General features: G+C 40.0%; 1 pseudogene; it reads left to right on the top strand.

Moving 5' to 3' along the window:
- Positions 1–49,084: 49,084 nt before the first annotated feature.
- On the top strand, positions 49,085–49,181 carry LOC122118580 (annotated as a pseudogene).
- The last annotated feature ends 239,177 nt before the right edge of the window (positions 49,182–288,358 follow it).

Consider the following 288,358-nt stretch of genomic DNA (forward strand, 5'->3'; position numbering starts at 1 on the left):
GTCACAAAATATTGGTGATGTGTTGGGCATGTCACAATGACATGATGATTCTTAATTGTCTTAACTTACAATGAGTATATTAGTTCACAATGGGACTGTGGTTTCTCCAAAAAGTATGTGTTGTCACACATATATTGAAATCCTAAAAGGTTTGTGATGTCAGAATTTGACACAATGGATATGACATCTGGCAGTGTGATGCCACCATGGTCATGATGTCACTGGGAATTTGTGATATAAAATGTCATCTGTGAAATCTAATGAGGTCAACAACAGATTATGAGGACAAAAAGGCCTAAGCGATCAGAATTGCAGCATGTCACAAAAGTTATGATGAGAGGATAGGTTTGTGATATCATGGCGGGTTAGTAATATCACAATGGAAACATGATATACAAAGGGATTGTGATGTCACAATGGTTATGAGTTCCTGATTTGTTTATGATATCAACCTACATGCCACATTTGAAATAGAATGAAATCACAGAAAAGGCATTCATAGTGTGTCTTTGATGTCACCATGACACTGTGAAGTTATAATTCTATCATATTTCAGTTTTGTGATTTCACAATGAGTAGATGGTATAAAAATGATAATGTGATGTCACAATTATGATGATCTCACAAACTGTTTTGGATGTCAAAATGTCATGTCTGATTCTCAATTGTCAGTATTTCACAGTGGGGCTTTGGGTACACAGAGACTCTGATATCACAAAGCTATGTATTTTTCAAATGTCATAAGAGGTTATAATAGATTTGGAATGTCATAATGTGATCCTGGTATCAAAAACAACAATGTGAAGTCACAATGGGTTTGTGATTTCACAGTGGTGATGAGGTCACAATGGGTTAGTTATGTCACGAGTTTGTAATATCACAATTACTTGTCCAATTTCAATTGCTACTAGTTGACATGAGGACACTGAAATAACCAGCAGTGCCCCTATAATCCACGGGAACAGATAGTCATCATGGCCTCCTAGTCTCTACCAATGGAGAGAGGGGTGCATGACACTGGAGGGGGGAAAACATGCTGCTGAAGGAGATAGGATATCAAGCCCCACATGGTTAGCTGCCAAGAAGTGATTGGGCATGGACATTTGGTAAGTGATAATTGAAAACTGGAAGGCAGGAAACATATTGCAGTTGGGGAAGGGTGCAGCCTATATATAAGCTGCATATTCAGAGCAACAGAAGGGGAGAGAAAAAGATTAAAGGCATGGATGGAAAGAAGTGATGAGACTGATGGAGGGCAAAGACCTGGGAGGAGAGGAAATTGAGAGAGAGCAAGAGGTGAAGGACGGCAACTGGCCACCTGGACAAGGCAGGGCAGGCCTGTCAAGAGTAGAGCAGCCTGAAGAGAAGAATGGAATGGTGGAAGGAAAAGATGAAAAGACCTGAAAGGTAGGACAGATCTGTAGAGAAGGAGAATGAAGAGAAAGGAAAAAGCCTTGTCCTTTGAAGTGTGAAGTTTTGGAGATCATTATTTTGGGGGTTGGTTGTTTGCAGACCAGTTAACAAATGGCTGAACTGCTCTTTGGAGGTCTGAGGATTCATGGTTGAGACTGAATTTAGCCCTCGGCATCCAGCCCAGGCCAAGATAGTCGTTTCTTACAAAATTTATGAGGACAAGACAGGTCTGTGATGTTACATTGCATTAATGATATCACAATGTCAATATGAGGTCACAAAAGGATTGTAATGTCACAATGATGATGTGGTCACAATGAGTTTCTGAAATCAACCTATATGCCAGATTTGTGATAGAATGAAATCACAGAATAGGCAATCGCATTGTCTCTATGCCCTCACAATAAAAATTTGATGTCATAATGCCATGATGTCATTGTCATTTTGGGATGTAACAATGGGCTGATGGTATTATAACAACAATGTGATCTCACTCTAGAGATAATGTTACAACGCGTTTGTAATGGTACACTGGCATGTCTGATGTCAATTTTCTTTGTTCACAATGACGACATGATTACCAAAAGGGACCATGATATCACAAACACCATGTGCTTTTTCAAAGGTGCTAAGCTGTCACAACAGGTTTGGGATGTCACAAGGTTATCATGATATCACTGTAGCAATATGATGTCACAATGGGTTTGTGATGTCAAGTAGTGATAAGGTCACACTTGGATAGTGATGTCACAAAGAATGTAATATCACCATTACATGTTCAATTTCATTCTACTAGATCACAATGAAGATACGAGTTCACGTGAGGACCTAGAAGAAAGAAAGGCCATGAATTTTGTAAAATATGAGTACATAATAGGTTGGTGAAAATGCAGTGAGACAGAAATAGATGCAGAAAAAGCATTCGACAAAATCCAACACCCCTTTATGATGAAGGTTTTGGAAAAATTAGGAATCCATGGAACATTCCTCAAAACAATAAAGGCGGTATATGACAAGCCTACAGCCAGCATTATACTTAATGGTGAAAAACTAAAGCCATTTCCTCTTAACTCAGGAACAAGACAAGGATGTCCACTTTCTCCACTTCTCTTCAATCTAGTATTAGAATGCCTAGCTACAACAATAAGACAAGATGCAAGAAGTGGTGCAGTGGCTCAAGTGGTAGAGCACTCAACTTGGGCTGAAGACCTCAGCCACAGCACCCAGGCCCCAAGTTCAAGCACCACAATTGACAATAAAAAAAGGTCTGATTTTAGTGGAGGGGCGGGGCAAGCCTGGGAAGGGATGTGAAGGGTAAACAAAAGAGGACGCTGCAATGCTTGATGAGAAATGTACTCATTACCTTGCCCATGTAATTGTAACTCCTTTGTACAGTATGTTCACAAAAAATAAAAATTTAAATTTAAATTAAAAAATAGACAAGATGCAAACAAAAAGGGGATCCAAATAGGGAAAGAAGAAATAAAACTCTCCCTCTTTGCAGATGACATGATCTTGTATTTAAAGAATCCCATAGACTCCACTCCCAAATTACTCAAGCCGATTCAAAACTTTGGCAAGGTAGCAGGGTATAAAATTAACCCCCCAAAATCAATGGCTTTTCTGTATGCCAACAATGAAAAAAGTGTGGCTGAAATTAGGAAAGTAACTCCATTTGTAATATCTCCACCAAAAAAATACCTAGGAATTAACTTAACCAAAGAAGTGAAGGAACTCTATGATGAAAACTTTAAAAACTGGAAAAAGGAAATCAAAACAGAACTTAGAAAATGGGAAAAACTCTCATGCTCCTGGATTGGAAAGATTAACATCGTGAAAATGGCAATACTTCCCAAGGCTATCTACAAATTCAATGCGATACCTATCAAAATTCCAACCTCATTCTTAAAGGAAATATAAGAGGCAATCCAAAAATTCATATGGAACAATAAAAGACCCTGAATAGCAAAAACGCTCCTCAACAGAAAGAAAACTGCTGGAGGAACATCAATACCAAATTTCAAACTCTACTATAAAGCCATAGTAATCAAAACAGCTTGGTACTGGCACAAGAACAGACCTCAAGACCAATGGAATAGAATTGAAATCCCAGAAATGAACCTACAGACATATAGCCATCTAATCTTCGATAAGGGAGCTAGAAAAATAGAATGGAAGAAAGACAGCCTGTTCAGTAAATGGTGCTAGCAAAATTGGTTAACTACTTGTAGAAAACTAAAGCTAGATCCTTATATATCACCCTGCACCAGAATCAACCCCAAATTGATCAAAGACCTCAAAGTCAAACAGACATTCTGAAAACATTACAGTATGGAATAGGAGAAACCCTAGGTCTCCTTGGTGCAGGCTGAAATTTTAATAGAGACCCGGAAACACAACAAATCAAAGAAAGGTTGGACAAATGGGATTGCATGAAGTTGCAGAGCTTCTGCATGGCAAAGGACATAGCTAGTAAGATCAATAGAAAGCCTACGGATTGGGAGATCTTCACGAGCCATACAATGGACAAGGGTCTCATATCTAAAATGTACTTGGAACTCAAAAAATTAAATCTCCCCACCACAAATCCTCAAAGAAACAACTGCCAAATAAATAAGTGGGCTAAAGTCTTAGAAACTTTTCTGCAGAAGGTAGAAGGATGGCCAATAGACACATGAAGAAATACTCAGCCTCCCTAGCCATAAAAGAAATGCAAATCAAAACAACATTGAGATACCACCTCACACCAGTTAGAATGGCAAAAATCAAGAACTCTAATAACAACAGATGCTGGAGGGGATGTGGACAGAAAGGAACCTTACTGCATTGTTGGTGGGAGTGTAAACTTGTTCAACCACTTTGCAAAGTAGTATGGATGTTCCTCAAAAGATTTCACATACAGTTCACATCTGATCCAGCAATCCCACTTTTGTTCATTTACCCAAATGTTTACAAACAAGACCACACTAAAGCTACCAGCACAGCTATATTTATTGCAGCATTATTTACTATAGCTAAGATATGGAACAAACCAGATGCCCCTCAGTAGATGGATCAAGAAAATGTGGTATATATACACAATGGAATTCTATACCTCCATCAGAAAGAATGACATTGCCCCATTTGTTAGGAAATGGAAAGACTTGGAAAAAATTATATTAAGTGAAGTAAGCCAAGCCCAAAGAAACATAGGTCCCTTGGTTTCCCTTATTTGCAATACGTAGTATAGGTATGAGTCAAGCAGAAAAGGTCAGATAATGTGATGTTAGGAAAAGGAACCCTTAGAGATGTATTTTAATGTTTTTAATCTCATGCATTTCTTTCTAACGCATTTATAAGGTTATTTCTTTGTTGCTTCGTATGAACCTCCCCCACAGTATAACACTGCTTTCACTGTAATTGATGTCAGTAAAATTTCTGGAGGGGAAGGGGAAAAACAGGTCGTTTAAATAAGGATAAAGGTGGACCCATTGCAACAATGAGAATTACAAGTTGTCATGTTGAAAATGAACTTTACAACTTTGGTGGGGGGGGAGGATTAGGTGGGGGGGCTGGGGGAGGCTGGGAAGGGATGTGAAGGGTAAACAAAGGAGGAGGCTACAATGCTTGATAAGAAATGAACTCATTATCTTGCCCATGTAATTGTAACCCCTCTGTACACTAGGTACAAAATACACAATAAAAAGAAATAAATCATACTTAATTTTGGTAATAATAAAAAAAAAGAAAATGCTATGAGACAGAGATATCCCATTGGCAATGTGATACCACCATTACATGACATAGTATTGTTTTGAAGTCACAAATGGTGATGCCATACAGGTGATGAGGTCACTTAGGTTTGTGATTTCACAATGGATTGGTGATGTCACAACCTCATGCCATGTCCTTAATTGACAATGACTATATAAGTTCACAAGGCATATGTTGGCACAAGTGTAATGAGTCTTAACATGTTTGTGATGTCCTCATGTGACTCAGTGGTCATGACATCTGGCAGTGTGATGTCACAGTGTCATGATATCACAGTGGGTGCTTGATATCACAAGTCATGCCTGAAGTATTATGAGTTAAACAATTTATGTACTCAGGAGGCCAAAGAGATCACACTGGCAGAATGTCAAAATATTTATGAGGATGACTGTTTTGTGATGTCACAGTGGGTTAGTTATATCATAATGGCAATGTGGTGTCATCAATGTATTGTGATATTATAATGATTATGTGGTCACAATGTATTTCTGATATCAACCCACCTGCAACATTTGAAATAGAATGAAATCACAGAATAGGCATTCCAATGTATCTGTGACATCACAATTACATGTGATTTGATGTCATTGTTGTTTTATGATGTCATGATGGGCTGATGTTATCATAATGACAATGTGATGTTACACTGCTGATGATGTCGCAAAGGTTTTGCGATGTTAAAATGGCATGCCTGATCTCAGTTTTCATTAGCTCAACGTGAGGATATGAGTACACAAAAGGCCTGTCATGTCACAAAGGCCATGCTTTCTTTCAAAGCTTCTGAGGTCATAATAATTTTGGGATTTCACAATGTGATCATGTTGGTACAATGGGAATGTGATAACACAATGAGTTTGTGATGTCTCCGAGATGATAATGGCACAAAGAGTTAATGATGTCTCATCAAGTTTGTAATATAACAATGACATATACAATTTCAATTTCTTCTAATTCACTATGAGGATACTATAATAACCAGTGGAGCCAGAATTATCTGGGGGATCCGATATTCATTATAAATTCTTGGCTTGGCCCACCGGAGAGTGTGGGGAATGCCGCCAAAGGTCGAGGTGTCAAGCCTCACACAGTGAGCTGTGAAGAAGTGATTGAGCATTGGGCAATTTTGGAAGTGATGGTTGAAAACTGGTAGGCAGGAGATCCGTTGGAAGGAGGAGGGATACAACCTCTATATAAGTTGCATTTTCAGAGGATTTTAAGGGGAGATAAAAATGGGAGTTACCCGGATGGAAGAAAGTGGTGAAAGGAAAGGAAAAGCCTGAGAAGAGAGGAAGCTGAGGGAGAACAGAAAGTTGGCAAGTGGTCACTGGGTCAGAGTAGGGCAGGCCTGTGGAGAGTGGAGAGGCCTGAAGAGAAGAAGGAAGTGGTGGAAGGGAAAAAGGGAAAGACCAGGAAGGAATGACAGGTCTGTAGAGAAGAAGGGAAGAATGGAAAAGAAAACCCTTGCCCATTGAGGTTTGGAGCTTTGGAGACCATAATTTTGTGGTTGGTTGTTTGCAGAACAATTAAGAAAGGGCAGGGCTGCCCATTGGAGGTCTGAGGTTTGGTGGTCAAGGCTGCTCTTGAACCTGGGTATCCAGTCCAGGATAAGGTAATCACAGTCCCCTTTCTAGTGAAAAATGGTTTATTATATTAAATGTGACTCGATGGTTTGTCTCCTTGCCTTAGAAGTCATATGTACATGAGTTCACAGAAAGAGCTTGAAGTCTCAACATCCATGAATTTTCTAAGATCTGATGAGGCAATAACAGGTTTGTAAAAACACAATGGGAGAGTGATATCACAACAGCAATACCACAATATCATGTTAAAATTATGATTTGATACAACAATTAGTTGTTGATGCCATTGTCGTGATGAGGTCACAATAAGTTTGTGATGTCACAATCCGTTCACGATGTCAGAGTGGCATGGGAGATCTCTCAACTGTCATTAATTGGCAATGAATATAAATCAGTTCAAAAAGGGACTGTAATGTCTCCAAAGGCATGTTTTATTACAAATGTGAAGCCGTTCTAACAGGCTTGTGAGGTAAAAATGTGACACAATGGTCATGAAATCTGGCAGTTTGATGTCACAGGGGATTTCTGATATCACATGTCATACCTGAAATATGAGATTGGAAACATATTATGAGCTCACAAAAGGCCTAATATATGGCAATGGCAGTATGTCACAAAACTTATAAAGACAGGACTTGTTTGTGATGGCACAGCAGGTTAATGATATGACAATGGCAATGTGATGTCACAAAGGATTGTGATATCACAATGGTTATATGGTCAAAATGGGCTTCTGAAATAGAATGAATTCACAGAATAGTCCTTCACACTGTTAAGTCACAATATCACTGTGATTTATAGTGCTATGATGCCATTGTCATTTGGTTACATCACAATGAGCTGATGGTGTCGTAATGACAATTTGATGTCATTGCTGATTTATGATGTCACAATGATTATGAGGTCACATTATGTTTCTGATATTAACACACATGTCAACTTTGAAATAGAATGAAAAAGCCGGGTGCCGGTGGCTCATGCCTGTAATCCTTGCTACGCCAGAAGCTGAGATCTGAGGATCGCGGTTCAAAGCCAGCTCAGGCTGGAAAGTCTATGAGAATCTTATTCCCAATAAAAATCATTAGAAAACCAGAAGTGGCTCTGTGGCTTAAGCAATAGAGCGCTCGCCTAGAGCTGAAGAGCAGGGACAGCACCCAAGCCCAGAGTTCAAGCCCCACGACTGACAAAAAAAATTAAAATTAGGCATTCACAATATTTTTATAATATCACAATGACAATGTGATCTCATAATGCTGTCTTATTGTAGTTTTGTCATGTCAAAAGTAGTTGATGCTGTTGATGACAATGTTATGTCACTCTGGTGATGTCAAAAAGGGTTCATTATGTTAAATTGGCATGTCTGATATCAATTGGCAGTTCATAATGAGGATATAATTCCACAAAGGGAATGTGTTGTCACAAAGGGCATGTGTTTTTTCAAAGGTGCTAAGAGGTCCTAATAGGTTTGCGATGACCCAATGTGATAGTGATGTCAAATGGCAATGAACACTCACAATGGTTTTGTGATAACACATTGGTGATGAAATAATTTTGTGAAGTCACATCTCATAAAAACATGTCCAATTTCAGTTGCTACTATTTCACATTAAGGTATGAGTTCACAGAAAAAGACAAGTATAAAAGGCCATGAATTTTCTAAAATGCTATGAAGACATACTAGGTTTTTGAAAACACCATGGGACAGTGATATCACAATGGCAATGTGATGTTGCAATATGATGACAATAATGTTTTGATATTGCAATTTGTGATGCCACACTGATGGGTTCACAAGAAGTGTGTGATGTCACATGGGTTGGTGATATCAAAATGACACATGTGATCTCAAATGTCATTAACGCACAATGAGTACATGAGCTCACAAAGGTACTCTGATGTCTCCAAAGGCATGCATTTTCACAAAGTGATGAAGTCCTAACAGGTGTGTGTTGTGAGAATGTGACAAAATGCTCATAACATCTATCAGTGTGATGTCACCATAATCTAGATGTCACACTGGATTCGAGTATCACATTTCATACCTGGATTGGGTTTGAGAGGATTGGAATTTCACAGTGGGTTAGTGTTATCAATATGGAAATGTGGGGTCACAAAGGGATTGTGCTATCATAATGGCTATTAGATCACAATGTGTTTCTACTATATTAGGTTTGTGCTGTCATAATTGGTTGGAAATGTCACAATGGCATGCCAGATCTAAAATGTCATTAATTCACAATGAAGATATGAGTTCACAAAGGGACTGTGTTTTGTGTCTAAAGTCATGTGTTTCACAAATATGATGAAGTCCTAACAGATTTGTGAGTTCATAATGTGCCACCATGGTCTTGATATCTATCAATGTGATGTTACAATGTTCATGATGTCACAATATTCATGATGTTAGAGTCAATTTCTGATATCATATGTCATACCTGAATTATTATGAGTTTCAAAACTGATTATAAGCTTACTGAAAGCCTAAAATATCCTAATGGCAGCATTCACACAAGTTATGACTAAGTTATGACCTCCTCATCAGTATGGCATCATCAGTTGTGACATCAAAACATTATTATATCATGATGTTGAGACATTACATTGTCATTGTGAAATCACTGTCCTGTTGGGTTTTCACATAGTATGACCTCACACTATGAAGCTTCTTCTATCAACTGGTATCCTCATATTGAATTATGAGTAATTGAAATTGGACATATCATTCTGATATTAAAAACAAACTGTGACATCACAAAGCCATTGTGACCTCATCACCACGGTGACATCAAAAACCCAATGGGACATCGCATTTCCATTGTGACATTATGGATTACATTGTGCCATTACAAAACTATTATGACTTATAACCACCTTTCTGTAACATCACAGAACCTTTTTTGGATCCATAACCTCATGGGGAACTAATGACAACTGACATCAGACATACCAAGAAACACAACAAATCCTTTCTGACATAATTGTGACATCATGTTGCCATTACGACAACATCAGCTCATTTTGACATGTAAAACTACAATGACATCATAGCATTGCAACATCACATTGTTATTCTGATGTCATAGACATGTTGTGTTTGCCTATTATGTTATTGATTCTATTTCTAATGTGGCATGTCGGTTGATATCAGAAACCCGTGGTGTGTTCATGACCATTTTGATATCACGATGCCTTAGTTCCATCACATTGCCATTGTGATGTCACATTGCCAAATTGATGTCACAAAGGGATTTTGATGTGACAATGGTTGTGACATCACAATGAGTTTCTGATATCAACCCACATGCCATATTTCAAATACAATGAAATCACAGATTAGGCATTCATATTGTGACTATGATATCACAATGACATAATGGCAAATGTTATAATGTCATTGCCATTTTGTGATGTCACCATAAGCTAAAGATGTCATAACAACAATGTGATGTTACACCAGTTATGATGTCACACAGGGTTTATAATGTTACAATGGTTATGAGGTCACAATGTGTTTCTGATATCAACTGACATGCCACATTTTAAATAGAATGAAATCACAGGATATACATTCACAATGTGTCTAAGACAGCAAAATGGCAATGCAATGTCTTAATGCTATGAGGTCACTGTAGCTTGTTGATGTCACAATGTGCTGATGGTGTCATAATGATTGATATCAAACTGGTGATGATGTCACATTGTATGTCACAATGGTCTGTCAGATCTTAATTGCTATTAGTTTACAGTGAGGACATGAGAATGAAGTCACCATGACATACACAAATTAACTGTGATGACACAAATGCCATATTTTTGTCAAAAGTGCTAAAGTTCCTAACAGGTTTTGGTTGTCAAAGAGTTAATGATATAAAAATGGGTTAATGATGTCTAAACTAGTTTGTAATATCACATATTATTTCAAATTTCAATTGCTACAAGTTCACAATGATACAAGTTCACAGAAGGAGTTTGATGTCCCAAAGGCCATGCATTTTCTAAGGTGTGATGAGATCATAATAGGATTGTGAAAGCATGATGCTACAGTAATATCACAATTGCTATATGATGTCAAATTCTAATTAATTGGTGATACCATAATAGTGATAAGTTCAAAATTGTTTGGTGATGTTGCAGTAGATCGGTGATGTGACAATGGCATTCCCGACCTCAATTTTCATTAACTCATAATAAGTATATAAATTTAGAACGGGCTTGTAAGGATACCAAAGCATTTGTTGGCACAAATGTGGTGAAGTCAGAAAAGATTTATGATGTGACAATATGACACAATGGTCATTACATCTAGCGGTGTGATATCACTATGTTCATGATGTCAAAGTATATTTCTAATATTTCATGTCATTCCTGAAATAATAGGTCGAAAATAGATTTAGCTATCAATGGACCCAACATAACACAGTGGCAACATGTCACAAAACTTTTGAGGACAGGACATGTTTGAGTTGTCACAGTTGTTTAGAAAAATCACAATTTCAATGGTACATCACAAAAGGATTGTGATGTCACAATGGTTATGAAGTCAAAATGTGTTTTTGATATAAACCCACATGCCACATTTGAAATATAATGAAATCACATAATAGGCATTCATAATGTATATATGTTGTCACAATGACAATGTGATGTCATAGTGGTATGATGTCATTACAAATTTGTGATGTCACAATGAGCTGATGTCAAAATGACAATATGACGTCACACCGATGATTATATTGTAAATCCTTTGTGATATTTCTTTGGCATATCTGATCTCAATTGACATTTCACAATGAGGATATGGATACACAAAGTTACTGTCATGTCACAAAGGCCATGTGTTTTTTCAAAGGTGCTAAAGATGTCATAATGGGTTTGGGAGGTCTCTAGGTGATTGTAATGTCACAACAGCAATGTGATATCACAATGGCTTTGTGATGTCACATTGGTGATGAGGTCACAATGGACAGGACCAGTTTGTGATGTCACAACAGGTTATTATCACAATGGCACTGTGATGTCACAAAGGGATTTTCATGTCACAATGGCTTTGAGGTCATAATGGATTTCTGATATCCACCAATATTGCTCACTTGAAATAGAATGAAATCACAGAATAGGCATTCACAATATGTCTATGTCACTATGACATATGATGTCATAATACTATGATATGTAAGTTTAGTGATGTCAAAATGGCATGTCTTATCTTATTAGTCATTAGCTTACCATGAGGATCCCAAAGGTTGCCATGTTCTGAGTCCTTCAAAAGGCTCATTGTGCTGAGTGCATTACACAAGGTTCTTTGTGGTATTTTTTAAAATGGTTCTGAGTCCTTGAGAGGTAGTTATCCCAACAATCGCATACAGACACACACACACACACACACACACACACACACACACACACACAAACATGGAGGGACACCGTGCAACTGCTTGGTGGATGGGGTGGATGGAGAAGAGCCCCCCAGTGGTTGGGCTGAGGGAAGATTCGATGCACCCCCTGGGCAGCTGCTGGGGTTGGGGGGAAGCCCTCACCTGAGGTGAGGTTGCTTCTGCCATGGCCTGATAGACTTAAGGCAGAGTCAGGACAGCACAAAGCCAGGGATAGAGGCATGGCTGAGGGGGGGAAGAGGCTTGACCCAGAGGAGGACAGGGCGTGGCTGAGGGGGCACATATCTGCTGAAGCCAGGGGCTCACAGGGGCTGGAGCACTTGCGCAATGGGGCGGGGCAGCCCGGGAGAGAAGTGGGGGTAGAGAGAGAGCAGAGAGAAGAGCAAACACATACATCAGGGGTGGCAGCCTCAATGCCGCTGCTGCTGTAGGAGCATGGGTCTGGACCAGGAGCACAGAGCACACAAAGCCAGCACATCAGGCACATTCCTCACACCACCCCAGGGAGGCTCAGAGGCTAGGTAAGCCCTGAGTCTTAGGCCCCTGGCTGGGACCTCAGCTGAAGCAGGGGCATGCTCAGCCCAGCCATCCACCAGCCCCTGCCCCTGTCCCGTCTCCTGCGCTCCCTGCAGCATTGCACCTCCGCTGGCTCAGTCCTGTGGCGCCTCTTTGAGTCATCCAGTGATGGTGCGCCCACAGCCGGTTTAAGGCCCTGACCCGGTACCGGCCCCTGGTCCTCTGCTCTGGGCCCAAGCGTCCACCATGCCACTGCCATCATTGCAAACTGCACACATAACCACAGCCTACAGATTCTCCCAGCAGAACAAGTGAGTGGCTGCCTGCAAGTCAGCAACTTGTCACCTCCCCCTACCACTACTATTCCCACCCTGCAAATGCCGCCTCCCCTCTTGTGTCCCAACCACGCCTCGCCAGAACCAGGCAAGCCAACCTTGACTCTGCCACAAATGCGTCCCAGGAGTGGAGGGGTGGGGGATTGGGTGTTGGCTCTGGGAACTCACCCCCATCTCTAGTGGCCAGTATCCCTGGAAACGGGGAGATGCAGGAATGGGTGAGAAGGGGTCACCACTGAGCCCCTGGCTGGAGTAGTGGGAGCCACACAGTCCCATATCTGCACCCTTCCTCTCCCTGGTGGGAACCTGGTGGCTTTAGGCAGAGATGGGGAACAGCACCTCTGCACCTGCCTTATTGGGTCTTTTTTCTGAGAGTGGGGGGTGTTGGATGCAGAAGATAGGCCTCCCTTGCTGTGTGAGCCCTTGTCCTCTGTGCTCAGTCACCCTTTCATCTGAGGAAGATCCCAGAAAAGCCCACTAGGGAAGTGAGGGCACTGGGGGTCAGATAGTAGGTGAATATATGGGAAGAACACACACCTCAGACACACATATACCTGGCCTATCCCCGCACCCCAGCTATCAACAGTACTAACAGAGTGATCACATTTCCCAGCTCTGCCAGCATCTGCTGGTGCTCCCTGTCCATCTGGTCTTCTTGTCCTCCCCAAGAGTCTGCCCAGTTGCCCAGAAGAATCTAGGCTGGAAGTAGGAGTCTGTCCATGAATGTAGCCTTTAGGACCCCATCCAATTCCTGAATACCGCCCCCACCCTGGGTCACCCCCCCCCCCCCCCCCCCCCCCCCCCCGCTTGGGACCCCATGACCCACTGCTTGTTTCAGTCCTGGCTCTGAGGAGCCACGTGTCTGGGGATTCCTTCATCCAGCGTCCTGACCTAGGGTTTTGGTGAATGGGGAGTTAAGGCTGGTTGTTCCCAAGGGGAAGGGTCTGGCCCTGGAGAAGGGGAGAGGCAGGATCGTGCTGTGTCATTAGAGTGGTGCTCCCCTTGGGTTGGAGCCCTTGGTTCTGACAAGGAAACAGAGAATTGGAACCCGCATGCTCCAGCTAATACATTGTCCCAGATGAGGAAACAACAAAGTTAGGAGAGGTAATACTCTGAGTCCCTGTGTGTGTATGTGTGTGTGTGTGTGTGTGTGTGTGTGTGTGTGTTGTGTGTGTGTGTGTGTGTGTGTGTGTGTGTGAGAGAGAGAGAGAGAGAGAGAGAGAGAGAGAGAGAGAGAGAGAGAGAGAGAGAGAATCTTTCTCTTTGTACAGCCTGACCATCCTCAGGTGAGTGATTAGTTGGCAAATTGCAGGTGCTGCATGGAAGAGTCATCTGTCACCATTCTGGAGGTGTGTGTGTGTGTGTGTGTGTGTGTGTGTGTGTGTGTGTGTGTGTGTGTGTGTTTGGAGAGCAGGGAAATGAGAACAATGAAAATGTATTTGTCACCATGTTTAAAACATCAAAAGCATTTTCTTTCTCTCTGTGTATTTGTTGTTGTTCTTTCTTAATCAATACCAAATACAAGCCTAACCACAATTTTTGTTTTCTCTTTCACAGTTTCATGGCTCCTTTATGGAAGATTTCAGTAGACATTACTTTCCTCCCCTTTCCACCTCTCTCTTCCCCCTTTCCTGTAGCCCACAGTAGCTGCTGGGCCTGAGTGGGCCTCCCTTAGAAGAACAGTGTGAACCCTGGACTGGAGTGGATGCCTGTCCTTCTATCCCTAGCCAGAAGTTTCGTGAGGCGAATGAGATCAAAGCCACACTCTTCCAGCCAGACACTCTGCTCTTGTGTGTTTAGTTGGAGGTAATTCAAGGGTTTGGAATGTGTCTGCCCAACATAATTAGGGAACAAGATGAGGGAAAGGATAGGGCAGGGGCTGTGAAGCTATGAGGTTTTGGGGACTGGCGTATGGTAGGACATGGCAGATGGTTCACCATGAGAGTGGATGAGAGGAGAACCATATCTAGGGCATTAACGGTCTCTGTAGGCATCCGGGCACAGGGCTCTGGGCCCCCACTGGTGGTGAGGATAGCCTCCTGGGTCAGTGCCCAGTGTCAATCCTCCCTGGAGTCCTGCAGAATCCAATCTGTGTCCCACCTGGGCTGTTTCTAGCTGGGCAGTAATAGGCAAATCCATTCCCCCTATTGGAGCCCGCTCGGTATCAGGAGGTGGCAGTTAGCTAGGGCTCGCAGAATGCTAGTTTCTGTAACCTGCTATAGGTTGTCTGGAAAGAAAAGGGGACCACTGTCTTTGGAACCCTTTAAGTTTGATTGGGACAAATTAAATACCACATTTTCCAGGTTTTTTAAATTTAAGCTGGCAAGTTCGACTAATGCCTGGGATTATGGGTCAAATTAGATGGATGATTTCTGCAGTCAAACAATGATGTTCAAAGCGGCACAGGCAGAGTTCCCAAGCCCGACTATCTCCCGCTTTGAATGTTGTGCCTTGACTGCCTTTCTCTGGCAGCTGTTGAATCTCACCCCACTCAAGAACATTGTGGGGAGCAGAAATTGTGACCTCGCCATCCCCAGCCTGCCAGCTATGAGCAGAGATGATTCCCAGCACCTGTACTGGACTCTGGGAGATTCAGCGAACCCAGGCTGCCTCAAGGATCCTTCCTCGGCAGCATGAAACTTAGGGGCCAGATGTGGTGGAAGATCCTGGCTGGCCCAAGGGGGAGGACAGGAGGCCCCTTGAGCCAGGCGTTCAGCTCACAGCAACCTCATTCACACCTATGTGGGGAATTGAGTGCCACAGTGCTGGTCAGTTGCTGGACAGAGGCCTTTGAGAAGGCATCCCAGAGGCCCTGGAATGTAGCTAGTACATAGTGGCTCACACCCTCAGAGCCAAAAACAGTTCAGTGTGGTGGCACTTTGAGGGGGTAAGGGGGAGTAGGGAGAACTGTGGGAGAGCTTCATCAGGCTTCATCCCCCCTCCCCAACAGAGGATTCTTACCTGAATCAGATGGGACTTTTTTGTAGTATTGTCATAGACAGATGCTCATTTATTTATCCAACAAACCATTACAGTGTGCAATAGGCTCTGGGTGGTCATAGACAATGAAAAGTCCCAGGACTGGTTCCACAGCCCATGAAGAAACCTTGGATTGATCTGGATGCCAGTGCTTCAAGCCTGTCATCCTAGCTATTTAGGAGGCTGAGATCAGAGGATTGAGGCTTTTGGCCCAGGCAGGAAAGCCTGGAAGTCTCCTGTCTTCAATTAACTACCAAAAACAAAACACCAGAAGTGATGTGTGGCTCAAGCCATAGACTGCTAGCCTTAAGTAAAAAGGCTTAGGGATAGCACTTAGGCTCCGAGTACAAGGCCCATGACTGACACAAAAAAATTGAAGAGAGAGAAGAGGGAAGGACAGAGGGAGAAAATGAGAAAAAGAAGGAAGAAAGGAGAACATGCAAGCCTTGGTTTGGAGTCCCTGGATCAAGGGAGCCAACTATTCAGAATCTACTTGGGGACAGTTTCAGAGCCTAAAGTCAGTATGTAGGACCAAGCCACTGAACCCTCAGCAACTTCATGACAGCCAGGGGCTGTGTGATCACCGACTACAGAGGGAACCAGGGACGGGTAGAACCTAGGGCTCAGGGTGGGTCACCAGGTTTCAATTATCCCCAGCCTCATCGAGTTTATTTTCTGGTCAGATCAGAAGAATGTTTCCAAGGGCTAGGGAGGTATTGGAGTAAGAGAGTTTCGTGGGGGGGAGGCAAAGGATAAGTAGGAATTTGAAGAGGGAGAATGATCCTAGGTCACGTGTGTCAGGACATTGGAGCCATGACCTCTCCGGACAACATAGACTACCAGCCTTTGATCCAGCCACACTGCTATTAAAAGACCTGGCACCTTGGGTTCATCATTGACAACCTGGCTGCCGTTCACTGCAGTATGCCTGTGCAGTATATCCTTAGGGACTAGGACATTCCACGGCTCAATCTGATGATACCATGCCCGGTGTTCATTCCTTCACCAAAGACTGAGGTAAGCATGCCACTGCCACAGGACAGCCTGGGAATGAGGGCAGGAAATGGGTCTCCTGGCTGGCTAAGTCTTTAGGCTAGATGGCAGAGCTGGGATTCAGAGAGGGCAGGCTGAATTTGGGGCAGAGCTGGGTAGAGGTTGGTGGGAAAACCAGAGCCACTGGGCTCTGAGCAGAGCTGTTTCTTTGATAATACTCACAACATAGGAACATTTCTGGGATAGAGCAGCCCTTTGCACCTCCCCAAGAGGGACCTAGATCCCCCCAGTCTCCGTCCCTTGACCAGGAATCCCTTTGGTTCCCATATCATGTGGTTGGATAACTAGACCTTACCTCACTGCCCAGTGTTTAGGCAGGACAGTGAGTGATCCTGATTCTTTGATAAGGTCATGGGATCTTCAGTATTAAATTATTCTTTTTTTTGGGGGGGGGGGATCCAGTCTTGGGCCTGAACTCTGGGCCTGGGTGTTGTCCCTCAGCTCTTCAGCTCAAGGCTAGCACTCTACCACTTGAGCCACAGTGCCACTTCTGGCTTTTTTTCTTTCTGCTTATGTGGTGCTGAGGAATCGAACCCAGGGCCTCTGGCATGCAAGGCAAGCACTCTACCAATGAGCCACCTTCCCAGCCCAGTATGAGTTTATTCTTGAATGTCCCAAATTGGTGCATGGTCAGTTCCATCTAAGACTGCCATGATGTAAGACATAATATCTAGGGAATCAGAGCTGGATGGGGTCTGTTCTGGGAGTTTTGAGTATTATGTGTTAGCTTTGAGCTCCTGTGTGCCCACTTGCTTCTCTTTCTTGGGTGGGTCTATGTTAGAAAAAGCTTGAAACTAGGGCATGGATCTTGTCTATTATGCTCCAAGATAGCACTCTACCATTTGAATCACAGCTCCACTTCCAGCTTTTTGGGGTGTTTAATTAGATAAAGAGTTCTCACGGGCTTTGCTGCTAAGTGGCATCCAACTGCAGTCCTCAGATTTCAGTCTCCTGTGGGGAGAGGATGACAGGAATGGAAAAGTTTTTTTGGCTGAGTGCCAGTAGCTCATGGCTGTTATCCTAGGTACTCAGGAGCTGAGATCTGAGGATCACGGGTCAAAGCCAGCCTGATCATGAAAGACCCTGAGAGTCTTACCTAAGAGGAATTTCCAGAAAACCAGAAGCGGTGCTGTGTCTCAAACAATTGAGTTCTTGTGTTAAGCTAAAGGGCTCAGGGACAGAACTCAGGTCCAGAATTCAAGCCCCACAACATAAAAAAGAAAGAAAGAAAAACATCTTTGCCTGCAAATGATGGTGGAGGTGTGGGGGTGTGAGGAGGGTGCTTTGTTTGGGAGACAAAGTGCTGGCCTCGCTGTACAGACACTTGTAAGAACTCCCCAAGTTTGCCTCAGTTTGAAGCCTCAGCTTCAATAGGACATGTCCTGTGACAGGCAGGGAGTGGGTGAAGGGGTGCAGGTGTGAGATTGTTGTGTCTTTATTTCTTCCATTGAAGGATAGATTTGGATGCTAGGTATCAAAATCTGAAGTGAAGGGTTTCAAAAAGTTTGTGGCCTGATGAGATGGGTTTCCTCTGTCTATATGAATGTGGCTGAAGCCGGAAGCCACCGGTGGCTCACAACTCTCATCCTAGCTACTCAGAAGGCTGAGATGTGAGGACCGTGGTTACAAGTCAGCTTGGGCAGAATAGTCTGTGAAATTTGATGATAGACCACTAGAGAACAGGTATTGTTGCTTTGGTTCAAGTGGGAGAGTGCTCACCTTCAGCTGAATTGCTGAGGGACAGCACCTTGGCCCAGAATTCAAACCCCTTGACCAACAACAAAAAAAGAAGTGACTAAGTTTTCCACATAGCAGTGGGTATGATAGGAAATGCCATGCTGGTCTATGAGACATTCCAGATATGTGTGAGACTCAATGTTTTGTCTACAATGGGTCTGATGTCAGTACTGCCACATTCTAGGGGGTGGGATCTGATCCTAATTGAGGGAGTTCATGTTTCTGTTCTCAGGGAATGCTGAATCCTTGGGCTATCCTGTGTGTGTGTGTGTGTGGTGTGTGTTTGTCTGTCTGTCTGTCTGTCTGACTGTTTGTGTCTGTGTCTGGGTGTGTTTGCAGGTAGAAGAACTGGCCCTTGAACTCAAGGCCTAGGTGTTGTCCCTGAGATATCTTGCTCAAAACTAGAGCTCTGACACTTGAGCCACAGCTACACCTGTAGCTATTTGGTGGTTCAGTGTAGATAGGAGCCTCACAAACTTTCCTGTGTGGATGGCTTTGAACAGTGATCCTCAGACTTTAACCTCCTGAGTAACTAGGATGACAAAAAGGAGCCACCTATGATGGCTCTGTGGTGTGTGTGTGTGTGTGTGTGTGTGTGTGTGTGTGTGTGTGTAGATATTGGTTGTAACAAGGAGTGCTGGAGCCTTTGGTAACTTCTAATCACTGTCTTTGGGGGGTGCATGCGCTTTGTGGATGAGGTCTAGGGGCCTGGAAGGGTGAGACGATTGAAGGGGACTCAGCACCTATAAATTATAAGAGCAAGGGATCTTTGTGACCTGAAACTGTCTACTCCATTGGGCCTGGTTGGTGGCAGAGGGAGCATGGGAGGACGAGGGGGTGGGGCCCATAGGGGTTGGCTTCCCAGGGGGGCAGAGAGCGTGGTCAGAACTTAGTAAGGCTGTGAGCCCTGTTAGTATGGACCTTATTGGCATGGGTCAGACTCTGGGCCATCTCATTACGACGTCTGATGGGCAAGGCCAAACCTACTTTAAATCTTGACCTGTGTTCTTCAGATCTCAGCCTCCTGAGTAGGTAGGGTTATAGGCATGAGACTCTGGCACAGGGCCTCAGATTCTTTTTGGTATATTAGGGTTTGAACTCAAGAGCTTAGGCTTTCCAGTCAGGTCTTCTTCCATGGGAGCCAAGCCTTTCTGTCTTGGGCATTTCTGAGATGGAGACTCCATATATGCTCAGGCTTGGCTGGATCATGGTCCTCCTGTGACAGGCATGCACCACCATGCCTGGTCCTCTGTAGTTGGGATGGTAGATATGTAGCACCATGCTGAGTCATCGGTTTAGATGGTTGTCCTAAACTCAGTCTACAGCAGCCGATTCTTGACCAGAGTTGAAGCTCTGGGTGCGGCCTCAAACCATTGGTCCTCAGTCTTCTCACAGGACAGTTGTGGGGAAACAAGGGATCAATACAAGGGGAACTCTGGGGCAGGGCCAGGCATAGAGGGAATGGTCATCAGATAAGTTTCTTGGCAATTCTGTGAGCATATAACAGGAAGATACGTGGAAAGGACTAAGAAGGGGCCTGTTATTTATCATGCCACAGGTATGGGATTAGGAAACAAAACATGGCTCTCTTTCATCCTTACCCTATCCCCATGAGGAAGGGGATCCTTCACTATTCAGCTTTGCAGCTGGGGAAAAAGAGGCACGGAAAAGCTTGGTGACCTACTCATGACCCCCAGATGATAGGAAGCTCGGCCTGACTTGTCTGCCATGCTCCCTAGGACAATGGGTGCTATTCAGTCCATTTCTTGTGGTGGGAAGTCCACTTATTGTCAGTCGTGAGGCTTGAACTCTGGGCCTGCGCACTGTCCCCAAGCTGCTCAGATCAAGTTTAGGGCTCTACCACTTGAGCCACAACACCACTTCTGGTTTTCTGGTGGTTCTTTGGAGATAAGCGTCTCAAAGACGTTCCTGCCTGGGCTGGCTATGAACCATGATCCTCATATCTCAGCCTCCTGTGTAGTTACCATTGTAGGCCTGTGCCACCAGCATCCGGCTTAAGTATAATTCTCTCTCTCTCTCTCTTTCTCTCTTTTCTCTCTCTCTGTCTCTCTGTCTCTGTCTCTCTCTCTCTCTCTCTCTCTCTCTCTCTGTGTCTGTAACATGCTGAATGTGTGCTGGAGGTTTTGGCTCAGCGTCCCCATGTGGCTAGGACCAAAGGTGACCCTCTCATTCTGGAGGTAGGCTGTGTGTGGAACTAGCTTCCTTAGGTAAGCACCTCTGTGCCCGGGGTAGACCGTGATGGTTACTCATTGTCAGTCTGTCTGGTGAGTACTTCCCCACTACCCTCTGCTAAGACAGTTAAAGGAAAGTGGATGAGGAGGCATCGCATTGTCCAACTGCACAGCACTATCCCAAGCCTCTGATCCTCACTGCCACCTATCTGGACAGACCCTGATTATAAGAAACTGAATTCACTCTATGTCTACCTCACATTGCTGCAGTGTGTCGTTTCGGGGATAGGGGGCAGTGTGCAGAGTAAAGACCCCAGATCCGACACCTCCTGGGGGACATTTGTTCTGTGAGAGCATGAAGTCATTGCTGTGGATAAGAAAGAAGCCGGAATCAGACTGAGCCGGAACAATGCTCAAAGGTAGGTAGGCTATTGAAGTATCAAACCAACCCATGTCTGCTTCCCACTCACAAAAAGGAGGATGAAGTGCAGGTAGCCCAGCACTGGCCCTAGGGGACTATAAATGGATGGTGGCGGTCAGGTTCCAGTGGCTCTTGCCTGTCATCTTGGCTATTCGGGAGGCTGAGTTCTGATGGTCGGGACTCAGAGCCAGCCTAGGCAGGAGAGTCTGTGAGATTCTTATCTCCCATAAACTACCTCCTCCCCCCCCCCGAAAAAAGCCAGTTGTGGTGCTGTGGCTCAAGTGATAGAGCCTCAGCCTTAAGTAAAAGAAGCTCAGGGATAACACCCAGTCCCTGAATCCAAGACCTGGGACTCACAAAAAATGAAATAAATGAATAGTTGGCACTTGTTATCTTACTACCAAAAAGCATGGATTCATTCTTCTCTCTGGTACTTGTAGCCAAAGGTAAGTGGCTTCCCTTGATGTTCCTCTAAACATCACCTTCTCTCTATTATTGCTCCTGGATTCAGTTGCAGGATAGAATTCATATCACCCCACTTGATATGACCTTAAGTACCCTCCCCTGCCCGCCTTTCTTGGGGTGGGAATCCTGGATGTACTCACCACTGGGTGAAAAAAGCACCAGAGAGATGGGGGTAGGTATCCCTGAAAATCATACACACACACACACACACACACACACACACACACACACACACACACACACCTAGGCCAACTCTGACTAGCCTTTTCCAAAGATACTTTATCTCCTTGGGTTAACTGAGATGAACTTGATCCCCTATAAATGACTATTTTAAGTAAGGTTTGCTAGTTGACACGAGATGAACAGAAGCTCAAAGGAAAGGTTCTGGACCCTCTCTGGCTCAGGCTTACACTTGACACCCTAGCTCCTGGGTAGGCAGAGATCTGAGGATCAAAGATCGAAGCCAGCCATAAGCTGGAAAGCCGATAAGATTCTTCTCTGCATGGAACCACCAAAAATCCAAACGCGGAGTTGTGACTCAAGTGGTAGAGTAGCAGCCTTGAGCATGAAAACTCAGAGAGACAGATCCCAGATCCTCAGTTCAAACCCACACAAGAAATGGCCCCATTTGTTGCCCCCAGATTGCCTGGGCCTCAAGTGCCCTCTCACAGAGTATGATATCGCACTGGTCCCTGGGTAGTGAATCAGAGTCTTCAGGAATTAGGTGGTGAAAGCCAGGCCTTCACCTTTGTACGCTCTCAACCACACCAGCAGCCTGCAGAGTGGAGAAGATCCCCCTCTACCAGGGTGATTGGAGCGGGCTTCTTAGAGGCAGCACTTGAAAGGGGGTCTTGCTTAACAAGGAGGATGTGACAGGAAGCACAGAGAGAAAAGATGCCATAGATCCAGGACAACATAGCAGACTGTGTTCTTTTTCAGCCAAGGCTGCTGGTTAGATACTCAGTAAATATGTGCAAGACTGTCCTGAAACAGGCCCAAGAGGTCACAGATCAGCTATCCAATATTGGGATTTTATCTTAGCAGTAGTGGGCTCACCTAGCACACAGGAAACCCTGGGTTTGATTCCTAGGTCCCACATACACAGAACAAGCCAGAAGTGGTACTGTGGTCCAGGTGGAAGAGTGCTCACATCAAGCAAAAGAAGCTCAGGGACAGCGCCTGTACCCCGAGTTTCAGCCCCAGCACTGTCAACGTAAAACTTCACTCCAAGAGACCTGGGGAACAGATGGATGGTGTGCCCTGTAGCACTTAGTAGATCCATCCATGCTTTGTGTCTTCTTCTATGACAGGGGGAATCTAGACACTCTTTCTGCCCTGGGCACCCCTGGACCCGGTTATCAGGAACCCTCCCAAAGGCTTCCACTGAGACATAGAGCAACTGGCCCCAGAAATTCTCAGGTACTGGGTGGGTGTGGCGGGGCAGGCCTAAGAAGTCCTAGTGGGTCTGATATGCCCCAGACAACCAGGCCATCCTGAGGAAGCAGATGGGAGCTTAGAAAGGGGAAGTGATGTGAAGGGGGCTCTTTAATGCCCATGGCCCTCCCCAGATTCTGAGCCTCCCTTTGCTGTCCCTGAGGGAGGTAAAGGAGGGTCTAGGTGGCAGTGTCTAGAGGAGGACTAGTTGGAATTTGTAAAGAATGAGACACCATAGGCCATGCGCTGATGGCTCATCCTGGCTACTCAGGAAGCTGAGATCCAGAAGGTCTTGTATCCCTGCACAGGGTGGAAAGTCAAATGAGAGTCTCATTTCTAATCTCCATCTGGAAGTGGTGCCACGGCTCAAGTGGAAGAGCACTGGCCTTGAGCAAAATTCATCATCAGGGACAGTACCCAAGCCCTGAGTTCAAGCCCATCATCCAAAAAAAACAAGAAAGAAAGACACCCCTTGCTTGGCAGAGATGGTGAAGGAATGGGGATGCTGTGGTTGGTACATCAGGTTCTGGCCTCAGTGTACAGCCATTTCTAAGATCTCCTGAAGTTTGCCCCAGTGGGAAGTTACAGCATGCTGGGCATGTCTTACCAAGTATTCCAGAGGTTGTGGTCTATCGTAGGCAGGGTGTTGGCAAGGTTGGAGGGTAGTGTTGATTATATTCTCTCCAAGCAAGGAAGAATGGCTTTGGATACTGGTGTCAAAGTCTGAAAGTGAAGAGTTGCATGTGCTTTATGGCCTGACAAGTTGGATTTCCCCTGGTTGTAAGAAGGTGGCTGAAACCGGGCACTGCCAGTATCTCACAACTGTCATCTTAGCTACTCAGGAGGCTGAGATCTGAGGATCACGGTTCAAAGCCAGCTTGGGTAGGAAAGTCTGGTAGACTTTATCTCAAGTGAAGCACCAGAGAACTGGAAGTGGTGCTGTGGCTCCAGTGGTAGGGCGCACACCTTCAGCTGAAGAGCTGAGGGATGGCACGCAGGCCCAAAGTTCAAACCCCATGACCGACAACCAAAATAATCTGGCTGAGTTTTCTTCATAGTGGTGTGTACAGTAGGAAATGCCATGCAGTTTTATGAGACATTCTAGATGTGTGAGAGGCTCTGAGTTTTGTCAACATTCGGTCTGAGGATGGTAGTACCATCTTTTCGGAGGTTGGGATATTCAGTTGCTCAGGGACTGCTGAGGCCTTGGGCTACCAGTGTGTGTGTGTGTGTGTGTGTGTGTGTGTGTGTGTGTGTGTGTGTGTGTGTGAATTTTTCCCTCATCATTCTCTGCCCACTTCCTGGGTGCTTGTCTGCCTCATCATGACCTTGGATGGTGCCCTTCCTCAACAGCAACCCTGTCTTTAGTCATGGTCCACAATGAGTCCTAAATTGCCAGAGACCTGAATGCATATTCCAGCTTTTCCTTGGGACCCAAGTCCGGCTGTCCATATCTTTGTCCTCATCCAGGGGATTCTGGGTCCTCAGGGCCGGCTAACATATGTTCTCTCCTGCCTCTGGGGGGAGGGTCAGTCATGCTGTGTCCTGTCCTTTTCTCAGCTGGACCCATGGCTGCATGTCCCACTCCCAGCAGGCTGGTAGTGGTGTGGAGGAAGGGTGGTTGCCAGTGGCTCTGGCCAGCTCGACCTTGACAGCTGACTAAAGGCTCCCCAAACAATGATAATCTGGGGCTACATGAGAGGTGAGGCCAAGGTGGCATGGATGTATTGTTCAATGTCTAGGAAATGTCAACGTACCTTATCGTAGGCAAATCTATCTTCTGGACCCAGCTGGGCCTCTCAGGTCCTTCTAGACAATTCTGGATGCCCAGAATACAAAGGCATATACTTTAGATTCCAGGGCCAGGGAACTGGGGGATGAGAGACTGGTATAGCCAGTACCTCAATGTTCTGGGGCATTAGTTTTGACCTGGATGAGCTGAGATAGAACTGGGGGCAGTCCTGAGTCATAGTCAAAGTAAATTGTCAAGCCAGATGAAGTGGTTTCTCCCTAAGTCCTTCTTGGGCTGAGGGGTTTGGGCCATGGCAGTAAGTTCCATGGAACCTGCCCCTAGATCTCAACATGGGGCTGCAGTATCAAGGGAAGGACACTAGGGTTGATCCTCGGTAGTCGGCCATGATTGCAAACCTTCATCTGCCCCCCTTCCCCAAGCACTGGTGAGGAAAGCAGGGCACCGAGACCTTGGACTCCTGGGATAGTGACTGCTACAAGCAGCAGCCAGTTGGCTGTGGATTCCTGAGCCTACAAAACTTTCATGAGCCAAACTCAACACCTGCCCAAGGTCTGACTGACAAATTTGTACTCTTGTGATACTCATATGACTGGGCAATATTGGTGTGACATCTTGCAGCTCCTGCCCCTACTGGCCCAGAGCCATGGTCTGAGACTGATTTACTGCTCTGATCCACATTGCACCCATGACAGATGCCATTCTGATGATCTTCATGCCCCAAGGCTAGAGACTTCTCTGGTACTGTGGCCTGCTCTGTAGGCAATGGCCTCCAAACAGGCTGTTACCAAGACTTGTAGGACACCTAGATATTAGGAGACCCTCAGGGGCCCACTGGAAAGAACTTTGCCTAGAGCTACAGAGTAACGTCCAAGCAGGCCAGGTGTTGGTCATGGGGATTGAACTCTGGGCCTGTGCGCTTTCCCCCAGCTCTTCACCTTACCACTTGAGCCACAGAGCAACTTCCGGTTTTCTGTAGGTTCCTTGGAGATCAGAGTCTCCCAGACTTTCCTGCCTGGGCTGGCTTTGAAACGTGATCCTCACATCTCAGCCTCCTGAGGAGCTAGGAGGACAGGCGTAAGCCACCTGTGCCTGGATGATCTGGCCTTACACCACAGTGGACTAGGAGTTCCTGAAATCATTTCTTTAATTTTCCTGTGCTAGTATTGGGGCTTGAACTCAGGGTTTGGGCTCTGGTCTCTAAATTTTTCCTTCAAGGTTACCACATTACCACTTGAGCCACAGCTCCATTTATGGTTTTTGGCAGTTAATCAGCAAGAAGAGTCTCATTAACTTTCCTCTACTGAGCTGGCTTGACCCTCGATCTCTATTACAGTCTCCTGAGTAGCTAGGATTTACAGGGGTTGAGCCACTGGTGGCACTGGGCTAGAAGCTTTTCTAAAGCAAGAGTTCTTCCCTGTGTTTGCCCTGACTCCTCCATGCAAATGAGGCCTGAGGGTCAGGAGCTGTGAAAACAGATTTCCAGCCACAGGAAATGGCTTTGGGTCCCTGGCGAAATGCCAAGCTAGGCTTCCCCCTGGGTGCCATTCTGGGACCCCTCCCTCTGCGCTGTGACTCAAGTCAATGTTGAACCAGCCTTGAATTTCCTGCCTGCCTTTTCTGAAGCCATAGAACCTTCATACCACTCACACCACCTGCTCTGCAGCAAACCTCAGGACCTTTGCCCATGCTATACCTTCTGCCTGAGGCACTCTGTCTTGTACCCACATATTAGAACTACTGTGGAATTTTGGCACTGGCTATATCACTTCCTGGAGCAAATCTTTCCTTCCCTTCTCCATATTTATTTTTTTTAGTATTGATTTTTTTTTAATATTGATTGCTAGAAGATCAATAGAAAGCCCACGGATTGGGGAAGATATTTACTAGCCATACAACGGACACGGGTCTCATATCTAAAATATACTTGGAACTCAAAAAATTAAACCCCCCAACAACAAATCCTCAAAGAAACAACTGCCCAATAAATAAGTGGGCGAAAGACTTAAAGAGAAACTTCTCTGAAGAAGAAAGAAAGATGGCCAATTGACACATGAAGAAATGTTCAACTTCCCTAGCCATAAAAGAAATGCAAATCAAAACAACATTGAGATATCACCTCACCAAAGTTAGAACGGCAAAAATCAAGAACTCTAACAACAACAGATACTGGAGGGGATGTGGACAGAAAGGAACCTTACTTCATTGTTGGTGGGAATGTAAAGTTGTTCAACCACTTTGGAAAGCAGTACGGAGGTTCCTCAAAAGACTTCACATAGAACTCCCCTATGACCCAGCAATCCCACTTTTGGGCATTTACCCAAATGTTTACAAACAAGACCACACTAAAGCTACCAGCACAACTATGTTTATTGCAGCATTATTTACCATAGCTAAAATATGGAACCAACCCAGATGCCCCTCAGTAGATGAATGGATCAAGAAAATGTGGTATATATACACAATGGAATTCTATGCCTCCATCAGAAAGAATGACATTGCCCCATTTGTCTGGAAGTGGAAAAACTTGGAAAAAATTATATTAAGTGAAGTAAGCCAGGCCCAAAGAAACATAGGTCCCATGGTTTCCTTTATATGCAATATCTAGTATATGTATGAGTCAAGCGGAAAAGGTCAGACAATGTGATGTCAGGAAAATGAAACCTTAGATATGTATTTTAATGTTTTTTTTTCTTTCATGCATGTGTTTCTAACGCATTTATAAGATTATCTCTTTGTTGCTTTGTATGTCCCTCCCCCACAGTATAACCCCTGCTTTCACTATATTTGATGTCAGTATAACTTGCGGAGGAGATGGGGAAAAACCAGTTGTTTAAGGATACAGGTGGACCTGTTGCAACAATGAGAATTACAAGTTGTCATGTCCAAAACGAGCTTTACAATGTCGGTGCAGGGGGGCAGGACGGGGGGGGGAAGAGGGGGGAAGGAGAAGGATTGGGATTGGAGGGGAGGGGGGAGGCTGGGAAGGGATGTGAAGGGTAAACCAAAGGAGGAGGCTGCAATGTTTGGTAAGAAATGTACGCATTATCCTGCCCATGTAATTGTAACCCTTCTGTACAGTATGTTCACAAATGAAATAAAATTAAATAAAAAAATAAAAAAATATTGATTTGCTAGAGATGGAACTTGTTCAGGCTGACTGGAAAATGCTCTATATTGGTGTGTGTATGTGTGTGTGTGTGTGTGTGTGTGTGTGTGTGTGTGTGTGTGTGTTTGTGCCAGTTCTGGGGTTTGAATTCAGGCCTAGATGCTATCCTATCCCTGAGGTTTTGTGCTCCAGGCTAGCACTCTACTACTTGAACCACAGCTCTACTTCTGGCTCTTCGGGTGTTTAATTGGAGAAAAGTGTCTCATATTGACTTTCCTGCTTGCAATTGGGATCCTCAGATCTCATCCTCCTGAGTAGATTACAGGGGTGAGCCACCAGCACCTGGCCTCTACCCTACCTCTTACCTATAACCTCACCCTCCTCTGAGTCCCAGAAGAATATGTCTCATCAGGCTCAATTTTTTTTGCCAGTCTTGGGGCTTGAACTCAAAGCTCATACTTGGGAGAGACTCTAAACATGTGAAGACTGTGACAAATGCTTCCATTTAATTATGTATCATATTTCAACACTTAATAAAATGTTAATTAAAATGAGTCAATGCCCTAAATTATTGTGTATAATATTATAATAGGTGTGCACAATATAATATGTGTATAACAATACTAAATACAATGATCAATACATGAATCCAAGAAAAATAAAATACAAAATCAATAATAAAAATCATAATATGAATTTAACATGCATATATAAGTATATGTCATGTATTACACATTTATAGAAATATTTCTTTCATTGCAGGGCCTTCACTCAGGCCCTGGGAACTCTATCCTGAATTTCTTTTCCTCAAGGACAATGAGCTTCACATGCACCCATGGTGCAAAAGAGTTATCTGGACGGTGAGCTCAAAAACTAGCAATGGCAGAAATACTGGCCCCAGTTCCAAGAAAGTGACTTAGTTTTTTAAATTGAAGCAGTTATGTTTATTCAGTTCCATACTGAACATTAAAAAAAACAGTGTAGAGTTTTGTACAGCTATTCAAACATTCTTCCCTTACCTGCAAAGTGCTTCTCTGAGAACTACATTGTTTCTCTTTTTTTGTACATTTTTTATTGTCAAAATGTTCTACAGAGGGGTTACAGTTCCAGGAGCAAAATAATGAGTACATTTCCTATTGAGCATTGTTTACTCCTACTGTGTTTTTCCCCTACCATCCCTTCCCTCCCATCTCCACAACTACCTTCCCTTACCGAGGTCAGTGACTTAGTTTTTCCTTTTAGGTTGGCATGGGGTTTGAACTCAATTAATGGCACCTCTTCGCTCACACTGCTACAGATTTATGAAGAACCTGAGTTCAAATCCCAGGCTAGGAAAGAAAACTGGCAAAAATTCCAAACCAGGGAGCTTCATTTTTTTAAATTTAGTTAAATAGTGAATTTTTATATGTTCTCTTTTTTTTTTTTTTTTGACCAAGCATGGGGCTTGAACTCAGTTCGTGGAAACTCTGCTTCAGCTTGGATCTTGCTTGGCTGGGGTGCACTTATTGGACCCATAGCCAATCATGAGATCCTGGGCCAAGAGGACTTTCAGGAAGAAAAAAGTTTGGACAGCACAAAAAGTGGTGAGCTGCAGAGAGCTGGGGTTTTACAATTTTTTTTCTTTGCTCAGTGACCATCCTGGGTCTGAATGACAAAGCTGCAAAGTGGACCTGGCCTGCCATTGCTGGTGGCTGGTGGGCTATCAATGAGGCCATAGGCTAGCCTGTCAACATAGGCCCTGGGTTCAAATCCCAGTCCTGACACCAATAGCAGGAGATCACAATAGACTCATACCTATGCATAGGAATACCGATTGAAAAAGTAGTTTAAGCATCGGTCTACTCTAAAATTGGATGCAATAATCCTAGAATGCTGATTGATCTTAATTAATAGTTTATTAATCGTGAAAAGAATAATAATCCTTCAATGGCGGTTTAATAAATACCTAAGAGTTGGTAGGAACATAGTAGGTGTCCTTCTATCATAGAGAAACGGCTATGGAACTCTTTACCAATATATATTTATTTGTATACCTCCGTCTGCTTATCCATGTATCGCTGTTTAGGCCAAACCTGGGGGTCGATCTCAGAACCTGGGAACCACCTGACATCTTCATTGGCTAGAGGCTGCCATGCTCAAACTCACCCAATCATGAATTGGGCCTGCTAGGCACTAAGTTCAGATCCTGGCACTGCCAGGCATGATGGAGAACACATCTAACATCTGGATGTTATATGATAGGATGTAAACAATGTAATAAATGGTATAGGTGTCATCAGAGTAAATAAAATAAATTCTAAATAAATGAATGAAAAAAGAAATAAAATAAATAACCACACCAAACACAATATGGACTGAACATCTGTATGGAAGTATAAATCCTATCTTTAAAATATATATGAGGAGGGCTGGGAAGGTGGCTCAGTGTTAGAGTGCTTGCCTTGCATGCATGAGGCCCTGGGCTCGATTACTCAGCACCACATAAGCAGAAAAAAAAGCTGGCAGTGGCGCTGTGGCTCAAGTGGTAGAGTGCTAGCCTTGAGGTGAAGAGCTGAGGGACAGCGACCAGGCCCAGAGTTCAGACACATGAGTGGACCAAAAAAAAATTATATAAAGAGTATCTTTTCCAGGCCTGAGGCTTGAATTCAGCCCCCCTACGAGGAGGGAATGGCGGGAGATCCTGAGATACTCGTTTGTGGACCTGGGATGATTCATGGAATGTGATCAATCTCATCCTTGAATGAGTACTTTGTGCATGATGCAAGTAGGAAATGATAGGCAAGACTCATGGGGTATCGATAATTTGTAAAGAACAGTTGATGAAGCATGACAATAATCATCACAGTCATGAAATGGAGGCATCAGGAAAGATCCAAGAATCCATAGTCCACAGATGGGATTCCACCACTGGTTACCATCTCACTTACTCTATTCAAATGTGTACTTATTTGCATACTATTTTCACCTTATGAACGGATGACTGTTGTGCTCCCCGCTCTACCCTCGGGGTCTGGGGCTCAATAGCAGGTCCTTGGAATGGCCTAGCTCCTTCGTGGGTTAAAGGCTGGTGTGCTCAATTGGACCCATTCACCACTTGGTCCTGCTAGGTTCCGAGTTCAGATTCCCCGCCCTGCCAAAAGATTCATCTTGATGTCAGAAGTCAATCGTTGCACCTGTTTTCTTTCCTGTGCAAGTCCTGGATCTCAGCTAGGATGGAGAATGCATGGGCCAACCTGTGGCCATGGGAATAAGTTGTTATCCATTTTATCCCAGTTATATCTCTCTCTCATCATATACTCAAGAAAATACACAATACACCCATGAATAGCATACAAAATAAAGAGAATAACTACACTCAATGCACGATGCAGTCCAAACACGCATGTGAATATACATCCCATGTTTCAATGATCATTGAGGACTATTTTGGCCTCCCTGGGGCTCGATCTCAGTTCCTGGGAATGGCCCAACTCCTAAGTGGCTCACACTCTGGTGTGATCACGTGGCCCCATTGGGCAGTTGGGCCTTCTAGGCCCAAAGTTCGAATCCCAGGGACGCCAAAAATTCACCCTGATGTGAGAAGCCAGTCATTGCACCTGTTTTCTTGTACTGTGCAAGTTCTGGGTCTCAGCTAGGAAGGAGAATGCATACGCTACTCTATACTCATGGGAATAGGTTGTCATCCAGTTCACCACAGTTATATCTGTCATCCTATACTCAAGGAAATACACAATACATCAATGAATAAGACACAAAACAAAGAGGATGACTGCTCCAAACGCAAGATGCCTCCCACCCATGTTTGGAAATATAGATCCTCTATTTAATTATGAATTTATGACTATATTGGCCCCCACCAGGGCTCCATCTCAGGTCCCAGGATTGGCCTAGTTCCTTAGTGGCTCACAGTCTGGTGTGCTAACCATGACCCATTCAATTGGGCCTGCTAGACTTTGAGTTCAAATTCCTGCACTACCAAAAGATTCATACTGATGTGAGAGGCCTATGGTGGCACATATTTTCCTGTCCTGAGAATGTCCTGGGTCTCATTGAGTATGGAGAATGCTATATAGGCAATTCTTGGCCATGGGAATAGGTTGTCATCCATGTCAGCAGGGTTATATCTGTCACTCCATATGCAATAAAATATACAATACATCAATGAACAAGACAAAATAGAACGAATAACTACACTGAATGCAAGATGCATACCACACCTGTAGGTAAAGAGAAATCCTATGTTTAAAAATGGTGAACTTGCTATTTTGTCCAGTGCTGGGGCTTCAAATCAGGCCCTGCACCAGACCTTACATTCTAGTCTTCAAAGATGGTAAGCTTCCCCTTGCTCCACACTGCAACAGAGTTACCCAGACCTGAGCTCAAATCCCAGCACTGACAAAATTTCATCCTGATGTCAGAAGCCAGTCGTTGTGCCTTTTAGCCTCTCCTGTGAAAGTCCTGGGTCTCAAATATGATGGAGAATGCATAAACAACCCTGTAACCATCGGAACAGGTTGCCATCCATGTCGGCACAGTTATACCTGTCACCATACTTATTAAAATATACAATACCTCCATGAATTAGAGACAAAATAAGGAGAATAATTTCACTGAACACAAGATGCTGTCCACACGTGTATGTCAATATAGATCCTATGTTTAAATTATGAATTCATGACTATAGTGGACCACCCTGGGGATCAATATCAGATTCTGGGAATGGCCACACTCTTTAGTTGCTCACTGGTTCGTATGATTATCTTGACGGATTGGCCAGTTGGTTTTGGTCTGCCCTAAGTTCAGATCCCAGCACTACCAACAAGTGGATTGTGGAGTAAGAAGGAGAGTGTGAAACTTTTTCTTCCCTTTTCTCTGAGAATCCTGGGGGTCAGGCATGATGGAGAATATTTCTGCAAATCTAGATGTTCTGTGATAAGTTGTCATCAATGTAATAAGCAGAATGGGTTTCATCATAGTAAAATCAATGGTAAATAAATGAATAAAACAAAAGATACAAGGAACAACCACATCAAACATGTATGGACTGAACATCTATAGGTAAGTATAAATCCTACATTTACAATATATATAAATAGTATGTTTTCCAGGGCTGGGTCTTGAATTCAGTACTAGTGAATAGGCCTGACTTTTTTATCTTCATGTAAGATGATCTTCCCCTTTATTCACATTGCTGCAGATTTACCCAGATCCTGAGTTCAAATCCAAAGCCTGTAAGAATAAACTGTGTGAATTGCAAGCCAGGGAGCTAATTTTTTTTCTCAGCATGGGGCTTGAACTCAGGTCATGGCAAGTCTGCCTCAGCTTAGATACCCTAGGATGGGGTGAAGCCACTGGACACGCAGGTGCTCCTGTGATCCTAGAACCCCAGGTATTGCAGGGAAAACAATGCCTTTTATGTTTTCTTCCTTTGCAGCGACCTTTCTGGTTCTGAATGACACTGTTGCAAAGGGTGCTTCACCTTCCATTGCTGAAGGCTGACAGATTATCATGGAAGCCATAGACCCATATAGCAATATAGGTCCTCATTTCAAATCCCCGTCCTGACACCAACCAATGGCAAGAGATACTAAGAAACTGGTTCCCATCCAAAGGAATGTCACTGGAATTTTGTCAATGTCACAGTTGAATGAGTTCATCGTGCATGATGTTCCTATAAAATTAAACAGCGTCATTTCAGAAGGCTGGTTGATTTTATTTAATATTTATGAAGCATTAAAGGAATGTTATTACTTACAGGAACACAATAATTTCAGGACACTGATTGCTTTCATTAATAGTTTAAGGACTTAAACAATAACATTAATTACATGGACACATAATGAATACTCAGGAATTGGTAGGAATATAGTCTATATAACTGAATAATATATAGACATCTCTGGCACTCTATAAAGATATATATTTATTAGCATACTGCCATCTGCATGTCAATCTGTTCTTATTTTGTTAAGCCCTAGGGTTCGTTCTCAGGTCTTGGGAACATCCTGTCAGCTCAAATTGCCCCAGGATGGCCTGGTGACACTCACCCATTCTGCTTGCTTCACAGGATTCTGGCCACACCCCCATTCTTTCATGCTTCTTTCTGACCAATGGGATACAAGAATGCTTGCCATGCCCACATTCCATGCTGCCAGGTAGCACTGGGATTCCCTCTGTTAGTTTACACCACTACCAGTAGTTGAGGAATGTAGAGGTGGCTGAGTGGTGAGGAAGAGACTTGAGGTGACTTCGGAGTATAGTAGGAAATTGAGGCTCCCATCCCCACCTGGCCCTTTCCTTCCCTTCATGTGGTGCCAGGTTTCAAACCTCAGGCAATGGCGTGCTGCCAGCAAGCCTAAATCCCCGACCTGGTCCCTGCCCCTAGTCTTCTGCTCTGGGCCTATGTGTCTGCAATGCTGCTGCCATCTCTGCTGCCCCACTTGGAGGAGCTGCCAACAGCTTCTCTCAGCAGCACAGGTGAGTGGCCGCCCCAACACCAATTCAACCCGGGTCAAACACACCTCTGGGGGCACCATGACCCCCTTACTTGTTTCCTCTCCCCAGCTCTGATGAGAGACCTTTCTGTCTTGAGCATTTCTGAGCTAGAAACTAAATATATGCTCAGGCTGGGCTGGATTGCGGTCCTCCTGTGAAATATATGCTCCACCAGGCCTGGTCCTCTCTAGTTGGGATGTGGCACCATGCTCAGTCGTTGGTTTAGATGGATTATCCCAAAGTCAGTCCACAGCAGTGGATTCTTGGCCACTCGTGAAGTTCTTTGTAAGGCCTCAGACATTGAACCTCATTCTCCTCACAGGACAGTTGTGAGGAAACAAGGGATTTATACAGAGAGATCTCTGGAGAATGGCTAGGCAGAGTGGGAGCGGCCTCCAGATAAGGTTTTGGCAATTCTGTGAGCATATGACAGGAAGATACCAGAAAGGTCTCAGGTGGGGCCTGTTATTAATAGTGCAACAGGTGTGGGATTATGAACTGAAACATGGCTCTCTTTCATTATTACCCTATTCCCATGAGGAAGGCGATCCTTCACTTTGTTCAGTTTTGCAGTTGGGGAAACCGAGGCACAGAAAAGCCAGGTGACCTACTTATGACCTTAAGTTCTCAGGAAGCTCGGCCTGACTTCTCTACCATGATCCCTAGGACAATGGTTGCTATTCAGTCCACTTCTTGTGGTGGGAAGTCCACTTCTTTTCAGTCGTGGGTCCTGAACTCTAGGATTGGGCACTGTTCTTGAGCTCCTCAGCTCAAGGTTAGCACTCTATCACTTGAGACCACAGTGCCCTTTCCAGTTTTCTGGTGGTTCTTTGGAGATAAGATTCTCACAGACGTTCCTGCCTATGTTGTCTATGAACCATGATCCTCATATCTCATCCTCCTGTTTAGTTAGGATTAGAGTTCTAAGCCACTGGCACCGGATTTAACTGTAATTCTGGTTCTCTCTCTCTCTCTCTCTCTCTCTCTCTCTCTCTCTCTCTCTCTCTCTCAGGAACTGGTTGAATGGGTGCTGTAGGAGGTGGCCCAACATCTCCAGGTGGCTGGAACCCAAGATGGCCTATTCATTGTGGAGGTGGGCTGTGGGTCATAGCTGTCTCACTCAGCGTGTTGATACATCTCCATAAGGTAAGCCCTCTGTGCCCTTGCTAGATAGTGAGGATTATTCATTGTCCATCTAGCCATACTGAATTTATTTTATTGTATACTTTCTACATCATTTACTAGCATGTAGCCAATATTATGGTATATAGTTATGGAATGAAAATGTAATGTCAACTTAAGAAAGTCATTTAGGGTTCTGGGAATGTGGCTTCATGATACGTTGATTGCCTAGCATGCATGAAACCCTGAGTTCAATTCCTCAGTACCACATAAAAAGAAAAACACTAGAAATGGTGCTGTGCCTCAAGTGGTAGATTGATAGACTTGAGCAAAAAAAAAATTCATGAATTATTCCCTAGCCCTGAGTTTAAGCCCCTTAACTAGCAAAAACAAAACAAAACAAAACAAAACCAAGAAACATTTAGTTAACAAATACAAAATAAGGAACCCATACTTGGAATATTTAATTGCTCCTCCATACTGACATGCCACACCACATACACTTGGTTGAAACTTCTGGAATGAAAGGTTCTGGACAGGAGTGGAGCCTGGCATAGACTCAAGCCCCAGGTTTCCCCCAGGAGTTGGTGAAGAACAGGATTCCCTAGAGAAGACAATCTGGTCAGACTTAACCCGTTGTTCTCTGAGAAAGAGAAGTTCCAGTGTGACTGCTGCTCACCACAGTGACCCAGGGCCCAATGGCAGGATGCCTGCCCTGTGCCCTGACAAGTCCCACTTGGGAGAGCGTCTGTCTTGCCTCCAGGCCTGTTCAGTCCTGCCATTGTACACAACAACTCTTGTTTCCTCCTCTAACTAGCAGCTCAATATCCAACCACCATGGGAACCCAGTCTGAGAGGCACAGGCACAATGGAGGGGAAGCTGGTGAAGCAAGTGTTTGGAAAGGAGCAGAGATCACAGCAGGCAAAGTAGCCATGAGGATGTGTCTGCAAGGAGTCCTTAGCTGGGTTCAGCAAAGAGAGACCAGCGTAGGTGGGCGGGGCACTTCCATAACCAATTTGAACATCTAATAAAGCAGCCTATGGTGGACAGATGCCTTCTGATTTGACATCGGCAACAGAATAAGGAGCTGCAAATTCAATGAATAGTCTCTGGCCAGAGAAACAATGTCAAACGCTTAAGTTTCTGCACTTCCAGTGGTTCCTGGTATCTCCAGCTGAGTGTACATCTTTCTGCGGCCAGTTGGTGCGATGTCACCTTCTGCGGAGTCTGCATAAGAGATCGAGTTAGACAAAGAGCTTCAAGGAAGCATGCCTGCAGGAAGGGGGTGTTGGTTCAAGGCTTCCCATACACTTGGCTGCACCTTTATAGCCTCTACCTTTATTCTTACTATATTCTTCTTGGCTGTACATTCGTTGCCTTTATTCTCGTTTTGGCTATTTTTCTATTGATCCACGAAGAGAGCATGTTGTATTTTTCCAGTCCAATAGAGACGGCTTCTCTAAGTAGTAAAGACTAAGACCAAAGATTAAATGTGGGCAATGCTCCAATCAATCTATCATCTGATGTGATGTTGCCTCCAGAAACTCCTACAACTTCACAAGTACAGTAAATATAGTAAATATAGAGACATAGTAAATATAGAGACTTAAACTTTCCAGATATGTCCAACAGAGAAAATCAATGAATTAAACTAAGTTAGAAAGAGTTATCCCAGTAGTTCAGAGAGTTCTAAAACAGAGACCTCTGATTAAAAAAGAAAATTAAAATTCTCCCAACAGTTATGATTAAGTTTAGTCCAACTTATGTTATAGGGAATAGATGGTGGTTTCACACAAAATATAAAGTTAGTAACATCATATTTCCTGAACCAACCAAAGAACCATTTCCTTATACATGAGCTTATAAAGATGAAAATAGTTGGATAAAAATAAAAATAAAAAGAGTACAATATAAGTACAGCCCTGTCTTAGGTTTGTTAATTATTAAACATAAAAAGGCTGAATAGATGGCGCATTCTATTAAATAATATGCTAGACTTGTTTTGCACCACTTAGCTTACACAGTTGGTGGGATAGTCATCAATTTTCATGTAATTCATCAATGCTTTGCCTTTAAAAAATTGATTACGTGCTTAAATAAACAAAGAATCTATGTCACAATCACACACTGTATAAAAATGTTAATTCTCCTCAATAAAGATACACTCAGATGCAACTCTTTTGAGTCTGTATCTGTTTGTCACTTCGCCGACTCCTTGCCCACCTATCCTGGGATCCCTGTCCCGTCGCTCCCAGTGCTCTGGCCGAGCTGGTCCGTCACACTGACACCTGACTGTAGTCCCTAATTCATGTACTTTACTTACATTAGGATATTGTGTTGAAAAAAAAGTTTTGTTCATTAGGTCACAGCAATTAATGGCTTGAATGTGCTTAGATGTCAGGTGAAGATTAATTCTGGAAATTCAAAGTTTCCAGGTTTTTGAATGGTCACTACTAATTACAATGAGAGGGATAGTCTAAGTGAGATTTGGAAATATTTTTGGTCATTCATGGCACCAATACAGCAGAGAAAAATTAACAGTAGTGACAGAAGAGAAGGAAGAATTCCAGAGTTAATGAACAAATGAAAGTAACTAAGGTATACCAGAAATTGTTTTAGAGAACCATTTCATGGCACCAAAACAGCAGATACAAATTAACAGTAGTGACAGAAGAGAAGGAAGAATTCCAGAGTTAATGAACAAATGAAAGTAACTAAGGTATACCAGAAATTGTTTTAGAGAACCATTTTTGGTTATTGAACAAATAGTTATCAACTAGTCTTATTCCTCATTGAATTTAGCATTCTAAATCTCTTAGGCTACTTCTTAATTTCTGTGTAATAAATGTATCTCCTTCTGTGCTGTTCTTTCATACCTTATCTTTTTTGCTTTCTAAAAATCTCAGTCTTTCTATATTTCTCTATGAACATTTCCTGATACTAAATACACCTACAAAGATGGCAGAGGATGCTAATGTAAGGGTCCAATAGCTCATGAGTCATTAATGAAACAACATGGAAAGGAGGACATATTTAGTGCTACCTCACATTTTCTGAAAAGCTGCAATGCCGTCATTTGATTCAAATTTCCATTATTTGTCTACATAGGGTCATTCTGTGCACATAAGCGCAAATATGAGCTGGGTGCTGGTGGTTCACGCCTGTAATCCTAACTACTCAGGAGGTTGAGACCAGAGGATTGTGGTTCAAAGCCAGCCTGGTCAGGAATGTCCATGAGACCATTATCTTCAATCAACCACCAGAAACCCAGAAGTGGTGCTGTAGCTTAAGCGGTAGAGCATTCAACTTGAGCTGAAGAGCTGAGGGAGGGCCCTCAGGATCAGAGTTCAAGCCACACAACCAACAAAAAGTGAAAATATCACCTTAAGTTTCCCAAAAGGAAGGACAAGATCAATAATCTTCCCAAGCAGAAAAAATAATTTCAGAATGATTCAGTGCACCTACTTTTGCTGTTATTTAAGTTATGGTTTCTTTGCTAAACATATTCTCTTCCTTTAAAAATTGTCACATATTATCTTTACAATAAACTTCATCTAATATTTCTTCTTTCAAATGATAAGTCTATACAGTTGATGTCACTTAGCTTTCTTATTATCTTAATTCAAAGCCAAACCAGGCAGGACAGTCTTTCAAACTCTTATCACAAATTGAAGACCAAAAAAACCAGAAGTGGAGTTTTGGCTCAAGCAGTAGTGTACTAGCTTTGGGGGCAGGTGGGCAGGAAAGACAACTGTTCAGGGACAGGATCCAGCCTCTGGATTCAAGCCCCAGAACCAGCACAAACTAAACAAACAAGCAAACAAAAATCCCAGATATTTCTTTGGAACCTTCCTTAAAAGACTATTGGTCAGAGAAGAGGCTCCTTTTGCTGATCATACTCACTGGATCCTGCTTTTATGGAATCCTTATTGCTCTGGAGAACTCAGGACCAGACCAAAGGAATTGATACCTGACTCCTGCATCAAGAGAATCATCTCAGGGGTGAAATATCCATCCATATGACACTTTAAAACCTCCACGTCTTTGTTCCTTTGCAGGACAACACTTTTGTTCTATGCTGGCCATCAAATGGTACATTATTTTCTTTTGTAATACTCTCAACTAGAAGTTTACAGAAAAATTTTATATGAGTAAAGAACACACTCGAAAAAGCCACGGACAGAGTTTCCTTCAAGTCTTGAGATACTTTTCTTCTACAGTAAAAAGGAAAGCACAAGGTAACTTGAACTTTGTTATTCCTCTATGTTCCATTCCTCTCCTGGCGTCAGTTTCCAAATCCAGTAAAAGTTACTTCCAGTAACAATCGATGGTGCTGCTTGAGGTATAATGAATGCTTTCTGGCTTCACTGAAATAACACTAGAACACCTTTGGACCTGAGGTAACACGTGTTTCAGAGACAACTCAGTAAATAGAAAATATGAAATTTATATTGCTTATAAATACATTATACATGAGTACATTAAGTTCAAACTTTGTAAGTTCTCTGTAAATTAAGGTGAATTTTAAATGGGAAGAAGGTTCTCAGAACATTCTTTTTGTGAGTGTATGTGCTGTTCATAATTTCCCAAGTGTACATGAGCTAACAGTTAGGGAAACAATAGCAATAATAGGAGAAAGAGAAGTTCTGTGTTTAAGTATAAGGGTTCAATACAATAGAGCAAACTATAAATAAGACAACATTGAACCAATAAAGCCAAGTAAAGTATGTAGATTTATGGGAATGATATACAGAAAGCAAGACTCCTACGTGGAACTCCTTATACATGAAGTATAAGGCCACTCTTACTGTAAATCATGCTTGTTAATCATGCAACTTTGTAGAAAGTAGAATGGAAGAATAATCCTGTTTCCAAACAAGTCAGATATATGAGCTTGGATTTAACTGGAAAAAATGTCCATCTTGTGAGAGCAGGGATTATACTAGCAATGAACTGGTGGCTAAGATCACATTTCTTTTTTTTTTTCTTCACTTGTATATGTATATTTTTTTTGTTGGCGGTGGTCTTGGCACTTGAATTCTGGGCTTACAAGCTGTCTCTCTTCTATACAGCTCAAGGCTAATGCTCTACCACTTGATCCACAGTGCCATTTCCAGTTTACTTTTAGTTAATTGTAGAAAAGAGTCTCTGGGACTTTCATACCTGGGCTGGCTTTGAACCCCAATCCTCATATCTCACCACAACCCAGCTCACAATCACGTTTCTCACAGTGTACACTCAGGATAAGTAATGTGTGTGTTCATCTATCTTTAAAGAATTCTTGAGTTAGGGGCTGGGAAGGTGGCTCAGGGGTAGAGCGCTTGCCTTGCATGCATGAGGCCCTGGGTTGGATTCCTCAGCACCACATAAGCAAAAAAGAAAAAAGCCGAAAGTGGCGCTGTGACTCATGTGGTAGAGTGCTAGCCTTGAGCTGAAGAGCTGAGGGACAGCGCCCAGGGCCAGAGTTCAGGCCCCATGACCGGACCTCCCCCACCAAAACAACAACAAAAAAAGAATTCTTGAGTTAAAAATCTGGGCTACAGGTTAGACATTACCCTCACAAAAATGTTTTTAGTTTAAAAGTTGATACTCCTGGAGAAATAAAACCTTTGAATAAAAAGGAGTCTGGGAAGTTCAGTTTGCATCCAACTTAAGCAGAACAGTCTTTGCAACAGTACATATAATAAAGCAACCAAAAGCTGGATTGGAAGAATGGCTCAGGTGATGGAATACCAGTTATGAGCAAGATTGCTGAATAAGAGCTTGAGGCTTTTGCATGCATACATTCAAACATACACAAATACACAGAGGCACTTATATGTGCACACACAAATACACAAATGAAACAACTCTCAGAATGTGTAGAAAAGTTAGAAAACAACAGAATATATATCCTGAATAAGACGAGAATCAAGTGATAATTTTTAATATTAGAAAGTCCTCAAGTGAACTTCCTTTAAAAAAGTTTGAGAATAGTACATAGGTGGGGACCAGAGATAGTAAAAGAATCAATTAGTTATTATTATAGGGATCGCATCCATGGAGGAATGAATCAGAGGCCCCGCAAGTGCATCTGAAAATATTCATATCCTGTGTCAAATGTTAGAACATCTTTGAAAATAGTAGATAAGCAGTCTGAACAGTCACTATGGTGTATAATATCCCTGGAGAAGTTCAGAATTGGTAGACTGTATCTAGATTAAATAAACCAAGAAACTATGGCACGGCAATGTGATACAAGCCTAGAATTCTAGAATTGAGATTAAGACAGGAGATTAGAGAGCGGAATTACATGGTGATACCTTCCCTGGACCAGGTAGTATAATTTTGTCTTAATAAAACAAAACAAACAAGAAAGGAATACATAGTTGGAAGTTTGGGTTAATTTTGTCATTATGTTTTGAGAAGTCAAATTTTCTGTTGAAATGCGACTCATACTTAATCCTCACTTGTGTTTTAAATTCTCTCTTCAGTACAGAACATTCCTAGGTGCAAAATGACTCATGATTCCCATCCAAAATTTGAAAAAGCAAGTAATCATCATTCTGTTGTATCCCAAAGAAATGATGAAGGATTACAAAAACATAAGCCTGGAAAAGTAGCAAAGTTCGTCTAATGTAAGATTTTGAAGATCTTGCTAAATTAGAATTTAGATTTAAAATAAATATTTTGATGTTGTTTTTAATTTCATATTCTATCGGATGCTAAAATTTCTTTTTAAGTAAAGGGTTTAATTGACAAATTCACAAATGATTTTGCATTCTATTTGCCTAGAATATTCTTTCAAGAGATTTATATAATTAGAACTTAGTTAATAGATAAATCCAATAATTAATGAATAAAATGATAATATGAATTTTGTAGACAGAGTTGCCAAAAAATTGATGATATTAATTTATAAATTTAGAATAAGAGCAATTTTTGGAGTCTTTGTTATAACATGGTATGAAGAGCATAATCGTGTGACATCTACTTTCTTCTACCTGTATGTAGCACAGGAAGCAATTTCCTTAATTATTTGCCACTGTATACAATAAGAAAAATGTTAGTTTGGGGGTTTCTTTTTATTTTTGTTTTTGTTTTATTGGTTTGTCCTAGGGCTTGAACTCTAGGCCTGGACACTGTGTCTGAGCCTGTTTACGCTCAAGGCTCGTGCTCTACCACTTCAACCTCAATGCCACTTGAGTCTGACTTTTCCTGATAAGTTTATAAGATAAGAATCTAGGGAATCTTCCTGCCTGGGTAGGCTTTGAACTGTAATCTTCTGACCTTAGCATCCAGAATTTATATGATAGTTAAAAAAGTATAAATATAAATAATATTTGCAAGTGTTCCGATCTCAAGAATACCAGTTGGGGGGAAATGATGCAACCCAGTTTATTGTGCAGTTCTTTCCAAAACATGTATGGCATCACATTAGCAGAGTTCTATTTTTTTCACAATAGAGATAAGCTATTCATGATGTGAATTAAGGGAAGTTTGAGGTGCGCCCTAAAATTTCTATACTGTTGGGCTAGGATGACTCTATGTCATAAATATTGGGATTGGTGGTCATAAAAATAATACCTTACTGTGATAAACAATTGCTTACTCTTGAAGAATTATTACCTATGCTACATAGTTTTATCCTCAACCAGAATGAGGTTATTTTTCTGTTGACTCTCAATCTGTAACACCCCATTGAAAAATGCATCTATTCCAGAATTACATAACTTGCAAGCTGGTACTGTTTTGAATCTCTCAGGTATGGAATCTTCTGAATTTGAAAATGAGTATTTATTAGTCATTAGAATGTTGAAGAACACATATTTATTTACTTTTAAAAGTTATAGGTTTCCATAGAATTAAACTGTTTTTTCTTTTAGTATGAGAAAGTACTATATTAATTCTTTTTTCAAAATATTGGTAAGTATATTGTGAAAATATTGCCTAGTCAGATAGCATTCAAGTTGATGGTCCTCTGATTAAAAAGGGGGTAATTAATTCAAATTAGATGCCAAAGAGTATTGATTTTTAAAAAGTTACTACATAAAGAATAATATTTACTATACCAATACAGTGAAATTTTATTTCATGCAGCTTATTTTTTAAATTTAATTTTATTGTCAAAGTGATGTACAGTGGGATTACAGCAATTTTAAGGTAATGAATACATAACTTTTCAAACTTGTTACCCCCCCTTATTTTCTTCAGTTTTCGTTCACGCCAATACTCCTCACAAGTTGTAATGTATATTTACAACATATTGTCTTGTGAGTATTGCTATTGCATTGGTTTGCCTTTGTCCTTTGTCTCACCATTTTGTTGTTCCTCTTCCCTTCTCTAATTAAGGTAAATATATACACAATGCACAGGCTACCAAAATCAAATACAGCAGGGAATAAAGCATAGGGGAAAAACCCCAAAGAAAACAGAAATCACATAGTACATTAAAAACAACAACAGCAAATAATACTCTCTGTTTCCATATCTTGGAGTTCATTTTGCTCAGAATCAGCTTATATGGCTATATATATGCATAACAAAACCACTGGAAAATAATAGTTTCATGGAAACTATATCATGAAAACATGTTAACTGTTTTTCATGGTAACAGTGGGGTTACGATTGATGAATTCGCGGTTCTAATAAAGGAATTTCAAAACAGTTTTAAAATTATAACAGGTAAATTTTTATTTGTTCAAATTTTTTAACAACTTTGCCTATTATGAAAATTTAAAATTGCCTGGGAAAATAGGCTTTCATGCAAAGTAATCCATGGAGACTTAGCTGAGAGGGAGCAATGTGGGTGAAGATGGCTCATTTTCACACTAAACAAACAAACCTCAGAAACCTTGCTATAAATCCTGTGGTTCCCTTGAGAATTGTCCTTACCCAGGAAATCTACTCTTACTGTGTGAAACAAGGTTGTAGTGGAATTTAAATTCAAAGTTCTTTTAAAAAAGGCATCAAAATTTGTGAATTGACTTTAATTACCAAACAGTAATTCTCTGAAAAAGATAATTTGGGTCCAAATATTTAGGGAGAAAGTGCCCTCAACAATGAAAGAAGGTATTGGGTTTACACTTTTCTGTTTGTAATACTTTCCACAATGTCTTTGCACGTGAAGCACTGAACCACAGAAAAAAATCTGATTGGATACTTGAAACCAATGATTTCACATTTCTTAGTAGCTTACAAAATATAATATCCTTATTAATATGAGATAGTGAAGACTTCTCTTATTAAATAAGCCAAAAAGTTTTGGGATCAGAAAAGAATTGAGCAAATTGAAAAGGCAAAAAAACTCGTTCTTAGAAGCCCTAGCTAAGCATATTGGCTTCAGGAGTGGAGGGAGGCCAAACTTTTTGATATACATTGTCTTAATATTTTTACTACCTAAAGTGATTTTACAGAGCCTATTTAGCTCACTACAATGCAGAACAGATTGAATGAAGACATGAAAATAAATTCCACATCCAAATAAAAGAGTTTTAAAAGGAAAACGATGAAGATGTAGTGTGGGTAGAGCCGGTCAGATCTGGTTGAGTCAGCTAGAGTAGCAGTTGAAGCACACTTCCTGCTCATAGAGACGTGACCCACAGGCATGTCTGCTTAGCTTGCCAGCTATGAGCTGTTCATGCTCCCTACAAGTCCCCGGGGGACCAATCAGTGCCTGTCACCAAGCAGTACCCATCACAAGTGCCTTACATCAACTCCCCACTAAGTAATTGGCTGGGAAAGACTCAGGAAGTTGTGAAACCTGGGGCTACATAATCCCCCCCTTGTGCAGAAATAAACAAGACCTGCATAAGCCTGTTCTCCCAACGTGTGTTCCTTGTGTGAATCATTCATGCTTATCTCCTGCTGGAGATCTAGCCCTACAAGTGGCGCCCAACAAGTGGCTCAATTGCTTTCGGCAGATGGACGGTCTAGGGTCTAGTGCAAAATTAATGCCTCCATGGGAAACCTTCCCTCCGCAGCAGGAGAGCCTCAATCACAAGCACTTGTTACCCTGCTCCGGAGTAGGCAGATAAAAGTATTACAAAAGGAAGCTAGATTAATATGGGAAATAGTGAATGAATTTGTGTCCCTGGATTGACTCCGGGGCCATTTGAGATCCAGATAGGTGGACCCACGTCCTTCAGGCAGTTCATATAAAGGAAGTCCGTGACGGCTCTGAGCTGCCCCTAATCTTTTACCCCATTGTAGTAGCTATTCAAGCCTGTCTATCAGGGAAAGAAGAAGGGGAAACTCTGCAAGCCTTTAACACCTCGCTGCAAGAAGAAACAGAACAAAAGGAAAATAGCAAAGCTGCGCTAGCACTCCCAACTTCTTGTGACACAGCAAACAATTCCAGCAAGAACACAGATAACCAACAACTTCCACTATCAGGTGACCCAGGGGGCCAGCCAGCTGTGCTTGTAAAACCACTTCCCCCACACTATCAGTCCCAGGAAGCCAGCCCAATCACTTCTTTTGGCTCTTAGAACAGCCTGGGAACTCCCCTCAGAAAATTTTGTATCCTTGGGCAGAGATATCCAACTTTGCCCAAGAACAAAAACTCGTTGTTCCCCCTGTAATACAACAGTTGTTCACTGGCCCCACATCTACCGTGGCAACGACAGCCAAGCCTATAAATGAACCCCAGTTCATGTTCCCTGTAAACGTCCACTGAACCTCTGCCCCAGTGATTGGAAGAGCTTAATGATCTGTAGTCAACAAGAAAGTTTTAAAAAGGCTTAGAATGTATTCCTAAGTACCAGTTTTATAAATGGCTTTGCACTGTGGTTTGTGGTTATTTTATTTTACATGGGATAATATTTTCTACTACCTATAAGTTTTGGAAAAAGAAGAAAACTAAAATTTACTACTGTAGAGGAATATGGTAGAAATAGAAGACATTTTATGTTTGTCAAATCTCTGATGAGTACCATATTCAAGACTTAATGTCATATTTCTTACTATGTTAGACAGATAGGGAAAACATAAAACACCATATGATAAGGCAACTATTTGTGATTTTTAAATGTACTTATTATGTGATGAAATTTACTTTATTAGCTAATATTTTGGTTTGAAATATGGGAGGCTGATCTATTTAACAAATTTTTGAAGTCACCTACTGAAAAAACAAATGGTGGGGGGGTATAATTTCTACACTTTAATGAATGGATGAACCTGTTTGGCATTAGTGCTGGGTAAATAAATCAACTCTATTGTAACTTGCTCCCTACACTTCAAAAACTATTTATGTCACTAACTATCATCTACTTGTAAAGTTTTATTTGGCAAATGTGATTTTTAAAAGTTTATTTGAAAAGGAATATATTTCAGGAGATTAAATGTTGGTTATCATTTGTTTGACAATGACAACATTTTTATACTACAGAACCAAGTTTTACTGAAGTACCAGTGTTTTGAAACACTAAGGATCTTCTCAATTAATGTTTTTCTGAATTATATTTGAACTCTAGGTCAAGTATTCCGAGCATTGGTAGACCAATTATGGATCTATCGTTCCAGGAACTATTTTTTGGCCTGCTGATGCTGGACTGAAAATCATTCATTAATCATTAGGAGAGGGCTATTACAAATGATATTGTGACATTTGTGGTCTTATTCAATCATATATGATTGTTATCTGAAAATTGAAAGTTTGAATTACTCTACTTTCACATTTTGTGATTTCATCTTGCATTTTAAGTTGCCTTGCATTTCCCAATTGATTACTGCTAATTTCTGCATTTCAAGGAATTGGGGCCCTGAAATATAGGAAATGATAAATTGAGATGGATCTTCAATTGCTTTCTGTTGGCATGTTGCATGGGCCTAGGTGAGAACTCTTGCCTTAGTTATCTGATGATGCGGATAACTGGGACCTGTGATCCTAGGACCCGTGGATCCTGTAGAAGAATAATAGCTTTTAGACATCATATCAGCAAAATTTGAGTATAATTAGTAGGAATGCTTCAGAAACATGGAGAAAAACAGTTTGGAACCAGCGAATTAAAACAATAAAGAGAGCAGCAGAGTAAAATCCCTTATAGATTAGAAGAAAACAACCTTGTTTTTTTAACCATGTGAATTCAGAAGACCAAGAACATTTAGAAGGTATCACAAGTTTATACAGAAAACATTGCATTGATACTTTTTATATTCTAATATATATTCTAATCCTGATTATTTATATTCCAATCTAATTATTGGAATAAATATCAATTAATTTTTCAAATTATCAATTAATTCCAATAAGATTCACTGTGTGAAATATAAAATCAGCACATATAAATATAAAATATATAATAATATATAATATTAGAAAATGTTTTGCATTGTTCTCTTGTGGTAAGGGTATCAAAGGCAACGGTTTTTTTTTTCTTTTTGCTTATGTGGTGCTGAGGAATCAAACCCAGGGACTCAGGCATGCAAGGCAAGCGCTCTACCACTGAGCCACCAGAGGCAACGGTTTTAAAGTATTATTCCATTACCTCTACCTCAGTGTTTGGTAGAATTAGAGCTAAAGCTTTACCATTCGGAGATATACAGCCTAGAGGCAAGAGGAAACACTGTGATTAAAACATTACCTATTTAAGGCCTAATAACGAGGAGAAACATATGGACTTCTCCCGGAACTATGGAATATATTTGGTGATAGAAAACCTGTGGTGTAAGTTCCTGCCTGGTTGGATGGTAGACAGGCCAAGACATTAGGTAATCATACATATGAACAATTTTTTCACCTTTTTGGCTTTAGCTTCTTTTGAAATGTTAGGGTATAATAAACGATTATATTTTGAAAAAATACCTTCTAGTCTGAACAGTTGTGTCTGAACTGTTCGTCTCTTTATGATCCCTTGTAACAGATGAGTTTTGCTACAATAAGACAATCTATGCTGTCAGGGTAAGATTCTGGTTGGTCTGTTCCTACATGGAGCAGGGGTAAAGGGTCAGGAAGACATTTGTGCCAGTAAGGCCTCATTTGGAAAATTTTAAGCTGCAGAAGTTTAGAAGAAGCTCTTAAGCAAGGCTTACTTTGAATCCATTAGCTCCACAAAGCTGAATCAGTTAATAAATAAGTACTTGAAAATCCATCACTTTTGGCCCTAGATATAAAGGCTTCGAAGTATGATCCAATTTCAAATGAAAAAGACTTAACATAATCATTGAAAAAAATTGCAAATGTGAGCAATCGAACAAACACTATAAGTTTTTTCCACTATACACAGAATTTTACAGAAATAAGATGAATAGCAATTTTGGGAACAATAAAGTTTCCTTGTTACAAATAGGCAACCAAAGATATATGCCTGTCTTAAGATTGCATCATTAACTACTTAAATTTACAGGATACTACATGCTTCAGCAGCACGTCTACCCGAATTACAATACAGAGATTTACATGGCTCTTGTACAAGGATGATATGAAAATTTGTGAAGTATTGCATATTTTTCATTCTTGAGATGCAAGAAATGAAAAACAGTTATTAAAAAGTTGATTACAAATATACAAGTGTAAGAATACATGTAATTCATAGAAATAAAAGTTAGTTTGACATCATTCAATCTTCATTTTTTAGAAAGGCCTTTACATAGCATAACCTTTATAAAACATTTGAAATAAGATAACATTGTCATTTTATCCTAAAGAAATAAAATTCTATAAGGACCTAGGAATTAAAGGAATCTTAAACTGTTTCTATATGGAATGCAATCTGAAAGGACACATTTATTAATGAACCTATATATTATAAAACAATGTCGAATTCAAAGTATTATATCTAGGAGAGAATGAAATAGGTTATGGGCATTATACAAACAGAATACTAAATATTTTTAAATATACTTTTTTCAGACCAGCACCAGAAATATTTTTAGTTTCTGTACTACTCATTTCAACACATAAGTTAAAATTATTTCTGATTAAAAAATCACAAACTCTATAGAAATCATTATAGATGTATACAAACAACTCGAATATATTTTGACATCAAAGTCAGGCAATTCACTTGGAAGAATACCATGGAATCCATGAATTTTTAAAGTAAGATATTGCTGTTGCTTTGTATTGTGAAAATATTTTGTATGGACACATAGGATGGACTGGTAATTTTGAAATTTAAGAAACATAACCGAACCATTAGGACTTAGGAGAACAATTTGTACTTATCCTTTTGGCAATATCAAAAGCAGTTTCTTCCAAGTTGTGCTCCAAACCTGGTTTGATATAATATTTCACCAGAAGGAGATCCAGCATATCTTTGCTATATCTATTCCCAGCAGCAAGATGCAAGGGGGTCAAGAGGCCTTTTGTTTGGGCATTGGTATCTGTATCATGATGAAATAAAGAAGCCACTCTGGTATTATTCCATGTATAAGTACTGTGCAGGGGTGTCCAGCCATTCAGTTATTACATGAATATCTGCCTTGAGCCACCAACTCATGGACAATGTCTAAGTGTCCACTGTAGGTTCCTCGATGAAAAGGGGTATACTCATCGTCATCCCTAGTATTCACATGAGTGGCCTTTTTGGAAAGTCATCTCTGCACTGTAGTAAGGCGATTATTTTCAGCAGAACAAAGAAGAAATTTGCTTGGATCCTATTCCATTTTTTTCTTGCAATTGATACCATTTCTCACTTTTTCATCTTGTTCCACAACTTCATCAGAATTGCCTAACCAGAGACTTTGAGTGCCAGTGAGAATGAGCTGTCCATGTATTTCCCCAATACTTCACATTGGATGAAATGGTAAGAAAAATACGGTGAATTTTCTGCATCTGTTTTTTTCACTATTATTTATTTTCTCTTTTTTCATTTTTACTATTCTAAATTATTCTAACTGGAGAGTAGGGAATTGGTAGAGAGCAGAGGAAAGATTTTCCTCTGTATTCAAAGGTACTGACAGAAAATGAGGACCACTGTGTCTTCATGTGCAGCTTATTCTAGGAATGAGAAAATAGGAAATAATGCCTTCTATGTAAATGAATTGGGAATGGAAGAGCAGAAAGTGAAATGATGCAACCAAAAGTATAAAAGCAAAATAAATTAGGATAATTATGGAGCAATCATATTACCTATGAGAACCATGAAAGGAAGAGAAGGAGAGAGACAGATGTGCAATGATCTAGCTAGCCACAAAATCCATCCCTCTGATCAAATTATAGAGCAAATAATTTTATTTTTTAAAATAGATGGAAATAGGATTTAAGGTCAGATGTCTCCATTGTTTTTAATTATATTTTTATTATCTTAAATACTTGTATAAGGGAATTTCCATTCAACAAACCAATTATTTTATGTATAATGGATCTTTATATAACTTTTCCACACCCTTCCAAACCTCACCCCCCCTTTAATTTTTTCTAGTTTCATACTATCTGCATTGAATATTATACCTTCACTCTCTTCCTCCATAACTCTCTTTATTGCTTCCTTTTGACTTCCTCTCACATCTCCCAAGTGATAGTTTCCTGGTATTCATTTTATTGGACTAAAGTTCAATTTCATAAGAAATTACACCTTTGAAATACTCCTCTGCAAATAGCATGCTTTGGTTAATATTTTTGTGTAAACTTGTATAAATTTCTAGCTTCCAAATATGAAACAGAACATGGGTCCTTTGTGTGTCTGGCTCTGACTTAGTTCACTTAATATATTTTTAGTTCTACCCATTTCGTTGCAAATAATGTAACAGTCTTCAAAATGGCTGGGTGCAATCCAATTGTGTATATGTGCCACAAATTCTCCAACCATCACTCTGCAAAAGGGTATCTGGGCTGTTTCCGTAACTTGGCTATGGTGAATAGTGCAGCAGTGAACATGGTTGTGAAAGTGATTTTACTGTAACCTTTTGGATGAATTCATCACTACCTTTATAGGAGCAATCCTCTAGCCAGTTTTCCAGAATAACAACATCCTTCCTTTCATCTTCATCACAATGTATTTCAAGTCCTCAAAAACACACTTCCCCCTACAAGTCTCAATAAGCTAAAACCACACTGTGCCCATATTCTTTCAATACATTTTTTTCATAATTATACATATAATTTAGTGAAAACCTTCTATATACTTTCCTAATGTGGAAATGAGGGACAGGATAGAGTAAAAGTAAGAAGTATGCAATTTAATTAGCTATTATCATATTTAAAATCATTTTCAGCCCTAACTCATAGTCTCACATAATATTATTTTAATCTTTATTTGGTTACTTCATCTAACCCAAAAATTATAACAGGTGAGTTAAAAACAAAGGCAAAAAATGTGGTTTGATTTTCACACTCATGTGTGAGGTTGCACAACATGGGCAAATAGATGGATTGGAATTAATAGCTCTTATCCATTTTGTTAACGTACAGATGGTTTTCCCAAACTGATTCTCGCAATTCGTATTCTATTCAACAACAACAAACATGTGATAATTTCTTTTGTTTTGCTCTTTATTAGCTTTTGTTTCCATTTTATTTTATAATGGATGATTTTATAAATCTACTGTAGATACAAAATATGTTAAAATATTTCTATCCGTATGCATTGATATATACATACACACATATATTACACAGGTTATAATGATAATGTATAACTTAAGTAACTGTACAATTTGCTAAATTATTAAAACTATCGACGCCTCATGCCTGGCATCCTGGTTAGTCGGGAGGCCGAGATCTGACGATCATGGTTTGAAGCCATCCTGGGCAAGAATGACCAGGAACCTCTTATCACCAACCAACAGAAAATCAGAATTGGAACTGTGGATCAAAGTAGTAGAGTAGTAGCCTTCAGAGAAAAATCTCAGGCACATCATCCAGGCTCTTAGATCAAGAAGTACTATCTACCCAAATTAAATCTATTTAATTTACACCTGTGTAAGTAAAGTATTTCCATCACCCAAATGCACAACCATGTTCATTTGCAAGGTAACTCTGTTTTGTCTGAAGTACCATAAAACATTTTCACTTAAGTTGAAAGCATTGCACCATGGGCTCATTCGGTCTCTCTCATGCATTTTTCCACTCAAATACTCAAATCTTACAATTATTTGAATTATTTAAAATCATAGATTTTTACTTTAATACCCAAATATTAGAGTTTGAATTGAGTGTCTTGTGCCCCCTAAATGGGTGTTCTTACCATGTTGTGATGTCCTCAGCCATAAATTATCCTGATTATTTTTCAGATACTTGTGTATGACCTTGGGCTCAGTCCATGTTATGTTATTCTTCCTGGAATTTAGAATAACAGGTGCATGGCATTGTGCACAGATCTTTCTGTCCAGTCTGGGCTTTAACCTCTATCCTCACAAGAGTAGACTCTCATGTAGTCAGGATTTTCATAAGCTTTTCATAGCTGATTTTTTTTTTTTTTTTAGGTCTTTGCATTTCCTGCAGATTCTTGAGTACTGAATTAATTTGTTTCTTGGGTTGTTTTGTTTCATTTGAATGTATGTGTTGAGTTGTTCCTCACTTTTCCTTTTGTTTCTTTCAATCAAGTTCTTATCTAAAGTGCTGAGAAACCAATTCTTCTTTTTCATGATAGTCAAGGTGAACATGATTTATTCCAAAGAAATTTCAGTAATATTTAAACACCTTCATATCTATGGATGGTATATAAATGATAAGTGCTGCGAAGGGTCTTTTTATTTTCACAGCAGTCTTTGTCATACACAGACAGATCATGAAATATATGAAGATAATAATTCTACAGATGCAAGCAAAGAGAAGAAAAACCTATTATTAATTGTTTGACAGAGGCTTCCCTTCTAGTGAAAGGAATGCGTTGCTTGATGCAGGATTTCACAAAATTATATTGCTAGGAGGAAGTTAAACAATCATCTAATTCTACAGAATTGAGGGAGAAGAATCAAACTCCTGAATAGTTTATATTTGGGTCAAATAAAAGCACGCTTCCAAAAAGAGAGTTGACTTTAGAGAAACATGATGAGTTGTATTTAAATAAGTGCTTAGCTGATTTTGTTAATTTGTAAACTAATACATGGAAATAGAGTACAGCAAGGTAAAAAAAGAAGTTCGCATTGCAATACTTATGTGTGTGTGTGTGTGTGTACACATGCATGTGTATACACACACGCGCATGTGCAAGTGCTCATTCATTCATCATTCCTAAGTTTCTGTGACCTAGGATAGTGGTTTACAACTTGAACCATCGTTCCACTCCTGTTTTTTTGGAGATAATCGCATGTATTTTCATGATTGGACTGGCTTTGAATAGTGGTCTTCATATCTCAGCCTCCAGAGTACCTAGCTAAGCTTATTCAGCCTCCAAGTAGCTAGTTAAAATTGGGCCTGTCCTCTACGCTTCACTGTTCTTTTATTCTTGTCCTGAGGTGTTCACATGCCTAAATCATATATATGTCTAGTTGCTTTAAGAAATACTCTTACTGCTTGGCACCAGGGGCTTCCATCTGAACTCATAACTACTGAGGAGGCTTGAGAACAGAACCCAGGCCAAAAGTTTAGTGGACTTCCTTCTCAATCTATAGCTGGGTGCATTGGATCATTTCCACCACCCTGCACTATCTACAGGTTAAGATTGGAAGGACTACAGAATCCAAGCCTGCCAAGGTAGGAAGCTAGACAAGTTGGTGTGCAACTCTTATGCCATTGATAATGGAAAGGCTAAAACGACAGATCAGGTGCATTTTCGTGTGGAAAGGGATCCCCTATCCTAAAATTAACCACTGATATGACACCAGTCTAATAAAAACAGTACCCCAATTGAACACAATTTCCCACAACCAAAATAAGTATATACTTTAACATCCAGAGACTTAGTACAATCTGCTCTTTGCTCTAATATCAGCTTCATCTAATTATCATATGATGTGACAGAATAGTTTCTTCATTAAACTTATTATATATTTAAAATGACCTAGAAAATTCTTTCTCACTTATTAAGTGCAAACGAATGGCAAATTGCCTCATTTCTTACATATTTGACTACCACCATAAATTCATCTTATGATTATTATTAATAGTAATATATTCTGATTGATTACTTTACTTTTTAACAGTGTTTAAATTTTTGGCTTCTCTGCTGAAATTGAAGTATTTAAATAGTATCATCAAATTATATTACTTGGGTACTTAGGACAGTTTTTTAAAAAGTTTTTAACCAATGGTTTCTAGTAATTCTGTATTTTTGGGGGGGGGGGAGGTTTCCGGTCGTTGAACCTGATCTTTGAGCCTGGGCGCTGTTACTCAAGGCTAGCTCAAGGCTAGCACTCGACCACTTGAGAGACATTGCCAATTCTGGCTATTTTTTTTCTGTTTATGTGATGCTGAGGAATCGAACCTAGGGCCTCAAGCATGCAAGGCAAGCGCTCTACCCCTGAGCCACCTTCCTAGCTCTCTACAAATTCTTAATTGGGATATTATTTAGTTTATTTTTAAGTTCAATATAATTTTATTGTAAAGATAACGTACAAAGGGGATACAGTTGCATAAATAAGGTAATGAGTACATTTATTATGGAAGGAACATTGTTATCTCTTCCATTGATTTTTTTGCACACTCAAAAAAAATACTGATGTTTTTCCTGTTGCTATTGACCAATGGGTACTTTTCTTTCTTTGTTCATGCATTTTTATTATAAAATTGATATACATAGGGCTTACCGTTACTTAAGCCAACTAAAGAGTACACTTCATTTTATTTTCTAAATTTCAAATTTTGAACTTAATTATTTTCTTTCGTTTCTTTAGGGTAATTCTTTTTTCAGAGTTGTAGGATTAGTTAATTTAGTTTTGCATAATTTGAACACATGTAAATTATTCAGACATAAATTTTGCTTTCACAATAGTTAACATGTGAATATTTAAAAATTATTTTCTTAAATTTCATATGGTTGGTGAATTTAAAAAAATTTATTTTCTTATAGTTCTAAACATATTTGTCCAGGTAACAAATATTGCATTTTCAAGAAGCACGTACTTTATTAAAAAAGGCTTCATTACATGGTCACTTTTTGGAAATATTTGTACTTGAATTTAAAAAAAAAAAACTGTTCGAGCTGAGCATAGTGATTTGTGGTTTCCATTTTCTAACTATGGTGGGAAGTGTCAATAGGGTTTGTAATTCTGGAGAGACTGAGAAATTATGAGGCTTTATCATAAAATTTCCAGAGTGAAATGATTAGAGATATAGCCATCCCTAGCAAGATATAGAGCACCTGGTTATCATATTATACTTTTGAGTTAAAGCACCAGGAACATCAATCTTTTGTCAAAATAAAAGGATACATGTTTCAAAATGTTTATTATTTAAAAATTGTTTGAAAATTTCTCATGTTTTTTATTTCTTAATTTTCAATTTACTTAATCTATAATATTGTGACTATTTTATTTCAATGAAACTTTTAAATAGTATGGGCAATATTATGATTTCATATATTAAAATACTTTTACTGTTTGTTATAATTTCCTCTATTTCATATGATAACAACAATATTCCAAATGTGTGTGTGTGGTGTGTGTATGTGTGTTTATGTGGGTTTCTTGTGTGTGTGCTTTGTTTGTACTTTGTAATGCTTGGGAGATCACACAATTTCTTCACATATGTTAGGCCAATGTTTTACCACTGAACTATACTGCCTAGTTATTATACAAATTGTGTTTTCAGTTATGACTTTTAAATTTTCATTCCTAGTAGGCTTTTTCAAAATTATACATGATAAAATGTGATCCATCTTCTATCCACGTTAGCAATTGTTATTGTTATTATTTCTCTTATTTCTTTGGAAATTAATTATATTCCTATTACAACTTTTTTACATTGTAACAGCTCTTTACAATGCTTTATTTTCTATGTTCTTTTTTCTATGTTATCTGACTTTCAGTCCAAACTATCAGGTGGATTAAAAAGAAACTTGATTCAGGACAGTTTATTTTTCTCCTTCTCTTCTCTGAAGTCTTTCTGTTTTTTGAAACAATACCAATGACATACAGCTCCTATGTGGTCCACCATTCTTCCCCCCCTCTCTCTTCTACAGTACAGCTCAAGTCGTTATCATTCAGCTTTATTATGCTATAATGCTATCTAATTCTTAACTCATTCCTAAATTAATTTTAGTTGCTTTGAGCAATTTCTAAAGACATTTTATATATTATATAGGGTTTTTTTTGTTTTCACAAGGTGAAACTAGACTATCAAACGTCTAGATATCTCTTGAAAATATTGGTCCACCTTCTCCATTATCTCGTATGTAAATTCAAGGAATACAAGTCAGTCAGAACAATCTTGTAAAATGGTGTAGCTTGAGCCTTCATACTAGCTTTGAATCGTATTACCATGTTTAGTGAAGATAACGTAGTTCTACTATAAGAACAGACACATAGAAGGTAACAGATTTTGTATGGTCCACAGATTTTGAAAAGGATGCTATGACTTTATGAAATAAAAACAGAATCTTAAATGGTTGTATTGGCACTATTGCCTCTCTAGGTTTAAAGAATGATCTTAGACTACAACCTCAATCTTTTGTTTGTTTGTTTATATGTAGGTCATGGGGTTTGAACTCTGGGCTTGGGCGCTGTCCATGTGCTCTTCAGCTCAAGGTGAGCACTCTACCGCTTGAGTAACAGCAAAAATTCTGGTTTTCTAGTGGTTTATTGGAGATAAGATTCTCATGGACTTTCCTGCCCCGGCTGGCTTTAAACCATGATCCTCAGATCTCAGCCTCCTGAGTAGCTAGGATTACAGGTGTGAGCCACTGGCATCTGGCCTACCTCAAACCTTATAAAGAATGATTATCAAACTAAATGTGAGATGTAAAACCTATAAAACATAAATGTAAAAATTCATGACATTGGATCAGTAAAGGTTTCTAAAAATTTGACATGGAAAACATTAGTGGCTAAAGAAAAGCAAAAACTGGATTATATCAAGTGATAACCTTTCATAATTCAAAGGACACTATAACAGAAATGAAACCATAAACAACAGATAGAGGGCACATATTTGTTAATGCTACACTGTTAATGCTACAATGATTCTGAAACTTAAGTGTTTTTATATCTTCTAATTGTATATAAATTTTTCCTGAATAGGATATTTCTTTAAATAACAGATGTAAATTAATAGTCAATAGGAGGAACATATGAAATAAGCTCCTCTTTAGTGTCTAAGAAATAGTAAAAAGAAAACTCACAGAATGACCATAATATAAAAAGAAGACGCAAAATATAATAATGCATTTGTGGAGATATTGATATACTTCTCATTGTGATGGATTTGTATAATACTGCAATCATTTTAGCACACAAGTTTTCAAGCCTTCAAAAGGTGAAAGAGAATTGTATAGGGACCAGGCATTACACTTCTACGAATGTATTAAACAGAAATAAAAAACCTTTTTTGACAGAGAATGTAGTAAATTCACAGTGAACTTGAATAGTATGAGTGAGACCCTGGAAATGATCCCCAAAAACAAATTTTGAAAAGACACACTATAGAGGATGTATGCTGGGCAAATTCCTGTAACTGAATTTTACATCTACTTTAATGTCGGTTCTAAAATTTAAAGCATTTCTATTTGAAGAAATTCAAGTTTGTGAAAATTAGGCTTTGACAACCTATGTAGTTACAATTCACTTCTAAAGCACTAAAATGTATACAATAAAAGGAGATAACATTGTAAGTGAATTGCATGTCAGGAAAAAAAATTGTTAAAACTTCTTCACCAAAAATACAGAATTGCTAAAAAGATGTTTGCAAAGAATTTTTAGCCAGCACCAAAAACATCTTTTTAGCAAACCTAGCCTCATCACTGCATCCCCCTATTTTGTGATTCTCAAAGCAGATCACCCTCCCAGTAAACTAACCTGGGAGGGGGATCTCAAAATCTTGGGTAAAGCAGAGCATTTTTCTGCCTGTTCCAACAAACTGACTTAAGAAACCAATCAAGCCACAGGACCTCAAGCTGACCAGAGACTCCAACCAGACTCTGGTTACAGACAAAAAGGAGATACAGGACTCGTCCCACCCCTCCCCCCCCAAAAAAAAATCAAAGAACTTTTTTTTTTCTTCTTCTTCTTTTCTTTTTTTCTTTTTTCTTTTTGTTTTTTTTTTTCGTTTTTTGTTACCTTATATATATATAAAAAAAATTTATTTGCTTTTCTAAAACTTTTATTAATCTTTAATTTTTGCCTCTTCTGAAAAAATAATTGTTTTCCATTAACTTTTTTTTTTCTTTTCTCCTCTTATAATTTTTATTTTACGAATACGTGAATGTGTGTTTTCCTTTCTTTTCTTGTCTTCTTTCTCTTTTTCTTTCATTCTTAATTATCTTTTTGTTTTTTTGTCTAGCTCTACTGAACTTCTGATCTTTTCTTCCCACTTTCCTATCCTTTCCATCTTTTCCACTTTGTTCTTCTTTATGTGACTTAACTCTTGTCCTGCACATCCTCAGATAAACCCGTAGTTAACCAGTAGACCCTACCCCCCATTGTGTACACACTTAATCCACAAACTTATTACTCAATTCAAAACCTCTGAGACTTAAATTCATTAATAGCAGTACTACCTCTTTATACCTATATAATATTTTAAGCATTTTTTTAAAGTTTTTCACATCTCCTCTATGTCCATCCCTTTCTCTCAACATATTCACATTCTCTCTCTACTTGCATCCTACCCAACCTATTTCCTGCATTGTGATTAGGACATAGATAACTCTCCCTGTGCCTCCCCACACCAATCTATTCCTATTTTTTACCCACATCTCTCCCTAACCCTAATAATTTCTGGTTTTCCAAATTCTGCTCTGCGGTTCGAAGCCTTTTAACATATAGTTGTTTGATGTCGAATAGATGTATCTGTTGAACTAGATTGTATCTGTAGACTATTGACTGTACAAATGCAAACTTTGGTTGATGGTTGCCTTAAGATAGTGTTCTAGCACAAAACTGGTGCTATTTTCATCTCAAATGGGCAGAGTAAGCCGGAAAAACACAAGAAAAATGGCAAATTCGGGTATCTCAATTCCCAATCTTGATAATCAGGGGTTAGAACAGACAATGAATAATCCAGAGGAGAGTTCCCAAACAGCCCTACAAACACTGCTGGCAAACATGATAAATGAAAAGTTTGACAATGTACAAAGGACTCTGTATGAGCGTGACAGGAAGAGAGAAGAGGCATCCCAGAAGTTTATACAGGAATATCATAAGCATGAGGAAGCTACTCAAAAACTGATACAGGATTTGCATAAACAACTTGAGAATACTCAAAGAGAAAGGGAGGAATGGCGTGAGCAGGCTGAGAACACTCAAAGAGATCTGCAGGAATCCCACGAATGGGAGGAAGCTAATCAAAGAGTAATACAGGAATTGAGAGACCAGGTAGAGAACACACAAAGATCACTAAAGGCATTCATGGAATCCATTAACAAAGAGCTGAAGGAAGTCAGGGAGACCACAAAGGGAATGCTGAATGGAACCCAACAGAAGGAATGGGAGCCCAAAGAAACCATAACCAATCAACTAAGTGATTTGAGGACAAACACTAAACACCAAATTAAGGAAGTAAAGAAATTCATACAAGACCTAAAACAGAGCTTCAACAAAGAACTTGAAGCCATCAAACCTGACCTATTAGAAGGAAAAGAGATAAAAACAAAGTAGAGAGTCTTGACAGCAGGTTAGACCATGCAGAAGATCGAATCTCAGAGATTGAAGACAGCTTAGATATTATAGAGAAAGAACATACAACCATCCAAGACAAGTCCAAGAAATATGATAGATCTATCCAACACCTGGAAGACACCATCAGAAGGCCTAATCTAAGGATAATGGGAGTAGAGGAGCACCTAGAAACAGAAGTTAATGGTATAGGAAATCTGTTTAACAGGATCCTAGCAGAGAACTTCCCAAACATGCAAAAAGATAGGCCTGTCCAGATACAAGAAGCCTTTAGAACCCCAAATAGACCAGACCAGAATAGGACATCCCACCGCCACATTATAATCCAAACAGGATCAACTCAGAACAAGGAAAAGATCCTTAAAGCTGTCAGAGAGAAAAGGGTAATCACTTATAAAGGGAAACCAGTTAGAATCACCTCAGATTTCTCAGCAGAGACAATCAAAGCAAGAAGAGCCTGGAATGATGTATGCCATGCCCTAAAAACAAACAACTATCAACCAAGAATACTGTACCCAGCTAAACTTTCCTTCATAACTGAAGGCCAAATGAAAAACTTCCATAGCAAAGAAAAATTGAAACAATACATCTCCACCAAACCAGCCCTACAAAAGATTCTTAAAGATGTCCTACACATAGAAAACCAACAAGAACGCAATAAAGGCCAAGAAACTGCACCCAAACTGAGAATCCAAGAACCATAGGAAGAACCCAGTTTTCGCAGCCCCCAAGAAGGTAGATAACATGGCAGGAACTCCCAAATACCTCTCAGTCCTATCTCTTAATGTTAACGGACTGAATTCTCCAATTAAGCGACATAGACTGTCTAGTTGGATTAAAAAACAAGACCCTTCTATCTGCTGCCTGCAGGAGTCACATCTTGCCCGTAAAAACAAACACATTTTCAATGTCAAAGGCTGGAACAAAATCTACCAAGCAAACGGACCGCATAAACAGGCGGGAGTTGCAATCCTAATATCAGATAAAATAGACTTCAAATTAAAATTCGTGAAAAGAGATAAAGAAGGTCGCTACATTCTAATTAAAGGATCTCTCCTTCAGGAGGATATTACAATTCTAAATATCTATTCGCCAAACAATGGAGCACCCAAATTTATCAAAGAAACACTACTTTCCCTCAAATCCCATATAGATCCAAAAACATTAATTGTTGGGGATTTTAACACACCACTCTCCCCACTAGATAGATCAACTCGGCAAAAACTCAACAGAGAAACCACAGATCTAAACAGCTGCATAGATCAACTAGACTTAACAGACATTTACCGAACATTTAACCCAGCAGCATCAGAATACATGTTTTTCTCAGCAACACACGGAACGTTTTCTAAAATAGACCACATTTTAGGCCACAAAGCAAACTTGTCTAAATTCGGAAACATTGAAGTTATACCTTGCATTCTCTCTGACCACAAGGGAATAAAGTTAGAACTCAACACCAAAAGCCACCAAAGAAAGTCCGGTATCACATGGAGGCTGAACAACACACTGCTGAATCATGAGTGGGTCATCGAAGAGATTAGAAAGGAAATTCAAATGTTCATGCTATTCAACAAAAACGAACACACAAAATACCAGCTCCTCTGGGACACAGCAAAGGCAGTACTCAGAGGCAAGTTTATAGCTCTGAGCTCCTACAACAACAAATTGGAGAGATCTGAAACTAGCAATTTAATGACGCATCTAAACCTCCTTGAAAAAGAGCAGCAAGATAAACCCCAATCCAGTAGACGGAAAGAAATAATCAAAATTAAATCAGAATTAAATGAATTAGAATCCAAAAAATCTATAGAAAGAATCAACAAAACAAAGAGTTGGTTCTTCGAAAAACTTAACAAAATTGACAGACCCTTAGCAAATCTTATCAGAAAAAGAAGAGAACACACCCAAATTAATAAACTCAGAGATGAGAATGGAAACATCACCACGGAAACAAGCAAGATTCAGAACAATATAAGGGAATACTTCTCAAAACTGTATGCTAATAAGTTTGAGAACTTGACAGAAATGGACCTCTTCCTAGCAAATATTGACATGCCAAAACTAAACCAAGATGAGTTAAACTATCTTAACAGGCCCATATCAATCATTGAAATAGAAACAGCAATAAGAGACCTCCCAGCTAAGAAAAGTCCAGGACCAGATGGTTTTACAGCGGAATTTTACAAGGCCTTCAAAGCAGAGCTCACACCAATTCTCCTCCAACTCTTCAACGAAATTGAAAGAGAAAGCTCACAACCGAACACATTCTATGAAGCCATCATAACCCTCATCCCAAAACCAGGCAGGGACTCATCAAAGAAAGAGAACTATAGACCCATTTCTTTAATGAACATTGATGCAAAACTTCTCAACAAAATTTTGGCCAACCGACTTCAACAATTCATCCAAAAAATCATACACCACGATCAAACAGGATTCATTTCAGGGATGCAAAGCTGGTTCAATATACGCAAATCAATTAATATTATTCATCACATCAACAGGAGCAAGAATAAGAACCACATGGTTATCTCAATAGACGCAGAAAAAGCATTCGACAAGATCCAACACCCCTTTATGATGAAGGTTTTGGAAAAATTAGGAATCCATGGAACATTCCTCAATACAATAAAGGCTGTATATGACAAACCTACAGCCAGCATTATACTCAATGGTGAAAAACTAAAGCCATTTCCTCTTAACTCAGGAACAAGACAAGGATGCCCACCCTCTCCACTTCTCTTCAATCTAGTATTAGAATGCCTAGCTACAGCAATAAGACAAGATGCAGACATAAAGGGGATCCAAATTGGGAAAGAAGAAATAAAACTCTCCCTCTTTGCAGATGACATGATCTTGTATTTAAAGAATCCCATAGACTCCACTCCCAAATTACTCAAGCTGATTCAAAACTTTGGCAAAGTAGCAGGTTTTAAAATTAACCCCCCAAAATCAATGGCTTTTCTGTATGCCAACAATGAGAAAAGTGTGGCTGAAATTAGGAAAGCAACTCCATTTGTAATAGCCCCACAAAAAATAAAATACCTAGGAATTAACTTAACTAAAGAAGTGAAGGACCTCTATGATGAAAACTTTAAAATCTTGAAAAAGGAAATCAACACAGAACTTAAAAAATGGCAAAACCTCCCATGCTCCTGGATTGGAAAGATTAACATTGTGAAAATGGCAATACTTCCCAAGGCTATCTACAAATTCAACGCAATACCTATCAAAATTCCACCCTCATTCTTCAAGGAAATAGAAGAGGCAATCCAAAAATTCATATGGAACAGTAAAAGACCCTGAATAGCAAAAACGCTCCTCAACGGAAAGAACACTGCTGGAGGAATATCAGTACCAAATTTCAAACTCTACTATAAAGCCATAGTAATCAAAACAGCTTGGTATTGGCATAAGAACAGACCTCAGGACCAATGGAATAGAATTGAAAACCCAGAAATGAACCCACAGACCTATAGCCATCTAATCTTCGAGAAGGGAGCTAAAACAATAGAATGGAAGACAGACAGCCTCTTCAGTAAATGGTGCTGGCAAAACTGGTTAACTACATATAGAAAACTAAAGCTAGATCCTTATATATCACCCTGCACCAGAATCAACTTCAAATGGATCAAAGACCTTGAACTCAAAGCAGACACTCTGAAAACATTACAGGATGGAATAGGAGAAACCCTGGGTCTCCTCGGCTCAGGCCGAAATTTTCTGAATAGAGTCCCGGAAACACAACAAATCAAAGAAAGGTTGGACAAATGGGATTGTATAAGGTTGCAGAGCTTCTGCAGGGCAAATGACATAGCTAGCAAGATCAATAGAAAGCCCACGGATTGGGAGAAGATGTTTACTAGCCATACAACGGACAAGGGTCTCATATCTAAAATATACTTGGAACTCAAAAAATTAAACCACCCAACAACAAATCCTCAAAGAAACAACTGCCCAATAAGTAAGTAGGCGAAAGACTTAAAGGGAAGCTTCTCTGAAGAAGAAAGAAGGATGGCCAATAGACACATGAAGAAATGTTCAACATCCCTAGCCATAAAAGAAATGCAAATCAAAACAACATTGAGATATCACCTCACTCCGGTTAGAACAGCAAAAGTCAAGAACTCTAACAACAACAGATGCTGGAGGGGATGTGGACAGAAAGGAACCTTACTTCATTGTTGGTGGGAATGTAAACTTGTTCAACCACTTTGGAAAGCAGTATGGAGGTTCCTCAAAAGACTCCACATAGAGCTCCCCAATGACCCAGCAATCCCACTTTTGGGCATTTACCCAAATGATCACAAACAAGGCCACACTAAAGCTACCAGCACAACTATGTTTATTGCAGCATTATTTACCAAAGCTATGATATGGAACCAACCCAGATGCCCCTCAGTAGATGAATGGATCAAGAAGATGTGGTATATATACAAAATGGAATTCTATGCCTCCATCAGAAAGAATGACATTGCCCCATTTGTTAGGAAATGGAAAGGCTTGGAAAAAATTATATTAAGTGAAGTAAGCCAGGCCCAAAGAAACATAGGTCCCATGGTTTCCCTTATTTGCAATATCTAGTATAGGTATGAGTCAAGCGGAAAAAGTCAGAGAATGTGATGTTAGGAAAACGAACCCTCAAATATGTATTTTAATGTTTTTGTTTCTTTCATGCATGTGTTTCTAACGCATTTATAATATTATTTCTTTGTTGCTTTGTTTGTCCCTCCCCCACAGTGTAACCCCTGCTTTCACTATATTTGATGTCAGTATAACATGTGGAGGAGACGGGGACAAGCAAGTCGTTTAAGGATTCAGGTGGACCTGTTGCAACAATGAGAAGTACAAAATGTCATGTCAAAACCAGCTTTACAATGTCGGTGGGAGGGGGGAGGGGGGGTATGATTGGTGGGGGGGAGGGGGGAGTCTGGGAAGGGAGGTGAAGGGTAAACAAAGGAGGAGGTTGCAATGCTTGGTAAGAAATGTATGCATTTTTCTGCCCATGTAATTGTAACCCCTCTGTACAGTATGTTCTCAAATAAAATAAAATTAAATTAAAAAAAAAAAAGAACAAAATACACAATCAGCTTGATTTACTTGTGAAAGTAACAAATGAAATAAAACAATTCCACTTAAGGGACTCCAATATTAGTGTATGTGAAGATGTTCCTGAATGCTAATATCCATTAAATTTTTGGAATTTTAATTTCTGCTAACATATGAAAACTAGAGCAAGAAAACAAATATAGACTTAGAGTGAACCAGCTTGAAATCATTTTCTAAATTTTTTTGAAATTACAAAACAATTGATACTCCTTTATTTAGAAATCATTTAAAATATTTATCACTTATGATAATTCAAATACCAAGCAAGAGTAATTTTATATAATCATTATAAATATATTTTATTACTATTTTAAAATAGAATAAAAAAACAGTCCCAATACATGACCTACCTATCATTATTCTTAACTTCTAATCATTATCTAAATATCTTAAACAATCTAAATAGTCATGTCTTTAACATAGACAAAAATATTCTATACTTTTTTACTTAACATTTTCCAGGGGTATGTATTCATGTTTCTAAGAAATGTTCACAGCAGTTCAAAGATGTTTTTGTGAAATTAATGTGATAAGTTTTGTTGTTGTGGCTATTGTTTTTAGTGGTTAATTGGAGATAAGAATCTAACAAGTACTTTTCTGTCTGGGCTAGTTTCGAAAACAATTCTAAGATCTCAGCACCCAGAATAGCTCTTATTGTAAGGGTGAGTTACCGGCACTTGGTTTCAAGTTTTTTTTTTTTTTTTAAATTTTAATTATATTTTAAGATGCTTGTTTTACTATAATGTATATCATTCTACACATAAATTTAGATATGTGTATATATTTCTGAGGACAAATTATCTCTAAAAATGTACTATTCTACACATAATATTTATATATATATAGAAGACACACACACACACACACACACACACACACACACACACATATATATATATATATATATATATATATATATATATATATATATGACAGAGTCCCTCTAAAATTTTATGCTACAATTTTTGACTTTTTTCATTTCAAAGATATACAGTATATTTTTCTAAAAGTTTCCTAGAATAAAAAAACTAATAGTTCAAAAGAAAGTAAAGTTTATTACTTTCAAGGGAATTTTAGATATACACATGATATTGTAGTAATATTTACAGTATATTACTTGAAAAGATTCTGCCCAAACTCTTAAATATTTGATTGTAGTTACGGGGAGAGAAGAAGTAAATTCATACTGATTAGGAATTTGCAATGCTTCGAAAAATCTATTCTGTAATTTGTTATAAGCACATATTCAAGCTACCTGATATGGTTAAGTTTTTTATTTATTTGATCAAAATTTCAATATGGATGCATGCACAGTGGTAAGAATAATATTATTAATCAAAAGACAAATAATAATAAATCATAGACACATATCTGACGTTCAATAATTAGTACTTATGATGCTAATAATAATTTTGATGGAGAGGATGATGACCACAGTGTAGCCTGATAGTGACGATGTTGTGATTGAAAAGGGAAAAAAAACTTAGACATCCTTGAAACTGGATTTTCCACATTGAATGCATAGTTAAAAACAGCGTTAGATTACATACAATAAGAATAACAGGAGGAGGGCTGGGAAGGTGGCTCAGTGGCAGAGTGCTGGCCTTGCCTACATGAGGTTCTGGGTTTGATTCCTCAGTACCCCATAAGCAGAAAAAACGCGAAGTGGCATTGTGGCTCAAGTGGTAGAGTGCATTGAGCTGAAGAGCTGGGGAACAGTGCCAGGCCCAGAGTCCAGGCCCCATGACGAACCAAAAAAAGAAAAGAGAATAACAAGAGGAGAGTTTGAATATCAAGAAATGCAGTGACATAAACAGGTAGAGACAGTAAAAACCCTAATGTTATTCCAGCAGTCTTTGTAATGTATACTCATTGTTCTTGGTGGTATTATTTTCTTATAAATAAAATCGTTTATTTCCACATTTTGATGGACTAAGATATAGGTTTCAACTTTGTGTGATTAGTTCAAATAACATTCTCATATAGATACCATTCAATAACCAATGTTTTCCAATGGTATATTAAGAGTATGTTCTTCAGTACAGCTGTAAAGACATGACACAATTTACATAATACTACTTACATATCTGCAGTTACCATAAAAGAACACATGCTGTAGAGAAGGAGTTAAAATTTATTTTTATTTCTGCATGAAACAATTTCTGACTTTATACCAACAAACTGAATTTGACACTTTCCTTATTTGAAAGCTAAGGTAGAAAATGTAAGGACTCTTCACTTTTCTTTTTCCTTGCTCTAGAATTCAACAAATATATTCTTCAATATTTCTGGTAGATTACATCCATTTACAGATGAGATATGTTGTGAGTAAATAATGATACTAGAATTTTTGTCTGAGTACTTCACTCTGTGTGCTTACAAAGAGAGACATTGGGTGATGGACAGGAACATTATGAAAAGACTATGGAGAGAAATGCATACTTTGTAAACAGTTGTTTTAGGACTGAGTGACTGGTGATGAGTATTTGCAATAGGCTGGTGTCAGGGTCATAAAAAGGAGTACATAGAAATTACATTAGTAGCGGAAACTGAGAAAATCTTGATCTTTCATCTTATCTAATGGATGGAGGTAGGGTAAGAGGAAATCTAAAGGTTTTCCACATCTCTGTCTCCTAACTGTGTTAGTTACATTCTTGGTGATAAGGACTACAGGTGGAAAAGATGGATTTAGAGGAAAAACTCTGTGATAGTTCTAAGGTTTTTGTTAAACAGATGCAAAGATAGGTCTGTTTGGACATCATCAAAATATTCACGACCATGAATATGAAAAATAATAATAAAATCAGTTTCATTATTAACGGGAAGAGGAAATGAAAAGTTCTGATGAAAGTGTGAACAATGTGAGTACCAGTGTGGACAAGATTGGAGGAAAGCGATAAATAAGGAAACAAAAAAGTAATAAACACAGATTTACAGAAGAAAAGGAAGGAAAGAATTTTCAGGACGATATTGAAGGAAATCTACTATTTGGATTTGAAAGGTAAAATTACATAGACAAGTTCAATAATAACAGTGTTTTGGTGAAAGTCATATTGATAAAACGTTGAGATATGAATGTGAAGACATACAATTCTGGATCCATTAATTCAACAGATCCCATTGATTCTAAATATTGGGAACAAATGCTTTAATCCTGACCTTAGAAATGTTATACAGATATAAATGTCATGAACTTTTCTTAATGATATTCTGTGAATATTTTTGAAAACTTTATTTAGCCAGGAGATTATAGATTGAACCACAGCTCAGACAAGCATAATTTGTCCTACAGTTCCAATTAGTGACCCATCCATCCATATCTGTTTGGAATTTTATTGAAATATATTTAGATATGTTTGGATATCTTATCAGCCTACTCATTATAAATGTAGGACAAGTAGCACCAAGTATTAGGTTGAACATACAGCTTTAGTGATGTGACTGAAGACTCCTGGAATTGATTCCTCTTTAGAACAGAAAATGCCTCAATAGCCATTGACAAATCATAACTGCCATATATACTATTGAAATCTAATTCTTGTTAGGTATATCTCCATGCTGTGTCAACAAACCTGACACAAATTCTTATATGTAAGAAAATGTTCTTATAAATTCAAGCTTTTATTGAATGGAAAAGTTCAGACTTTACTCTCACCACTAGGATTAAATGCCTAAAAAGATAAGACATTTTGCTTTAATGTCTTTCTTTCATTTCATCATACACATTGTCAAGGAGTGAAGGATTCTAATTTAACAATAACACAATCGTGACTTGTATTAACACAACATCTAGGATCTAATGTTAATTCGGATACTTACTAATTAGCTCCAAATTTTGTGGATATTTATATTTCTCCTGGGTAAACTAATGAACTCCAGGAAAATGTCCCTAAGGTGCCTTTCAATTCTAATATCACTGTTTGTCTCAAAATGCTTTAAATTCTATATCCTCGAATATGGGCATAGGGTTATATTGTGGAACTTTTCTACTCAGAGTTAGTATTACCCTATTGCTTAGCATGGACAAAGTACCTTCATACATAGACTGGTGGTGTACAAATAAGTGGTAGTTGAACAATGTTCTTAGCAGTGTGTACAGACGAAATAGAAATAGAGCCACTATGAACTCAAAAGGAATGTGCAAAGAAGACAAAGGCACAAAGTAGAATGTGCCAAGAAAAGCTGAAGTATAATTTCAAATAATGTGCTCAGGTGTGAGGGTGTGTTCAAAGTACAGGTTCAGACAATGTAGTTGGATATCTTGGGCAGAAAACTGCTTTAAACTATTCTGAGATAATTGTACAAGTAGAAGCCCTTAACTCTGACTCTAATCAGCCACAACATCGTCAATTTAGGGACTATTTTTCAAGTGCAAAGTGAGAAAAAGAGGGCTGATCACAATTAGTGTTCAAGTTGAAGCAATTGCAATCACATAGCTTTTCTTATAAGTGTTCATTTATTTTGGAACATTAAGTAGGGAAAAGCCAAGTAAATATTTTGCATGTACCTAAATTAAGCGTACATACTATATTGGTCTCTCTTTTACTTGGAAGTTATAGATTATGTCTTTTTAATACTCTAACTTGGGACAATGATCTGCTGTCAGTTATTTTCTTCTCTTACCCTTCTTTTGACCTTCCACTTACATAATTATTAGTTAAAGAGACATAATTGAACTTGCATTTCTAAATTCTTCAAAATTATCTGAACTACTTCATACTTCTGGCAGGCTCCTATATCTTTCTCAAGGGAATATTTTGTCATTACGATTTTTATCCTACATGATATTGGATATCTTCCTGTCTAATTCAGTGCAATATATACATTAGACTCATCCTATATCTCAACACTTGTACCACCATAAAATACTATCTTACTTAGAAATCATGATATTATTATAGCTGGTGAGGTGGAATTTGTCATTTTTGAATGGCCTTAAGTGATATTTACATGCAATCATGTTTTAAACCAATATGCCACTCAGTAGATAAACGAATTGACAAAATGTGGTTTATATATGTACGGAGTAATTCTATGCTTCCTATTCACAAGGAAATGGAAAGGCTTGGAAAAATCCTACTAAGAAAAATAAGCAAGACACAAAGAAACAGATTCCATGGTTTCCCTCATTTGTAATAAGTAGGAAATATCTAAGATAGTCCTAGCAGATGAGCATAATGGCTCAATAGCTATGTATAAATGACCATATAAAATGATGCTGAGCAAAATAAACTCCTATATATGGAAAGAGAGGTTTTTCTTTGTGGTTGTTGTTTTTAATGTACTATGTGATTTCTTTTTTGTTTTGTGTTTCCCCTATGGTTTGTCCACTGTTGTATTTGATTTCAGTCTCCTGTGTATTGTATATACATTTATCTTCATTTGGCAAGGGAAGCAGAACAATAAAATGGCCAGACAAAGAACAAAAGGCAAACAAATGCAATAGCCATACTCACAGGACAACATGTTGGAAATTTACATTACAACTTGTGAGGGGTATTGGGGTGAAGAAAAAGTGTGAGAAAAATGAGGGAAGGGGTAAAAATTTTGACATGTTATGTATTCAATATCTTACAATTACTGCAACCCCTTCTATATGTCACCTTGACAATAAAATTAAGTTAAAAATGAGCTACATAAAATATAATTTCACTTTATTGATATAGTAAATATTATTCTATGTGTATTACCTTTTAAAAAAATGAACATTTTGACTGCTAACTTGAATTAGCTCTTTCTTTATCAGAGGGACATCAACTGGAATGTTATCAAACTATACAATATTTTCAGAATATACTTGCCATTATTTTGAAAAAAGCATTATTTTAGTATTGTCTCATACTAGAAAACAGTTCAATTCTATGGAAACCACTAACTTTAAAAACTGAAAACCGACTAATTGTTAAGAGGACATAATATATGTGTTCCTCAACATTCCTAAGAGTACTAACTACTCATTTTCAAATTCTGAATATGCCATAGCAGAGACATTCAAAATAGTACCTGTTTGCATTGTATTTAATTCTGCAATAGATGCAGTTTTCAATGATACATTACATATTTAAAAGTCAACAGAAAAAATAGACAAGTTCTTGTAGAGGATAAAACTATGAAGTATCTATAATAATTAATTCTTTTTTTTTTTGGGTCAGTCGTGGGGCTTGAACTATGGGCTTGGGTGCTGTCCCTGAGCTCTGCAGCTCAAGGTGAGCGCTCTACCGCTTGAGCCACAGTGCCACTTCCTATAAATAATTCCATAAGAGTAAACATTTGTTCATCAGAGTAAGCTATTATTTCTATGACAATCAATCCCAAGTTTTTATGCCGTAAAGTCATCCTAGCGAAACAGTTTGCAACTTGTAAGGTGCACCTTAGAATTCCCTAAATTCACATCATGGCTACTTTATCACTATAGTGAAAAAATACTACACTTTTGCTAATGTGATGACCTTCTTATTGTGGAAAGAATACTACACTAAACTTTGCTATATCATTTTCCCGCAGTGGTTTTCTTGAGATTAGAACACTTGCAAATATTATTTATTTTTATTTTTATTTATTTTATTATATATAATCTATCATATATATTCAAGAGATCTGTATATATTAATATTAAGATTTCAAGATTATGGTTGAAAGCCCACCCAGGCAACAAAGTTCCTCGGATTCTTATCTCCAATCAACTCATAAGGAAAAGCAAGACCCAAGTGGCACTGAGGTTCAAGTGATAGAGCAATAGCCTTGAGCAAAGACAGGCTCAGGGACACTACCCGAGCCCAGAGGTTAAGAACTATGACAAACCAAACAACAAAAACAAAATAAAAACAAACCTCAAACCTAGCATTTTTCTCATTGTATACAGAGGTACATAATTAAGGAAATTTCTTCCTGTGTTATGTATAGGTAGAAAAAAAAAGTTGTCACACAATTACTATCTTCATACCATGTTACACCAAAGTCTCAAAAGATTGCTCTTTTTCTTTTTCTTTTTTTTTTTTTTTAATTTTATTTTATTTTATTTGAGAACATACTGTACAGAGGGGTTACAATTACATGGGCAGGATAATGCATACATTTCTTACCAAGCATTGCAGCCTCCTCCTTTGTTTACCCTTCACCTCCCTTCCCAGCCTCCCCCCTCCCTCCCACCCAATCATACCCCCCCACCCCCCCCCCCCCCACCAACATTGTAAAGCTGGTTTTGACATGACATTTTGTACTTCTCATTGTTGCAACAGGTCCACCTGAATCCTTAATCGACTTGTTTGTCCCCATCTCCTCCACATGTTATACTAACATCAAATATAGTGAAAGCGGGGGTTACACTGTGGGGGAGGGACATACAAAGCAACAAAGAAATAATCTTATAAATGCGTTAGAAATACATGCATGAAAGAAACAAAAACATTAAAATACATATTAAAGGGTTCATTTTCCTAACATCACATTCTCTGACTTTTTCCGCTTGACTCATACCTATACTAGATATTGCAAATAAGGGGAACCATGGGACCTATGTTTCTTTGGGCCTGGCTTACTTCACTTAATATAATTTTTTCCAAGCCTTTCCATTTCCTAACAAATGGGGCAATGTCATTCTTTCTGATGGAGGCATAGAATTCCATTGTGTATATATACCACATCTTCTTGATCCATTCATCTACTGAGGGGCATCTGGGTTGGTTCCATGTCTTAGCTATGGTAAATAATGCTGCAATAAACATAGTTGTGCAGGTAGCTTTAGTGTGGCCTTGTTTGTGATCATTTGGGTAAATGCCCAAAAGTGGGATTGCTGGGTCATTGGGGAGCTCTATGTGGAGTCTTTTGAGGAACCTCCATACTGCTTTCCAAAGTGGTTGAACAAGTTTACATTCCCACCAACAATGAAGTAAGGTTCCTTTCTGTCCACATCCCCTCCAGCATCTGTTGTTGTTAGAGTTCTTGATTTTTGCTGTTCTAACTGGAGTGAGGTGATATCTCAATGTTGTTTTGATTTGCATTTCTTTTATGGCTAGGGATGTTGAACATTTCTTCATGTGTCTATTGGCCATCCTTCTTTCTTCTTCAGAGAAGCTTCTCTTTAAGTCTTTCGCCCACTTACTTATTGGGCAGCTGTTTCTTTGAGGATTTGTTGTTGGGTGGTTTAATTTTTTGAGTTCCAAGTATATTTTAGATATGAGACCCTTGTCCGTTGTATGGCTAGTAAAGATCTTCTCCCAGTCCGTGGGCTTTCTATTGATCTTGCTAGCTATGTCATTTGCCCTGCAGAAGCTCTGCAACCTTATACAATCCCATTTGTCCAACCTTTCTTTGATTTGTTGTGTTTCCGGGTCTCTATTCAGAAAATTTCGGCCTGAGCCAAGGAGACCCAGGGTTTCTCCTATTCCATCCTGTAATGTTTTCAGAGTGTCTGCTTTGAGTTCAAGGTCTTTGATCCATTTGGAGTTGATTCTGGTGCAGGGTGATATATAAGGATCTAGCTTTAGTTTTCTACATGTAGTTAACCAGTTTTGCCAGCACCATTTACTGAAGAGGCTGTCTGTCTTCCATTCTATTGTTTTAGCTCCCTTATCGAAGATTAGATGGCTATAGGTCTGTAGGTTCATTTCTGGGTTTTCAATTCTATTCCATTGGTCCTGAGGTCTGTTCTTATGCCAATACCAAGCTGTTTTGATTACTATGGCTTTATAGTAGAGTTCGAAATTTGGTATTGATATTCCTCCAGCAGTGTTCTTTCCGTTGAGGAGCGTTTTTGCTATTCGGGGTCTTTTATTGTTCCATATGAATTTTTGGATTGCCTCTTCTATTTCCTTGAAGAATGAGGGTGGAATTTTGATAGGTATTGCGTTGAATTTGTAGATAGCCTTGGGAAGTATTGCCATTTTCACGATGTTAATCTTTCCAATCCAGGAGCATGGGAGGTTTTGCCATTTTTTAAGTTCTGTGTTGATTTCCTTTTTCAAGATTTTAAAGTTTTCATCATAGAGGTCCTTCACTTCTTTAGTTAAGTTAATTCCGAGGTATTTTATTTTTTGTGGGGCTATTACAAATGGAGTTGCTTTCCTAACTTCAGCCACACTTTTCTCATTGTTGGCATACAGAAAAGCCATTGATTTTTGGGGGTTAATTTTATAACCTGCTACTTTGCCAAAGTTTTGAATCAGCTTGAGTAATTTGGGAGTGGAGTCTATGGGATTCTTTAAATACAAGATCATGTCATCTGCAAAGAGGGAGAGTTTTATTTCTTCTTTCCCTATTTGGATCCCCTTTATGTCTGCATCTTGTCTTATTGCTGTAGCTAGGCATTCTAATACTAGATTGAAGAGAAGTGGAGAGGGTGGGCATCCTTGTCTTGTCCCTGAGTTAAGAGGAAATGGCTTTAGTTTTTCACCATTGAGTATAATGCTGGCTGTATGTTTGTCATATACAGCCTTTATTGTATTGAGGAATGTTCCATGGATTCCTAATTTTTCCAAAACCTTCATCATAAAGGGGTGTTGGATCTTGTCGAATGCTTTTTCTGCGTCTATTGAGATAACCATGTGGTTCTTATTCTTGCTCCTGTTGATGTGATGAATAATATTAATTGATTTGCGTATATTGAACCAGCTTTGCATCCCTGAAATGAATCCTGTTTGATCGTGGTGTATGATTTTTTGGATGAATTGTTGAAGTCGGTTGGCCAAAATTTTGTTGAGAAGTTTTGCATCAATGTTCATCAAAGAAATGGGTCTATAGTTCTCTTTCTTTGATGAGTCCCTGCCTGGTTTTGGGATGAGGGTTATGATGGGTTCATAGAATGTGTTCGGTAGTGAGCTTTCTCTTTCAATTTCATTGAAGAGTTGGAGGAGAATTGGTGTGAGCTCTGCTTTGAAGGCCTTGTAAAATTCCGCTGTGAAACCATCTGGTCCTGGACTTTTCTTAGCTGGGAGGTCTCTTATTGCTGTTTCTATTTCAATGCTTGATATGGGCCTGTTAAGATAGTTTGCCTCATCTTGGTTTAGTTTTGGCATGTCAATATTTGCTAGGAAGAGGTCCATTTCTGTCAAGTTCTCAAACTTATTAGCATACAGTTTTGAGAAGTATTCCCTTATAATGTTCTGAATCTTGCTTGTTTCCGTGGTGATGTTTCCATTCTCATCTCTGAGTTTATTGATTTGGGTGTGTTCTCTTCTTTTTCTGATAAGATTTGCTAAGGGTCTGTCAATTTTGTTAAGTTTTTCGAAGAACCAACTCTTTGTTTTGTTGATTCTTTCTATAGTTTTTTTGGATTCTAATTCATTTAATTCTGATTTAATTTTGATTATTTCTTTCCGTCTACTGGATTGGGGTTTATCTTGCTGCTCTTTTTCAAGGAGGTTTAGATGTGTCATTAAATTGTTGGTTTCAGATCTCTCCAATTTGTTGATGTAGGAGCTCAGAGCTATAAACTTGCCTCTGAGTACTGCCTTTGCTGTGTCCCAGAGGAGCTGGTATTTTGTGTGTTCATTTTTGTTGAATAGCATGAACATTTGAATTTCCTTTCTAATCTCTTCGATGACCCACTCATGATTCAGCAGTGTGTTGTTCAGCCTCCATGTGATACCGGACTTTCTTTGGTGGCTTTTGGTGTTGAGTTCTAACTTTATTCCCTTGTGGTCAGAGAGAATGCAAGGTATAACTTCAATGTTTCCGAATTTAGACAAGTTTGCTTTGTGGCCTAAAATGTGGTCTATTTTAGAAAACGTTCCGTGTGCTGCTGAGAAAAACATGTATTCTGATGCTGCTGGGTGAAATGTTCGGTAAATGTCTGTTAAGTCTAGTTGATCTATGCAGCTGTTTAGATCTGTGGTTTCTCTGTTGAGTTTTTGCCGAGTTGATCTATCTAGTGGGGAGAGTGGTGTGTTAAAATCCCCAACAATTAATGTTTTTGGATCTATATGGGATTTGAGGGAAAGTAGTGTTTCTTTGATAAATTTGGGTGCTCCATTGTTTGGCGAATAGATATTTAGAATTGTAATATCCTCCTGAAGGAGAGATCCTTTAATTAGTATGTAGCGACCTTCTTTATCTCTTTTCACGAATTTTAATTTGAAGTCTATTTTATCTGATATTAGGATTGCAACTCCCGCCTGTTTATGGGGGCCGTTTGCTTGGTAGATTTTGTTCCAGCCTTTAACATTGAAAATGTGTTTGTTTTTACGGGCAAGATGTAACTCCTGCAGGCAGCAGATAGAAGGGTCTTGTTTTTTAATCCAACTAGACAGTCTATGTCGCTTAATTGGAGAGTTCAGTCCGTTAACATTAAGAGATAGGACTGAGAGGTATTTGGGAGTTCCTGCCATGTTATCTACCTTCTTGGGGGCTGCGAAAACTGGGTTCTTCCTATGGTTCTTGGATTCTCTGTTTGGGTGCAGTTTCTTGGCCTTTATTGCGGTCTTGTTGGTTTTCTATGTGTAGGACATCTTTAAGGATGTTTTGTAGGGCTGGTTTGGTGGAGATGTATTGTTTCAATTTTTCTTTGCTATGGAAGGTTTTTATTTGGCCTTCAGTTATGAAGGAGAGTTTAGCTGGGTACAGTATTCTTGGTTGATAGTTGTTTGTTTTTAGGGCATGGCATACATCATTCCAGGCTCTTCTTGCTTTGATTGTCTCTGCTGAGAAATCTGAGGTGATTCTAATTGGTTTCCCTTTATAAGTGATTACCCTTTTCTCTCTGACAGCTTTAAGGATCTTTTCCTTGTTCTGAGTTGATCCTGTGTGGATTATAATGTGGCGGTGGGATGTCCTATTCTGGTCTGGTCTATTTGGGGTTCTAAAGGCTTCTTGTATCTGGACAGGCCTATCTTTTTGCATGTTTGGGAAGTTCTCTGCTAGGATCCTGTTAAACAGATTTCCTAGACCATTAACTTCTGTTTCTAGGTGCTCCTCTACACCCATTATCCTTAGATTAGGCCTTCTGATGGTGTCTTCCAGGTGTTGGATAGATCTATCATATTTCTTGGACTTGTCTTGGATGTTTGTATGTTCTTTCTCTATAATATCTAGGCTGTCTTCAATCCCTGAGATTCGATCTTCTGCATGGTCTAACCTGCTGTCAAGACTCTCTACTTTGTTTTTTATCTCTTTTCCTTCTAGTTGGTCAGCTTTGATGGCTTCAAGTTCTTTGTTGAAGCTCTGTTTTAGGTCTTGTATGAATTTCTTTACTTCCTTAATTTGGTGTTCAGTGTTTGTCCTCAAATCACTTAGTTGATTGGTTATGGTTTCTTTGGGCTCCCATTCCTTCTGTTGGGTTCCATTCAGCATTCCCTTTGTGGTCTCCCTGACTTCCTTCAGCTCTTTGTTAATGGATTCCATGAATGCCTTTAGTGATCTTTGTGTGTTCTCTACCTGGTCTCTCAATTCCTGTATTACTCTTTGATTAGCTTCCTCCCATTCGTGGGATTCCTGCAGATCTCTTTGAGTGTTCTCAGCCTGCTCACGCCATTCCTCCCTTTCTCTTTGAGTATTCTCAAGTTGTTCACGCAAATCCTGTATCAGTTTTTGAGTAGCTTCCTCATGCTTATGATATTCCTGTATAAACTTCTGGGATGCCTCCTCTCTCTCCCTATCACGCTCATACAGACTCCTTTGTACGTTGTCAAACTTTTCATTTATCATGTTTGCCAGCAGTGTTTGTAGAGCTGTTTGGGAACTCTCCTCTGGATTATTCATTATCTGTTCTAACCCATGATTATCAGGATTGGGAATTGAGATACCCGAATTTGCCATTTTTCTTGTGTTTTTCCGGCTTACTCTGCCCATTTGAGATGAAGATAGCACCAGTTTTGTGCTAGAACACTATCTTAAGGCAACCATCAACCAAAGTTTGCATTTGTACAGTCAATAGTCTACAGATACAATCTAGTTCAACAGATACATCTATTCGACATCAAACAACTATATGTTAAAGGACTTCGAACCGCAGAGAAGAATTTGGAAAACCAGAAATTATTAGGGTTAGGGAGAGATGTGGGTAAAAAATAGGAATAGATTGGTGTGGGGAGGCACAGGGAGAGTTAACTATGTCCTAATCACAATGCAGGAAATAGGTTGGGTAGGATGTAAGTAGAGAGAGAGAGAAAAAGAAGAAAGGGAAAGGGGAATGAAAAGAGACCAGAAAATAAAATAGAAACGTAAAAATTAATGTTATTTTAGAGATTAAAAGACCATCTATTTATAGAGGAATATGAATATGTTGAGAGAAAGGGAGGGACATAGCGGAGATGAGAAAAACTTTAAAAAAATGCTTAAAATATTATATAGGTATAAAGAGGTAGTACTGCTATTAATGAATTTAAGTCTCAGAGGTTTTGAATTGAGTAATAAGTTTGTGGATTAAGTGTGCACACAATGGGGGATAGGGTCTACTGGTTAACTACGGGTTTATCTGAGGATGTGCAGGACAAGGGTTAAGTCACATACAGATGAACAAAGAGGAAAAGATGGAAAGGATAGGAAAATGAGAAGAAAAGATCAGAAGTTCAGTAGAGCTAGAAAAAAAACCAAAAAGATAATTAAGAATGAAAGAAAAAGAGAAAGAAGACAAGAAAAGAAAAGAAAACACACATTCACGTATTCCTAAAATAAAAATTATAAGAGGAGAAAAAAAAAGAAGTTAATGGAAAACAATTATTTTTTCAGAAGAGGCAAAAATTAAAGATTAATAAAAGTTTTAGAAAAGCAAAAAAAAATTTTATATATATATAAGGTAACAAAAAATGAAAAAAAAAAAGAAAACAAGGAAAAGAAAAAAAAAGAAAAGAAGAAGAAGAAAAAAAAAAGTTCTTTGATTTTTTTTTTTTTTTTTGGGAGGGGGGGGAAGAGTCCTGTATCTCCCTTTTGTCTGTAACCAGAGTCTGGTTGGAGTCTCTGGTCAGCTTGAGGTCCTGTGGCTTGATTGGTTTCTTAAGTCAGTTTGTTGGAACAAGCAGAAAAATGCTCTGCTTTACCCAAGTTTTTGAGATCCCCCTCCCAGGTTAGTTTACTGGGAGGGTGATCTGCTTTGAGAATCACCAAAGAGGGGGATGCAGTGATGAGGCTAGGTTCTGGGTAGAGTTGAGGCCTTTCAACAAACAGTAGCTTTTCCCTGGGGCTATTTTGTGAAAAAAAACTCACAGCACCCAGCCTGGAGCCATTCTCAGGGTTTCTGTTTTTCAATTGATTGTGGTGGCTGCTAGAGGGCGGGGCAGCCTCTGGCTCTGGTTACCCGGTGAGGAGAGCCACTCCAATGGCTGGCGCCTGAGCTGGGTGACTTTTCCCTGGATGGAACTGAGTCTGTGAGGTCACTTCGCCATTAAGTTCTTGTGACCTGCTAAATGACTCGTTTTATTCCAAGGCCTGAGCTGGAGCTAGCCGCTCCTCCGAGCTTTGTCGGTATCCAAGATGGAGATCACCGGTGCTGGGGGGGGAGGGGTGGCCTTCCCTCCTCTACTCCCAGAGGAGTGAGGAAGTGGGGCTTCTACTCACGCGGAGTCTTGGATCCCGGGTCCTCACTGGTCTGCAAAGTGCAGGATGAAGTTGTCCGCTCCTTGTCGGTTCTTGCTGGTGTTGAGTAGAATCCGCTCGTCCGCTGCGTCTGGCTCCTTCGTCCCAGACTGCGTCTCAGGTATGCCTCTGCGGTGGTGGTCGCCGCTGCGACCCTGCGGCCGCAGCGGCAGCTGCTCAGATGTGTCTGCTTGGCTTCCCCTCTCTTGACTAACTCTCTGTCCTGTGATGGCACACTTGGTGTGATTCTCTGGCTTGGGACTGTTTACTGGAACTCTGAAACTGTTTTCTATGCAAGAGCTTGTTCAGATTCCAGCTTCTCCTCCGCCATCTTCCCGGAACTCCAAGATTGCTCTTTTTCTATATTTATAAATTAATATAATCAATTTGTTGGCAATTTGTCTAGATTATTCACATTATCATTTTACACATGAACTGTTGGAATTATCTATTAACTAAGTTCTTATTATACCTCACTTGAAAGACTACTCTAGTCAATTTGAATGGAAGATTTATTTGTGAATTTGTAAATTAAAACTTTTAGTTGAAAAGAATTTTGTAGTATTCTAGCGAATATTAAAGGACAAACAAAAAATATCTATTTTAAATCTAAATTCTAATTTAGCCAGGTCTACAAAGTCCTACATTAAATGAACTTTCCTATTTCTCCAATAAACTTTTGTAAACCATCATGTCTTTGGAATCTAACTGAATGATGCTTACTTTTTCAAATTTTTGGTTAGGAATCATGAGCTCTTTTGCATCTAGACATGTTCTGTAATTAAGACAACATTTAAAACACATAATTTATACATAAATTGCATTTCTATAGGAAACTTGACTACCAAAACACAATGACAAAATTATCCCAAATTTCCAACTGTGTATTCCTTTCTTGTCTATTTTTATTCCTTTCTTGGTTGCTCTTATTGAGACAAAATTATATTCTGCTAGTTGGCCAAAGTTTCTGATCAGCTCAAGTAACTTGAGAGTGGAGTTCATGGAGTCCATTAAATACAAGATCATGTCATCCTCATGTATTTTTTTCCTTCTTTTTCTTTCTTTTTAAATTTTTTTATTTTTTTCTTGTGAAAATACTGTACGGAAGGGTTAAAATTTTCTGGGCAAGATAATGAGTACATTTCTTATCAAGCATTGTAGCCTCCTACTTTGTTTCCCCTATCCATCCCTTCCCATTTGCCCCCTGCGCCCCCACCCAATCCTCCAGTTAAAGCAGGTGTTATACCATGGGGGAGGGACATACAAAGCAACAAAGAAATAATCTTATAAATGTGTTAGAAACAATCCCATGAAAGAAAATAAACATTTGAATACAAATCTTAGGGTTCATTTCCCTAACATCAACTTATCTGCCCTATTCTCCTTGTCTGAGACATATTTTAGTTACTGCAAATAAGGGAAACCATGGGAGCTATGTTTCTTTGGATCTGGCATACTTCACTTAATATAATTTTTTCCAAGTCTTTCCATTTCCTAACAAATGGGGCAATGTCATTCTTTCTGGTGAGGCATAGAATTCCATTGTGAATAGATACCACATGTTCTTGATCCATTCATCTACTGAGGGGCATCTGGGTTGGTTCCATATCTTAACTATGGTAAATAATGATGCAATAAACATAGTCGTGCTGGAATTGTTAGTGTGTGTGGTCTTGTTTGTGAACATTTGGGTAAATGCCCAAAAGTGGTATTGTTGGGTCTTACGGGAGCTCTATGTGGAGTCTTTTGAGGAACCTCAATATTGCTTTCCAAAGTGGTTGAACCAGTTTACACTGCCACCAATAGTGCAGTAAGGTTCCCTTCTGTCCACATCCCCTCCATCGTCTGTTGTTATTAGAGTTCTTGAATATAGCCATGTTAACTGGGGTGAGGTGGTATTTCAATGCTGTTTTGACATGTATTTCTTTCATGACTAAAGAACATTTCTTCACTTGTTCATTGGCCATCCTTCATTCTACTTCAGAGAAATTTCTCGTTAAGTCTTTAGCCCACTTATTTATTGGGCAATTGTTTCTTTGAAGATTTGTTGTTGGGGGATTTAATTTTTTGAGTTCCAGGTATATTTTAGATATGAGACCCTAGTTTGTTGTATGACTAGTGAAGATGTTCTCCCAATCCTTGGGCTTTCTAGTGATCTTGATAGCTATGTCTTTTGCCATGCAGAAGCTCTGCAACTTCATGCAATCCCATTTGTCCCATTTGTCTTTGATTTCTTGTATTTCTGGATCTCTATTAAGAAATTTTGGCCAGTGCCAAGGAAACCTAGAGTTTCTGCTATTCCATCCTGTAATATTTGCAGAGTGTCTGCTTTGACTCTGAGGTGTTTGATCCATTTGGAGTTGATACTGGTGCAGGGTGATATATAAGGTTCTAGCTTTAGTTTTCTACATGTAGTTAATCAATTTTTCAGTATCATTTACTGAAGAGGCTGTCTTTCTTCCATTCTATATTTTTAGCTCCCTTATCAAAGATTAGATGCCTATGGGAATGTAGGTTCATTTCTGGGTTTTCAATTCTATTCCATTGGTCATCTTATATGTTTTACTTCATCTTTCCCTATTTGGATTCCCTTTAAGTTTGCATCTTGTCTTATTGTCACAGCTAGAATTCTTATACTAAGTTGAAGAGGAGTGGAGAGAGCGGACATCCTTATCTCTTTCCTGAATTTATAAGAAATGACTTTAAGTTTTCACCAATAAGTATAATGTTGTCTGTAGGTTCCTCAATCCTTAACCAAAAGCACAGCACTGGAGCAATATCAGTTCCAAATTTCAAACTATAGTGAAAAGCCATAGTAATAAGAACATCTTGGTACTGGCACAAGAACAGACCTGAGGACCAATGGAATAGGACTGAAGACTCAGAAATGAACCATGTGGCCTATTGCCAACTAAACTTTGACAAGGGAGCTAAAACACAGAATGGAAGAAAGACAGCCTTTTCAGTAAATGGTGTTGGCAAAATTGGTTAAACACCTGTAGAAAACTAAAGCTAGATCCATATATATCAAGTCCAAATGGATCAAAGACCTCAAAATTAAAGCAGACACCCTGAAAACATTACATGAAGGATAAGAGAAACTCTAGGACTCTTTAGCATAGGCCAAAACTTTCTTAATGGGGAACCAGAAACAAAACAAATCAAAGAAAGGTTGGAGAAATGGGATTGCATGAAACAGCAGAGCTTCTGAAAGGTAAAGCAAGATAGCAAGATCAATAGAAAGCACACTTACTGGGAGAAGTTCTTCATGAGTCATAAAATGGACAAAGTCTTATATCTAAAATATACTTAAGACTCAAAATCATAAATCACCCCACAACAAATCCTCAAAGGAACAACTGCCCAATAAATAAGTGGGCTGAAGAATTAAGGAGAGACTTCTTTGAAGATGAAATAAAAAATGTCCATTAGGCACATGAAGAAATGCTCAACTTTTCTTGTCATAAAAGAAATGCAAATCAAAACATTGAGATTGCACCTCACTCCAGTTAAAATGGCTTTAATCAAGAAATGTAATAATGACAGATGCTGGTGGGGATGTGGATAAAAAGGAACACTAATGCATTATTGGTAGGAGTGTAAACTTGATTAACCACTTTGGAAAGCAGTATGGAATTTTCTTCAAAAGACTCCATTAGAGCTCCCCAATGATCCAGCAACCCCACTTTTGGGCACTTACCCAAATGATGACAAAGCTACCAACACAACCATGTTTATTGCAGTATTATTCACCATAGCTCTGATATGGAACCAACCCCGATGCACCTCAGCAGATGAATGGATCAAGAACACACACACACACACACACACACACACACACACACTGGAAAGAATGACATTGCTCCATATATAAGGAAAGGGAAAGTCTTGGCAAAAATTATATTAACTGAAGTAAGCCAGACTCAAAGAAACATAGGACTCATGGTTTACCTTGTTTTACCTTTGTTTGCAAGGATTAGAACGTGTCTAGGACAAGCAGAGAAGATCAAAGGCTAAGTACATATGCCCATACAAAATGATGTTAAGCGAAATGTACCCCAAGTCAGAGACATATGTAATTTTTCTTTTCTTTCTTTTGTTTATAATATGCTTATAATGACTATGTGATTCTTTGGTAGGTTCATCCTCCCACAGTATAACCCTGTTTTCACTGTATTAGATTCAAGTGTTCTGCATCATATTATATATACATATATATATATATATATATACATATATATATATCACATATCATATATATGATATGTATATATGTATGTAATTTGGAGAGTGGAAGGGATATAGAAGAATGCTTAAATGGGGATGCAGGTTGACCAATTGTGACAATGAGATGTACAGGACACTGTGTCGAAAAAGAATTTATAATGTCTGGCAGGGGTCGATGAGCGAGGAGTTGGAGATGTGGGGATGGAAAAGATGGCAGGGGAAAAACAAAGGAGGAGGTAACAATCTTGTATAAGAAATGTACTCATTACCTAGTCCTGTAACTCTGAGTCCTCTGTACAGTATTTTTACAATAAAAGTATATATAAAAAATGTCTGCCTGGGGCTGGGAAGGTGTCTCAGTGGTAGAGCGCTTGCCTTGCATGCATGAGGCCCTGGGTTCGATTCCTCCGCACCACATAAGCAAAAGGAAAAAAGCCGGAAGTGGCGCTGTGGCTCAAGTGGTAGGGCACTAGCCTTGAGCTGAAGAGCTGAGGGACAGTGCTCAGGCCCAGAGTTCAGGCCCCACAACCGGACCAAAAAAAGAATGTCTGCCTGGTGTAAATTTCCAGTGCTGCCCTTGGAATTGCATTTTCTGCCTATTCTGGCTGTGGTTAGGTCAACCTGCCAAATGGATCAGTAGTCTTCAAGGCATCTTGGTCCTGAAGTGGGACTTGGATTATCCAGTGGTAGTTAGAACCAGGCCAAGGACGGGACAAAACCACTTCCAGGACATGCCTTCTTCATTCCCCATGCAACTAAGATTGCAAGCAGAATTTCTCTGAATTGGACTCCAGAAAACAATCAGTGAATCAAAAGGCGAGTCCACCAAACACCTCACTCCTCCCCCCCATTTCCTCCTTTCTCCCTCCTTGTGAAAGTACAAAATAATTTTGCAGTCTTTGGCACACACAAAAATGCCCACCATCTCCCCTGGTAAACTAGGTTTCAATTCATTAAGTCATGTAAACAGATAATGCTGCATTCATTATTCTGGACAACATCTTCAGGCTGTTTGATGCTTTAATTTTTGTTGTTGTTGTTGTTCTTGGTAGGGGGGCCTGACCTCTGTGTCTGGGTTCTGTCTCTGAGTTGTTCAGCTCAAGGCTAACGCACTACTACTTTAGCCACAGTGCCACTTCCAGTTTTTCTGCTTATGTGGTGCTGAGGAATTGAACCCAGGACCTCATGCATGCAAGACAAACATTCTACCACTGAGTCTTCTTCCAGCCCTAATGATTTAATTCTTTAGAATTTCTTCTTGTCAGTCATGGGGCTTGAACTCAGAGCCCGGGTATTAACATATCCCTGAATTCTTGAGCTCATGGGGAGCCCTCTCCCAATTGAGCCACAGTGCAACTTCCTATTTGGAGATAAGTGACACACAGACTTTCATGCCAGAATTTGGTTTGACCAGGTGAATTTTTAAATTATATTTCTTCTAGGTGCTTATTGGTACAATTCAGTTCTCTGGAATTTAAAACTTTCTGTAAACCTTTGTCTTCAAGTAATCCAACAGCATTAAATATTACATTTCAAAGCTATCCTTTAGCACATCCATTTTGAAATTATTATCTGAAGATGAAATTCTAATTCTTTGTAGTAACAACCCATTAAAGTCTAAATGGGAAATATGCTAATTTCAGCAGCCTTGACTCTTCTTCCTCTTTTTTTCTCTCCAGTATCTTTTCTTGTTTTGGAACAAGTGTCATGGACTGCCCAACCATTAAAAAGGAAGCTTATTCCATTAATTTTAAAGGAAAGGAATCCAGCCTGCCTGCATGTCAAGGCAACTTTGAGTATAATGTTAATTTAATAATTTATGTCAGTGGATTTTCAGCCATTTCGATAATTTTTTGTTTAACCACTCATTATAGAGGTTCCAAAAATCAAGAATCAAAAGTCATGTTCTGCTATCTAAGAATGCTTAGAAAGCTAGTAATTCAACAAGAAACATTCGATTCTTCCAAGATTCCATGGTAAAGAATTTCTCTTTTATCATAACCCTTACGACTGACCCCTTCCCTTCGAACTTGTAGCTTTGTTCAGTTTTCTTGTACCAGTTTTAATTTTGGTATTAGCCTCAGTAATCTCCTTGTAGTATTTGACAATGAAATTCCATTTATTTTTAGGGAGTTCAATTCATAATGCCAAAGGCAGAGTAATAAGCATATCATAAAGCATAAACTATTGAATATCATTAACATGATCATATGCAACTATTTCATAAATTAATATAAGTACTACATAAATGTGCATATTCATATACTTTTTAAAATGCCAAGTAGTTACATATCTATGTCATAAAATAATTCAGATCACTGGCACAAGAGACTAAGCTAAGCCTTTTTTATCATCCCTAATATTTTTGTCAAATTTTCTTTTCTCATTAACTTTCACCTTAGTGCCTGCTTTTCCTAGCAACAAGTTATAAGTTGATATCCTTGGATTTTAGTCCCCTCTGAGTAACCTCTTTTCTTTCCACCAGTAGTTAGTCCCTCATGAAAATACCTGAGGAATAACATCCCATTCTGCCTGCAAGAGGAGTACCAAAGTCGACTGTCTGTGCCTACTCTTGCCTTGCATTGTTTGGGAATATGGTCGAAGCGACACGGTTGTCAGGGATCAAATGGCTGATACTATGGTGTTCAGAATTATGTGTAGCAAAATGAGTAGCAGAGAAAGGGAGTACCAGGGAAAGGGTAATTGTGACTGCAATTGCTGAGTTGTACTGGCAGGAAATTGGGTAGCAGTAACAGCTTTGCTGTGTTTGGGGTAGCTAATACAGGCATCCAGAAAAATTTAGCAGGGACAAACAAGCATAGAGAAAGTGAAAGATGAAAGTTGTGAGACATTGTGGGAATTCTTTGTCTACCAATGCTAAAAACATGGAGGAGGGTTATTTTAAACTAAAACTACAAAAAATAATTTAAGGTCTTGGTGCTAACAAATCTGTCCAGATGTTATTACATTAAACAAAGAATTCAAAATGGTTTTTCTTCATGAATATAGAGATCAAAGGTATTATCATACTTATTCCAAAATGCAAATAAAAAGAGGAAAATCAGTCAGGAGGTAAAATTCATATTGAATGTTTACATTTAAGAGGAAAAGAAGATCCTAGATGGCAGACAAAAGACAAAGCAATATCATAGCACTATATGTTCAATAATACTTAAGAAACTTTAATTGAAAAATTGAGCTGGAATGTACACATCAGGCAGAAGCAAGCAATCAGAGCCTAACACCAACAAGGAAACACGATAATGTATATCTCAGAAAAAGGAACCAAGTTCCTTATCCTTGATTTCAATGATACAGATAACCCTCCACACACACACACACACACACACACACACACACACACACACACACACACACACAAATGTATGCAACAGTTCAATCTACTCACATCCATTCAACATGAATCAAAGATCTTCAAACTTTAAAAGTTTGAAGTCTTACTCTGAAAACATTACAGGATGGAATAGCAGAAACCCTAGGTCTCCTTGGCACAGGCTGAAATTTTCTTAATAGAGACCCAGAAATACAAAAAAAAAAAAATCAAAGACAAGTGGGACAAATGGGATTGCATGCAATTGCAGAGCTTCTGCATGGCAAAGGACATAGCTAGCAAGATCACTAGATAGCCCATGGATTCGGAGATCTGCACTAGCCATACAACAGATAAATCTAAAATATACATGGAACTCATATCTAAAATATCTAAAATATACGTAAAATATACCTGGAACTCAAAAAATTAAATCCCCCAAAAGCAAATCCTCAAAGAAACAAATGCCCAATTAATAAGTGGGCTAAAGACTTAAAGAGATACTTCACTGAAGAGGAAAGAAGGATGGCCAATAAACACATGAAGAAATGCTCAACCTCTCTAGCCGTAAAAGATGTGCAAATAAAAACAGCATTGAGGTACCACCTCACCCCAATTAGAATGGATATAATCAAGAATTCTAATAACAACAGATGCTGGGGGGGGGGGGCATGGGGACAGAAGGGAACCTTACTACATTGTTGGTGCGAGTGTAAACTTGTTCAACCGTGCGAGTGTAAACTTGTTCAACCACTGTGGAAAGCAGTATGGAGGTTCCTCAGAAGACTCCACATAGAGCTCCCTTATGACCCAACAATCCCACTTTGGGGCATTTACCCAAATATTTACAAACAAGACCACACTAAAGCTACCAGCACAACTATGTTTATTGCAGAATTATTTACCATAGCTATGATATTGGACCAACCCAGATGCCCCTCATTAGATGAATGGATCAAGAAAATGTGGTATATATACACAATGGAATTCTATGCCTCCATCAGAAAGAATGACATTGCCCCATTTGTTAGGAAATGGAAAGACTTGGAAAAAAATTATATTAAGTGAAGTAAGCCAAGCCCAAAGAAACATAGGTCCTATGGTTTCCCTTATTTGCAATAACTAGTACATTTCTGAGTCAAGCAGAAAAGGTCAGATGAAGTTGATGCTAGTTGAATAAACCCCAAGATAAGTATTCAATTATTCTCTTTCATGCAGTTGTTTCTAACATATTTATAAGATGATTTCTATATTGCTTTGAATGCCCCTCCCCAACGGTATAACCCCTGCTTTCACTGTATTTGATTTTTGTATAATTTGTAGAGAGGAAAGGCAAAAACAAATCATTTAGTTAGGAATACAGGTGGACCCATTGCATCAATGAGATGTACAAATCATTATGACGAAAAATGAACTTTACAGCTTTGGTGGGGGGAGGAGGGGTTTGGCCATCTACTTTCCAGCTGATCTATTGGTGTAGAAGTAATACGTAATACAAAGCAATACAAACCAGTTCTTACTATAAATAATTTTTTTCTGAACATCTTAAAAATAAATTCTGACAACATGAAATAAAAAATCTCTAAGTTTAAAACAGTGTTCTAGACAAGTTAAAGAATTATTGAGAACAAGTATTTTAAGAATAATTTCAGAGAGCTTGAACTCAGGGCCTGGGTTCTGTCTCTGAGATTTATTACTCAAGATTAGTGTTGCCACTTTGACCACAGTGCCACTTTCAATTTTGTCATGGTTAATTGAACAAAAGTCTCACCAATTTTCCTCTCCAGACTGGCTTTATACTAGGATCTAGAGGTCTCAGCTCTCTGAGTAACTAGGATGATAGGCATAGGCATGAACCCCTGGCACCTGGCTAGAATAATTGCTTACCTGAGGCAGAGGTCAGTTAGTATTAAATGTCAATCATGTTTAACTTTGTAAAATGCAGTTTACTGAAATGCCTTCCACTAGAAATAAGGAATCAAATGTGTAGGTGGGTTAGAAAGTTCTTACAAAAAGCCACATATTTTCCTTGTTTTTTTTTCTTCCAAAATTATGTGCTTTCCAGAATCATAACTTATCTTTCCTTGCTGGTTTCTTTAGTTTATCTCACACATGCCCACAGCTCCTTCAACTATCAATACTTTATGTGAAGAGCTTGCAAATATCTATTTTCAGTCCAAACTCCTTGTATGCACCTCTCATCCATATATTCAACTGACATAAAAACTTGTGAAACAGTAATCATCTCTTATCATTACTGGATATTAATGTGTTAATAAATTTAAGAAAATAAAGAATAACATAAATAAATATAACATGTTTTTAGTAGTAATGCTAAATATAAATACGTCGATTATTTTCTGAGCAATTTAATAAAAACCTCAAGGAAAAGAAATCAACTTTTTGAGTGCTGATATTATGGTTTAAACTCAGGACCTTACCTTGTCACTTAGGCTTTTTCCCTTAAGGGTGGTGCTCTGTATTTGAACGACAGCTCCCCTTCCAACTTTATTTGGGGGATTATATAGAGATAAGAATCTCATGGAATAAAAATCATTTGTGTCCCTATCTTGGGGTTCATTTCACATAACATCCTCTTATATGGTTATATGGTACCAAGTACCAGTTACTGCAAGTAAGATTAACCATGGGACCTATGGTTATATGAGCCTGGCTCATTTCACTTAATACAATTGTTTCTGTGTCTTTCTAATTCCTAGCAAATGAGGCGATGTCATTCTCTCTGATGAAGGCATAGAATTCCAATGTGTGTGTGTGTGTGTGTTTGTGTGTGTGTGTGCATCACATTTTCTCGATCCATTCATCTACTGAGGGGCATCTGGGTTGGTTCCATATCTTAGCTATGGCAAATAATGCTGCAATAAACATAGTTCTGCCGGTAGCTTAGTATGGTCTTGTTTGTGAACATTTGGGCAAATGCCAAAAATGGGATTGCTGGATCATAGGGAAGCGCTAAGTGGAGTCCTGAAAAAAATTATATCAAGTGAAGTAAGCCAAAGCCAAAGAAACATAGGTCCTATGGTTTCCTTTATTTGCCATAACTATTATATGTCTCAGACAAGCATAAAAGTTCAAAAGCTATGTACATAAGACCAGATAAGATGATGTTAAGCGAAATGAACCCCAAGATAGGGTTTATAATCTATCATGTGTTGTTTTTTCTTTTTATGTTCCTCTCCCATGGTGTAACCCCTGTTTTCACTGTATTTAATGTCGGTGCCCTGCATCTTGTATACACCCTTCTCTAGCTTGGGGAGGGGATGGGAAAAATATAGTTAAATAGTGATACAGGCTGACCCATTGCAACAATGAGATGCACAAGATACTATGTTGAAAAAGGATCTTTACAATATAGGTGGGGAAGAGGGGAAGGGAAGAGAGGGGAATATAGTTGTGGAGGTGGGAAGGGAAGGTTAGCGGAAAACTAAGGAGGAGGTAACAATGCTTGATAAAAAATGTACTCATTAACTTGCTCATGTATATATAACCCTCTATTCAGCATTTTTACTATTAAAACCGCTGCTGAAAAAACAGAAGGTGTGCGGGACACTGGTGACTCAAGCCTGAAATCCTAGCTATCATGAGGTTAAGATCTGAGGATCGCGGTACAAAGCCAGCCTGAGAAGGAAAGTCCGTGAGACTCTTATCTCCAATAAAACCACTAGAAAACCGATACTGGTGCTGTGGCTCAAGAGGTAGATTGCTCCCCTTGATCTGAAGAGTGCAGGGATAGCGCCCAAGCCCAGAGTTCAAGCCCCACGACCGACAAAAAAAACCCACAAAACAGAAGGTGTCATGTACACCATATATAGTAGCCCACATCTGAAATCCCAGCTGATTGGGAAGCAGAAATGATAAGCATCATGGTCTGAGTCGAGTCCAGAGAAATAACTGCCAAGAAAACCATCTCAACAAATGAACTGGCCATAGTGGTTCACATCTGTAATCCTAGTTAATTATGTTATGAGGCATAGGTAGCAAAGTCTCAGTCAAACTAAGATCAGACCAGGGCAAAAAGTTCAAGACCTCAAGTAAATAAAATGGACTAGAAGTATGACAAAAGTAGTTGAGCTGCTTGGTGCTATACAGACAAAGTGCTGTCTAGCTAGAATAGAACCCTAGTAATATTCCTTTATTCCACAAAAAGCCTAAATAATTTTGTCCTATTTGAACATCTAATTTCAATGCCACTGACAAATCAGAGATGGTGGCATTCTCTTAAAAATTAGGTATTCAAAAGAGACAAAGTACTTTATGCTTTGAAAAAATTGAAAAGGAAGGAAAATGCATGTTTTAATTTTTAGCTCCATAATTCTTGAAAATATAAAATGTACTCAAGTATTTAATATATATCAATATGTGTGTTTATATCCATGTATGTATAAATGTGTGTATGTATATAATCATATATATACATACATATATATGTGTGGTTAATCTCTTTTCTGTGTAGCAAATGGTACAAATGAATCTGTACAATCACTACTCAAAGGCATGAATAGACAAAGAATATGAGCAGAGAACTCATACTCAGGAATCTATGGTTAGCTCATAATCCTGAAAATCTTTTACATCAGGTTGCATGTGTCAGTTAGTGCAGTACAGGGACAATGTGATGGCAAAGAGTTACCAGGCAGATGACTTGAGAAATGAGAGGTACAAATGGTACAATATTCTTTTTGATGGGTAAGTAGAATTTCCAGTGTGTGTGTGTGTGTGTGTGTGTGTGTGTGTGTGTGTGTGTGTGTGTGTGTGTGTGTGTATGTGTGTGCCAGTCCTGGGGTTTGAATTCATGGCCTGGATTCTATCCCTAAGTTTTTATGCTCAAGGCTAGCATTCTACTATTGAACCACAGCTCTGGTTTTTGGTGCTTAATTGGAGAAAGGTCTCATAAAGACTCCTGCCTGCACTTGCTTGCACCTATAATCTTCATATCTCAACTTCCTGAGTGCTAATATTACAAGGGTGAGCCACCACCACCTGCCCTCTACCTCTTACCTATAATCTCGGCCGTCCTCTGAGTTCCAGAAGTGTATGTCTCACCAAGCTCACATTTTTTGACAGTGTTGTGGCTTGAACTCAGGGTCTGGGCCTGTTCCTGAGTTGCTTTTGCTCAAGGCTACATTCTATCACTTAAGCCACAGTGACACTTTTGGATTTTTCTGTTTATGTGGTACTGAGGAATCCAACCCAGGGCTTCAAGCTTGCTTGGTAAGCACTCTACCACTTAGCCACATTCACAGCCCAAGGCTTACCTCTAACAGGAGCTATGAGGGTGGAATTTATTGGCATACTCTTTTCAGCACAGAAATCGCTGGCCATTTCATATCTTTGCCAGGATTTGGGAACTGTGTGAGACTCGGCAATGAAGAATGATGAATGAGTGATAGCCACCAAGCCTCAGAGATCACAACTTACAGAGGGATAGGGAATATGGAGCCAGAACTTTCTACAACTCCTACAGCCTAGGAACAGTGGTTTCCCTGGAAGCAGCGGCTGGCTGCTAGATGTCCCAATGGGACACCTCAGCCAGAAAATAATGCACCCGTTGCATACCCCAGCCAAGGCAAGCCTTCTGGGCTTCAGTTATTAAATGGCACAGAAGGATGCTTTGTTCAAGCTACTGGCTCAGGCTTAGTACTCTCTGAGGGCTTGTCCCAGCTTGCCAGGTTGGGGGTCTGGTCATGGGCAACCTGATGAATGCCCATCATTCATACATCATTCATAAATACACAGAGACATGGAGTTATTGCCTTCTTTTTTTTCTTTGGCAGGTTGAAATATGAGCGTAGGCCCTATCCCTGATCTCCTCTTTCTCTACAGTAGCTCTCAGCCCTTGAGCCACAGCCACAACCATTGGGGGATATTTTCCTGTGATCTCTTAGAAATAAGAGTGTTGCAGACTTTCCTGCCCTGGCTGAATTCAAATTAGCATTCTCTACATCTCAGCCTCCTGAGGAGCTAGGATTACATACAGGAGCCACTTACACCTGGGTTTCTTTTCTTCTTGTTCTTTTTTGAATCGTGACAATCTGAAATCTTCAGTGTCATTCCAATGGTTTGCATTCAAAGTAAACTTCCCAGGCCTGGAGTACGAATGCCAGGACCGCCACACACAAATGGAGGGAGATCCTGATAAACTCATTCCTATTTATGTGAATGCTAGTGGAATGTTATAAAAGTAATTGAATTTGCAGTTAATCCATGATTCTATTTTAAAAAGCCACACAAATATTATTACATTTACATTTTCCTTTCTAGCACCATGTTATGATTCCCCTAATGGAAGTATATTGATTAATTTTTAATTAATGCTTTTATAAGTATTCAACTATGATACTTCATTAAATGGAGACATAACTTAATAACTAATTATTGGTAACTATATATATATATAATCTAATGATATCCTTACATTCTCTCTCTCTCTCTCTCATATATATATATATATATATATATATATATATATATATATATATATGTATATGGCACTACTGTGGATTGATAACAGGTCGTCAGTACTTCCTGGCAGCTCAGTTTGTCAGAGGTTAGTGTGCTAAGACTGTGACCCCATTTATGGATTGGGCATTGTAGGCTGTGAGTTGAAATCCCAGCATTGCCAAAAATTTACTCATGGAGTACGAAGCCATTTTCGACACATTTTTTTCCTGAAAAAATGTCCTGGGTCTCATAATGATGTACACTTCTTATGCAAATATATCTTGTGTGATAGGATATAATAAATGAAATGTTATATGTGTAATAATACTAAATGAATAAGGGTAATAAACGTTATACTCACTAAACTCATGTATGTATTTTTCCAGTGCTGGGGCTTAAATTCAGGCCCTGGGAACTGGTCTGAATTTCTTGTCTTCAAGGACAGTGAGCTTACCCTTCACCCACAGTTCCACAGAGATACCCAGATACTGAGTTCAAATCCCAGGCCTGCCAGAAAAATGGTGCAAATTTCAAGCCAGAGCCTTATTTTATTTTATTTTTGCCATGAATGGGGCTTGAACTCAGGTGTTGGCATCTCTGCCACAGTTACCTTGGGATCCTAGGACCCAAATTCAAATCTGGGGGTTGGCAAGAAATAAAATAAAAAGGAAAAGGATAAAATGGAGAAAATCAAGAAGATGGTTTTGCATCTTTTTTCGTTTGCATTGTGACCATCCTGCATGTAAATGATAAGGCCCAGAAAGTGTAAATGATATTGCATCTGATGTTTGGCTGGATATTAGGGAAGCCATAGCCAAAACCTCAAATTAGGCCTGGAGGTCAAATACCCAGACTGCCACTAAGCATTGGCATGAGATTCTAAGAAACCCATTCCCATATACATCCATACGAATGGAATTTCATAAAACTAACAAAGTAGTAATTAGTGTGAGTGTACTATAAAATTATACATAAAAATTATACTACATTGACTAATTTTCAATCAATACTTTATTATGTATTCAACCATAAACATGATACTTAAAAGTGGAAGGAATAATTTGATTGTCAATAATGGGTAGTAATATAATACATGTAATTTCATACTATACAGACACCTTTCTCTTGTTTTATACATATATGTGTATATATATATGTGTGTGTGTGTGTATATATATATATATATATATATACACACACACATATGTATACATATATGCCAATCTACACATTTATCTGTTCATACAGTTGTCACTCCTGGGGCTCAGTGGTATAATGATGGCTAGTACATACAAAGCCCTGGATTCGATTCCTCACTACCACATGCACATAAAAATCCAGAAGTTGTGCTCTCGCTCAAACAGTCGAGCATTAGCTTTGAGCACAAAAGCTTAGGGACTGTGTCTAGACTCTTACTCAAGGTCCAGGATGGGCATGAAAAAAAAGATTGAGTGTGACTGCAACTCTATAAGGAAAGGACTTCAAATACCTCATCACAGAGCAATCCGGGAGTCTGATAGTGACAGCTGCCATCTAACCTGACATCTCAAGCCTTGAGAAAAAGATCTTAGGACAGTACCCCCAACATTTTAGTGCAATCCCTGTGGCTGATCCCCCCACCAAAAAAAATACCCCTCTAAATCATTAGATGTGAACTTTGTGCAGTTAGTGATGTATTTCTGAAAGAATGGTGATACTGATGAAAGCACCCTAATACTAATGACAGCTTGTGGGATACATCTATGTGATGAGTCCTTCCTGGGGTGCTGGGGCCCTCACGGCGTGCTGTGTGCTGAGTCCTGCACAGGATGCTATGTGCTGAGTCCTTCACGGGGTGCAGTATGCTGAGTCCTGCATTGGGTGCTGGGTGCTGAGTCTTTCACAGGATGCTGTGTGCTGAGTCCTGTAAAGAGGGTTATTTGGAGCCGGGCACCAGTGGCTCACACCTGTAATCCTAACTATTCTGGAGGCTGAGAGTTGAGGATTGTGGTTCAAAGCCAGCCCAGGCAGGAAAGTCGCTGAAAATCTGATCTTCAATAAACCACCAGACACCTGGAAGTGTCGCTGTAGCTCAAGTGGTATAGCACTAGCCTTGATCTGAAGCACTGAAGGACAGAGTGCAGGCCTAGATTTCAAGCCCCATGACCGAAAAAAAAGAGTGTTATGTATTTTGTCCTTCAAAGGGTGCATTCTTTCATCTTGTCCTTGTAAGAACTCCACAACTGACATGATTATGCAGAAAAGAATATTGAGGCTCAGATCTGTCCCCATGGCAGGGACAAAATTATGTATTACTGAAGACTAGTGAGTTGTCTACAGGAGGCAATTGTTTTGTCTTGTTTTTTCTAAGTCATGAACCTTGAACTCAGGGCCTAGGCACTGACCCATACCTCTTGGGCTCATGGCTAGCACTCCACCACATGGAGCCAAGGACCCCTTGCAGCAGAGTGCCACAGCTTATAACCAAGGTCAGTCATCTTGCCTTCTCAAGATGCTGAGATATGAGTTCCAAACTATCCCTGACACAAAAGGTACCATGAGACTATTATCTCCAATTCACCACTAAGAAAACTGAAGTGAAAGCTAGGTGCTTGTGGCTCATGCTGGTCATGCTAGCTACTCAGGAGGATGAGATCTGAGGATCATGGTTCAAAGGTAGCCTGGGCAGGAAAGTCCTTGAGACACTTAGCTCCAATGAACCACCACAAAACCGGAAGCGGCTCTGTGGCTCAAGTGGTAGAGCACAAGATTTGAGCTGAAGAGCTCAGGGACAGCACCAAGACCCAGATTTCCACTGCTACAATGACAACAACAACAAAAAAGACAGAAACACACTAACAAACTTGAAGTAGAAGGCTGGGAATGTGCCTTAGGGGTAGAGTGCTTTGCACATATGAAACCCTGGGCTTGATTTCTCAGAACCACATCAGTAGGGAAAAGCCTGAAGCAGCTCTGTGGTTCAAGTGGGAGAGGGCAAACTTTATACCAGAGAAACTAGGTACAGTGCTCATGTCTTGAGTTCAAGCTCCAGGACTAGTGTATGTACACACACGTGCATGTACACACACTCCCACACAGAGAGAAAGCAGAAGTGAAGGTGTGATAAAGTGGTAGAGCACTAGATTTCATCTCTGAGATCATGTTAAGCACGTCATGCCCTGTGTACAACCCCAAAACCTAGCCACTCAGGGCCCAACTAGGAGAAGTCAAAGGTTTCAAGACCTGATGCGCTTCACCAGTCCTAGATGATAGGAAGCTTTGTGATACCAACATGTGCTTGGATTTCCCAAGCTTCTGGAAATCTAGGAGAGACCTTATAGGCCCATCATTGCTGGCAATGAAAAGTTTCATTAGGTTCAGTGCCATAGTTGTCTGCTTGGACTCCTGAATTATATTGATCACTGTATCTGAACACCGGAATATAGTCTCATAAAGCAGGATAAGAGCACAGAACTTGGCCTGCCATGGGAGGTGGCAAAAATGAAAGTCTCCTGTTAAAACAGAGCACTGGGAAGAGAGATAGCTAAGGGTAGCCTTTTTCTCCTGACATTCAGAGCCCGCCCACACATCCTCACTAATTGGCCCAGATGTAGTTATTTGGTACACAGCTGTACAGGAGTGAGGTCTTTTGTGTTCCTGTCCAGACAATGAGGGAGACTTCCTCCAGCAGGCCTGGGATGCAGAGAAACCCTCAGGCTACATTGGGAGCAGTGAGGGGAGCCCTGGAACTTGCAATACCATAAAAGCAGTCTCTGTGTTATGAACTCATTGTATTGAATACAGTTTTCCATGCTTGGTGCCATTCATCATAGCTACTCAGGAGTTTCACCTATAGGAATACCTCCATACATACACAAAGAAATTTAGGTACAGGTTTTTTTTGGAGGGGGCCGGTCCTGGGGTTGACCTATGAGCCTAAGCCTTGTCCAAGAGCTCCTTTTGCTCAAGGGTACTGCATTAAGCTTGAGTCACAGTGCCACTTCTGGGTTTTTTTTTGTGATCTCTTAGAAATAACATTGTCATGCTGCTTAATTGGAGATAGAGTCTTGGATTTGTGTGCACAAGGCTGTCTTTCAGCCCCAATCCTCATATCTCAGCCTGCTAAAGTGGCCCATTTTTTTAACAATGTTTTTTATGCTAAGATGTGTTTGCAAATGATTGACTTTAAATTAAGCCATATATTTGAATAACCCAAGTAATACATAATTTAGTTTTCCATTTGTGTTAATAAAACCTTTTGTAACCCCCCCCAAAAAATAATATTGTCAAGGACTTTCTTCCACTGGTTGGTTTCAAACTCAGATTCTCTACATCTCAGCCTCCTGAGGAGGTGGGATTACAGTCAGCAGGCACTTTCACCTTCTTTCTTTTCTTCTTTGCTTTATAATCTGGAATGACTTCTTAATGGGTCATTCTTATGGTTGGGACTTATAAGTAAACTTCCCAATGTTCTTTATATCTGCTTTATCTGAGAGTATTTTCTCTCTTCATCTTACCCTCTGGTCACAGGGATGAAGCCAAAAGTGAGAAATGACTGTTACAGGATTTAGGAGCAAATGTCCACAGGACATGCCAGTTCTGTCACTTAGCATTGAGCTGCAGTGAATTTACTGTCTCAGGATATGAGGACCAAAAGCTGGAGCGATCCTCACACTATCTGCATTTCTCCTTTTGCCTATAAAGTGATCTAATAATTATGAGTGTTTTGTGTCTCCAACCTTAAGTATCTAGGATACACTAGAAGCATGCTCCTGTTTCCATTTTTCTCTAGTACCTCTTGAGATTTAGACTAAAGTTTTGGGTGGAGTGGCTCCTAGGTGAATCCTTGAAGAAATCCACTTGAAGCCTCCTGACGAGATCTCCATTCAAAGCCAGGGGTAGCAGGAAAGGTTTATTGTCTCCAATAAACCACCAGAAAACCAGAAGTGGAGCAGTGGCCTAGAGAGTAGAGCTCCAACTTTGAGAGAGAAAGCCATGCAGGAGATACAGGCCAGACCAGGCAGGAAAACCTGGGAGGCGCTTATGTCCATTAACAACCAGATGGCTGGAAGTGGAGCTGTGGCAGTGGTAGAACCTCAGCCTTGTGAAAAACAGATGAGGAATGCATTGCATCCTCAGTTTAAGCCACGGGATGGCCACAAAAGAAAATTCAAAAAGAGAAGGCCTAGTTTATGTATCAGTGTCCTACTTACGTGTGTATATTACTTCCCTAAGTGCCAAGTGGCTGTATGCAAAACTTCTGCTTTTATTTACTGATTTATGTTTTAGATATGCTCATTGTACGTACTGCATCATTCTCTTCATTTCAGCCCCATTGCTTTTCTCTTCCAGGATTCTAGGCCTGTTTGCTTATATGATGCACACTGAAGCTCTCAGGAGCCTTTATTTACATTTTATTATGAGGCCAATGCAGGAGCAGTCACAAGTCAGGCAGGGGAAGAAAAGATCAGAGTTCATAGAAATAAGCAGTATTCAGAAAATTATACTTGGGTACTCAAAATGGTAGCATATATATGTAAAAACTACCATTAAGAAAAAAGAGGTGGGGCCTGGGAATGTGGATTAGTGGGAGAGTGCTTGCCTAGCATGCAAGAGGCCCTGGGTTCGATTCCTCAGTAACACATACACAGAAAAATCCAGAATTGGTGCTGTGGCTCAAGTAGCAGATTGCTAGAGACAGTGCCCAGGCCTTGAGTTCAGCCCAAGAAACGTGAAAGAGATAACTACGTAGGTAGGTAGGTAGGTAGGCAGGAAGGTAGGTTGGTACATAGATAGATAGAGAGATAGATAAATACATAGAAAGAAAGAAAGAAAGACTGAAAGAAAGACAGAAAGAAAGACTGAAAGAAAGAAAGAAAGTCTGTTCTTTTCTAGCTCTCTCTGACTCTCTCTGTTTTATTCCAGCTCTCTCTGCTACCTAGCTCTCTTGCTGCTCTTTACTAGCTCTCTATCTCCCTCGCTGTTCTATTCTAGCTCTCTCTCTGCTCTTTTCTAGCTCTCTCTGTTCCTCTCTGCTCTCTCTCTGTTCTTTTCTGCTCTTTCTGCTCTTTTCTAGCTCTTTTTCTAGCTCTCACTGCTCTATTCTAGCTCTCTCTGCTACCTAGCTCTCTTGCTGCTCTTTTCTAGCTCTCTATCTCTCTCGCTGTTCTATTCTAGCTCTCTCTGCTCTTTTCTAGCTCTCTCTGTTCCTCTCTGCTCTCTCTGCTCTTTTCTAGCTCTTTCCTCTCTTTCCCAGCTCTCTCTCATTCCCAGGCCTTTCCCTGCCATGTGGAGTGTCAACCTTGCCTGGTCCCAGCAGGTCTACTGAATAAACCTACCCCTTACCTGAAAAAAAAGAAAAAAGAAAAAAAAAGAAAGAAAGAAAGAAAAGAAGGAAAGAAGGGAGGAAGGAAGAAAAGAAGGAAGGAAGGAAGGAAGGAAGGAAGGAAAGAAGGAAGGAAGGAAGGTCAGTAGATAGATAGATAGATAGATAGATAGATAGATAGATAGATAGATAGATAGATAGATAGATAGATAGATAGATAATAGGTAGATAGATAGATAGATAGATAGATAGATAGATAGATAGATAGATAGATAGATAGATAGATAGATAGATAGATAGAAAAATGATAGATGAATCTGGTCTTGGACTTCAGGAGGAAAGAAGAGAACAATTCCCAGTCATGAGGCCTTCTGCAGTGAGCCAGGACAACAGCATCATCTTCACACAACCACAGAGCAGGAAGAATGTCTCTTTCCCACTTCTCAGGCAGCCGAAGGCCCAGGAGCCAAGAGGGCAGAGACAGGTTCTAGCTCAGCTGCTTGGAGACAAAAGAGAAATGACCCTGCCTCACCTTGGACTGAGGATTAGCATTAATGATGTGGAGAATGAAGGAAGGAGAAAAGACTGGCAGAGGTAGAAGAAGGGCCTTCAAATCTGATAGATGGAGAGTAAAAAACCCACTCCCTAAGACCAGAGAGCAGGGCTTTTCTACTCTGTTCCTCCCCTCTCGCTAACTAAACTGGCTCTCTATTGGTAACCTAAAGATAGCCTGAGGCTCCCTTCACCTGAGGGAGGAAGGTTAGTCATTGTTTGAGGAAGCTGTGAAAAGCCTGACCCTGGTGTAACTCTAACAAATGTTTCAGGTTTCCCCTATTGCTGGCTGTGCCTGGAATGAATGAAGTGGTTTTGCAGCTCTCTTCCCTGTTGAGTTTATATATTCTGCCTCCTTGTTCTCTTCACCTAGCCTGGCTTTTGAAACTGTTCTGTCCTTCAAATGCAGTGTTACACTCGAGTTCTTCCTGCTAACTGTGTCACGGCTTGGATCCTGAGAACTTCATTTGAACCCAGGATGGGTCAAGAACACTAAGAACATTTAGAGTAACTTCTCATCACCAAAAGAAAAACAAGAAGCTCTAGAACATCTGACCTTTCAGACGTGGAAGTCAGAGTGTCATAGACTTTCCGGCCCTGGCTGGCTTCGGTGTGATCCTGAGACCTCAGCCTCCTGAGCTAGGGTGATTGGCAAGAGCTACTGGTGCTCTGCTAGGTTCAGACGTGTAATGACATTGACAATACAAGTCAACTGCTTATCACAAAGGGCTTGGGGAGCATATTAAGCCTTTCAACAATGGACCTTTCAGAACCCTGTGGACACAAGGTTACAATGCTAGAGTCTGTGAGCCTGAGCATGTGGATCTGCTACACTTAAGCCTGGAGGTCTGACTCCAATTCTGGTGTATATGAGCATTGATTTCCAGAGAATGTTCTCATAATTAGGAAATAGGATAAGTACTTTGATTAACCCTCAATTTTTTTCCAGTTGTGTGTCTTGTATCAACCCTGAGCACTGTCCCTGAACAATTCAGTCAAGGCTAACTCTCTACCACTTGGGCCACAGCTCCACATGGGAATTTTTAGTGGTTCATTGGAGATAAGAATCTAACAGGCTTTTCTTGCCTAGGCTGTCTTTGAACGGTGGTCTTCAAATCTTAGCCTAATGAGAAGGTAGTTTTCCAGGTGTGAGCCTTCGGCATCTGACCGATTGTTCTTGACAGTCCTGGGGATTGTTTTCCTCAAGGCTAGTACTCTACCATTTGAGCCATTCCACTGCATCTAGCTTTTTCTGAGTATGTGCCACTGAGGATTGAAACCCTGGTATTCATGCATGCTGAGTGAGCTCTTTACCACTAAGCCACATTTCTAGCCTCCCCCTTACAATTTTATCCCACAACTTGCCTGTCCTTAAGAAAAAGCTTCTCAGTATAAATCATCTAAAGACATCCCTATAGGAAGGTGTCCAAACATAAGTAAGACAAAGCTCATTCTTGGGAGATACTCTAAACGTGAGAAGACTGTGACAAATGCCTCCATTTAATTATGTATCATTTTTCAACACAAAAAGTTTTAGTGATAAATGAGTGAATGTCCTAAATTATTGTGTATAATTTTATAATAGATGTGCAACATGTAAATGGGAATGATAATATAAGTAAAATAAACAATAAAAGAATGAATCAAATAAAAAATAAAATAAATACAAAATTAATTATGAAAAACATAACGTAATAAACATACATATGTAAGGATATATCATATATTACACATATATAGAAATATCTTTTCCATTGTAGGGCCTTCATTCAGGCCATGGGAACTCTAGCCTGAATTTCTTTTCCTCAAGGACAGTAAATTTTTCCTTCACCCATCGTATAAAAGAGTTACCTGGATGGTGAGATCAAATCCCACCAATGGTATAAATACTGGCCCCAGTTCCAAGACAGTGAGTTAATTTTTTAATGGAAGCAGTTCATTCAGTTTATTCAGTTCCATACTGAACATTAAATAAAAGGCAGTGTCGAATTTTTTACATCTATTCAGACATCCTTTCCTTAACCACAAATTGCTTCTCAGAATACACATTGTTTATTTTTTTGTATGTTTTTTATTGTAAAAATGTTGTACATAGTACTCACAGTTACATGCGCAAGGTCATGAGTATATTTCCTATTGAGCATTGTTACCTCCTCCTTTGTTTTCTCCTTACCATCACTTACCTCCCATCTCCACAACTACTCCCCCTGTTAAGCTCAGTGACTTAATTTTTTAGTTTTGTCTTGGCACATGGTTTGAACTCAAGTACTAGCAAATCTGCACTTTCCCTTACATTGCTACAAGTTCCTGAGTTCAAATCCCAGTCTAGGAAAGAAAACTAGCATAAATTCAAAACCAGGGAGCTCTATTATTTTTAAATTTTTTAACTAGTCAATTAATTTTTGTCTTTTAACTTTTTACTTTTTTCTTTTGGCCAATGTGGGGCTTGAACTCAGGTCGTGGCAGCCCTGCCTCAGTTTCGATCACCCTAGGCTGGGTGCAGCCTCGGGACCCATACCCAATCCTGGAATCCTAGGCCCAGAGGGCTTGCAGAAAAAAAAGTGAGATAGCACAAAAAGTGGCAAGCTGCAGAGGGCTGGGGGTTTAATTTTTTTTTCTTTGCATGGTGACCATCCTGGGTCTGAATGTCACGGGTGCAAAGTACACTTGACCTGCTATTGCTGAAGGCTGGCAGGCTAGCAGGGAAGCCATAGGCCAACCTGTCAACATAGGCCCTGGGTTCAAATCCAGGTACGGACAACTACCAATGGCAGAAGATCACAAGACACTCATTCCTATGCATAGGAATACCAATTGAAAGAGAAGTTTGTGCATTGTCGAGCCTAAAATTGGATGCAAAAATCCTAGGACAATGATTGGTCTTAAATTCATGCTTTATTAAGCATGAAAAGAATAGTATTCGTTTAGTTATGGTATAATAAATACCTAAGAGTTGGTAGGAATATACTATATGTCATTCAATCATAGGTAGGCAGCTATGGTGCTTTTTACCAACATATATTTATTTGTATACTACTGTCTGCCTATCCTTGTATCGCTGCTTTGGCCAATCCTGGATCACGATCTCAGCACCTGGGAATCACCTCACAGCTTCATTGGCTAGAGGCTGCTGTGCTCACACTCACCCATTCATGAATTGGACCGGCTAGGCCCTGAGTTCAGATCCTAGCACTGCTAAAAATTTAATCTTGGAGTATGAAGCCAAGTGTGACACCTGTTTTCCTTTTCTGGGAGAGTCCTGGGTGTCAGGCATAATGGAGAACACATCTACAAATCTAGATGGTATGTGATAGCATGTAAACAATGTAATACATAGTTAGGATTCATCATAGTCAATAAAATAAATGGTAAATAAATGAAAAAAATAAAAAATACAATGAATAACTACACCAAACATAATATAGACTGAACATCTGTATGGAAGTTCAATCCTATCTTTAAAATGTATATAAGGAGTACATTTTCCAGGTCTGGGGCTTGAATTCAGGCCCAGGGAACAGGCCTGACTTACTGGTCTTCAAGCACAGCAAGCTTCCCCTTTCATCACAGTGCAACAGAGTTACCCAGACCCCGGGTTCAAATTCCAAGATTTGCAGACAAAAAAATGGCACACATTCCAAGCCAGGGAGCTTCATTAGCATTTTTAATATTTTTTAAATTTCACTTTGCCTTTATTTGATACATACTGATTTTATAACATGAGAATTTTTCAAAAAAGGAGTTTAAACTTTTACATTTCAGTATAGCACATTGGTGTTTCTATTTTGACCATCTGCCCTGAAGAGTGAGAATGAAAATAAGGACATCATTTCTCCCTAGAATGTCGGGACTGTTGAATTTATTTCTATTTACGGTTATTTCTACAATTATAAACTCTCTGCATTTGTGTCATATGAGTTTTCCTCAGTGCCTACCACGAAATACACTAGGATAGTCCTCATAGCACAAAAGGTTGGGTTTCTGAATAAAACCTCACTTCTGTGAGGACAGTAGGTACTTCTAAGTATTTTGGGAATAAAATGGATTGTAAAATGAAAAACAAAAACAATGGGACTGTGATGTATCTCAGTAGTGGAGTACTTGCCTAAAGAGCATAACACCCTGGCAGAAAAGTTTCCTAAAGCTCAGAATGTTAGAATTTTATGATCTGCATGAACAAACTTCGTTTTTTATTTATTTTTTGCTTCTGGGGCTTGAACTCAGGAGTTATCCCCTGTGCTCTTCAGCTCAAGGCAAGTGATCTATGCTTGAGTCACAGTGCCACCTCAGTTTTCTTGTGGTTTATTGGAGATAAGAGTCTCTCGGACTTTCCTGCCTGGGCTGACTTGAACCACCAACCTCAGATCACAGCTTCCTGAGTAGCTAGGATTATAGGCATGAGTCACCGGTGCCAGGAACATGAACAAACTTCTTAAAGATTGATTCTGAGAAAAGAAACTTGGAATACACTTTTAGTATAAATAGTTTATAATGCCATGGTTAAGGCACTAATTCAGAAGTATTTATTCATTGGCTGGTTTCTTAGTTTATTTAAAGAGATATATATATATATACATGCATTATTAATATATATTATATATAAATAATAAATAATATATAAATATTATATATAAATATATATGTTTTTAAAAATATATATGTATATATATATGTATATATATATATATATATGTATATATACATATATATTATTAAAACTTTGAAGTACACCTAAGAGCTTATGTGTTCATGTAAAGTTATACAACTGCACAAGCTTCATTTTTTTTTCAGTTTGGTTGGTACCTTAAATTAAGTGGGATTTGTGTATTGTCGTTTTGTTCTCTGTTTTTGGAGGATTTCTCTCCCTTTTATCCCCCTACATCCTCTCCTCACATTTGAACTCAGCTTGCTCTTTCTTGGCTTCGTTGTTCATAGCTGATTTTCTACCACTTCAGCTATGCCTGTAGCCTGGCATTTGCCAGTTAATTGGAGATGATATCTCTCAGGCTTTTCTGCATTCATTGGCTTTCAAATTTCATCTTCCAGTTCTCAGCTTCCTGAGTAGCTTACAGATGAGAGCCACTGTGGTGCCTAGGGATAAATTAGACTTTGGTTGGTGTATTCTTTCTGTTTTTCTAAGCATGGGATCATCTACTATAGTATTTCTGTGAATGTCCTGTGTCTGAAATAAGATATATAATACATATGCAAATCTATATAATTTTCATAAGATGTAGTAAATTTAATATGTGTTATAAGCGTAATAATAGTCAATAAATGTGATGAATGAATAATACTACAAAAAGCAATATGCAGTAAAGATAAGTATGTAGATATTAATAATTTCAAATGTGGATGAAAATTAATTTACAGGGCTGGGGATTGAATTCAGGCCTAGGGAACAGACCTGAATTGCTTATATTCAAAGAGGGTGTTTTCCCATTCCCCAGAGTGCATTAGAGTTTCCCAGACTCCAAGTTCAAACCCCAGGCCTGGCAGAAATAAAAATGAGCACGCATTCCAAGCCAGAGAGCTCCGTTAGTATTTTTAATATTTTTAATTTTTTAATTTAATTTATTTTATTTTCTATATATTTTATTTATTTATTTATTTATTCATTCATTCATTTATTTAGCCAAGCACGGATCTTGAAGTTAGGTCATGGCAACTCTGCCTCAGCTTCCATCACCTTAGTCTGGGTTGGTGCAGCCTCTAGACCCACAGCCCATCCTGGGATCCTAGGCCTCAGGGGCTGACAAGAAAAAAAAAATGAAAATGGCAAGGAAAAATAGCCATGAATTGTGAACAGTTAGAGGTTTCTCGGTTTTCCTTCCTTGCATGGTGACCATCCCGGGTCCAAATGACATAACTGCAACCTGTAGGTCACCTGGAATTGCTGTCAGCAGGCTGTCAGCGAAGCCATAGGCCAATCTGCACACCTGGGCTCTGAGTTTGAATCCTGGTTATGACATTTACAAAGGACTGGAGAGCCTAAGAAACTATGTCCTGTCCATAGGAACACCAGAGGGATGTGGTCAATGTCATGGTTGGAAGAATAGTTTGTCAATTAGTTTAGCATAAAATTAAACCCACAATTCACAAAATGTGGATTGATTTTATTTATAATTTATTATGCATTAAAATAATAATGTGTGTGTGTGTGTGTGTGTGTGTGTGTGTGTGTGTGTGTGTGTTTTCAGTAGTGGGGCCGGAACTCTGGGCCTGGGTGTTGTCCCTCAGCATTTCAGCTCTGGTTTAGCACGGTACCATGTGAGACACAGCGCCATTCCCGGCTTTTTCCTTTTTTTTTTTTTAATTTAATTTTATTTTATTTGTGAACATACTGTACAGAGGGGTTACAATTACATGGGCAGGATAATGCGTACATTTCTTACAAAGCATTGCAGCCACCTCCTTTGGTTTACCTGGTTTTGGGATGAGGGTTATGATGGCTTCATAGAATGTGTTCGGTAGTGAGCTTTCTCTTTCAATTTCATTGAAGAGTTGGAGGAGTATTGGTGTGAGCTCTGCTTTGAAGGCCTTGTAAAATTCCGCTGTAAAACCATCTGGTCCTGGACTTTTCTTAGCTGGGAGGTCTCTTATTGCTGTTTCTATTTCAATGATTGATATGGGCCTGTTATGATGGTTTAACTCATCTTTGTTTAGTTTTGGCATGTCAATATTTGCTAGGAAAAGGTCCATTTCTGTCAAGTTCTCAAACTTATTAGCATAAAGTTTTGAGAAGTATTCCCTTATAATGTTCTGAATCTTGGTTGTTTCCGTGGTGATGTTTCCATTCTCATCTCTGACTTTATTAATTTGGGTGTGTTCTCTTCTTTTTCTGATAATATTTGGTAAGGGTCTGTCAATTTTGTTAAGCTTTTCGAAGAACCAACTCTTTGTTTTGTTGATTCTTTCTATTGTTTTTTTGGATTCTAATTCATTTAATTCCGATTTAATATTGTTTATTTCTTTCTGTCTACTGGATTGGGGTTTATCTTGCTGCTCTTTTTCAAGGAGGTTTAGATGTGTCATTAAATTGTTAGTTTCAGATCTCTCCAATTTGTTGATGTAGGAGTTCAGAGCTATAAACTTGCCTCTGAGTACTGCCTTTGCTGTGTCCCATAGGAGCTGGTAATTTGTGTGTTCATTTTTGTTGAATAGCATGAACATTTGAATTTCCTTTCTAATCTCTTCTATGACCCACTCATGATTCAGCAGTGTGTTGTTCAGCCTCCATTTGATGCCGGACTTTCTTTGGTGGCTTTTGGTGTTGAGTTCTACTTTTATTACCTTGTGGTCAGAGAGGATGCAAGGTATAACTTCAATGTTTCTGAATTTAGACAAGTTTGCTTTGTGGCCTAAAATGTGGTCTATTTTAGAAAACGTTTCATGTGCTGCTGAGAAAAACGTGTATTCTGATGCTGCTGGGTGAAATGTTCAGTAGATGTCTGTTTGTTAAGTCTAGTTGATCTATGCAGCTGATTAGATCTGCGGTTTCTCTGTTGAGTTTTTGCCGAGTTGATCTATCTAGTGGGGAGAGTGGTGTGTTAAAATCCCCAACAATTAATGTCTTTGAATCCATATGGGATTTGAGGGAAAGTAGTGTTTCTTTGATAAATTTGGGAGTTCCATTGTTTGGTGAATAGATATTTAGAATTGTAATATCATCAGGAAGGAGAGATCCTTTAATTAGTATGTAGCGACCATCTTTATCTCTTCTCACGAATTTTAATTTGAAGTCTATTTTATCTGATATTAGGATTGCAACTCCCGCCTGTTTATGGGGGCCGTTTGCTTGGTAGATTTTGTTCCATCCTTTAACATTGAAAATGTGTTTGTTTTTACGGGCAAGATGTGACTCCTGCAGGCAGCAGATAGAAGGGTATTGTTTTTTAATCCAACTAGACAGTCTATGTCTGAGAGGTATTTGGGAGTTCCTGCCATGTTATCCACCTTCTTGGGGGCTGTAAAAACTGGGTTCTTCCTATGGTTCTTGGATTCTCAGTTTGGATGGAGTTTCTTGGCCTTTATTGTGTTCTTGTTGGTTTTCTATGTGTAGGACATCTTTAAGAATCTTTGGTAGGGCTGGTTTGGTGGAGATGTATTGTTTCAATTTTTCTTTGCTATGGAAGGTTTTCATTTGGACTTCAGTTATGAAGGAGAGTTTAGCTGGGTACAGTATTCTTGGTTGATAGTTGTTTGTTTTTAGGGCATGGCATACATCATTCCAGGCTCTTCTTGTTTGATTGTCTCTGCTGAGAAATCTGAGGTGATTCTAATTGGTTTCCCTTTATAGATGATTACCTTTTTCTCCTTGACAGCTTTAAGGATCTTTTCCTTGGTCTGAGTTGATCCTGTTTGGATTATAATGTGAAGGTGGGATGTCCTATTCTGGTCTGGTCTATTTGGGGTTCTAAAAGCTTCTTGTATCTGAAGAGGCCTATCTTTTTGTATGTTTGGGAAGTTCTCTGCTAGGATCTTGTTAAACAAATTTCCTAGACCATTAACTTCTGTTTCTAGGTGCTCCTCTACACCCATTATCCTTAGATTAGGCCTTCTGATGGTGTCTTCCAGGTGTTGGATAGATCTATCATATTTCATGGACTTGTCTTGGATGGTTGTATGTTCTTTCTCTATAATATCTAGGCTGTCTTCAATCCCTGAGATTCGATCTTCTGCATGGTCTAACCTGCTGTCAAGACTCTCTACTTTGTTTTTTATCTCTTTTCCTTCTAATTGGTCAGCTTTGATGGTTTCAAGTTCTTTGTTGAAGCTCTGTTTTAGGTCTTGTATGAATTTCTTTACTTCCTTAATTTGGTGTTCAGTGTTTGTTCTCAAATCACTTAGTTGATTGGTTATGGTTTCTTTGGACTCCCGTTCCTTTTGTTAGGTTCCATTCAGCATTCCCTTTGTGGTCTCCCTGACTTCCTTCAGCTCTTTGTTAATGGATTCCATGAATGCCTTTAGTGATCTTTGTGTGTTCTCTACCTGGTCTCTCAATTTCTGTATTACTCTTTGATTAGCTTCCTCCCGTTTGTGGGATTCCTGTACTTCTCTTTCCTCCCGTTCATTGGATTCCTGCAGTTCTCTTTGAGTGTTCTCAGCCTGCTCACACCATTCCTCCCTTTCTCTTTGAGTATTCTCAAGTTGATCACGCAAATCCTGTATCAGTTTTTGAGTAGCTTCCTCAGGCTTATGAAATTCCTGTATAAGCTTTTGGGATGACTCCTCTCTCTCCCTTTCACGCTCATACAGAGTCCTTTGTAAGTTTTCAAACTTGTCATTTATCATGTTTGCCAGCAGTGTTTGTAGAGCTATTTGGGAACTCTCCTCTGGATTATTCATTATCTGTTCTGACCCCTAATTATCAAGATTGGGAATTGAGATATCCGGATTTCCCATTTTTCTTGTGTTTTTCCGGCTTACTCTGCCTATTTGAGATGAAAATAGCACGAGTTTTGTGCTAGAACACTATCTTAAGGCAACCATCAATCAAAGTTTGCATTTGTACAGTCAATAGTCTACAGATACAATCTAGTTGAAAAGATACATCTACTCAACATCAAACAACTATATGTTAATGGGCTTTGAACCGCAGAGAAGAATTTGGAAAACCAGAAATTATTAGGGTTAGGGAGAGATGTTGGTAAAAAATAGGAATAGATTGGTGTGGGGAGGCACAGGGAGAGTTAACTATGTCCTAATCCCAATGCAGGAAATAGGTTGGGTAGGATGCCAGTAGAGAGAGAGAAAAAAAGAAGAAAGGGAAAGGGAAATGAAAAGAGACCAGAAAAAAATAGAAACATAAAAGTTAATATAATTATGGAGAATAAAAGACCATCTCTTTAGAGAGGAATGTGAGTATATTAAGAGAAGGGAAGGGACATAGAGGAGAAGTGAAACACTTAAAAAAATGCTTAAAATATTATATAGGTATAAAGAGGTAGTACTGCTATTAAGGAATTTAAGTCTCAGAGGTTTTGAATTGAGTAATAAATTTGTGGATTAAGTGTGTACACAATGGGGGATAGGGTCTACTATTTAACTATGGGTTTATCTGAAGATGTGCAGGACAAGAGTTAAGTCACATAAAGAAGATCAAAAGAGAGGAAAAGGTGAGAAGGATAAGAAAGGGAGGAAGAAAGAGCAGAAGTTCAGTAGAGCTAGATGAAAAACAAAAAGATAGTTAAGAAAGAAAAAAAAAAGAGAAAGAAGACAAGAAAAGAAAGGAAAACGCTCATCCACATATTCTTAATATAAAAATTGTAAGAGGAAAAAAAATTTACTGGAAAACAATTATTTTTTCAAAAAAGGCAAAAATTAAAGATTAATAAAATTTTTAGAAAAGGAAAAATTATTTTTATATATATAAGGTACCAAAAAAAAAAAAGAAAGAAAAAGAAAAGAAGAAGAAGAAGAAAAAAGAAAAGTTCTTTGATTTTTTTTTTAATTTTTTTGGGAGGGGTGGGAAGAATCCTGTATCTCCCTTTTGTCTGTAACCAGCCTCTTGTTGGAGTCTCTGGTCTGCTTGAGGTCCTGTGGCTTGATTGGTTTCTTAAGTCAGTTTGTTTGAACAGGCAGAAAAATGCTCTGCTTTACCCAAGATTTTGAGATCCCCCTCCCAGGGTAGTTTAATGGGAGGGTGATCTGCTTTGAGAATCACAAAAGAGGGGGATGCAGTGGTGAGGCTAGGTTCTGGGTAGAGTTGAGGCCTTTCAACAATAAGTAGCTTTTCCCTGGGGCTATTTTGTGAAAAACTCACAGAGCCTAGCCTGGAGCCATTCTCAAGGTTTCTGTTTTTCAATTGATTGTTGAGGTTGCTAGAGGGAGGGGCAGCCTCTGGCTCTGGTTACCCAGTGAGGAAAGCCACTCCAATGGCTGGCGCCTGAGCTGTGTGACTTTTCCCTGGATGGAGCTGAGTCTGGCAGGTCACTTCGCCGTTAAGTTCTTGTGACCTGCTAAATGACTCGTTTTATTCCAAGGCCTGATTTGGAGCTGGCAGCTCCTCCGAGCTTTGTCAGTATCCAAGATGGAGATCACCGGTGCTGGGGGGGGAGGGGTGGCCTTCCCTCCTCTGCTCCCTGAGAAGGAGTGAGGACGTCGGGCTTCTACTCACGCCAAGTCTTGGATCCTGGGTCGTCTCTGGTCTGCAAACTGCAGGATGAAGATGGCTGCTCCTTGTCGGTTCTTACTGGTGTTGAGTAGAATCCGCTCGCCCGCTGCGTCTGGCTCCTTCGTCCCGGACTCTCTGTGTGAGCACTCAGGTATGGCCTAGGCTGCGGTCTGCGCTGCGACCCTGCCGCCGCTGCTGCGGCGGCTGCTGGAAAGCGCTCAGATGTGTTTTCTTGCCTTGGCTTTCCCTCTCTTGTCTAACTCTCTGCCCTGTGATGGCACACTTGGTGTGATTCTCTGGCTTAGGACTGTTCACTGGAACTCTAAAACTGCTTTCTATGGGAGAGCTTGTTCAGATCCAGCTTCTCCTCCGCCATCTTCCCGGAACCCCCCGGCTTTTTCTTATCGTGTGTTTCTGAGGAATTGAACCCGGGACTCATGCTTGCAAGACAAGCACTCTGCCAATAAGCCACCTTCCCAGCCCCTAAAAGAATACTATTGATTAAATGGATTCCTCACTAAATATCTGAGAATCACTAGGCAGGTAGTATATGTCATTGAATACTAGATAGACATCACTGGCAATATCTAAATATATATTTATTTGTATACCACCATCTGCATAGAGAGGTATTGCTACTTTGGCCAAACCTGTGTCTCCATCCTAGGTCCTGGGATCCACCTGGCACCTGAATGTGCTAGAGGCTGCCATGCTGACACTCACACATTCGTGAATTGGGCCTCTAGGCCCTCAGTTCAGGTCCCAGCATTGCTAAAAATGTCTTCTTGGAGTAAGATTGCAAGTGTGATACCTGTTTTCCTTTTCTGTGCAAGTGCTGGGTATCAGGTATGATGTTTATAATTTGTCTGCAAAGCTACATGCTATGGAGTAGATTTGAATGAATGTAATAAATGTTATAGGTGCACTCACAGCCCATAAAATAAATGGTAAACAAATAAATACATAATAAAGTATAATGAATCATTCCAACAAACAAGATATAGACTGAATGTATGGATGTAAGTATAAATGATATAATAAAAATGTCTATAAGTGTTATGTTCTCCAAGGCTGGGGCTGGAATTCAGTCTTAGGGAACAGGCCTGAATTCCTTGTCTTCAAGGGAGGAGAGCTTTCTTTTTCTCTCACCCCCTGCCCCAAGTGCATCAGAGTTACCCAGATCCCAAGGTGACATCCCTGGCTCCAAGACAGGGAGCTTCAATAGTGTTGTTAATTAATTAACTAATGTTTTGCCAAGCACGGGGCTTGAACTCAGGTTGTGGCAACTCTGCCTCAGTTTCCATCACCCTAGGCTGGGATGCTGCAGCCTCTGGACTCACAGCTCATCCTTGGGTCATAGGCCTCAGTGGCTCACAGGAAAACAAAATGAAAACAGCATTAAAAAAGCCCCAAACCGCGGATGGTCAGCAGTTTCTGTTTTCCTTCCATGCACGTTGACCATCCTGGGTGTTAATGACATGGTTGCAACCTGTAGGTCACCTGGCATTTCTGAAGGCTGGCGCTATCAGTGAAGCCATAGGCCAACGTGGACACTAGGCCCTGAGTTCGAACCCCGGTTATGCCACTTACAAGGGGCTGAAGTGCCTAAGAAACTATTGCTTGTCCATAGGAACACAAGAGGAATGTGATTAATGTCATACTTGAAAGGGTAGTCCGTCAATCAGTCTTGCATAAAATTAGACCCAATAATTACTGGACAGGCATTGATTTTAATTCGTAGTTTATTATGCATTAAAAGAATACTATTGATTAAATGGAGTCCTAACTAAATACATGAGAATCAGTAGGAAGGGAATATATGTCATTGAATACTAGATAGACACCTCTGGCAGTACCTAAATATCTAAATTTATATTTGGGCTGGGAAAGTGGCTCAGTGGTAGAGTGCTTGCCTTGCTTGCCTGAAGCCGTGGTTTCAATTCTTCAGTACCACATAAGGGAAAAGTACAAAAGCAGGAAGTGGCACTGTGGCTCAAGTGGTAGAGTGCTATCCTTGAGCTGAAGAGCTGGGGGACAGCGCCCAGGTCCAGAGTTCAAGCCCCACGATGGAACCCCAAAATAAATAAATTAATAAATTAATTAATTAATATGTATTTATATACCACCCTATTCATACAAAGTTACTGCTATTTTGGCCAAACCTGGGGCTTGATCCCAGGTCCTAAGACCCACTTGGCAGCTGAATGGTCTAGAGGCTGCGGTGCTGACACTCATCCATTTATGAATTGGGCCTCTCAGGCCTTCACATCAGATCCCATCATTACCAAAATTTCTTCCTGGTGTAAGATTTCAAGGGTGACACCTGTTTTCCTTTTCTGTACAAGTTCATAATATGTCTGCAAAGCTACATGCTATTGAATAGATGGGAATAAATGCAATAAATGTTATAGGTGCTCTCACAGTCCATAAAATAAATGCTAACTAAATAAATAAAAGATGAAATATAATGTATCACTCCAAAAACATGATATAGACTGAATATATTGATGTAAGTATAAATCATATATTTAACATGTCTATAAATATTATGACGTGCTTGAATTCAGGCCTAGGGAAGAGTTTAGTTCATGCATGTTTCTCATAGGAAATGATAGGCAAGATGTATGGCACAAAAATTAGTTTTAATTAAGAGTTCATGAAGTGTGAAAATAAGAATCACATTCAGGAATTGGAGGCATTGGGAAAGATCCAAGAATCGGTACTCAAATGGTAGATAGGATACAAACACAGCTCACTACATCTACTAATCTATCCAAATAGGTAATTAGTATACTAGCTTCAGTTTATGAATGGATGAATATTATGCCCCATCCCCACCCTGGGGCTAGATCTCAGGTACTGGGTATGGCCTAGCTCCTTAGTGGCTCACAAGCTGATCGACTCATGTGAACCTATTTGGCTGTTGGGCTTCCTAGACACCAAGTTCAAATCCCAGCACTACCAAAGGTTTATCCTGATGTGAGAAGCCAATCCTTGCACCTGTTTCCCTGTACTGTGCAAGTGCTGGGTCTCAGCAAAATCAAGAAAACATAGGCAACTCTACACCCGTGGGAATAGATTGTCATCCATGTCAGCACAGTTTTATATGTCATTCTATGCTCAATAAAATACACAATACATCCTTGAAAAAGACAAAAAATAAAAAGAATAACTACACTGAATACAAGACGCATATCACACCTGTATGTAAATAGAGATCCTATGTTTAAAAGACCTGGGCTTCTTATTTTGTCCAATGCTAGGGCTTCAAATCAGGCCCTGGACCAGGCCTGACATTCTAGTTTTCAAGGATGGTGAGCCTCCCCTTCCCCCACAGTGCAACAGAGTTACCTAGACCTAAGTTCAAATCCCAGCACTGACAAAAGATTCATCCTGATGTCAGAATCCAGGCGTTGCACCTGTTTTCCTCTCTTGTGAAAGTTCTGGGTCTCAACTAGGATGGAGAATGAATACATAGGCAACCCTATAACCATGGGAACAGGTTGTCATCCATGTCAGCACAGTTATAACTGTCAACATACTCAGTAAAATACACAATATCTCCATGAATTAGACATAAATTAAGGAGAAGAAATGCACTGAATGCAAGATGCTGTCCGCACATGTATGTCAATACAGATCCTATGTTTAAATTATGAATTTAGGAATATAATGGCCTCAGCTTCAGTAACCTCAGGGTGGCGGGCTGCCATGGGCCCATAGCCAATCCTGGGATCCTAGACCCTGAAGTCTTGCAGGAAAACACACACACACATACACACACACACAAACACACACACATACACACACACACACACACACACACACACACACACACACACACACACACACAGAGAAAAAAAGCCGCGGGATGGATTTTTGACAATGGTTTCCTTTCCACGGTGATCATCCTGGCTCTGAATGACTCGCCTACAAACGGTACTTCACCTCGCATTGGCAAAGGCTAGTGGGCTGCCAGGGAAGCCATAGGCCCATGTAGCAATGTTGGCCCTGAGTTCAAGTGCTGGTTCTGACACCAAACAAGAGACTCATTCCTATGCATCGGAATACCGATGGAATATGAGCAAACTCATGATTGAGAAGTTTCTCCATGGATCGGTCTATTCTAAAATTAGACACAATAATGCTAGGATGCTGACTGATCTTATTGAATAGTTTATTAAGCATTAAAAGAATCTTATTCCTTCAATGGTGGCATAATAACTACCTAAGAGTTGGTAGGAATGTAGTAGATGTCATTGAATCCTAGGTAGATGTCCCTGGTACTCTATACAAATATATATTTATTGGTATACTACCACCTGCCGATCCATGTATGGCTATTTTGTCCACCCCTGTGGCTCGATGTCAGGGTCTGGGAATTGCCTGGCAGTTTCCTGGGCTAGAGGTTGCCGTTTTGACACACACATTCATGAATTGGGTCTGCTAGGCTCTGAGTTCAGATCCCAGCACTGCCAACAATTGGATCGTGGAGTAAGAAGCAGAGTGTGACACCTGTTTTCCTTTGCTCTGAGCATTCTGGGTGTCAGACATGTTGGAGAACATGTCTACAAACCTAGATACTATATGACTATGTGATAGGATGTCATCAAAATAATAAATGGAATATGTGTTAACACAGTCAATAAAATAAATTGTAAATAAATGAATAAAACAGACATACAATAAATAACGACAACAAACAGGATATGTACTGAACATCTATGAGTAAGTACAAATCCTATCATTACAATGTATATAAATAGTATGTTTCCCAGGGCTGGGGCTTGAATTCAAGCCGAGGGACTAGGCCTGAGTTTCTTGTTTTCAAGCACGGTGAGCTTCCCCTTTGTCTACAGTGCCGCAGAGTTACTCAGACCCTGAGTTCAAATCCAAACGTTGGCATAAAAAACGGCACCAAATGCAAGCCAAGGAGATAATTTTTTTTTTTTTTGTGAAACAAGGTCTTGAACTCATGTAAGGCAACTCTATTTAACTTCCATCACCCTAGTCTGGGGTGCAGCCACTGAAACCACATGTGATCCTGGGATCCTAGACATCCAGGCCTTGTGTAGGGGGGGAACGCATAGAGAAGAATTGGTGGGATGGGGTTTTAACATTTTGCACCATGATCATTTGGGTCTGAATGACACGGCTCCAAAGGGTACTTCACCTTGCAGTCCTGAAGGCTGGCATTATACTGGGGAAGACAGTCCTTCAGGGCAATATAAACCTAGAGTCGAATCCCAGTCCTGTCACTTCCGAATGGCGGGGGATCCTATGAAACTCGATCCCATTTATGGGAGTAATGATTGAATGTTGTAAGTGTCACAGTTGAATGAGTTGCTCATGAATGATACTCGTATAAATTTAGACATCATGATTTCAGTAGGCTGATTGATTTTATTTAATATAAAGCATTAAAAGACAACTATTTCTTACAAGGCCACAATAATTTTAGGACACTGATTTACTTAATAGTTTATTAAGGATTAAAACAATATTATTAATTGTATGGAGGCATAACAAATACCCAAGAATTGTTAGGAATGTAGTCTATATAACTGAATAATGGATAGACATCTCTGGCACACTATAATGATATATATTTATTAGAACACTACCATGTGCGTGCCAATCTGTTCTTATTTGGACAACTCCAGGGGCTCAATCTCAGGTCCTGAAAAATGCCTATCAGCTCAGTTTGCCGCAGGATGTCATGTTGACACTCAATCATTCATGAATTTGGCCCTGTAGGCCATGAGTTCAGATACCAGCACTCTCAAACAATGATTCGTGGAGTAAGAAGCAGATGGTGACACATGTTTTCCTTTTCTGTGAAAGTCTTGTGTGTCAGATATGAAGTGGAATACATATGCAGACCTATATCCTATGTAATCAATGTAATCAATATTCTATGTGCCATAATAGTCAATAAAATAAATGGTTACTACATGAACAAAACAAAAGGTAAAATGAATAACTACACTGAATGCAATATGGAGTCAATATATGTATATAAATATAAATCATATATTTAAAATGCACACAAATAGGATGTTTTCTAGTGGTGGGGATCAATTTCAGGCCTAAGGAACAGACTTGAATTTCTTGACTTCAAGAAAGCAAGCTTCCCCTTCCTACACAGTGCAACAGAGTTACCCAGACCATGAATTACAATCCCAGTCCTGGCAGAAAAAAATGGCATCTCTATGCTATGTGACACCCAATTCTTAGGTATTTCATTATTTCTCCTTTTAATGAATGTAATTTTTTAAACGCTTCATAAAGTATTGATTAAAATCAATCAGTATCCTAGAATATAATTGTATATAATTTTATACTAGAATCATTCAAGAACTGCCCATTCAATCATGACATATATCACATTCCATTGGTATTCATATGGATAAAAATGAGTTTCTTAGGATTTCCTGCTATTTGAAGGTGGCAGAACCAGGATTGGAATTGTAGGCTCCAGCTCCCATCACTTAAACCCGAAGTTAGGGAACTCCCGGTCTGTCCAAGAACACCAGCTAGACCAATGATTAAGCAGGCACCAGTGGCTCTCAGCATTCCTCCATGATACTTACAAGGCTGTGAAAGGAGATTCATGGTCAAAGTCACCCGAGGCTGGAAAGTACTTGAGACCCCTGTCCAACTTTCGTGTCAACAAAGCCAGAAGTAGAGCCGTGTAGCTCCAGTGGTAGAGGGGTAGCTTTGAGCAAAAGCAGCTCATGGACTGTGCCTAGATCCTGAGTTCAATGTCCAGGACAGGCAACAAACAGACATACACAACAATTTGTGCAACCATCCGGCTGTCTGTTGGTTGACACCACTACTAGCAGTTGAGGACGGTAGAGGTAACTGAGTGAGTGGTAAGCAAGAGTATTGAGGCGAATTTGGAGTACAATAGGAAATTGAGGACCTAGTCAGTGAGTGGGAGAATAGAGGATTTCCCAAAGCCTGGGAATGTGGCCAGCCCATCTTTCCCATCCCAGGGCTCAGATGTCTCAAACAACAAGATTCTGAGACAGAGCTGCGGGCAACAAACTGCTGCCAGAACACCAGCAGAAGAATCCTCTCATCAGACCTTCAACATTCAAGAAAACAAAGAATACAAAAAAGGTAAGCACCCCAAAGACGAACACCAATGGGGAGGGTGACTCAACGGAGGGTCTGGCCAAAGGCCTCCCCTGCCTTTGGACACAGTCACAGCCACCAGGGTCCAGAGTGTCAAGGGTTCCAATACCACCAAGAATCTGCAGAGGTGCTACAGACATGTGTTGCCTGCCCTGGACTACAGCAAAAGAAGAAACCAGGTGCTCTGTGACAAGATCCAACCACTGAAGCAGGAAAAAACAGGCGTGCAAGATTGACAAGAGAAAGAGAAGGAGAAGGTTGCCCAAGTCTACAAAGCACTGAAAACTGAGCTAGACATCCACAAACTACCCATACAGAGGTTGGTTTCGGCAGAAAGTGATTTAAAATCGACACCAGCCCACATGCAGCTTACAGCCGATGGCAGAGAAATGGAGCACTGAAGCCCTCAACAGCTGTCTACAGGCCATAGAGAAGCACATGGGGGAGCTGGAGATGGTGGCTTCTGTGGTTACTACTTACAGAAGGAGACTGAAATGTTGTTCCAACAGCTGAATGATGTAACACTTCAGCTCAAGGAAAAGACCAGAAGTATCTATGACCTGGAGCAAGTGAACACAGAGTTTTAGGAGAAGCTGGAAGCACTCTGTACATAGAGGAGCAACAGGAAGAACAGAATCTGCAAGTTCCAGCAAGTGTTACAGAGGCATGATGTACTAAAGAAACTACAGGACAACCTGAGCTGAATGGTGACCGCAGCGAATCTGGAGACAGACACCTTCTCTCAGAACCTCAGCATTGAGAGGTCCATGCAGAAGGAGCAGGCCTGGTGGCTGACCGAGCAGGTAAACCAACTGACAGAGGAGAAAGAGTGAGGATCGAGGTAGGTGCTGCACCTAGAGAATAGCTGGGGGAACTGAGAACGAAGCTGGCAGAGCCATGGCCCCCCGAGGGTCCATCTCAGGAGGAGCAGCAACTGCGGGCCCATGCCTACCGCACACAGATGGGGTTGAAAAACCTGGAGGAACAACTTCACATCTAGGTCCAGGAAAACCAAGGGCTCCGTCTCCAGATTGTGGAGCAGCGGGAGCAACTGGAAAGACTAGAGGAAAAAACCAAGGGTCGGCAGGAGATCCCCGAGACCCCACGATGTGCATGTGTGTGCAACCCACAGCTGGAGGAACAGCTGGCCTTGTTGTGGGACGCTCTCCACAGGGTGAGTAGTGAGAATCACCAGCATCATGGACTCAGAGCAGCAGGTGAAGAAACATCTGCGGGAACAGCTGGACTGCTCAGAGGAGAAGATAGAGGAATGGAAAGAGGTGGCTGAGCGAGAGAGGGCCAAATGCCTCGGGAGCTGCAGGAGCAGCAGGAGCAGCCCCTGGCCTAGCTGCAGGAGCTGAGAGCCACCTGTGAGCAGCACATCACTTCCAATGAGCAGCTGTGCTCCAAGTAGTAGATCCTGCAGTAGCACCTGCAGAAGCAGACTCACCTTTTGGAGCAGCTGAAACAAGTGCAGGGTCTGACCAAATGGGGGGACTAGGTGGTGCCCCCAAAGTGGCAGGGCAGTTTCAAGTGCTTGGAAGTGACAAGTCCACAGGAGGAGCACCTGCAGGCCGATCTGAGCTTCCTGGCTTTCCCTGGGGAAGGGGAAGATGTGAACCCTGGAGAAGCAAAAGATGAGGAAGCGAGTCTCCTCGATGTGCCCATGGCAGAGGATGGAGATGTCTCCCAAACTGAGAGGGACATGGCTCTGTTAGCACTCTCAGAGGCTGAAATCCACAGGGGGCAACTCCTCCTGGACTGCTGCAGGCACTCCCTCTCCCCCGGATAGCTCAGTGACAGATACAGCCAGAGCCACAGGTCCCCTGTCCCATGAGCTGCCACCACATCATGTGAGAGAATGGGAAGTGGGACATGTGGGCATCAGAAAAGAAATCTGCTTCATCCACAATCTGCCTGATGAGGTGGGCTTCGAAAGTCCTGCAGATGAGCTCCACCATCGATGCAACCAGCTGTCAGCACATATCCACACTGTCCAGGAATCCCTCCTGGCATGTAAAGGACAGATGTTCATTCTGGATCAGCTGTGTCAGGAGAAAGCTGAGCCCATGTGCCGGCTGTCCCAGGAGAAGATGAAGAGTAGATAGCTGCAGGAGCTGCTGTCGTTCCTACACGGGGCTCCAGATGCTGACACAGGCTGAGCTCCCCACCAGTGCAGGTGCTTCAGAGGCCTCAGCCTCCTGGGTGGTCAAAATGAGGGAGATGCAGAAAGGTTTTGAAGAATTGTAACTTCAGGATTGTGTGGAAACTGAAAGAGGAGAGGTCAGGTTTCCCTTCCCCGGACTCCCTCACAGAGCATGTCCTGCTGTAGATCCCCACATCCCAGAACTGCCCACAGCTGGTGCGCTCAGGCTTGCAGTGCTCTATCCCTTTTTTCTGTAGACTGATGGGGATTATGACTCCCTATGTGACATACTGAGTCCCAAAATCCTCAGAAGCCAAGAGAACTAGGTGGCCAGGTGAGCTTCTCTAGGCCTTCATCTGCCTGGTGATAGGAAGCGTAAACTGCGGGCCGAGTAGAGAAGAAGCTGCTGGGAGGAGTCCCAAATTCCAGGGACATCTAATGGCCATTGGTGGCCAGGGAAGAGGCCCATGTTATGCTTATCACAAAGAATAAATTGTTTCCAAAGGGAAAATAAAGCCTCCACAAAGATTTGTTCTTCTAGTTATGGGGCTTGATCTCAGAGCCAGGCCACTCTCCTTGAGCTCTATTTGATCAAGCCTGGTGGTCTACAAGTTGAGCCCCACCTCCCCTTCCAGCTTTTTCTTTGTGGAATCGAACCCAGGTTTTCAGGCTTGCTAGGCAACCACTCTATCACTGAGCAACATTCTCAGCTAGGATGATCCCCCGCCCCCATACCCATATGGCCAATCCTCAGATAAATAGGAATTAGGGGCTAGGATGAATATGAAGCACAAGCCTGGTTCACATGGAAATACTCCTCTGCCCCCTCTTCAACACCCTTATTTAAAGTTTCTCTTTTACTATTGAGGGATGAGAGAGGGAGAGGGACGTCCGAGAGAGGAGTACCAAGAACAGTGGCCCCCTGAGTCCCATAGCCTCCCCCACACAAGTGGTCCTACAGATTCTCATCTTATCTGACTCAATGTTGTGTCTACACTGTCTCCCTAACCATGCAAGGCTCAGAATGAAATAAATGTCAGCCCTGGCCTCAGACCACACCCAGAGTAGAAGCTCCTAGTCCGAGGCTGACTTCCACCTCTGACTTCCCCGAGTTTGGCTGGACCCACCACTCACCACTGTGTTGGTGTCAATGATCTCATGGATGGATTTCAGGAAGAAGGTCTATGGCAAAGAGCAGAAGCAGCAGTGTGAGCAGGGAGGAAGGAGCAGGGGCAATTGGTCTGGGATCTTCCTCCATGGAGCCTTCCTGTCAATCCAGAGCCATCCTGACCTGAATCACGGCCAAGGCCAGGGTTGGACAAGATAGAGGAGCACAGGACTAAAGGAGGTACTGCTTTATCTTGGCCCACTTGAAATTTCCAATATTTGGCCCATGCCAATCCCAAAGCCAACATGCAATGCCTCACCTTGTTGTTGTTGTCCATGAGCTGTTGTCCCTGTGCTCTGTTTCTCAAGGCTTATACTCTACCACTTGAAGCACAGGGACACTTCTTGTTTTCTGATGGTGCATCGAGGATAAGAGTCTCACACACTTTCCTGCCCAAGCTCGCTTGGAAGCCAGATCTCACCTTCATGAGTAGCTAGGATGAGAGGAGTGAGCCACCTGTGCCCAGCATGTGATGCCTTTTTAAAAGATCTTGGCAAGTCTGTAAAAGGAACCCCAAAGGGTCTGGATAGACCATGACCCAATCAAGGATCTGGAATTGGGGAAGGCTGAGTGGGGAAGCCATTCTGTTCCCCAAAATTATAGATGTCAGTTGGTGTTGGATGCATCCAACTCCTAGGCCAACAACCACCAGACTTAGTTGGGGAAAAGGTAGAGAATACCCAAAGGTTACAGTGTAGAAATCTCTGATTTTGCATGCATCTGGGTTGGGAGTGTGTGTGTGTGTGTGTGTGTGTGTGTGTTTGTGTGTGTGTGTGTGTGTATCTTCAACGATGGTGGGTTTCCCCTCCCTCACAGTGCCAGAGTGTTAATCAGACCCTGAGTTGAAATCCCAGTCCTGTCAGAAAAATGTTTCAAATTCCAAGGAGGGTCTTAAATTTTTTTTGACGAGGTACATGCACTGTCTTGAAAGCACTCTCTGTGCTATGACATCATTCTATTCAAAGCAAATTTGGTAGCTGGGTGCTATTCTTCATAGCAACTATGCATGTTCACTGATAGAAATACATGCATATATACACAAACACATGCAGTTACTGGCTTTTTTTTTTTTTTAGTGCAGATCCTGAGGCTTGAACTATGAGCCTAGAAATTGTCCCTGAGCTCCATTTACACAAAGAGCAATTTATCTTGCTATAATCCATGGTACTTCATTAAATGGAGGCATAATTTAATACCTAATAATTATTAGTAATATATTACATGCAATTTAATAATATATAGACATCTCACATTCTATAAATATATTTATATTTAAATGTACAGTAGAATATACATATACATCTCTCTCTTTCTCTCTCTACATATTTATATACACATATTTGCAGCAATTTACACATCTATCTATTTATATATTGGCCACTAATGGGGCTAGAACTCAGGTCCTGGGGACTGCCTGGCATTGAATTTGTTTGAGGTTGCTGGGCTTAAACTGACCCCTTGATGAATTAGACATTCCAGGCCCTGAGTTCAAATCCCAGGAGTGCCGAAGTCAATAGGTGGAGTGAGAAGCCAATGTCGACCTGATTTCCTTTCTGTGGAAATATTGTGCCCTAGGTACAATATGAAATATCTATGCAAATACAAATATATGATATATATTATACATGTATACAAATATTATTTTTGCCAGTTCTAGGGCTGGAATTCACACACTGGGAAATGCTTCGAATTTTTTTCTTCTAGGAGTTTAGCTTTTACTTCACCCAGAGCACAACAGTGTTACCCAGTCCCTGAGTTCAAATTCCAGGTATGGCAGATAAAATGGCCCAAACTGCTAGCCAGGACATTAACTTTTTTGAGGAGGCAGGCACGGGGCTTGAACTCAGGTTGTCACAACTCTGCCTCAGCCTTGATTACCGTAGGCTGGGGTGCAGCTTTTATACCCACAGATGATCCAGGGATTCTACAACCCGAGTTCAACTCCAGCTCTGGCAAAAAAAAAATAAACCAACCAAGATGGAGGAAGAAAAACCTGGAAGTTTTAGACAACAGTTTTACCTTTGTTTCCTTTGCACTGTGACCATCCTGGCTCTCAATGACTCGGCTTGAAAATTGCACATGTCCTTGCATGGCCGAAGACTGGTGGGCTGTCAGTGAACCCTGAGCCCAACCAAGACACCTAGGCCCTGAGTTTGATCTAAGACTTCCACCTACTCGTTCCTATCTATAGGAACAATAATAGAATCTTTGAAATGTACCAATTGAACTACTGATTAGCTTGTCATTGTAGTATAAGATTGTACGCAATAAATACAGGTCACTGATTAATTTAATAAATACTTTATTAAGTCTCCTACAGTGATTAATTAATGGAGGCATAATTTTAGACCAAATAATTCATAGTAATAGAATATATAAATATAAGATATAGATCATCATTCTTTATATGGTGTTATACACTAGAATCGACATAAATGTCTGTCTCTCTATATAACTTTATTTATAGATTCATATACATATGTAAATACGCACACATGCTGCAATCTACATATCTATCTGTTTATATATTGGCCACTCCTAGGGCTTCATCTCAGGTCCTCAAATTTGCCCGAAAACTTCACTTATGTCAGACTGGTGTGCTAACATTGACCCATTCAAATCACAGAACTGCCAAAAACTTAATCCTGGTGGAAGAAGGCAATTGTCGCACTTGTTTTCCTTTTTAGTGAAAGTCCTGTGTCTCACGAATGATGTACATAGGCAAATCTATGTTCTATGTAATAGGATGTAAAAAATGTTATACATGTAATCATACTCTCTAAAATATATAATAAATTAATAAAAAACAAAATAAAATGAATACACTAACTTCAATATGCAGTAAAAATGTGTATGTAAGTATAAATCATGTATTTAAAATATATACAAATATTATTTTTGCGAGTGCTAGGAACAGGCCTGTCTTTCTTGTCTTCCAGCTTTATGAGCTTTCCCTTCCCCCACAGTACTGCAGATTTATCCAGACTTTAGTTCAAATCCCACGCCCAGCAGAAAAAATGACGTGAATACAACACCAAGTAGCCTAATAATTGTTTAAATATATTTAATGTATATATGTATGTATGCATCTATGTATTACTTATTTTTATTTTGTCAAGCACAGGGTTTGAACTCAGGGCATGGCAACTCTGCCTCAGTGTTGATCACTCTAGGCTGGGTTGCAGCCACTGGACCCACAGCCGAACTTAGGTTCCTGGGCCTCAAACTCTGACAGGAAAAATAAATAAAATGACACAGAAAAAAAAAGAAACAGTAAGTTGCAGATGGCTGCCAGTTTTGCATTTGTTTTCTTTTCAAGGTGACCATCCTGGGTCTAAATGACAGGGCTGAAAAGTGTTGGTTACCTGGCATTGCTGAAGGCTATTGGGCTTCCAGAGAAGCCATGGGCCAACACGATAACATAGGCCCTGTGTTCAAAGCTGGGTCCTGACCCCTACCAATGGAGGGAGATCCTAAGAGTCTTGTTCTTATTCATAGGAATACCGATGGAAAGTTATGAATGTCAAGGTTGAATTACTTGTTTCTGAATGATAATAGCATAAAATTAGAGAGTGATTTTAGGAGGCCGATGGATTTTAATAAATATTTTTGACACATTAAAAGAATACTATTAATTACGTGGACACTATAGTTTTGGGACAGTGGTCGATATAATTAATAATTCATTAAGGATGAAAACAGTAATATTAATTACATGGAGGCATAATAAATACCCAAGAATTGGTAGGAATGTAGCCTATATAACTAAATAATGTATAGACATCTCCAGCACTCTATAAAGATCTATATTTATTTGTGTACTAGCATCTGCATGTCCATCTGTTCTTGTTTTTTCAACCCCTGGGGCTCAATCTCAGGTGCTGGGAACTGCTTGTCAGCTCCATATGCCCCAGGCTGGCGTGCTGACACTCACCCATTCATGAATTGGGCCTTGTAGGCTGTGAGTTCACATGCCAGCACTCACAAAAATTGAATCATGCAGTAAGACACAGGGTGACACATGTTTTTTTTTTTTCTGTGAAAGTCCTGGGTGTGAAGTTTCATACAGAGGCAATTCTATATCCTATGTAATAAATGTAGTAAATATTCCATGTGTTATAGCAGTCAATAAAATAAATGGTAAAAGAATAAAAAAATAAAATGAGTAACTACACTAAGCACAATTTGGAGTCAACTACGTGGCTCAATTGCTCAGGGCCTGGGCACTGTCTGGCAGCTGAATTGGCTAGTGGCTGCTGTGCTGGCAGTCAGCCATTCATGAACTGAGCATTCTTTGCCCTGAGTTTAGATCCCAGAACTCCCAAAAATGTAATCTTGGAGTGAGAAGCCGAGCATGACACATGTTTTCCTTTTCTGTGAAAGTGCTCAGTGTCAGGTAGGATGTATAATTTGGATGTAAATCGATATGCTATATAATAGGATGTAATAAAGGTAAAAAACATCATAGGTAGAAGAATTGCCACTACAATAAATGATAAAAAGATTGAATCAGTAGTGAATCATTCTAGGATAAAATTAGATGCAATAAGTTTAGTTTGTGCACTAAGTTTAATTAATATTTTATTAAGCATTAACAGAATAAAAATTACATGGAGACATAATTAAATAACTAACAATTGGGAGTAACACATGATGCATAATTTAATAATATATAGACATTGGGCTCATTCTATGAAATATCTAATTATATGTATGGATATATGTACATATATGATAAACAATTATAAGATATTGAGTAATTATTAATTAATGCTTCATTAGTTGTTAACTGGGACACATCATTAAATGGAGACATAATTTAATACCTAAGAATTGATAGCAATATTATCTATAATTTAATAATATGCAGAAATCTATTTTTGTGTATATAATATTTATATACAGCAATCTTTATGTATTTATACCTCGTTCACTCCGGAGGCTCAGTGGTTGAGTGCTCTCACAGTAAGCACGAAGCTGTGGGTTCGATTCCTCAGTGCCACAAAACAGAAAACTCAGAAGTTCTGCTGTCCTTCAATCAATTGAGTGGTAGCCTTGAGCACAACTGTTAAGGGACATTGTCTAAGCTCTTACTCAAACCCCAGGTCTGATGCCAATAAAAGGTAGGATATTCTAACTGCAATTATAGAAGGACAGAACTTCAAATACCTCATTACAGATCAAGCTAGGATTCTGGTGCTGACAGCTGCCACCTAACCTGACTTAGCCACATGTAAATCGCTGCAACCCAGCTCTAAAGGTTACCCATGTCATCTTGGCTTATGCCCGTCATCCTAGCTGCTCCGGGGCTTTAAAACACAGTCCTGGCAGGAAGTCTGAGAGACACCTCAAAATGTGGCTCCAAGTGGTAGAGCTTTGAGTTCAAGCCCCATGGCTAACAACCCCTCCCCAGAAAAACACCCCACTAAACCTTTAGATATGAACTTGTATGGTTTGTAAAATTTTCCTCAAAGAATGTTAATACTGATGAAAGCACCCTAATTCTAATGACAGCTTGTGGAATGGAGCTATGTGCTGAGTCCTCCATAGAGTGCTTCGTTCTGAGGCCTGCACAGTGTGCTATGTGCTGAGTCTTTCACAGGATGCAGTGTGCTGAGTCCTGCATTGGGAGGTGGTTGCTGAGTCTTTCACAGGATGTTGTGTGCTGAGTGGTGCAAAGAGTGCCATGTGCTATGTCCTTAACCGGGTGCATTCTTACATCTTGTCTATGTAAGAGCTCCACAACTTAGATGATTATACAGACAAGAATATTGAGGCTCAGATAGTTCCCCATGTCAGGGACAAAATTCTGTATTACTGAAGACTCATGAGTTGTCTACAGCAGACAATGGTTTGGTTTGTTTTCTTCTTGGTCATGAACCTTGAACTCAGGACTGAGGCACTGACTCTTACCTCTTGGACTCATGGCTAGCACTCCACCACATGGAGCCATGGACCCCCTTGCAGCAGAGGCCATGGCCAAGGGGTCAGTAGCTGAAGTCTGTCATCCTGCCTTCTCGAGAAGCTGAGTTCTAAAGATCTGGGTTCCAAACTATACCAGACACAAAAGGTACCATGAGACTATTATCAATAATTCACTACTAACAACCTGAAGGGGAAGCTGGGTGCTTGAGCTCATGTAGGTTATCCTACCTTCTCAGGAGGATGAAATCTGAAGAGCATTGTTCAAAGCTAGCCTAGGCAGGAAAGTACTTGAGAAACTTAGCTCCAATGAACCACCAGAAAACCGGAATTAATTCTGTGGCTCAAGTGGTAGAGCACAAGACTGGAGCTGAAGAGGTCAGGGACAGCACCCATGCCAAGAATTCAACTCCTTCAATCAACAACAACAACAACAAAAAAGAGAGAAATAAACTAACATAGCTGAAGTAGAGGGCTGGGAATGTGCCTTAGTGGTAGAATAATTTGCATATATGAAATCATGGGCTTCATTTCTCAGGACCACATCACTAAGACAAAGCCTGAAGTGGCTCTGTGGCTCAAGTGGGAGAGGGATATCATTCTACGAGAGAAACTAGGTACAGTGCTCATGTCCTGAGGTCAAGCTTCAGGACTCATGTATATATGTTCATGCACACACACACCCGAGCACACACACACCGTGGTGCGAGCACACACACACACGCACACACACACACACACACACACACACACACACACACACACACACACACTTACAGACCAGAAGAGATGTTGTTACACAAAATGGTAAAGCACTGGGCTTCTGCAACTGAGCTCATGGTCAGCACCCAGGCCCTGTGTTCAAACCCAAAACCTAGGCACCCAGGGCCCAACTAGGAGAAGTCAAAGGTTTCAAAACATGGTGAGCTTCACCACTCCTAGATGACAGGGAGCTTTGTGATATCCAACATGTGCTTGGATTTCCCAAGCTTCCGGAAACATAAGAGAGGCATCATAGGCCCAACATTGCCTGCAATGTATCATTTCATTATGTTCAGTGCCCTAGTTGTGTGCCTGAAGGACTCCTGTATTATATTGAACAGTGTAACTGAACACCAGAATATAGTCTCACAAAGGCAGGATAAGCACACAGAATTTGGCCTGCCATCGGAGGTGGCACAAATGAAGGACTTCTGTTAAAACAGAGCACTGGGGATAGAGATCGGTTAGGGTACAAAGAGGCATTTTTCTCTTGACCTTCATTCATCCTCACTAACTGGCCCAGATGGAGTTGTTTGTTACCCAGCTGTACAGGAGTGAGGGCTTTTGTGTGCCTGTCCAGAAAATGAGAGAGTCTTCCTCCAGCAGGATTGTGATGTAGCGAAAACCTTAGGTAACACTGTGAACAGTGAAGGGAGCCCCGGAACATGCATTATCTTGAAAGAAGTCTCTCTGCTATGAACTCATCGTACTGAATACAAATTTCCTAGGTTGGTGCTATTCATCATAGCTACTCGGGAATTTCACCTATAAGAATACAATACATAGACAAAGACATGGAAGTACAGGCTCTTTATGAGGGAGTAGGTCCTGGGGTGGAAATATGAGCGTATGCATGGTCCCTGAGCTCCTTTTCCTCAAGGGTACTGCATTAAGCTTGAGTCACAGCCCGACATCTGGGTATTTCTGTGATCTCTTAGAAGTAACTGTGTCATGGACTTTCCTACACTGGCTGGATTCAAACTAAGTTTCTCTACATCTCAGCCTCCTGAGGACCTGGGATTGCAGACAGCAGCCACTGGCACCTTATTTTTTCTCTTCTTCATTTCTTAATCTCGACAGGGTCATTCCCAAGGTTTTAACTTATAAGTAAACTACCAAATGTTCTTTATAGCTGCTTTCCCTTAGAAGGATTTTCTCTCCTCATCTTCCCCTCTGGTCACAGGTTTGAGGCCAAAAGTGAGAAATGAGTGTCATAGGATTTGAAAGCTAATATCCACAGTACATGCCAGTTCTGTCACTTAGCATTGAGCTGCTGTGAATTTACTGTCTCAAGATATGAGGAACTAAAGCTGGAGCGATCCTCATACAGTCTGCATTGCTCATTTTTCCTATAAAATGATCTAATAATTATGAGTGTTTTGTGTCTCCAACATTAAGTGTCTAGAACACACTAGGAGCATCTTCATGTGAAGGGTTAAAGTTTTGAGGCAGTGACCGCTTGTTGCTTGTTTCTATCAGAGCAACACGTGCTGGTAATCCAAACACCTGGTTGGTTGTGTGCCTTTATAAACCCTGCAAATCTTTAGCAGGGAAATGAAAGTCCAACAGCATATCTTGAGCGGCTCATGGAAACTTTTAGTCAATATACCCGTATGATCTTGAGACCCAGGAGTTGGCTCAGATGATTATGTTTGCCTATATAAATCAAGCTGCACCAGACATAAAGCAGAAGTTGCAGGCTCTAGACAGACTTGGTGAAAAGTCTATTAGGGATCTGGAAGCTGTAGCGGAAAAGGTTTACAATAAGAGAGAAACAGAGTAGCAAATACAGGAAAGGAAGGACAGAGAACGTGAAATTGAGTGTGAAAAGAGCGACCAGGCCAAAGAAAAGAGGACAGACTTGTTGGACTCGCCACTATCGCATGCCGAGCATACCTGGTTTACAGATGGCAGCAGTTTCATTTGAGATGGAAAAAGGTACACCGGTGCAGCAGTCACCAAGGACACTGAGATAGTGTGGGAAGATGCACTCCCCCAGGGAACGTCTGCACAAAGAGCAGAACTAGTGACACTAACAAAAGCCCTACAGAAGGGAGCAGGGAAGAGACTAAACATTTACACGGACAGTCGGTATGCTTTTGCCACTGTGTATGTCCATGGAGCCATTTACCAAGAGAGGGGGCTGTTGACAGCTGAGGGAAAGGCTATTAAAAACGAACAAGAAATTTTAAGCCGCATCCGTGCCTCATGGGAACCAGCAAATATTGCCACTGTCCTGGCCATCAAAAGGTAACTGATTCAGTAATCAAAGGAAATAACTTGCCCGATCAGGCAGCTAAGGAGGTGGATCTCCAGCCCAGAGCGGAAGTAGACCCAGGGACACAAGCTTTGCCTCCTGAGCCTCAGTACTCCCAAGAAGACTTGGGGTAGATAAAGAAAATTTCCATGGACAGAGAAAGTAATGAAGACTGATGGAAAATGGTGAGGGGAAACTTATCTTGCCACAAAGATTGGGCAAGAGGATTCTTATGAGAATCCATTGGGTCTCTCACATGGGAACCCGAAGAATGGAGGACTTGCTCCTACACTCAGAAATAAAAATCAGGCAAGGAAATCAACTCATTGAGGACATTGTTAAAAATTTTAAAGCCTGTCAGTTCACTAATGCCCCTAATCAACTGGTTACAAAAGGAGCTCACCTCCATGGAGCTAGGCCAGGTGTATATTGTGAAGGAGACTTCACAGAAATTGAAACTGGAAAATTTGGATATAAATATTTGCTAGTTTTGGTAGACACCTTTTCCGGATGGATTAAAGCCTACCCAACAAAGCATGAGACCGCGAACATCATGGCTAAGAAGATTCTGGAAGAAATCCAACCCAGGTATGTAGGGCTTCCCATCCACCATTGGGTAGGACAATGGGTGACCGGCTTTGGTCTCAAAAGTAAGTTAGGGAATAGCCATGGCACTGGGGATGGATTGGAAATTGCACTATGCTTATAGACCCCAGAGTTCAGGGCAGGTAGAAAGAATGAATCAGACTCCAAAAGAGACCTTAACTAAATTGGTCTTGGTGACTGGCCCAGACTGGGTATCACTCCTTCCTTTTGCCCTGTTTAGACTAAGAAATTCACCCTATTAGCTTGGCTTTACTCCTTTTGAAATAATTTATGGACACCCTCCACCCATTATGCCTAGCCTTCAGACTGAATTGCTTGCTGATTTGGATGATATTGAATTTCTGTGTAAGCTTGACTATTTACAGCTGGTGCATAAGAGGATGTGGCCCCAGCTTAGAGCATTATATGATTCTGCTTCTATTCCTAACCCCATTTGTTTAAACCAGGGGACTGGGTGTTTGTTCAAAGGCACAACCTGGTATTTCTGGAACCACGGTGGAAGGGACCTTACATGGTGCTACTGGCTACACCTACTGCCCTTAAGGTGGATAGCATTGCTGCTTGGACCCACTGCTCCCACACCAGACCGGCTGATCCCTTTGCCCTGGACAACCGTGGGGAAACATTGGGAAGTCTCCAAGCAACCTACCCAACCACTCTGCCTACACCTCAAGAAAAGAAAAATGAACTGATTGTTATTGGTATTGTTGTTTAATAGTATGGCTAAAGTCAGTTAGGGACCATACCCATTCAAGATCAAGAGCAGCTGGAGGTTAGTTTGGGGCTAGAGCCACAAGATTGTGTCTCAGGACCTAAGTCAAGGGGGGGAATGAAGGGTTAAAGTTTTGAGGGAGTGACCACTTGTTGCTTGTTTCTAGCTAAGCAACACGTGGTGGTAATCCAAACACCTGGTAGGTTGTGTGACTTTATATACCCTGCAAATCTTTACCTTGGGGCTCTATTCGTAGGTGTTGCTGTATCAGAGTGTAGGACAAGGCCCGAGCTGGAGCCCATTTAAATAAAACCTTAAAACACCTGTAAAGTCTGACTCTTGGTGGTCTTTTTGGTGGGGGTCCTGCAACTGGGGTATAACAGTGTTTCCATTTTTCTCTAGTACTCCTTGAGATTTAGACTAAGGGTTTGTGTAGAGCGGCTCCTCAGTGAATTCCTGAGGAAACCACTTGAAGCCTCCTCAGGAGAACACCATTCAAGGCAGCCGAGCAGGAGAGTCTCTGAGACTATTTTGTCCAATAAACCACCAGGAAACAAGAAGTGGAGAAGTGGCCCAGAGGGTAGAGCTCCAGCTTTGAGAAAGAAAACTGAGCAGGAGTTACAATCCATACCATGCAGGAAAGTCTGAGAATTGCTTATGTACAATTAACTACCAGCTGGCAGGAAGTGGAGCTGTGGTGGAGGTAGAGCCTCAGCCTTGAGCAAAGCAGCTCAGGAACACATCAGTCCCTTAGTTTAAGCCCTGGATGGCCACAAAAAAATTCAGAAAGAGAAGGCCGAGTTTATGTATCAGTGCCCTACCTACTTATGTGTCTATATATATTACCTCCCATAGTGCAAACTCTGCTTTTATTTACTGGTTTATTTTTCAGATATGCTCATTGTGCATACTGAATCATTCCCTTCATTTCAGGCCCATTGCTTTTCTCTTCCAGGGTTCTAGGCCTGTGTCTTTACATGATGCACACTGAAGCTCTCAGCAGCCTTTATTTACATTGTATTATGAGGGCAATTCAGGAATAATCACAAATCAGGCAGGGGAAGAGAAGATCAGATTTCTTAGAAGTAACCGGTATTCAGAAAAATAAACTTGAGAACATAAAATGCTATCATACTTATGTAAAAACTGCTATTAAGAAAAAAATGAAGGGGCTAGGAATATAGATTAATGAGAGAGTGCTTGCCAGCAAGAAAGAAGCGCTGGGTTTGATTCCTCAGGCACCCGTACACAGACAAAGCCACAATATGTGCTGTTGCTCAAGTAGCAGAGTGCTAGAGACAGTGCCCAAGCCTTGAGTTCCACCCAACAACTGTCAAAGAGATAGCTACCTAGGTAGGAAGGTAGGTAGAGAGATAGAAAGAAAGAAAGAGAAAGAAAGAGAAAGAGAGAGAGAGAGAGAAAGGAAAGAAGGAAGGAAGGAAGGAAGGAAGGAAGGAAGGAAAGACGGAAGGAAGGAAGGAAGAAAAGAAAGAAAGAATATTGATAGATGAATCTGTTTTTGACGTCAGAAGAAAAGAAGGGAACCCTTCCCAATCATGAGGCTTTCTGCAGTGTGCCAGGACACCAGCATCGCCTTCACACAAACGCAGAGCAGGATGATTGTCTCTGTCCCATGTCTCAGGCAGCCAAGAGCCCCAGAGTCAAGAGGGCAGAGCCAGGTTCTAACTCAGGTGCTTGAAGACAGAAGAGAAATTGCCCTGAACCTCCTTGGATTGGGGATTTGCATTAATGATGTGGAGCATGAAGTAAGGATAATGGATTGGCAGAGATAGAAGGACCTTCAAACCTGACAAATGGAGAGTCAAAAACCGACTCCCAAAGACTAGAGAGCAGGGTTTTTTTACTCTGTTCCTCCCCTCTCCCCCACTAACCTGGCACTCTATAGGTAACGTAAAGATAGCCTGAGGCTCCCTTTACCCGAGGGAGGAAGTTTAATTAGTCATCGTTTGAAGAGGCTGAGAAAAGCCTGACCCTGCTGTAACTCTATCAAATGTTTCAGGTTTCCCCCATTGCTGGCTGTGCCTGGAATGAATGAAATGGTTTCACAGGTCACTTTCTTGTTGAGTGTGTACATTCTGCCTCCTAATCCTGCAGGCCTAGTTCTCTGCACCTAGCCTGGCTTTTAAAACTGTTTTCTGTCCTTCAAATAGTGTTACACTGGAGTTCTTCCTGCTAACAGAGCTAGGGCTTGGATGCTGAGAACTTCATTTGAACCCCAGATGGGTCAATAATATTTCTTTCCTTGTTCTGTAGCTCAAGAACTACAAGAACATTTAGAGTGCAATTAACTTCTCATCACCAAGGGAAAAACAGGAATTTCTTAAGCATCTGACCTTTCAGAACAGGAAGACAGAGTGTCCTAGACTTCCTTACCTTTGCTGGTTTCACGCAGTGATAGAGACGTCAGCCTCCTGAGCTAGGGTGATGGGCGTGAGTTATTGGTTCTCTGGCTAGGGTCAGAACTGTAATGACATTGACAATACAAGTCAACTGCTTATCACAAAGGGTTGGGGAGCATATTAAGCCTTTCAACAATGTGCCTTTCAGAACCCTGTAGGACACAAGTTTGTTTATTTTTTATTTAATTGTATTTTATTTTATTTGTGAACATACTGTACAAAGGGGTTACAATTACATGGGCAGGATATTGCATACATTTCTTACAAAGCATTGCAGGTTCCTCCTTTGTTTACCCTTCACATCCCTTCCCAGCCTCCCCCCTCCCCCCTCACCCAATCTTCGCCCCCCCCCACCACCGAAGTTGTAAAGCTTGTTTTCGACATGAAAACTTGTACTTCTCATTGTTGCAACAGGTCCACCTGTAACCTTAAACGACTTTTTTTTCCCCATGTCCTCCCCAAGTTATACTGACATCAAATATAGTGAAAGCAGGGGTTATACTGTGGGGGAGGGACATACAAAGCAACAAAGAAATAATCTTATAAATGCGTTAGAAACACATACATGAAAGAAAAAAACATTAAAATACATATCTAAAGGTTCATTTTCCTAACATTACATTATCTGACCATTTCCACTTGACTCATACATATACTAGATATTGCAAATAAGGGAAACCATGGGACCTTTGTTTCTTTGGGCCTGGCTTACTTCACTTAGTATAATTTTTCCAAGTTTTTCCATTTCTTAACAAATGGGGCAATGTCATTCTTTCTGATGGAGGCATAGAATTCCACTGTTTATGTATACCACATTTTCTTGATCCATTCATCTACAGAGGGGCATCTGGGTTGGTACTATATATTAGCTATGGTAAATAATGCTGCAATAAACATAGTTGGGCTGGTAGCTTTAGTGTGGTCTTGTTTGTAAACATTTGGGTAAATGCCCAAAAGTGGGATTGCTGGGTCATAGGGGAGCTCTATGTGAAGTCTTTTGAGGAACCTCCATACTGCTTTCCAAAGTGGTTGAACAAGTTTACATTCCCACCAACAATGAAGTAAGGTTCCCTTCTGTCCACATCCCCTCCAACATCTCTTGGTGTTAGAGTCCTTGATTTTTGCCATTCTAACTGGAGTGAGGTGGTATCTCAATTTTGTTTTGATTTGTATTTCTTTTATGGCTAGGGATGTTGAGCATTTCTTCATGTGTCTATTGGCCATCCTTCTTTCTTCTTCAGAGAAGTTTCTCTTTAAGTCTTTCGCCCACTTATTTATTGGGCAGTTGTTTCTTTGAGGATTTGTTGTTGGGGGATTTAATTTCTTGAGTTCCAAGTATATTTTAGATATGAGACCCTTGTCCGTTGTATGGCTAGTGAAGATATTCTCCCGATCCGTGGGCTTTCTATTGATCTTGCTAGCTATGTCCTTTGCCATGCAGAAGCTCTGCAACTTCACGGAATCCCATTTGTCCAAACTTTCTTTGATTTGTTGTGTTTCCGGGTCTCTATTCTGAAAATTTCGGCCTGAGCCAAGGAGACCTAGAGTTTCTCCTATTCCATCCTGTAATGTTTTCAGACTGTCTGCTTTGAGTTCAAGGTCTTCGATCCATTTGGAGAAGATTCTGGTGCAGGGTGATATATAAGGATCTAGCTTTATTTTTCTACATGTAGTTAACCAATTTTGCCAGCACCATTTACTGAAGAGGCTGTCTTTCTTCCATTCTATTGTTTTAGCTCCCTTATCGAAGATTAGATGGCTATAGGTCTGTAGGTTCATTTCTGGGTTTTCAATTGTATTCCATTGGTCCTGAGGTCTGTTCTTATGCAAATACCAAGCTGTTTTGATTAGTATGGCTTTATAGTAGAGTTTGAAATTTGGTATTGATATTCCTCCAGCAGTGTTCTTTCCGTTGAGGAGCGTTTTTTCCTATTCGGGGTTTTTTATTGTTCCATATGAATTTTTGGATTTCCTCTTCTATTTCCTTGAAGAATGATGTTGGAATTTTGATAGGTATCGCGTTGAGTTTGTAGATAACCTTGGGAAATATTGCCATTTTCACGATGTTAATTTGTCGAATCCAGGAGCATGGGAGGTTTTGCGATTTTTTATTTTCTGTGTTGATTTCCTTTTTCAAGATTTTAAAGTTTTCATCATAGAGGTCCTTCACTATTTTGGTTAAGTTAATTCTTAGGTATTATATTTTTTGTGGGGCTATTAAAAATGGAGTTGCTTTCCTAATTTCAGCCACACTTTTCTCATTGTTGGCATACAGAAAAGCCATTGTTTTTTGAGGTTTAATTTTATACCCTGCTAATTAGCCAAAGTTTTGAATCAGCTTGAGTAATTTGGGAGTGGAGTCTATGGGATTATTTAAATACAAGATCATGTTGTCTGCAAAGAGGGAGAGTTTTATTTCTTCTTTCCCTATTTGGATCCACTTTATGTCTGCATCTTGTCTTATTGCTGTAGCTAGGCATTCTAATACTAGATTGAAGAGAAGTGGAGAGAGTGGGCATCCTTGTCTTGTTCCTGAGTTAAGAGGAAATGGCTTTAGTTTTTCACCATTAAGTATAATGCTGGCTGTAGGTTTGTCATATACAGCCTTTTGTATTGAGGAATGTTCCATGGATTCCTAATTTTCCCAAATCCTTCATCATAAAGGGGTGTTGGATCTTGTTGAATGCTTTCTCTGCATCTTTTGAGATAACCATGTGGTTCTTATTCTTGCTCCTGTTGATGTGATGAATAATATTAATTGATTTGAGTATATTGAACCAGTTTGCATCCCTGAAATGAATCCTGTTTGATCGTGGTGTATGATTTTTTGGATGAATTGTTGAAATCGATTGGCCAAAATTTTGTTGAGAAGTTTTGCATCAATGTTCATCAAAGAAATGGGTCTATAGTTCGCTTTCTTTGATGAATTCCTGCCTGACTTTGGGATGAGGGTTATGATGGCTTCATAGAATGTGTTCGGTAGTGAACTTTCTCTTTCAATTTCATTGAAGAGTTGGAGGAGTATTGGTGTGAGCTCTGCTTTGAAGGCCTTGTAAAATTCTGCTGTAAAACCATCTGGACCTGGAGTTTTCTTAGCTGGGAGGTCTCTTATTGCTATTTCTATTTCAATGCTTGATATGGGCCTGTTATGATGGTTTAACTCATCTTTGTTTAGTTTTGGCATGTCAATATTTGCTAGGAAAAGGTCCATTTCTGTCAAGTTCTCAAACACATTAGCATAACGTTTTGAGAAGTATTCCCTTATAATGTTCTGAATCTTGGTTGTTTCCGTGGTGATGTTTCCATTCTCATCTCTGAGTTTATTAATTTGGGTGTGTTCTCTTCTTTTTCCGATCAGATTTGCTATGGGTCTGTCAATTTTGTTAATTTTTTCGAAGAACCAACTCTTCGTTTTGTTGATTGTTACTATAGTTTTTTTGGATTCTAGTTCATTTAATTCTGATTTAATTTTAATTATTTCTTTCCGTCTACTGGATTGGGTTTATCTTGCTGCTCTTTTTCAAGGTGGTTTAGATGTGTCATTAAATTGTTGGTTTCAGATCTCTCCAATTTGTTGATGTAGGAGCTCAGAGCTCTAAACTTGCCTCTTAGTACTGCCATTCTTTTGTCCCAGAGGAGCTGGTAATTTGTGTGTTCATTTTTGTTGAATAGCATGAACATTTTAATTTCCTTTCTAATCTCTTCCATGACCGACTCATGATTCAGCAGTGTGTTGTTCAGCCTCAATGTGATACTGGACTCTCTTTGGTGGCTTTTGGTGTTGAGTTCTAATTTTATTCCCTTGGGGTCAGAGAGAATGCAAGGTATAACTTCAATGTTTCTGAGTTTAGACAAGTTTTCTTTGTGGCCTAAAATGTGGCCTATTTTATAAAATGTTCCATGTGCTGCTGAGAAAAACGTGTATTCTGATGCTGCTGGGTGAAATGTTCGGTAGATGTCTGTTAAGTCTAATTGATCTATGCAGCTGTTTAGATCTGGGGTTTCTCTGTTGAGTTTTTGCCGAGTTGATCTTTCTAGTGGGGAAAGTGGTGTGTTAAAATCCTCAACAATTAATGTCTTTGGGTCTATGTGTGATTTGAAGTAAAGTAGTGTCTCCTATAAATGTGGGTGCTCCAGTGTTTGGCGAATAGATATTTAGAATTGTAATATCTTCCTGAAGGAGAGATCCCTTAATTAGTATGTAGCGACGTTCTTTATCTCTTCTCACGAATTTTAATTTGAAGTCTATTTTATCTGATATTAGGATTGCAACTCCCGCCTGTTTATTGGGGCCGTTTGCTTGGTAGATTTTGTTCCAGCCTTTAACATTGAAAATGTGTTTGTTTTAACGGGCAAGATGTGACTCCTGAAAGGAGCAAATATAAGGGTCTTGTTTTTTAATCTAACTAGACAGTCTGTGTCGCTTAATTGGAGAGTTAAGTCTGTTAACGATAAGTGATAGGACTGAGAGGTATTTGGGAGTTCCTGCCATGTTATCCACCTTCTTGGGGGCTGCGAAAACTGGGTTCTTCCTATGGTTCTTGGATTCTCAGTTTGGGTGCAGTTTCTTGGCCTTTATCATGGTCTTTTTGGTTTTCTATGTGTAGGACATCTTTAAGAATCTTTTGTAGGGCTGGTTTGGTGGAGATGTATTGTTTCATTTTTTCTTTGTTATGGAAGGTTTTTATTTGGCCTTCAGTTATGAAGGAGAGTTTAGCTGGGTACAGTATTCTTGGTTGATAGTTGTTTGTTTTTAGGGCATGGCATACATCATTCCTGGCTCTTCTTGCATTGATTGACTCTGCTGAGAAAAATGAGGTGATTCTAATTGGTTTCCCTTTATACGTGATTAATCGTTTCTTCTTGACAGGTTTAATTATCTTTTCCTTGGTCTGAGTTGATCCTGTGTGGATTATAATGTGACGGTGAGGACACAAGTTTATAATGCTAGAGTCTGAGAGGCTGAGCTTATGCATGTGGTACACTTGAATCATGAGGTCTGACTCCAATTCTGTGTACATCAAAATTCATTTTCCAAAAAATATTCTCATAAATAGCAAATAGGAAAATTACTTTGATTATCCCTCATTCTTTTTCCAGTTGTGTGTCTCAAACTGAAGCCTGGGTGCTGTCCCTGAGCCCTTCAGCTCAAGACAAACACTCTACCACTTGACCCACAGTGCCACATAGGGTTTTTTGATGGTTCATTGGAGGTAAGAGTCTAACAGGCTTTCCTTTCCTAGGCTGTCTTCAAACTGTGATCTTCAGATCCCAGCCTCCTGAGAAAGTAGGTTTCCAGAGCCACTGGAATCTGGCGTATTGTTTTTGCCAGAACTGGGGCTTGAAATTAGGGCCTGGGTACTGTCTTTGAGCTTCTTTTTTCTCAAGGCTAGCACTCTACCACTTAAGCCACACCACAGCTTCTGGCTTCTTCTGAGTATATGGCACTGTGGATTCAAATCCTGGCATTCATGCATGCTGAGCACTCTGTCTACCACTAAGCCACATTCCCAGCCCAACCTTACAATTATATCCCTTAATTTGCCTATCCACAAGAAAAGGCTTCTGAGTATAAATCATCTAAACAAATTCCTATAGGAAGTTGTCCAAAGATAAATAAGACAAAGTTCATACTGGGGACAGACTCTAACCATGTGATGACTTGACAAATGCCTCCATTTAATTATGAATCATGGTTCAACACTTAATAAAGTATTAATGAAAATGAATCATTGTACTGAATTATTGTATATTATTTTATAATATGTGTACACAACATAATGTGTACACATAATAAATATTATGTGTATAACAATACTAAATACAATAAACAATAAAATGAATAAAATAAAAATTAAATACAAAATCAATAATAATAATCATAATATGAAATAAACATACATATGTACCTATATATCTTATATTACACATGTATACAAATATTGTTTTCTATTGTAGGGACTTAATTCTGGCCCTGGGAACTCTAGCTTGAAAATCTTTTCCTCAAGGACAAAGAGCTTAGCCTTTACCCAAGGTGTAAAAGAGTAACTTGGACAGTGAGCTCAAATCCCAGAAATGGCAGAAATACTGGCCCCAGATCCAAGAAAGTGACTTAATATTTGTCACAGAAACAGTTTTGTTTATTAAGTTCCACACTGAACACTGAAAAAAATCAGTGTAGAATTTTGTACAGCTATTCAGACATCCATCCCTTACCCCCAAAGTGCTTCTTGAGCACGACATAATTTTTTTATGTTTTTTATTTTAAAAATGTTGTGCAGAAGGGTCACAGTTACATGACCAAGGTAATGAGTACGTTTGAGCATTGTTGCCTCCTCGTTTGTTTTTCCCCTACCATCCCTTCCCTCCCATCTTCACAACTAACTTCCCTGCTGAGGTCCGTGACTTCATTATTTATTTTTGGCTTGGCATGGGGTTTGAACTCAAGTAATGGCAACTCTGTGCTTTCCGTCACATTGCTACGGATTCATCAAGACTCTGAGTTAAAATCCTAGGCTAGGAAAGAAAACTAGAAGAAATTCCAAACCAAGGAGCTTTATTATTTCAATTTCGTTAGTGAGTTAGTTAATTACTGAATTAATTAATTAATTAGTTTTGCAACCACGGGGCTTGAACTCAGGTCATGGCAACTCTGACTCAGCTTCACTCTCCCTAGGATGGGGTGCAGCTTCAGGACCCAAAGTTGATCCTGGGACCCTAGGCCCAGAGGGTTTGCAGGAAGAAAAAAAAGCAGAACAGCACAAAATATGGGGAGCTGTAGAGGGCTCAGGGCTTTAAAATTTTTTCTTTGCATGCTGACCACCCTGGGTCTGAATGATATGGTTTCAAAGTAGACCTGGCCTGCCATTGCTGATGGCCGGCAGGCTATCAGGGAAGCCATAAGCCAACATGTCAACATAGACCCTGGGTTCAAATCCTAATCCTTACCCTTACCAATGGCAGAAGATCAAAAGAGACTCATTCCTATGCATAGGAATACAGATTGAAAGAGTAGTTCATGCATTTGTCTAGTCTAAAATTGGATGCAATAATCCTAGGATGCTGATTGACCTTAATTAATAGGTTATTAAGCATGAAAAGAACGATATTGTTTCAATGGAGATATAATAAATACCTAAGAGTTGGTAGAAATGTAGTAGATGTCATTCAGTCACAGATAGACAGCTCTAGAACTCTTTAACAATATTTATTTATTTTTATACCACCCTCTGCCTATCCATGTATTGCTGTTTTGGCCAAACTTGGGGCTTGATCTCAGTGCCGGGGAACCACCTGACAGCTTCATTTGCTAGAGGCTTCTGTGCTCACACTCACCCAATCATGAATTGGGCCTGCTAGGTCTTGAGTTCAGATCCCAGCATGGCCAAAAATTTAATCTTTGAGTAAGAAGCTGAGTGTTACACATGTTTTCCTTTTCTGAGAGGTCCAGGGTGTCAGGCATGATGGAGAACACATCTACAAATCTAGATGGTATGTGATATGATGTAAACAATGTAATAAATGTTATAGGTGTCATCAAAGTCAATAAAATAAATCGTAAATAAATGAATAAAAAAGAAATAAAATGAATAACCACACTAAACGTGATATGGACTGAACATCTGTATGGAAGTATAAATCCTAACACACTAAACACGGTATCTACTGAACATCGGTATGGAAGTATAAATCCTATCTTTAAAATGTATACAAGGAGTATGTTTTCCATGCCTGAGGATTGAATTCAGCCCACCCCCATGAGAAAACAATGGCGAGAAATCCCGAGATACTGGTTTCTGGACCAGGAAAAGTCATGAAATTCGATCGATCTAGTCGAATGAGTAGTTCACGCATGATGTGACTAGGAAATGATAGGCAAGACTCATGGGGTATCGCTTATTTGTAAAGCAGTGTTGATTAAGCATGACAATAATCATCACGGTCATGAAATGAAGGCATCTGGAAAGATCCAAGAATCAGTAGACACATGGTAGATTGGATTCCATCACAGATTGTCATCTCTCCTACTCTATACAAATGTGTACTTATTTGCATACTACCTTCAACTTATGAATGGATGACTGTGTGTGCCCTCCACCCACACCCCCACCTGGGGGTCTATCTCAGGTCCTGGGAACGACCTTACTCATTAGTGGCTCACAGGCTGGTGTGCTTACATGGACCCATTCATCAATTGGGTCTGCTGGTCCCCGAGTTCAAATCCCACCAGTGCCAAAAGATTCATCCTGATGTCAGAAGCCACTATCCTCACAACAGTAGACTCCCATGTAGTCAGGATTTTCAGAAGCTTATCATAGCTATTTTTAAAAAAAAATCTTTGCATTTCCTGCAGGTTCTTGAGTACTGAGTTAATTTTTGTTTTCTTGGGTTGTTTTGTTTCTTTTGAATGTATGTGTTGAGTTGTTCCTCATTTTTCCTTTTTTTTCTTTAATCTTTTTTTCTTACTCTTATAACTGTTATTTTAGGTGAATATGTGTGTGTGTGTGTTTTTTTTTTTTTTAAAGTATCTACTGACATTTTGGTCTTTTTTGTTTCTTCTTTCTCATTCTTTTTACTTTGTCATCTTTTGTTCTTTTTGCATGAATTATTGGCCGGGTGTGGTGGCATGCACCTGTAATCCCAGCTACTCAGAAGGCTGAGCCAGGAGGAACGGTTGAGTCCAGGAGTTCTGAGCTTCAGTACCCTATGTTGATTGGGTGTCTGCACTAAGTTTGGCATCAATATGGTGACCTCTTGGGAGCGGGGAAACACCAGGTTGCCTAGGGAGGGGTGAACTGGCCCAGGTCGGAAACGGAGAAGGTCAAAACTCCCATGCTGATTTGTTTGAATTATTTGTTGTTCTGCTCATCCTCATATATACCTGTCATTGATTATAAGACCTTATCCCACATTGTGTATATACTTAATCCAAAAATGTATTACTCAATTCAAAACCTCTTAGGATTAAATTCCTTAATAGCAGTATTATTTATTTACACCTATACAATATTGGAAGTATTTTTATTTTTAGTTTTTCAGGTCTCCTTTCTATCCCTCCCCTCCTCTCATCCTATCCCTGTTCATCTGTCAATATTACTTCTTTAAATTTTCATGACTTTTAAGAGTTTCACTTTTTACATTTAAATATTTGTCTTTCCATTTTTTTCTTGTCTCTTTTTTAAATTTTTTTCTTCTCTCTTTCCTATCATTCTTTCCAATCCATTTCCCTCTGTGAGATTAGGACTTGGTTAATTTCACTCTCCTTTTATCTTTCCACATCCCTCTAACCCTATTTTCCCCACCTTTCTCCCTAAACATAATAATTTCTGGTTTGTCAAATTCTTCGTTGCTATTCTTAGCCCATTAATACATAGTTGTTTAATGTTGAAGAGACTGTATCTCTTGAACTAGATTGTATCTGCAGACTTTTGACTATGCAATTACAGGACTTTGGTTGATGCTTGCCTTAAAATGGTGTTCTAGCACAAAACTGGCATTACTTTCATCCCAAATGGGCAGAACAAGCAAGAAAAACACAAAGAAAATGGCAAGTCCGGGTATCTCAATTCCCACTCAATATAATCAAGAGACAGAACAGATAATGAATAATCCAGAGGAGAGTTCCCAAAAAGCTCTACAAACACTACTGGTAAACATGGTGAATGAAAAGATTGAAACCCTGCAAAGGACTCAGTGTGAGCGTGATAGGGAGAGAGAGGTGGCAAACCAAAGATCAAAACAGGAAGCTCATGGGCTTGAGGAAGCTACTCAAAGATTGATACTGGAATTGGGTGAGCAAGTTGAGAACACTCAAAGAGAAATGAAAGTATTGCGTGAGCAGGCTGAGATCATTCAAATAGAACTACAGAAGTTGCATGAACGTGAGAAATCTAATCAAATAGTAATACAAGAATTGCAAGAGTGGGATGAGCATAGACAAAGATCAATAGAGACATTCATGGAATCGATAAACAGACACCTGAAAGGAGTCAGGGAGACCACAAAGGGAATGCTGAAGGAAGCCCAATAGAAGGAATGGGAGTCCAAGGGAACCATAACCAATCTACTAAGTGGTTTGAGAATAAACACTGAACACCAAATTAAGGAAGTAAAAAATTTCTTACAAGATCTAAAACAAAGTTCTAATAAAGAATTTGAAGCCATAAAAGCCCACCAATTAGAAGGAAAAGAAATGAAAAACAAAGTAGAAAGTCTTGACAGTCGGTTAGACCATGTAGAAGATTAAATCTCCGGCATTGAAGTCAGCCTAAGCATTATAGAGAAAGAACATACAACTATCCAAGACAAATTCAAGAAATATGATAGATCTATTCAACACTTGGAAGACACCATGAGAAGGCCTTATCTGAGGGAAATGGGTGTAGAGGAGCACATAGAGACAGAAATTAATGGTCTAGAAAATTTGTTTTACAAGATCCCAACAGAGAACTTCCCAACACGCAAGAAGATAGGCATATTCAGATACAAGAAGCTTTTAGAATTCCAAATAGACCAGACAAGAACAGGACATCCCATCGTCACATTATAATCCACACAGGATCAATTCAGACCAAGGAAAAGATCCTTAAAGTTGTGAAGGAGAAAAGATCAGTCACCTATAAAGGAAAACTAATTAGAATCACCTCAGATTTCTCAACAGAGACAAATAAAGCAAGAAGAGCCTAGAATGATGCATGCCATGCTCTAAAGACAACTATCAACCAAGAATAGGGTACCCAGCTAAACTCTCCTTCATAACTGAAGGTAAAATAAAAATCTTCCATAGCAAAGAAAAACAAACAATATATCTCCACCAAATCAGATCTACAAAAGATACTTAAAGATGTCCTACACATAGAAAACCAACACAACCACAGTAAAGGCCAAGAAATCACACCCAACAGAATCCAAGAACCATAGGAAGAACCCAGTAGGCGTAGCTCCCAAGAAGGTGGATAAAATGGCAGGAACACCCAAATACCTCCCAGTCCTATCTCTCAATATTAATGGATGTAACTCTTCAATTAAGCGACATAGACTGTCTAGTTGGTTTAAAATGCAAGATTTTTCTATCTGCTACCTTCAGGAATCACAACTTGCCCCCCCCAAAAAAACACATTTTGAAATTGAAAGGCTTGAACAAAATCTACCAAGCAAACGGACCCCATAGACAGGCAGGAGTTGCAATCCTAATATCAGATAAAAAGACTTCAAATTAAAATTATTGAGAAGAGATAAAGAAGGTTACTATATTACTAATTAAGGGATCTCTCCTTCAGGAGGATATTAAAATTCTAAATATTTGCCAAACAATAGTACACCCAAATTTATCCAAGAAATACTACTTTAAATCTCACATAGACCCAAAGACATTAATTGTTGGGGACTTTAACACACAACTATCCCCACTAAATAGATCAACTCGGCAAAAACTCAACAGAGAAACCGCCGATCTAAACAAGTGCATACATCAACTGATTTAGCAGACATCTACCGAATATTCATCCAGCAGCATCAGAGTACACTTTTTACTCAGCAGCACATGGAACATTTTCCAAAATACACCACATTTTAAGTCACAAACAAACTTGTCAAAATTCAGAAACAGTGAATTCATATCTTGCATTCTCTGAGACCAAAAGGGAATAAAATTAGAACTCAACACAAAAAGGCACCAAAGAAAGTCCAGTAATACATGGAGGTTGAAATACACACAGTTGAAACCCTATGGGTCATGGAAGAGCTGAGAAACGAAGTTCAAATGTTCATGATATTCAACAAAAATTGGCACAGAGATTATCTGCTCCTCTGGGACACACCAAAGGCACGATTCAGAGGCAAGTTTATAGTTCTGAGTTCCTACATCAACAAATTGGAGAGATCTGCAACCAACAACTTAATGAGATCTGACACTCCTTGAAAAAGAGCATCAAGATAAACCCCAATCCAGTAGATGGAAAGAAATTACAGAAAGCATTATACTCAGTGGTGAAAAACTAAAGCTATTTCCTCTAAACTCAGGAATGAGACAAGGATGCCCACTCTCTCGACTGCTCTTCAATCTAGTATTAGAATGCCTATCTACAGCAATAAGACAAGATGCAAACATAAAGGGGATCCAAATAGGGAAAAAAGAAGTAAAACTCTCCCTCTTTGTAGATGAAATGATCTTGTATTTAAAGACGCCGCTCCCAAGTTACTCAAGGTGACTCAAAACCTTGTCAAAGTAGCAGGGTATGAAATTAACCCTCAAAAATCAATCGCTTCTCTGTATGCAAACAATGAGAAAATTGTGGCTGAAATTAGGAAAGCAACTCCACTCGTAATAGCCCCGTAAATAAAAATACCTAGGAATTAACTTAACCAAAGGAGTGAAGGACCTCTATGATGAAAACTTTAAATACCTGGAAAATTAAATGAAAACAGATTTAGAAAGTGGCAAAATCTCCCATGTTCCTAGATTGGAAAGATCAACATCGTGAAAGTGGCAATACTTCTCAACACTATCTACAAATTGAATGTGATACCTATCAATATTCCAACTTTATTCTTCAAGGAAATAGAAAAGGCAATCCAAAAATTCATATGGAACAATAAAAGACCCCGAATAGCAAAAACGATCCTTAACAGAAAGAACAGTGCTGGAGGAAAATCAATACCAAATTTCAAACTGTTCTACAATGCCATAGTAACCAAAACAGCTTGGTACTGGCACAAGAACTGACCTCAGGATCAATGGAATAGAAATGAATACCCAGAAATGAACCTGCCACTAAAAATCCATCCAATGATTATTATAGTAATATATTCTGATTTATTACTTTATTTGTAAAAGTTTTTAAACATTTTGCTTTTCTGCTGAAATTTAACTATTTAAATGGTATCAATAAAGTATATTCCTTGGGTACTTGGGGCAGTTTTTTATAAAGTTTTTAACTAATGGCTTCTAAGAATTCTTAATTGCTATAATATTTGTTTTATTTTTAATTTCAATATAATTTTATTGTAAAGGTAATGTACAGAGTGGTTACAGTTACATAAATAATGTAATGAGTACATTTCTTTTGGAAGAAACATTGCTATCCCCTCCATCAGTTTTTTTTTTACCCTCAAACAATTACTGATGCTTTTGCTGTTGCTATTGATCAAATGTACTTTTGCTTTCTTTGTTCACGCATTTTTTTAAAATTTATTTTATTTTATTTGTGAACATACTGTACAGAGGGGTTACAATTACATGGGCAGGATAATGCGTACATTTCTTACCAAGCATTGCAGCCTCCTCCTTTGTTTACCCTTCACATCCCTTCCCAGCTTCCCCCCTCCCCCAGTTATAAAATTGATATCAAAAGGGATTACAGTTACTTAAGTCAAGTAAAGAGTACACTTCACTTTATTTTCTATATTTCAAATTTTGATCTTAATTACTTATTTTCTGGTTTCTTTAGGATAATTCTTTTTTCATAGTTGTAAGATTAGTTAATTTAATTTTGCATGATTTTTACACATGTAAATTATTCAGACACATATATGTTGCTTTTAAAATATTTAACATGTGAATATTTAAAATTATTTTCTTAATTTTTATATGGTTAGTGAATTTAAATAAATTGATTTTCATATAATTCTAAACATATTTTTCCAGGTAACAAATAATTACTGTATTTTAAAGAAGCACCTACTATATTAAGAAAGCCTTCATTTCCTGGTCACTTTTTTGTAATATTTATACTTGAATTAAAAAAAAAGTAAAAATTTCATGTCAAAAACGAACTTTACAATGTCAGTGTGTGGGGGGGGGAAGGTTTGGGTGGGGGGGAGGGGGGAGGCTGAGAAGGGAGGTGAAGGGTAAACAAAGGAGGATGCTGCAATGCTTGGTAAGAAATGTATGCATTATCCTGCCCATGTAATTGTAACCCCTCTGTACAGTATGCTCTCAAATAAAATAAAATAAAATTTAAAAAAAAAAAAAAAGTTTGAGCAGGGCATGGTGATTTGTGGCTTCCATTTTCTACCTATGGTAGGAACTGTGAATAGGGTTTGTAATTCGGGAGAGCCTGAGAAACAGACCTTATCATAAAAATGTCCAGAGTGAAATGATAGACATATAGCCACCCATAGTGAGATATAGAGCACCTGGTTATAATATTCTAAATCTTGAGGTTAAAACACCAGTAAAATTAATATTTTGTCAAAATTAAAGGATACATGTTTCAAAATGTTTATTATTTAAAACTTATTTGCAAAGGTTCTATTTCTTAATTTTCAATTTACTTAATCTTTAAGAATCCAAGTATACTGTGACTATTTGATTTCTAGTAAACGTTTAAATAGTATGAGCAATATTATGATTACATATATTAACCTATTTTTATTATTTGTGATAATTTCCTCTATTTAATATTATAATATCAATATTCCAAATGTGTGTATGTGGTGTGTGTGTATGTGTGTGTGTGTGTGTGTGTGTGTGTTTATGTGGTTTTTGTGTGCATGTGCTTTGTGCGTAGTTTGTAATGCTTGGGAGATCACACCATTATTTCACACATGCTATGTCAAGATTTCACCACTGAACTATACTATGTAGTTATAATGTAAATAGTGTTTTTAATTATGACTTTTAAATTTTCATTCATATTATGTTTTTCAAAATTATATATGATAAAATGTGATCCATTTTCTATCCAAGTTAGCAATTTTTATTGTTATTTTATTGTTATTTAGAATATTTCCACTGCTTTATCACTTCCAACTTCTTGTGTTTGTTATTGATAAAGGTTTTACTTTGGTTCTTTTCTCTCTTCATTCTTTTTGCCTTTAGAGTTTACCTATTATTTCCTTTATTTCTTTGGAAATTAATTATCATATTTCTATTACAGTTTATTTACATTGTAAGAGGTCTATACAATGCTTTATTTTCTATTTTATTTTTCCCATCTTCTCAGACTCTCAGTCCATACTATTAGGTGGACTAAAAAGAAGCTTGATTAAGGACACTGATTATTTTCCTCCTCTTCTCTGAAGTCTTTCTGATTTTGAAAAACAATAACAATGACATACAGCTCCTAGGTGGTCCCTCATTCTATCCCCTCTCACTCTCCTCTGTAGTACAGCTCAAGTCATTATCATTCAACTTTATTATGCTATAGTGTTATCTAAATCTTAACTCATTCCTAAATTAATTTTAGTTGTTTTAAGCATTTTCTTTTTTTTTTAATTTATTTTATTTTATTTGTGAACATACTGTACAGAGGGGTTACAATTACATGGGCAGGATAATGCGTACATTTCTTACCAAGCATTGCAGCCTCCTCCTTTGTTTACCCTTCACATCCCTTCCCAGCCTCCCCCCTCCCCCCCAGTCCCAGTCCTTCCCCCACCCCCCACCCCAAATCGACGTTGTAAAGCTCGTTTTGGACATGACAACTTGTACTTCTCATTGTTGCAACAGGTCCACCTGTATCCTTAAACGACTTGATTTTCCCCATCTCCTCCACAAGTTATACTGACATCAAATATAGTGAAAGCAGGGGTTATACTGTGGGGGAGGGACATACAAAGCAACAAAGAGATAATCTTATAAATGCGTTAGAAACACATGCATGAAATAAAAAAACATTAAAATACATATCTAAGGGTTCCTTTTCCTAACATTACATTATCTGACCTTTTCCACTTGACGCATACATATACTAGATATTGCAAAGAAGGGAAACCATGGAGGCTATGTTTCTTTGGGCCTGGCTTACTTTGCTTAATATAATTTTTTCCAAGTCTTTCCATTTCCTAACAAATGGGGCAATGTCATTCTTTCTGATGGAGGCATAGAATTCCATTGTGTATATATACCACATTTTCTTGATCCATTCATCTACTGAGGGGCATCTGGGTTGGTTCCAGATCTTAGCTATGGTAAATAATGCTGCAATAATCATAGTTGTGCTGGTAGCTTGAGTGTGGTCTTGTTTGTAAACATTTGGGTAAATGCCCAAAAGTGGGATTGCTGGGTCATAGGGGAGCTCTATGTGAAGTCTTTTGAGGAACCTCCATACTGCTTTCCAAAGTGGTTGAACAAGTTTACATTCCCACCAACAATGAAGTAAGGTTCCCTTCTGTCCACATCCCCTCCAGCATCTGTTGTTGTTAGAGTTCTTGATTTTTGCCATTCTAACTGGAGTGAGGTAGTATCTCAATGTTGTTTTGATTCGTATTTCTTTTATGGCTAGGGATGTTGAGCATTTCTTCATATGTCTATTGGTCATCCTTCTTTCTTCTTCAGAGAAGTTTCTCTTTAAGTCTTTAGCCAACTTATTTAATGGCAGTTGTTCCTTTGAAGAAACAACTGCCCAATAAACAAGTGGGCGAAAGACTTAAGCATTTTCTAAAGACATTTTTCCCTGTATAATATTTGGGGTCTTGTGTTTTCACAAGGTGCAAAATATGAGTGACTATCAAACATCTAGATATCTGTAGAATATTGGTTCACCTGCTCAATAAACTTGTATATAAATTCAAGGAATACAGGTCAGTCAGAACAATCTTGTAAAATGGTGTAGCTTGAGCCCTCATACTAGATTTGAATCTTATTACCATGCTTATTAGTGAAAGAACCGACATATAGAAGAATGTAACAGATTTATCAAAAATAAATTCTTAGTTTTATTGTCAATAGATTTTGAAAAGGATGCCATGACTTAATGGAATAAAAATAGAATCTTAAATGGGTGTTTTGGTACTACTGCCTCTCTAGATTTAAAGAATGATCTTAGACTACTACCTCAAACCTTATACAAAAATTTAAAATAAAAAAATGATTATCAACTAAATGTGAGTTGTAAAAACCTACAATACATAAATGTAAAAATTCATGACAATGGATCAGTAAAGTTTTCCAAAAATTTGACACAGAAAGCACTAGTGGCTAAAGAAAAGCAAGAATAAACTAATATCAACTGATAACGTTTCTTAATTCCATGAAAGTAGTGAGAACATATCCAACATATAGAGGGCACATATTTGTTAATGCTACAATGTTCATGCTACAATGATCCTGAATCTTAAGTAGTTTTATATCTTCTAATTCTGTATAAATTTTTCCTGAACAGGATATTCCTATGAAGAACATATGTAAGTTAATAGTCAATAGGAGGAGCATATGAATTAAGCTCTTCTTTAGTATCTAAGAAAAAAGAAAACGAAAACTCACTAGTATGACCATAATATAAAAAGATGACACAAAGTATAGTAATGCATTTGTGGAGAAATTGATATACTCCCCATAGCAGAATGATTTGTGTAATACTGAAGTCATTTTAGCAAGCACATTTTCAAGTCTTCAAAAGGTCAAAGAGAATTGTATATGTTCTAGCCATTACACTTGTATGTATGTATTAAAGAGAAGTAAAAAACTTGTAGGGATCGGGAATGTAGTTCATTGACAGTGCACTTGGACAGTATGAGTGAGAACCTGGAAATAATTCCCCAAAAGAAATTTTGAAAAGACACCCTATAGAAGATGTATGCAGGACAAATTCCCGTAACTCAATTTTATATCTATTTTAATATCTGTTCTAAAATTTATAGCATTTCTATTTGTAAAAATTAGGCTTGGAAAAACTTTGATTGTACAATTCACTTCCAAAGCACTAAAATGTATACAATGAAAGGAGATAATATAATGCATGTGAATTTCATGTGAGCAAAAAAAAAAAACTATAGTTAAAAATTCTTCACATAGAATGCAAAATACTTAAAAAAGATGTTTTTGGTGTTGGCTAAAAATTCTTTGTAAACTACAGCTTCTAAAACAAAGATGTGATTTCTGGTTTTTTTTTTTTGAGTTTTATTTGTCTTATTTGCAGTCTTCTATACTGTATTGAACAACCATACTTAAACACAGAACTTCTTTTTCTCCTATTATTCATATTGTTTCTCCTACTGTTAATTTATGTACACTTGTGAAATAATGCACAACACACACACACACACACACACACACACAAATATTTCTGAGAACCTTCTTCTCACTTAAAATTGGTCTTAATTTATAGAGCATTTAGGAAATTTGAACTTATTGTACTCCAGGATAATGGTTTTTTTCATTTTTTTATTGTAAAAATGTTGTACAGAGGGGTTAGAATTATATATATAAGTTAATTAGTACATAATTTATCAAGCATTGTTACCTCTTCTTTTGTTTTTCCCCTGCCTTCCTTTTCCTCCTCGTCACCCCAAATCCCCACTCCCCTCCTCAAGTTGTAAAGTTCATTTTCTACATAGAGAAATAGAGAAAGACAGATTTGTAGAAAGCAAAGAAGATCAGGTATGAAAGAGCAGCATAGAAGGATATACAACTTATCATACAGAGATTATGAACTAGCCTAAATTATTAGAATGCTAAAGGCCATGAGGAATAAGCTTAGTTGATAACTTGTTCTTCAATAACCAAAAATGGTTCTCTAGGACAGTTTATGTTATAACTTTGTTATTATTATCATTTATTCCTTCCAACTAGAGTTATTCCTTCTGTCAAAACTATTAATTAACCTCTGCCTTTTTGGTGCCATAACTTACCAAAAAGATTTCCAAATCTCACTTATACTACCCTTCTGATTGTGATTAGCAGTGGCCACTCAGGAGCCTGGAATCTTTGAATTTCCAGGATTAATCTTCACTGATATCTAAGCACATTCCTGGTATTAATTGTCATGACCTATTAACAAACGTGTTTTTTTTTTTTCAGCACAGTATTCTAATATAGGTAAAGTACATGAATTAAGGACTGTTGATAGGTATCAGTTGGAAGGAGCAATTATATATTCTAAGCATGTGTTCTTTATTTTGCTTTTCCTAGTTAAATGATTCTTTTGCCAGTACTGGGGCTTGAACTCGGCGCCAGGAAACTGTTCCTGAGCTTCTTTCTTTGTTTTTCTTTTTTTTGATCAAGGCTAGAACTCTACCAACTGAGGCAAAACACCACTTCCAGTGTTTCTTTTTCTGTTTATGTGGCACTGAGTAATTGAACCCAGGGTTTCATGTATGCTAAGCAATAACTGTTCCATGAAACCACATTCCCAGAGCCCTAAATGACTTTCTTTTTTATATTAATAAGTTTTTTTGTGAAAATACAGTACAGAGGGGTTATAATTACATGAGCAAGGTAATGAGTACATTTCTTATTAAGCATTTTTTTGCCTCCTCCTTTGTTTCCCCTTACCATCCCTGCCTACCGATCCCCGACCACCGCCAAAGTTGTAAAGTTCTTTTTTTGACAATGTCTTGTTGCAATGGGAATTTCTTAAGATGGCATTCCTTTTTCATTCTGTTAATATGTATTACAATTTAGGCCAGGTGGTAGAAAAGGAAGTGGAAAAAAATACTAAGTCCAGTAAGGCTGACATTCCTATCACATCACTAAGGAAGTAGTGTTAAGACCTGCAGGAATCTTAGGGCTGTTGTATGTGACATTATTATGTAAAACACTATTAACTGTCATCCCCGACATCCATAACATTCTGCTTCCATTTTCCTTGTCAAGAACCAAGTATCTACGCCTTTTTATTGATTGGGTGTGTTTCCTAGGAAGGAAGAAGGAGGATGTAGTATGTGATGGTGGAAAAATATGTGTATTGGCTCTCTGTCCACATTTTTTGCATTTTTAAAAAGTGCTACTGATGAACTCCCACTTACATCTAATTGACTTGCTGTTTGCACAAGATGCAGATAATTGAAGATATTTATTCTGGTGGATAGTCACATATATTAACAAAATCCATTTCTGGAAAAATAAGATACTAGTTAAGAAATTATAAATTATTGTCTATAAAATGGATTATTTTCTTGGAGAACAAAAGGTAGTATTGAAATGATTACTCCAACTTTCTTTGAGATTTTATGCTGTCTCAGTATCAAAATGTTCTCTAATTTATGTAACATCCAAACATAAAAGACATGATTTGAAGATCTCATTAGTTTGTGATGGCAAGTGTGATTGATTGTATTATGGTTCTCTTTTTTTTCCCTCTTTATCTCAAGTGTTGCATATCTTGGCATATTATTCTATGTCCTGAATCAGCTTCCTGTAAGTGAGATTTACCTCTACTCTGCAATGTCAAGGTGGGTCATGTGACTTACTTCAGCTTACAAAAGTGAACCAGAAGTGGTGAAGGGCTATTTCTAGGGGAAGATTTCTATCTCATTATCTGTGTCTTTTTTCCCCTTAGCTATAAAAATAGCATATTTCCAGAGGGAGTCTTCTTTCAACTTATATGTTGGAAGAGTTTAGCATGTGAAATTGAGGCAAAACTCAAATACAACCTCATACATATAACACAGGCAGAACTAAGCTAATATTAGAATATGATATTAAGATGCTAGTTCCTTACCATTCTTTTATACCTTTATGATAGTTGACTATAGTACACCAGAATTTGACAAATCCTGAACAAGAACTAAACAAATTGATAACACCTCTTATTGGAAGATATTACAATTTTTAATAAATAAGCATTCTCCATGTGATCACTTGTGGGATTATCTATTTCTATAGATGTATTTAATCACTCTAGAGCACTGTATCTAATATCCACAATCATTATCCAGACCTTGTGATTGAGATGAAGAAGAAAAAAAATCTAGATTTCTCCTCTTTTCCTCTTCTCCTTTTTCTAGTGTGGATTCTCATCTTTTCTCCAAATTCCCCTTTTAATAAAGGAAGAATGACACATTGTGGATATGTAGCAAAAGGCTTCAAAGCCAGAATTATATTCTTTCAGAAATAGATGAAGTAAATAAGAGTGGTTCAAGGAAGAATAAAAACATGATTTTTTTTTCCCTTTCTGGATTTCACCATAGACTCTGAATATGACTCTAAATAGCTAGTGAACCATTTTCCTCGGCTAACTTTTTAAAAATATAGTTTTTAAAATAAATGATAATTTTAAATTAAAAGTAATTTTAAAATAAATAGTAATTTGTTGTTTGCTTTGGGGAGACATGAAATAAGACTGCATTAACATTGTGTGAGTTGAGAGGGTAAATTTTATCAGAATCTAAACATAATGAAAAATAGATGATTTTAAAATAAATAGTTTGTAGATACATTTTTACTTTGACATACCCACAGAGACATATTTTTTTCTTCTTTTCTTCTCCACGCTGATTCAACTTCAATAAGCAGTTAATGTAATTCATATTCTATTTCTTTCAGAAATAGAATAGATCCAAAAAAGTTAGAAAAAGAGAACTAATATTGGGTAATGCATTCGTTAAAAATAGCAGTCAAATAAATATTAAGCATAATTCAAAAATAATAACAATCAAATGCTCTTGAAAAGAGAAGACTGTAAGCAGAATATACAAAAAGTGATAGTGCCACAACTACTTCAGGAGATGCTCTCTGACATTTAGGATTCTAGTACATGACAATGTTTTAATCAGGATTAATTGCTTTCTGGGACTAATTTTTTTGTTTAGTTATATTTCATTGAAGAAATACGTTGCTCAAAATTAATGAAAGGATAACAGTTTATAGTAGAAAGAATGCTACACACTCATTTTACATAGCAAAATACCTTTCCATATTTGTCTTCCCCAAATAACTAATCCCTCAAATATACATTTGCATTATATGTATATTAGTTTGTAAAATAATCACCATTCATAATCCAAGGAACACAAATATGAAGAATTATCAGATGGGGGAAATATATTTAATGGGTACTTTAAAGTCCGAGGTGTAGTTCGAAAGGACATGATGAGGTTAGAACCATCAGAGACATGTAAAGATACTACATTAGAAAATAAAGAAAACAACAACAACCCAGATTCTGAATTTCTGGAAAGAAGAACAGCAAGTAAATGCTTTTTCCACTAAAATTATTTGAAAAATATTTTTGCTCCTTAGGTGGCTCGATTTTAATGTAGTGAGACTTCTTTCAAATTTCTGTCCTTTAGAACTGCAAAATGATAAATACGGATTATTCAAGCCAACTAACGTATAGAAATATTTTACAGCACATTTAGCTTAGTAAACTAATTCAACTACAGCCTTTTCCTGAAGCAACTACAGGGACACAACATTTCCTAGTTTTTGAGAATAAGAAAATGTTACCACTGTCTTTGTACACATGTATGATGTGCATACTACTTACGGACCTTACATAGAGAAGTCTTGAAATTCTATATAATATTTAAATAAGAGGTTTCCTATCTTTATTTTCACATTTGGGGATCACTAAATACCAAAATTATGTAGAAGGCTAGGGTAAGAATGTGGAAATGAAATGTCTCCTAATATTATAGAGATAATATATGTCATTTTGAGTTACAGTTTCTAAAGTAATAAAAATAAGATAAAAACAGATACAAAACTCACTTTTCTATCCTTCCTAACTTTCCAACAGCAATTAGAGAATCCAGTAAATGTCCAGCCATCCCAGGATGGTATATGATGGTATAGGATCACTAGATGGTGAAAAAGAAGATAACAAAAATGGTTCCCCTGCAAGAATGGGAAACAAAATCTACATCTACAGATTGTAATATAGCTAGAAAATAGTTTCCACTATTCTAAGTCTTTGATATTTTAGGTTTGTTTACATAGTATGTTTCTACTCTTAGGAAATGACCCTTTATTAATACTCAAGTGTTTGTAGCTTATAACCCAGAAACAAACAATGCTTCTGAATGTAAAGAAGAATGATATTAAGAGTAATCAAGGCTACTTCCATAGCTATAGCTGATAAATAAGAATGATATTGGGGAATAGTCCAATAATCTTGAACTTTTTCATACCTTTACTTTTCTCCAACATGAGAAGTCCTAGTCAAAATTTGATACACATTAACAGAGGATTTTTCATTTTTTTATTGTTCACAGCAAAGCAAATACACTTTCCTCTTTGCAAGCCTGACTTTAAAGAGCAAGACCCACAAAATTATTTTATAGACAAAAGTTTACTGCTTTGACTTAGGTGTTTTCCTGCCTTTGGGTGTTGCTCTCTATTATTTTGGCAAATGCATAGAAAAACAAGATAAATCCATTATGCTTGTGTTGAATTGTTCAAAGTCAAGCTGTCTTCCGTTTTCTTCTTCACTGCTAATTAAGGTTTAATTATTGCTCTTTAAATGCAACAACACTTGATACTTTAACGTACATTCTCATTGAAATTGATGAAAACAGGAGTGTCTGTGATTGCTTTTTTAAAAATAGTTTTCAAGTATTTTCCTTGGCTGTTTTCATTATTGCCTTTGTTCTGGTCTTCTAATCAGGAACAGAGGGTTACCCAAAAAAATCTTCCTAAGATATCGGATGTTAGGTAGAAAAAAAATAGATGTATAATTAAAGATTTTCATCTCCTTAAAGATTGAAAAGCTCAGAAGACATTTTGCTATTATTAGCATTGTTAAGGTGATTTGAATATTTTGGTTCTTAAACTAAGTGAAATACATGTGAAATGTTACTTGTTACAACAATGATTATGGCTTGTACTTTTCTGCTCCAATGAGATGAAACGTCTGACTATGTTGGAGGGCATATTGATTTTAGGTTAGGAGGGTTAAATATATAAAGCCAAGGAAGATTCCTAAAACAGTATTGGCTTTCATGTATCACTTTATTATACTTAAGGTATATAAGTATAGAAATATACAAAAATGAATTGAGTGACAAATGTGTGATTTACAAAATTGATTCAATGACAACTAATCCAGAAAGCAATTCTCTATATTTATATAAACTAGTATACCTAGTAAGGATTTAAAAATTGTTAGAATATAGATTTTAACATTTATGTCATAATATTTGTTTATTTGTAACTGTTTATTTTTAATTTTTGTTGGTCGTGGGGCTTGAAATCTGGGCCTGGACACTGTCACTTAGCTCTTCAGCTCAAGACTAGTGCTCTACCACTTGAGCCATTGCCAGTTTTCCGGTGGCTCATTGGAAATAAGAGTCTCATGGACTTTCCTGCCTAGGCTGGCTTTGAACCATGAATCTCAGCTCTCAGCCTTCTTAGTAGCTAGGGTTATAAGAATGAGCCACTGGCTCCTAGCTACACAATTATTTTCTACATAGCTATGAGATATTGATTGATAATCTCATTCATTTATATGCTGTGTAATGATAAAGCTACATCATATCCATTAATTTCTGCTTGTAACATTTCTTTTTAGTGAGAATGCTCAAAAACATCTTCTGGCTAGGATGAAATATCTATTCTTAACTATAATCACTTTGCTTCTTGTGGTATACAATTAATATATTTAGTTTTAGTCCTAGAAGTCTGCTAATTAAAGTTACATAAAACATGAATTGTAAAGTGAAAGAAATTCATGATTCCATTACTTGTTTGAAGAAATCAATTATGCCTTTTGTTTCCAAATATATTTCTGTGGGAATGTGGAATATTCATTGATTTAATTGTTAAAATTTATAACAGTTACATTATATCAAGTTGGTTAAAACTTGTTTGGTCCTGGGGCTTGAACTCAAGGTCCCTGAGATTTGTTGCAATTTTTTAACAATTTACCATTTCAGTCATGCCTCACTTCTGGCTTTTTTGCTGATTAATCAGAGATAAGATTATCAGGGAGTTTATTTTGTGGGCTGCCTTCAAACAGCAATACTCAAATCACAGCCTCCAAAGTAACTAGGATGAGATACATGAGCCACCTGCTCCCAACTTCTATTCACCACTTGTATATGAGCTTTCATAGACTAAATTGTTTTACACTTTTATTGAGTTCAACTCTTTCATTTTCCTTTCCTATAGTTTTAATGCCAAATTTAAGACTGCTTCATCTCAAAATTGTCAAAACATCTTCCTTTGCTTTACATTTACATCTCTCTTTTTGCTTTATATGTCACTTTTTAATCCTGTTTGAAGTTAACATTTGAATAAATTGTTATGTTTAAGTCAATGTTCACTTTTTAATTTTCCCAAATACTGCCTAACCTATCACCTCTTATTAAGCAGAACGTCATTCCACAAATGTTTGGCTTCACCCCTTATTAAATATTCCTTGATAATATTTATGTGGATCTAATCTGGTACCCTACAGACCCATTGAGGTGTATAATCTTTCCTCTACAAATATAACAACTTTACACTAATAACTTTAATATTGGACAGAGAAATATATTCCAGTTTATTTTTCTTTGTCAGTGACTCAAAGAGTACTAGTCAGGTGTTTTTAAAAATTGTCATAAACATAAATAAAACTGTGAAACCGAGCGCTGTTGGCTCATGCTTGTAATCCTAGCTGCCTAGAGACTGAGATCTGAGGATTGTGGTGAAATCTAGCTGGAATGGGAATGTCCATAAGACACTTATATCCAATTAACCAACAGAAAACCAGAAGTGGCACAGTTGCTCAATGAGTAGAGCATTCACTTTGAACTAAAGAGCAGAAGGACAGTGCCAGGACCAGATTTCAAGCCCCATGAATGACCAAAAAAAGGGGAAGAGATAATTTATATCTTTTCTCAATTGTATCCTCCAATCAGCAAAAATTATGTCTCAATTTATTTAGATTTTTGCTTTTATATTCAGCATTGTATAAAATTTCAATGATAGTGAGTAAATAGCACTTTAATACATTTTGACAATGTGTGAAGCTAGCACAAAGAAATTCACAGAAAACAGAAATTCACACACTGCTACTGTGGAGGCTTTAATGCCTCATGCTTTTAGAGTATGTTTTAAAATAGAGAAAAACGTATCCTTATTCTTCGAAGATGAACTCCCCATGATTCACTCGTCATCTTTCTCAGCCGCAGCTGAGGGGCCTGCAGCACCTCCACGAGTATTAGACTAACTATTCCAGGTGAAAAGGAAAGAGAGAAGGAAAGATATTTACCTCCCAAAGTTGCTTGGCCAAAGAGACTCCTTCCAGCCCCACTTTGGGCGCCACCAGCCGCGGACCGGCTCTGTAGGGACGACGGAGGACACCTAGTGGAGGTGTCCTGGAACAGGTGGGGAGATGGCAAACAGACAACTCACACACAAGAGGAGTGAATGCTGAGTGTGATTTATTGCAGAGGATAACAAGCTTTTATAGAAAAAGTCTCCATGAGGAAGGGCAAAAGGTTACACAATCTTGTTGCAAGGCTTCATTTTTGGGTGGTCACCAGCTGGTCGCCTGATCTTGTTTTTTGGATAACAAGCTATGATGATAGGCACTTGTTTTCGGCTTTACCTCTATTTTTAAGAAATACAATTGGTTTCAATATTTATCACCTATTAACCATTAACCAGAGCATATGGGCAAGGTGCTGGACAGAAAGGCATGAACTCTAGTACATTATTGTTACTTTTGTTTAGTTTTGTACATTATGCGTTTCAAATCTTTTCTAAGCAATTGTGCTTCTTTGCCATTCTTTAGAGGGTCCCCAATTTGTGGCCCAAACTCATGATATTCAGTATACTTAGTTAAATCTGGCCATATATCAAATTCAAGCTCATAGTGTCGTCTCTGTAACCCTTTCACATAATCAATTACTCTTCTCCATAGAGGCCTTAACTGTCTCATGAGATCTTTCTTGTTCCTTCTTTGATAGTAAGCACCAAGGGGACCTAGATCTTGTAAATCTCTTACAAACAATTCCTTCTGCTGAAATGATGTCATGAAACTCCCAATACTTTTATATTTACTTATGACTTGTCTAATAGCTTCCATAAGAGGGGCTTTTAGGGTAACACTTAACTCTGTTGAGTTAGTCATATTCGCAGGATACTCATCGGATGATGGAGTCGTCAACACTTCCAAGAAAGAGCCCTCAATACGGGAACGTTGAGCATGAGTAAGTAGAACAAGCAGCAGGAAGAGTAAAAGATTAATAGGCACTCCTATACAGCGAAGTAAAGAAAATCAGGACCACATCTTTCCCAGGGGCTTGCCAGCCTTTCCAGGAGGTAGGCCTCTTTGAAGTCCCATTCTCATATCTGAAAGCAGGTGTCCCATACTAAGCAGACTCCACTGGAGTAGGCGTGGCATTTGCCCCTTTTTTTATTTTTTTGATGTGCCAGAGAAATTTCTTCTCGTATAGAGGGGATGGAACAGAAGACTAGTTTGAAGAGGACTGGAAAGACAACAAGAATACATATAATGATTAGTATTATGATTCCAAATGTAAACAAATAGTGCCACCAATCTAAAGGATTAAGACTTTTTAATCCTCTCTGTAGGTCTTTTGCCAAAGAATTTATCCCCAGAGTTTCCAAATGAGCTTGACTAGGGGCTGCGATGTCTTCCTGTAGCTTTCCTATATCATGAGTTAAGCTATTGTCCTTCCAGATTCCTTGTAAATGCACTTTGGTAGCTGTCATTATAAGGTAATGGGGTAACAATAATATATTTAAATGACTGATGACATCTAGTTGTCAGCTAGGTTTTTAGATTATTGACTTAAGCCCTTAACTTTAAGACTACTTCCTCCAAAGCCTCTAGTTTGCTTTCTAATTTTTGATCAATAATTTGCTGTTCTGTTAATGCTAGAGAAACATTTTTATTTAACTCATTAACAAAATGCGCTGAGCCTTTTTAAACAGCTTCTCTATCTGCCCCCACGTAGGTGGTGCTGCGTTTTTTGTTGAATTAGCCTGTGGTAGTGACAGAGAGAGAGCTCCTGATGTATTTTCATTTGATTCCTGGCTCTTTTTTGGGCCTGAGAAAGGCCTGATGAGTCTGTCTGGGACCCAAATGGGGGATTCTGAATCCTGTGGAAAAACACAAGCATAGCCTCTCCCAGATATTAACAGGATATCTGGCCCATGCCAGGTTCCAGTGAGTAGATCCTTCCATTTTACTAAAGGAAAAATTGTAGTTATCTCCATGCCCAATGTCTCATCATTCGGGTTATTCCTTGCTCATCAGCATTGAAATGATTAAGAACCAGTAAAACATGGTTAAGAGTGTAATGGGGGGAGTATTGCTTCCCTCCTTCTTGTCTAATTCTTGTCAATTGACTCTTTAAGGTCTGATGAGCCAGTTCTATGATTGCTTGGCCTTGTGGATTATACGGAATCCCTGTTTTGTGCACGATTTTCCATTGTGCACAAAATTCAGCAAAAGCTCTGGAGGTGTATGCTGGCCCATTGTCTGTTTTTATTTCTTTAGGAATTCCTAGGTCCACAAAGGCTTTAACCAAATGTTGAATAACATCTTTTACAGCCTCTCCAGAATAGGCTGTAGCAACCATAGCATGAGAATAAGTATCTATAGTAACATGGACAAAGGAGAGTTTCCCAAATTCTGTTAGATGGGTAACAACCATTTGCCACAAAACTCTCAGCTTTAAGCCTCTAGGATTAACTCCTATTTTTTGTGGATGAAAAACTTCTGGGCATGCCTCACATTCCCTAATAATTTGTCTTGCCTGTCCTCGGGACACTTGAAACATCTTTCTTAAGGCATTAGCATTGTGATGATGTAGTCTATGACTTTCCTGAGCTGCTTCTAAAGCTGACATTACATAACTCCCCTTAGTTAATAAGTCTGCAAACTTGTTCCCTTGAGACAAAGGTCCAGGGAGATTACTATGCCTCCTGATGTGTCCCACAAATACCTTTGTCGTTCTTTGTTATAATAGCTGTTGTAATTTTATTAAGTGCTCTTTTACTTTAGAATGACCAGTACCTAGGGCTGTTTCAATGGCAGGAAACAAGAAACCACATAGCAGGAATCTGTGTAAAGGTTAAACTCCTCTGAATAATTTTGAAAGGCTAGCAGAACCGCAATAAGTTCTGCCTGTTGTGCAGATACAGTTGGGTCATAAAATATTAATGGTGGTTTTGTGCTGCAATAAACCACAAACTTTCCGCTAGAAGATCCATCTGTAAAAATAGTTAATGCCCCGCCCAAAGGCTCTGTAATCACAACCTTTGGAAATATCACAGGGGTTTCAGTATAAAAATGTAACTAACAAGGGATGTTGAGGCTTATGAAAGCTTATTTTACCTTTGTAAGTTAATACAGCAATTTTCCAATCATCATCAAATTGTATCAAATGATCTAATTGTTTCTTATTATAAAGGATAATAATGTTAGGTATTTCTTGGCCAAATAATTCTCTAGCTCTTAATCTAGCCTTTAAAATCAAATTAGCACATAAAAAGGGATATGAAGCAATTATTTTTCCAGGGTTATGGGAATAATGGATCCAGTCCAGTATCCCATCCTGCCAAAAACATCCTGTGGGAGTAAAGCTTGTAGCCAGAATTATAAAGGACCATGTTTGTGTAATATTAATTTGCTGTATTTTAGCTGTATTCAATGCTTCTTCTACCATTTTTATACAGGATAGGGCTGCAGGAATTATTTCCCTTGTAGATTTAGGATTAGGGTTTCCGTCCAACATTTTCATCAAAGGATCTAATTGTTCTGTAGTTATTTTTAAACTAGGCCGAATCCAATTAATATTCCCCAATAATTTTTGGAAATCATTTAATGTTTTTAGTTTATCTATTCTAATTTGTGTCTTTTGGGACATAATATAATCATGTCCAATCACTTTTCCCAGATAAATTAAAGGTCATTCATGTTGAATTTTATCAGGAGCTGTTATCAATCTGAATTTTGTTAATTGTTCTATCATATCCTGTAATATTTTTTCTGTCTTTTCTCTAGTTTCATCAACCATAAATATATAATCCATATAATGAATAATATATGACCCTGGATATTTTTCTCTAATTTGTTCTATAGCCCTTTTCACATATTGTTGACATAAGGTAGGGCTGTTTTTCATGCCCTGAGGTAGCACTTTCCATTGGTACCTATCATAAGGTTGTTTAAAATTAGCCAAAGGGACACTGAAAGCAAATCTCTTGGAATCTTCTGGTTGTAATTTTATTGTAAAAAAGCAATCCTGTAAGTCTATTATTATTATATATCTTCTCTGTGGGACTGCAACAAGAGAGGGTAGACCTGGTTGAAAGGCTCCCATGTCATGCATGGTCACATTAATTGCCCTTAGATCTTGTAATAATCTCTATTTTCCTGACTTCTTTTTTATTACAAAAATTGGAGTATTCCATGGACTGGTAGTCTTTTCTATTCTTCCTTGACTTAATTGTTCTTGAACTAAGTCCTGTATGGCTTGAATATTTTCTTGAGTTAGAGGCCACTGACTAATCCATACAGGTTCATCACTTTTCCATATTATTTTGTCAGCATAAAGCTGTTCCTCAGTGGCCCCTATGAAAAATTTTGTCCCTTCGATGAGGAGTCTATTTGTCCTATTTGTATTTTCATATGTTGCATGATGTCTCTGCCCCATAAAGAAAAGGGCAAGCTGGGGATAACATAAGGTTTGAAGTGGCCTTGCTGCCCTTCACATACACATTTAAGTCTCTGAGCTGACTGAGCTACATTAGAAGCCATCCCTAATCCATAGGCCAATCTTTTCCAGCTATACAGTGCCACGCCGACTCCAGTGGAGTCTGCTTAGCATGGGAAACCATCTATCAGACCTAAGATAGGGGCTTCAGAGACCTATCTCTGAGTTTTGGGACTTCACCGAAGTCTACCTCAGAGAATGGGGCTTCTAAGAGGCCTACTCCTGGAAAGGCTGGCAAACCCCTGGGAAAGATGTGTTTCTGCCTTTCTTTTCCTCACTATATAAGAGTGCCTATTAATCTTTTACTGTTTCTGCTGTTCATTGTACTTACTCATTGTCAACGTTCCCTATTCAAAGTTCTTTCTTAAGAGTGTTGACGACTCCAATATCTGATGAGTGTCTTAAAAATATGACTAACTCACCAGAGTTAAGTGCTAACCTAAAACCCCTCTTATGGAGGCTAGTAGACAAGTCATAAGTAAATATTGGGGGTTTCACAAAGTCACTCCAGCAGAAGGAATTGTAAGAAATTTACAAGAAGCTGTAGGCGCAGCTAGAACAGAAGGAATGTATGGCAATTGCTGAGATAACTACTTAGGAGAAAGAACTTCCTGGTACTCTCATTTACTGAGACTTGCTAGATCTAGGCCTCCGTGACCTTACTATTAAAGAAGGAACAGGAAAAATCTTATGGGATAATTAAGGCCTCTATAGAAATAAGGTAATGGTTAGATGGTGACAAACGTTGAAACCCATTATATTTCTTAGAGATAAGCTGGAAACAAGTGCCTTTCAGGCGACCAACTGGTGACCTCCCAAGAATGAAGCCCTGCAGCAAGATTATGTAACCTTTTGCCCTTTCAGGAGACCAGCTGGTGACCGCCCAAGAATGAAGCCCTGCAGCAAGATGATGTAACCTTTTGCCCTTTCTTATGGAGACTTTTGCTATAAAAGTTTGTTATCCTCTTCATTAAATCGCACTCAGCACTCAGCATCCACTCCTAATGTGTGTGAGTTGTCTGTTTGCCATCTCCCCATCCTATTCCAGGTTCCTCCCCTAGGTATCCTCCTTCGTCCCGACAGAACCCGGTCCGCAGCAGATAAGTGACTCATAGACTTTCCTGCCAGGGTTTTCTTTGAACAGGTGAATTTTTAAATTATATTTTTTCTAGGTGTTTATTGGTACATTACCGTTTTCTGTAAACCTTTGTCTTCAAGTAAATCAACAGCATTAAATATTACATTTCAGAGTTATCCTTTAGCATATCCATTTTGAAATTATCTTAAGGTGAAATTCTAATTCTTTGTAGTAACAACCCAGTAAAGTCCAAATGGGAAATATGCTAATTTCAGCAGCCTTGCCTCTCCTTCCTCTTTTTTTCTCTACAATATCTTTTCTTGTTTTGGAACAAGTGTCATGGACTGTACAACCATTCAAAAGGAAACTTATTCCATTAATTTAATAGAAAAGGAATCCATCCTGCCTGTATCTCAAGGCAACTTTGAGTATAATATCAATCTAATAATTCATGTCAGTGGATTTTCAGTCATTTCGATAATTTTTTGTTTAACCACTCATTAAAGAGGTTCCAAAAAGCAAGAATCAAAAATCATGTTCTGCTTTCTAAGAATGTTTAAAAAGCTAGTAATTCAACAAGACACATTCTATTCTTCCAAGAGTCTATGGTGAAGAATTTCTCTTTTATCATAGCCCTTACCACTCACCCCTTCCCTTCGAACTTGTAGCTTTGTTCAGTTTTCTTGTACCAGCTTTCGTTTTGGTATTAGCCTCAGTAATCTCCTTGTAGTATTTGACAATGAAATTCCATTTATTTTTAGAGAGCTCAATTCATATTGCCAAAGGCAGAGTAATGAGCATATAATAAAGCATAAACTATTGAATATCATTAACATGATCATATGCAACTGTTTCATAAATTAATCTAAGTACCACATAAATGTGCATCTTCATATAATTTTTAAAATGCAAACTAATTACATATCTATATCATAAATTAGTTAAGATCACTGGCACAAGAGACTAAGCTAAACTTTTATATCATCCCCAATATTTTTGTCAAATTTTCTTTTCTCATTAACTTTCACTTTAGGGACTTCTTTTCTTAGCAAAAAGTTATAAGTTGATATACTTGGATTTTAGTCTCCTTTGAGTAACCTCTTTTCTTTCCACCACTAGTTAGTCCCTCATGAAAATACCTGAGGAATAACATCCCATTTTGCGTGCAAGATGAGTACCCAAGTCAACTGTCTGTGCCTACTCTTGCCTTGCTTTGTTTAGGAATGTGGTGGCAAAGACAAGGTTGTCAGGGATCAGGTGGCTGGAACCATAGTGTTAAGAATTATGGGTAGCAAAATGAGTAGCATAGAAAGGGAGTACCAGGGAAAGGGTAATTGTGACTGTAATTGCTGAGTTGTAGTGGCAGGAAATTGGGTAGCAACAACAGCTTTGCAGGGGTTGGGGTAGCTAATACAGGCATCCAGAAAAATTTAGCAGGGACAAACAAGCATAGAGAAAGTGAAAGATAAAAGTTGTGAGACATTGTGGGAATTCTTTGTCTACCCATGCTAAAAACATGGAGGAGGGCTATTTTAAAATAAAACTACAAAAGATAATTTAAGGTCTTGGTGCAAAAAAATCTGTCCAGGTGTTATTACATTAAACAGAGAATTCAAAGTGGTTTTTCTTCATGAATACAGAGATCAAAGATATTATCATAGTTATTTCAAAATGCAAATTAAAGGGGAAAATCAGTCAGGAGGTAAAATTTATATTGAATGTTAATATTTAAGAGGAAAAGAAGATCCTAGGTGGCAGACTAAAGGCAAAGCAATATCAGAGCACTATATGTTCAATAATAATTAAGAAACTTTAATTGAAAAATTGAGCTGGAATGTACACATCAGGCAAAGGCAAGCCTACCTCCAACAAAGAAACACCATAATGTATATCTCAGAAAAAGTAACCAAGTTCCTTATCCTTGTTTTCAATGATAAATATTACTCGCCTTACACACACACACACACACACACACACACACACAAATATATGCAACAGCTCAATCTACTCACATCAGTTCAACGTGAATCAAAGATCTTCCTGTAATATCTGAAACTCTCAAAGTTTCAAGTCTTACTCTGAAAACACTACAGGACGGAATAGGAGAAACCCAACTTCTCCTTGGCACAGGCCAAAATTTTCTTAATAGAGTCCCAGAAATAAAAAAAAATCAAAGACTAATATGACAAATGGGATTGCATGAAATAGCAGAGCTTCTTCATGGCAAAGGACATAGCTAGCAAAATTACTTGAAAGCCGACGGATTGGGAGAAGATCTGCACTAGCCATACAATGGACAAATCTAAAATATACCTGCAACTCATATCTAAAATATCTAAAATATATCTAAAATATACCTAAAATATACCTGAACCTCAAAAAATTAAATCCCCCAACAACAAATCTTCCATGAAACAAATGCCCAATTAATAAGTGGGCTAAAGACTTAAAGAGAAACTTCTCTGAAGAGGAAAGAAGGATGGCCAATAAACACATGAAGAAATGCTCAACCTCTCTAGCCATAAAAGATTTACAAATAAAAACATTGAGGTACCACCTCACACCAGTTAGAATGGATATAATCAAGAACTCTAATAACAACAGATGCTGGAGGGGATGTAGAGAGAAGGGAACCTTACTACATTTTTGGTGGGAGTGTAAACTTGTTCAACCACTGTGGAAAGCAGTATGGAGGTTCCTCAAAAGACTCCACATAGAGCTCCCCTATGACCTAGCAATCCCACTTTGGGGCATTAACCCACATGATCACAAACAAGACCATAGTAAAGCTACCAGCACACCTGTTTATTGCAGAATTATTTACCATAGCTATGATATGGAACCAACCCAGATGCCCCTCAGTAGATGAATGGATCAAGAAAATGTGGTATATATACACAATGGAATTCTATGTCCTACAGAGGGATAGGGAATATGGAGCAAGAACTTTTCACAACTGCTACAGCCTAGGAACAATGGTCTCCCTGGAGGCAGCGGGTGGCTGCTAGATGTCCCAATGAGACACCTCTGCCAGAACATAATGTACCCATTGCATACCCCAGCCAAGGCAAGCCTTCTGGGCTTCAGTTATTAAATGGCAGAGAAGGATGCTTTGTTCACGCTACTGGCTCATGCTAAGTACTCTCTGAGGGCTTGTCCCAGCTTGCCCAGGTTGGGGGTCTGGTCATGGGCAATCTGCTGAATGCCCATCATACATAATCCATAAATACAGAGAGACATGGAGTTACTGCCTTCTTTTTTTTCCCTTTGGCAAGACTGAGGTTGAAATATGAACCTAGGCCCTATCACTGATCTCCTCTTTCTCAAGGGTAGCTCTCAACCCTTGAGCCACAGCCACAACCCATGAGGATATTTTCCTGTGATCTCTGTGTTGTGGACTTTCCTGCCCTAGCTGAATTTAAATTGGCATTCTCTACATCTCAGCCTCTTGAGGAGCTAGGATTACATACAGGAGCCACTGCCACCTGACTTTCTTTTCTTCTTGTTGTTCTTTTTTTAATCGTGACAATCTGAAATCTTCAGTGTCATTCCAATGGTTTGCATGCAAATAAACTTCCTAGGCCTGGAGTACGAATGTCAGGACTGACACACACAAATGGAGGGAGACCCTGACAAACTCATTCCTATTTATGTGAATCCTAGTGGAATGTTATAAAAAGAATTAAATTTGCAATTAATTCATGATTCTATTTTAGAAAGCCACACAAAAAGTATTGGATTTGTATCTTCCATGGCAGAGGTTGGTGTGCTAAGACTGTGACCACAGTTATGGATTGAGCATTGTAGGCTGTGAGTTGAAATCCTAGCATTGCCAAAAATTTATTCATGTATTAAGAAGCCACTTTAGACACATTATTTTCTGAAAAAATGTCCTGGGTCTCATAATGATGTATACTTCATATGCAAATATATCCTGTGTGATATGATATAATAAATGAATTGTTATATGTATAATAATACTAAATGAATAAGTGTAATAAACGTCATACTCACTAAACTAATGTATGAATTTTTCCAGTGCTGGGGCTTCAATTCGTTCCTTGGGAACTCGTCAGAATTTCTTATCTTCAAGGACGGTGAGCTTACCCTTCACCCACAGAGCCACAGAGATACCCAGATGCTGAGTTCAAATCCCAGGCCTGCCAGAAAAATGGTGCAAATTCCAAGCCAGGGCCTTATTTTATTTTATTTTATTTTTGCTAAGCACGGGGCTTAAACTCAGGTCTTGGCATCTCTGCCACTAGGACCCAAGTTCAAATGTCGGGGTTTTCAAGAATTAAAATATAAAGGAGAAGGATAAAATGGAGAAATTCAACAAGGTGGTTTTACATTTTTTTTCCTTTGCGTTGTGACCATTCTGCGTGTAAATAACAAGGCCCTGAAAGTGTACATGACATTGCATGTTGATGTTTGGCTGGCTATTAGGGAAGCCATAGCCAAAACCTAACTTAGGCCTGGAGGTCGAATCCCTGGACTGCCACTAAGTATTGGCATGAGATTCTAAGAAACCCATGCCCATGTACATACATATGAATGGAATTTTATAAAAGTATCAAATTAGTAATTAGTGTATGAGTATACTATAAAATTATACACAACAATTATATTACATTGACTAATTGTCAGTTAATACTTTATTATGTATTCAACCATGATACTTAAAAGTGGAAGGAATAATTTGAATGTCAATAATGGGCAGTAATATAATATATGTAATTTCATACTATACAGACACCTTTCTCTTGTTTTATACATATATATGTATATATATATATGTGTGTGTGTGTGTGTGTATATATGCATATATGTATATATATATATGTGTGTGTGTATATACATAAACACACACACATACACACACACACACACACACACACACACACACATATATATATATATATATATATATATATATATACATATATGCCAATCTACACATTTATCTGTTCATACATTTGTCACTCCTGGGGCTCAGTGGTATAATGATGGCAAGTACACACAAAGCCCTGGATTTGATTCCTCATTACCACATGCACATAAAAATCCAGAAGTTGTGCTCTCGCTCAAGCAGTTGAGCATTAGCTTTGAGCATAAAAGCTTAGGGACTGTGTCTAGACTCTTACTCAAGGTCCAGGATGGGCATGAAAAAAAGATTGAATGTTGTGACTGCAACTCTATAAGGATAGGACTTCAAATACCTCATCACAGAGCAAGCCAGTAGTGGTGCTGACAGCTGCCATCTAACCTGACTTAGTCAGAGGTATATGACTGCAACTCAGCCCCACAGAACCAGATACTGCTGGCTTGCTCACTCCTGTAATCCAAGATTCTCGGGGGCTGAGATCTGACACTGGTGGGTTTAAAAAACAGCCCTGGCAGGATTTGTGTGAAACTCTGATTGTGGATCAAAGTGATAGATATCTAGCCTTGAGGAAAAGATCTTTGGACAGTACCCCCAACATTTTAGTGTAATCCCTGTGGCTGACTCCCCTCCCCCCAAAAATACTCCTCTGAACCATTAGATGTGAACTTTGTGCAGTTTGTGATGTGTTTCTGAAAGAATAGTGATACTGATGAAAGCATCCTAATACTGATGACAGCTTGTGGGATACATCTATGTGATTAGTATGTCCTGGGGTGTTGGGGCCCTCACGGGGTGCTGTGTGCTGAGTCCTGCACAGGATGCTATGTGCTGAGTCCTTCGCAGGGTGCAGGGTGCTGAGCTCTGTATTGGGTGCTGGGTGCTGTGTCTTTCACAGGGTGCTGCATGATGAGTCCTGTAAAGAGGGTTATTTGGAGCCGGGCACCAGTGTCTCACGCTTGTAATCCTAACTACTCTGGAGGCTGAGACTTGAGGATCGTGATTCAAAGCCAGCCCGGGCATGAAAGATGCTGAAATTCTGATCTCCAATAAACCACCAGACAACTGGAAATATCGCTGTAGCTCAAGTGATAGAGCACTAGCCTTGAGCTGAAGAGCTGAAGGACAGAATTCAGGCCCAGATTTCTGCCTACATTTAATGAATGTGATTGTTTAAATGCTACATAAAGTATTGATTAAAATCGATCAATATCCTTTACTAAAATTGTGTATAATTTTATCCTAGAATCATTCAAGAACTGTCCATTCAGTCATAACATACATCACATTCCATTGGTATTCATAGTAATGAGTTTCTAAGGATCTCCTGCCATTTGGAGGTGGCAGGACCAGGATTTGAACTGTGGGCTCCAGTTCCCACCATTTTAACCTGTGGATAGGGAACTCACTTGTCTGTCCAAGAACAGCAAGATTAATGATTAGGCAGGCACCTGTGGCTCTCAGCAGTCCTCCTTGATACTTACAAGTCTGTGATGGGAGGATCATGGTCAAATCCACCCTAGACAGGAAAGTCCTTGAGACCCCTGTCCAACTTCAGTGCCAACAAAGACAGAAGTAGAGCAGTGTAGCTCTTGTGGTAGAGGGCTAGCTTTGAGCAAAAGCAGCTCACAGACTGTGCCCAGATCCTTAGTTCAAGGTCCGGGACTGGCAACAAACAGACATACACAACAATCTGTGCAGCCATCCAGCTAAAGCAGGTCATCCTCTTGTCCCCAACAGAATTGGAAAGAGTTCCCTGGGAAGGGGGCTGGGGGAGCATCTGTCATCTTGACACTGACCATGCTGCCTACATCACAGGATTCCAGCCACACCTCATTCTTTCATTGCTCTTTCTGACCAATGGGCTACAAGAATGGTGGCCACCCCACATTCCATGTTGCCAAGCATCAAGATTCCCTCTGTTGGTTGAAACCACCACCAGCAGTTGAGGAAGGTAGAGGTGGCTGAGTGGTGAGCTGGAGACATGAGGCAACTTTGGAGTAGAGTAGGAAATTGACGTCCTTGTCAGTGAGTGGGAGAATAGAGGATTTCCCAGAGCCTAGGAATGTGGCCAGCCCACCTTTCCCATTCCAGTGCTCAGATGTCTGAAACAACAAGACTCCATGAGAGAGCTGCGGGCAAGAAACTACTGCCAGAACACTGGCAGAAGAATCCTCCCCTTAGACTTGCAACATTCAAAAAAACACCGAACGTGAAAAAGGGAGGGATCCCCAAAACAAACGCAACTGGGGAGGGTGATTTATCGGAGGGTCCAGCCAAAGGTGATGCTGACTGGGGGTCTCCCCTGCCTTTGGACACAGTCACAGCCAACAGGGTCAAGAATATCAAGGGTTGCGATACCACCAAGGATCTGCAGAGGCGCTAGCGACACATGGTGCCCACCCTGGACTGCAGCAAAAGAGGAAAACCAGGCACTCTGTGCCAAGATCCAACCACTGAAGCAGGAAAAGACAGACCTGCAGGATCGACTGGAGAAAGAGAGGGACAAGATAGCTGAGGTGCATGAAGAACCAAAAACAGAGCTAGAGATCCACAAGCCACCCATACAGAGGTTGGTTTCTGCAGAAAATGATTTACAATCTGCAATGGCCTAAGTGAAGCAGGTGGGCCAATGACAGAGAAATGGAGCAAGAAGTTCTCACCTGCCACCTGCAGGCCGCAGAGTGGCGCATGGTGGAGTTCGAGATGGCCGCTTCTGCCGTCACTGTTGCACAGAAGGAGATCGAAATGTTCTTCGAACAGCTGAATGATGTGACACTTCAGCTAGAGGAAAAGACCAGAAGCTTCAATGACCTGGAGCAAATGAACACAGTGTTGCAAGAGAAACTGGAAGCACTCTGGACACAGAAGAGTAACAGGAAGAACAGAATCTGCAAGTTCCAACAAGTGCTGGTGGGGCGGGAGGTACTGAAGAGACTACCAGATAACCTGAGCTGTATGGTGACCTCAGAAAATCTGGAGAGAGACACCTTCACAGAGAACCTGTGCATTGAGAGTTCCTCATGGAAGGAGGAGGCTCAGTGGCTGACTGACCAGGTGAACCAACTGACAGAGGAGAAGGAGAGAAGGGAGAGGCAGGTGCTGGACCTAGAGAATGAGCTGGGGGAACTGAGAAGGAAGCTGATAGAGCCATCTCAGGCTGAGCAACAGTTGCAGGCCCAGGCCTACCACACGCAGATGGAGTTGAAAAACCTGGAGGAACTAGGTCACATCCAGGTCAAGGAAAACCAGAAGCTCTGTCTCTAGAATGCGGAGCAGTGGAACAACTATGGAGACTGGAGGATAAGGCTCATCGTCGACAGGAGATCCCTGAGACCCCCATGATGCGCATGTGTGTGTGACCCATAGCCAGAGGAATAGCTGGCCCTGCTGTGGGATGCTCTCCACAGGGTGATCGGAGAGATGGAGGAGCTCACCAGAATCCTGAACTCAGAGCATCAGGTGAAGAAACATCTGTGGGAACAGCTAGATCACTTAGAGGAGAAGATAGAGGAATGGAAAGAGGTGTCCAAGAGAGAGAGCCATATGGCTTGGGAGCTGCAGGAGCAGCAGGAGCAATCCCTGGCCCAGCTGCAGGAGCTCAGAGCCACCTGTCAGCAGCACATTGCCTCCAATAAGCGGCTGAACTCTGAGAAGGAGGCCGTGTAGCAGCACTTGCAGAAGCAGACCAAGCTGATGGATCAGCTGAAGCAAGTGCAAGGCCAAACCAACTAGGGGGGCCAGGTGGTGCGCCCAAAGTGGCAGGACATGCTCAAGTGCTGGGAAGCCACTAGAGCACAGGAGGAGTGCCTGCAGGCCCAGCTGGGCTTCCTGGCTTTCCCTAGGGAAGGGAAAGCCATGAGCCCTGGAGAAGCAAAAGGTGAGGAGGTAACTCCCTCAGACGTGACCAAGCAGAGGCTGGAGACATCCCCCAGACTGAGAGGGATTTGGCTCTGCAAGCGCTCTCGGAGGCTGAGATCCACAGGGGGAAACTCCTGCTACACGAGCGGTGGCCCTGCTGTAGGTGACCAGCCCACCCGGCAGCACAGGGCCAGACAGAGCTGGAGCCACAGGACCCCCGCTCCATGATCTGCCACCACAGCAGGCGTAGGGATAGGAAGTGGGACACGTGGGCATCCAAGAAGAAAATCTGCTATGTCCATGACCTGCATGATGAGGTGGACTTCCATAGTCCAGCAGATAAGCTCCACCATCGATGCAGCTAGCTGTTGGCACACAACCGCACTGTGGAGGAGTCCCTCATGGGGTGTAAAGAGCAGACATTCGTCCGGGATGAGCTGTGTTGGGAGAAAGCAGAGCACATGTGCTGGCTCTCCCAGGAGAAGATGGAGAACAGAGAGCTGCAGAAGCTGCTGTTGCTCCTTGCAGGGGAAAGCACGGACAGCAGGCTCCAGTCCCCTGCCATCACCACTGCTTCAAATACCTCAGGCTCTGTGGTGAGCGAAAGGAGGGAGGAGCAGAAAGGTTTTGAAGATTTGCAGCTTCAAGACACCTTGGAAACTGCCAGAGAAGCGGTCGGAGTTCCCGACCCCGTAGATAACTCCCCCATGGAGCACGTCCTGCAGCAGATGCCCCACATCAAGAGTGGCCTGCAGCTCATGGGCTCGGGCAAGGAGTGCTCTGTCCCTTTCTTCCGTAGACTGATCTGGATGATGACTCTCTATATGACATACTGACTTTCAAAAGCCTAGGCAGCCACCAGAAATAGATGGCCAGATGGCCTTCTCTCAGGCCTTCATCTGCCACGAGATGGGATGGATAAACTGTGGGTCAGGTAGGGCAAAGGCTGCTGGGTTGCGACCCAAATTCAAGGGACATCTAATGGCACATTGGTGGCCAGGGAAGAGACCCATGTTATGCTTATCACAAACAATAAATTGTTTTCAAAGGGAAGAAAAGCCTCCAACAAAGATTTGTTCTTCCAGTCCTGGGTGTTGAACTCAGGGCCTGGCCACTGTCCTTGAGCTCTTATGGTCAAGGCTGGCACTCTACCAGTTGAGCCCCACCTCCCCTTCAAGCTTTTTCTGTATGGAATTGAACCCAGGGTATCAGTCATTCTAGGCAACCATCTACCACTGAGCCACATTCTCAACTAGGATGATTCCTCCCCCCCCCCAAACCCATATGGCCATTCCTCATATAAATAGGAAGTAGGGGCTAGGACGAATATGAAGCACAAGTATTGTTCACACAGAAATACTCCGCTGCCCCCTCTTTGATCCACTTAGTTGAACTTTCTATTCTAACATTTAGGGATGAGAGAGGGAGAGGTGAGTCCCGAGAGAGGAGTACCATGAGCAGTGGCCCTGTGAGCCCCACAGCCTACCTCACACAAGTGGTCCTCTAGATTCTGATCTTACCTGATTCAATTTGGAGTCTACACTATCTCTCCACCACTTCAAGGCTCAGGATGAAATAAAGGCCAGCCCTGACTTCAGCCCACACACAGGGTAGAAGCTCCTAATCCCAGACTGACTTTCACCTCTGACTTCCCCGAGTTAGGCTGGACCCACCACTCATCACAATGTTGGCAGTGATGACCTCATAGATGGATTCCAGGAAGAAGGTCTATGGCAAAGAGCAGAAGCAGCAGGGTGAGAAGGGTGGAAGGAGGCAGGGTGATTGCTCTGGGATCTTCCTCCTTGGAGCCCTCCCATCAAGCCAGGGCCATGCTGACCCAAAGCATGGCCAAGGCCAGGGTGTGAGATCAAACAGGATTCATTTCAGGGACGCAAAGCTGGTTCAATATACGCAAATCAATTAATATTATTCATCACATCAACAGGAGCAAGAATAAAACCACATGGTTATCTCAATAGATGCAGAAAAAGCATTCGACAAGATCCAACACCCCTTTATGATGAAGGTTTTGGAAAAATTAGGAATCCATGGAACATTCCTCAATACAATAAAGGCTGTATATGACAAACCTACAGCCAGCATTATACTTAAAGGTAAAAAACTAAAGCCATTTCCTCTTAGCACAGGAACAAGACAAGGATATCCACTCTCTCCACTTCTCTTCAATCTAGTATTAGAATGCCTAGCTACAGCAATAAGACAAGATGCAAAAAAAAAGGGGATCCAAATAGGGAAAGAAGAAATAAAATTCTCCCTCTTTGCAGATGACATGATCTTGTATTTAAAGAATCACATAGACTCCACTCCCAAATTACTCAAGCTGATTCAAAACTTTGACAAAGTATCAGGGTATAAAATTAACCCCCCAAAATCAATGGCTTTTCTGTATGCCAACAATGAGAAAAGTGTGGCTGAAATTAGGAAAGCAACTCCATTTGTAATAGCCCCCCCAAAAAATAAAATACCTAGGAATTAACTTAACTAAAGAAGTGAAGGACCTCTATGATGAAAACTTTAAAATATTGAAAAATGAAATCAAAACAGAATTTAGAAAATGGCAAAACCTCCCATGCTCCTGGATTGGAAAGATTAACATCGTGAAAATGGCAATACTTCCCAAGGCTATCTACAAATTCAACGCAATACCTAGGCTCTATCCCTGAGTTTTCTATTTTTTTTTCAATGTATGTCATTTTACTTTTATTTATTTATTTTTTATTGTAAAGATGCTATACAGAGGGTTACAGTTACACGAGTGAGGTAATGAGTACATTTCCTCTTGAACATTGTTACCCCCTCCATTGTTTTCCCCCTACCATCCCTTCTCTCCCTACCTTCCCCGAGGTTCTTTTTTCTAGGTCTTTTGTTGTTCCATATGAATTTTTGGACTGTTTTCTGTATTTCAGTGATGTACGTCATTGGTATTTTAATAAGAATTGCATTGAATTTGTGTATTAGTTTTGGAAGTATTACCATCTTTACTATATTAAGTCGGCCTATCCAAGAGCATGAGAGGTCTTTCCATTTCCTAGTGTCTTCTGCAATTTCTTTCTTTAACTTTTTATAGTTTTCATTAAATAGTTCTTTTACATCTTTGGTTAGGTTAATTCCTAAATATTTTATTTTTTGGGAGGTTATTGTGTCCCTGAGTTTTCTTGCTCAAGGCTAATGTTCTGCGACCTGAGCCCCAGCCCCACTTGCCTTTTGATGGTTAATTGTAAGTAAGAGTCTCAAGGACTTTGGTGGGGGCCCCAGGGAAGGAAGAGAAAACACAACTCTGGTGGGCAACCCCTGCCCCCTGGTGGCCAGATGCAGGATATGCATCCGCATGCCATTGTTCTCTAGACTTCAATTTTGGGAAGAGACCAGGGCCAAGCTGAATTTAATTCACCCTGAGTGCTGATGCCAGAGCAGGTCTGATCCCCCTAGGCCATGAGAGCTCCAGGAGGCCCAGCACCCAGGGGTACAAGGAAAGGAGAGGTCAGTTCCAGGCCGAGCTAAGAGCCTTTGCCCACAGACACCCCAACTTGGCCTTCCCTTCCTGATCACCATAAGACCTGTCAAAGAACAACCCAAAAAAACAAAATTGAAGCTATGGCTCCAAGTGGTAGAGCTCTAGCATTGAACCAAAGAACTCAGGGAAAGGGACCCCAAGCTATGCATTCAAGACCCCCAGTTGACTCTCCCCCATAAAACACAGGTTGGCTAATGTAAACTAGTAGGATTTTTGAAGTGTTTCTGAAGAATGGTGATGCTGAAGAAAGCACCCTAATTCTAATGACAGCTGAACTTGTGACATACAGCTATGTGCTGAGTAGTTCACAGGGTGCTGTTTGCTGGGGCTTTTCCACATTGGGGTTTTGTGCTGAGTCCTCAAAAAGGTTCTGTTTGCTGAGTCATCCCAAAGGGTGCTATGTGCTGAGTCCATTACATAACGTACTATATGCTGAGTCCTTCAAAAGGTGTGGTGTGCTAATTCATCCGAAAGGCTGCTGCTATGTGCTGCGCCCTTGAGAAGAGAGGGATGAGGTGAAATTTTCAAGTACTGTGTGCCAAGTCCTTTACACAGGGTGCTCTGTACTGTCCTTCAAATGGTGCTGTGTGGTGAATCCTTTGTCAGTGTGGTATGTACCGAGTCCTTCCACAGGGTGGTATGTGCTGAGTACTTCAAAATTGTGCTATGTGCTGAGTCTTTTGAAGGGTGCTATGAACTGTTTTACACAGGGTGCTACATACTCAGCCCTTCAAAGGGGGCTGTGGGTGCTCTTAACACAGGTTGCTATGTACTGAGTCCCTGGGAAAGAGTGCTACACGCTGAGTTTTTCAAAGCATGCCATGTGCTGAGTCCTTTACAGAGCGGGCTATGGACTCTCTCCTTCAAAGTGTGCTGTGCTGTGTGCTGAGTACTCTACACAAGATACTATATGCTGAGTCCTTCAAAGGGAGCTGTATGCTGAATCCTTTTTTAAAATTTTATTTTATTTTATTTGTGAACATACTGTACAGAGAGGTTACAATTACATGGGCAGGATAATGCATACATTTCTTGCTAAGCATTGCAGCCTCCTCCTTTGTTTACCTTTCACATCCCTTCCCAGCCTCCTCCCTCCCGCCCCAATCCCTATACTTCCCCTCCCCCGCCCCCAACCCCCCCCCCCCCCCCCCCCCGCGCACCGACGTTGTAAAGCTCGTTTTGGACGTGACAACTTGTACATCTCATTGTTGCAACAGGTCCACCTGTATGTGCTAAATCCTTTACACAGGGTGCTTTATGCTGTTTTTTGAAGTGTGCTGTGTGCTGAGTCATCTCAAAGGGTGCTATGTTCTGAGTCCTTGAGAGGTTGTTATCCCCAACAGTCTCACACATACACACACACACACACACACACACACACACACAATCACACACACATACACGAGGGTCACTGTGTACCTGGTTCCTGTGTGAAGTGGAGGGAGATGGAGAGTCTCCTCCACCAGCGGGGCTAGGGGAGAATCAATTCCCTGGGAAGGGACTGGGGTTGGGGGGGAGTGCTGAGCTGTGGTGAGGCTGCAATTGCCATGGCCTGGAAGCCTTAGGGCCCAATCAGGGCTGGACTTGTAGCCAAGGGTGGGGGTAGGGTCCTAGCAGAAGAGTGGACATGGCCAAAGGAAGGAGGGGGCAGGGGCCAGGGCTCACTGAGATGGCAGCAGTGCACAGGGGCATGGGGGAAAGCACTGGGGGAGGGGGCAGGCACAAGGTGGCCCAGGAGAGGAGTGGGGGCAGAGAGAGAGTGGAGAGAAAAGAGCAAGCACATGCATAAGGGCAAGCAGTTTCATCATCTGGCGGCCTCCCCAAACATTGCACAGGTCATGGTGGGGAGCACAGAGCATATGGAGCTGGCACAGCAGGCACACTGCCACGGGCAGCCACGAGGAGGCGCCTGAGACTGAGGTCCCGGTGTAGTGAGCACGGAGGTGATGGTGGCAGGGTCGGCCTTGGAAGAGGAGGATGAGCAGAGGCCTCGTGCAGCCCCTCTATGTTTCCACAGATACACCTGCCTCCTCCCAGCAGCATGGCGTGTCAAACATAGCACTTTCATCTTGGACCCGCATTGTCTCTCACAGTCGCCCAACAGACATGGCACACCCCTGGCCGGTTTTCAGCCCCAACCCGGTCGCAGCCCTCAGTCCTTGGACTCCAGGCCCACATGCACACAAAGCCACTGCCTACAGCTTCTCTCAGCAGCAAAGGTGATTGGCTGCCAAGGGCCCACAACCTGTGAACCCTCCCGCCCCACTTCTTCCCCCGCTGACATGGACCCATGCCTCTTGCCTCCCCTCTCCCATCCTTCTCTTGCCTGCGACGCACCCCACAGTCCGCCATGGCCCTGCCACATATGTGCCCAAGGGGTGGAGGGTGGGGGTGGGTGTCGACCCAGGGATCCCACCCTCATCCCTAGTGGCCAGTGTCCCAGGAAATGGGAAGATGCAGGAAAGAGTGAGAAGGGGTCGCCACAGAGCCCCTGGCCTGGAGCAGTGGGAGCAACACAGCTGTGCATCTACACCCGTCTTCTCCCTTGTGGGAACCTGGTGGCTTTAGTCAGAGGTGGGGAGCAGCACCTCACCTGCCTTCCTGGTTCTTTTCCTTTTTGCTGAGGGTGGTGGGTGTTGGATGGAGAATATAGGCCCTCCTTGCTGTGTGAGCCCTTGTCTTTTGTGCTCGGTCACCCTTTCACTTGAGGAGGGTCCCAGAAGAGCCCACTAGGGAGGTGAGGGCATTGGGGGTCAGATAGAAGGTGATTATCTGGGAGGAACACATCCCTTCCGACACACATACACTCGGCCTGTTCCCCCCATCCCAGCTGTCAACAGTCCTCACAGGGTGATCACATTTCCTAGCTCTGCCAGAATCTGCTGGTTCTCCAGGTCCATCTGGTCTCCTAGTCCTCCCCAAGAATCCACCAAGTCACCCAGACTCATCTAGGCTGGAAATAGGGAGTCCATCCATGTATGTAGCCTTTAGGATCCCAACCATTTCCCCAACACTGCCCCCACCCCAGGTCAGACACACCTCTGGGGCACTATGACCCCCTGCTTGTTTTCAGTCCTGGCTCTGAGGAGCCACCAATCTCAGGACAACACCCAGCATCCTGACCTAAGGTTTTGGTGAATGGGGAGTCAAGGCTGGTTGTTCCCAAGGGAAAGGGTCTGGCCCTGGAGAAAGGGAGATGCAGGGTGGTTCAACATCATTAGAGCGGTGCTTCCTTGGGTCAAGCCCCTGGTTCTGACAATGGAACCCCCGTGCTCCAGCTTGCACCTTGTCCCAGAGGAGGAACAAGCAATCTCAGGAGAGGCACTGCTCTGAGTCTGTTTGTGTGTGTGTTTGTGTGTGTGTGTGTGTGCAAGAGAGAGAGAGAGAGAGAGGAGAGAGAGAGAGATCATCTTTCCCTTATACAAGTAGACTGTGCTCAGGTGAGTGATCAATTGGCAAATTGCAGGTACTGCATGGATTAGTCTTCTGTCACAATCTGTATGTGTATGTGTTGGGAGAGCAGGGAGATGAGAAAAAATGAAAATATATTTAAGTCATCATGTCTAAAAAGAGCAAAAGCTTTTTATTTGTGTGTGTGTGTTTGTTATTCTTTCTTCATCAATGCCAAGTACGAGTCTAGCCATAATTTTTTTTCTCCTTCACCGTTTCATGGCTCCTTTGGGGGAAGATTTCAGTAGATGTTCCTTTCCACCTATCTCTTCCCTCTGTCCTGTATCCCACAGTAGCTTCTGGGCCTGCATGGGTCTCCCCTAAGAGGCCTATGTGAACCGCAGACCAGAGTGGACACCTGTGCTTCTGTCTTCAGCCTGAATGCTTGTGAGACCAGTGTGACCACAGCTGCACTCTTCCAGCCAGACCGTTTGCTCTCGTGTGTATAGTTGGAGCTAATTCAAGGATTGAGAATGTGTCTACAAAACATAATTAGGGACTGAGATGTGGGGGAGTAGGGCAGGGGCTGTGAAGCTAGGAGGGACTGGGGAGTGGTGAACGTTGTTACATATTAGACGGTTCACCACTACCGAGGATGAGGGAGCAACCTTACCCAGGGCATTGACGGTGTTCATGGGCATCTGGGCAGGGTGCTCCAGGCCCCCAGTGGTGGCGTGTTCCCTCCTGGGGAGGTGCACCGGTGGGCAGTCCTCCCTGGAGTCCTTCACACTCCAATCTGCATCCCTGTTAGGCCGTTTCCCAGCTGGGCAGTGGTAGGCAAGTGTGTTTCCCCTCCTGGAGCTTGCTCGGTATCAGGCCGTGGCAGTTAGCTAAGGCTCTCTGAGTGCCAGTTTCTATAACTTGGTGTAGGCTGTCTGGAAGGAAAAGGGGACCATTGACTTTGGAACCCTTTAAGTTTGATTGGGACAACTGAAATGCCACCTTTTCCAGGGTTTTTTCTTGAAGCTGGCAATTTCCACTAACACCTGGGATTATGGGTCAAATTAGATAGACCACTTCAGCCACCAAACAAGGACGTTCAAAGCAGCACAGGCAGAGTTCCCCAGCCAGATGGTCTCCTGCTATGAATGTCGTGCTTTGACGGCCTTTATGCAGCAGCTGTTGATTCTCCTCTGGCCCTCTCTAGGGTGACCACCACAGTCGAGGATGCCGTGGGGAGCAGAGATTGTGACCTCGCCATCCCTAGCCTGCCAGTTGTGAACAGAGATGATTCCCAGCATCTGCACTGGACTCTGGGAGATTCAGAAACCCGGGACACCTTGAGGATCCTTTCTCTTCAACATGAAACTTGGGGGCTGGATGTGGTAGAACATCCTGGCTGGCCCCGGGGGGAGAAGAGGAGGCCCCTTGAGCCAGGCCTTCACCTCACAGCAACCTTGTTCACACTTGAGTAGGGAATTGAGTGCCACAGAGCTCGTCAGCCATTGGCCAGAGATCTTTGAGAAGACAGGCATCCCAGAGGCCCCAGAATCCAGCGAGTACATCGTGGCTCACATCCTTGGAGCCAAAACAGTTAAGTACGGTGGCACCAGGAGGGTGGAAAGAGGGAAGAAGGAGAACTGGGAGAGGTACATCAGGTTCCCCCCCGCCCAGGATGCTTACCTGTATGGGATGGGACATTTCTGTAGTATTGTCATAGGCAGATGCTCATTTATTTATCCAACCACGAGTTACAGTGTGCCAAGTTCCAGTGTGTGAGGAGGTTATAGACGATGAAAGGTTCCAGTGCTGGTTCCACAGCACATGAAGAAACCTTGGCTTGAGCTGGATGCTGGAGCATCACTCTTGTCATCCTAGCTATTAAGGAGGCTGAGTTAAAAAGATAGAGGCTTAAGGCCAAGGCAGGAAAGACTTTAAGGCTCATATCTCCAACTAACTACCAAAAAGAAAAAGCCAAATAGTCTGGTTCAATAGTGGGGCTACTGTGTGGTCCAAGGACCAGCTTTGAGTCACTGAGCAGGATTCACTCCCTTTTCTACCAGGTGAAACACACCTGTAAAATTTGGAGGCACTCATCCCAGATGTGCTTGTGTGTGAAAATTGCTGTCTCTAATGAGGTAATGATCCCCTGGTTTTATTTTTTCTGGAAAGGATGGGTTTTGATGTTTCCAGTTATACAGGTTACTAGTTGTAAAGGGAAAATATATTAGAAAGGCGGCCTGCCCACCATCTCCTCCATGTTCCTGTCTCAAAGGTAATAAGGGTAACATACCACATTGTACCACCTCAGGCTGGTACAAGTAACCACTTTTGGTATAGGAGGACTTTAGATTAGAGGTACTGATGGCAAAGAATAGGAGAGAGTACATCAGTGCATCTTCCTCTGAAGGATTCTGTAACCCTGGGGGAGAATAGTGTTTGAATATGACAACTTTAGGCTTGTTCTGCCATCCTGAGAAAAGGAGTAAACCGAGGTACATACAGGACACAGATGGAACTATCAGCATACACACACAGACCAAGAACCACAGACACTTAACACACATGTCCCACACCACTCAATTTTGACCTCTACAGAGATCCCAGTTGACAGAGAGAACATCCAAAATTGCCTCTTGAGGATGCTGCAGATGACTTCTGGAGGATGTCTCATATATCCTCTCTAGAAGGCCCTAGATGACCTCTCATGGAGGTTCCAAATGGCTTCCCAATGAAGTGTCAGTTGACCTCCAAAGGAGTTTCCAGATGTCTTTTCAATGAGGATGAGATTACCTCTTGAGTAGCTCCCAGATGGCTACTCAAGGAGGCCACATATAGACTCCAGAGGAGGTACCAGATAACCCTCTTGAGAGCGCGACAGATGACCTCTAGAGAAGGTCCCATATAGCTTCTCTGGGAAGTCCCAGATGACATCCGAAGACAGTCATATTTTTCATCAAGGTAACCAGAGATGACCTCCCACAGAAGCTCCACATGACCTCAGGAGGTTGTCCTAAATTGCCGCTTAAGGAATCCCCAATGAATACTTTTGAATAGGTCTCAGGCGGCCTCCTGAGGAAGCCCCAGATGACCTCTGAAGAAAGTCCAAGATGGCCACTGGAGAAGGCCCAAGATGACCTCCAGGGTAGGTCTCAGATAGCTTCTCAAGGAAGTTGCAGATGCACTGTTGATGAAGTTCCAGATGGCTTCCCAAGGAAGCTCTACATAACCTCTCAAGGAGGTTCCAGATGGCTTCCCAAGGAAGCCCCATATGACCTCTCAAGGAGTTCCCAAATGGCTTTCCAAGAAAGCCACAAATGACCTCTAGAGGGGGTCCCAAAAACAGGCTGGCAAGCTTGCCCAGACGCACCCCTAGAGGTACCTATATGACTTTTGTCCATTTTGGTCCTCTGGAGACAATCACTCAAGGCCCTGAAAGCTGACACTCTCACCTATGGGAATTTTCCCCTGGGGCCAAGGCATGATGCCACCCAAAGGGATTAATCTCCATGGGGTCTCCAAAAATTCGGACCTCTATTGTTCAAGAGAATCCATTGGGACACATTTAATATAATAAATGTTCTCCAAACCACCAACCCCCAAAATTATGATATCCAAAGCTCCAAACATCAAAGTGCAAGCCTTTTTTCCCTTTGCCTTTGTCTCTTCTTCGCTACAGACCTATACTTCCTTTGAAGTCTTTCCCATTTTCTCTTCTACCAGTTCTTCTTCTGTTCAGGCCTCTCTACTCTCCACAGGCCTTAACTGCTTTGCCTGGGTCGTCAGTTGCCATCCTTCACCTCCTGCTCTCCCTCAACTTCCTCTCCTCCCAGGTCTTTCCCCTTCTGCTATCACACCACTTCCTTCCTTCCAGGACTTTTCAATTTTTATCTCCCCTTCCATTGCTCTGAACAAGCAGCATATATAAAGTCTGTACCCTTTCTCCACTCCAACTGCTAACAGTTTTCAACTGTCACATCCCAAACTCCCCACAGCCAATCACTTCTTAACTGCTCAACACTTGGTGATTAATGTATCAGCCCTTCCCACAGAATACCCTGTCTTTTCAAGCTAGCCAGGAGATGGGACCACGCTGATTATCAGACCCTACAGATCACTGGGGCCCTGCTGATTATTACAGTATCCTCCTTGTGAACTAGTAGCAATTGAAATTGGAAATTTGATTGTGATATTACAAACTCATTGTGACATCACAAACCCATTTTGACATCATCATTAGCATGACATCAAAAACCCATTGTGACAATATTGTCATTGTGACATCATGATTTCATTGTGATATCTCAAATCTATTATGACCTCTTAGATCCTTTGAAAACTCACATGGCCTTTTCAACATTACAGTCCCTTTGTGTCCCCATATCCTTGTTGTTAAGTAATGACAATTGAGATCAGACATGCCATTATAACATCAAAAATTGTTTGTGACATCCTCAATAGTGTGACATCACATTTTCATTATGAGAGCATCAGCTCATTGTGACATCACCAAACTCAATGACATAATCGCATTATAACAACAATTGTCATTGTGACCTCATAAACACATTGTGAATGCCTATTCTGTGATTTCATTGTATTTCAAATGTGGCATGAGAGTTGATATCAGAAACACATTTTTGTGCCTACATAACCATTTTGACATCATAATCACTTTGTGACATCACAGTGCCATTGTGATATAACTAATACCATGTGACATCACAAACCTCTCCTATCCTCATAACTTCTGTGAAATGCTGACATTGTGATATCTTAGAACTTTTTGCCCTCATAATTTGTTTCCACCCTCATATTTCATGTGTGACATGAGATACCAGAAATCCACTGTGACATCATCACCATTGTGACATCAAACTGACAGATGTCATGAACATCGTGTCACATTGTGACTTCACAAAAAGTTTTGATGTTACAATTAGTTGGTGATGCCATACAGGTAAGGGGTCACAGTAGGTCTATGATGTCACAATTGGTTGGTGATATCCAAATGGCATATTTTCTCAGTTGTCATGAAATCACAGAGAGTATGAGTTCACAAATGGACTGTGGTATCTCCAAAGGCATGGTTGTCACAAATGTGATGAAGTTCTAGGAGGATTGTGATGTCATAGTGTGACACAATGGTCATGATATCTGTCAGTATGATGTCACAATGGTCATGATGTCACAGTGGATTTCTGATATTACATATCATAACTGAAATATTATGTTTGAAAACAGATTACGAGCTCATAAAGGGCCTAAGACATCACAGTTGTAGCACGTCACAAGACTAATGAGGACAGGGCATGTTTATGATGTCACAGTGTGTTAGTGATATCACCATGGCACTGTGATGTCACAAAGTGATTGTGATGCCATATATTTATGAGATCACAATGATTTTCTGATATCAACCCACATGCCACATTTAAAATAGAATGAAATAAGAGAATAGGCATTTACAATGTGTCTATAACATCACAATGACAGTATAATGTCATAATGCTATGAGGTCATTGTAAATTGGTGATATTGCGAGGAGGTAATTGTGTAATAATGAATATATGTTGTCACACTGCTGATGGGGTCACAGTTACAGTGGCATATATGAATTCAATTGTCATGTGTTCAAATTGAGGATATGGGTACACAAAGGGACTGTGATGTCACAAATGCCTTATGTGTTTTCAAATGTACTTAGGGGTCATGATAGCTTTAAGATTCACAGTTGTGATGAGGTCACAATGGGTTTTTGATGCTATAATGATTTTGTAATATCTCAAACACATGTCCAATTTGAATTGCTACTATTTCAGAATGTGCATGCAAGTTCACAGAAGGAGCATGAAGTCCTAAGGGACATGAATCTTTTTAAATGTTATGAGGTCATATTAGGTTTTTGAAAACACAGTGGGACAGTGATATTACCATGGCAATGTCAACTCATACATCATGTCAGAATATTGTTTTGGTGTCACAAATAGTTGATGATGCCAAATTGGTGATGAAGTCACAAAAGATTGGTGATGTCACAATGTACTGACCATGTCACAATGACATGATGGTTCTCAATTGTCTTTAACTTACAATGAGTATATGAGTTCACAAAGGGACTGTGGTTTCTCCAAAAGTTTGTGTTGTCACATATTGAAATCCTAAAAGGTTTGTGATGTCAGAATTTGATACAATGGTTATGACATCTGGCAGTGTGGTGTCACCATGATCATGATGTCACTGCGAATTTATGATATCAAATGTCATATGTGAAATCTAATGAGGTCACCACAGATTATGAGGGAAAAAAGGCATGTCACAAAAGTTATGATGACAGGATAGGTTTGTGATGTCACGGTCTGTTAGTGATATCACAATGGCAATGTGATGTGCAAAGGGGTTTTGATGTCATAATGATTATGAGTTCAGGATTTGTTTATGATATCCACCTATATGCCACATTTGAAGTCGAATGAAATCACAGAAAAGTCATTCATAATGTGTCGATGATATCACAATGACAATGTGAAATTATAATTTTATCATATTTTAGTTTTGTGATTTCACAATGAGCAGATGGTATCACAACGACAATGTGATGTCACAGTTGTGATGACCTCACAAACTTTTTGATGTTAAAATGTCATGTCTGATTCTCAATTATCAATATTTCACAGTGGGGTTTGGGTACACAAAGGCACTGTTATGTCACAAAGATATGCATTTTTTCAAAGGTTATAAGAGGTCATAATAGATTTGAGATGTCACAATGTGATCCTGGTGTCTAAACAGCAATGTGATGTCACAATGGGTTCATGATGTCACAGTGGTTATGAGGTCACAATGGGTTAGTTAGGTCATGTGTTTGTAATATCACAATTATTTGTCCAATTTCAATCGCTATTAGTTCCCCATGAGGACACTGTAATAACCAGCAGTACCCCTATAATCCACGTGAACAGATAATAATCATGACCTCCTGGTCTGGACCACCAGAGAGGGGGGTGCATGCTGCTGGAGTGGGCAGGACATGCTGCTTAAGAGATAGGATGTTAAGCCCCACATGGTTAGCTGCCAAGAAGTTATTGGGCATGGACATTTGGGAAGTGATGATTGAAAACTGTAATGCAGGAAACGTATTTTAGTGGGGGCAGGGTACAGCCTATATGTAGGTTGCATGTTCAGAGCAGCAGAAGGGGGAAGAAAAAGGGGAAAGGCCTGGAAGGAAAGAAGTGATGAGACTGCAGGAGGGTAAAGACCTGGGAGGAGAGGAAATTGAGGAAGAGCAGGAGGTGAAGGATGGCAACTGGCCACCTGGACAGGGCAGGGAAGGCCTGTCAAGAGTACAGCAACCTGAAGAGAAGAAGGGAATGGTGGAAGGAAAAAATGAAAAGACCTGAAAGGTAGGACAGGTCTGTAGAGAAGGAGGATGAAAAGAAAGGAAAAAGCCTTGTCCTTTGAAGTGTGGAGCTTTGGAGATTATTATTTTGGGGGTTGGTTGTTTGAAGACCAGTTAACAAATGGCTGGGCTGCTCTTTGGAGGTATGAGGGTTCATAGTTTAGGCTGCAATTAGCTCTGGGGCTCCAGCCCAGGTCAAGGTAGTCGCTTGTTGCGAAATTTATGAAGACAAGACAGGTTTGTGATGTTACATTGCATTAATGATATCACAATATCAATATGAGGTCACAAAGGGATTGCAATGTGGCAATGGTGATGTCGTCACAATGGGTTTCTGAAATCAACGTATACGCCACATTTGAGATAGAATGAAATCACAGAATAGGCAATCACATTGTCTCTATGACCTCACAATGTAAATGTGATGTCATAATGCTATGATGTCATTGTCATTTTGGGATGTCACAATGGGCTGATGGTATCCTAACAACAATGTGATCTCACTCTGTAGATGATGTCACAAAGCGTTTGTAATGGTACAATGGCATGTCTGATGTCAGTTGTCCTTTGTTCACAATGAGAATATGGTTACCCAAAGGGACTGTGTTGTTACAAACACCATGTGCTTTTTCAAAGGTGCTCAGAGATCACAACAGGTTTGGGATATCACAAGGTGATCGTGATATCACTGTGGCAATATGATGTCACAATGGGTTTGTGATGTCACAGTGGTGATAAGGTCACACTTGGATAGTGATGTCACAATGAAATTGTAATATCACCACTACATGTCCAATTTTATTCTACTAGATCACAATGAAGATACAAATTAACATAAGGAGCTAGAAGTCAGAAAGGCCATAAATTTTGAAAAATATTATGAGGACATAATAGGTTGGTGAAAATGCAATGGGACAGAGATATCCCATTGGCAATGTGATGTTACCATTAAATGAGATAGTATTGTTTTGAAGTCAGAAATGGTGATCCATACAGGTGATGCGGTCACATAGGTTTGTGATTTCACAATGGGATGGTGATCTCACAATCTCATGCCAGATCTCTAATTGACAATGAATATGTAAGCTCATAAGGGATAATGATGTATCCAAAGGCGTATGTTGACACAAGTGTAATGGGTCTTAACAGGTTTGTGATTCACAATGTGACTCAGTGGTCATGACATCTGGCAGTGTGATGTCACAGTGGATTTCTAATATCACATGTCATACCTGAAGTATGAGTTAAACAATTTATGAACTCAGTGATGCCAAAGAGATCACACTGGCAGCATGTCAAAAAATTTATGAGACTAGGACAGTTTTGTGATGTAACAGTGGGTTAGTGATATCATAATGGCAATGTGGTGTCATCAAGGTATTGTGATGTCATAATAATTATGTGGTCACAATATATTTCTGATATCAACCTACCTGCCACATTTGAAATAGAATGGAATCACAGAATAGGCATTCCAATGTGTCTGTAACATCACAATGACCATGTGATGTCATAATGCTATGATGTCATTGTTTTATGATATCACAATTGGCTGATGTTGTCATAATGACAATGTGATGTTACACTGGTAATGATGTCACAAAGTTTTTGCTATGTTAAAATGGCATGTATGACCTCAATTGTCATTAGCTCAAAATGAGGGTATGGGTACACAAATGGCCTGTGATGTCACAAAGGCCATGCTTTCTATCAAAGCTTCTGAGGTTATAATAGGTTTGGGTTGTCACAATGTGATCATAGTGGCACAATGGCAATGTGATATCACAATGAGTTTGTGATGTCACCGCAGTGATGAGGTCACAATGGGTTAGTGATGTCTCATCAAGTTTGTAATATAACAACGACATATACAATTTCAATTTCTTCTAATTCACTATGAGGATACTGTAATAACCAGTGGAGCCAGAATTATCTGTGGGAGCCATTAATCTTTGTAAATTCTTGGCCTGGCCCACCAGAGAGTGTGGGGAAATCCACCAAAGGTGGAGATGTCAAGCCTCACATGGTGAGCTGTCAAGAAGTGAGTGAAGGGCTGGGAAGGTGGCTCAGTGGTAGAGTGCTTGCCTTGCAAGCCAGAGGCCCTGGGTTCGATTCCTCAGCACCACATAAGCAAAAAGCAAAAAGCCGGAAGTGTCTCTGTGGCTCAAGTGGTAGAGCGCTAGCCTTGAGCTGAAGAGCTGAGGGACAGCGCCCAGGCCCAGAGTTCAGGCCTCATGACCGGATCCGAAAAAAAAAAAAAAAGAAGTGATTGAACATTGGGCAGTTTGGAAAGTGACGGTTGAAAACTGTTAGGCAGAAGACCCGTTGGAGTGAGGAGGGGTACAACCTATATATAAGTTGCATTTTCAGAGCACTGGAAGAGGAGATAAAAATGAGAGCTAACCGGATGGAAGAAAGTGGTAATACAGCACGAAAGGAAAAACCTGAGAAGAGAGGAAGCAGAAAAGTGGTCATTAGGGCAGAGTAGTGCAGGCCTATGGAGACTGGAGAGGCCTGAAGAGAAGAAGAAAGTGGTGGAAGGGAAAAAGAGAAAGACCAGAAAGGAATGACAGGTCTGTAGTGAAGGAAGGAGTAATGGAAAAGTTAAAAGCCTTGCCCATTGAGGTTTGGAGCTTTGGAGATCATAAATTTTTGGCTGGTTGTTTGCAGACCAATTAAGATAGGGCGGGGCTGCCCATTGGAGGTCTGAGGTTTGATGGTCAAGGCTGCTCTTGGACCTAGTTATCCAGTCCAGGATAAGGTAATCAGAGTCTCCTTTCTAGTGTAAATTGGTTTATTATATTAAATGTGACTCAATGGTTTGTCTCCTTGCCTTAGAGGTAATAAGTACATGAGTTCACAGAAAGAGCTTGAAGTCTCAAAGGCCGTGAATCTTTTAAGATATGATGTGGCCATAATAGGTTTGTAAAAACACAATGGGGCAGTGAAATAACAATGCCCATACCACAATATCATGTCAAAATAATGCTTTGATACCACAATTAGTTGTTAATACCATTCTCGTGATGAGGTCACAATAAGTTTGTGATGTCACAATAGGTTCATGATGTCAGAGTGGCATGGGATATCTCAATTGTATTAATTGACAATGAATATATGAGTTCAAAAAGGGACTGTAATGTCTCCAAAGGCATGTGTTGTCACAAATGTGATGCCGTTCTAACAGCTTTGTGATGTCACAATATGACACAATGGTCATGACATCTGGCAGTATGATGTCATAAAGGATTTCTGATATCACATGTCATACCAGGAATATGAGATTGAAAACAGATTATGAGCTCACAAAGCCCTACGTTATGATGATGGCAGCATGTCACAAAACTTACAAGGACAGGACTGGTTGTGATGGCACAGCAGGTTAATGATATCACAATGGCAATGTGATGTCACAAAGGATTGTGATATCACAATGGTTATATGGTCAAAATGGGTTTCTGAAACAGAGTGAATTCACAGAATAGGCCTTCACACTGTTAAGTCATAACAATGTCACTGTGATTTATAATTCTATGATGCCATTGTTGTTTGGTGATGTCACAATGACCTGATGGTGTCATAATGACAATTTGATGTCACTTTTGATTTATGATGTTACAATGGTTATGAGGTCACATTATTTTTCTGATATCAACACACATGTCAAATTTGAAATAGAATGAAAAAGCCAGGCCCCAGTGGCTCATGCCTGTAAACCTAGCTACTCAGGAGTCTAAGATCTGAGGATCGCAGTTCAAAGCCAGCTCAGGCAGGAAAGTCTATGAGACTCTTATCTCCAATGAAAACCAGTAGAAAACCAGAAGTGGCTCTGTGGCTCAAGTTATAGAGTGCTCGCCTTGAGCTGAAGAACAGGGACAGCACCCAAGCCCAGAGTTCAAGCCCCACGACCGAAAAAATAAAAGATTAAAAACAGGCATTCATAATATTTTTATAACATCACAATGGCAATGTGATCTCATAATGCTATTTTGTTATTGTAGATTTGTGATGTCAAAAGTAGTTGATGCTGCCATAATGACAATCCTATGTCACACTGATGATGTCACAAAGGGTTCGTGATGTTACAATGGCATGTTTGATATCAATTGTCAGTTCATAAAGAGGGGATAGTTACACAAAGGGACTGTGATGTCACAAAGGCCATGTGTTTCTTCAAAGGTGCTAAGAGGTCCTAATAGGTTTGGGATGTCACAATGTTATAGTAATGTCAAATGGCAATGAAAGCTCACAATGGGTTTGTGATGTCACATTGGTGATGAAGTTAAATAATTTTGTGAAGTCACATCTCATAATCACATGTCCAATTTCAGTTGCTACTATTTCACAATGAGGATATGAGTTCACAGAAGACTGAAGTATAAAAGGCTATGAATTTTCTAAAAAGCTATGAAGACACAGTAGGTTTTTGAAAACACAGTGGAACAGTGACATCACAATGGCAATATGATGTTGCAATATGATGACTTAATAATGTCTTGATATCACAATTGGTGATGCCACACGTGATGAGTTTACAATAGGTGTGTGATGTCACCATGGGTTGGTGATATCAAAATGACACATGTGATTTCAATTGTCCTTAACCACAATGAGTATATAAGCTCACAAAGGGACTGTGATGTCTCCAAAGGCATGCATTGTCACAAAAGTGATGAAGTCCTAACAGGTGTGTGTTGTCAGAATGTGACCAAATGCTAATAACACCTATCAGTGTGATGTCACCATGATCAAGATGTCACACTGGATTCGGTTATCACATTTCATACCTGGATTGGGTATGAGAGGATTGGAATTTCACATTGGGTTAGTGATATCACTATGGAAATGTGCAGTCATGAAAGGATTGTGCTACCACAATGGCTATGATATCACAATGTGTTTCTACTATAATAGGTTTGTGCTGTCACAATTGGTTGGAAATGTCACAATGGCATGCAGGATCTCAAATGTCATTAATTCACAATGAAGATATGAGTTCACAAAGGGACTGTGTTGTCTCCAAAGTCATGTGTTGGCACAAATGTGATGAAGCCCTAACAAATTTGTGAGTTCACAATGTAACACCATGGTCTTGATGTCTATCAATATGACGTCACAATGTTCATGTCAGAGTTAATTTCTGATATCATATTTCATACCTGGATTATTATGAGTTTGAAAACAGATTATAAGCTTACTAAAGACCTAAAATATCCTAATGGCAGCATATCGCACAAGTTATGACTAAAAACTCATAGTCTTTGGAGCTTAAGATTCTTTCTTTGAAATTGTATCCTCATTGTGAACTAGTAGAAATTCAAATTGGACATGTCATTGTGATACTACAAAGTCATAGTGACATCACAAACTCATTGTGACCTTATCACCACTGTGACATCACAAAACCATTGTGATATCACATTGCTGTTGTGCCTTCACAATCACATTGTAACATCACAAAGCTATTGTGAACTCTTGAGATGTACAAATCGTTATGTCGAAAACGAACTTTTCAACTTTCGTGTGAGGGGGGAGGGGGGAGGGGGGAGGATTGGGTGGGGGGGCAGGGGGAGGATGGGAAAGTGAAACAAAGGAGGAAGCTACAATGCTTGATAAGAAATGTACTCATTATCTTGCCCATGTAATTTTAACCCCTCTGTACAGTATTTTTCACAATAAAAAAACATGAAAAAAAGAAAAAAGAAAACATGACCTCTGTGGCATCATAGACCCTTTGTGTACTCATATCTTCATAGTGAAGTAATGAAAATTCTTATCACTCGTAGCATTGTATCATCACAAATACTTTGTGCAATAATTATCACTGTGAAATCACATTGTCATCATGACACCACCATTCATTGTGACATCACCAAACCCCAATGACACATACCATATTTTAATTTTTTTCTTCTGTGAGTTTTTTTTTATTGTAAATACAGTGTACAGAAGGATTACAGTTACATGAGCAAGGTAATGAGTACATATACTGTCAAACATTGCTTCCTTGATATCACATTGTCATTTTCATGTCATAGACCCATTTTGAATGCCTATTCTTTGATTTCATTCTATCTCAAATGTGCCATCTGCGTTATCAGGAAACCATTGTGAACTCATAACCTTTGTGACATCTAAATCTCTTTGTCACAGCACATTGCCTTTGTTATATCACTAACCCACTGTGACATCAAATACCTCTCCTGTTCTCATAGTTTTGTGATATGCCATTGTGATATATTAGTGAGTTCGACCTCGTATTTCAGATATGACATGAGATATCTAAAATCCAGTGTAACATCATGATATCACACCGCTGGACATCATAACCATTGGGTCACTTTGTGACATCTCAGACCTGTTAGTTCTTCACCTTTTTGACTACATATGCTTTGCTGACATCATAATCCTTTCCCAAACTCATATACTCATGGTGTGTTAAGGACAATTGAGATCCCACATGCCATTGTGCCATCACCAACCTCTTGGGACATCTCAAATCTATTGCAATCTCCTCATCAATATTGCGTCACCAATTGTGACATCAAAACATTCTTATAACATGATGGTGAGATATCACATTGTCATTGTGAAATCACTGTCCCATTGGGTTTTCACATAGTATGACCTCATACTATGGAGCTTCTTCTATCACCTGGTATCCTCATATTGAATTATGTCATTGAAATTTGATATATCATTCTGATATTACAAACAAACTGTGACATCGCAAAACCATTGTGACCTCATCACCACTGTGACATCAAAAACCCAATGGCATATCTCATTTCCATTGTGACATTATGGATCACATTGTGCCATCCCAAACTTATTATGATCTCTTACCACCTTTGAAAACACACATGGCCTCTGAGACATCACAGAACATTTTGTATCCATATCCTCATGAGGAACTAATGAAAATTGACATCAGATATACCATTGAAACATAACAAATCCTTTCTGACATAATCATAATTGTGACATCATGTTGCCATTATGACACCATCAGCTCATTTTGGCATGTAAAACTACAATGACATCATAGCATTGTAACATCACATCGTCATTCTGATATCATAGACACGTTGTGTTTGCCTATTATGTTATTTGATTCTATTTCTATTGTGGCATGTCGGTTGATACCAGAAATCCATTGTGAGTTCATGACCATTGTGATATCACGATGCCTTACTAGCATCACATTGCCAGTGTGATGTCACATTGCCAAATTTATGTCAAAAAGGGATTTTGATGTGACAATGGTTATGACATCACCATGAGTTTCTCATATCAACCCACATACCACATTTCAAATACAATGAAATCACAGATTTGCCATTCATAATCTGACAATGATTTCACAATGACAATGCCAAATGCTATACTGTCATTATTTTGTGATGCCACCATAAGCTAAAAGTGTCATAACAACAATATAATGTCAAACTGGTTATTATGTCACACAGGGTTTATTATCTTACAATGGTTATGAGGTCACAATGTGTTTCTGATATCAACTGATATGCCACATTTGAAATAGAATGAAATCACCAGATATACGTTCACAATGTGTCTATGTCAGCAAAATGGCAATGCGATGTCAAAATGCTATCATGTCACTATAGCTTGGTGATGTCACAATGAGCTGATGGTGTCATAATGACAGTCTGATGTCGCACTGGTTATGATGTCACAATGTCACAATGGCATGTCAGATCTTAATTGCCATTAGTTTATATTGAGGATATGAGGATGAAGTCACCATGACATAAACAAATGAATTGTGATGAAACAAATATCATGTTTTTTTGTCAAAAGTGCTAAGTTTCCTAACAGGTACTGGTTGTCAAAGTGTTCATGATATAAAAATGGGTTAGTGATGTCAAAACTAGTTTGCAATATCACATCTTATTTCAATTTTCAATAGCTACAAGTTCACAATGATACAAGTTCACGGAAGGAGCTTGATGTCTCAAAGGCCATAATTTTCTAAGATGTGATGAGATCATAATAGGTTCGTGAAAGCATGAGGGTTGGGCTGGGAAGGTGGCTCAGTGGTAGAGCGCTTGCCTTGCACGCTCGAGGCCGTGGGTTCGATTCCTCAGCACCACATAAGCAAAAAGAAAAAAGCCGGAAGTGGCGCTGTAGCTCAAGTGGTAGAGTGTTAGCTTTGAACTGAAGAGCTGAGGGATAGCGCCCAGGCCCAGAGTTCAGGCCCCACGACCGGACCCCAAAAAAAAAAAGAAAAAGAAAAAAAAAGAAAGCATGAGGGTTCAGTAATATCACAATTGCAATATGTGTCAAATTATAATGTCATAAGAGTGTTGTTTTATCACAATTAGTTGGTGATGTCATAATAGTGATGAGTTCAAAATAGTTTTGTGATGTTGCAGTAGTTTGGTGATGCGAAAATGGCATTCCAGGCCTCAATTGTCATTAACTCATAATGAGTACATGAGTTTAGAATGGGATTTTGAGGATTCCAAAGTCATTTGTTGGCACAAATGTGATGAAGTCAGAACAGATTTGTGATGTGACACTGTGACACAATGGTCATTACATCTAGCAGTGTGATGTCACAATATTCATAATTTCACAGTATATATTTAATGTCATACCTGAAATAATATGAGGTCGAAAATAGATTGAGCTCTCAATGGGTCTAACACAGTGGCAACATGTCACAAAACTTAGGATAGGACATGTTTGAGTTGTCACAGTTGTTTAGAGATATCACAATGCCAATATTATATCACAAAAGAATTGTCAAGTCACAATGGTTATGAAGTCAAAATGTGTTTTTGATATGAACCCACATTTGAAATACAATGAAATCACATAATAGGCCTTCATAATGTATAAATGTTGTCACAATGACAATGTGGTGTCATAGTGGTATGATGTCATTACAGATTTTTGATGTCACAATGACCTGATGTTGTCATAATGACAATGTGATATCACATCAATGATTATATTGTAAATGCTTTGTGATGTCACAATGGCATATCTGATCTCAATTGATATTTCACAATGAGGATATGGATACACAAAGGGACTGTGATGTCACAAAGGCCATGTGTTTTTCCAAAGGTGCTAAAGATGTCATAATGTGTTTGGGAGGCAATAAGGTGATTGTAATGTCACAATAGCAATGTGATATCACAATGGCTTTGTGATGGCACATTGGTGATGAGGTCACAATGGACAGGTCAGGTTTGTGATGTCAGAACAGGTTAATGACATCACAATGGCACTGTGATGTCACAAAGGGATTTTCATGTCACAATGACTTTGAGGTCACAATGGATTTCTGATATCCACCAATATTGCTAGCTTGTAATAGAATGAAATCACAGAATAAGAATTCGCAATATGTCTATAATGTCACTATGACATATAATGTCATAATATTATGATATTTAAGTTTAGTGATGTCAAAATGGCCTGTCATCTTATTGGTAATTAAATTACCATGAGGATCCCAAAAGTTGCTATGTGCTGACTCCTTCAAAAGGCACATTGTGCTGAATCCATTACACAGGGTCTCTTGTGATTTTTTAAAAAGTGTGCTGTGTGCTGTCATCCCAAAAGATTAAATGCTCTGAGTCCTTGAGAGGACAATCACACACACACACACACACACACACACACACAAGGAACGTTACCTTGCACCTGCTTGGTGTGTGGGGTGGATGGAGAAGAGTCTCCCCCAGTGGTTTGGCTGAGGGGAATCTTCAGTTCCCCCAGGCAGCTGCTGGGGATGGGGGGAAACCCTGAGCTGAGGTGAGGCTGCTTCTGCCATAGCCTGGTAGCCTTAGGGCAGAGTCAGAGCAGCACAAAGCCAGGGCGGGGGCATGGCCGAGGTGGGGAGGGGTGTGACTGAGGGTAGGACAGGGCGTGGCTGAAGGGGCACATAGTTGCTGCAGCCAGTGGCACACGGGAGCTGGCATACTTGCGCAGCAGGGGCTGGGCAGCCTGGGTGAGAAGTGGGGGCAGAGAGAGAACAGAGAAGAGCAGGCACATGCACCAGGGGTGGCAGCATCATGACTGGCCTCCACTGCTGTAGGAGCACAGGTCTGGGCCTAGAGCACAGAGGACACAAAGCCAGCACAGCAGGCACATACCTCTCACAGCCCCAGGGTGGCTCAGAGGCCAGGTAGGCCCTGAGTCCAAGGCCCCTGCACCAGGAGCTCAGCTGTGGAGGGGGCAGGCTCAGCCCTGCCACCTGCCCGCCCCTGCCCCGGCCCCTTCTCCTGACCTCTCTATGACACCACGTTTGAAACAGGTTGCTGCCAGCTTGGACCCATAGCACCTCTTGTTGTCATCCAGCAATGGTGCACCCCTGGCCTCCTTGCTGCCCTGACCGGGTCTCAGTCCCCAGTGGAAGCCCCGCGGGTCTGCACCTTTCGACCTCCCCCTAGCCCCCACCCCCCACGGACTCAGACCCCTGCCTCCTGCCTCCCTTCTTGTGTCCCAAACGCCCCTCCCCAGCACCAGGCAGGCCAGCCCTGACTTTGCCACAAATGCGCCCCAGGAGTGGGGGGGGGGGGTAGGGGAGTGGATGTTGATCCTGGGATCCTACCCCCATCCCTAGTGGCCAGTGTCCCAGGAAAAGGGCAGATGCAGGGATGAGGGAAGAGGAGGCGCCACTTAGCCCCTTGCCTAGAGCAGTGGGAGCCACAGAGCTATGCATCTGCACCTTTCCTCTCCTTTGGGGGAACCTGGTGGCCTTAGTCAGAGGTGGGGAGCAGCACCTCCACACCTGCCTTCTTGAGATTTTTCCTTTTTTCTGGGGGTGGGGAGTGTTGGATGCAGAAGATAGCCCCCCTTCTGTGTGACCCCTTGTCTTTTGTGCTCGGTCACACTTTCCCCTGAGGAGAGTCCCAGAAGAGCCCACTAGGGAGCTGGGGGCACTAGGGGTCAAATAGAAGGTGAATGTCTGGGAAGAACACGCCCCTCAAACACACATACACCCTGCCTGTCCCCCTCCACTCCAGCTGTCAACATCTTTCACAGGGTGATCACATTTCCCAGCTCTGCCATCATCTGCTGGTGCTCCAGGTCCATCTGGTTTCCTCATCCTCCCCAAGAATCCACCAAGTCACCCAGAAGCATCTAGCTGGAAGTAGAAAGTTCATCCATGTATGTAGCCTTTAGGACCCCATCCATTTCCCCAACACTGCCCCTACCCCGGTTCAGACACTTCTCTGGGGGCACCATGACCTCCTGCTTATTTTCAGTCCAGGCTCTGAAGAGCCTCCTGTCTTAGGACTCCTTTACCTAGAGTCCTGGCCTAGGGTTCTGGTGAATGGGGAGTCAAGGCTGGTTATTCCCAAGGGAAAGTGTCTGGCCCTGGATATAGGGAGAGGCAGGGTGGTTCAGCATTATTAGAGAGGTGCTTCCTTGGGTTGAGCCCCTGGTTCTGACAAGGAAACTCCCGTGCTCCAGCTTGTACATTGTCCCAGATGAGGAACCAACAAACTCAGGAGGGGCACTACTCTGAGTCTATGTATATGTGTGTGTGTGCATGAGAGAGAGAGAGAGAGAGAGAGAGAGAGAGAGAGAGAGAGAGAGAGAGAGAGAGAGGAGAGAGAGAGAGAGGAGAGAGAGAGAGAGAGAGAGAGAGAGAGCCTGACTGTGCTTAGGTGAGTGATCAGTTGGCAAATTGCAGGTGCTTCATGGATGAGTCTACAGTCACTGTTCTGGATTTGTGTGTGTATTTGTTGTTCTTTTTTCAATGCCAAGTGTGAGACCAGCCATAGTTTTTGTTTTCACCTTCACTGTTTCATGGCTCCTTTGCGGAAGATTTCAGTAGATGTTCCTTTCCACCTCTCTCTTCCCCCTTTTCTATAGCCCACAGTAGCTGCTGGGCCTGCGTGGGTCTCCCCTAGGAGGCCTGTGTGACCCTCAGACCAAAGTGGACACCTTCTGCCTTAAGCCTGAAGGCTTGTGATATGAGTGTGACCACAGCCGCACTCTTCCAGCCAGACAGTCTGCTCTCGTTTGTATAGTTGGAGCTAATTCAAGGGTTGGGAATGTGTCTGCCAAATGTAATTAGGGAATGAGATGGAGGGGGGGAGTAGGGCAGGGACTGTGAAGCTAGAAGGGTCTGGGAAATGGTGAACGGTGTGACATTGCAGATGGTTCACCACTACCGAAGATGAGAGGACAACCTTACCCAGGGCATTGACGGTGACCATGGGCATCTGGGCAGGGGGCTCTGGGACCCCACTGGTGGTGTGGATTCCCTCCCGGGGGAGTGCACTGGTGGGAAGTCCTCCCTGGAGTCCTGCAGACTCTAATCTGTGTCCTGCCTGTGCTGTTTCCAGCTGGGCAGTGGTAGGCAAGTTCATTTCCCCCTGCTGGAGCCTGCTTGGTATCAGGACATGGCAGTTAGCTAGGGCTTGCTGAATGCGTTTCTGTAAACTGCTGTGGGCTGTCTGGAAAGAAAAGGGACCACTAACCTTGGAACCCTTTAAGTTTGATTGGGGCAACTGAAATGTCACCTTTTCCAGGGTTTTTTCTTGAAGCTTGCAATTTCCACTAACGCCTGGGATTATGGGTCAAATTAGACAGACCGTTTCAGCCAACAATCAATGACATTCAAAGTATCACAAGCAGAGTTCCCAAGCCAGATGGTCTCCTGCTATGAACGTCGTGCCTTGAATGCTTTTATTCAGCTCCTGTTGATTCTCCTCTAACTCTCTCTAGTGTGACCCCCAGAGTTGAGTGAAGGTTAAAATACTTGAGGCAGTGACCATTTGTTCCTTGTTTCAGAGCAGAGCAACACGTGGTGCTAAAGCACCTAGTTGTGTGCCTTCATAAGACCTGTAAATACTTAGCTCGGGGCTGTCCTCCTGGGCTCCGCTGTGTCAGAGTGCAGGACAAGGCCTGAGCTGCAGCCCGTTTAAATAAAACAGCTGTAGAGTCTGACTCTCGGTGGTCTTCTTGGTGGGGGTCCTGTGACCTAGACATAACACTGAGGATGTCATGGGGAGCAGAGATTGTGACCTCACCATCCCTAGCCTGCCAGCTGAGAGTAGACAGGATTCTCAGCACCTGCACTGGACTCTGGGAGATTTAGAAACCCAAGATGCCTCGAGGATCCTTCCTCTGTAACATGAAACTTGGGGGTTCAGATATGGTTGGCCATCCTGGCTGGCCCCAGCGGTTGAAGAGTAGGCCCCTTGAGTCTGGCCTTCAGCTCATGGCAACCTCATTCACACCTGAGTGGGGAATTGAGTGCCACAGAGCTGGTCAGCCGCTGGCCAGAGATCTTTGAGAAGATAGGCATCCCAGAGGCTCCGGAATCCAGCGAGTACACCGTGGATCATGTCTTCAGAGCCAAAACAGTTACGTTTGGTGGCACCAGGATAGTGGGAAGAGGGAGGAGGGAGAACTGTGGGAGAGCTACATCAAGCTTTGCCTCGTTCACCAGGATGCTTTCACGAATGGGATGGGACTTTTCTGTAGTATTTTTGTAGACAGATGCTCATTTATTTATCCAACAAAGAATTACAGTGTGCGCCAGGCTCTGGAGGGGTCATAGACAATGAGAGTTTCCAGTGCTGGTCCCACAGCACATGAAGAAACCTTGGTTTGAGCTGGATGCCGGTGCTTCATGCCTGTCATCCTAGCTACATAGGAGGCTGTGATGGGAGGATTGATGCTTGAGGCCCAGGCAGGAAAGCCTGTAAGACTCTTATCTCTAACTAACTAGCAAAAAGTAAAACCAGAAGTGGATGCGTGGCTCAAGCCGTAGTCTGTTGGCCTTGAGTAAAAGGGCTCAGGGACAGCACTTAGGCTCTGAGTTCAAGGCCCAGGAATGAGAGAAAGGAAGGAAAGAGAGAAAGAGGAGGGAAGGCTGGATGGAGAAAACGAGGAAAGGAAGGAAGAAGGGAGAACATGTGAGCCTTGGTTTGGAGTCCCTGGATCAAGGGAGCAAACCGTTCACAACCTATGTGGGGACAATTTAAGAGCCTAAAGCCAGTATGTAGGACAAAGCTACTGACACCTCAGCAACTTTCTGACATCCAGGAGCTGTGTGGTACCGACTGCAGAGGGAAGCAGCCTCGGGAGGACACTAGGACTCAGGATGGGTCACCAGGTTTCAATCATCCCTGGCGCCAATGAGTTTATTTTCTGGTCACATAAGAACAAGCTGTCCAAGGGCTAGGGAGGTATTGGTGTGAGGGAGTGTCGGGGGGGGGGCAGGATAAGCAGGAAGATGAAGAGGGAGGACGAACACAGGTCAGGAATGTCTGGACATTGGAGCCATGACTTTGCCTGACAACCTAGACCCAAAGTGATAGGGCCTTTGACCCAGCCACACTGCTATTAAGAGTCCTGGCACATTGGGTTCTCCATTGACCACCTGGCTATCGTCCACTGCAGGATGCCTGTGCAGTACATCCTTGGGGACTGGGACTTTCCAGGGCTCAATCTGAAGTTGACAACCCACCTTGTTCTTTCCTCCTCCAGAGACAGAAGTAAGCTGGCCACTAGCACAAGACAGCCAGGGAATGAGGGTGGGAGTAAGGACCCTTGTTGCCCCAGACTTGCTCTATGGGGCGCTAGGACCCCGTGATTGCCTTTCTCAGAGGCAGAGATGGGTCTCTTTGGTGGCTCAGCCTTTAGTCTAGGTGGCAGATCTGAGATTCAGAGAGGGCAGACTGAAGGTGGGGCAGGTTTGGATAGAGGCTGGTGAGAAAACCAGAGGCACTGGTCTCTGAGCAGGGTTGTTTCTTTGAGGATACTCACAACCCAGGAACATTCCGGGGATAGATCAGTCCTTTTCTCCTTCCTGAGAGGGAGGGACCTGGAGCCCTTGAATCTGCAGGCCTTGGCCAAGAAATCCTTTCATTCCCACATCCTGTGGTTGGATAACAAGACCTCACCTCCCTACCTAGTGAAGAGGCAGGACAGTGAGAGATCTTGCGTTTTTGATAAGGTCAGGGGATCCTGAATATGTGGTTGTATTTGAATATCCTAACTTGGTGCATGGTAAGTTCCATCTAAGATTACCATGATGTAGGACATAGAATCTAGAGAATCAGAGCAGGATGGGGTCTGTTCTGGGAGTCTTGAGTATTATGTGTGAGCTTTCAGCTCCCATATGCCCACCTGCTTCCCTTTCTTGGGTGGGTCTTTGCTAGCAAAAGCTTGAAACTAGGGACTGGGTCCTATCCCTTGTCATTTATACTCTAATCTAGCACTCTACCATTTGAGCCACAGCTCCACTTCCAACTGGTTTGGGTGTTTATAATTCGAGATAAAGAGTTCTCATGGACTTTGTTGCCAACGGTGGCATCCAACTTTGGTCATCAGATCTCAGTCTCCTGAGGGGATAGGATGAGAGGCATGGAAAAGTATCTTTGGCCGGGTGGCACTAGCTCATGACTGTAATCCTAGGTACTCAGGAAGTGAGATCTGAGGATCAGGGTCAAAGCCAGCCTGGGCAGGAAAAAACCTTGAAGCTCTTATCTCCAATGAACCACCAGAAAAGCAGAAGTGGTGTTGTGTTATGGCTTAAGTAGTAGAGTGCTCGCCTTGAGCTGAAATGCTCAGGGACAGCACCCAGGCCTAGGGTTCAAGCCCCACAACTGAAAAAAGAAACAAAGTAAAACATGTTGGCCTGCAAAGGATGGTTCAGGTGTGGGAGGGATGAAGAGAGGGGTGCTGTGGTTGGGAGACCAGGTGCTCGCCCCACTGTACAGACATTTCTAAGAACTCCCCAAGTTTACCCCAGCTTGAAGCCACACCTTCAAGAGGACATGGCTTGTGGCAGGCAGGGAGTGGGCGAATGGGTGCAGAGGTGGGATTGCTGTGTCTGTATTCTCTCCAATAAAGATGGATTTGGATGCTTGGTGACAAAAGCTGAAGTGAAGGGTTGCAAGAAGTTTGTGGCCTTATAAGATGGTTTTCCTCTGGGAATGTGAAGGTGGCTGAAACCGGAAGTCGCCAGTGGCTCACAGCTCTCATCCTAGCTACTCAGAAGGCTGAGATGTGAAGACCATGGTTCAGAGCCAGGTTGGGCAGAAAAGTCTGTGAGACTTGATGTCCAATGGATCACCAGATAACAGGAAGTGGTGCTGTGGCTTAAGTGGGAGAGTGCTCACCTTCAGCTGAAAAGCTGAGGGACAGTGACCTGTCCCAGAGTTCAAACCCCATGACCAACAACAGAAAAAGAGGTGGCTAAGTTTTCTGCATAGCAGTGTGTACGGTATGAAATGCCATGCTGGTCTATGAGACATTCCAGATATATGAGAGGCTCAATGTTTTGTCTTCAGTGGGTCTGAGGTCGGTAGTGCCACCTTCTTCGGGGTGGGATATGATCCTAATGGAATGAGTTCATGGTTCTGTTTTCAGGGACTGCTGAACCCTTGGGCTATCTGTGTGTGTGTGTGTGTGTGTGTGTGTGTGTGTGTGTCTGTCTGTCTGTCTGTCTGTATCTGTGTCTGTGTGTGTTTAAAGGTACAAGAACTGGGCCTTGAACTCAAGGCCTAGGTGGTTTTCCTGACCTTTTGTGGTCAAAGCTAGTGCTCTGACACTGTAGCCACAGCTCCCTCTGTGGCTATTTGGTAGTTCACTGTAGATAAGAGCCTCTCAGACTTTCCTGCAAGGGCTGACTTTTAAAAGTGATCCTCATTTTGTACTTCTCATTGTTGCAACAGGTCCACCTGAATCCTTAAACGACTTGTTTGTCCCCATCTCCTCCACATGTTATACTGACATCAAATATAGTGAAAGCGGGGGTTACACTGTGGGGGAGGGACATACAAAGCAACAAGGAAATAATCTTATAAATGCGTTAGAAACACATGCATGAAAAAAACAAAAACATTAAAATACATATTTGAGGTTTTGTTTTCCTAACATCACATTATCTGACTTTTTCCGCTTGACTCATACCTATACTAGATATTGCAAATAAGGGAAACCATGGGACCTATGTTTCTTTGGGCCTGGCTTACTTCACTTAATATAATTTTTTCCAAGCCTTTCCATTTCCTAACAAATGGGGAAATGTCATTCTTTCTGATGGAGGCATAGAATTCCATTGTGTATATATACCACATCTTCTTGATCCATTCATCTACTGAGGGGCATCTGGGTTGGTTCCATGTCTTAGCTATGGTAAATAATGCTGCAATAAACATAGTTGTGCTGGTAGCTTTAGTGTGGCCTTGTTTGTGATCATTTGGGTAAATGCCCAAAAGTGGGATTGCTGGGTCGTTGGGGAGCTCTATGTGGAGTCTTTTGAGGAACCTCCATACTGCTTTCCAAAGTGGTTGAACAAGTTTACATTCCCACCAACAATGAAGTAAGGTTCCTTTCTGTCCACATCCCCTCCAGCATCTGTTGTTGTTAGAGTTCTTGATTTTTGCTGTTCTAACTGGAGTGAGGTGATATCTCAATGTTGTTTTGATTTGCATTTCTTTTATGGCTAGGGATGTTGAACATTTCTTCATGTGTCTATTGGCCATCCTTCTTTCTTCTTCAGAGAAGCTTCTCTTTAAGTCTTTCGCCCACTTACTTATTGGGCAGTTGTTTCTTTGAGGATTTGTTGTTGGGTGGTTTAATTTTTTGAGTTCCAAGTATATTTTAGATATGAGACCCTTGTCCGTTGTATGGCTAGTAAAGATTTTCTCCCAGTCCGTGGGCTTTCTATTGATCTTGCTAGCTATGTCATTTGCCCTGCAGAAGCTCTGCAACCTTATACAATCCCATTTGTCCAGCCTTTCTTTGATTTGTTGTGTTTCCGGGTCTCTATTCAGAAAATTTCGGCCTGAGCCAAGGAGACCCAGGGTTTCTCCTATTCCATCCTGTAATGTTTTCAGAGTGTCTGCTTTGAGTTCAAGGTCTTTGATCCATTTGGAGTTGATTCTGGTGCAGGGTGATATATAAGGATCTAGCTTTAGTTTTCTACATGTAGTTAACCAGTTTTGCCAGCACCATTTACTGAAGAGGCTGTCTGTCTTCCATTCTATTGTTTTAGCTCCCTTTACAATGTCGGTGGGGGGGGAGGGGGGGTACGATTGGTTGGGAGGGAGGGGGGAGGCCGGGAAGGGAGGTGGAGGGTAAACAAAGGAGGAGGCTGCAATGCTTGGTAAGAAATGTATGCATTATCCTGCCCATGTAATTGTAACCCCTCTGTACAGTATGTTCTCAAATAAAATAAAACAAAATTTAAAAAAAAAAAAAAAAAAAAGAAATGTACGCATTATCCTGCCCATGTAATTGTAACCCCTCTGTACAGTATGTTCACAAAAAATAAAATTAAATTAAATTTTAAATAAGGAAAAAAAAAAAAAAAAGTGATCCTCAGACCTCACCTTCCTGAGTAACTAGGATGACAGACAGCAGCCAACTGTGCCGGCCTTGTGTGTGTGTGTGTGTTTGTTTGTATGTTTGTGTGGGAGTGAGTGTGTGTGGAAGTGGGTTGTAACAAGGAGCACTGGGCCCTTTTGTAACTTCTAACCACTATCTTTGGGGGGTGCATGAGCTTTATGGCTGAAGTCTGGGGGCCTGGAAGGGTGAGACGCTTGAAGGGGACTCAACACCATTAAATTATAAGACCAAGGGATCTTTGTGCCCTGGAACTGTCTACTCACTTGGGCCTGGTGGTGGCAGAGGGAGCTTGGGAGGACCTGGGGGTGGGGCCCACAGGGAGTGGGTCCCCAGGGGGACAGAAAGTGTGACCAGCATTTAGTAAGGATGTGAGTCCTGTTAGTATGGAGTGTATTGACGTCGGTCAGACTCTGGGTCTTCTGATCATGACGTCTGAGGGGAGAGCCAACCCTATTTTAAATCTTGACCTGTGATTTCCAGATCTCAGTCTCCTGAGTAGAAAGGATTATAGGCATGAGCCTCTGGCACCAGGCCTCTGATTCTTTTTGGTATATTAGAGTTTGAACTCAAGGCCTAGGTTTTCCAGTCAGGTCTTCTACCATGGGAGCCAAATTTTTCTTTCTTGATCATTTCCAAGATAGCGACTCAATATATGCTCAGGCTGGGCTGGATCATGGTTCTCCTGTGACAGTCATGGGCCACCATGCGTGGTCATCTGCAGTTTGGATGGTAGACATGTTGCGCCATGCTCAGTTCTTGGCAATTCTGTGAGCATATGACAAGAAGATAGCTGGAAAGGGCTCAGAAGGGGCCTGTTATTTATCGTGCAACAGGTATGGGATTATGAAACTAAACATGGCTGTCTTTCATCCTTACTCTATCCCCATGAGGAAAGGGATCCTTCACTGTGTTCAGTTTTGCAGCTGGGGAAAACGAGGCACGGAGAAGCTGGATGGCCTACTCATTTCCCCCAGCTTACAGGAAGCTCGGCCTGACTTCTCTGCCATGCTCCCTAAGACTATGGGTGCTAATCAGTCCACTTCTTGTGGTAGGAAGTACACTTCTTGTCAGTCAAGGGCTTGAAATCTGGGCCTGGGTGCTGTCCCTGAACCCCTAAGATCAAGTCTAGCGTTCTACCACTTGTACCACAGCACTACTCCTGGTTTTTTGGTGGTTCTTTGGAGATAAGAGTCTCAAAGATGTTCCTGCCTGTGCTGGCTATGAACCATGATCCTCATATCTCAGCCTCCTGTGTAGTTACCATTATAGGCCTGTGCCACCGGCACATGGCTTAAGTGTACTTTTAACTTCCTCTCTCTGTCTCTGTCTCTGTCTCTGTCTCTCTCTTTGTCTCCCTTTCTCTGTCTGTCTGTCTGTCTCTCTCTCTCTCTCACAGGAACTTGTTGAATGGGTGCTGCAGGAGGTGGCGTAGTGTCCCCATGTACCTGGGGCCCAAGATGACCCTCTCATTCTGGAGGTGGGCTGTGGGTCAGGAGCTGTCTTGCTCATGCTGTTGAACTAGCTCCCTGAACTATGCCCCTCTCTGCCCAGGCTAGACCATGATGGCTATTCATTGTCAGTCCGTCTGCTGAGTCCTTCTCCACTATTCTCTGCTAACCAAAGTGGATGAGGAGGGATCCCGTTTTCCAACCGCACAGCCCGATCCCGGGCCTCTGATCCTCACCACCACATATTGGGCCAGACCCTGATGATAAGAAAATGAATTCACTCTATGTCTACTTTCACTTTGTGTCATTTTGGGGAGAGGGGGCAGTGTGCAGAGGAAAGACCCCAGGCCTGACACCTCCTGGGGGACATTTGTTCTTGTGACAGAGCCAAGTCATTGCTGTGGATAAGAAAGAAGCCGCTATCAGACTGACCCAGAAAAATGCTCAAAGGTAGGTAGGCTGTTGAAGTATCAAACCCGCCTATGTCTGCTTTCTCAAAACATGCAGGGTGCAGTGTGGGTGCCCTGGGACTGGCCCCAGGGGATTATAAATGGATGGTGGTGAACAGGTGCTGGTGGCTGAGGTCTGATGGTCATGACTCAGAGCCAGCCCAGGCAGGAGAGTCTGTGATATTCTTATCTCCCATAAATCACCTCCCCCGACCAGAAAAAAAGCCAGATGTGGTGCTGTGGCTCAAGTGGTAGAGCCTCAGCCTTGACTAAAAGAAGCTCAGGGATGACACCGAGGCCCTGAACCCAAGCCCTAGGACTCATAAAAAATAAAATAAATGAATGATGGGCACCTGTTTTGTTACTACCAAAAAGGATGGATTCAGTCTTCTCTCTGGTACTTGAATCCAAAGGTAAGGGGCTTCCCTTGATGTTCCTCTATACCTCTCCTGTCTATTATCTCTCCCGGCTTGAGCTGCAGGATAGTATTTAGATCATCTCTCTTGATATGACCTTAAGTACCATCCCCTACTTTTCCTCCTTGGGATGGGGATCCTGGATTTACTCACCACTGGGAGGATGAGGCACTGCGGACATGGGGGTAAGTATCCCCGAAACTCATACTCTCACACACACACTCACCTAGGCCAAGTCAGAGTAGCCTTTTCCAAAAACACTTTATCTCCTTGGATTAACTGACCTAGGAGAGAAACTTGATCCCCTGTAAATGACTATTTTAACTAGGGCTTGCTAGTTGACATGAGATAAACAGAAGCTCAAAAGAAAAGCTCTGGTGCCTGTCACCTCTGGCTCAGGCTTGTGCCTGACATCCTGGCTACTTGGGAGGCAGAGATCTGAGGATCAAATTCGAAGCCAGCCATAAGCTGGAAAGCCAGTGAGGCTCTACTCTCCATGGAACCACCAAAAGTTAGAAGTGGAGCTGTGGTTCAAGTGATAGAGCACCAGCATTGAGCACAAAAATTCAGAGACAGGTCCCAGATCCTCAGTTCAAGCCCATATAAAGAAATGGTCCCATGTGTTGCCCCCAGACTGCTTGAGCCTTGAGTGCTCTCTTCCAGAGTGTGATACAGCACTGGTCTCTGGGTAGTGTATCAGAGCCTTCAGAAATTGGGTGGTAAAAGCCAGACCTTTCCCCTTTGTGCTTTCTGAACACACACCAGCTGGTAGGCAGAGCTTGACAAGGCCAGCAGCCTGCAGAACAGAGAAGATCCCTCTCACACAAATAATATGAATAACTACACTAATCACATTATGCAGTAAACTTGTATGTAAATATAAATCATGTATTTAAAATGTATACACATATTATTCTTTAGAGTGTTAGGACTTGAATTCAGGCCCTAGGAATAGGCCTGCCTTTTGTCTTCCAGCACGGTGAACTTCCCCATCCCCCACAGTGCTGCATATTTACCCAGAGCCTGAGTTCAAATCCTAGGGCTGGCAGATAAATGGGCATGAATTCCAAGACAAGGAGCCTCATAATATTTTAAATATTTTTAATGTATCAATGTATGTACTTATTTATTTCTTTTTATTTTGTCAAGCACAGGGCTTGAACTCAGGTCATGGTAATTCTGCCTCAGCTTTGATCACTCTAGGCTGGGGTGAAGCCCCTGGACCCACAGCTGAACCTGGGTTCCTGGGCCCCAAATGTTAACAGGAAAAAATAAATTAATGCGACACAGGAAAAAAAAAAAACCAACTGGCAACTTGCAGGTGGCTGCCAGTTTTACATTTGTTTGGTTTGCAAGATGACCATCCTGTGTCTGAATGAAACGGCAGAAAAATGTTGATAACCTGGCATTGCTGAAGGCTGGCGGGCTACCCAGAAAGCCGTAGGTCAACAGGTCAACATAGGTCCTGTGTTAGAAGCCCCTTCCTGTCCTCTACAAATGGAGGGAAATCCTAAGAGTCTCGTTCCTATTCATAGGAATATTGATGGAAGACTATGAATGGCAAAGTGGATTTGGTTGATTCTGAATACTACTGTACAATTAGACAGAGTGATTTTATGAGGCCAATGGATTTTAATGAGTATTTTTTGACACATTCAAAGAATACTATTAATTACATGGACGCAATAGTTTCCAAACCGTGGTTGAATTAATTAATATTTCATTAAGGATGAAAACAATAATATTAATTACATGGAGGCATAATAAATACCCAAGAATTGGTAGAAATGTGGTCTATGTAACTGAAGAATGTATAGACATCTCTGGCACTCTATAAATATCTGTATTTATTTGTGTACTACCATCTTCATCTCAATCTGTTCTTATTTTGTCAATGCCTAGGGCTCGATCTCAGGTGCTGGAAATGCTTGTCAGCTCCATATGCCCCAGGCTGGTGTGCTGACACTCACCCATTCATGAATTGGGTCTTGTAGGCTGTGAATTCAGTTGCCAGCACTCACAAAAATTGAATCATGGATTAAGAAGCCCATGGTGACTTATTTTTTTTCCTTTTCTGTGAAAGTCCTGAGTGTCAGGTGTGAAGTTTCATATATAGGCAAATCTATATCCTATGTAATAAATGTAATAAATATTTCACGTGTAATAATAGTCAATAAAATAAATGGTAAATAAATGAATAAAACAAAAATAAAATGAATAACTATACTAAGCTCCACATGGGGTCAACATCTGGAGCTCGATCTCAGGGTCTAGGAAAGGCCTGGCAGCTGAATTGGCTAGAGGCTGCTCTGCTGACAGTCACTCATCCATGAATTGAACCTTCTAGGCCCTGAGTTTAGATCCCAGCACTGCCAAAAATGTAATTGTGGAGTGAGAAGCCAAGAGTGACACATGTTTTCTTTTTCTTTGACAGTACTTGGTTATATGTAGGATGTATAATTCAGATGCAAATTTATAAGCTATGTAATAGGATGTCATAAATGAAAAAAATGTCATAAGTGGAAGAATTGTCACTACAATAAATGAAAAAAAGATTGAATTAGTAGTGAATCATTCTAGGATAAAATAGACACAATAATTAGAGGATATGCATTAAGTTTAATATTTTATTAAGCATTAACAGAATAAAAATTGCATGGAAACATAAATACCTAATTATTAGTAATAACAGCTAATGCACAATTTAATAATATATAGACATCTGTCTCATTCTATAAAATATGTGATTATATGTATGGATGTATGTACATATGTGATAAACAATAATAGGATATTGAGTAATTTTAATTAATGTTTTATTAATTGTTTACTGGGACACATCATTAAATGGAGACATAATTTAATACCTAATAATTGGTAGTAATTAATATATAAATTAATAATAGACAGACATCTTTTTATGTATATAATATTTATATACCAATCTCTATCTATGCCTCATTCACTCTTGGGGCCTGGTGGTTGAGTGCTCGCCTAGTAAGCACGAAGCCCTGGGTTCGATACCTCAGTGTGATATAAACAGAAAACTCAGAAGTTCTGCTGCCACGCCTACTCCAGTGGAGTCTGCTTAGCATGGAACACCTGCTATCAGATCTGAGAATGGGGCCTCACAGAAGCCTACCTCTGAGAATGGGAATTCATAGAAGTCTACCTCAGAGAATGGGGCTTCAAAGAGGCCTACCTCCTTGAAAGGCTTGCAAGCCCCTGGGAAAGATATGTTCCTGGTCCTGTTTTTCTTTTCTTCGCTGTATAGGAGTGCCTATTAATCTTTTACTGTTCCTGCTGCTTGTTCTACTTTCTCATGTTCAACGTTCCCTTATTCAGGGCTCTTTCTTGGAAGTGATGACGACCCCACCATCCGATGAGTGTCCTGAGAATATGACTAACTCACCAGAGTTAAGTGCTACCCTGAAAGCCCCTCTTATGGAGGCTATTAGACAAGTCATAAGTAAATATAAAAGTATTGGGGGTTTCATGACGTCACTTCAGCAGAAAGAATTGTTTGTAAGAGATTTACAAGAAGCTGTAGGCACGGCTAGAGCAGAAAGTGTATATGGCTATTGGAGACTTCCCTTTAATCCTGAAGCATATACAATAGACCCATATAGATATCCTGTAGATAAGAACGATGTAGAGGGATATTTAGACCAAAAGCTAAATAAGATTCCTAAAAGGTTGGTAGATGGAAAGTGGAAATGGCTTTTCAGAGGAAAATGGTAGGATCCTCCATTATCTAGAGGACCCTAAAGACTTCCCCCAGATCCATAGCCTTTTACAGGTGTGTATGATAAGGATGGCAACCGTTGGGTAAACTACTTAAGAAAAAAAACTTCCTATTACTCTCTTCCATTTACTGAGAGACTTGGTAGATGTAGGCCTCCTTGGTGCTTACTATCAAAGAAGAAATAAAAAAGATCTTATGAGACAGTTAAGGCCTCTATGGAGAAGAGTAAACGATTATGTGAAAGGGTTACAGAGAAGACACTATGAGCTTGAATTTGATATATGGCCAGATTTAACTAAGTATACTGAATATCATGAGTTTTGGCCACAAATTGGGGACCCTCTAAAAGAATGGCAAAGAAGCACAATTGCTTAGAAAAGATTTGAAATGCATAAAGTACAAAACTCAACAAAAGTAACAATAAAGTACTAGAGTTCATGCCTTTCTGTCCAGCACCGTGCCCATATGCTCTGTTTAATGGTTAATAGGTGATAAACATCTCGAAACCAATTGTATTTCTTAAAAATAGGGGAAACGCCTGAAACAAGTGCCTATCATCATAGCTCGTCATACAAAATACAAGCTCAGGCGACCAGCTGGTAACCACCCAAGAACAAAGCCTTGCAGCAGGATTATGTAACCTTTTGCCCTTTCTCCTGGAGACCTTTATCTATAAAAGCTTGTTATCCTCTGCAATAAATTGCACTCAGCATTCACTCCTCTTGTGTGTGAGTTGTCTGTTTGCCATCTCCCCAACTGTTCCAGTTATCTCCACTAGGTGTCCTCCGTCTTTCCGAAAGAGCCAGTCAGCGGCATTCTGATATCTTTCAATCAATTGAGTGCTAGCCTGGAGCACAAATGCTTAGGGACAGTGTCAAAGCCCTTATTCAAGCCCCAGGACTGACGCCACAAAAAGGTAGAATGTTCAACTGCAACTAGAGAAAGACAGGACCTCATCACAGAGAAAGCTAGTAGTCTGGTGCTGACAGCTGCCACCTAACCTGACTTGGCCAGATGTAAACTGTTGCAACCCAGCTCCATGGGTTAGCCCTGTCATCCTGGTTTACCCTGGCTTACCACCAACATCCCGGCTACTCGGTGGGTTTAAAACTTGGCAGGAAGTCTGCTAGACTCTTTGAAATATGGCTTGAAGTGGTAGAGTTTTAACCTTGAGCAAATGGTATTAGAACAGTACCCTATGCTTGGAGTTCAAGCCCCATGGCTAACCCCCCAAAAAAGAAAAACAACACCCCAATAACCATTAGATGTGAACTTGTGTGGTTTGTGAAATGTTCCTCAAAGAATGGTGATACTGATGAGAACACCCTAATTCTAATGGCAGCTTGTTGAATAGAGCTATGTGCTGAGTCCTTCATTAGGTGCTCTGTGCTGAGTCCTGCACATGGTGCTATGTGCTGAGTCCTTCACAAAGTGCAGTGTGCTGAGTCCTGCATTGGGTGCTGGGTGCTGAGTCTTTCACAGGATGCTGTGTGCTGAGTCATGCAAAGAGTGCCATGTGCTGTGTTCTTCACAGGGTGCATTCTTTCATCAGGTCCTTGTAAGAGCTCTACAACTGAGATGATTATGCAGACAATAATATTGAGGCTCAGATATGTCCCCATGTCAGAGAAAAAATTATGTATTACTGAAAAGTAATGAGTTGTCTCTTCAATTTTTTTGTTTTGTTTTTTCTCAGTCATGAACCTTGAACTAGGGGCCTGAGTGCTGCCCCTTACCACTTGGGCTAGCACTCCACCACGTGGAGCCAAGGACCCTCTTGCAGCAGAGTGCCACCTAGGGGTCCATAGCTGAGGTTGTCATCCTGCCTGCTTAGGAAGCTGAGATCTGAGGATCTGGGTTCCAAACTATCTCAGACACAAAAGATCCCATGAGACTATCATCTCCAATTCACCACTAAGTAACCTGAAGTTAAAGCTGGGTGCTTGCCGCTCATGGATGTCATACTAGCTACTCAGGAGGATGAGATCTGAGGATCATGGTTCAAAGCTAGTCTGAGCAGGAAAGTCCTTGAGACACTAAGCAACGATGGACCACCAGAAAAACTGAAATGGTGCTTTGGCTCAAATGGTAGAGCATAAGACTTGAGCTGAAGAGCTCAGAGACAGCACCCAGGCCCAGACTTCAACTCCTACAACAACACCAAAAAGACAGAAACAAACTAACAAACTTGAAGTAGAGGACTGGGAATATGCCTTTGGAGTAGAGTTCTTTTCATATATAAAACCCTGGGTTTGATTTCTCAGGACCACATCACTAAAAAAAAAAAAAAAAAAAAGCCTGAAGTGGCTCTGGCTCAAGTGGAAGAGGGGTGGAAGAGGGCTATCCTTGTACAAGAGAAACTAGTTACAGTGCTCAGGTACAGAGCTCAGGTTCTGAATTCAACTTCCAGGAATGGTATTTGAACCAGAGCACATGTGCAAGCACACACACGTACACACAGACTAGAAGTGATGCGCTGTTACACAAAATGGTAAAGCAGTGGGTTTCTTCACTGAGCTCATGGTCAGCACCCCAGCCCTGTGTTCATCCCCCAAACCTAGCCACCCAGGGACCAACTGGGAGAGGTCAAAAGTTTCAAAACCTGATGAGATTCACCAGCCCTAAATGACAGGAAGCTTTGTGATATCAGATAAGTGTTTAGATTTTCCAAGCTTCTAGAAACCTAAGAGAGGCATCATATGCCCATCATCGCCCTCAATGAAACATTTCGTGAGGTTCAGTGCCCTGGTTGTCTGCCAGAACGTATCCTGAATTATATTGAGCACTGTATCTAAATACTGGAATATAGTCTCCAAAGGCAGGATAAGTGCACAGAACTTGGCCTGCCACGGGAGGTGGCACAAATGAAGACTTCCTGTCAAACCAGAGCACTGGGGAGAGAGATAGTTTTGGGTACAAAGAGACCTTTTTCTCCTGACTTTTAGAGCCAGCCCAAAATCATTCTCACTATCTGACCTGGATAGAGATGTTTGTTACACAGCTGTACAGGAGTGAGGCTTTTGTGTGCCTGTCCAGACAATGAGACAGACTTCTTTCAACAGGCCTGGGATGCAGAGAAATCCTCAGGCTACACTGAGAACAGTGAAGGGAGCCCTGGAACATGCACTTACATGAAAGCAGTCTCTGTTATGAAATCATTTTCTTGAATAAAAATTTCCTAGCTTGGTGATGTTCATCATAGCTACTCTGGAAATTTACCTATAGGAATACATCCATACATACCCAAACACATGGAAGTACAGGCTCTTTTTGAGGTGGCATGTCCGAGGTTGAACTATGAGCCGAGCATTGTCCCAGAGCTCCTTTAGCTCAAGGGTAGTGCATTAACCTTGAATTACAGACCCACCTCTGGGTTTTTCTGTGATATCTTAGAAATAACAGTGTCATGGACTTTCCTATGCTGGCTGGATTCAAACTCAGATTCTCTACATCTCAGCCGCTGAAGAGGTGGTATTAAAGTGAGAAGCCGCTGGCACCTTCTTTTTTTTTTTTGTCGGCCGTGGGGCTTGAACTCAGGCCTGGGCGCTGTCCCTCAGCTCTTCAGCTCAAGGCGAGCGCTCTACCACTTGAGCTACAGTGCCACTTCCGGTTTTCTGGTGGTTTATTGGAGATCGGAGTCTCACGGTCTCTCCTGCCCGGGCTGGCTTTGACTCGCGATCCTCAGATCTCAGCCTCCTGAGTAGCTAGGATTACAGGCGTGAGCCACCGGTGCCCGGCCCGCTGGCACCTTCTTTCTTTTCTTCTTCATTTTTTAATCTAGACAATCTGACTTCTTAACAGGGTCATTCCAATGGCTTGAATTTATAAATTAACTACCCATTATTCTTTATAGCTGCTTTCACTGAGAAGGATTTTCTCTCCTCATCTTCTCTGGTCACAGGTTTGAAGCCAAAATTGAAAAGTGAGTATCACAGGATTTGGCAGCAAATGTCCACAGGACATGATAGCCCTGTCACTTAGCATTGAGCTGCAGTGAATTTACTGTCTCAGGATGAGAGGACCAATAGCTGGAGCAATCCTCATACTGTCTACATTGCACCTTTTGCCTATAAAATGATCTAATAATTATGAGTGTTGTGTGTCTCTAACCTTAAGTATCTAGAACACACTAGAAGCATCTTCATGTATCTCTTTTTCTCTAGTGCCTCTTAAAATTTAGATTAAGGGCTTGTGTGGAGGGGCTACTCGGTGAATCCCTAAGGAAAGCCCCTTGAGGCCTCTTGGGAGATCGCCGTTCAAAGTCAGCCTGAGGAGGAAGTCTGTGAGACTCTTAACTCCAATAAACCACCAGAAAAACAGAAGTGGAGCAATGGCCCAGAGGGTAGAGCTCCAGCTTTGAGAGAGAAAGCTGAGCAGGAGACAGAGGCTAGATCAGGCAGGAAAGCCTGGGAGGCGCTTATGTCCAATTAATGACCAGATGGGTGGAAGTGTATCTGTGGTGGTGGTAAAGCCTCAGCCTTGTGAAAAACAGCTCTGGAATGCATTGGGCCCTGATTTCAAGCCCTGGGATGGCCACAAAAAATTTTCAAAAAGAGAAGGCCAAGTTTATGTATCACTGCCCGATGCAGTTATGTGTGCATATTACCTCCCTGAGTGCAAACAGACCATATGCAATTCTTCTCCTTTTATTTACTGGATTATTTTTCAGATATACTCCTTGCACATACCGCATCATTGTCTTCATTTCAGGCCCATAGCTTTTCTCTTCCAGGGTTCCAGGCCTGTGTCCTTATATGATGCATCCTGAAGCTCTCAGCAGCCTTTATTTACATTTTATTATGGGACCAATGCAAGAATAGTCACAAATCAGACAGGGGAAGAGAAGATCAGGTTTCATAGAAGTAACCAGTATTCAGAAAATTAAACTTGGGGACGTAAAATGGGAGCATACATATGTAAAAACTACCATTAAGGAAAAGATGAGGACGCTTGGAATGTGGATTACTGAGAGAGTGCTTTCCTAGCATGCAAGAAGCCTTGGGTACGATTCCTTGGGAGCACATACACAAAAAAAGTCAGAATAGTTGCTGTGGCTCAAGTAGTAGAGTGCTAGAGACTAATGTCCTGGCTTTTATTTCAACCCAAGAACTGGCAAAGAGATATCTAGATAGGTGGGTAGATAGATACATACAGGCACATACATGCATACATACATACATACATACATACATAGATTCAATAGATAGATAGAAAGATGATAGATGAATCTGGTCTTGGATGTCAGGAGGAAAGAAGGGAACAATTCCCAGTCATGAGGCCTTCTGCAGTGTGCCAGGACACCAGCATTGCCTTCACACGACCACAGGGCAGGAAGACTATCTCTTTTCCACTTCTCAGGGAGCCAACGGCCCCAGAGTCAAACAGGCAGACCTAGGTTCTAACTCAGGGATTGGAGATTTGAATTAATGACATGGAGAATGAAGGAAGGAGAAAGGACTGGCAGAGATAGAAGAATGGCCTTCAAATCTGACAGATGGAGAGTGAAAAACCCACTCCTTAAGACCAGAGAGCAGCGTTTTTCTACTCTGTTCCTCCCCTCTTACCCACTAAACTGGCTCTCTATTGGTAAATTAAAGGTAGGCTGAGGTTCCCTTCACCTGAGGGAGGAAGGTTAATTAGTCATTGTTTGAAGAGGCAGAGAAAAGCCTTACCCTAGTTTAACTCTAACAATTGTTTCAGGTTTCCCCCCATTGGTGGCTGTTCCTGGAATGAATGAAGTGATTTTGCAGCTCCCTTCCCTGATGTGTGTGTACATTCTGCCTCCTAATCCTGTAGGCCTACTCTCTTCATCTAGCTTGGCTTTGAAACTGTTTTCTGCCTTCAATTACAGTGTTACACTGCAGTTCTTCCTGCAAACATGGCTAGGGTTTGGGTCCTGAGAACTTCATTTGAACCCAGGATAGGTCAATAATGTTTCTTTCCTGCTTCTATAGCTCAAGAACTCTAAGAATATTTAGAGTACAAGTACTTCTCATCACCAAAGGAAACTAAGGAAGCTCTTGAACATCTGACCTTTCATAAGTGGAAATCTTAGTGTCATAGACTTTTCTGCCCTCGCTGGCTTCACCCTGTGATCCTGGCACCTCAGTCTCCTGAGCTAGGGTGACGGGACTGAGCTACTGGTGTTCGGCTTGGTTCAGAATTGCAATGACATTGACAATACAAGTCAACTGCTTATCACAAAGGGTTTGAGGAACATATTAAGCCTTTCAACATTGGACCTTTCAGAACCCAGTAGGACACAAGTTTACAATGCTAGAGTCTGAGAGGCTGGGCATATGGATCTGCTACACTTGAGCCTGCAGCTCTAGCTCTATTCTGGTGTCCATCAGTGTTCATTTTCCAAAGAATGTTCTCGTAATTAGCAAATAGGAAAATTTCTTTGATTAAGCCTCACTTTTTTCCAATTGTGTGTCTCGAACTCAAGTGTGGCACTGTCCCTGAACCCATCAGCTCAAGGCGAACACTATACCACTTGAGCCACAGCGCTACATGGGTTTTTTTGCTGGTTCACTGGATATAAGAGTCTAATAGGCTTTCCTTGCCTAGGCTGTCTTTGAACAGTGGTCTTCAGCTCTCAGCCTCCTGAGAAGCTAGCATTCCAGGTGTGAGCACTGGCATCTGGCCTATTGTTTTTGACAGTCCTGGGGCTTGATCTTAGGGCCTTGGTACTGTCTCTGAGCTTCTTATTCTCAAGGCTAGGCACTTGACCCACACCACAGCTTCTGCTTTTTCTGAGTATGTGTCACTGAGGTTTAAAACCCTGGTATTCATGCATGCTGAGCGAGCTCTTTAAAATTTAGCTGCATTTCTAACCCCACACTTACAATTGTATCCCTCACTTTCGTATCCTCAAGAAAAGGCATCTGACTGTACATCATCTAAAGAAATCCCAAGGATGGCGGCAGAAACTGCAGCCACCATACCTGAATCACAGAGAGTCCGGGACGAAGGAGCCAGACCCGGCAGGTGAGCAGATTCTACTCAACACCAGCAAGAACCAACAAGAAGAAATCTTCATCCTGCAGTTCGCAGACCAGAGACGACCCAGGAACCAAGACTCAGCGTGAGTATAAGCCTAACATCCTCACTCCTTCTCAGGGAGCAGACGAGGGAAGGCCAGCCCTCCACCACCCCCAGTAATGGAGATCTCCATCTTGGATACTGACAAAGCTCGGCAGAGCTGCTAGCTCCAACTCAGGCCTTGGAATAAATCTAGAGTCATCTAGCAGGTCACAAGAGCCTAACTTGGCCTACCAGACTCAGCTCTACCCAGGGAAAAGTCACCCAGCTCGGGCGCCAGCCCCAGGAGTGGCTTTCTTCACTGGGTAATCAGAGCCAGAGGCTGCCCCTCCCTTTAGCAGCCTCGACAATCAATTGAAATTCAGTAAACAGAAACCGTGAGAGTGGCTCCAGGCTGGGATCCGTGAGTTTCTCACAAACCAGCCCCCAGGAAAAGCTACTGTTTGCTGAAAGGCCTCAACTCTACCCAGAACCTAGCCTCATCGCAGCATCTCCAAACTCGAGAAAAAAGCCATCTTCCTCTTTTGTGATACTCAAAGCAGATCTCCCTCCCATTGAACTAACCTGGAAGGAGGATCACAGAGCATTTTTCTGCCTGTTCAGAGAAACTGACTTAAGTAACCAACCAAGCCACAGGAACACAAGCAGACCAGAGACTACAACAAGAGGCTGGTTATGGACACAACGGAGACACAGGATTTTTCCCATCCCTCCCAAAAAAATCAAAGAACTTTTTTTTGTACCTTTTATAATTTTGTTTTCTAAAAAAATTTTTTAATCTTTAATTTTTACCTTTTTAGAAAAAAAATTGTTTTCTAATAATTTTTTTTCCTCTTAAAATTTTATTTTAGGGGTATAAGTGTGTGTGCGTTTTTCTTTCTTTTTTATGTTTCTGTTTTTGTTTTGTTTTGTTTTTTGTTTAGCTCTACTGACCTTCTGATCTTTTTTCTTACTTTTTTATCCTTTTCACCTTTTCTTCTCTTTCGTTCTTCTTTATGTGAGTTAATTGCTGCTCTGCACATCCTCAGATAAACCCGTATTCGATTATTAGACCTTATCCCCAATTGTATACACACTTAATCCACAAATTTATTACTCAATTCAAAACCTCTTAGACTTAAATTCCTTAATAGCAGTACGACATCTTTATAGCTTTTTAATATTTTAAGTATTTTTGTTTTTAAGTTTTTCACATGTCCTTTATATCCCTCCCCTTCTCTCATTATATTCATGTTGTTCTCTGAATAGTTTGTTTTCAATTCTGTAAAATATAACTAATTTTTACCTTTCTATTTTTTCTGGTCTCTTTTTGTTCCTTTTCTTTTCTTTTCTTTCTCTCTCTCTACTTACATCCTATCCAACCTATTTCCTGCTTTGAGATTAGGACTTAGTTAACTCTCCCTGTGCCTTCTCACATCACTCTACTACTATTTTTTACGCACATCTCTTCCTAAACCTAATAATTTCTAGTTTACCAAATTCTTCTTTGCAGTTCGTAGCCCATTAATATATAGTTGTTTGATGTTGAATAGATGTATCTGTTGAACTAGAATGTACCTGCAGACTATTGACTGTGCAAATACAGACTTCGGTTAATGCTTGCCTAAAGAGAGTGTTCTAGCACAAAACTGGTGTTAATTTCATCCCAAATGGGCAGAGTAAGCCAGAGAAACACAAGAAAAATGGCAAGTATGGGTACCTCAAATCCCACTCATGATAATCAGGGGACAGAAGAGATAATGAATAATCCAGAGGAGATTTCCCAAATAGCTCTACAAACACTGCTGGCAAACATGATAAATGAAAAGATAGAAAACATACAAAAGAATCTGTATGAGCGTGATAGGGAAGGAGAGGAGGCAATCCTAAAGTCTATACAGGAATATCGTAAGTGTGAGGAAGCTACTCAAAAACTGATACAGGATTTGCATGAGCAGCTTAAGAATACTCAAAGAGAAAGGGAGGAATGGTGTGAGCAAGCTGAGAACACTCAAAGAGAACTACAAGAATGGCATGAAAGGGAGGAAGTTAATCAAAGAGTAATACAGGAATTGAGAGAGCAGGATGAGAATACACAAAGATCACTAAAGGCATTCATAGGATCCATTAACAAAGAGCTGAAAGAAGTCAGGGAGACCACAAAGGGAATGCTGAATGGAACCCAACAGAAGGAATGGGAGTCCAAGGAAACCATAAACAATCTGAGAATAAACACTGAACACCAAATTAAGGAAGTAAAGAAGTTCATACAAGATCTAAAACAAAGCTTCAACAAAGGATTCGAAGCCATTAAAGCTGACCAATTAGAAGGAAAAGAAATAAAAAACAAAGTAGAAATTCTCAACAGCAGGTTAAACCAGGCAGAAGATCGAATCTCGGGTACTGAAGACAGCCTAGACATTGTAGAGAAAGAACTTACAACCATCCAAGAGAAATCCAAGAAATATGAGAGATCTATCCAACACTTGGAAGACACCATCAGAAAGCCTAATCTAAGGATAATGGGTGTAGAGTAGCACCTAGAAACAGAAGTTAATGGTCTAGGAAATTTGTTTAACAGGATCCTAGCAGAGAACTTCCCAAACATGCAAAAAGATAGGCCTATTAAAGTACAAGAAGCTTTTAGAACCCCAAATAGACCAGACCAGAATAGGACATCCCACCCTCACATTATAATCCACACATGATCAACTCAGACCAAGGAAAAGATCCTTAAAGCTGTCAAGGAGAAAAGATTAATCACCTATAAAGGGAAACCAATTAGAATCACCTCAGATTTCTCAGCAGAGACAATCAACGCAAGAAGAGCCTGGAATGATGTATGCCATGCCTTAAAAACAAACAACTATCAACCAAGAATTCTGTACCCAGCTAAACTCACCTTCATAACTGAAGGCCAAATAAAAGCCTTCCATAGCAAAGAAAAATTGAAACAATACATCTCCACCAAACCAGCCCTACAAAAGATTCTTAAAGATGTCCTACACATAGAACACCAACAAGAACACAATAAAGGTCAAGAAATTGCACCCAAACTGAGAATCCGAGAACCATAGGAAGCACCCAGTTTTCGCAACCCCCAAGAAAGTGGATAACATGGCAGGAACTCCCAAATGCCTCTCAGTCCTGTATCTTAACATTAACGGACTTAACTCTCCAATTAAGCGGCATAGACTGTCTAGTTGGATTAAAAAACAAGGTCCTTCTATCTGCTGCCTTCAGGAGTCACATCTTGCCAATAAAAACAAACACATTTTCAATGTTAAAGGCTGGAACAAAATCTACCAAGTAAACAGCAGCCATAAACAGACGGGAGTTGCAATACTAATATCAGATAAAATAAACTTCAAATTAAAATTTGTGAGAAGAGATAAAGAAGGTGGCTAAATACTAATTAAGGGATCTCTCTTCAGGCGGATATTACAATTCTAAATATATATTCGCCAAACAACGGAGCAGCCAAAGTTATCCAAGAAACACTATTTTCCAACAAATCACACATAGATCCAAAGACAATAATTGTTGGGGATTTTAACACACCGATCTCCGCACTAGATAGATCAACTCGGCAAAAACTCAACAGAGAAACCGCTGTTCTATACAACTGCATAGATCAACTAGATATAACAGACATCTACCGAATATTTCACCCAGCAGCATCAGAATACACGTTTTTCTCAGCACCTCATGTAACATTTTCTAAAATAGACCACATTTCAGGAAACAAAGCAAACTTGTCCAAATTCAGAAACATTGAAGTTATACCCTGCATTCTCGCGGACCACAAGGGAATAAAATTAGAACTCAAAACCAAAATCCACCAAAGAAAGTCTGATAAAACATGGAGGCTGAACAGCACACTGCTGAATCATGAGTGGGTCAAGGAAGAGATTAGAAAGGAAATTCAAATGTTCATGCTATTCAACATAAATGAGCACATAAATTACCAGCTCCTCAGGGAAACAAAAAAGGCAGTACTCAGAGTCATGTTTATAGCTCTGAGCTCCTACATTAACAAATTGGAGAGATCGGAAACCAACAATTTAATGAGCCATCTGAACCTACTTGAAAAAGAGCAGCAAGAAAACCCCAATCCAGTAGACAGAAAGAAATAATTAAAATTAAATCAGAATTAAATGAATTAGCATCCAAAAAAACTATAGAAAGAATGAACAACAGAAAGAGTTGGTTCTTCGAAAAAATTAACAAAATTGACAAATCTTAGCAACTCTTATCAAAAAAAGAAAAGAACACATCCTAATAAATAAACTTAGAGAAGAGAATGGAAACATCACCACGAAAACAACCAAGATTCAGAACATTATAAGGGAATACTTCTCAAAACTTTATGCTAATAAGTTTGAGAACTTGTCAGAAATGGACCTTTTCCTAGCAAATATTGACATGCCAAAACTAAACAAAGATGAGTTAAACCAGCTTAACAGGGCCATATCAAGCATTGAAATAGAAACAGCAATAAGACACTTGCCAGCTAAGAAAAGTCCAGGACCAGATAGTTTTACAGCAGAACTCTACAAGGCCTTCAAAGCAGAGCTCACACCAATACTCCTCCAAATCTTCAATGATATTGAAAGAGAAAGTTCACTACCGGACACATTCTATGAAGCCATCATAACCCTCATCCCAAAACCAGGCAGGGACTCATCAAAGAAAGAGTACTATAGACCCATTTCTTTGATGAACATTGATGCAAAACTTCTCAACAAAATTTTGGCCAATCGACTTCAACAATTCATCCAAAAAATCATACACCGAGATCAAACAGGATTCATTGCAGGGATGCAAAGCTGGTTCAATATACGCAAATCAATTAATATTATTCATCACATCAACAGGAGCAAGGATAAGAACCACATGGTTATCTCAATAGATGCAGAAAAAGGGTCCAACAAGATCCAAGACCCCTTTATGATGAAGGTTTTGGAAAAATTAGGAATCCATGGAACATTCCTCAATACAGTAAAGGCTGTATATGACAAACCTACAGCCAGCCTTATACTTAATGGTGAAAAACTAAAGCCATTTCCTCTTTACTGAGGAACAAGACAAGGATGTCCACTCTCTCCACTTCTATTCATTCTGGTATTAGAATGTCTAGCTACAGCAATAAGACAAGATGTAAACATAAAGGTGATCTGAATAGGGAAAGAAGAAATAAAACTCTCCCTCTTTGCAGATAACATGATCTTGTATTTAAAGAATGCCGTAGATTCCACTCCCAAATTACTCAAGCTGATTCAAACCTTTGGCAAAGTAGCAGGTTATAAAATTAACCCCCCAAAATCAATGGCTTTTCTGTATGCCAACAATTACTAAAGTGTGTCTGAAATTAGGAAATTAACTCCATTTGTAATAGCCCCTCAAAATATAAAATACCTAGGAATTAACTTAACCAAAGAAGTGAAGGACGTCCATGGTGAAAACTTAAAATCTTGAAAAAGAAAATAAAAACAGAACTTAGAAAATGGCAAAACCTCCAATGCTCCTGGATTGGAAAGATTAACATCGTGAAAATAGCAATACTTCCCAAGGCTATCTACAAATTCAATGCGATACCTATCAAAATTCCAACCTCATTCTTCAAGGAAATAGAAGAGGCAATCCAAAAATTCATATGGAACAATAAAAGACCCCGAATAGCAAAAACGCTCCTCAACGGAAAGAATACTGCTGGAGGAATATCAATACCAAATTTCAAGCTCTACTATAAAGCTATAGTAATCAAAACAGCTTGGTACTGGCATAAGAAGAGACCTCAGGACCAATGGAATAGAATTGAAAACCCAGAAATGAACCTACAAACCTATGCCAACTAATGTTGGATAAGGAAGCTAAAATAATAGAATGGAAGAAAGACAGCCTCTTCAGTAAATGGTGCTGGCAAAATTGGTTAACTACTTGGAGAAAACTAAACTAGATTCTTATATATCACCCTGCACCAGAATTAACTCCAAATGGATCAAAGACCTCAGAGTCAAAGCAGACACTAAGAAAACATTACAGGACGAAATAGGAGAATCTCTACGCCTCCTTGGCTCTGGCCGAAATTTTCTTAATAGAGACTGGAAACACAACAAATCAAAGAAAGATTGGATAAATGGGATTGCATGAAGTTGCAGAGCTTCTGCATGGCAAAGGACATAGCTAGCAAGATCAATAGAAAGCCCACAGATTGGGAGAAGATCTTCACTAGCCATGTAACGGACAAGGGTCTCATATCTAAAATATACTTGGGACTCAAAAAATTAAACCCCCCAACAACAAATCCTCAAAGAAACAACTGCCCAATAAATAAGTGGGCTAATGACTTGAATAGAAACTTCTCTGAAGAAGAGAGTAGGATGGCCAATAGACACATGAAGAAATGCTCACCTCCCTAGCCATAAAAGAAATGCAAATCAAAACAACATTGAGGTACCACCTCACCCCAGTTAGAATGGCTATAACCAAGAACTCTAAAAACAACAGATCCTGGAGGGGATGTGGACAGAAAGGAAGCTTACTTCATTGTTGGTGGGAGTGTAAACTTGTTCAACCACTTTGGAAATCAGTATAGAGGTTCCTGAAAAGACTTCACATAGAGCTCCCCTATGACCCTGCAATCCCACTTTTGGGCATTTACCCAAATGTTTACAAACAAGACCACACTAAAGCTACCAGCACAACTATGTTTATTGCAGCATTATTTACCATAGCTAAGTTCTGGAACCAACCCAGATGCCCCTCAGTAGATGAATGGATCAAGAAAATGTGGTATATATACACAATGGAATTCTATGCCTCCATCAGAAAAAATGACATTTCCCCATTTGTTAGGAAATGGAAAGGCTTGGAAAAAAATATATTACATGAAGTAATCCAAGCCCAAAGAAACATAAGTCCCATGGTTTCCCTTATTTGCAATATCTAGTATATGTATGAGACAAGCAGAAAAGTTCAGGTAAGTTGATGTTAGGGAAATGAACACCAAGATACGTATTTCAATGTTTTCTTTTTCTTTCAGGTGATTGTTTCTAACACATTTATAAGATTATTTCTTTGTAGCTTTGTATGTCCCTCCCCAATAGTATAACCCCTGCTTTCACTGTATTTGAGGTTGGTATAATTTGTGGTGGGGAAGGGAAAAACAAATCATTTAAATAGGTATACTTGTGAATCCATTTCAACAATGAGATGTACAAGTCGTTATATGGAAAAACGAACTAACAACTTTGGTGGGCGATGAGGAAGATTGGGTGGGGAGACTGGGAGAGGATTGGAAGGGGAAACAAAGGAAGAGGCTACTATGCTTGGTAGAAATGTACTCATTATCTTTCCCATATAATTGTAATCCCTCTGTACAGTATTTTCACAGTAAAAATTAAAATTAAAAATAATCATCTATTATTATTATAGTCTTATATTCTGACTTATTTACTTTGTAACAGTTTTTAAACTTTTTGCTGCTCTGCTGACATTTATGTATTTAAATATTATCATCAAAGTATATCGTTTGCGTACTGGGGGCAGATTTTACAAAGTGTTTAACCAATGGCTTTTAAGAATTCGTAATTGGTATATTATTTGTTTCATTTTTAATTTCAATTTAATTTATTTTGAAGGTAATGTACAGAGGGGTTACAGTCACATAAGGTAATGAGTACATTTCTTATGGAAGGAACATTGTTATCCCCTCCATGGGTTTTATTTCTACACTCAAACAACTACTGTACTTTTGTTTTCTTTGTTCATGTATTTTCATTATAAAATTGATATACAGATGGTTTGCAGTTATTTAGGTCAACTAAACAGTACAATTCATTTTATTTTCTGAATTTCAAATTTTGAACTTCTTTTGTTTCTTTAGGGTAATTCTTTTTTCATAGTTGTAGGATTAGTTAATTTAATTTTGCATGATTTTTAACACATGTAAATTATTCAGACACATATATTTTGCTTTTAAAATATTTAACATGTGAATATCTAAAATTATTTCCTTAATTTATATATGGTAGGTGAATTTAAATAAATTTATTTTCTTATAGTTCTAAACATACTTTCCAGGTAACAAATACTTACTATATTTCCAAGAAGCACATACTTTATTAAGAAAATCTTCATAACCTGGTTACTTTTTTTTTGTAAATATTTGTACTTGAATTAAAAAAAAAAGTTTGAGCTGGGCAAGGTGATTTGTAGCTTCCATTTTCTAGCTATGGTAGTAACTGTGAATAGGGTTTGTAATTCAGGAGAGCTTAAGAAACTGAGACCTCATTATAAAAATATCCAGACTGAAATTATTAGAGATATGGCCATCCCTAGTGAGATATAGAGCTAGAGCAGCTGGTTATCACCAGTAGCATCAATATTTTGTCAAAATAAAAGGATAAATTCTTCAAAATGTTCATTATTTAAAACTTGTTTGCAAAGGTTCTCATGTCTTCAATTTCTTATTTTTCAATTAACTTAATCTATAAGAATCCAAGTATATTGTAACTATTTTATTTCTACTAAACTTTTAAATAGTACAAGCAATATTATGATTTCCTATATTAAATTACTTTTACTATTTGTGGTAATTTCTTTTGTTTAATATGATAATAATAATCCAAATGTGTGTATGTGGTATGTGTGTGTGTTTATGTGGTTTTTGTGTGTGTATGATGATATGTGAATACTTTGTAATGCTTGGGATATCACTTGGGATAGCATTGTTTCACATATGCTAAACCAAGTTTTTACCTCTGAACTATACTGTGCAGTTATAATGTAAATAGTGCTTTAAATTATGACTTTTAAATTTTCATTCCTAGTATGTTTTTTTCAAAATTATATATTCTACAATGTGATCCATATTCTATCCATGTTAGCAAATTTTATTATTACTTAGAATATTTCCACTTCCACACTTGCGTTTGTTGATAAAGGTTTTACTTTGCTTCTTTTCTCTCTTCATTCTTTTTGCCTTTAGATTTTATCTATTTTTTCTCTTATTTCTTTGGTAATTATCACAATCTTATTGCAATTTCTTTACATCGTAACAAGTCTATACAATGCATTATTTTCTATTGTATTTTTTCCCATCTTCTCTGACTCAGTCCACACTATTAGGTGGATTAAAAAGAAACTTGATTCAGGACACTTTAATTATTTTCCTCCTCCTCTTCTCTGAAGACTTTCTGTTTTTTGAAACACAAAACCAATGACATACACAAAACCAATGACATACAGCTCGTATGTGGTCCATCATTCTATTCTATCCCCTCTCACTCTCCTCTGTAGTACAGCTCAAGTCATCATTCAGGTTTATTGTGCTATAGTGTTATCTAATTTTTAACTCATTCCTAAATTAATTTTAGTTGTTTCAAGCATTCTTTTAAGACATTTTACTATATGTAATATCTGGGATCGTGTGTTTTCACAAAGTGCCAAATATGAGTGACTATCAAACATCTAGATAACTCTGTTAAATAGTGGTCCACCTGCTCAATAAACTTGTATGTAAATTTAAGGAATACAGGTCAGTTAGAACAATTTTGTAAAATGCTGTAGCTTGAGCCCTCATACTAGATTTGAATCTTATTACCATGTGTAGTCTACTATAAGAACAGACACATAGAAGAATATAACAGATTTATCAAAAATAAATTCTTAGTTTTATTGTCAACAGATTTTGAAGAGGATGCCATGACTTTATTAAATAAAAATAGAATCTTAAATGGGTGTATTGGCACTATTGCCTCTTTAGATTTAAAGAATGAGCTTAGACTACTTCCTCAAACCTTGCACAAAATTTTAAAATAAAATATGATTATCAAACTAAATGTGAGATATAAAAACCTATAAAACATAAATGTAAAAATTCATGACATTGGATGAGTAAAGGTTTCTAAAAATTTGACATGGAAAGAATTAGTGGCTAAAGAAAAGAAGAATGTACTGGTTAATATCATCTGATTACCTTTTATAATTCTATGAAAGAAGTGAAAACATACCCAACAGATAGAGGGCACATATTTGTTAATGGTACAATGTTAATGCTACAATGATATTGAGTCTTAAGTACTTTTATATCTTCTAATTCTATATATTTTTTTCCCAAACAGGATATTTCTTTAAAGAACACATGTAAATTAATAATCAATGGGAGGAGCATATGAAATAAGCTCCTCTTTAGTTTCTAAGAAAAAAATAAAATGAAAACTCACTAGTATGACCATAATATAAAAAGATGACGCAAAATATAGTAATGCATTTGTGGAGAAATTGATATACTCCACATAGTAGATTGATTTGTATAATACTGCAATCATTTTAACAAGCAAGTTTTCAAGTTTTCAAAAGGTCAAAGAGAATTGTATATGATTCAGCTATTACACTTCTATGTATGTATTAAAGAGAATTAAAAAACTTATTTGGACATAGAATGTAGTTCACTGACAGTGCACTTGAATAGTCTGTGTGAGACCTTGGAAATAATCCCCAAAAACGAATTTTGATAAGACACACAATAGAGGATGTATGCTGGACAAATTATTGTAAGTGAATTTTATATCTATTTTAATGTCTGTTCTAAAATTTACACCATTTCTATTTGAAGAAATGCAAGGGAAAATTAGGCTTGGAAAATCTATGATTGTACAATTCACTTTCAAAGCACTAAATTGTATACTGTAGAAGGAGATAATATATGGCATGTGAATTACATGTTAGCAAAAAAAAAAAAAAAAAAAAACTATTGTTAAAGATACTTCACACAAATTGAAGAATACCTAAAAAGATGTTTTCGGTGTTGGCTAAATCTATTTGTAAACTACAGCTTTTAGAACAAAGATTTGATTTCTGTTTATTTTGAGTTTTTTGGTCTTTTATTTTAGTTTTACAGATATAACTCAATCAAAAAGTGTATGTGATAACTGGAATACCTGGGGATTATGCATGACTTATAAGTAATTGATAACCTTTTCTGGAAGAAACGTTTAGCAAATGACAGAAGACCCAAATCCGTACACCTGTGATTTATGAAAGCCATATGTTACTTGCTCAATAAAATTGTTTTTCTCTACTTTGCTAGGAAAAAAAGTATTCTCAGGATAAGAGCCAATAGCAATGAAAAGAAACAAAATACACAATAATCTTGATTTATTTGTGAAAATAACAAATGAAATAAAGCAATTCCATTTATGGGGCTCTAATATTAGTATCTATGAAAATGTTCCTGAATGCCAACATCCACTGAATTTTTGGAATTTTAATTTCTACCAACATATGAAAACTAGAATAAGAAAACAAATACAGTCTTAGAGTAACTAGACTTGGAATAAATTTCTTAATAGTTTTGAAATTACAAAAGAATTGATACCATTAAAAAATGATTCTTTCCTATGGAAATCATTTAAAAATGTTTAACATTTATTATAATTCAAATACCAAACAAGAGTAATTTTACATAATCATTACAAATATTATTTTATTACTATCGTAAAATAGAATAAAACACCAGTCTTGATATGTTATCATTATTTTTAATTCCTAATCATTACCTAAATATCTTAAACAATCTAAATAGTCATGTATTTAACATAGATGTAAATATTCTATACTTTTACTTAACATTTTGCAGGGGCATGTATTCATGTTTCTAAGAAATGTTCACAGCACTTAAAAGATGCTTTTGAGAAATTAAGGTAATATATTTTGTTGCTGTTGTTGTTGTTGTTGTTTACAAGGCCTGTGCATTGTCCTTAAGCCTTTTTATGCTCAATGCCAGCACTCTACAACTTGAGGCACAGAGCTAATTCCTGTTTATAGTGGCTAATTGGAGATAAGAATCTAACAAGTACTTTTCTGTCTGGGCTAGTTTCAAAATCAAATCTAAGATCTCATTACCCAGAATAGCTCCATTTATAGGTGTGAGTCAGTGGCACTTGGTTTGATGTATTTTTTAATTTTAAATATGTTTTAAAATGTTTGTTTCATTATAATGTACATCATTCGACACATAAATGTAGACATATGTATATATTTCTGATGACAAATAATCTCTAAAAATGTATGTCTTTCTATTCACACACACACACACACACACACACAAATATATATATATATATATATATATATATTTCTGAAGATAGACACCTTGTAAAACTTTATGCTCTTTTTTGACCTTTTTTCATTTCAAAGATATACAGTATATTTTTCCAAACGTTTCCTAGAATAGAATGACTAACCTTCAATAGAAAGTAGAGTTTATTACTTTCAAGGGTATTTTAGATATACACATGATATTGTAGTAACATTTACAGTATATTACTTGAAATGATTCTGTTCAAACTTTTAAATATTTATGTGTAGTGGTGGGGAGAGAGGAAGTGAATTCATACTGGTTAGGAATTTGCAATACTTCAAAATTCTATTCCATAATTTGTTATAAGCACATAGTTAAGTTACCTGTTTTGGCTTAGTTTTTTTTGCTTCTTTATTTGATCAAAATTTTAACATGGATGTATGCACAGTGGTAATATTAAAATTATTAATCAACAGAAAATAATTGCAAAATCATAGATACATATCAGACTTCAATAGTTAGCAATTATGATGCTAATATTAATTTTGATGATGATGAGGAGGACCAAAGTGTACCCTGATAATGACCATGTTGTGATTCAAAAGGAAAAAAAAAAACCTTACACAATTTTGAAGCTAGATTTCCCACATTGAATACATAGTAATCAACAGCTTACATACAAAAAGAATAACAAGACGAGAGTTTCAATATCAAGAAATGTAATCACATAAACAGGTAGAGACAGTAAAAACCCTAATGTAATTCCTACAGTCTCTTTCATGTATTCTCACTATTCTTGGCGGTATTGTTTTCTTATAAATAAAATCATTAATTTCCACATTTTGATGGAATAAGATGTACTTTTCAACTTAGTGTGATTAGTTCAAATAACATGAAAGCCATGGCTCTCATATACATACTATTCAATAACCAATGTTTTCCAGTAATATATTAAGAGTATGTTCTTCAATACAGTTGTAACACATGACAATATTTACATAATACTACTTACATATCTGTAGTTACCTTAAAAGGCCTTAGGCCTTAGAGCAAGGAGGTAAAATTTATTTTTATTTCTGCATGAAACAATTTGTGACTTTATATCAACAAACTGAATTTGACTCTCTCCTTATTTGTAAGATAAGTTGGAAAATGTAAGGTCTCTTCACTCTTCTCTTTTCTTGCTCTAGAAGTCAACAAATATATTCTTCATTATTTCTGGTAGATTACATCCATTTAGAGATGGGAAATGTAAGGCCAACAGTCAATGTATTGAGCAAAGAATGATAGCAGAATTTTTGTCTGAGGTCTTCACTCTGTGTGCTTACAAAGAGTAATTTGCTGATGGAGAGGACCAATATGAAAAGACTATGGGGCAAAAGCATACTTTGGAAATGGTTGATTTAGGACTAGGTGACAATGATGAGTAAATGAAACAGGCTGGTGTCAGGGGCATGAAAAGGAGTACATAGAAATCATATTAGTGACAAAAACTGAGAAAATCTTGATCATTCATCTTATCTAATGGGAGGGAGTAGAGAGGTAAGAAGAAATCTAAGGTCCTTCCACAGGTCTGGCTAGCAACTGTATTAGTGATATTCTTAGTAATAAGGACCACAGGTGGAAATGATGGATTTAGGGGATAAAACTCTCTGATAGTTCTAAAGTTCATATTAAACAGATGCAAAGATAGGTCTGTTTAGACATCATCAAAATATCCAGGACCATGGATATAAAAAAGGATAATAAAATTGGGGGGGTATTATTGAAAGGGAAGAGGAAAAGAAAAGTTCTCACACAAATGTTAGCAATGTGAGCACCAGTGTGGACAAGACTGGAACAAAGAGAAAAACAAGGAACCAAAAAAGAAATAAACACAGATTTTCCAAAGTAAAGGAAGGAAAGAATTTTCAGGAAGATATTGAAGGAAATATGCTATTTGGATTTGAATAGTAAAAGGATATAGACAAGTTTAAAGATAAAATTTTGAGCCATAAAATTCTGGATCCATGAATTCAACAGATCCTGTTGATTTTAAATGCTGGAACAAATGCTTTTATCCTGACCTTAGCAAAATTATACAGATATAACTCTCATGAACTTTACTTAGAGGTATTCTGTGAACATTTTTGAAGACTTTGTTCAGCCAGCAGATTAGAGATTGAACTACAGCACAGACAAGCCTAATTTGTCCTACAGTTCCAATTAGTGACCCATGTATCCACAACAGTTTGAGATTTTATTGAAATATCTTTAGATATATTTGGATATTTTATCAGCCTATTCGTTATAAATGTAGGAAAAGTAAAACCAAGTATTAGGTTGAACATACAGCTTTGCTGATGTGATTGAAGACTCCTGGAATTGATTCCTCTTTAGAATATAAAATGCCTCAAAATCCGTTGACACATCATAACTGCCATATACTCTGAACCTGCCACAAATTCTTGTATGTAGGAATTACTCTTATAAACTTCAAGCTTTTATTGAATGGAAGAGTTCAGACGTTACCCTCACCACTAGGATTAAATGCCTATAGAGATAAGACATTTTGCTTTAATGCCTTTCTTTCATTTTCTTATACCCATTTGCAAGTAGGGAAGGATTCTGATGTAACAACAATACAATGGTGACTTGTTTTAACACAACGTCTAAGATCTAGTGTTAATTTGGATACTTACTAATTAGCTCCAGATTTTATGGATATTTATATTTCTCCTGGGTAAACTAATGAGCTCCAAGAAAATGTCCCTAAGAAGCCTTTCAATTCTAATTCACTCTTTGTCTCAAAATGCTTTAAATTCTACATCCTCTAATGTGGGCATAGGGTTATATTGTGGAACTTTTCTCCTCAGAGAGTGAGTACTACCCTATTACTTAACATGGACAAAGTACCAAACAAAAAGTGGTAGTTGAACAATGTTCTTAGCAGCTTTTACAGATGAAATGGAAATAGAGCAACTATGAACTCAAAAGGAATGTGCAAAAAGACAGAGGCACAAAGTAGAATGTGCCACGGAAATGCTGAAGTGTAATTTGAAATTATGTGTTCAAGTGTGAGGGTGTGTTCAAAGTATAGCTTCAGACAATGTAATTGGATATCTTCGGGGGAAGCTGCTTTAAACTATTCTGGGATAATTGTACAAGTAGAAGCCCCTTAGTCTGACTCTAATCAGCTACAACATAATCAACTTAGGGATTATCTTCCAAGTGCAAAGTGAGAAAAAGAGGGCTCATCAGAGTTAGTGTTCAGGTTGAAGTACGTTTTCATTTATTTTGGAGCATTAAACTAGGAAAAAGCCGAGTAAACATTTTGCAAGTACCTTAATTAAGTGGGACTGGGGCTGGGGGTTTATCCCAGCAGAAAGGTGCCCTTCTGGCACGCGCAAGGCCCTGGGTTCAGTCCTCAGCCCTGGAAAAAAAAAAACCCTAATTAAGTGGGATGTATTATATTGGTCTCTTTTTAACTTGGAAGTTATACATTATGTCCTTTTATACTTGGGACAATGATCTGCGGTCAGTTGTTTCTTCTCTTCCGCTTCTTTTGCCCTTCCACTTACATAAGTTTTATTTAAAGAGATATACTTGCGCTTGCATTTCTAATTCCTTCAAAATTATCTGAACTGCTTCATACTTCTGGCAACCTCCTGTATCTTTCTCAAGGGAATATTTTGTCACTACCATTCTTATCCTATATGATATTGGATACCTTCCTGCCTAATTCAGTGCAAGTTATACATTAGGCTGATCCACACATCTCAACACTTGTACCACCATGAAATCCTATCTTATATAGAAATCATGATTTTACAATGTCTGGGGAAGTGGCATCTGTCATTTTTGAATGGCCCTACGTGATACTTACATGCAGTCATGTTTCAAACCAATGTGCCACTCAGTAGATGAACGAATTGACAAAATGTGGTGTGTGTATATATATATATATATATATATATATATATATATATATACCCGGTGGAATTATATGCTGCCAATTCATAAGGAAATGGAAAGACTTGGGAAAATCCTACTAAGTAAAATACACAAGACACAAAGAAATAGATTCCATGGTTTCCCTCATTTGTAATAAGTAGGAATATCTAGGATTGTCCTAGCAGATGAGCACAATGGTTCAATAGGTATGTGTAAGATGATGCTGAGCAAAATGAACTCCTACATATGGAAACAGAGGTTTTTCTTTGTGGTTGTTGTTTTTAATGTACTATGTGATTTCTTTTTTCTTTTGTGTTTTCTCCTATGGCTTGTTCCCTGCTGTATTTGTTTTCAGTATCATGTGTCATTGTGTGTGTGTGTATATATATATATATATATATATATATATATATATCTTAATTTGGCAAGGGAAGAGGAACAATAAAATGGCGAGACAAAGGTCAAAGGGCAAACCAATGCAATAGCAATACTCACAAAACAAAATGTTGGAAATTTACATTACAACTTGTGAGGGGTACTGGGGTGAAGGAAAACAGTAAGGAAAATGAGGGAGTGGGTAAAAAGTTCATGTTATATATTCACTACCTTACAATTACTTCAATCCCTTCTATATATCCCCTTGAAAATAAAATTTAATTAAAATATAAGCTACATAAAATATAATTTTACTGTATAGGTATAGTCAATATTATTCAATTACCCCTTTCTTTATCAGAGGGTCATTAACTTGAATGTTATCAACTATACAATATTTTCAGAATATACTTCCCATTATTTTGAAAAAACATTATTTTAGTAATGTCTCATACTAAAACAGAAAACGGTTCTCTTCTATGGAAAGTACTAACTTTTAAAACTGAATAATTGCTAAGAGGACAAAATATATGTGTTCTTCAAAATTCCTATGACTACTAAATACTCATTTTCAAATTCTGAACATGCCATACCAGAGACATTTAAAATAGTATCTGTTTGCCTTTTATTTAATTCTGCAATAGATGCAGTTTCCAATGGGATGTTACATATTTAAAAGTCAACAAAAAATGGCCACATTCTGTTAGAAGATAAACCTATGAACTATCTATAATAATTAATTCCTGAAGAGTATACATTTGTTCATCAGACTAAGCTATTATTTCTATGACAATCAATCCCAAGTTTTTATGCCATAAAGTCATCCTAGCACAACAGTTTCCAATTTGTAAAGTGCACCTTAAAATTTCCTAAATTCACATCATGACTTGCTTATCACTATTGTGAAAAAATACTACACTTCTGCTGTGATGCCCTCCCAATTGTGCGAAGAACACTACAATAAACTTTGCTGCATCATTTTCCCCCAAGTTTCATTCTTGAGATCAGAACACTTTCAAATATTATTTATTGTTATATTTATTTTATTATATATTATTATTATTATTTTATCTATCATAGATATTCAGGAGATCCAAATATCTGAATATTAAGATCTGAAGATTATGGTTCAAATCCCACCGAGGCAGGAAGTTTCCTTAGCTTCTTATCTCCAATAAACTGTTCAGGAAAAGCCAGACATCACTAACGAAGTACAGTGTTAAGACCTGCAGGATTCATAGGGCTGTTACATGTGACATTATTATGTAAAGCACCACTAACAGTCATCTCTGACATCCATAACATTCTGCTTCCACTTACAAGTAAATCAGAGTGGCTCGAAGAAGAATAAAAATATGATTTTTCCCTGTCTGGCTTCCACCATAATGTGGGACCATGACTCTAAATATCTAATAAACCATTTGCCTTGGCTATTTTCTTAAAATAGTTTTTTAAATAAATAGTAATTTTTAAAAAAATTTAAAAATAATTTTTAAATAAATAGTAATTTGTTGTTTGCTTTTGGCAGGCATGAAATAAGACTGCATTAACATTTTGTGAGTTGAGAGGCTAAATTTTATCAGAATCTAAACATAATGAAAAATAAATGATTTTAAGATAAATAGCTCTTAGGTACATTTTTTTTTATTTTTTTAATTTTATATTTTAATTTTTTGTGAACATACAGTACAGGGGGGTTACAATTACATGAGCAAGATAATGAGTACATTTCTGATCAAGCATTGCAGCCTCCTTCTTTGTTTACCCTTCACATCCCTTCCCTGCCTCCCCCCGCCCACCAGCCCAATCTCTCCCCGCCCCCTTAGGTACATTTTTAACGTGACATACACACAGAGACATCTTTTTTCTAAGCAGTTCATGTAATTCAAATAACTATGTTTCAGAAATAGATGACACAAAAAGTTAAAAAAGAGAACCAGTATTGTGTAGTATAGTCTTTAAAAATAGCTGACAAATAAATATTAACCATAATTCCCGAAATAATACCAGTCAAATGCTCTTGAAAAGAGAAGATTTTAAACAGAATGTATAAAAAGTGCCAGTGCCAGCGCTGCTTCAGGAGCTGCTCTCTGGGATTGAGGGCTTCTAGTACATGAGGATGTTTTAACCAAGATTAATTGCTTTCAGGAACTAAATATTTTTTAGTTATAATTCATAGAAGAAATCTGTTGTTCAAATTTAATGAAAGGATAACAGTTTATATTAGAAAGAATGCTACACACTTATTGTGGTAGGCAGTGAAATACCTTCCCAAAATATCATCCCCAAATATCTAATTCCTCAAATGTAGATTTGCATTTTATACCTATCTATCTATCTATCTATCTATCTATCTATCTATCTATCTATCTATCTATCTATCTATCTATCTATCTATCTAAAGTTTGTAAAATAATCACCTTTCATTACCCAAGGAGCCCAAATTTGAATAATTATCAGATGGGGGAAGTATATTCAAATGGGTACTTAAAAGTCCCAGCTGTAGTGGGAAAGGGGCATGATTAGGGTAAGAACCTTCAGAAAGATGTAAAGTTGCTACATTAGAAGATAAAGGAAAAGACAACAACCCAGATTCTTAACTTTCTGGAAAGCATAACAGGAAGTAAATGCCATTTCCACTAGAATCATCTGAAAAGTATTTCAGCTCTGTCGGTGGCTCGATTTTAATCTAGTGAGACTTCTTTTAGATTTCTGTCTTTTAGAACTAAAATGATAAATACGGATTATACAAGCCACTTAACTTGTCGAAATTTGACAGATTTGATAGAGTAAACCAAGTCAACTACAGCCTTTTACTGATGCAACTACAGAGACAACACATGTCCTAGTTTCTGAGAATAAGATAAAGTTGCCAATGGCTTTGTATACATGTATGATGTACATACTACTAAAGGCCTTGCATTAATGAAGTCTTGAAATTCTAAATAATATCTAAATAAGGAGCTCCCTATCTTTATTTTCACATTTGGGGATCAATAAGTACTACAGTTATGTAGAAAGCTAAGGTAAGAATATGGAAATGAAATCTGTCTCCTAATATTATAAAGATAATTTATGTCATTTTGAGTTATAGTTTCTAAAGTAATAAAAAATGAAGTAAAACAGAAACAGAAACTCAGTTTTCTATCCTTCCTAACTTTCCAACAGAAATTAGAGAATCCATTAAAGATACAACAATTCCAGAATGGTATAGGATGTTATAAGATCACTAGATGGTGAAAAAGAAGATAACAAAAATGGGTCCCTTGGAACAATGGGAAACAAAATCTACACCTACAGATTGTGTTATAGCTAGAAAAGTTTCCACTATTCTGTCTTTGATATTTTAGGTTTGTTTACACAGCAACTTTCCTCTCATAGGAAATGACTCTTTATTAATACTTAAGGGTTTGCAGCTTATAACCCAGCAACAAATAAATGCTTCTAAATGTAAAAAAGAATGATACTAAGAGTAATGAAGGCTACTTGTGTTGCTATAGCTAATAAATAAGAATGATCTTTGGGAATAGTCAAACAATCTTGATCTTTTTCATACCTTTCCTCTTCTTCAACAAGAGAAATCCTAGTCAAGATATGTAAAACATTAATAAAGGTTTTTTATATTTTTTATTGTTCACACTAAAGCAAATACACTTTTCCTCTTTGCAAGCCTGATTTTGAAATAGTCAGAACTTCATAATTATTTTATAGGCAAAAGTTTATTGCTTTGGCTTAGTTTTTTTCCTGCATTTGGGCATTGCTCTCTATTATTTTGGCAACTACACAAAAAAACAAGATAAATCCATGATGCTTATGTTTAATTGTTCAAAGTCAAGCTTTCTTCAAACAAAATTTTCTGTTCCCTTCTACACTGCTAATTGAAGTTTAAATGATAACAAAAACGTGATACTTTAATGTACATTTTCATTGAAACCAGTGAAAACAAGAGTGTCTGTTATTGCTTTTTAAAATGTTTTCAAGTATTTTCCTTGGCTATTTTCATTATTGCCTTTGTTCCATCCTGTAATTAGGAGCACAGAGTTTACAAAAAGATCTTCCTAAGGAATAAGATGTTAGTCAAAAAATAGGTGTATAACAAAGATTTTCATCACTTACGAGATTGAATAGGTCAGAAGACATTTTGCCATTACTGGCATGGTTCTTAAACTAAGTGAAATGCATGTAAATGTGACAGTTATTCCAAACAATGACTATGGCTTATACTTTTCTGCTTCAATAAAATGAGTAACTTTACTGTAAATGAAACCTCTGGCAAGGTTGGAGGGCATATAGATTTAGGGTAGAAGGGTTAATGTTAGAAAGCCAAGAGAGATTCCATAAACAGCAATGGCTATCACTTATCAGTTAATTATATTTATGACATATGAGTATATAAACATAAATATGAATTGAGTGAGAAATATGTGATTTACACAATTGATTCAATGATGACTAAGACCAGAAAACACTTCCCTACATTTATGTAAACTATTATATCTGGTGAAGATTTAAAGAGTTTTAGAATATATATTTTAACATTTATGTCAAAATATTTATTTTTACCTGTTTATTTTTACATTTGGCGGCTGTGGGGTTTGAGATCTGGGCCTGGACGTTTTCTCTCAACTGTTCAGCTCAAAGCTAGTGCTCTACCACTTGAGCCACTGCCAGTTTTTTGTTGGCTCATTGGAGATAAGAGTCTCAGGGACTTTCCTGCCTAGGCTGGTTTTGAACCATGATTCTCAGCTCTCCGAATACTTAGTAGCTAGGATTACAAGTATGAACCACTGGCACCTACTACATAATTATTTTTACACATTTATGAAGTATGGAGTGGTAATCCCATTCATTTATATCTTGTGTTTTCCTGCAAGCATCCAGTTTCTCTGTTTCTTGATTGCATTTAGTATGGACATTATTGTATTATGTGAAGTAATTCTCATATATGTTTTATGATGTCATTTTAGTTCTAATGTTCATTCATTTGATGACTGATGATAATTTTCTTGTGCTTATTTTTCACAAGAGGTATTTTGATGTTTTCTAATTGATTTTTTTAACATTAGGTTTTGAGAGTTCTATGTACACTCTAGGTTTGAGGCATACTTCAGATACAGGAATTGTAACTATTTTATCTTTGACTATGGGTACCTTTCATCATCATCATCATCATCATCACCATCATCATCATCATCACTATTAGTATTACTACTATTACTTTTTTACATGTATGTATGGTCCTGGGGTTTGAACTCAGGGTCCCTGAGATTTGTTGCATTTTGTTAACAATTTACCATTTGAGTCATGCCTCAGTTCTGGCTTTCTTGCTGATTAAGCAGAGATAAGATTCTCAGGAACTTTATTTTGTGGGCTGCCTTCAAACAGCAATACTCAAATCACAGCCTCCCAAGTAGCTAGGATGTGATACATGAGCCACCTGCTCCCAACTTCTATTCACTACTTGTATATGAGCTTTTACAGACTAAATTATTTTACACTTTTATTGAGTTCTACTATATCAAGTTTTCCTTTCCTATAATTTTAATGCCATATTTAAGTATGCTTCATCTCCAAATTGTCAAGACATCTTCCTTTGCTTTATATTTACATCACTCTTTTTGTTTTATATGCCACCTTCAAAACCTGCTTTAAGAGAATATTTGAAGAAATTATTATATTTAAGTCAACATTCACTTTTTAATTCTCCCCAATACTGTCTAATCTATCACCACTATTAAAGAAAATGTCATTCCACAAGTGTTTGGTTTTACACTTTTATTAAATATTCCTTGATAATATGTATGTGGCTCTAATATGGTGCCCTACAGACCCATTGAGCTATATAATCTTTTCTCTACAAATATGACAATTTTACACTAATAGTTTTAATATTGGACAGAGAAATATATTCCAGTTTATATTCCTTTGTCAATGAATCAAAGTGTGTTGGTCAGGTGTTTTAAGAAATTGTCAAAAACTTATAAATAAAATTGTGAAGCTGGGCGCTGATAGCTCATGCTTATAATCCTTGCTGCATAGGAGGCTGATATCTGAGGATTGTGGTTCAAATGCAGCTGGAATGGGAATGTCTGTGAGACTCTTATCTCCAATTAACCATGAGAAATCTAGAAGTGGCAAAGTTGCTCAAGGAGCAGAGCACTCACTTTGAGGTGAAGAGCTGAGGGACAGTACCCAGGCCCAGATTTTAAGCCCCAAAAATGACCAAAAAAAAGGGAGGAGGAAGGAGGAGACAATATGCATCCTCCAATCCATAAAAATTATATGTCTCTACTTATTTAGATTTTTGTCTTTATATTCAGCATGGTATAATTTTCAATGATGGTGGGTGAACAACACTGAAATAGATTTTGACGATGTGTGGAGATAGCACAAAGACATTCACAGAAAACCATTGAAAAATAAAGGGATATGGGAATAGAGAAAGACAGAAACAAGTTAATCATGCCCTTGATCAATATGTGAGTGTGCAAAATATTTCAATACGATTTCTTCATAAAATTAATATACACCAATTAATTAATATCTTCCAAATGCATTGGTATTCAAGCATGACATAAAGGATAAATACAGATTCTGTGGTGAAATGAAACAATAATAGATGACAAAATACATGATTATAGTAATTGTGTAAACAAGCTAAGAAATGTGGTCAACAGCTGGGGCTCATGGCTCATTAGAAGAGAAGGCCATTGGTGTCTAAAATAATACTAAAATGTTAGACTTGAACCTATATTTAAGACTGCTTATTGCTAAAGTCAATAAAGGACATGTTTGGCAAATAAAGTAAAATGATAGCTTACGGACAAATGAAAATAATAATATACATATAAGTCTATATACATGTATATATACATCTGCATATTCATTTATGTGTATGCATATATAGTTATTTGTATATATACACATGTAAGTATGAATATATGCATACGTACACATAGTATGTATACATATACACTTATTTAAAGAGACTTGAATCAGAAATATATTAAGAGCATACTAATGCCAATGAAAAACTTAACCATCCTGACTAAGTTATCTAAAAGTCCAAATACATATCTCTGTAATAATATATCATCAACCAAATAACATATGGAAAGATCATAACCTACCTAGACATTGCATACATATAGAGATTAGTGGAAATAGAAACAAGATAGCACTGCACAACCACTATGTAGAAATTGGAATCCTTATACATTGGTGTTTAGCACTTAAAATGATATAGTCGGTTTGTTAAACATACTGACAATCTTTAAGATATTACACATATAGTTGCTCTATTATCCAGCATTTTGAATCATAATTTTATATACAAAATAGATTTCAACACATGCCCAATGAGACACATGTACAAGCATATACATAGCAAAACCTTTTACAATAATATATAATAAAATATTGAAATGCCAATTGAGGACATTATACAATTATACACATGCATACAAAACAATATGCTCTATAATTGAGAAAAATTTACATGAACTTACTTGGGAAACACTAATATTACATGGGAGAAATGGATAAAATAAACTTCATTTTCTAATTAAATTAGCTTTTTAAAACTGGCACATCTGCAGTGGTAGACTATGAAGTAATGGTTGGTCAATGGATGGTAGGTTGAAATGATGACAGGAAGTGACTACTAATAAATACTGGAGTATTTTGAGAGGGTTATGATGACAAAATGTTCTAGAACTGAAGGTGATGTTCATAGTCCAACTCTAACTTTCTATGAATCATTGTACTTTATCGAAGAATTACAGATTGCATTACAGATTGCATTTGCATTAACCTTAGGAAAAATTTTAGAATAGTAGTGGGTGAATCTGAGAGATAATTTAGAAATTAAAATCACAAAATTCTGTAATGCATAAGTTTATTATGTTGGTGAATGAGACTATCAATAAATATCATCTGTGGCATATCCTCTAAGTGACTATATATGATATTGCGAGTCAGTGAATATTCTACAAAATTATGTAAATTGAGGGATGAGATAGGATTGAGAAGGATGAGGGAAAATGATCATCAAGATGTATTATACTGGGCTGGAAATGTGGCTTAGTGGTAGACTTAGTGGTAGTGTGAAGCCCTCGGTTTGATTCCTCAGTACTACATAAACAAAAATTATGGAATTGGCACTGTGATACAAATTGTAGAGTGTTAGCCTGAGGAAAAGAAGTTCAAGGACATTGCCCATTGTCAAGACCCTAAGTTCAAGACCCAGGACTGGCCAAAAAAAAAGGAAGCATTGTATTAAGACAGGCACTACTGGCTCATGCCTGTAATCCTAAATAATCAGGAGGGTGAGGATTGAGGTTTGAAGCCAGCCCAGGCAGGAAAGTCTGTGAGATTCTTATCTCCACTTAAATCTCAGAAAAATCTGAAAGTGCGACTGTTCCTCCAGTAATAGAGTTCTAGTGTTCATCCAAAAGAGCTCAGGGGCAGCGCCCAGGCCCAGAGTTCATACCTCAGGAGAGAAAAAAGGAAACTAAAATAACTCACTAAACACTATTCATAAACTGCATGGTCAAACAGCAACCCCCAATTACGTACTTAAAGTTAATTAAAAATATGCTTAGAATAAAATACAAGTCATCTTAGGGACCAAATATAGATAGAATTCAAAGGTTGTTTACAAGGGCAAAGTAAATTTTATATCACGAAGTTTGAGTTGGCATTTGTTCTTCAGTCTTAAAAAATAATTTATAAAATTGACAATACTGCCAATTATAGGTCAATTTCATTGAGGAACAGATTGAATTCTGCTGTCTTTTCATAGCAAATCATAGTGATGAGTTTTTTGCCTCTTGTTGAAGTACAACTGATATTTTAAAGTAGATTTTCCCTACTATAATATTAATTTAATCAATCATTTCATTAGGGCGATGTTGGTCAGATTTTCTAGTAAATCTTATCCCTTGTACTAAATGAGAGCATGCTATGTCAGTTTTCTATTAATATGACAAAATACTTTATAAAATTAACCTAAAAGGAGGAAAGATTAATCTTGGCTTCTGATTTTATACATTTCAGTTCATGTTTCTTATCCTCATTGCTTTGGGTTGGTGGTGGCACAGTACCCCATGTCAGGAACACGTGATGGAGTATGTGTTTTCATGGAAGCGAGGAAGTAAAGAAGAGGAGGAAGAGCCAGGCGCTGGTGGCTCACACCTGTAATCCTAGCTACTCAGGAGGCTGAGATCTGAGGATCGCAGTTCAAAGCTAGCCCAGGCAGGAGAGACCGTGAGACTCCTATCTCCAATAAACCACCAGAAAACCGGAAGTGGCGCTGTAGCTCAAGTGGTAGAGTGCTCGCCTTGAGCTGAAGGGCTGAGGGACAGCACCCAGGCCCAGAGTTCAAGCCCCACGGCCGACCAAAAAAAAAAAGAAAAGGAGGAATAAGAGTGGGAGAGGAAGAAAAAGGAGGAGGGGGAGAGGAAGAGGGAGAAGGAAAAGGAGAAGGAAACGGAGAAGGAGACAGAGAAGAAAAAGAAGGAAGAGGAGGAAAGGACTTTGATTTTATTGTCCTCTTTGATCACAAGTTCAGAGTGACCAAATCTCTACAACTGTGCCCACTTGAAAATGTTCACCACCTCTTTATGGCAACATAGTGAAAACTAATTATTAATCCCAATCCTTTATGATTTCAGATTTAATTTCTAGAGTGGTGGGTAGACATTTCTGTACAATTGTATAACTTCTGTTCCTAAATATTTACTTGAATTAATCAGAGGAGATATTTGGCTCGGAGTTGGTTAGGTTATACATGAATGAAATATTTTGAGTACAAATACATTTAATTTAACAGATAAGGAAGCATAAAGAGATTTCACTTTTTTATCTTCAAAAATGACTATTTCATCTAACTAATAATGACTTGAATTTTTCATAATTTTATAGCATTTTTATTCAAGTATTTTGTCATCTATAGTGAAGTTCATTCTTTCAAGTAGAAGGAAAATGAATACTATCACTTCTATAGAGAGTAATTTATAATATGATTTTCCTGCCATTCAACAGTAAATTATATTCAGATCTATAGGAATAATTGGATAAGTCATGGAATATCTTGCTTTAGTTATCTCATATTTAGATTGATTCAATTTCTAAAAGTCAGTGTTGACATAAAATACATGAAATTAACCTCTGAAATGACTTCTACTCAAACCTCAGAAATACATGACCAGTAACTAAGATTTCTGCATACTCAAAAATTATATGAATCGACATTTTATGTCAAAAAATTTTAGGGTAAAAAGAATAGAAAATCATGTAGCCACAATAGATAAAAATTGATGTTAATGACAAATTGCTTCACTCAGCCTGACAGAGCCTATTGATTTTAGCTTACATGAGACATTTGATTAATGATCTTTTTGTCGCTTTTGAATAATAGAGTATTTCAATTTGTCCAAAGATTCTGTCATTTAAACCTTCGAGTGTATATTTTTTCATAAAAATGAAAAGTATTTTTCCACAGTGCAGGTTCAGATTTAATAACTAAGTAAATATCTAAATGTTAATTTGTTAAATTGACCTCTGGAATTCAAATAACAAGAAATTTATTTTATATTTAGATATATTATATCCATGCTGAATATGAGTGTCTCAAGCTTCTAATCCTGGGTACTCTGGAAGCTGCAGTTAAAAGCCAGCCTTGGCAAGAAATGTTGTGAGACACATCTCAATCACACACACACACACACACACACACACACACACACACACACACACACAGAGAGAGAGAGAGAGAGAGAGAGAGAGAAAGCCAGGAGTGGAGTTGTGGATCAAATGTTAGGACACTATACTTGAGTGAATAAAACTAAGGGATAGGCCTTGAGTTCAAATTACAAGAACAAAACACACGCACACACATACACAGAGAGACATGGAAAATATTATGTCTAAATTCTTATTTTAGTTTGAAGAAATAAACGATATCATGAAAAGTCATATTTGTTACATATACTGCAACTTTTGTGAAGTGGTTTTTAGTAAAATTTGTTTTAAGATATAGCATAGGTTATTAAAATTAATATTAATCTACTTAATAGTTATAATTCCTCATAACACCTTGGAGTACAACATTTGGTATTTTTCTATAGTCTTAAGAAGTATTCTGAGTAAAAGAAAGAAAGGAAGAATGGATGAAAGAAAGAAAGAAAGAAAAAGAAAGACAGACAGAAAGAAAGATAGAAAGAAAGGAAGAAAGAAAAGAAAGAAAGAAAAGAAAGAAAGAAAAAGAAAGAAAGAAAGAAAGAAAGAAGAAAGAAAGAGAGAGGTAGGGATGGAGGGAAGGAGGGAGAAAGGAAAGAAGAAAGGAGGGAAGGAAAGAAGGAAAGAACAAATGAATGAATGAAGGAAGGAACAAAAACAATTTAATTTATAAAATCTGCTATTTAGCCCAACATAAATTTCATGTAAGTTAACCCTTTAGTAAATGCAAGTTTGTAATTGTCAATTCTCTGCCTGTTCTCTATGCATGAATGAAACTAACAAATGAAGGATCAGAAATAACCACGTGAATGTTTGTAGTAAATACGTACACAAAGCTTTTTCTCATTTTGTATACATCATCAAATAACTATTTACAAACAATTTACATTTAGTTATAAATATTCTAAAAATTGATGCAACCAAAGGATGTAAATGTATTATATAATGTGAACTCTAGTATTTATAATGCTAATAATATTACAATCTTCATTTTATATTAATCATAATAATTATGTATTTTATCAGAGAAATTAGCATCCTCTAATTTTGGTGTCTGTGGGAGTCCTCATAGCAGACATTATTAAAATCAAAAGAGATCTGTATTTCTGAAAGCAATTAACTCAATGGAGATTGTTCAAATACATCAGAAGGGCCTTAGAAAGGTTACACCATGTTTACATGATTAGCTTTGATGTAGTTCAAGAGCCACAAAATAATCATACTTCGTTTTGCTATCACTATAAATATTCCCATTGTAAGAAGAATCATTCATATAATTTACTTGTTATAGGTTTGTCCTTAAGTTATTATTTTCTATGAAATAATATCCAAATGATAAACTACACTGAGTTAAAGCAAAAGTTGCAAAATATATTGGACGATGTAACTCCTCCCAAATACATATTTTGAAATTGTATTCACCTGTCTGGTGACAGAGATGACCCTGAAATAATGATCCTGATAAAAGAAGCCCAATATAACTACTCTGCCATGTGAACATCCAGCAAATAAAGTATAATGAACTAGAAAGTAGACCCCCATAAGACAAGGAATTGATTTGAATAACCATTTTTTATAATCAATGTTCAAGCTTCTAGATTATGAGTAATATACTCCTGATGTTTGTAAGCCACTTACTTTGAAGTATTCTCTTATAAAAGCCCAATGATTGACAAAAAGCAAAGTAGTTTTGATTTAAATTTAAATTTTCAGACAAAAAGATAATCTTTTATTATTTGAACTTTATTCTCCAAACCTTCAGGTTACAAATATTTTTAAATGGGAATTGAATTGATGTGCAACTCTCTATTCAACTATCATAATTAATTTTTTGAATATTTTAATATCTTTAAAAAGTTGTACAAAGGAGTTGCCATTCACTGAAACAGTTTATGGATGCAGTGCATCTTGGTCAATGTCACTTCTTTCAATATTCTCATCCACTCCTCCCAATCAACCCCAGTCTTTACGTATCTCAATATTATGTTATGTATGGAATTACTTGCCATTTAACAAAGCAATTTATGTGTACAATGCACCTGGAATTGTGTTACCATTTCAACATCTTCACTCCCATTTCACACTACTCCTTGCTTTGTATATTTCAATTCTGGGAAGTATACAATAGTATAATGCCTGTATTCTATCCTTTTCCCCTTCAATTTCCTACCCCTCTCACATTGTCCCCATTGTCCTCTCTTGCAGTACACATTTACTGGTATTTATTTTGTGGGGCTTTGACTTAATCTTTTAAGAAAATAATAACAGTATTTCACTCTCCATGGACTCTGATACTTGAGATAATTCATTTGTACCTGTTTGTATACCATCCAGTATGTTTAACCCCCATGGTATAACCCCTGATTTCACTGCATTTGATGTTGGTGTAATTTGTGGAGGGGAAGGGCAAAAACAAATCGTTTGACTAGGGATACAGGTGGACCCACTGCAACAATGAGATGTACAAGTCGTTATGTCGAAAAACGAGCTTTACAACTTTGGTGGAGGGGGGGAGGATCAGGTGGGAAGAGGTGGGAATTGTATGGGAAGGGATGGGAAGGGGAAACAAAGAGGAGGCAACAATCCTTGATAAGAAATGAACTTGTTATCTTTCCCATATAATTGTAACTCCTCTGTACGGTATTTTCACAAGAAAATTAATTAATTAAAAAAGAATTTTACATTTATAAGAACCTTCTATCTACCACAAATGAAGAAAATCATGCAACCTAGGTTTCTCTGAGTGCAGTTAATTTCACTTAATATTATTTCTAAGTATTTCATTTTCCTTAAGAATGGTGCAATATTATTCTTTCTGATGGATTAATGGAATTTGATTATTTATATATATATATATATATGTATATATATGTGTATATATACATACATACTTATAAATAGGGATCAATAAAATTATATATATATATATATGTCTTGTATGTATATGTATATATGTACATATGTATGTATGTATATGTGTGTGTGTGTGTGTATGTAGGTTGCCTGATTTCCCTTATTTGTTGTATTAGAATATGCCTATAATTCTACAAGTAAACACACTTAGATGGTAAAAGAGAAAACATTAAACATGGACAAGATATATTATATGGGATTCAAAAAATTTATACAGTGAGATCAATGGAGGATGCCCTTTGGAGAAGATCACAAAGGCTCAATAGCTGTATGAGTATTATCATATAAAATAATATTCAGCAAAAGTATCTAGAAGAAATGATAATGAGAGTTTTATTATTTTGCTTTTTCCTCCTGTCTTCTGTTGCTCTTTTGATTTTTGTACCTTTGGTCTTATATGTAAGTTTGGAAAAGGCAAGGGGAAAGAGAAATGGTGGGGCAAAGGGTGAACAAAGGCAGCAGTGCTACTCAATAAACACTACATTGAAAATGAACTATACAACTTATACGGGAGGGAGGTTCAAATGGAAAATCTGGGAGAACATGAGGGAATAGGTGAGACTGTTCAAAAGAGTGTCCAATATCTGATCATATAATTGTAACCCTTCTGTACATCATCTTTTTTTATTGTAAAAATACTGTACAGAGGGGTTACAATTACATGGGCAAGATATGAGTACATTTCTTATCAAGCATTGTAACCTCCTCCTTTGTTTCCCCATCCCATCCCTTCCCATCCTCCCCCCTCACTGAATCCACCTCCATCCCTCCCCCCCCACCAAAGTTGTAAAGTTCGTTTTCGATATAACGACTTGTATGTCTCATTGTTGCAATGGGTCCACCAGTATCCCTATTTAAACGATTTGTTTTTTCCCTTCCCCTCCATAAATTATATCAACATCAAATAGAGTGAAAGCAAGGGTTATACCGTTGGGAGGGACATGCAAAGCAACTAAGAAATAATCTTATAAATATGTTGGAAACAATCGCATGAAAGAAAAAACATTTGAATACATATCTTAGGGTTCACAGATTAAAAATGGACTTCATAAACAGGCTAGAGTAGGTATACAAATATTAGATAAAATAGGCTTTAAATAAAAAGTTGGATGAAAGTAAAAAGAGACAAAAAACGACATTAAATATTGACAAAGAAAACTCTCCATCACGGGGATATAACAATTCTAAATATCAATGCCCTGAATCCTAGAGCTCCCAAGTTCATCAGAAAAATGCCACTTAACGTAGAAATATTCATACATCCAAACACATAGTTGGTTGCTTGAACACATCATTCTTACCTCTGGATAGGCCAGCCAGGTAAAAACTTAGCAAAAAAAATCTTCAGACCTAAGTAACTGCAATGACAAGGTATTCCTAATAGATATGTACAGAATATTTCACCTAGCAGCATCACAATATATATCTTTCTCAGCAGCCCATCAAATGCTCTCCAAAAATATATATCTTAAATCATAAGGAAAATCTATGAAAATTCAAAAATAAAAATGAAATTACTCCTTGTATCCTGTCAGATTATGATGGGACCAAATTAGATATTGACATCAAAAGGCATCATAGAAAATTCTGAAACTCACAGAGACTGAATAAAACATTGCTAAATCATCAGTGAGTCACTGAAGAAATATGGAGGGAATTTCCAACGTTTATGGAATTCAGTGGAAGTGAACACACAAAATACTACCTTCTCTGGGACACAACAGCACAGGCAATATTCGGAGGAAAATGTATAGTTTTGAGTATGTACAGCAATAAATTAGAACAATCTTGAATCAGCACTAATGGTGCACCACTAGGTCCTTGAAAAACAGGAACAAGCCCAACCAAAAACCTGTAGACAGAAATAATACAAATTAGATTAAAGCAATAAATAAATCAGAGTTTCAAAAAAACATACAAGCAATCATAATTGACTTTTATCTACTAGTAACTCACGAATTCACTCAATGAATGACAATGTAGCTATTTTCAGAGATAGACTCAAACAGCTCAAACCAGTGAACAAAAAAGCTTCTAGAATTCTAAAAAGCAATATTCTATTTGACTTTAAAAAATTTCTCTGTTGTTATTATTAAGGTGATTTATAGAGGGATTACAATTGCATGAGTCAGGTAATGAGTACATTTCCTTTTATGAAATGTCTTTGGTTCCCTCACTTGTTCCTAGTCCCTCACTCCTGTCCCCATCCATGTGTTAAATAGTTTACTTTCATCAATGTTCAATGAACTCCACTGCTGCAATATTTTACCCTTTTCCCTAAGGCTCTGTGCCCACCCCTCATCTTCCTGAAGACGTACAATGAATATATCACACGTAAGGTAAAGACAGTTTCATCACAAACTATAAAGAACAACAAACACAAAACTAAATAGGAGACTTCTGTTTCCATGTCTCATAGTTTGTTTGAGTATGTATATCATGTTATATAAATATAATTGTTTTTTATCATAAAGTCAATTCAGGGACTATGGTATGATAACTTATAATGTTGCTTTGTATTTAATAATGCTCTTAATTTTAACATTAAATTTGTAAGTAACACAATTCAAGTCCTAGTGAAATTTGAAGGTTCAGGTTTAAAGTTAAATTTTCAAAGTGTGTAATAATTCCATTTTGGCAACCAAAATGAAAAACAGGGATGTTTTATACACAAGAATGTCATTATTTCATGTGTAAAAAAAGTAAAATAAATGTAATATTAATCCAGTGGAAATAAGAAATCAAATACTTTTGCAATGAATCAATTCCATAGATTATAAGATCTATTGATAAAATTAATAAAACTAGTAAAGATGGTTTTTAGACAGAACTTCTTGTACATTTAATGTTGCAATGGGTCCGCCTGTATCTCTATTTAAACAATTTATTTTTATCCCTTCCCTTCCACAAATTATACCAACGGGGAGATGTGAAGGAATGGGAAGGGGAAACAAAGGAAAAGGCAAAAATGTTTGATAAGAAATGTACTTATTACCTTGCCCATGTAATTGTAACCCCTCTATAGGGTATTTTCACAATTAATAATAATAATAATAAATATATATATAATAAAACCCAGGACTTAGGAAAACGTATTTTAAGAGAAAAAAGATTAATACAACTTGTTTTAAGTAGATTACTTAAGACATGAAGCAAGTGATAATTTTCTTTTCTAGGTGGTTGATATAGAAATCAAACCCAAAGATTCCAGAGTTCGGTGTGCTTAATACGTGTCAATTTGCACATATGCTTGACTCATCTCAACATTATATGAAGATAACTGAGAACAGGACTAGAATAAAAAACATCACTGAAATGTTTATTTTATGACTGAATATTTCTTTTTTATATCTCTTTATTTTATTTGAAAAATCTGGTAATTTATTGAAGTTACATCAACAGTAATGAGAAATAAACAGCCCCTAACGCCTTAAAAGACACTCAATAAGACAAAAAGGAAACAACAAAGAAGAATATTGAACCTTATTTTGTACGTGGTCTTTGTATATTGTGGTGCTGTGTAATTGTATATTATGTGCCTATCCCATGAATCTGGGCTCAAATCACTAGGGCTACTGGAAGAAAATTTCAAAATCTAGAGCAGCTAACACAGCTGTGCAGTTGTTTGTGGGTTTCACTACATTAGCAGCTAGGCATGAACTGTACAACGGAAATAATTTCTGTACTTTGCAGGCAAGAATGTGATGAAAAGCATACTGTTATCTTCTTAGATGAAATATGAAGACCACACTTTAAAAGCTTACTAAATGATCAGCCTTTTAAAGAACAGTGCCATTTTTAAGGCACTCTAGATAATTCAAGCCCTTCATTCCACCCACAAGCATTGCTGCCATTCACAAATCATTGCCAAAGTGAATTTGCAGTTCTTTTTGATATTTCAAATGGCTTAGGAGTAACATAAACAATAATTCAAGTTGTTGAGAAAATTTAATTTAGAATAATCAAACAAATCAGATTTAACACCATAGCATAACCTTTAGGAAAAATGAACTAAGGAATATGGCATCTCCTTTGTAATTTAATATTAGACCTTAGGGCCAAATGCCAGAAACAGAGTATGCAAGGAAAAAGAAGTTTTTGATAAGTTATATAAAAGATTAAACAGGGGAAAGTAATTTTACCTACATTTTCTATTATATGATGACATATTTTATTCTGCTAATCAGAGAGACTCAAAATTATTTTTAATTATGATATGAAAAATGCATTGTCATAAATGAATTAAATCAGGGAGTAGATGGTACAGGAGCTGGGTGATTCTGTTAAATATTCTCATTATTTTGAATGATCTGGTATTTTTATATGTGTGGAATTATGGATGTATTTTATGTCTGGGCAGGAAAGTTTGATTATTAGATGATTGTCTGACACCGAATGTCAGGAACCTAACCTGAGTCAGAGTGGTAAATATGTGTGTGTGTGTGTGTGTGTGTGTGTGTGTGTGAGTGTGCCTTGAAGCAAGTATTTCAAAGGAAGAATCTTATTTTCCTCAAGGTATATACTTAATTGTATTAGTTATACTACATTAATGACAGCAGTTTCATATGTTTATGTTTCTATAATTGCATGAACAAACTAAAAACTTACTTTCGGGGTATGAGTTTTGTGGAAGGTCAGCAGAAAGTATAAACATCTGGAATCTTGAGAAAGCTATCAATGGCAATCATTTCAGTGTAGATCAGTTTTAGACAACACTTGCAAGGATATGTAATCCTATATGAAAATGCAACATTTATTGATTTTCCAAAGCTACACTATTCTATAAATTTGTAGAAAAACATGTTAAATTATGGATCTTCACTAGCTATAAAACGGACAAGGGTCTCATAACTAAAATATACCTGGAACTCAAAAAATTAAATCCCCCAACAACAAATTCTCAAAGAAACAATTGCCCAATGAATGAGTGGGCTAAAGACTTAAAGAAAAACTTCTCTGAAGAAGAAAGAAAGATAGCCAATAGACACATGAAGAAATGCTCCACCTCCCTAGCCATAAAAGAAATGCAAATGAAACAACATTGAGATACCACCTCACCCCAGTTAAAATGGCTATAAATAAGAACTCTAATAACAACAGAACCTGGAGGGGATGTGCAGAGAAGGGAACCCTATTGTGTTGTTGGTGGGCATGTAAACTTGTTCAACCACTGTGGAAAGTAGTATGGAGGTTTCTCAAAAGAATACACATAGCGCTCCGCTATTTCCCAGCAATATCTCTTTTGTGCACTTACCCATATGATCACAAACATGACCATACTAAAGCTACCAGCACAACTATGTTTATTAAAGCATTATTTACCATAGCTAAAATATGGAACCAACCCAGATACCCCTCAGTAAATGAATGGATCAAGAAAATGTGATATATATACACAATGGAATTCTATGCCTCCATCAGAAAGAATGACATTGCCCTATTTTTTTAGGAAATTGAAAGACTTGGAAAAAATTATATTAAGTGAAGTAAGCCAGACCCAAAGACATATAAGTCTCATGGTTTCCCTTATTTGCAATTATTAGTATATGTCTTGGACAAGCAGCAATGATCAGATAAATTGATGTTAGGTGAAATGAACCCAAAGATAAGGACTCAAATGTTTTTTTTTTCTCTTGCTATTGTTTTTAGCATATTTATAAGATGATTTCTTTGTTGCTTTGTGTGTCTCTCCCCCATGACATAACCCTTGTTTTCACTGTATTTGATGTTGTTATAATTTGTGGAGGGGAAGGGAAAAACATGTTGTATAAATAGGGATACAGGTGGTCCCATGCAACAATCAGATATACAACAAGTTATGTCGGAAAGTGAACTTTACAACTTTGGCGCCTGGGTTGCTTTGAGGGGTATATGGGAAGGAATGGTAAGGGGAAACAAAGGACGGGGAAACAATGTTTTATAACAAATGTAATCATTACCTTGCTCATGTAATTGTAACCCTTCTGTATGTATTTTCACAATAAAAATAATGAAATAATAAAGTAAAAATCCATGTCAGTTTGTTTTTGGTGGTCGTGGGGCTTGAACTCTGGGCCTGGTCGCAGATTTCAATGAGCTCTTCTGCTCATTGATACCACTGTACCACTTGAGCCACTGTGCCGTTTCTAGTTTTCAAGTGGATTATTGGAGATAAAAGTCTCAGAGACTTTTCTGTCCAGGCTGGCTTTGAATCACTATCCTCGATCTCAGACTCCTGATTAGTTAGGATTACATGCATGAGCCACCAAAGCCCAGATCCAAGACAATGTATAAAAAGCAAGCTTATTGAAACGTCTGGCTTTTTCCAATAAACAATCTTACTTTTTAGCATTAGTTTATAACTATGAGTTATTTTTAGATGTAACTGTGAACTTTTTAATAGAATAAAATATAATTTTTAATATTACGCAGTATCTCAAAAAATCCACTGTAATTGACATTCCCCAAAGTCAATTATTACATATTATCTTACTCACTATTATTACAGTCTATATTACATATAGTGTGAAGGGAAAATAGTTTGGACTATTTCATATAAATTAGTAGATGCTATTTTAGCATTATAAATTCACATCTGTGATTTTAAAGGAAGGAAAGAAGGTTTTAGAGTTAAAATCAATTATAAATGTGTAGTGTGTCCCAATTAAAGCAACAATTCTGAGCTCATACAGACAAAATTATTTTCTTTCCACTAAAGACTTTGAAGTAATACTATTTGAAATAGTGAGGCAATAAGAGGAAGAATTCAAATCATGTCAAACAATGTCTGTTTTACTCTACTACCACCTCCACTAACAAGACCTATCCGGTCCCAGATGTCACAAAACTTCAAGTGTCTCTCTTAGAAATCTATTTTGAAAAGTTCTAAAATCACTGATTCTTTTTGTACTTTCTGTTATATGAAACAAAATATAGACACAAAACAATTGAAATAAAATAAACACATATGTTGAAGTCACCAGAGCTAAAAAAACAACCAACAAAGTAGAAGTCCACCAGGAACAAAAACATGTTGTGCCCAGTTATTTTTAAGCACAAAAACCTCAAATACATATTACCCTTGACTAGAACCATAAAGATAACTGTGTCTCAAAAATACGGTTGTGTTCATTTGTAATTAAATTCATCTAGATGACCTGATATATCAAATCCCTTGAATGGATCAAATTGTTTAAAAGAAATGTGACTGTAAGTGGAGTAAGATCTGCACATATTTAAGAGAATAAAATAACAAAAATCATGACATCTTAAAAAATGCAGAAATGCAATGAATAAGTCTAGTAGTATCCATATTGAGACCTAAATCCTACTGATTTAACAAGAACAAAATATGCCAATAGTAGAATCTGAGCAGTGTACCTGAGTGTACATAATTTTAAACTACTCCAAATTACACTTTGTAGAATACAGAATGTGGGTTATCTAAAGGAAAACATCAACCCATGATATAAATGACATTAAAAATCTCATGAAAAGGGCTGGGAAGGTGGCTCAGTGGTAGAGCGTTTGTCTTGCATGCATGAGGCCCTGGTTTTGATTCCTCAGCACCACATACGCAAAAATAAAGAAGCCGGAAGTGGCGCTGTGGCCCAAGTGGTAGAGCACTAGCCTTGAGCTGAAGATCTGAGAGATAGCACCCAGGCCCAGAGTTCAGGCCCCACGACTGGACCTCAAAAAAAAAAATCTCATGAAAAGAAAGTAGTAGTTTCTGGAAAATAATAGTTTAATAAATAGTGGTAAAAAATTGTTTTATACTACTGACAAAATAGCATACATATTTAGTTAAATCCAAAAAAGACCCAAGATACTCAAGCTCATTTGAAACTTTGGCAAAGTAGCAGGATACAACTGTAACATTATTATGCATGTTGACTCTGGCATGGAATTAATTTCCTCTTTGATCTGACAAATGAATATATGAAAAAAGAGAACTTCAACTAAATATCAAGACCTAACTTAACATATAACCATAAAAGTCATCATGCAAGCCGTATTGCAACTGGGATAAAAGAAAGATCAGTCATACTGATTCTGTATTTATTGTAAATGTTGACTTTTTCATAAATTATTTCCTTTAGCTTACATTTTTAAAACAGTGCGTTAAGTGTATATCTTGGTAACTAATTTTGGATTCCTCCTTCAATATAGTTCTGAGTATAATGTCTCACAGCAATTCCTAACCCATGAAATGATGTTGATTACAAAACAAATGGTAATAACCATTGTTTATAATACACAAAATCTCATAAGGATGACACCAGTAAGCATTGGTTAACATTTTGGTATCATTTTCTCATGACTGATGAGGCCTATCTGCATGAGCATAATTGTACCTAGATTCCTCAGCCTAAATTTAACAACTGTTAAAAAATGTTTATATCTTTATCTGTCACCCATCAGACATTAAACCTGAATATAAAGCCTAAGGAAAATGATAAGGTAAGAATTTAGCTTTTCTAGATATAAACAAAATGCAGCGTAGAGTAACTGGTTTAAAGTCAACCTATTTCTCCAAAACATTCTAAGCATTTCCTTAAAATGTGTATTATTCTCAAGAAGGTAATGGGTAATGTGAGAAGAGGACTAACCAAGCATTGTCTTCAAATATACATAATTTGGATTTACCTCTTTATTTTGCTATAAGCATTTTTGATTAAAAAAAACACAGGTTGAATAATTGATTTCCAGATCAAGTATAATATATCCTAGTTGAATATACCAAAGTACATTCAGAAAATGGTATATAGCAATTAAGTAAGAAAGTCCAGGCAGAAAAAATGGCATCTCTATACTATGTGATGCCCAATTCTTTGGTATTTCATTCTGCCTCCATTTAATGAATGTGATTGTTGAAATGCTTTATAAAGTATTAATTAAAATCAATCAGTGTCCTAGAATACAATTGTGTATAATTTTATCTTAGAATCATGCAAGAACTGCCCATTCAATCATGACATACATCACATTCCATTGGCATTAATATGGATAGAAATGAGTTTCTTAGGATCTCCTGCCATTTGGAAGTGGCAGGACTAGGATTCCAACTGTGGGCTCCAGCTCCCACCACTTAAACCTGAGGATAGGGAACTCAGGGGTGTGTCCAAGAACATCAGCAAAACCAATGATGAGGCAGGCACCAGTGGCTCTTCCTTGATATTTACAAGACTGATAGGAGGATCATGGTCAAGTCACTCTAAGCCAGAAAGTCCTTGAAACCCCTGTCCAACTTCAATCCCAACAAAGCCAGAAGTAGAGCCATGTGGCTCCAGTGGTAGAGGGCTAGCTCTGAGCAAAAGCAGCTCAAGGACTGTGCCAGATCCTGAGTTCAATGTCCGAGACTGGCAACAAATGGACATACACAACAATCTGTGCAGCCATCTGGCTCAAGCAGGTCATCCTCTTGTCCCTAACTGAACTGGACAGAGTTCCCTGGGAAAGGGGCTGGGGGAGCCACTGTCATCTTAACTCTGCCCATTCTGCCTGCATCACAGGATTCTGGCCACACCCCCATTATTTCATGATTCTTTCTGACCAATGGGATACAAGAAATGTGGCTACGCCCACATTCCATGTTGCCTGGTAGATGGATGAGGCTCTGTTAACACACTGAGGCTGAGATCTACAGGGGGGGAAATCATACCTCAGAAGCGGTGGGCCAGCTGCAAGCACCTGGCCCACCTGGCAGCTCAGTGACAGACTGAGCTGGAGCTACAGCCCCCTGCCACATGTGCTGCCACCACAGCATTCATGGGGATGGGAAGCAGGACATGTGGGCGTCCAAGAAGTAAATCTGCTTCGTCCACAACCTGCCTGATGAGGTGGACTTCCAGAATCCAGCAGGTGAGCTCCACCATCGATGCAGCCAGCTGTCAGCACACATCCAAACTATTGAGGAATCCCTCGTGGTGTGTAAAGAGCAGATGTTGGCTCTGAATGAGCTGTTTTGGGAGAAACCCAAGTGTGTATGCTGGCTGTCCCAGGAGAAAGTGAAGAAGAGGAGAGTGCTGCAGGAGCTGCTGTTGATCCTCACAGAGGAAGGCATGGACAGCAGGCTCCAGATGCCAGCACAGGCTGAGGCCCCCCCCCCCACCAATGCTGCTTCAGATGCATCAGGGCCTGTGGTGTGTGAAATGAGGGAGGAGCAGAAAGGTTTTGAAGAATTGCAACTTGAAGACAGCGTGGAAACTGCCAGAGGATAGGTCGGGGTTCTAATCACCATAGAGGACTCCCCCAAGGAGCACGTCCTGCTGTAGATGCCCCAGATACAGATCTGCCCACAGCTCAGGCGAGGAGCACTCCCTCCCTTTCTTCTGTAGACTGATGGAGATAATGACTCTCCATGTGACATATTGACTCTCAAAAGCCTTGGAAGCCACCAGAAGTAGGTGGTCAGGTGCCTTCTCTCAGGCCTGCATCTGCTGGGTGATGGGAAGGTTAAACTGGGGGTTGGATAGGGCAGAGGCTGCCGGGAGGTGGCCCAAGCTCAAGGGATATAATGGCCCATTGGTGGCCAGGGAAGAGACCCATGTTATGCTTATAACAATAAATTTTTTTCAAAGGGGAAAAAAGCCCCCAACAAAGATTTGTTCTTCCAGTCCTGGGGCTTGAACTAAGGGCCTGGCCACTCTCCCTGAGCTCTTTTTGATCAAGGCTGGTGCTCGACCAGTTGAGCCCCACTTCCCCTTCCAGCTTTTTCTGTGTGGAATCAATTTTTCATAAATTATTTCCTTTAGCTTACATTTTTAAAACAGTGCGTTAAGTGTATATCTTGGTAACTAATTTTGGATTCCTCCTTCAATATAGTTCTGAGTGTAATGTCTCACATCAATTCCTAACCCTTCAGTCATGCTAGGCGACCACTCTACCACTGACGCACCTTCTCAGCTAGGATGATGCACCCCTCCCAAACCCAAATGGCCATTCCTCAGATAAATAGGAAGTAGGGGCTAGGATGAATATGAAGCACTTCTGGTTCACACCAAAATACTTCCCCACCCCCTAATCCCACACCCTTAGTTGAAGTTTCTCTTCTACCATTGAGAGATGAGGGAGGGAGAGGGGAGTCCTGAGAGAGGAGTATCAAGAGCAGTGGCCCCACATCCTCCCCCACACAAGGATTCCTCTAGATTCCAATCTTACCTGACTCAATGTGGAGTCTACACTGTCTTCCCACCACTGTAAGGCTCAGGATGAAATAAAGGTCAACCCTGGGCTCAGCCCACACCCAGGGTGGAAGCTCCTAATCCCAGACCTACTTCCACCTCTGACTTCCCCGAGTTAGGCCAGACCCACCACTCACCACTATGTTGGTGGTGATGACCTCATGGATGGATTCAAGGAAGAAAGTCTATGACAAAGAGCAGAAGCAGCAGGGTGAGAATGGAAGAAGGAAGTGGGGTGATTGCTCTGGGATCTTCCTCCTTGGAGCCCTTCCTTCCATCCAGAGCCATGCTGACCCAAAGCATGGACAAGACCAGGGGATGAGACAAGATGGACCAGCACAGGACTAAGGAGGCACTGCTTTGTAGTGGAGCACTTGAAAATTCCAATTATATTTGGCCAATGCCAATCCCAAACCCCACATGCAAAGCCTCTCCTTGTTGTTGGACACGAACACTCTCCCTGAGCTCTTATTCTCGAGGCTGGCACTCTACCACTTGAGCCAAAGGACCACTTTTGTTTTCTGACGGTTCATCGAGGATAAGAGTCTCACACACTTTCGGCCCAGGCTGGTTTGACACCGTGATCCTCCAAATCTCAGCTTCCTGAGTAGCTAGGATGCCAGGCATGAGCCACCAGTGCCCAGTATGTGATGACTTTTGAAGGCATCTTGGCGATTTTGTAAAGGAGCCCCAAAGGGCCTGGATAGACCATGACCCAATCAAGGAGCTGTGATCAGAGAAGGATGAACTTCTACCCATTCTGTTCCCCAAAATTAAAGATGCCAGGTAGTGGTGTATGCATCAGACACCTAGACCAGCAGCCACCAGGCTTAGTGGGGAAAAAGTAGAGAATATCCAAAGATTGCATTATAGAAATCTGATTTTGCATGCATGTGGTGTGTGTGTGTGTGTGTGTGTGTGTGTGTGTGTGAACTCAGGGTCTAGAGTTTTCTTGCTCAAGGCTACTGCTCTGCCACTTGAGCTACAGCCCCACTTGCTTTTTGATTGTTAATTGTAGGTAAGTGTCTCAAGGATTTTCCTGTCCAGGGTGACTTGGAAGCATGATGGAGACCCCAGGGAAGCAAGAGTAAACACAACTCTCAGGTACAATCCCTATGGTGGGCCACTCCTGCCCCCTGGTGGCCCGATGCGGGATATGCAGCCCCGTGCCATTGTCCTCTAGAGTTCAATTTTGAGAAGTGACCAGGGCCAAGCTGACTTTTGTTCACCCTGATTGCTGATACCAAAGCAGGTCTTTTCCACCCTAGGCCAAGAGAGCTCCATGAGGCCCAGCTTCCCAGGAGCACCAGGAAGAGAGAGGTCAGCTCCAGGCTGAGCTAAGAGCCTTTGCACACAGACACCCCAACTTGGCCTTCCTTATCACCATAAGACCTGTCAAAGGACAACCAAAATACAAAATTGGAGCTGTGCCGCCAAGTGGTAAAGCTCTAGCCTTGAAACAAAGAGCTCAGGGATAGGGCCCCCAAACTTTGAGTTCAAGACCCCCAGCTGACCCTCCCCCATAAAACACAGGTTGGCTAAATATGAACTAGTAGGATTTGTCAAGTGTTTCTGAAGAATGGGGATACTGAAGAAAGCACCCTAATTCTAATGAATGCTGAACCTTTGACATACAGCTATGTGCTGAGTCCTCAAAAAGGTGCTGTTTGCTGAGTCATCCCATAGGTTGCTATGTGCTGAGTCCCTGAAGAGTGGGCCGTGCTGAGTTTTTCAAAAGGTGCTGTGTGCTGGGTCCATTACACGATATACTGTATGCTGAGTCCTTCAAAAGGTGTGGTGTGTTAATTCATCCAAAAGGGTCCTAATATGTGCTGTGCCCTTGAGAAGAGAGGGATGAGGTGTGTTTTTTGAGTGCTGTGTGCTGAGTCCTTTTCACAGGGTGCTCTGTATTGTCCTTCAAACGGTGCTGTGTGCTGAGTGCTTCCACAGTGCGGTATGTGCTGAGTCCTGCCATAGTGTGGTATGTGCGGAAACCTTCAAAATTCTTCTATGTGCTTTCTTCGAAGGGTGCTATGCAATGAGTGGTTTGCAAAGGGTGCTTTTTACTCAGCCTTTCAAAGGGCTGTGTGGAGTCTTAACACAGAAGGTGCTATGTAATGAGCCCCTGGGAAAGTGTGTTATGTGCTGAGTTTTTCAAAGCATGCAATGTGCTGAGTCCTTTACGCTGCAAGCTATGGACTACCTCCTTCAAAGGGTGTTGTGTGCTGAGTACTCTACACAGGGTACTATATGCTGAGTCCTTCAAAGGGAGCTGTGTGCTGAGTCCTTTACACAGGGTGCTTTGAGCTGTTTTTGGAAGTGTGCTGTGTGTCATACCAAAGAGTGCTATGTTCTGAGTCCTTGAGAGGTAGTTATCCCCAACATCACATACACACACACACACACACACACACACACACACACACACACACATACACAAGGGTCACCATGCACCTTCTTAGTGTGTGGGAGTGAAGGGGGATGGAGAAGAATCTTCTCCAGGGGTGGAGCTGAGGGAAGATTCGATCCCTGGGACAGGTACTGGGGTTGGGGGAGAGTGCTGAGCTGAGGTGATGCTGCAATTGCCATGGCCTGAAAGCCTTAGAGCCCAGTCAGGGTTGTGATTGCAGCTAGGGGTGGGGGGCATGGCCTAGGGGAGGAGTGGGCATGGCCAAGTGGAGGAGGGGGAGGGGCCCTGGGATACACTGTGGTGGCAGCGATGGGGGGGAGCAGGCAGGCCTGTGTGGTGGCCCAGGAGTGGAGTGGGGGCAGAGAGAGAGAAAGCAGAGAGAAGAGCAAGCACAAGCATGAGGGGAAGCTGTTCCAGAGGCTGGTGGTCGCTGCCATCAAAGCGCAGTCCTGAACAGGAGCACAGAGCACCTGGAGCCAGCAAGGCAGGCACAGTACTGCGGGCAGCCCCACGGGGGCATGGCGGCCTGCCCTGAATCTGAGGTCCTGGCACAGGAAGCACGGCGGTGGCTTCGGCAACCTGGGTAAGAAAGTCTGTGAGACTATTATCTCATAAACTGGTTAGCAAGAAACCAGAAGGGGCACTGGCTCAAACTGGTAGAGTGATAGCCTTGAGCACAAAAAAACAAGGACTGCCCCCAGGCCCTGAGTTCAAGCCCCACATATAAAAATATGTAAAAAAAATTGCAATCACTTGTAATCTCAACATCTTCAATTGGTGGTGTATTTAAAGTTAATTTGCATCTCACTTCGTATGTATTTGAGGGGGAACTAAACATATAACATTTTTTTTAAAAAAAATGAGCAGCTGGGTTCAGGTGGCTCATGCCTGTAATCCTACCTTTTCAGGAGGCTGAGAAATGAATATGGTGGTTTAAAGACAACCTGGGCAGAAAAGTTCCCATGAGACTGCTATTTCCAATTAACCACTAAGTGGTTTAAACTGGTATGGTAGAGTACTAGCATTGAGCAAAGGAGTTCTGGGACAATATCCATGCCCTGTGTTCAAGTCCCATGTCTGAAGGACAAATAGAAATCAGGTCTGGGAAGTTGGCTCAGTGCTAGAGTGTTTGCCTTGCATGTGGAACCTTTGGGTTCAATTCCTCTCTACCACATAACCAGAAAAAGCCAGAAGTGGCACTGTTGCTCAAGTGGTAGAGTGCAAGCCTTGAGGTGAAGAGCTAAGGGACAGTGTCCAGGCCAGAGTTTAAGATCCATGATGGATAAAAAGCAAACAAACAAAAATAATTCAAATATTTAAATGATGTGCACAATACACTATACACTAAAGATGAAAGATTAAATTAATGAACTAATAATTAAAGTGACCAACATTGTTTCGATTTTGTAAGTGGTGAATATAGCAGAAAAAGTGATAAGAAATAATGATTCATTTCTAACCACTCATATTGTTTTAAATTCATTTACTACTTTTAAACTAAAGGGGCACATAAGTATCATTTTACAAAAAAAAACCAAAAGTTGTACATGTATTTCAGCCTGAATTCCACATTTTATAATTTTCCTTTTAGTAAATAATCAGTATCTTTTCATATAAAATACCTGTAATCCCTTTATTTAATACTTATCATTCTAGTATTTGATTATATCATAATTCCTCCCTTACTTCTTTTCTTCACATCCTTTCCTCCTTTCTATACTAGCTGTTAAATTAAGGGCTTCATGCACTTAAGGTAGGTCCTCTAAAAGGTGAGCCACATGCCTGCTCTTTTTGCTTTAGTCACTTTTTTTTTTTTTTTGGTCATGTGGCTTGAACTCTGGGCCTGGAGACTGTCCTTGCACTCTTCAGCTCAAGGCAAGTGCTCTACTGTTTGAGCCACAGTGCCACTTCTGATTTTCTGGTGGTTTAATGGAAATAATAGTCTCACAGATTTTCCTGCCTAGACTGGCTTTGAACTGTGATCTTCAGATCTCACGTCCTGAGCAGCTAAGATTACAGGCATGAGCCCCCCGCACCCAGCTCTGCTTTATACTTATTTTGGGGGGGGGGGCTGAACTCTGGGCCTGGCCACTGTCCCTCAGCTCTTCAGCTCAAGGCTAGCACTCTACCACTTGAGCCACAGTTCCACTTCCGGCTTTTTTTTATTCTGCTTATGTGGTGCTGAGGAATGGAACACAGGGCCTCATGCATGCAAGGCAAGCGCTCTACTACTGAGCCACCTTCCCAGCCCTGCTTTATCCATTTTTATGGCAGGGTTTTCTGTTTATGACCAGGCCAGCATGGTCTACAATCCTTCTTTCTACCTTTTCTGAGTAGATGAAATATAAAGCACAATGCATTGTGTTCAGATATTGATTGAGATCCAATATTGTGAATGTTTCCCTGGGCTAGCCTCAAATCATAATCCTCTCTGTATCAGTCAAGACCTAATAGCTGGCATTACAACTATGAGCTACCATGTGTGGCTCAAATTTCTGACAACTAGATCATATGAACAAAGTTTTAATAATTTTAAATGTTGAATTTGAGGAAAATGAGTGCTTTTATTTGCCTAGCTTCAAATTTCACCAAAAAACACAAATATTAACTTTTGATTTCCTAGATTAAATAAGCAGATAAACTTTAAAAAGCAATTAACTATTTAAAGAAAATAGCTAGGACTGGAAAGGTGGCTCAGTGGTAGAGCGCTTGCCTTGCATGCCTGAGGCCCTGGGTTCAATTCCTCAGCACCACATAAGCAAAAAGAAAAAAGCCAGAAGTGGCACTGTGGCTCAAGTGGCAGAGGGCTAGCATTGAGCTGAAGGACTGAGGGACAGCGCCCAGGCCCAGAGTTCAGGCCTTACAATTGGACACCCCTCCAAAAAAAAAAAAGCTAAATAGTAATCATCCTTACCACTGTAACTTTGGACTTAACACCTTGTCAAACATTGTTTACATCATAGTTGGTTTTTAATGGGCAGTATATTCCATAAACGGATCATGCCACCCCCAATGTCGATGGTCAAACAGCCTATATGCACAGGAGTGAAAGCCAGGCTGTAGGCCATCACACTATCCATGCTCTTATATCTGACTTGCTTTGGAAACAGGATTATTCTTCTATTCTACTTTCTACAAAGTTGCATGATTAGCAAGCATGATTTAGAATGAGAATGGCCTCATACTCCATGTTCCACGTAGGAGTCTTGCTTTCTGTATATCACTCCCATAAATCTACATACTGGACTTGGCTTTATTGTTTCAATGTTGTCTTATTTGTAGTCTTCTATATTGTATTGAACCCTTATACTTAAACTCAGAACTTCTTTCTTCTATTATTGCTATTGTTTCCCTCACTGTTAGCACATGTAAACTTGGGAAATAATGAACAGCACGTACACTCACAAAACGAATGTTCTGAGAACCTTCTTCCCATTTAAAATTTGCCTTAATTTACATAGAACTTACAAAGTTTGAACTCAATGTACTCATGTATAATGTATTTATAAGCAATATAAATTTCATATTTTCTCTTTAATAAGTTGTCTCTGAAACACGTGTTACCTCAGGTCCAAAGGTGTCCTAGTGTTATTTCAGTGAAGCCAGAAAACATTCATTATACCTCAAGCAGCACCATCGATTGTTACTGGAAGTAACTGTTACTGGATGAGGAAACTGACCCCAGGAGAGCAGTGGAACATAGAGGAATAACAAAGTTCAAATTACCTTGTGCTTTCCTTTTTACTGTACAAGAAAAGTATCCCAAGCCTTGAAGGAAACTCTATCCCTGGCTTTTCCGAGTGTGTTCTTTACTCATATAAAATTTTTCTGTAAACTTCTAGTTTTGAGAGTATTACAAAAGGAAATAATGTACCATTTGAAGGCCAGCATAGAACAAAATGAAATAACGATGTTTTAAAAGTGTTCTCCTGCAAAGGAACAAAGACATTAAGGTTTTAAAGTGTCTTATGGATGGATATTTCACCCCTGAGATGATTCTCTTGATGCAGGAGTCAGTTACCAATTCCTTTGGTCTGGTCCTGAGTTCTTCAGAGCATTAAGGATTCCAAAAAAGCAGGATCCAGTCAATATGTTCAGCAAAAGAAGCCTCTTCTCTGATCAGTACAACTTTAAGGAGGGTCCCAAAGAAATATCTGGGCTTTTTGTTTGCTTGTTTGTTTAGTTTGTGCTGGTTCTGGGTCTTGAACCCAGAGGCTGGATCCTGTCCCTGAACAGTTGTCTTTCCTGCCCACCTGCCCCCAAAGCTAGTACTCTACTGCTTGAGCCAAAACTCCACTTCTGGTTTTTTGGTGTTCAATTTGTGATAAGAGTTTGACACACTCTCCTGCCTGGTTTGGTTTGAATTAAGATAGTAAGAAAGCTAAGTGACATCAACTGTATGGACTTCTCTTTTGAAACAAAAAATATTAGATGAAGTTTATTGTAAAGCTAGTATTTGACAATTTATAAAGGAAGAGAATATGTCTAGCAAAGAAGCCATAACTTAAATAACTCAGCAAAAGGAGGTGCACTGAATCATTTTGAAATTATTTTTTCTGCTTGGGAAGATTATTGATCTTGTCTTTCCTTTTGGGGAAACTTAAGGTAATATTTGCACTTTTTGTTTGTTGTGGGACTTGAACTCTGATCCTGGGCGCACTCCCTCAGCTCTTCAGCTCAAGTCGAGAGCTCTACCGCTTAAGCTATATCACCACTTCTGGGTTTCTGGCAGTTAATTGAAGATAAGGGTCTCATGGACATTCCTGACCAGGCTGGCTTTCAACCACAATCCTCTGGTCTCCTGAATAGCTAGGATTCCAGGCGTGATCCACCAGCACCCAACACATATTTGCGTTTATGTGCACTGAATGGCACTATATAATGGAACACAATACATATATGGACACAATATATATTGGACAATATATAATGGACACAAATAATGGAAATTTGAATCGAATGATGGCATTGCAGCTTTTCAGGAAATTTGAGGTAACAATAAATATGTCCTCCTTTCCATGTTGTTTCATTAATCATTAACGACTCATGAGCTATGGGACCCTTACATTAGCATCCTCTGCCATCTGTGTAGGTGTATTTAGTATCAGGAAATGTTTATAGAGAAATATAGAAAGACAATTTTTAGAAAGCAAAGAAGATAAGGTATGAAAGAACAGCAAAGAAGGAGATACATCTTTTACACAGAAATTAAGAAGTAGCCTAAGAGATTTAGAATGCTAATGGTAATGAGAAATAAGACTAGTTGATAACTATTTGTTCAATAACCAAAAATGATTCTCTAAAACAAATTCTGGTATATCTTAGTTACTGTCATTTATTCATTAACTCTGGAATTATACCTTGTCTTCTGTCACAACTGTTAATTTGCCTCTGCTGTTTTGGTGCCATAAATGACCAAAAATATTTCCAAATCTCATTTAGACTACCCTTCTCATTGTGATTAGCAGTGACCATTCACAAACCTGGAATCTTTGAATTTCCAGAATTAATCTTCACCTGACATCTAAGCACGTTCAAGCCATTAATTGCTGTGACCTAATGAACAAAACTTTTTTTTTCAACACAATATACTAATATAAGTAACGTACATAAATTAGGGAATACTACTGTCAGGTGTCAGTATGGCAGGAGCAATTATATATTCCAAGTATGGGTTCCTTATTTTGTATTTACTAACTAATTTTTTTTCCTAGTCAAGGGGCTTAAACTCAGCGCTAGGGAATAATTCCTGAATTTATTCATTATTTTTGCTCAATTCAATCACTCTACCACTTGAGGCACAGCACCACTTCCAGTGTTTTTCTGTTTAAGTGGTACTGAGGAATTGAACTCAGGGTTTCATGCATGCTAGGCAATCACCGTATCACAAAGCCACATTCCCAGAGCCCTAAATGACTTTCTTAAGTCGATATTATATTTTTATTCCATAACTATGTACCATAATATTGGCCTGGTGCTAGAAAATGATGTAGAATAGAATACAATAAAATAAATCCAGTAAGGCCAGATGGACAATGAATAACCCTCACAGTGTAGCAAGGGCACAGAGGGCTTACCTCATGGAGATGTATCAACACGATGAGTGAGACCACTCCTGACCCCCAGCCAACCTCCAGAACCAGAATGAGTAGGCCATCTTGTGTTCCAGCCACCTGGGGACATTGGGCCACCTCCTACAGCACCCATTCTACCAGTTCCAGTCCCAGAGAGAGAGAGAGAGAGAGAGAGAGAGAAAGAGAGAGAGAGAGAGAGAGAGAGAGAGAGAGAGAGAGAGAGAGAACCAGAATTACAGTTAAATCCGGTGCCAGTGGCTTAGAACTCTAATCCTACCTAAACAGGAGGCTGAGATATGAGGATCATGGTTCATAGACAGCCCAGGCAGGAACATCTGTGAGAATCTTATCTCCAAAGAACCACCAGAAAAGTGGAAGGGGCACTGTGGGCTCAAGTGATAGAGTGCTAGCCTTGAGCTGAGGAGCTCGAGAACAGTGCCCAATCCTAGAGTTCAAGACCCACGACTGAAAAGAAGTGGACTTCCCACCACAAGAAGTGGACTGAATAACACCCATTGTCCTAGGGAGCATGGTAGAGAAGTCAGGCTGAGCTTCCTGTGAACTTGAGGTCATAAGTAGGTCACCTGGCTTCTCTGTGCCTCAGTTTCCCCAGCTGCAAAACTGAACAAAGTGAAGGATCTCCTTCCACATTGGGATAGGGTAATAATGAAAGAGAGCCATGTTTCAGTTCATAATTCCACACCTGTAGCACGATTAATAACAGTCCTCACCTGAGCCCTTACTGGTATCTTCCTGTCATATGCTCACAGAATTGCCAAAAACTTATCTGAAGGCTGCTCCCTCTCTGCCTAGCCATTCTTCAGAGATCTCTCTATATAAATACCTTGTTTCCTCACAACTGTCCTATGAGGAGACTGAGGTCCAATGGTTGAGGCCCTACCAAGAGCTTCACGTGTGGTCAAGAATCCTCTGCTGTGGACTGAGTTTGGGATAATCCATCTAAACCAACGACTGAGCATGGTGCCACATGTCTACCATCCCAACTAGAGAGGACCAGGCCTGGTGGAGCATATCTTTCACAGCAAGACCACGATCCAGCCCAGCCTGAACATATATTTAGTTTCTATCTCAGAAATGCTCAAGACAGAAATGTGGCTCATCAGAGCCGGGGAGAGGAAGCAAGCATGGGGGTCATGGTGCCCCCAGGGGGGATGTTTGACCCGGGTTGAATTGGTGTTGGGGTGGCCACTCACCTGTGCTGCTGAGAGAATCTATTGGCAGCTGTTCCAAATGGGGCAGCAGCTATGGCAGCAGCATTGTGGACACATGAGCCCAGAGCAGATGACTAGGGGCAGAGACCAGGTCGGGGATTTAGGCCTGCTGGCAGCACGCCATTGCCTGAGGTTTGAAACCTGGCACCGCATGAAGGGAGGGAAGGGGCCGGGTGGGGGTGGAAGCATCAATTTCCTACTATAATCCAAAGTCACCTCGAGTCTCTTCCTCACCACTCAGTCACCTCTACCTTCCTCAACTACTGGTAGTGGTGTAAACTAACAGAGGGAATCCCAGTGCTACCTGGCAGCATGGAATGTGGGCGTGGCCAGCATTCTTGTATCCCATTGGTCAGAAAGAAACATGAAAGAATCGGGGTGTGGCCAGAATCCTGTGAAGCAAGCAGAATGGGTGAGTGTCAACAGGCCATCGTGGGGCAATTTGAGCTGCCAGGATGTTCCCAGGACTTGAGAACGAGCCCCAGGGGTTAACAAAATAAAAACAGATTGACATGCAGATGGCAGTATGCTAATAAATATATATATTTATAGAGTGCCAGAGACATCTATACATAATTCAGTTATTTAGACTATATTCCTACCAATTCCTGAGTATTCATTATGCATCCATGTAAGTAATGTTATTGTTTAAATCCTTAAAATATTAATGAAAGCACAGTGTCCTGAAATTATTGGGTTCCTCTAAGTAATAATATTCTTTTAATGCTTCATCAAAATTAAATAAAATCAACCAGCCTTCTGAAATGATGCTGTTTAATTTTATGGGATCACCATGCACCATGAACTCATTCAACTGTGACATTGAGAACATTCCAGTGTTATTCCTTTGGATGGGAACCAGTTTCTTAGTATCTCCTGCCATTGGCTGGTATCAAGAAAGGGGATTCGAAACGAGGGCCTATGATGCCACGTGGGCCTATAGCTTCCCTGATAGTCTGTCAGCCTTCAGCAAAGCAAGGTGAAGTACCCTTTGCAACAGTGTCATTCAGACCCAGAAGGGTCACTGCAAAGGAAGAAAACATAAAAGGCCACATTTTTTCTGTGCATTGATTTCCCTGAAAGACCTGGGGTTCTTGGATCACAGGAGCACCTGTGTGTCCAATGGCTTCACCCCAACCTAGGGTGATCGAAGTTGAGGTGGACTTGCCACGACCTGAGATCAAGCCCCATGCTGAGAAAAAATTAGCTCCCTGGCTTGCAATTCACACAGTTTATTCTTACAGGCTTTGGATTTGAACTCAGGATCTGGGTAAATCTGCAGCAATGTGGATAAAGGAGAAGATCATCTTACATGAAGATAAAAAAGTCAGTCCTGTTCACTAGTCCTGAATTCAAGACCCAGCCCTGGAAAACATGCTATTTATATATATTGTAAAGATAGGATTTATGCTTACCTATAGATGTTCAGTCCATATATGTTTGGTGTGGTTGTTCTTGGTATCTTTTGTTTTATTCATTTATTTATCATTGATTTTACTATGATGAAACCCATTGTGTTTATTATATTGATGACAACCTATCAGAGAACATCTAGATTTGAAAAAATGTTTTCCATGATGCCTGGCCCCCAAGATACTCAGAGAAAAGGAAAAAAAAAGTTTCACACGCTCCTTACTCCATGATTCACTTGTTGGTAGTGCTGGGATTTGAACTCAGGGCAGAGAAAAACCAATTGGTCTATCAGTCAAGGTGATCATATGAACCTGTGAGCAACTAAGGAGTGTGGCCAATCCCAGAATCTGACATTGATCCCCAGGGTGGTCGACTATAGTCAGAAATTCATAATTAAAACATAGGATCTATATTGACATACATGTGTGGTCAGCATCTTGTGTTCAGTGGAATTATTCTCCTTATTTTGTCTCTAATTCATGCAGGTATTGTGTTCTTTAATAAGCATGGTGACAGGTATAACTGTACGGACATGGATGACAACCTGTTCCCATGTTTACAGAGTTGCCTATGCATTCTCCATCATATTTGAGACCCAGGAGAGGATAAAAGGTACAACAACTGGCTTCTGACATCAGGATGAATCAGTTGTCAGTGCTGGGATTTTAGCTCAGGTCTGGGTAACTCTGTTGCACTGTGGGAGAAGGGGAAGCTCACCATCTTTAAAGAGTAGAATGTCAGGCCTGGTGCAGGACCTGATTTGAAGCCCCAGCACTGGACGAAATAGCAAGCCCACCTTTTTTAAACATAGGATTTCTCTTTACCTGCAGGTGAGGTATGCATCTTGCATTCAGTGTAGTTATTCTTTCTATTTTGTGTCTTTTTCAAGGATGTATTGTGTATATTATTGCGTATGAGGTGACAGACATAACTGCTGACATGAATGACAACCTATTCACATGGCTAAGAGTTGCCTATGTATCATTCTCCATCCTCAATGAGACCCAGGACATTCACAGGACAGGAAAACCTGTGCCACCATAGGCTTCTCACATCAGAATGAATCTTTGGTAGTGCAGGAATTTGAACTCAAAGCCTAGCAGGCCCTATTGGGAAATGGGTAATGGTGAGCACATCAGGCTAAGATCCACTAAGGAACTAGGCCATTCCTGGCACCTGAGATGGAACCCTCATGGGGGCCAATATAGTCATAAATTCATAATTAAATAGAGGATCTATAATTCCAAACATGGGTGGGCGGCATCTTGTGTTTGGTGTAGTCATTCTCTTTGTTTTGTGTCTTATTCATTGAGGTATTGTGTATTTCCTTGAGTATAGGATAACAAATATAACTGTGGTGAACTGGATGACAACCTATTCCCTTGAGTTTAGAGTAGCATATACATTCTCTTCCTAGCTGAGCCCCAGAACTTTCCCAGTACAGGAAAACAGGTGCAACAACTGGCTTCTCACATCAGGGTGAATTTTTGGCAGTGATGGGATTCGAACTTTGGACCTAGGAGGCCCAACTGCCCAATGGGTCCACGTGATCACACCAGACTGTGAGCCACTAAGGAGCTGGGCCATTCCCAGGAACTGAGATCGAGCCCCAGGGAGGCCAAAATAGTCCTCAATGATCATTGAAACATGGGATGTATGTTCACATCCGTGTGTGGACTGCATCGTGCATTAAGTGTATTCTCTTTATTTTGTATGCTATTCATGGGTGTATTGTGTATTTTCTTGAGTATATGATGACAGGTATAACTGGGCTGACATGGATAACAACTTATTCCCATGGCCACAGGGTGGCCCATGCATTCTCTGACCTAGTTGAGATCCAGGACTTGCACAGGAAAGAAAACAGGTGCAACGATTGACTTCTGACATCAAGATGAATCTTTTGGCAGGACGGGGAATCTGAACTCGGGACCTAGCAGGACCAAGTGGGGAATGGGGTCATATGAGCACACCAGCCTTTGAGCCACAAAGGAGCTAGGCTGTTCTAAGGAACTGCGATTGAGCCCCGCCCCCGAGGGGACAGCGGGGTGCACAACAGTCATCCATTCATAAGGTGAAGGTAGTATGCAAATAAGTACACATTTGTATAGAGTAGGAGAGATGGTAACCTGTGGTGGAATCCAATCTGTGTGACAACCGATTCTTGGATCTTTCCTGATGCCTCCATTTCATACTGTGATGATTATTGTCATGCTTCATCAACTGTTCTTTACAAATAATCGATACCCCATGAGTCTTGCCTATCATTTCCTACTTGCATCATGCACAAACTTCTCATTCAAGGTTGAGATCGATTACATTCCATGACTCATCCCAGGTCCAGAAATGAGTATCTCAGGATCTCCCGCAATTTCCTCTGCATAGGGGGGCTGAATTCAAGCCTCAGGCCTGGAAAAGATATTCCTTATATACTTTTTTTTTTTTTTTTTGGTACACTCGTGCGACTGAACTCTGGGCCTGGGCGCTGTCCCTCAGCTCTTCACCTCAAGGCTAGCCCTCTACCACTTGAGCCACGGCTCCACTGCCGGCTTTTTTTTTCTGCTTATGTGGTGCTGAGGAATCGAGCCCAGGGCCTCATGCATGCAAGGCAAGCGCTTTACCATTGAGCCACCTTCCCAGCCCTCCTTATGTATATTTTAAAGATAGGATTGATACATCTGTACAGATGTTCAGTCCATATTGTGTTTGGTGTGGTTATTTATTTAATTTCTTGTTTCATTCATTTATTTAGAATTTATTTTATTGACTCTGATGACACCTATACCATTTATTACATTGTTTACATCCTGTCACAAAACATCCAGATGTTAGCTATGTTCTCCATCATGCCTGGCAGTGCCAGGATCTGAACTTAGTGCCTAGCAGGCCCAATTCATGATTGGGTGAGTTTGATCATGGCAGCCTCCAGTCAATGAAGATGTCAGGTGGTTCCCAGGCTCTGGCCAAAACAGCGATACATGGATAGGCAGACAGAAGTATACAAATAAAAATATATATTAGTAAAGTCTTCCATACCCGTCTATCTATGATGGAATGACACCTACTATGTTCCTTCCAACTCTTAGGTATTTATTATACAGCAATTGAAGGAATATTATTCTTTTCATACTTAATAAACTATTAATTAAGCTCAATCAGCATTCTAGGATTATTGCATCCAATTTTAGCGTAGACCAACGTATAAATTACTCTTTCAATCAATATTCCTATGCATAGGAATGAGTCTCTTGTGATCTCCTGCAATTGATGTCAGGACTGCGATTTGAACCCAGGGCCTATGTTGACAGGTTGGACTATGGCTTCAATAATAGCCCACCAGCCACCAGCAATGGCAGGTCAGGTCCACATTGCAGCTTTGTCATCCCGACCCAGGATGGTCACTGTCCTAAGAAAAAAATCGTAATCCCCCAACTCTCTGCAGCTCACCACTTTTCGTGCTTTCCAAATTGTTTTTCTTCCTGAAAGCCCTCTGGGCCCAGGATCACAGGATCGGCTATGAGACCAGAGACTGCACCCCAGCAAAGGGAGATCCAAGCTGAAGTAGAATTTCCACGACCTGTGTTCAAGCCCCATGCTTGGCCAATAAAACTATATATATATATATATATATATATATATATATATATAAATTAATTATTTAAATAAATTTAAAAAATAAAGCTCCCTGGTTTGGAATTTCTGCCAGTTTTCTTTTCTAGCCTGGGATTTGAACTCAGAGTCTTGGTAAATCTGTAGCAATGTGAGTGAAGAGTTGCCATTACTTGAGTTCAAACTCCATGCCAACCAAAAATGAAAAACTAAGTCATTGACCTCGGCAGGGGGAGGTAGTTGTGGAGATGGGAGGAAAGGGATGGTAGGGGAAAAACACAGGAGGAGTAAACAATGCTCAATAGGAAATGTACTCATTACCTTGCTCCTGGAACTGTAACCCCTCTGTAGAACATTTTTACAATAAAAAATATACAAAAAAAGAGAAACAATGTAGTTCTCAGAGAAGCACTTTGAAGGTAAGAGAAGGATGTTTGAATAGCTGTACAAAACTCTATATTGCTTTTTTTAATATTCAGTATGGAACTGAATAAACATAACTGCTTCCATCAAAAAAATTAGGGAAACAAAGGAGGAGGCTACAATGCTTGATAAGAAATGTACTCATTATCTTGCCCATGTAATTGTTACTCCTCTGTACGGTATTTTCACAATAATAAAAAAAAAAAAGTACTCCTTTCCTGACATACGCAACCGTAACCCTTCTGTACATCATCTTTACAATAAGAATAGAAAAAAAGAGCTATTTATTGATGCTATTTGTTTCTTTGTGATTGAGCTCTGATAGACGTGACCATACTATAGCTGGCCTTGTGCTCTAATTGTGACAAGTCCTCTTCTTTTGGAATCAGTAATGCTGAAAACAAAGGCCGTCTTTCTTGCCTCCATGACACTGAATCTTCACCTTATTTATTAAAGGAGGATTATGTAACATTTAAAAAAAAATAAGTCACTCTCTTAGAACTGGGGCCAGTATTTCTGCCATTGCTAGGTTTTGAGCTCACCGTCGAGGTAACTCTTTGTACCATGGGTGAATGCGAAGCTCATTGTCCTTGAGGAAAATAAATCCAGGATAGTGTTCCCAGGGCCTGAATGATGGCCCTGCAAATGGAAGAAATATTTCTATACATGTGTAATACATGATATATACATTTATATGGATGTTAATTTCATATTATGAATTTTATAATTGATTTTGTATATTATTTTTCTTTGATTCATTTATTTATGGTATTTAGTATTATTATACACATAATATTATATTTTGCACATCTATTATAAAATTATACACAATAATTTAGGGCATTGACTCATTTTAATTAACATTTTATTAAGTGTTGCAACATGATACATAATTAAATGGAAGCATTTGTCTCAGTCTTCACATGTTTAGAGTCTCTCCTAAGTATGAGCTTTCAGTTCAAGCCCAAGTCTGCTAAAAAAAAAATTGAGCCTGGTGAGATATATTATTCTTGAACTCAGAGGAGGGCCAAGGTTATAGGTAAGAGGTAGGATAGAGGGCAGGTGCTGGAGGCTCACCCCTGTAATCTACTCAGGAGGATAAGATCTGAAGATCCCAATTGCGAGCAGGAAAGTCAATATGAGACACTTTTCTCCAAGTAAACACCCCAAAAGACAGAAGTTGAGCTGTGGATCAAGTAGTAGAGTGCTTTCCTGGAGTACAAAACCTCAGGGATAGGATAATATCCAGGCCCTGAACTCAAGCCCCAGGACTGGCACACACACACACACACACACACACACACACACACACACACACACACACACACACACACACACACAACACACACCAATATAGAGCATTTGCCAGTCAGCCTACACAAATTCCATTTCTAGCAACTCAATATTAAAAAAAAAATAAAGATGGAGAAGGGAAGGAAAGACTTTCTCCAGGAAGTTTTATACCCAGTGCCAAAATTCCACAGTAGTTCGCATATGTGGGTACAAGACAGAGAGCCTCTGGAAGAAAGTATAGCATGGGCAAAGGTCCTGAGGTGTGCTGTAGTGCAGGTGGTATGAATGGTATGAAGGTTTTATGGCTTCAGAAAAGTCTGGCAGGATATTCAAGGCTGGGTCAGCGTTGACTTGAGTCACAGGGCAGAGGGTGGGGTCCCAGAATAGCGCCCAGGGGGAAGATTAGCTTTTCTTTTTGCCAGGGACCCAAAGCCATTTCCTGGGTCTTGAAACCTGTTTTCACAACTCCTGACCCTCAGGCCTCCTTTGCATGGAGGAGTCAGGGCAAACGCAGAGAAAAACTCTTGCTTTAGAAAAGCTTCTAGCCCAGTGCCACCAGTGGCTCAACCCCTGTAAATCCTAGCTACTCACGAGACTCAGATATAGATCGAGGGTCAAGCCAGCTCAGGAGAGGAAAGTTAATGAGACTTTTCTTGCCAATTAACTACCAAAATCCAGAAATGGAGCTGTGGCTCAAGTGGTAAAGTGGTAACCTTGAAGGAAAAAGTTTAGAGACCAGAGCCCAGACCCTGAGTTCAAGCCCCAATACTAGCACAGGAAAATTAAAGATTTCAGGAGCTCCTAGTCCACTGTGGTGTAAGGCCAGATCATCGAGGCACAGGTGGCTCAGCCTGTACTCCTAGCTCCTCAGGAGGCTGAGATGTGAGGATTACTATTCAAAGCCAGCCAAGGCAGGAAAGTCTGGGAGACTCAGATCTCCAAGGAACCTACAGAAAACCGGAAGTTGCTCTGTGGCTCAAGTGGTAAGGTGAAGAGCTGGGGGACAGAGCCCAGGCCCAGAGTTCAAACCCCATGACCAACACCTGGCCTGCTTAGACCTTACTCTGTAGCTCTAGGCAGAGTTCTTTGCAGTGGGCCCCTGAGGGTCCCCTAATGTCTAGGTGTCCTACAAGTCTTGATAGAAGCCTGTTTGGAGGCCATTGCCTACAGAGCAGGCCACAGATTCAGAGAAGTATCAAGCCGTGGGGCATGAAGTTCATCAGAATGGCATCTGTCATGGGTGCAATGTGGATCAGAGCAGTAAGTCACTGTCTCAGACCACAGTTCTGGGCCAGGAGGGGCAGGAGCTGTAAGATGTCATACCAGATAATGCCCAGTCACATGAGTATCACAAGAGTGCAAATTTTTCAGTCAGACCTTGGGCAGGTGTTGAGTTGGGCTCATGAAAATTTTGTAGGCTCAGGAATCCACGGCCAACTGGCTGCTGCTTGTAGCAGTCACTATCCCAGGAGTTCGAGGGCTCGGTGCCCTGCTTTCCTCACCAGTGCTTGGGAAAGGGGGGGCAGATGAAGGTCTGCAATCATGGGCCGACAACCAAGGAGGAACCCTAGTGTCCTTCCCTTGATCCTGTAGCCCCATTTAGAGATCGAGGGGCAGGTTCCATGGAACTTAATGACATGGCCCAAACCCCTCAGCCCAAGAAGGACTTAGGGAGAAACCACTTGATCTGGCTTGAGAGTTTACTGTGACTATGACTCAGGACTGCCCCCCAGTTGTAGCTCAGCTCATCCAGGTCAAAAGTATTGCCCCAGAACATTGAGGTACAATACCAGTCTCTCATCCCCCAGTTCCCTGGGTCTGGAATCTAAAGTATATGCCTCTGTATTCTGCGAATCCAGAATTGTCTAGAAGGACCTGAGAGGCCCAGCTGTTGCCAGAAGTTAGATTTGCCTACGATAAGGTATGTTGACATTTCCTAGACATCGAACAATACATCCAAGCCACCTTGGCCTCACCTCTCATGTAGCCCCAGGTAATCCTTGTTTGGGAAGCCTTTAGTCAGCTATCAAGGTCGAGTTGGCCAGAGCCACTTGCAACCACCCTTCCCCCACACCACTACCAGCATGCTGGGAGTGGGAAATGCAGCCAGGGGCCCAGCTGAGAAAAAACAGGACAGAGCATGAGTCACCCTGGCCCCCAGAGGCAGGAAAGAACATATGCCAGCCTGCCCTGAGGACCCAGAATCCCCTGGATGAGGACAAAGATATGGACAGCCAGACTTGGGTCCCATGGAAAAGCTGGAATATGCAGGTCTCTGGCAATTTGGGACTCATTGTAGACCATGATAGGGGACTAAAGACAAGGTTGCTATTGAGGAAGGGCACCATCCAAGGTCAGGAAGAGGCAGACAGACAAGCAACCAGGAAGTGGGCAGAGAATGATGAGGGAAAAAGACACACACACAGAAACACACACACACACACACACACACACACACACACACACACACACACACACACACGGGTAGCCCAAGGTCTCAGCAGTCCCTGAGCAACTGAACATCCCAAACTCCAAGAATATGACACTATCATCCTCAGACCAAATGTTGACAAAACTCAGCGCCTCTCACACATCTGGAATGGCTCATAAAACAGCATGGCATTTCCTACTGTACACAGCACTATGAAGAAAACTCAGCCACAGCATTTTGGTTGTCAGTCATGGGGTTTGAACTTTGGGCCTGCCTGCTATCCCTCAGCTCTTCAGCTGAAAGTGTGCGCTCTACCACTAGAGCCACAGCACCACTTCCAGTTTTCTGGTGCTTCCCTTGAGTTAATGTCTCACAGAGTTTCCTACCCAAGCTGGCTTTGAACAGTGATCTTCAGATCTCAGCCTCCTGAGTAGCTAGGATGACAGTGGTGAGACACAGGCATTGCCCAGTTTCAGCCACCTTCTTACAACCAGGGGAAATCCAAATTGTCAGGCCATAAAGCACATGCAACCCTTCGCGTTCAGACTTTGACACCAGTATCCAAAGCCATTCTTCCTTGGTTGGAGAGAATATAATCGACAGTACCCTCCAACCCTACTCCCATTCGCCCACTCCCTGCCTAAGATAGGCAACAACCTCTGGAGTTCTTGGTAAGACAACGCCCAGCCTGATGTAACTTTACACTCGGGCAAATTTGGGGAGTTCTTAGAAATGGCTGTACACTGAGGCCAGAAACTGGTGTCCGAACCATAGCAACCCAACTCCTTCACCATTTCTGGCAATCAAGAGGTGTCTTTCTTTCTTGTTTTTTTGGGTGAGGGGCTTGAACTCAGGGCATGGGTACTGTCTCTGATGATGAATTTGCTCAAGGGAGGGCTCTACCACTTGAGCCATGGCACCACTTCCGGTTGGAGATTGGAGATGAGAATCTCAAAGGAATTTCCTCCTTGTGCTGGGAAACAAGACCCTCTGGATCTCAGCCTCCCGAGTAGCCAGGATGACAGGCGTGAGCCATCAGCACATGGCCTATGGTGTCTCATTCTTTACAATTCCCAACTAGTCTTCCTCTAGACACTACCACCTAGACCCTCCTCTACCTCCCTCAGGGACAGCAAAGGGAGGCTCAGAATCTGGGGAGGGCCATGGGCATTAAAGGGCCCCTTCACATCACTACCCCTTTCTAAGCTCCCATCCGCTTCCTCTGGATGGCCTGGTTGTCTGTGGCATATCAGACCCACTAGGACTTCTTAGGCCTGCCCTGTATCCCCCGCCACATCCAACTGGTACCTGAGAATTTCTGGGGCAAGCTGCTCCATGTCCCAGTGGAAGACATGGGAAGGTTGCTGATAACTGGGTCCAGGGGTGCCTAAGGCAGAAGGAGTGTTCAGATCCTCTTTGTCAAAGAAGGAGACACAAAGCGTGGATGGATCTACTAAGAGCTACAGGGCACAGCCATCCAACTGTCACCCAGGTCCCTTGGAGTGCAGTTTTACATTGACAATGCTGGGGCTTGAACTTGGTGTCCAGGCGCTATCCCTGAGGTTCTTTTGCTTGATGTGAGCACTCTTCCACACAAGCCACAGTAACACTTCTGGCTTTTTCTGTGTATGTGGGACCTAGGACTCGAACCCAGGGTTTCCTGTGTGCTAGGTGAGCCCACTACTGCTAAGACAAAATCGCAACATTGGATAGCTGTTCTTCTGTGACCCCTGGGGCCTGTCTCGGACAGTCTTGCCCAGCTTTACTGAGTTTCTAACCAGCAGCCCTGGCCGGAAAAGAACATGCTCCGCTATGTTGTCCTTTATCTATGGCATCTTTTCTCTTTATGCTTCCTGTCATATCCTCCTTGTTAAGCAAGAACTCCTTTCAACTGCTGCCTCTAAGAAGCCCGCTACAATCACCCTGGCAGAGGTGGATCTTCTCCAATCTGCAGGCTGTTGGCCTTGTCATGCTCTGCCTTCTAGCAGGTGTGGGTTGAGAGTGCACAAAGGCGAAGGCCTAGCTTTCACCACCCAATTTCTGAAGGCTCTGATACACTACCCAGGAACCAGTGCGGTATCACACTCTGTGAGAGGGCACTTGAGGCCCAGGCAGTCTGGGGGCAACAAATGGTGCCATTTCTTGTGTGGGCTTGAACTGAGGATCTGGGAGCTGTCTTTCTGAGTTTTCATGCTCAATCAAGGCTGCTACTCTACCATTTGAGCCACAGCTCCACGTCTGGATTTTTGGTGGTTCCATGCAGAGAAGAGTCTTATCAGCCTTCCAGCTTATGGCTGGCTTCGATCTTTGATCCTCAGATCTCTGCCTACCAAGGAGCCAGGATGTCAAGTGTGAGCCTGAGCCAGACAGGTTCCAGAACCTTTCCTTTGAGCTTCTGTTTATCTCGTGTCAACTAGCAAGCCCTTTTTAAAATAGTCATTTATATTGGACCAAGTTCCTCTCCTAGGTCAGTTAATCCAAGGAGATAAAGTATCTTTGGAAATCGCCAGTCAGAGTTGGTCTAGGTGTGTGTGTGTGTGTGTGTGTGTGTGTGTGTGTGAGAGAGAGAGAGAGAGAGAGAGAGAGAGAGAGAGAGAGAGAGAGAGAAAGAGTATGAGTTTCAGGGATACCTACCTCCAACTCTCTGGTGCTTCTTTCACCCAGTGGTGAGTACATCCAGGATCCCCACCCCAAGAAAAGTGGGGAGGGGAGGGTACTTAAGGTTACATCAAGTGGGATGATCTGAATTCTATCCTGCAACTGAAGACAGGGTGATAATAGAGAGAAGGAGAGCTTGAGAGAAACATCAAGGGAAGCCCCTTACCTTTGGCTACAAGTACCAGAAAGAAGAATGCATCCATCCTTTTTGGTAGTAAGATAACAAGTTCCCACTATTCATTTATTTTATTTTTTGTGAGTCCCAGGTCTTGGATTCAGGGACTCGGTGTCATCCCTGGGCTTCTTTTATTCAAGGTTGAGGCTATATCACTTGAGCCAGAGCACCAAAACTGGCATTTTTCAGGGGGGGAGGGAGTTTGTTTATGGCAGATATGAATCTCAGAATTGCTGCTGGGAAGGTAGCTCAGTGGCAGAGTGCTTGCCTTGCATGCCTGAGGCCCTGGGTTCGATTCCTCAGCACCACATAAGGAAAAAGAAAAAAAGCCAGAAGTGGCGCTGTGGCTCAAGTGGCTGAGTGCTAGCCTTGAGCTGAAGAGCTGAGGGACAGTGCCCAGGCCCAGAGTTTAGGACCCATGACTGGACCAAAAAAAAAAATCTCACAGACTCTCCTGCTTGAGCTGGCTCTGAGTTACGACCATCAGAACTCAGCCTCCCGAATAGCCAGGATGACAGGTGAGAGCCACTGGCACCTGACCACCACCATCCATTGATAGCTCTCTAGGGCCAGTGCTGGGCTACCTGCATTGCACCCTCCTTGTGAGTGGGAAGCAGACCTAGATGTGTTTGATACTTCAACAGACTACCTACCTTTGAGCATTTTTCTGGCTCAGTCTGATGCTGGCTTCCTCCTTTTCCACAGCAATGACTTTGCGCTGTCACAGAACAAATGTCCCCCAAGAGGTACTGGACCTGGGGTCTTTCCTCTGCACACTGACTCTATTCCCCAAAACGACACACTGCAGCAACGTGAAGTAGACATAGAGTGAATTCAGTTTCTTCTAATCAGGGTCTGGCCAGATAGGTGGCAGTGAGGATCAGAGGCTTGGGATAGTGCTGTGCAGTTGGACAATGAGATGCCTGTTCATCCACTTTCCTTTACCTGTCTTAGCAGAGGGTAGTGGGGAAGGACTCACTGGACAGACTGACAATGAATAACCATCACGGTCTACCCCAGGCACAGACGGGCTTACTAAAGGGAGCTAGTTCCGCAGTCCAAGCGAGAATGACCCTGACACACAGCCTAACTCCAGAGTGAAAGGGTCACATTGGGTCCCAGCTACATGGGGACACTGAGCCAACTCCTCCACGACAAATTCAACAAGTTACTGAGATAGAGACAGAGAGAGAGAGAGAGAGAGAGAGAGAGAGAGAGAGAGAGAGAGAGAGAGAGACTTACACTTAAGCAGGCTGCCGGTGGCACAGACCTACAATGGTAACTACACATTGAGATATGAGGAACATGGTTCAGAGCTGGCCCAGGCAGGAATGTCTGTAAGACGATTATCTCCAAAGAACCACCAGAAAACCAGAAGTGGTGTTATGGCTCAACTGGTTGAGCCCTAAACTTGATCTGAGCAGCTTGTAAACAGAGTTCAAGCCCCATGACTGACAATAAGTGGACTTCCCACCACAAGAAATGGACTGAATAGCACCCATTGTCCTAGGGAGCATGGCCGAGAAGTCAGGCCAAGCTTCCTGTCACCTGGGGATCATGAGTAGGTCACCCAGCTTTTCCGTGCCTCATTTTCCCCAGCTGCAAAGCTGACCAGTGAAGGATCCCCTTCCTCATGGGGATAGGGTAAGGATGAGGAGAGCCATGTTTTGTTTCATAATCCCATACCTGTTGCATTATAAATAACAGGCCCCTTCTGAGTCCTTTCCAGGTATCTTCTTGTTATATGCTCACAGAATTGCCAAGAAACTTATCTGATGACCGTTGCCTCTATGCCTGGCTCTGCCCCAGAGTTCCCCTTCTATTGATCCCTTGTTTCCTCACAACTGTCCTGTGAGGAGACTGAGGACCAATGGTTCCAGGCCGAACCCCGAGCTTCAACTGTGGTCAAAAATCGGCTGCTGTGGACTAAGAGTTTTGGACAGTAATCTAAACCAATGACTGAGCATGGCGCTACATATCTACCATCCCAACTACAGAGGACCAGGCATGGTGACACCTGCCTGTCACAGGAGGACCATGATCCAGGAAAGCCTGAGCATATATGGAGTCTCTATCTCAGAGATGCCCAAGACAGAAAGGCTTGGCTCCCATGGAAGAAAACCTGATTGGAAAGCCTAAGCTCTTCATTTCAAACCCTCATATACCAAAAAGAATCTGAGGCCCGGTGCCAGAGGCTCATGCCTATAACCCTACCTACTCAGGAGGCTGAGATCTGAAGATCACTGGTCAAGATTTAAGGTAGGGTTGGCCTTGCCCATCAGACGTCATGATGAGATGACCCAGAGTCTGACCCATGCCAATAAGGTCCATACTAACAGGGCTCACAACCTTAATAAGTGCTGACCACACTCTCTGTCCCCTGGGGAGCCAACTCCTACGCCCCCCACCCCCAGGTCCTCCCGTGCTCCCTCTGCCACCAACCAGGCCCAAGTTAGTAGACAGTTCCGGGTATACAAAGATCCCTTGCTCTTATAATTTAAAGGTGCTGAGTCCCCTTCAAACGTCTCACTCTTCCAAGCCCCCAGACCTCAGCCACAAAGTCCACGCACCCCCCAAGACAGCGGTTAGAAGTTACCAAAGGGTCCAGCACTCCTTGTAACAACCAACTTCTACACACACACACACACACACACACACACACACACACACACACACACACACACACACACACAGAGCCATCATGGGTGGCTCCTGTCTGTCATCCTAGTTATTCAGGAGGCTGAGGTCTGAGGATCACTGTTCAAAGCCAGCCACTCAGGAAAGTTTGTGAGGCTGCTATCTATACTGAACCACCAAATAGCCACAGGTGGAGCTATGGCTCAAGTGTTAGAGCTCTAGCTTTGAGCAAGATATCTCAGGGACAGCACCTAGGTCTTGAATTCAAGGCCCAGTTCTTCTACCTCCAAACACACAGACACAGACACAGACAGTCTGACAGTCACACACACACACACACACATACACACACACACACACACAAAGGATAGCCCAAGGATTTAGCAGTCCCTGAGGACAGAAACATGAACTCCCTCAATTAGGATCAGATTCCATGCCCTGGAAGGTGGCAGTACCGACATCAGACCCACGGTAGACAAACCATTGAGCCTCACACATATCTGGAATGTCTCATAGACCATCATGGCATTTCCTATCATACACACTGCTATGTGGAAAACTTAGTCACCTCTTTTTTTGTTGTTGGTCAAGGGGTTTGAACTCTGGGCCAATGTGCTGTCCCTCAGCAATTCAGGTGAATTGAGCCAAAGCAACACTTCCTGTCCTCTAGTGGTCTATCATCAAGTCTCACAAACTATTCTGCCCAAGCTGACTTGTAACCAAGGTTCTCACATCTCAGCCTTCTGAGTACCTAGGATGAGAGTTGTGAGCCACGCGTGGCTTCCTGCTTCAGCCACCTTCATATACACAGAGGAAACCCATGTCGTCAGGCCACAAATTTTTGCAAACCTTCACTTCAGATTTTGATACCCAGCATCCAAAACTATCCTTCAATGGAGAAAATAAAGACACAACAATCTCACACCTGCACCCCTTCACGCACTCCCTGCTTGTCACAGGACACGTCCTCTTAAAGCTGTGGCTTCAAACTGGAGCAAATTTGGGGAGTTCTTACAAATATCTGTACAGTGAGGCCAGCACTTGGTCTCCCAAACACAGCACCCTCCCCACACCCCCACACCTCCACCATCATTTGCAGGCAAAGATGTCTTACTTTCTTTCTTTTTTATGTTGTGGGACTTGAACTCTGGGCCTGGGTGCTGTCGCTGAGCTTTTCAGCTTAAGGCAAGCACTCAATTGCTTGAGCCACAGAATTGCTTCTGGTTTTCTGGCAATTACTTTTAGGTAAGAGACACAGGGTCTTTCCTGACCAGGCTAGCTTTGACCCGTGATCCTCAGATCTCACCTCCTGAGTACCTAGGATAAATGCCATGAGCTACTGGCTCCCAGCCAAACAAACTTTTCAATTCCTGTCATCCTCTCACCTCAGGAGACTGAAATCTGAGGACTGCAGTTGGATGCCACTTAGCAGCAAAGCCCGTGAGAACTCTTTATCTCCAATTAAACACCCCAAAAAGCTGGAAGTGGAGCTGTGATTCAAATGGTAGTGTGGTATCTTGGAGCATAAAAGACAAGATCCACGCCCTAGTTTCAAGGTTTTTCTAGCATAGACCCACCCACAAAACGGAAGCAAGTGGGCACACGGGAGCTCAAAGTTAACACATAATATTCAGGACTCCCAGAACAGACCCCATCCAGCTTTGATTCTCTAGATTCTATGTCCTACATCATGGCAGACTTAGATGGGACTGAACATGCACCAAGTTGGGACATTCAAGTA

The sequence above is a fragment of the Dipodomys spectabilis genome, unplaced genomic scaffold (genome assembly GCF_019054845.1).
Source record: "Dipodomys spectabilis isolate Male_0828 unplaced genomic scaffold, ASM1905484v1 ptg000155l, whole genome shotgun sequence".
Taxonomy (NCBI): domain Eukaryota; kingdom Metazoa; phylum Chordata; class Mammalia; order Rodentia; family Heteromyidae; genus Dipodomys; species Dipodomys spectabilis.